The 250,944-nt window shown below is 33.7% G+C and overlaps 2 protein-coding genes and 4 long non-coding RNA genes across 7 annotated transcripts; 3 read left to right on the forward strand and 3 right to left on the reverse strand.

The window, feature by feature from the left end:
- Window positions 1-5,498: 5,498 nt before the first annotated feature.
- Window positions 5,499-8,454, reverse strand: LOC145307180 (uncharacterized). Its single transcript, XR_013875331.1, has 4 exons — window positions 8,331-8,454; window positions 6,960-6,987; window positions 6,126-6,200; window positions 5,499-5,544 (listed from the first exon to the last, which is right to left on the reverse strand). It is a non-coding gene; the product is annotated as an uncharacterized LOC145307180 (long non-coding RNA).
- Window positions 8,455-9,243: 789 nt separating this feature from the next.
- LOC145307601 (uncharacterized) lies at window positions 9,244-52,562 on the reverse strand. Its single transcript, XM_080150055.1, has 10 exons — window positions 52,479-52,562; window positions 51,951-52,019; window positions 42,882-42,917; window positions 33,392-33,442; window positions 32,337-32,379; window positions 12,175-12,203; window positions 11,429-11,477; window positions 10,202-10,249; window positions 9,483-9,516; window positions 9,244-9,385 (listed from the first exon to the last, which is right to left on the reverse strand). The coding sequence occupies exons 1-10, from the start codon at window positions 52,548-52,550 to the stop codon at window positions 9,244-9,246; spliced, it is 573 nt and encodes a 190-aa protein (XP_080006181.1). The 5' UTR covers window positions 52,551-52,562.
- Window positions 24,990-29,909, forward strand: LOC145306853 (uncharacterized). Its single transcript, XR_013875245.1, has 5 exons — window positions 24,990-25,080; window positions 27,237-27,249; window positions 27,642-27,697; window positions 28,655-28,722; window positions 29,628-29,909. It is a non-coding gene; the product is annotated as an uncharacterized LOC145306853 (long non-coding RNA).
- A 14,704-nt stretch (window positions 52,563-67,266) lies between the features above and the next one.
- On the reverse strand, window positions 67,267-79,390 carry LOC145306799 (uncharacterized). Its single transcript, XR_013875222.1, has 3 exons — window positions 78,923-79,390; window positions 68,162-68,241; window positions 67,267-67,321 (listed from the first exon to the last, which is right to left on the reverse strand). It is a non-coding gene; the product is annotated as an uncharacterized LOC145306799 (long non-coding RNA).
- A 34,983-nt stretch (window positions 79,391-114,373) lies between these two features.
- Window positions 114,374-242,511, forward strand: LOC145307602 (adenylate kinase isoenzyme 5). The gene is made up of 25 exons (XM_080150056.1): window positions 114,374-114,458; window positions 116,065-116,139; window positions 122,648-122,716; window positions 125,484-125,529; window positions 144,196-144,260; window positions 162,880-162,978; window positions 170,105-170,128; window positions 173,108-173,187; window positions 187,772-187,839; window positions 195,742-195,796; window positions 200,507-200,587; window positions 221,854-221,914; window positions 226,134-226,166; window positions 226,591-226,653; window positions 229,455-229,535; window positions 230,809-230,869; window positions 234,596-234,650; window positions 235,011-235,080; window positions 235,671-235,713; window positions 236,722-236,862; window positions 238,776-238,821; window positions 239,353-239,409; window positions 240,782-240,871; window positions 241,437-241,464; window positions 242,399-242,511. The coding sequence occupies exons 1-25, from the start codon at window positions 114,437-114,439 to the stop codon at window positions 242,509-242,511; spliced, it is 1,626 nt and encodes a 541-aa protein (XP_080006182.1). The 5' UTR covers window positions 114,374-114,436.
- LOC145307468 (uncharacterized) lies at window positions 184,187-186,388 on the forward strand. 2 transcript variants are annotated; one of them, XR_013875485.1, is made up of 4 exons: window positions 184,187-184,216; window positions 184,610-184,694; window positions 184,881-184,946; window positions 185,768-186,388. It is a non-coding gene; the product is annotated as an uncharacterized LOC145307468 (long non-coding RNA). The 2 variants fall into 2 exon arrangements; XR_013875484.1 differs by lacking the exon at window positions 184,187-184,216 and having other exon boundaries at window positions 184,627-184,946.
- Window positions 242,512-250,944: the final 8,433 nt, after the last annotated feature.

Below are 250,944 nucleotides of genomic sequence, written 5' to 3' on the forward strand. Positions count from 1 at the left end.
AAAGTAATGGGATATTGCCCATTAATTTATTAATTAAATTTAACGTTTGTAAATTTATGTATAGGTACCTACATGGCTTACAGCCAGAAATTTTTAATAATACCTGGGAGATCTCCCGTGATCGCCATAGGTATAATACAAGAAATGTAAATAATTTTGCATATGCAAATGGAGTAAACAGAACTTTTTTACTGAACTCACCCCTTCATTCTTTTCCCACAATTTTTAACAGTCTCCCCAACAATATAAAGCAAATAGTAAATGAAAAAGAATTCAATAGAAAATGTTTTACCCACTTTCTTAACCAAATTGATTTTACATAGGTACCTATAACTAACAAACTTAAAAATGGTAAGTGTTCTAACAATATTTTATTCATCCATGTCTTATACTCAAAAATCCAAAAATAGGATCTGTAAGATCCGAACTCTCACCCGGGTAGTTAAGGAGGGGGGGGAGGGGGGTATATAGTGCTTCCTACAAAACTTCACCAAATTCTTGCATTCTAACATTCTAACATCAAATTTAATTATGTTTTCATACTCATTATATTCATCCAATATCATTAAATTCACCAAAAATCTTTTGTTTTTCCATCAACCATAATTTCACCAATTCCATTGTTATCCATTCTACAATCTATAGTTTTTTGTTGTGGCCGGAAAGTCTTATATTTGAACGCACGGAAACATCCAATTATAGAGCAGCGTTGGTGTTATTAAGTCGTTGAGCATTAAGTTTAGGCGTGAGGTTGGGACACAGCGATACAGGTTACTGATAACTGCAACAACAGTAAGGTTGTTGACATGAAAATTAATCCATTAAATTGGAGAAATTATTTATTTTAACAATTCTTACAAACAAAACTAACTTTTCTTCAAGCACTTTTATTTATTTTATATGTTGCTGCAGTTACAGGTTAATAAGCGCCGGAGCAGGGTGGCTCTAGCAGACTCATCTAAATATATAAACGATAGGTTGATACATACTTTTTCACATATACATTCATCACTACAAATTAGGCGTCAATATTATAGGGTTCAACCAAAATTAAATCCATCACTCAGTCTTTTAGTCTTTAGTCTGTAGCCCACTCTCCTCACACTCCTCTCTATCTCTATTCACAATCAGCCATACCGTCGGTCAGTTCCTCCTCAGATCAGATCACTCAGTCATTTAATCCTCATTAGCGTCAACAATTTCTGGCAGGTAAGGTGACCGACGCCGCCCACTAAGAGTCTGAGCGCATCTTTCCGCGCACGCCAGGAGCCGTTCCTCGATGATAGGAACGGCGGTTTGTGTACGCCGTAAAGAGCGCAACCCGGACAGGTAGCCTGTCAAGCTACGGGGTTGTCTGACAAAGATAAACGAGCGCAGCTCATTTATCTCGTCATAAATCCCAATCATTTCAAGGTAAACAGCGTCCTCAATTGAAACCTCCCAGAGGTAAAACTCTGCCAACAAGGAAGCGTTTGTTAAACGCTCAGATAAGTTATTCCAGGGACCGGCCGCCGCGGTCAGAGCTCTGGTGCGCAGCCACTCGGACACCAAACCTGCCATCTCTTTCTTTAATTCTTCTTTATCTCTAGTCCAGTCCTTGTCGCCAAATCCTCACTAAGTCAATACTTTTCTCCTTAAGTCTTAACGTCTCAACGTCTTAACGTCTTAACGTCTTATTAATCCTTACAAAAAGAACCTTCACTTGAAGAACAATGCTAGTAAACTGATGTGTTTCTAAAAATGATTTTTATCCTTCTTAAATTGAATCTAGCAAAAACAATTTCTTAATATCAAACTTAACAAGATTTTAATTTCAAAGCTACAAAGCCACTCTACAACTAGCATAGCCGATATTGAATACACGTTCAACATAGGATACCTAAGTACATTGCCACCAAAACGCCTGACAATAATTCAAATAAAACCAGTTTTTCTCTAAAATACAAATAAGTTTTCAGATTTTATATCTTTTTTAGCTTTATTTTGGTTTTATTTAAGTTTTTACTTAACGTACTAGGTACATATGCGCGCCTACCACGCATATGTATTCCTTGTTATTGCAATGTTCAATGTTAAATGTTTAAATGTGGCTAAAATCCATCAAGCCCTCTAGTTTTTACTCAACAAAAAACTCAAATATGTAAATTTATTCTTATTTAATAAACGCCATCAGGGATGTAGGAATATAGTAACGGGTTCGGAAATAAATTACAGGTATCAAAGAAATGTGGGATTAAAATCCCACAGGATTTTAAATTACTCAGTTCTTATAATCTTTTAATCCGGGAACGTTAGGGCGGTGGGAGTCGCAGTTTATAACGGGAAAAAAAACATGGCTAACTTCCATGGCACCGATAACATAATTGTATTGGTCTTATTTTTGGAAACCCCGTATGGATTCTAGTGGAATGATTGTCAGATGGTATATTCAGCATACCGTAGTATAGTAGTCTTATATATGTTTTTATATATGTCAATATTGTAACTAAAACAAATTGTTACAACTATTTTCTAAAGCTATGAAACGATTTGGTAAGCGCCGCGAAGAACTGCGGTTCAACAACCCCGGCCGGGGTTAAGCCATCCACTCGCTTCACAGCTTGCTCAGTGTTCAGTTATATAATAATTGTATAGTAAAAATGTAAAATGTAGGTGAACGGGGAAGGAGAAGTTCACTACAACCCTGAGCTAGGTACATAAATAGTAAATGTACTACAGGATCTTAAAATTGCTAATAAATTACAATTTAATTTATTATTTATTCACCATAACATGTAATAACTTATTTATTATCTTGCCTGCAATCTCTTTCAGGAAGAAACCTAGTATCTTAATTAACATGCAATCTTTTTCAGGAAGAAACCTATAGTTAAAAAAAATTGTAAACTTTTATTAGTAACTCGCCCTAATTATATGCACCTTAGAGGAAATAAAATCTTATCTTATCTCTAAACCTTCCCGCGACATATGAGAAACTACCCTGTTAAGGAGAACCCGATCGGTTCAGCGGTTAGCGAGATACTTCGGTAAAACACACAGACACACAAATATACAAATAGACAAACAGACATCCTGTTACTTTATTATAAGGATTACAACTGAACATCTTCTCTAAAACTCACTTTGTCCGTTTGTCCATTCTTTAATTTTTGTTTGCTTCGCCACTTATATAGATGTTGTCATTATGCTTATAAAAATTTCTCACAAAGCATTACAGGCAGACGGACAGACAGACAGACATACAGATAAGCAAGGAATAGTTATATTGTTTTAAACATACAAGTAATAATTTTCTCGTATTCATTCGAATCCGGTGGATAGGAACCGGTTCTCATCCATACGAAAAAACTATGTCTAGCATCGTATTATATCCAACTTTCTACGAATATAGAAATGTACAATCATAAGATTAAAACCATTTTTTTAGCCCGTGCCCTCGGCACATAGGGGCTAAAAAACTGGTTTTAATCTTATAATTGTAAATTTTATATCCGCGGAAAGCTGTTTATAATACGGTGCGAGAAATAACTAGTAATGTAGCTTTGAAACCTATCTACTGGATTAGAACCGGTTCTCAGCCACACTGAAAAATCATGTACATCATCGTATTACAAATAACTTTCCACAATTATTGAAATCAAATTTAAGTTTTGTTAGCTCGGGCCTTCGGCACCTCGGGCTAACAAAACTGGTTTTAATATGATAATTTTTTATTTTGATAACCGTGGAAAACTGTCTATAATATGATGCGATAAATAACTATTACTAGTTTTTAATTAAAGGAGGATTTTATAACTATTTCTTTATTTATATAACACATATTATTAACCACTGGATTAGAACTGGTTCTTAACCGTGCTAAGAAACTATGTATTGCATACTTATATAGAAATTATCTTCTAAATAAAAAAAATCATACACATCTTCTAGTAAAATAAAAATTGTTTCATTCCAGTTTGTTGGAGCAAAGGGGTCGAAGGTCTTGTGTTAAAAAAAGGATATAATTCATGAATTTTTCTCTATACAAGATTTTCTAGTATGACCCAAAACCGGTTCTAATCCAGCGGATATTAAGCTCTAATCCGGCGGATTTGATTATTAATCCAGTGGATATCCGGTGGTTTGGAAGATTCTTCTTACTTGCCCTCATGGGTGTAGAGGGTAAATTTTGGAGTCACCTGAAAATAATTTCAAATAAAAAAACAAGGATGACAACATTCACAAAAGCAAAGCTTTAAAATCAGAAGGAAGAACAAACGAACAAAAACTCCTGTATATTGTCAGAACGGAATAAGCAGAGCATTAATTTATAAGTTTAAACAAAATTATATTTAAATTTGTTGCAAAATTGCTTAAATACAGAATTAATTTTAGATGTGCCTTGCTCATATTATTGTACCTTGTTGTCCTAGGAATCATTACTACAAAAATTAGATAACTAGGATGATTATATCATACAAAAAGTTGGTGTCAAAAGACTTTCTGACGTTCTGGTAATGTGCCACTGTCTCGGGAAGGTTTGGTCCTTCCTTCAAAGTGCCTAGCGAGCAATCAATTTTGGAATAAATTGCAAATAAGGATGGGAACATTTCGGATCTTGGACAAAGTAGCTTCGGACAAAGTCGCTTCAGGACAAAGTAGCTTCAGGACATTTACTTAAGAAAAGTAGCTTCCCAAGAAAAATAGTATCAAATATGGCCGCATATATCATCAACTGATAATACATAGGTGGTTTAGAATTTCGATGATTTTGCAAAAAGTGGTTGATAGATTTTTCTCGTATTCATTCGAATCCGGTGGATAGGAACCGGTTCTCATCCATACAAAAAAACTATGTCTAGCATCGTATTATATCCAGTTTTCTATGAATATAGAAATGTACAATCATAAGATTAAAACTAGTTTTTTTAGCCAGTGCCTTCGGCACCACGGGGCTAAAAAAACTAGTTTTAATCTTATAATTGTACATTCTATATCCGCGGAAAGCCGTTTATAATACGATACGAGAAATAACTATTACAATTTTTAATATTGTTTTTACAAGTTTTAATTATGTTTTTACAATTTTTTGGTTAGGTTAGGTTAGGTTATAGGCTAGGGGGCCGAGCGCCCGCGGCTAGGCAGGCCAGGGGGCCGAGCGCTGCGGCCATGACCTTTATTAACAGTGGAGGCTACTTTCCTTAGGAAGCTACTTTGTCCGAAGCTACTTTGTCCTGAATCTACTTTGTCCTGAAGCTACTTTGTCCGAAGCTACTTTGTCCGAAGCTACTTTCTCCAAGATCCGAACATTTCCTAACCCTATTTGGCTACTGTTCATATAATTCAACCAATAGACTAACCAATAGAATTTATAACTTATTAAACAAACAGAAGAACCCACCCCCTTGTTCTAATTAATTTCAAATATAAGTGGGGGGGGGGATTATCAGTGCTCAACAGTTTACTTTGCATGAAAGCACTAAACTACCTTTGTTGCGAGAGGACTGTCTTTTGGTGGAGGGGGCATTCTGCTGATTTTTCTACTTGAGCCTGACAGGGTTACTCCTGAAATAAAGTTTATATGTAACCATAGATAGCACAAAAATAGTATTGGTATTCTTAGAAACTAGAGCTTATGAGCATTCCATAATAAATAATTCAACATTTCAAGCTAAAGTAGAATAAAAATCATCTTTAAAGCCATGAATAGCACAAGAATATTTTGATATTTTTAAAAAGTAGAACTTATAGGGATCCCATTGGTAGATAACAATAGTTAAATCATAAACTCCTATATAAAGTAAAATATATCGTAAACTATAAAAAGTGGAATAAAATATATCTTTACAACCATAAATATCACAAGAATAGTATTAGTATTTTTAGAAACTAGAGCTTATAAGCTTTCTATAGGTAGATAGATAGATAAATTAAACACTTCTATCAAAAGTAAGATAATGTAGTCTCTCTAAACTATAAATAGCACAAGAATAGTATCTATATTTTTAGAAAGTAGAACATAAAAGCTTTCCATATTGGTTGATATTGGAAGATAAATTATACACTCCTAGCGCTATTATTTTTCAGTATAGCTGAGAACCGGTTCTAATCCAGTGGTTTCAAAGCCATGCTGTAAAGATAGTCACCTGCCAAGGTTTTAGTGGCTGATTTCAAATAGTTTTCTTTTTCTCCTTCTCGTAGATAAGTTGGCCAGTTCCATTCTCAAAAAGAATAATTCATTAATAATTTGGAGGAGGGTTCCACCACTCTCCCAAGAGAAATTGCCCTTAGAAAAGTTTTAAAATCTTTCTTTGAAAATAAAATAAAATGGAGGGTAAAAATAAGCCCCCCACCACCTTGAGACCTTTAGGGGCGTAGCCGCTAATAATTGATAATTACAAGGATCCTCAATGTGACTGTTTGTCAGTCTGAACCAAAGAATCTCTCTAACAGATAAACCGATATGGTTCTTTTTTACAATGTAGATTCTCACAGGTCCTAGGAAGGTTTGGAAATTTACAACCACCATCTAAATCAGATGAATAGGATAATTATATCACATAAAAAAACATAAATCAACAGATTTTAAATGAAGGTTTGGACTTTCTGGTAACAATTATGGAGTTGCTATGCTTTGTAAGCGTACCTAACTACTAGAGTAATCATTATGCCAAGTTTTAAATCTACAGGACAATTCTAAACCAACTAAATTAAGAACTATCCCTTACGGATGGATGGGCCTACTCATAGAAAAGCTGCGCTTTGATGATTATTTATCACATCGTATTATAAAGAGCTTTCTACGAATATAAAAATGTACAAAACTGGTTTTATGTTATGATTGAATATCTTTAATATTCACAGAAAACTTGATATAATACAATACTATACATGCTTTTTCAGTTTGGCTTAGATTTATAACCGTTTCTAATCCAGCGGATACTAATCAGTTTCAAAGCAATGCTGTAAATGAAATGTACCTGATATTGTGCTGATCTTCCTCTCTGACTGAAATTAAAACAATAAATTCAGAAAAATTTACTTTCATTAGATTTACAAAAGTATAACCTTTAAAAATTGGAAGATTCTGTGTTGTAAAAGTTGTCACAAATATAGGTATTAAATAACATACAATTTATTTACATTACATTTAGAATATCCTTATAATAAAGTAACAGGATTTCTGTCCGTTCGTCTGTTTTTCTGTCTTGTCTGTCTTGTCTGTCTTGTCTGTCTTGTCTGTCTTGTCTGTCTTGTCTGTCTTGTCTGTCTTGTCTGTCTTGTCTGTCTTGTCTGTCTTGTCTGTCTTGTCTGTCTTGTCTGTCTTGTCTGTCTTGTCTGTCTTGTCTGTCTTGTCTGTCTTGTCTGTCTTGTCTGTCTTGTCTGTCTTGTCTGTCTTGTCTGTCTTGTCTGTCTTGTCTGTCTTGTCTGTCTTGTCTGTCTTGTCTGTCTTGTCTGTCTTGTCTGTCTTGTCTGTCTTGTCTGTCTTGTCTGTCTTGTTTGTCTTGTCTGTCTTGTCTGTCTTGTCTGTCTTGTCTGTCTTGTCTGTCTTGTCTGTTTGAAGTGAAGCACTTTTTCTTTTTAAATATAAAGTAAAAAATGGGTTATCAAATTCAACTCCCCCCCTCTTCAAGTGCCCCTAGAGGCCTCTGAAGGGCGTATTAGCTAATAACATATAAAAAAGAATATAGATTTTTAATTTTTTTTCAAACACTCAAATAAACACGCTATTCTGATATAACATTTAAAAATTGAAAGATTCTTTGTAGTAAAGGTTGCCGCAAATATAGGCAAACTGTTTGAAATGGAGAGGACAATTCTAACATGCCTAAAAATTAACGATAAGAGCTATCCGTTAAAGGTGCACGTACTGACCCTTATTATAGAAAAGCTTAGCCTTAAAAATCATGAAAACTATTTTTGTAATACTATCGCATTGTATTATAGACAGATTTCCGTGAAAAGTCAACTTAAAAAGTATAAGATTAATTCCAGTTTTGTTAGATCCAAGGGGCCAATTAAAATTATTAAAATTATCTATAATACAATGCGTTACATTTTTTCAGTATGGCTCAAAACCGGATCTAACCCAGAGGATTAATCGGTTTATTATTTTAAACGGGGAAATCATAATTTTAGCCAGCTGCAAGTGTTATTTATTTTGAGTTAATGAAAATATGGAGCAACAACAATTTAATCCAAAGAGAGGGGACAATGGGCTATTTATTACACTAGTCCACAAAGTTTTATAATAACTTTTTCTTATTGGTTTGGGGACTTTCGTGAAATTTAGTTCATTTAATGAGTTGAGTGTTAAAACTTTTCAACCACTAATTTAAAAATAAACTAACCTGGCCATTTTCTCCTTTAGCACTGAGCAGACCGTCTGAACCAATATTATTTTATACCTATATTTGTGACAACTTTTACTTCACACAAACTGCAAACTTACAAAAACTACAAAAAATGCGCCATCCCCCTTTTTCGTGGGTTTTAATACCTATAGTTGGGACAAATTAGCTCAGGGATCTAAATTGATACAACAATGGGCGAAAAAATCATTTAAATCCCCAAAGACTATACACAAAATTACCCCTTTTGTAGATTACAATAGGTGGTTAAAATGTTTTGACACTCAATATAATGAAACAACCAATCAAAATTTAATAGTTGTTAAGCCATTAAATAAGAATACATTATTATTTAACTTTGGGGACTAGAGTAATTAAAAAACCCAATGTCCCCTCTCTCTCTGAATGATTTACAAAAACTAAAAAAGCTCCCCCTCCCATCTCGAGTGAGTTTGAACCCAGAGAGGGAGGGGACATTGGGTTTTTAATTACTCTAGTCCCCAAAGTCTTATAGTAATATTTTTTTATTCGTTGGCTTAACAACCTTGGAGACTTTTATTGAATATTTATTAGTTCATTTAGTTGAGTGTCTACTAATTTCAAAAACTAATTGTAATCTACAGAAGGGGTAAATTTCTTTATTATTATTGGTAATGTAATTATGTTATGGAGAAATTTCATCCCAAAATTTCCAGGGGGAGGGGGAATTGATTATTTTTTATGTTGTCCAGTTTTATCCATTTGAAATATCTAAAAATAAGGATAAGATAATAATAATTTGTGGCGTAATGTAGGCATAAAGCTTTTTTTTTGTAAACTAAAAAAACTAAAGGGAAGTGGATAAGAAGGGGGGAGGGAGGGGATTTAGTAGAAAGAAGTGGGTTACAGGGAAATTTTCACTTAGAATTAATTGTCAGAATCCTGGTCCCTTACTCCAGCTGTTGTCCAAATTTATTTGTAAAATAATATGAATTCCTGTCGTTTCTGTAGAATTATTATTGGCATCATTCACAATATCAGATGCATCAAAATCTTTTTCATCATCAACATCTCCACTAAAACAAGTAGCACTATTGTAATTTAATTTTTTTTTAGTTTGTAATGGAATGATTATCTACTTCAACCAAATGATATAAAATATGATGTTTTTACCTGATTTTTTCCCCTTCCAGTTTTTCTGATTCTTCTACTAAAACAAAACCTTAGATAAGAATTGAAGAATGACCCAGGGATCTAAAGGGATAAGACAATGGCCAATAAATTGATGTACATCCCTAATGATGATACACATTATTTCTTCTTATTCATATAGATTACAATTAGTGGTTTAAACGTTTGGACACTCAACTTCATGAATCAACCAAACAAAATTCATTATAAGTCTCCAAAGTTTTTTAATCCAACGAACAAGAAATAGTTATTTAAAACATTGGGGACTAGTGTAATAAACAGCCCATTGTCCCCTTCCTTCCTGAGAATGATAATGACAATATCCAGAAGTATCAAATGCAGACAAAAAGCATGGATAAGAATACAAACAACAGACAGACAAACACACAGACACACGGACAAACAGACAGACATAATTTTACTTTGTATGATTCTAGCGGCTACGCCCCTAGAAGCTTCTAGAGGCACTTAAGGTAGGAGTGGGAAAAGTCGATCTCATAACTTTTTAAATTTGATTATCAAAAGAGTAAAAAAAAATTTATTTGGGGGGGGGGCAAGACACCCTTCCTAAAAATAGTTTAAAACCTTCCATGGACCTATAAGAAGCTTCACTGTAAAGGAGAACAATATCGGTTCAGTGGTTAGTGAGATCCTTCGGGACAGACAAAAAACGCTTACTACTTTATATAATAGGATGATACCTGTTTTTTCTTCAATATTTTCAACTTTTCGCGGATTTTCGACGATAGCTAAAAATGTAAGATACATATTATTTGAGACAGTTATCCGCAAATGTGAAAATAATGAAAAAAATTAGGATTGATTTTATAAGGATAAATCTTATGATTTTTATTTTTATCTCTTTGTACAATTGTTTATAATACGATATAAATCCTTATATAAAAGTAACAGGATGTCTATGTGTCTTGCTAATCGCTGCACTGAAAAGATTCTTCTTTAAAATGTAACTATTTTTTGGGGGATAGTACTACCAACCTCAAAAAAATTTAAACTAAAATTAAAAACTGGTTTGTCTTATTCCCCCTCCGTACTTTAAGTTCCACTAGAGGTCTCTAGGGGCGTAGACACTACTAAAAATGTATAGCATCGTATTATAAACAGCTTTCCGCGGTGAGCCAATTAATTATAAGTATTTTATTTTGCCTACAAAATTGTCCATTGTATCATACGATACATGATTTTTAATTGTGGCTAACAGAATTTTATTTTTTTTGGGGGGGGGTCTGGGTTACCCCTTTACCCAATTGGACATTCTTATGTTAAAGCAAATGGGGGGGGGGGGCTGATAACTAATCTTTATGTTATAAAAGAGCTGGATCTTTAAATCATTTAAGTGGTGAGCCAGATCGGGGTGCGCCGAATTTCACCCAAACACAGCGCGGCATTTCATAAAATGCTGTGCTCTCATTGGTGGAAAGTTGGCTCACCCCGATCTGGCTTACCACTAAAATGATTTAAAAATCCAGCTTGGGATGAATACTCTGTCTGTTGCTAATAGAAGAATTGAAGCCTCCTAACTACTGCAAAAATGTACCCCCCCCCCCACCCCCCCCAAAAAACCCATATTGCTTTTAATTTTTCTTTTTAAAACTAAAATTGGCAGTGGTGGATCGAATTACCACCCCCATCAACCTCCCAAGTGCCCCTAAAAGCCTCTAGGCAGGAGGGGGGGTGGGGGCGCAGCCACTATTATATTGCTAACCAGCATGACAACATCCATTAGTAGCGAAGCAAAAAAAAATCATAGAAAGACAAACGGACAAATAATAAAGAAGAAAGTCTAATAAATCACGAAACCTTTCTTGAAAAAATTAAAAAGCATTTTTAATTTCTTTTAATGCATTTCCCCTCTAGTGTTATGGACTGACGGACGGACAGACAAAATGAATTATAGAGTAGACACTGACCTGAAACGGTGACAATTTTCCGGGGGGATGGGGGCGATTCCGGCTCAGCCTGAAATAAAAATTAGGTGTAGGGCCAGATATCCGGCCGGATACCGGATATCCGAATTTTCAATATCCGGCCGGATATCCGGAAATTTGCCGAATATCTGGCGTTGGAAAAAAAGATACTAGAAATCAGGCATTAGAAATCAGCCGGATATCCGGTATCTGGCCAAAAAAGTATCCGGCCCAACCCTAATAAAAATATTTTTAGCAGCACAGCTACTCTATTAATAACGTTGCCTGTCCGTCAGTCAGTCCATAATGATATGGGGGGGGGGGATAATGTGATTTTCTCGAAAACTATTAATAGTTATTTCTTGCATCGTATTATAAACAGCTTTCCGCGGATATAGAATGTACAATTATAAGATTGAAACCAGTTTTTTAGCCCCGGGCTTAAAAAACTGGTTTTAATATTATGATTGTACATTTTAATATTCGTAGAAAGCTGGATATAATACGATGCGAGACATAGTTTTTATGGATGAGAACCGGTTCCTTTCCACCGGATTCGAATGAATACGAGAAAGATATATGACATCTATTCTGTACATTGTTTTGTCCGTCTGTCATGCTTCTAAACATGTAGACGTTATTTTTTAAAGGTTTCGTGATTTTCTTTGTCATGAGAACTTCCTTAACTCTCTATTAATAAGTTTCGTAGTTATACTGGAAAATAGTTTTTTTTTAAAACAAAAAATTACCTGTTTTTCGCTCTCTCCATTTGGTTTATCTAAAAATATAAAAACAAGGATGACAACATCAATAAAAGCGAAGCTCTGAAACGATAGGACAAACAGACATTAACACATCAAAATGGACACACGAACATTCTGGTAATGATTATAGAGTTGCTACGTACCTAACTACTACAGGAATCAGCATGCAAAGTTTGAAATCGATAGGACAATTGAAACATGTTTAAATCAACGAAAAAAGCTATCTGTCTCGGACGGACGGACGGACGGACCGACCCTAATTATAGAAATTATAGAAAAGCTTTGCTTTTATAAACATAATCTTGTAATAAAAAAGTAAAAGGATGTCTGTCTGTAGCTTAAGATCTTGTGTCTATGTCCCATAAAAGCTTGATAACCACTTGACCGATATGGTTCTCCTTTAAAATCTTTTCAGTAAAGGTTTAAGTTTTTTTTTGGGTAGAGTTAACTCATGCACCCCCCCCCCCGTAAATTTTTTAAACAAGGATGACAACATACATAAGTTAGAATTTAATTGACGTGAATTGTCACAACAAAGAATAGATAGATAGATAAAATCCAAAACTAAAAATAAATCACGAAACCTTAAAAAGTAAAGTTTTTGTCTTTTGAAGGATGAACACCAGACAGACAGACGGACAAACAATATATAGAATAGATGTCTATTAGGATATATGTTTGTCTGTCTGCTAACAGCTCACCGCTGAACCAATATACAAATATACATGGATCTCCTTTGAAATCGCCACCACAAAAATGACCACCCTATTTTTGTACTATTTTTTTCAAACTAAAATTCCAAGATTTTCTTAAATTAGGGTCTTAATAATTCCGTATATTCAACTGTACGTAACGGTTAGCTCTTTTCATAATTTAATGTTAGAATTGTCCTATCAATTTCAACTTTGGAAGATGTAGCAATTCTGTATGATTAAGTATGATTTTGAAAACGTAGCAGCTCTATAATTGGTACTAAAAATTCAGTACGTTTATTCATTCTTTAAAGAATTTCTTGTATTGGCCTGATTTCGGGAACAAAGATTCCTAGGACAACAAGGTACAATATTTTAAGTGAAGCTTCTTTATAGTAAAGACCTAAAAATGTAAGTAGGTCCTTTAACTGAATCCTGTATTTACATAATTTTATACCATTAAATTTATATTTTATGCTTAATAAGTTTGATTTCAAAGCTTTTATGGATGTTGTCATCCTTGTGATAATAAAAATGTTATAATATTATAATTGTTTTTATTTGTGAATTTCATAATATTAAAATAAAAAAAAAGTATGACAACATCCATAAGTAGCAAAGCCCATAAAATTCTTGATAATAAAATTCTTGCAATACGGACAAGGAGATTTATAGGGCATATGAGAAAATATCTTGAAACTTTTCTCACATATTTTTTTATTTTTGGCAATTTCTCTTTGGAGGAAGGTGGTACCCCTCTTCCCCCCTTAATATTGCTTAAACTTTCCAGGGACCTATGAGAAGCTTCACTGTAAAGGAGAACCATATTGGTTCAGCGGTTAGCGAGATCCTTCAGTACAAAAGACAGACAAACAGACAGACAAACAGACAGACAAACAGACAGATAAACAGACAGACAAACAGACAGATAAACAGACAGACAAACAGACAGACAAACAGACAGATAAACAGACAGACAAACAGACAGACAAACAGACAGACAAACAGACAGACAAACAGACAGACAAACAGACAGACAAACAGACAGACAAACAGACAGACAAACAGACAGACAAACAGACAGACAAACAGACAGACAAACAGACAGACAAACAGACAGACAAACAGACAGACAAACAGACAGACAAACAGACAGACAAACAGACAGACAAACAGACAGACAAACAGACAGACAAACAGACAGACAAACAGACAGACAAACAGACAGACAAACAGACAGACAAACAGACAGACAAACAGACAGACAAACAGACAGACAAACAGACAGACAAACAGACAGACAAACAGACAGACAAACAGACAGACAAACAGACAGACAAACAGACAGACAAACAGACAGACAAACAGACAGACAAACAGACAGACAAACAGACAGACAAACAGACAGACAAACAGACAGACAAACAGACAGACAAACAGACAGACAATCAGACAAACAGACAGACAAACAGACAGACAAACAGACAGACAAACAGACAGACAAACAGACAGACAAACAGACAGACAAACAGACAGACAAACAGACAGACAAACAGACAGACAAACAGACAGACAAACAGACAGACAAACAGACAGACAAACAGACGGACAAACAGACAGACAAACAGACAGACAGACAGACATACAGTTGGACAAAAAGACAGACAGACAGACAGATCACAGACAGAGAGTGCTAGAAACGCATATATTGTATACAGGGATCTAAAGGGATAAGACAATGTCTGATTAATTTCATGTACATCCCCAATGGTGATACACAATATCACCCCTTAATTAGTGGTTAAAACGTTTGGACACTAAAATTTATAAACCGAACAATCAAATTTTAATAAAAGTCACCAATGTTATATATGTAAGAACTTGATTAAAACTTTGGAGACTAGTGTAATAAACAGTCCAATGTCTCCTCCCTCCCCTGTATTATGTATCAAATTTCAATTATATTTCGTTTATTAATTGTTATATTTTAATTTAATTAGTTGTTTAACAATATTCCTACTTTAATAATTACTTACTTTTGAATTATTGATTCCTTTCACAATTAGACACAAAAGACCAACACTACAAAAGACCAACAAATACGAAGGTTCGATTTTTTAAAAGCAAGGTTGTATCAGGTTCGAAACCATTCTGTTATGTAGTCAACACAGACTTTGGACAAACTGTCGGACGGAATTTTAAAATTCAGCCTGTGGACAAAGTTATTCAAGAAAGAAAAATCGGTTTTGAATTTTGTCACAATGTTTTATCGCCATATTGGATACCATATTAGATAGAATTGGAAGATTTTTCTTCAAAAATTGGAAGATTTTCATGCAATTATTTCATTGAATTGATACAAAAAAATTTATTTTCTGTTTTTTCTCGTAATTTTGTCGTTTATAATCTATTTAAAGCATTCATTTTATCAATTTGATAAATACAGATATAATGGTAGACCATTTTCAGCTTTAGACCTTCTAGCATTACGATTTTTTGTAGAGTTGGTCTTTTGTAGGTGTTGGTCTTTTGTAGAACCGACTTGTTGGTCTTTTGTAGTGTTGGTCTTTTGTAGAGTTGGTCTTTTGTAGCAACGCCCAATTTTATAAGTAAAGCATCTCTATAATCATAATCAAGCCTTGAAATGTAAGTATGCCTTTATATTAGTTAAACAATTTTTGGGATTGATCTGAAAAATAAGATAATGGCCGATAAATTATTCACATACCCAATGAATATGAAACACAAAATTACCTCTTCTGTAGATTTCAAAAAGTGGTTGAAACACGTTACTCAATTTAATGAACCAACCAATTAAATGTTAATAAAAGTATCCAAAGTTATTGAGCCAACGAATAAGTAAACGTTTTCATAAAACTTTGGGGACTAGTGTAATAAACAGCCCAATGTTCCCATTCTTGTTGAAACTTCTAAATAGTGTAAAAGGGAGGGAGGGGGCATTGGACTGTAAATTATTGTATTGGAAGTATAATAGTATGATGCGTTTGTGCATTATTGGCAGTTTAGAAAGCGCCCAAGTTTAAATAAAGTTCATAATTGAACGCGGCAATCAAAACAACGCTTGCGCGACCAAACAAAACAAAGCTAGCGTGGCCATCTTTAATCTTTCTTTCAAGATGTGCGGAATATCTGTGTGATAAAAAAACCATGTATAGTCAAAAATGTGGTGTTATCCGTACTGAAAAATACCTTTGAGTGCTTCCCGGCTTGACAAGTTCAATGACCTCGGTAAGAATTCTTTCTTTAAGCATTTATAATAGAGTGGAGTGATTTTCTTAAAGACGGCAAATTAATCTTTTCATTTCATTAAAATTAGACCAAGTAATTAATTTATTTTTGTACCAGAATATTTTAATAGTAGTCTATGATGATTTTATTTATAAATTTCAAACTCGCATTCAATTTTGATTGATTTTAAGCAAAATATAACCCTAGCTTCTTTTATACATTTTGAAACATAATTTCAAAGTCACGCAACCTTTTATAAGGAAAAGACGATTGTTCCAAATAAAAAAGACTTATTTTCTTTTACAAGATTTATTTCTTATAATGTATTTAACATTTTAATATTTGATTATTAATTTTGTTATTTTCTATTTCAGCATGACTGTTTTCATACAATAAATTGTATTAGTAACTATGCTGGTTTTGATTCTTGTGGGAAGTAGCAGGTTCGTACGTTTGTACGTAAAGATCTGGTAAACGGCCAGCCAAATGCCGTGTACCGAAACAATGAAAACGGTATGAAGTCCAGTCAGCCAGACAAAGCCAGTGACAGTTACCGTATGTGTTGAATGTGGATAAATTCTACACGTGACTATAGTTGTAATCAGTGTTAACAAAAGTGAAAATGCCACCTAAAAAGACTAGGTATGAATTATTGTCGGACAGATTGCCTAGGGCAGTTGAGGTGATAACCGAAGAGTTAGACAGAGTGATGCAGGTAGTTTCAGATACCGCAGACATCAATGTTAATCTCGCCAAGGAATGCATCCTTGTTCATGATGCAAACTTAAATCTTGAACGCACCATGACCGGTTTTCAACAGCTGGATGTGTTAATCCAAGATGATAATAACCTAAAGGATTTTTATAGTGACGTTATCATGGCACGAAAGAACTATAGCGAGTTAAAGCTTACATTAAATGCCATAGATGAACTAAAAGCCATAAGCAATGAGGTTTTAGTTCTTGGTGATGATCTCGCAGCTCACAAAAACAGTTTACAACAACGTTGTATGCAGATAGTGAAAGTTATAAAAGGTGATTACATACCTTTACCAGCTAAAATTATTAGTGATCTCATGAAATTGATGGAGATGTTGGCGAAGGCTAAGCAAGAGCCTGTTACGCCAGTCTCGGGTGCCTCGGCAGATTCTTTGCGGCTGCCGTCATTTGGCGCTCAATCATTTGCTGCCAATCCGATGTTCTCGCCTCATGGATACATGCCACGTATCGACGAGAAACTCCTTCCCAGCTTCGACGGGCAAGAATCTTCTTATGCGCAATTTAAGGAGAATTTCCAGAAGCTTACTACTGGTTATGAGCCCAGCTACCTTCAGATGGTATTAAGTTGTGAACGAGTAATGAAGGATAAACCGTTGAGGCTGCAATTGCAACAGATTGCCACGCATGCAGCGCAATGGATATATTTGGACCAGCTGTTCAAATCTCGAACCAGACAAATGTTGTGTATTTACAACAACTGGGACAAGAGAGGTAAATTGTCCGAGAGCGGCCAGATTGTCAGCGCTCTCGCAGAGTTCTCAGGTGCCATCAACCAGCTCGAGCAGATAACCAAGGCTGATGGTGAAGACACAGTTTCTACAAGCCAATGGCTCACAGTTTTATTGTTGGAGATGCTGTCTAAGAAACTGCCGAAAGAGTTTTCAGATAAGCTTGACCTTGCACTTGGGAGCATGGACGTCCCAGACGTACCAAAGTTACTGGATATTTTAGAGCAACAACGTGGCGCCTTGTTAATGCGCAGCAGTCATGGCTTGGACACGCTGTCCAAGAAGAAAGGTAATCCTGCCGCAGCTGCGGCCGCCGTAGGCAAACCTGGTACACCTAGCAAGTTCAAGAAGAAGCAGCCTTGCCCTTCAGATGGCTGCAGTGGTGAACATTTTTTGTTTAAATGTTCAAAGTTTACAACCATGTCTGTTCCAGAACGGAAAGAGTTTGTGATGAAAATCGGCGGGTGCCTCTTGTGTCTTAACAAGGGGCACCGCGCTTCAGAATGTCCGCGGGGTTGAGAGGCTTGGAGGCTGCAGGATCAACAATTGTGGACAGAAACATAACTCGTTACTTCACGAGTCCGTCGCCCAGGTTTCAGCTGTTTATGAAGCGCCATTTTTGGGTGAGAACAATTACATGTTGATGCTCCAGAAGCTGGACGCCCTGGATGTCTACAAGAGGAAGGTGCCTGTGTCCGGGATGTGGGACACAGGTGCCAACCTCACCATGGTTACACAGTCTATTGCCAAGAAGTTGCAGTTGCCTTCTACTGGACGTGTAGCTACTATTTCAATGGCTGACGGCAAAGTTCAGTCATGTCCAACAGTTAAGCTCTGCCTGGTTGACCGTAACAAGAACAAGCATGTTATGGAGGCAGCTGTTGTTCACACAATTGGACACACAGACGGGCTGCGCAGCATGGACCCAGTCGCCGCAGCTGCTCTGTTTGATATGAAGCCACAGGACTTTTCATTGGTGAACGGTCCATTGGATATTCTCCTTGGGCATGTCACGCCCACGACGTTTCCGGCGGCGGATAAACTCATCGGCGAGTCAAGATTATACTGCAGCATTTTTGGCACAGGTTTCCTTGTTGTTTCTGCTGATGGAAAGCCTGTTAGTAAGCCTGTTATTTGTAAGGTTACTAAGTTGGAAGTTGCAGCAATGGACTTCCTATCGTCGGAGTCGTTAGGCGTGCAGCCACCGCGGCTGTGCAATGGTTGCACAGGCCGCAGGCACTGCCTGGCACTTGCGTCAGGCAAGTCAGCCGTTGATCAGCGAAAACAGGATCTAATCAAAGAAGGCTTAACATTGGATCTTGTGAAGAAGGAGTGGACGGCAGCTTACCCATACCGGCTGCCAACAAATACGCTGCCGAACAATTCGCGGCAGGCGTATAATATAGCGCTACGTGATCGCCGGCGCATGATAAAAAACGGCGAATATGACGTATTCTGCAAGGTGTTCAAAGAAGCGGTGTCCCGTGGTGTATACGTCAAAGCAACGCCACAAGACCTAGCCTATGAAGGTCCAGTTTATTTTAATTCATTGGTGACGGCCTTCAAGGACAGCATTTCTACCCTGTTGAGAATCTGCGCAAATTCTAGCTTGACCTGCAATGGAACAAGTTTAAATCACATCATGATGGATGGCCCACAACCTACCTACACATTGTTTCACAATCTTATTCGGTTCAGAAGTTACAAGTGTGCCTGTGTTTGTGATGTGTGTAAATTTTACAATTCTTTGGTGGCCACATATGAAGATTCGCAGCTGAAGAGAGTATGGTTTGCAGAGGATGAAGATGCCAACCCCGAAGTTTATTTAACCAAAAAAATTAACTCTGGGGAGAAATTGGCCGGCGATTTTGCCGTCACAGCCCTGAGACTTACTGCACAGATTTTTGGAGGGCGCAGCCGCCAAGATGTTCATGATGTTTATGGATCTGAATACGTGAAGGGAGCAGAGGTAGTTGCGAAGCAGGACCTGTGGAGAAGTGAGCAACAACCTACCGCATCCAAGTTTGTACTGCACCAGGATGCTCCAGCTATCAAGCTGGAGCAGTGCACGTACATTGATGACCATACTGGCGGCCACAATAGCAAGCCAGAAGCTGTCAAAATGGTCGAAGAGTTGAAGGAAATGATTGAACCTGGAAACTTCAGCTTTAAATCAGTAATTTATTCTGGAGATGATACTGATCCTGTTAAGGTACTGGGCATTCAATGGGCCCCCAGAGAAGATGTTCTTACTCTACCTGCTCGGGTGAATCATGGCGCCAAGGAAAAGGGCCGAAAATTGCTGGAAGACCTGGACCTGTTAGATTTATGGAGAGCCATGCCAGAATGTGTAACGAAGAGAGAGATTTGGCGGGTCGTACAACAGTTGTACGACCCCTTGGGCCTCATGTGTCCGTTACTCCTGAAGTCTAAGCTTATTCTTCGGGAGGTTTGTATCAGTGGAGTGGCCTGGGATGAGCATGTACCTGCAAAGCTGAGAGATGATTTTGTTGACAGTTTGGCAGACAGGGCTAAGCTTGGAGAAGTGCCATTTCAACGTTCTTTAGTTCCTGATGAGCCATTGGGGCTCCCAACCATCATTGGTTTTTCTGATGCCGACAAGAGCCGACGGGAGTTTCGGTTCCGGCCGGACAAGAGCCGATAGTTGATTCTAAGTTTTATGACAGCCACACTTTTTCAATTACATACCTAGATGTTGTGTGTGATTTATTCCTGGCATCATACAACCAGGAGAAAGAGATGATTATGGAGGCTGAAGGCAGATTTGATAGTCTACAACCCTATTATCACGAGACAGAGGTGTACTGGCCTATCGTTGGTAATAACGGTTATTATCCTGTTCGTAAATTCCGAGTCCTCAAGATGAAGTCCCGTGGGGACGAGGCCTTGGAGGCAGCAGCTGAGGGAAAGAAGAAGCTGTTCAAGGATTCCCCTGGCCTTATTTTGATTGATCGTCACAATAATTTGGCCAGACTGTTCCTACAGCAAGCCCACGATGAACTTGGCCATGCCGGTCATAGAAAGACTTTAGCACAAAGTCGCAGGTATGCTTGGATCTCACGTGGCCGCCAAGAGGCCATGAAGGTTGTTAAGTCATGTTCCAGTTGTTGTTTAGAGTATGCACGTCGTTCAGCCCCAACTATGGCAGACGTCCTGCCCGACAGGTTAGAATCTTTGGTTCCATTCTACCATGTCCACCTTGACCTCGCAGGTCCGATGGAAGTTACAAGGCCTGGAGTCCGCACCAGGAAGAATCCAGCCAAGTACAAGGTATGGTTGTTGATTGCTTGTTGTCGTTTTACACAAGCAGTGTTTATTGATGTTCTGTTGGATTACAGTACTGAGGCTGTCATTATTGGCCTCAGAAAGCTTCAAGCATTCTACAATATGCCCAGAGTTGTTACTACAGATCGCGGCACAAACTTCCTCGGCACAAAGAGAATCCTTGATGAAGTTATGAAGAAGTCTGATGTGAGTTTTGAGTGGCACCTTGTGCCGACTGGCGCTCATTTGTATGTTGGAAGCGTTGAGCGCCAGGTCGCCATGGTCAAGCGTGTCCTCAATAAGAAGTTGTGTGGAGCAGTCGTTAACCACAATGAGTTGTTGTTGCTGACGGCCGAGACTGCTATAGTTTTAAACTCTAAACCCTTGAGTTATGCTACACAAGGGAATGATGTTAACACATGGAGAATCATATCTCCTGCTGATCTGTTGGGTGGTAGAGCTAACGACGGGATTTGCTCGTTCGAAACAGGTTCCAGAGATAAAATCACACGTCGTTTGAGCCATCTGGAGGAGCTAACTAGACAGTTCCATGAAGTTTACAAGCAGCAGCTGCTGCCTGAGTTATTGCGCACTGTAAAGTGGAGACGCAATCAAGTTCCGCTAAGCGTTGGAGATATTGTTCTTGTTGACGGGTGCACCAACTTGGTTAAGAAGTATCGCCTCGGTAGAGTTCAAGATGTACGTGGCGGTGGCCGTACAGTTGTTGCCCGTTTCAAATTGTCCGATGATGTTGACGCCACGGATAACAAGATTTCTGCAAGACGATTGTTGAGAGTAAACCTACCCCAAGATGAATCCCAAGACGATTAAGTATTTTTATTAGTATCGTTCTTTTAGCGTATTTTTTACTTTCAACAATTGCATATTTTTTTAAAATTTATAACTTGACGCAAATTTCTTTACAATTTCGTTTAAACTTATAAATGAGCTCAAGATTTTATTTCTAACGCATAAAACTAAAGTTTTCTATTCGAATACACAAGTTTTCTTTACGGATTTATTTGATCGGGACCTGGGATTTTTTCGCGTAAAAAATCTTAGGTACGTATTTTTTTTAATTTTGGATGCAAAGCATTATTGTCGTTCCTTGTTTAACAAACATGAAATATGATATATATAGATAAGAATAAGAAATGAAACACATTTGATCATTTTAAAAATATCTTTTTATATTACATGCATTACAAAATAATTTAATATTAACTATATATTAAGATTATTTTATTTCGTTCTGAAGATTTACCTAAAACAAAAAAGCAGTAATTTTCATGAACACAGCTGATGTACTTTGAATGTTTGATATTTAAAGATTCTTTCGTAGTTTCTTTGATGTTTTTTTTATTTTTTGATGATTTTAACTTTAGAACACTTTCATTCTATTTGTTTCAGAAATGTTCGTGAATTGAGCCCCGCGCCAAGAATCCTGTTCACGGTTACACAAAAAAGAAACAAAGATAACCATAAACAGGATTAGTAGCACGAGAGGCATTTTTATAATTGTAGTGCGTTGGTTTGATCTGCAATCTTTCGAGGTTCAGGTTGAACTGAGGCCCCGATTACTCTTAATTTAAAGACTGTATAAATAAGTACAAGGAAAAGCTTATTATCTATTCAGCCAAAGAGAAATTGCCAAATAAACACTTTTTGAGACTTTTCTTTTATTTTGAGCTTAATTTAAGATTCGCATATGCAAAATGCAAATTTTATTTCACTTTTTATGTTTTAATTGATGAATTAATACAGTCGTTTTATGTTCTTAGACTTAAGGATATTTTATTTGATGATATGTTTAGATTAAGGATAATTTTATTTTATTTGATTATTCTGTTTATCTAGAATTAAGGATTATTTTCTTGTCTATCTTTTACATAAAGATTTGATCGAAGAAAGATTTTCACGTATGCATTTTCACTTTTCTTTTAGCAAAAAAGACTTGTTTGAAAAGAATTTTTTTTAGTAATTATTCTCTCTTTTATTAAAAGATTTGAATGAATTATTTTGATGATTTAATGCAGATTATGTTTAGCATTAAGGTTTATTCTAACATTAGAATTAGAATATTATTATTATCATTATTGATGATTAGGTACCTAATATAAAGTTTGGGTACTTATTTTATATTATTATTATATATCGCATTACATGGTCTAACAAATTCAAATAACTATTTTATTTATTTCGAAAATTTGTGAGGCCATGAAAATAAGTGTTATGAGTGAGTAGTGAATGTGTAAGCTTTCAATGAAGAATGTTTTATATCCTATTCCTTTATTCCTACATATTTGTGGAATTGTGTCAATTTGTGTTAGTACGAGTATTCGTGAATATTATTACTAGCAAATTTGAGGCCAGAAGGCCAAATTTTAAAACTCGTGTAATTTATGTGGTTTTAAATTGTGACTTTTGTGGACACTGTCTGCGCACAAAGTTGAAAATCTGAATGGTGTTATGTTCGATTCCCCACTTTCAGGCGGGTGTGTATTGGAAGTATAATAGTATAATGCGTTTGTGAACTCGAACCTTAACCTTTTGTTTTCCTTATCATTATTGGCAGTTTAGAAAGCGCCCAAGTTTAAATAAAGTTCATAATTGAACGCGACAATCAAAACAACGCTTGCGCGACCAAACAAAACAAAGCTAGCGTGGCCATCTTTAATCTTTCTTTCAAGATGTGCGGAATATCTGTGTGATAAAAAAACCATGTATAGTCAAAAATGTGGTGTTATCCGTACTGAAAAATACCTTTGAGTGCTTCCCGGCTTGACAAGTTCAATGACCTCGGTAAGAATTCTTTCTTTAAGCATTTATAATAGAGTGGAGTGATTTTCTTAAAGACGGCAAATTAATCTTTTCATTTCATTAAAATTAGACCAAGTAATTAATTTATTTTTGTACCAGAATATTTTAATAGTAGTCTATGATGATTTTATTTATAAATTTCAAACTCGCATTCAATTTTGATTGATTTTAAGCAAAATATAACCCTAGCTTCTTTTATACATTTTGAAACATAATTTCGAAGTCACGCAACCTTTTATAAGGAAAAGACGATTGTTCCAAATAAAAAAGACTTATTTTCTTTTACAAGATTTATTTCTTATAATGTATTTAACATTTTAATATTTGATTATTAATTTTGTTATTTTCTATTTCAGCATGACCGTTTTCATACAATAAATTTTATTAGTAACTATGCTGGTTTTGATTCTTGTGGGAAGTAGCAGGTTCGTACATTTGTACGTAAAGATCTGGTAAACGGCCAGCCAAATGCCGTTGTACCGAAACAATTATACTGGTACCCAAAGTTTTACAACTACAATCTGTATATAACATTGGGTTTTTAAATTTGATTTTGATTGGTTAGAACAAACTTTAAGTGTCCATACTTTTCCACAATTAATTTGTATCCATAGAATTTGTTTGCAGATTGTCTTATGTTGACATCCTTTTTAAATAAGTTTTGTAGTCAACTGATATGTTTGAAAAAATATAGAAAAGATCTACGAATTTATTTTGAAAAATCTTTTAAAAATATCTAAATATCACTTTATGCGTTACTTACGGCTTCACCCCTAGAGGCCTCTAGGGGCACTTGAGAAGGGGGAAGTTGAATCTCAAAACCTATTTCTTTTTAATTAATATTTTAAATATTTTTTGTTCTTTGAGGGGGGGGGGGGTAATTTTTTTTTCAGGGTCGATTTCTCTTGGGAGGGTAAACTGTACAATACTTTACATCATTCTTTTGGAACATCAGTAAGTGTACAGAGAGAGCTGTTCAACTGTGTATTCCAGTATTTCAGTTACAATATAAAGTTTCAACTGGTTGAGCTATTTATAATTTGTATACAGCTGATTGCTGTTGCCAAATGTTGTAATCCAGGATATCCAGGGATTTAAGCTAATCATTACTTACTGACAGACAGCTTCAAATTTCTAGCAAACACTCAATAAACTGTACGATATTGTACTTTTCGATACTTTGGAATTTGGAGCTGTACGACTGTGTACCTGGGCATAGGCCAGTTTAAATTAAAATTTCTAGTATTTCAGATACAACATGAAGTTTCAATTGGTTGAACTATTTATAATTTGTATACAACTGATTGCTGTTGCCATATGTTGTAATCCAGGATATCCAGGGATTTAGCTAATCATTACTGACTCAGGACTGACACACTGAAATTTCTAGCAAACACTTGATAAACTGTACGATATTTTGGATACCTAGCAAACACTTTAGTGTACGAAGAGAAATTGTTAGCTGTATGACTGTGTACTTGGGAGAACGCTGATCAAAATAAAAAAAATCTAGTATTTCAGTTACAACTATGAATTGTACACTTTAAACAGTACAATATATTATATTGTACTTTTGGATACTAAGAGGACACTATTGTGTACAAAGAAAAATTGCGAGCTGTTTGACTGTGTACCAGTTGAAATAAAAAAAATCAGCTTTAAATTAACTGTACAATATATTTTATTGTACTTTTCAATACTTAGTGGACATTTTAATGTTTAGTAAAGTGTGTTACTTTATTTTATGCTTTATTTTTATTTGGCCACAACTTGGTCAAAAATGCTCACAAATCAGACCGTTTTCGACCAAAGATACTCAAATGGTTCATTTACAAGCCCAATCAATCAGTTTTAAGATATCTTTATATTTAAAGAAAAATTTATGAAAATAATAAAAAACAGCAAATTTGGGTGTTACCTTTTAAATGCACAGATACTATAAAATCAACAGAAAAGAAACTTATTTTTACTTTTCTATCCTTTTTAAATTTTGATTCTGTTAAATTGGCTATTCTTGAAGGGATTTATGCATTGAAACATACTGAAACATAATATTGGGCAGAAATTAATGTATTTCAAAAAATGAAAATTTTAAAAATAAGAAATTCGACCTCTATCACTTCGGAGGACAGCTGCCAACCTCCAGTTGACAGGATATAGTTTAATACTTGTTAGCAATAATAATTGGCCCAAAAAGTAAAACAAAAAGTTTTTTAATATGGAAAAAAAAAAATGGAAGGACGCTCTTACTGGTGGTGATGATGACCCAGATCGTAACCAAGTACATGAGCATTATGACAACTCATCTATTGAACTATGGTCCAATTTTTGTATTTGTAGCAGCCTCCAATTAAAAGTTGTAACAAGAAATATAACCATCTTTTAAAAACTACTATATTTACCTTATGAATTGGAGAATTTAAAAACCATGATTGTATGTTTTGGGATTTCTCTTGATTGGAGAATGCTACAAATTCAAAAATCGGACCATAGTTTAATAGATAAGTTGTCATAATTCTCATGTATTTGGATACCATCTGGGTCTTCATCACCAACAGCAAGAGCATCTTTAAGATCATCATCCCTAAAGTTAAGATTTAGATTATCATTTTTTTACCATATTAAAAAAAATTTTGTTTTACTTTTTGGGCTACTTATTATTGCTAACAAGTATTTGACTACATCCTGTCAACTGGAGGTTGGCAGTTGTCCTCTGAAGTGATAGAGGTCGAATTTCTTATTTTCCAAAATTTCTTTCTTTGAAATACCTTAATTTCTGTCCAATATTATGTTTCAGTATAATCAACGCATAAATCCCTTCAAGAATAGCCAATTTAACAGAATCAAACTTTAAAAATGACAGAAAAGTAAAAATAAGTATTTTTTCTGTTGATTTTATGGTATCTGTGCATATAAAAGGTAACACCCAAATTTGCTGTTTTTTACTATTTTCATCAATTTTCCTTGAAATATAAAGATATCTTAAAACTGATTGATTGGGCTTGTAAAGGAACCATTTGAGCATCTTTGGTCGAAAAAGGTCTGATTTGTGAGCATTTTTGACCAAGTTGTGGCCAAATGATAATAAAACATAAAAAAAGGTAACACACTTTATACTAATGGTTTTATATTATTCTATTACTCCCTTCCCTGAACAGCTGGAGGTCATGCTTGATTGATTTATTATTTTTCTGCCAACCTAACCAAAGAGTATGACCATATATGTACATACAATAAAAAGAATAAATGACTTAAATACAGTCAGGCAAAAAACAGCTATTTATTTACAAAATAAATGAAGAACACTGCGTATACAACTTGCTTACATTAATTAGAAAAGCTAGGACTTACCATTAGACATACAGACATATGAACTTACGATGATTTTCAGTATGGCTGAAAACTGGTTCTAATCCAGCGGATATCAATTGGTTAAGTTATATTGGAAAAATAATTAAAAAGAATATAAAAATAGCCTAAAACCCTGAAAATGTAGGAATTCCAAGACCAGGAATCATCATCTTGACTTTATTACCAATTACCTTGTCTGGGAGGGGGGAAGGTAGATTCTTTTTTGGTTTGATAGTGATCCTCTAAAGAAGCCTGAGCATCATCCTCCTCTATAGGTTGAGATACTCTAACTCCCATGGATATTTGGTTGAGTAACATCCAACAGACAACAAACCCTTTGATTTCATGATCATTGTCTGGAAGTCCTCACTGTGTATGGTTATAGGTTGCTCCTGTTTAAGGGCCAAGACATTCCCCCCTACTCTTATACCCTTTGCAAAACCTTTAACTTGTCACTGCTTCCTTTAAGCCAAGAAACCTATTGCCAAGAGTACAACAAGGGGACAAATTTGCCAGGAATAAAAAGATGATGAAACTGTACTTGTGATCCAGGATGCAATGGACAAAAAGGATGCAATGGAAACAGGGCCAACTTTCCTATACGGTAAGAAACGACAAAGTGAATGAAGTGGTATTTTTGAAAACTGTAAGGTGTCCACTTGCATCTGTGGTGGTATTAGGTCTGAACTTGACATGACTGTGGCATAACAGGAAGCGCATCTGCTAATCGTCAGGGAGGCGCTTGGTTTGAATACAGTAAGAGACTACAATGAGGTGGTATTTTTGTAAGCAGTAAGGTGTCCACTTGCATCTGTGGTGGTATTAGGTCTGAGCCTGCCACGACTATGGCATAAAAGGAAGCGCATCTGCTCATTGTCAGGGATGCGATAGGTTCAATATCAGACCAATATTGGCCCATAAACATGTGCAACTCATTACAATGCACTGTGCACAGTTAGAACTTTTTAGACAAAGGTTGTGCAATCTAAGGGTTTGTTGTCTGATGGATGTTACTTAACCAAACTTCCTTGGGTGTTAGAGTATTGCATCCTATTACAAGCGGATATTGTCTGGATTCTCTAGATGATTACTTAACCAAAGGTGAATCCTGCCCTTATGAGGTAAGGTAAGGTGTCCACCAGAATCTGTGGTGGTGTTACGTGTGAAACTGGATTATGCTGTACAAGAGACTTAGAATCAGTACATAACTCTGCTGATATGACTTGCACATCAAATTTTAGTAAGCCAATGGGGTTTGCCTAAGATAATTAGATACAAATAATCATGCATAATCATTCAAAGCCTTAGTAACTTTAATATAATTATCATAGTCTTTTTATACTATTGAATACTAGATATGAAACAATGCTTTATTTTTAAATATAGTAAGAATATTATGTGAAAGGCATTTCTTGAGATATGTGTTTTTGAGATGACCCAAAACATTAAAGTCATATTTGAAAAAAAATCATTGTAATAAAATCATTATAATAAAAACATATATAACTTTAATTTCTTCTTGCAAAGTTTTGCAAGCCACGTATTAAGTCCTTATTTTTAGAAACACAGAGAGAGTAGGGAGAGGTGAAGGTGCTTGGAATGACTACAATGACAATGGTTATAACCAAGGTAGGTATTCCTGCCTGGTTGGTCAATAATTTCTTGAATCGTATTATAAACAGCTTTCCGCGGATATATAATGTACAATTATAAGATTAAAACCTGTTTTTTAGCCCCAAGATGCCAAATGCAAGGACTAAAAAAACTGGTTTTAATCTTATATATTCGTAGAAAACAGGATATAATAAAATGCTAGACATAATTTTTTTTGTATGGCTGAGAACCAGTTCTAATCTACCGGATATTAATTGATTTCGAATGAATTTGAGAAAATATCTTATCAAAATATGATTTATCGATGAAAAACACCTAAGAATTATTTAAAAGAATTAACTGCAAAGCATAATCAATCATTTCATTGTTTTTGGAAATACTAACAACTTTTAATTTGTTTTGAAATGTTTTTATCCTATATTTTCTTGTCTGCTATAAAGAAGGTAATTGAAGTTTTTATCTAAAATAGTTCAACAGTGTTCGACATGCGTTTAAGTTTTTGAGTCTATCCTATGTAAAAACTGTTTTGGTATTTTAATCTTGCAATATATTTTTGCATCACAATTTTATTATGAAAAGTACTTTTTACAAGTACAATTGTATAAATAAAATTGTACAAGTTCAATAATGTAACCAGAAGTACTATATTGAATGAGTAAAAACAGTTAAGATTTTAAGGTACATATGTCTTTAACATAATTATAGCCCAGTTCACCAAAGACAATGGTTGACCTCTGGAAATTTTAGGTCAACCTATAGAAGCTTTAGGTAGACCGATTTTATAAAGGTATTTGTTGGTTGTACCTGTTTTAGGTTGACCTACAGAAAAAATCCGTCAACCTTTAAAAGTTATATGTGAACTGGGCATATATCAGCTTATTATACTTGTGGACATTTTTGTACATTAATTATTTATTCAGAGAGGACTGCAGTGTACAGAAATGTTCTTGGACTGGACAGAAAGAAATATGGCTATTAGAAAATCTATAAACTATGGCTTTTAGTAAATTTATAGATTATGGCTATTAGTAAACTTATAATTATATGGCTTTTTGTAAATTTATAAATCATGGCTATTAGTTAACTGATAATTATATGGCTTTTAGTATATTTATAAATTATGGCATTGTCTATTAGTAAACTTATTATAATATGGCTTTCAGTAAATTTATAAATAATGGCTAATAGTAAACTTAATTATACGGCTTTCAGTAAATTTATAGATTAAGGCTATTAGTTAACTAATAATTAGATGGCTTTTAGTAGATCTATAAATTATGTCTATTAATAAACATATATTTGTATTAAAAAGAAAAAACCAAGGATGACAAAATACATGAAATAGACAAAAAATAAGGTTTATATCTTTAAAAATTTTAAAGAAGAAAAGCAGCTAAAAAGCTGCCTAAAACCTGCCGACTACCATAATTTTATAATTTTTTTATCCCTAATAATGGTGCATAATGAAGGAAATATTGGCAAGAAGTTGTAAAAAGTAAAAGCGGCTAAAAAGCTACTTAAAAGCAGTCAGACCGCTATGAATGTTATATACTTAATCATGCTCCATACTGATGGGAATGTTCACAGGAAGTTTCAGCCTTCTATCTTTTATAGGAGCTGAGAAAATCACGTTTCCCTAAATTTATTCATTATGGACAGACGGACGGACATGTGGAATTATAGAGTAGCTTTGCTACTAATAAAGATGAAAAACAGATTTGTTGGCCCCAAGGAGTTGATGTCTAGTCTAATAAAACTGGTATTGGTTTTATTATTTTTAGTAGCGAAGCTACTCTATAATTTGAAATAACCGTCTGTCCGTATGTCCGTCTGTCTGTCTTAGTTTGGGGGAAACGAGATTTTCTCGGCTCCTATAAAAGATAAAAGGCTGAAATTTTCTGACAACATTCCTATTATTAAGGAGCACAATTAACTATAAAACATCAATGGCGGTCGGACTGCTTTTTAGCAGGTTTTAGGCTATTTTTGTATTTTTCACATTTTTCTCCATATCTTTGGTGTTTATGGTCCGATTTCCAAAATTTTTTCAGTTATAGATATCAAAATTGAATTTCCTGTTGTTTAAAGAAAACAACTATGACGGTCAGACTGACTTTAAGCAGGTTTTGGGCTATTTTTGTATTTTTTACATTTTTCTCCATACCTTTGGTGTTTATGGTCCGATTTGCAATTTTTTTCAGTTATAGATATCAAAATTAAATTTCCAGTTGTTTAAAGAAAACAACCATGACGGTCGGAATGCCTTTTTGCAAGTTTTTGGCTATTTTAAAATTTTTCCCTTATTTTTCCCTTATTTTCACCTTATTTTTCATATCTCTGATGTATATAGTCCAATTTTCCAAATTCTTTAGGTTAAGATTAAAAATTTAAATTTCCTGTCGTTTTAAAAATACAACCATGGGGGTCAGACTACCTTTAAGCAGGTTTTTGGCTATTTTTATATGTTTTACATATTTCCCCATATCTTTGGTGTTTTTGGTCCAATTTTAAAACTTTTTTGGGATATCAGTATCAAAATAATCTATTCTTGATTTTAATAAATACACTTTAAATCTACTTGTACGTATTCCCATCCATGATTTTTTGTGCTTCGCTACTTATGGATGTTGTCATCCTTGTTATTTTATTATTTGTGGAATATTGTTTGTTATATGATGCTATACATGATTTTCCAGTATGAAAAACGGTTCTAATCCATCAGATATTAATTGATTATTTATCCCAATGCAATGTCGGATTATGGGCCTAAATTTACCATCTAGATCTCAGGGAGGAGGGGACATTGGGATGTTTATTACACTGGTCCCCAAAGTTTTGTAATAACGGTGTTTTATTTATTAGCTTGATAATTATGGGAACTTTGGAAAAATTGTGATTAATTGATTTTTAAGTTGAGTTTGAAGTTTTTCAACCACTAATTGGGTAATTTAGTGCATCATCATTTGGGATGTAAATCAACTTATTGACCACTGTCAATATCCCTTTATATCCCTGTTTTTGTCTGCTAGAATTTCCTTTATTTTTACGGATTATGGGCCAAAATTGACTATCTAGATCTCAGGGGACATTGGGCTGTTTATTACACTGGTCCCCAAAGTTTTGCAATAATGTTTTTTTTTATTTATTAGCTTGATAACTATGGGGGGACTTTTAAAAGATTTTGCTTGGTTGAGTGTCAAAACTTTTCAACGACTAATTTTAATCTACAGATGGATAAATTTTGTGTATCATTATTGGGGATGTAATTCAATTTATTGGCCATTGTCTTATCCCTCTAGATCCCTGTCTAGATCTACTAGCGGCTTCGTCCTTAGCCTCTGGGAGCTTTGCCCCAGAAGATAATAAAAAAATCAAGTACCTCTGGTGCTGCAACCACTCATTTAAAAAAAAGGGGGGGGGGGTTGAGGTTGTCCATCGCCCCAAGAAAATAGCCTAAAACCACCACAGGACCAGTAGGTATATTACCTGAAGAGTAGAATCCGATCGGTTCAGTGGTTACCAAGATCCTAAGACAGACAGACGGACAGACAGACGGACAAACAAACGGACAGACAGACGGACAAACAGACGGACAAACATCATTATACTTTGTTTGATAGGTAACTAACCTGAATTTTTCGTGGATTTTGGCAACTCAATAATTTCATCAGCCTAAAGCATTCGGTGATATAAAATTATATAATTACTTGGATATTGCACCAGATTTTCGCCTGCTAAAAATAAAATGGTATTTCCAGCTGGCTGATAAAATAATATCCCCCCATACTAGTAGCCCTTTAGTACTAGTCAGCGTTGCAGAGCCGATTTATTTTTGTGCGGCTATAAATTATAATTTATAAAAAATCTCTTTATTTATCTAGTCCGGAGCCGGAGCCGTTTTTTAACGAAAATTACGGCTCCAGTTCCGGCTCCAGCAAAATATGGCGGCTCTCGGCTCCGGCTCCAGCTCCGGCTCACCAACACTGGTACTAGTGATGGAGGTGACAATGGACTATAAATTTCACTGGTACCCAAAGGTTAATATACTCACTTTGGGGGTTTTTAGCCATCAGAAGGGGTAATTTTGTAAACCTTCTTTTTATTAACTATTTGGGAAGGGGTACCTCCATAAAGACGAAGAAAGTCCCTCAAAAAATCAGCATGTGACGTCATAAAAATGAGAGATTATCCATCTCTTTTTAGGGGTTTTCTTTCCCACTCCTCCTCTCCTCATCCCTAATTTTTATGACGTCAGATTTTTTTTTAAGGCCACTTTCTTTGTCTTCTTTTTTTAAAAACTTTAAAACTAAATTTAAGTGCCCTTAGAAGCCTCCAGGGGCATAGCCACTAGTCCTTATACTAAAGTAACAGGATGTTTGATCTTGTTAACCGCTGTACTGATTGGGTTCTCCTTAACAGGGTAGATTCTCATGGTTTCCGGGAATGTTTATAACTATTTTGGGGGAGGGTACCACCACCCTCCCAAGAGAAATGACAAAAAATCGAATTTTTTTTTAATATATGGGAGACTTCAACGTAACATAAAGAATTATCGTAGAGACTTTAACAAACAAAAACATTTAAAGTGCCACTAGAGGCATCTAGGGGCATAGCCACTAGTAAATAATAAAGATAAACACTTTTTTTTATTGGTGGGGGGAGGGTGCTTAAAGGTTATACTTACTTTTGGGGGTTGGTCGGGAACAAAATTCTGATTAACAATTCCAGAGGAACCCTGAAAAACACAAAACTGTTAACTATCCGCTGGATTAGAACCGGTTCTCAGCCCTACTATCCGCATAATGTCCGCGGAAAGCTGTCTATAATACGATGCTATAATAGTTATTACTCGCATTGTATTATAAACATCTTTCCGCGGATATAAAATGTACAATTTTAAGATTAAGACCATTTTTTTGTGAAGAAGTCTCCTTTAAAAAATTCTGATGTCATAAAAATGAGGGATGAGGAGAGGAAAAGTGGGAAAGAAAACCAATAAAAAATAGATGGATAATCCCTCATTTTTATGACGTCACATGCTGATTTTTTGAGCGACTTTCTTCACTCACCAATTCTTTTTAGCCCCTAGATGCCGAGATGCTAGACATAATTTTTCAGTATGGCTGAGAACCGGTTCTAATCCACCGGATATTAATCGGTTTCAAAGTGATATTTTCACCAGATACATTTGAGGCTCGGCAGCTGCGCGTCATCAGCGTGTAAGCCTCTGAGAAATCAACCCCTTACAATTTTAAAAATGAGCTGGAAGTCTAAACCTGACCCAAATATGACAATACTTTTATTCAAAAAATTATATAATTTCTGGTGACCCCTAAAATGGTGGGTCCACGTATTACGTGCATGACAAATATCTCGAGTTTTTTCCGTCTTAATTTCTTACGACTTTTATACAGTTTTGTATTGTGGGAGGCGTAGTTAGACAAATTAGTTGGGGGGAAAGTACAAAGTTTATACTGAGTTAACACTTTAAGGACAATAGGGATGAAAAGTAGAAAATGTTATTTATGAAATAAAAAATTATATTTGAATGTTGTATATTAAATAATGTATATCATAAATTAATTTTGAAATGGTTTATAGAAAAGTAAAATCTTTAAAGGTTTAAATATAGATGTAACAAACAATATGATTCAAACGGCAGATTTAAAAAACTTTCAAAATTTCAACAATTGGACATGAGGGAAGTTAAAGACTTGAAATCTGATTTCTTTTAAAGCTGAGTAATAATTATTTAACGCATCGTATTATAGACAGCTTTCCTCGGATATTAAAAATGAAAAATTATCAGATTAAACCCCTGGAGGCCCTCCACAGTGCAGTGGTGAGGTAAAGTTTAGTAGCCCCGCTGAGTTAGGGCCCCCTACACGGGTAAGGTTAGGTTAAACAAGGTAAGGGCTCTCCTCCACAGGGATTAGTTTAGGTAAAATTAAGTAGCTCCACAGGGTTAGGGCCTCCTCCAGAGATTGAGTTACGTTTAGTTAAGTTAGTTTAGATGAAATTGAGTAGCCCCATAGGGTCAGGGCCTCCCACAGGGTTTAGATTAGGTTAAACAAGGTTAAATTAAATTAGGTTAGGTTATATTGAGTTGTCCCGCTGAAATAGGGCCCTCCACATGGGTTGGGTTAGGTTAGGTTAGGCTATGTTAAGTTAGTTTAGGTAATGTTAAGTACCCTTGAAGGGTTAGCACATCCATAGGGGTTAGGTTATGATAGATTAAGTCAGATTAGGTTAGGCTAAGCTAGGCTAGGTTATGTTAGGTAATATTGAGTAGACCCGTTATGTTAGGGGTTAGGATAGAGTTAGGTAGGGTAGGTTTAGTAAGATAATCTTGGGTAACCCTGCAGGGTTAGAGCTGCCTCCAGGAGTCAGGCTATTTTAGATTCAATTAGGTAAGGTTAGGCTAGTTTAATTAATATTGAGTATCCCAAAAGGGTTAGGGTCCCCTGCATTGGTTAGTTTAGGTTAAGTTAGGTTTATTTAGATAGGAATAGATAATATAGAGTAGCTTCGCAGGATTAGGGCTCCCTGCAGGGTTTAGGTAAGGTTAGGTAAGGTCAGATAATATTGAGTAGCCTAATGGGTTTGAAACCTCCGCAGGGGTTAGATTCACTTTGGCTCAGTAAAATTAGGTTAGGTTAGGTTTAGTTATGTTAGTTATAAAGGGTGTTTAAAAAAAAACCAATCGCTTCACTCTTTTCAGTATAAACCCTACAGTTTTGGTCAAAAACTAACAAAAAATAACAAAAATCATGCCCAAGCAATGACAATGAGATAACACTATTGAATTTTGATTTCTTCTCACCTTTCCTGAGCACTACAGCTCGAGTCCTAGCCCTTGTGGAAAATTTTTCTCTACGTGGAGAGTGCATATTTCATTACAAATTAAGACAGTTTTGTCTTTTTTTAAAAAGAATAAACTGTCTAAAGTACTTGAAATCTAGTAGATAGACCCCATAATGTTTATAGTTTTTGATGGGGATTATTAAGACCTTTCTATAGACGCCTTAATCAGATTTCTGACCCAATACTAGCCAATTTGGCATCCAAAAGACAGACCCATCAAAAATTGAGACATGACTGCTCTGTCTTTTTAAAAAAATGAACAAACCATCTTAAGTACTTAAAATCTTGTAGAAAGACCCCATAATGTTTAGAATTTTTGATGGGGCATGTCAATATCTTTCTATAGACACCTTACTTAGGTTTCTAACACAATCTTAGCCATTTTGACATCAAAAAGAAAGATCTGTCACACATTAAGAACTGGAGAGACCCGTCATGTCTAAATGTTTGATGGGTCTGTCTTTTTAATGCCAAATTGACTAGGATTGAGTTAGAAACCCGGTTAAGATGTCTATAGAAAGGTCTTTACATGCTCCATCAAAATTTTGAACATTATTGGGTCTATCTACAATATTTTAAGTACTGAAGACGATTTGTTGATTTTTAATCTCCATGTAAGGAAAAAATCTACACAAGGGCTAGGACTCGAGCTGTAGTGCTCAGGAGAGGTGGGTAGAAATCAAAATTCAATAGTGCTTTCTCATTGTCATTGCTTGGACATGATTTGTGTCATTTTTTGTTAGTTTTTGACTAAAACTGTAGGGTTTATATTGAAAAGAGTGAAGCGATTGGTTTTTTTTTAAACACCCTTTAACAGAAACCCTCCAGGATTTACCCCCCTTCCCAGGGGTTAGGTTAGGTTAGGTTGAGTTAGATTAGTTTAGGAAATATTAAATAATCCTGACAGGGTTAAGGCCCTCCAGAGAGGTTAGGAACGGTTAATATTATTGGATATAAATTTGTGCATATACAGTAAATTATAATAACATTATGATTTTATGAAAACATTCATAAACAACATCTATAAATGCAAAGATCTGAAGTGGTAGGTCAAACGCACATCAACATTTGTAGAGTGTAAAACTGCTTAAATATAGGATACTGTTTAACCCTTACAGCTCGGGCCCCAATTCCCACCTTAATAGATCGGGGGGGGGGGGGCTTTAAAAGCCCCCCCCTCTATCTCGGCTCCTGTTACAGATAAAGACGTAAAATTTTTTTCTGGTGGTTCATGTGTATTTTTAGAGAAAATTACTTTTTCTAGTCATAGCAGCCAGGCCGCTCCTTAGCCGCTTTTTAGCGGCCAGCCGCTAAATTTTAAAACAGCTGTAGAGCGGCCAATTTTGCAGCTAGGATGACCAAATTTTTTATTTTTCATAACAAAAAAATTACTTTTTCTGATCATCGCCAAAAAACGGCAAATAACGGAAACCGCCATTTTCGGCGGTTACGGCGGTAAAACGGCGGTTGGCGGCGCCGATTAATATTTTTATCTGTTTGATGTTGCTCAAGGATTTACCAAAAAAATTTATAGGACTCTAGCTGTAATAGAAGCCACGATATTCATGATATATGTCTGTAGTAAAAGCCGTACAATCAGTCATAAAGTCGGTCAGGGAGCGGTCAAACGGTCATAACACATTTTTTCTCAGAAGGTCATTGATATCTAAGTATTCACCAAAAAAATTTTAGGTTTCTCCTTATACACAAAAGTCATAATGTAGAAATTAAGATTTTTTTTAGAATTTTTTTCTAATTTTGGTGCTACCCAACCGACTTTGACCGGACACCACGACCGACACAGACCAGATATCCTAATAAAATCAACTCTTGCCGACGTATAATTACTAAACTTAAAAAGTCATGAAGTCACAGCACTCCATCTTACCTACAAAAAAAATGAGATTGAAAAAACTAGAGGGGGGGGGGCTCTTGGAGCCCCCCCCCCCCGATCTGTAAGGGTTAAGGACATACTTACATTTTTAGGACTTAATTATAGAGAAGCTTCGGCTAAAACACTGTATAATGTTGTCTTAGGAATCATTATTTCAATTATCGCCAACTATCGCAAAAAAAAATTTAAAATCAACATGTTTGAAATGGACATACAGAAATTCTAGTAACATTTACTTAACAGATGCTATGCTTCCTAAATCGTATTTGACTTATATAGGAATCAACATACAAAATTATTTAATTGATAAGAAAAAATGTCTAAATTAACAAAAAGAGCTAACCGTCACGGCCGGACAGACAGACTGACCGATCGACCATAATTATAGAGAAGCTTCACTTTAAAAATTTCCGAATTCATTATTTTCAATTTATTTGTAATTTAGAGTGTTTGCGGTGTTCTTTGCTCAACTAGTCCCTTTGAGGAAACCATAATTTTTCCATAAAAATTTAGCCATCTTTATTATATAGCAGTTAAAATCTTTAGCTTTTTCAAATACCAATTCTTACAGACGAACACATTAAAATTTTGAGTTATAGAGTAGTTCTAATTTGTCTTAACTAAAGCATTTGTTTAAAGTCAAAAATATATAACAACATTCATTTTGTATGTTTACTCACTGAGAACTATCGCCAAAATTTCAAAGAATTTAATTAAACGAAAAAATCTAAAAATTATTATTGATTAATATAATCTCGAACGGTTGTTATTAAATTATCTTTTAAAATTAAATTTCTTTTTTCTTTTAAAAAATCAATACAACAATGTACCTAATAACATTGTGTACTATTATCAATTTGAATGTAGAATAATAGAGGCGTTTCAAGGGGGGCGTACCAAAAAGTGGTTAATTCACCACCATTAATTAAACAGTTTTGAGAATAAAAATATAAAAAATATTGATTTTTTATACATGTATCATATTTTATTTCTGATTATCTTTCATTTCAACAGTAACGGATGACTTTAGCTTAGGCGTCAATTTATTCGCAGAATATAAAATGTGTTCACTTTAAAGTAAAACGAGGATGACAACATCCATAAAATCAAAGCTCTAAAATCAGAAGGAAGAACAGTCAAACAATAAAATACGAACATTAATTTCCAAGTCTAAACAAAATTGTACATACATTTTTTGTAAAATTGCATAAATATAGGAATCAGTAAAAGGACATACTTTCATATTTAGGATTTGATTATAGAGATGCCTTGCTTATAATACTTTAACTTATTTTCCTAGGAATCATTATTCCAAAAACCAGATAAAAAGGATAAACAGCATCTTTTAATGGAGTTACTGACTTTCTGATAGATAATATAGAGTTGCTACGCTTTCTTATTCGTACAAAACTGTTCTAAATTGTGCCTAACTGTCATAGGAATCATTATGAAAAATTCGAAATTGATATGACAATTCTAAAATGTCGATTTTAATTATTATTTCATACAAAAAATGTTGTCAAAAAAGTTACAAATCAGCATGTTTTAACCCTTAACAGTCGGGCCCCTTGCCGCACCTTAATCAGTCGTGGGGGGGGGGGGGCGTTCAATGCCCCCCCTTATTATCTCAGTTCCTATTAGAGCTAGAGGGCTAAATTTTTTTGTGCAAGTTCCCTGTGTTATGATGAATTTCCGACCTTAAGTAAGTCAAAGTCAATTTTTGTTTCCTTCACCCTTTTATTTAACAACCTTTGTTTTTAGGTCCTTTTTTACTTAAAAAATTTAAACGGCTGTAATTTTTTTATTTTTGAAGCTAGAAGAAAATTTTTTTGCAGAAAATGTTTATTTTTATGTAAATTTTATATTTGAAATATCAAAACATAAATTTCAGCGGCAGCAGCTATATTTGGCAGCTGCCAGCCGCCGCAGTCGGCGGTCGGCGGGAAAACGGCGGCGGATCTTTATGAAATTTTAATACATTATGTAGACATGTAAGAAAAGCTTAAGTTTAAAGTTTGAAGTCTCTAAGTCAAAAATTGCGGCCACAGGAGCCTTTTAAAGATTTCTGGAGACCTGGAGGATCAGGACCTGCAGGATCATACCTGGAACCTGAAATTGACTTGAACACCTGTATTTAATATGAGGATGTACTACTAAAGGATATTTTAGTATTTTGGTAAGATAAAATGCTTTGTTTAATTAAAAAAATATTTTTGTTCTTTACCTGGATGACTCTGCCAGGTTTGCTGGCATCCTGTGCCCGCCAGGATGGAGATATTCAAAAAATTCCAACTCTCAGTTATGTGTCATACCCACACTTAAAAAGTCAAGCAGTATGGGCTCTTTATCTTTCACACACAGAAAATGAGATAGAAAAAACCGGATGGGGGGGCGTTGAACGCCCCCCCCCCTCTCCGACCGTTAAGGGTTAAATGAACGTACAGACTTTCTTGGTAGAGTTGCTACACTTTCTAATTCGTATGGACGGACGTACGGGCGGGGGGACCGATCAAAATTATAGAAAGGCTTTTTTTAAAATGTTTGCAGGAACAAATTGAGCTGAAAAATGAATCTTTTATTTGTTTGCAATTTACTCTATAATTTAAAATGTCTTTTAGTCCGTCTAAAAGAGTGTTTGTTTTATAAAGAATTTCTGTATTTCCTACCCTTTTACTTTAGTATCGAAGCTACTCTATAATTCAAAATGTCCGTATTTCGGTTGGAGACAAAGTGGGGGGAACGTGATTTTCTCGGCTCCTATGACAGATAGAAGGCTGAAACTTTTTGTCAACATTCCCAACACTAACGAGCATAATTAACTTTAACACATTCATAGCGGTCGGACTGCTTTTTAGCAGGTTTTAGGCTATATTTGTATTTTTCAAATTTTTCACCATAACTTTGGTGTTTATGGTCCGATTTTCAAATCTTTTTTAGTTATTGATATCTAAATTAAATCCAGCAAATAATTTACTTTGGCCGTTGGTATGTCAATCATTATAGAAAATAAAATAAGGTTTTGTGTTTATTTTTTCCAGTGAATCTTTTCTTGATTTTAAAGATTACTCTTTCATTCTATTTGTATGTATTCCCATCCACGATTTTTGTGCCACGCTACTTATGGATGTTGTCATCCTTGTTAGGCCCTTTTTAAAGATTTTAAGCTGCTGTAGTTTTCTTTATTTTTGAGGGTAGAAGAGCAATTTTTCCAAAAAAAAAAGTTTATTTTGTATTAGAATTCTCAAAATATAAACTTCAGTGGTGTACTTGGAAGCTGTCTGCCACTGCAGTTAGCGGTTGGTGGGAGAATAGCGGCAGATTTTTATGACATTTTAATATGTCATGTTAACATGTTAGTTTAAGCTTGGAGTTTAAAAATAAAATTATCTTAGTCTAAAAGTGCTTTCATAGGAGCCATTTAAAGTTTTATGCAGGTCATACCCAAAACCTGAAAATGACTTTAAACCCTATATTTTAAATTGATATGGACTTCTATAGGATCTTTTAATATATTGGTAATGTAAAAAGCTTTGTTTAAGTAAAAAAAATATTTTTGTTCTTCACCTGCATGATCCTGCCTTGTTTGTTCGCATCCTGTAACCCCAAGGATGGAGATGTGGACTCTCACACATAAAATTAGATAGAAAACATCTGAGGAACTCTAGAACAATGGTTTCCTATTAGTTTATTTGTTTGTTTTATCAAGGTAACGACTTACGGTCGGAAATTTTTTAACAACCAGGGAATATGCACACAACCTTCTTGCTGTAATAGAGGATGATATAAAAGGTTAAAGGAAGCGTTCAATGCCCGTCCCCCTCCTCCCCACTCAAAAACGGAAGGGGTAAAGCTACCTACAACTGCCATTGTTTTCAAAAATGATTATATGAATGGTGTCAAGAAGTTTCAGGTGTCTATCTTGAATAGTAGCTGAGAAAATCACCTTTCCCCTACTCCATTTATGACAAAGTTAAGTATAGATGGACATTTTGGAAATAGAGTAGCTTCGCTACTAAAAAAAAGTGTCATGACATCCTAGAAGTAACTCGAATTTTTACATTATTTTCATACGAAGTTGTCTGCGATGTCATCGCTAATTTTTAAAATCAAATTGATATTTTTGTTATACAAAATTAAATTTCTTGATAATTTTAATTGCTTTTTAATACAGAATGTATATATTCTAAATATAAATTAATTTTGTTTCTACTAAGGCGTTGCAAAATTTTAAGTTCGCCAAAATTGAGATATGCCAGAGAGCCGGACCCACCATTTTAGGATTCACCTAATTTCTAGCATCTAAACGGATAGATTATCTGTAAAATTATTGGATGTTTTCTATTGGAGGATTTTTAATTTATTCCAGGATGGATTCGAAACCAATTACTATCCACTGGATTAGCACCGGTTCTCTGCCATACTGAAAAATCATGTATAGCATCGTATCACAGACAATTTTCCACGAATATTAAATTAAACATCACAAAATTAACAATTTTGTTAGCTTTTGTTTTAATCTAATAATTCTTCATTTTAAAGCCTGTAGAAAGCTGTCTGTAATACGTTGCGATAAATAACTATTCAATTATGTTTTTTTTTCAGTTTGAAGATTTAAAAAAAATATATTAATAGATTTTATTCTTTTTAGACACAAAAAAAAACATTTTCTATGAAAATTGAAAGATTTTTTCGTTTTTGTTAAAACATTTTTTTTCTCTAAAACTAATAAATGGGAGGAATGGGACATTGGGCTGTTCATTACACTAGTCCCCAAAGTTTTTGAAGAACGTTTTGTTATTTGTTGGGGACTTTCATTGAATTTTGGTTGGTTCATTTAGTTGAATGTGTTCAAACATTTCAACTACAAATTGTAATCTACTTAAGGGGTAAGTTTTGTATCATTATTGGGGACGTACATAAATTTATCGGCCATTGTCTTATCCCTTTAGATTGGGAACATGTCTAAAAACAGCCCCGCAATGACAAACCAATTATAAGATGAATAACAAACAAACAGTAAAGTACATGTTATGGCACTTATGCAGGGATCCTAAGGGATAAGAAAATGACGAATAAAATGAAGTTTATCCCCCATGATGATTTGCAAAAATTACTTCTTCTGAAGATGAAATAATTAGTGGTTGAAATGTATAGACACTCTATTTAATGAAACAACCAATCAAAATTAAGTAAAAGTCCCCAAAGTTGTTAAGCCAGCGAATAAGAAAACATTATTAAAATACTTTGGGGACTAGTGGAATAAACAGCCCAATGTCCCCTCCCTCCCTGCCCTTTCTTTCAATAAATAACATGAGGGATAAGACAATGGACAATAAATTGATGTACATCCCCAATTATGATAAATTATGATAATTATGATAGATACCCTCATACCCTCAACCCTGGTAGTACTAACCTGAACATTTTTTCTGGCTACAGCAGGAGTAGCCTCCTAGAAAATATTGTATATTATTAATACCTAGATTATACTGGCACCAAAAGTTTTATTTATAAATTATCTTAGCGAGGGAAGGAACTTTGGGCATTAAATGTTAATAGTACCCAAGGTTTTATAGACCCATTCCCTTAGGAGGGAGGGAACATTAGACTGTATAATATACTGGTACCCAATGTTTTATAGACACATTTTCTTAGGAAGTGAGGGAAGATTGAATAAGTTAATGACACGAGGACCCAAAGTTTTATAGACAAATTTTATCTTGGAGGAAATATTGGACTTTTTATTATACTAGTACCCAAAGTTTTATAGACCTATTCTTTCTAGGAGGAAGAGAACATTGGACTGTAAATCATACTGGTACCCAATGTTTTATAGACACATTCTCTTAGCAGTTAGGAATTATTTTACTGTAAATGTTTCTGGCACACAAAGTTTTATAGACCCATTTTCTTAGCAAAGGAAGGAACATTGGACTGTTTATTATTCTGGTACCCAAAGTTTTATATACAAATGCTCTCTAGGAGAGAAAGAACAATGGACTGTAAATGTTAATAGTACCCAAGGTTTTATAGACCCATTCTTTTAGCGAGGTAGAAAAACATTGGACTGTAAATTATACTGGTACTCAAAGTTTTAAAAACCCATTCTTTTAGCGAGGTAGAAAACATTGGACTGTATAATATACTGGTACCCATTGTTTTAAAGACATATTCTCTAGAAGGGGAGGGAATATTGGACTGTAAATTATACTGGTACCCAAAGTTTTAAAGACACTCTTATGGAGGTAGAGAACATAAGACTGAATAATATACTGGTACCCAAAGTTTTAAAGACACTCTTATGGAGGTAGGGAATATAAGACTGTATAATATACTAGTACCTATAGTTTAAAGACACTCTTATGGAGGTAGGGAATATAAGACTGTATAATATACTGGTACCTATAGTTTAAAGACACTCTTATGGAGGTAGGGAATATAAGACTGTATAATATACTGGTACCCAAAGTTTTAAAGACACTCTTATGGAGGTAGGGAATATAAGACTGTATAATATACTGGTACCTATAGTTTAAAGACACTCTTATGGAGGTAGGGAATATAAGACTGTATAATATACTGGTACCCAAAGTTTTAAAGACACTCTTATGGAGGTAGGGAATATAAGACTGTATAATATACTGGTACCTATAGTTTAAAGACACTCTTATGGAGGTAGGGAATATAAGACTGTATAATATACTGGTACCCAAAGTTTTAAAGACACTCTTATGGAGGTAGGGAACATAAGACTGTAAATTATTCTAGTACCTATAGTTTAAAGACACTCTTATGGAGGTAGGGAATATAAGAGTGTATAATATACTGGTACCTATAGTTTAAAGACACTCTTATGGAGGTAGGGAATATAAGACTGTATAATATACTGGTACCTATAGTTTAAAGACACTCTTATGGAGGTAGAGAACATAAGACTGAATAATATACTGGTACCCATAGTTTAAAGACACTCTTATGGAGGTAGGGAACATAAGACTGTAAATTATTCTAGTACCTATAGTTTAAAGACACTCTTATGGAGGTAGGGAATATAAGAGTGTATAATATACTGGTACCTATAGTTTAAAGACACTCTTATGGAGGTAGGGAATATAAGACTGTATAATATACTGGTACACAAAGTTTTAAAGCCACTCTTATGGAGGTAGGGAATATAAGACTGTTTATTATACTGGTACCCAAGGTTTTATAGACCCATTTTCTTGGGAGGGAGGGAACATTGAACAAGTGAATGACACTAGTACCCAAAGTTTTATAGACCCATTCTCTTAGCAAAGGAAGGAACATATGACTGTAAATTATACTGGTACCCAAGGTTTCATACGAACATAATCCTATGTTTGCCGTGTCTACGTCGCGGATCCACCTTCTACTGCAACAGCAACAACATCAGCAGCTGCGGGGAAGCCAAGAGCAAACACGTACAATCTCCAAACCTCCCAAAATGTATCATCATCATCAACATCAACACCAGAGGACTCCTTTTTTGTAACATCACCGACAATGTGGCTTACCCCGCAGCTGAACCGAGTTTTTAGTATGTTTGACAACGCATAAGACAATATCAGCATGTCTTATTCGGCTATTATTGCTGATAGCTGGTATAGAACAGAACCCAGGTCCTGCTTGGTTCTGTACTGTTTGTACCAAGAAGATCATATCAACCTGTGTAGAATGTAACAAATGCAACGGCTGGCTTCATATAAAGTGTTCCCAACTAAAATCTGCTAATGAACGCAAAAAATTCACATCATGGTATGGACCCTGTTGCTCACATCTGTCACCTAAGCCCCCCACACCCAACCCCCCCCGACGTGGCCGCCCACCCCCGCCCCCTCAAGTTAACCCACAACGAGGCAGCCCCACCCCACCCCCTCGTCGTAGACGCCCTTCACCACCCCCCCCGCGCCCTCCCACACCTCCCCCTCAAGCTCAACAACAACCCAACACTACTAACAGCTCTAACTTGAAAATACTCCAATTTAACATCAATGGAATCGTCGGTAAACTAGATGAACTTCTTCATTATATGGAGAAGAAAAACATCAAGATAGGAGCAATTCAAGAAACGAAGCTCACTGGTAAATCAAAGAAGTTAAAAACACCAAACTACACACTTGTCCGTAAAGATAGAGGAACAAATAAGGGTGGAGGATTAGCATTTCTTGTCCACAAGGATGTTACCTTTAACCTTGAGAAAACACCACCAACACTCGAACAGGATCCACACATGGAAACACTCACCATCAGTTTACCTGGCAAAAACAATGATCCTCTATACATACGCAATGTGTATATCCCTCCACAGAGTAGCTGTAATCAAAATTATGCACCTCCAATTGACCATCTGTTTGTAGATTTAGGAAATTCATCCCTAATCCTTGGAGATGTTAATGCACACCACCAATTATGGCACTCTGAAGCAAACGAAGATGCTAGAGGTAGACTCTTGGTCGACACCATCACTGGCTTGAACTTTGGTGTAATAAACGAAGATCAGCCAACCAGAGTTACAGCTAATGCTTCAACAGCTCCAGACGTCAGCATAGCTTCCTCTAGCCTGATTCCAACTGTCAACTGGAATCTGGATAACAGCTTAAGCTCAGATCATCTTCCAATTATTATTAGTCTTGCAGCTGAAATCACAAAAACCAACACTCCTCATTTCACCTACGTTAATTACAATAAAGCTGATTGGCCCAACTTCCAGGTTTTCACTGAAAATATTTTCTCCTCGGCTAGAGAGGTCACAGACGTTTACGAAGCCGAAAAATATTTCTCCAAAATTGTCCAGCAAGCAGCACACAAATACATTCCTGCAGGCAGAATCCCCCGTACATACAATGCCCTATCTACGGAAGCAGCAAGACTGATAGATGAAAGGGATAACCTCAAGAAAAATAATCCTGCTGATGATCGTATTCCTGAACTCAACAAGAACATCAACAAATCAATTAGAGAACACAGGAAAGAAAAATGGCAAGAATATCTTTCCACTTGTCAGCCAGGAAGTCAAAAGCTCTGGAAGACTGTCAAGAGTTTAAATGACCAGCCCACTCAACCAGACAACCAGGGTATAGACTTTGAGGACAATAAACCTACCATTGACGCAACCAAATTGGCAAACAAATTTAATCAACAGTATACACCTAACATCGACAAGAAACCAGAACAGGCTCTTCGTAACACCTTACGGTCAATGCAAAGCAAGCCAAAAGAACAGCCTAAGATTAAATTTACCCCTGCCCAGACAGCAGCTGCCATCAAGAGAGCTAAAAACTCTAAAGCTATAGGACCAGATGGCTTGTCTCCCATTATGCTTAAGCACTTGGGCCCCCACGGCATCAAGTTCCTCACAGACATCTTCAACTTAGTCTTGAGCACAGCCCATACACCCGGCAAATGGAAGACAGCTAAGATAATCACCTTACTGAAACCAGGAAAGCCGGCGAATAAAGGATCCAGTTACCGTCCAGTCTCCATTCTCTCACCACCAGCTAAGATTCTCGAGGCCCTGATCCTTCCCTATCTTACAGACGCCGTAGAACTTGCTGACCACCAGCATGGTTTCAGAAAGGGCAGATCAACCCTTACAGCTCTACAAAGTATCCGAGACCACATTGATAAAGGTTTGAACAGGAAAAAGCCAGTCCACAGAACAGTATCTGTTGCTATTGATCTTTCAAGAGCTTTCGATACTGTTGACCATCATATACTTCTTCGGGACATAAACAACCTCCCACTTGATGCTTACATCAAGAGATTCCTGTGTGGTTACCTGCGAGGTAGACAGACCTTTGTGCTGTTCCGAAATTCCACCTCTAAATATCGGAAAGTTAAGCAGGGTGTCCCCCAAGGTGGAGTTCTCTCCCCCATCCTGTTTAACCTCTACATGTCCACCATGCCAGCTCCTCCAGGTAAAATCAAACTCGTCACCTATGCTGATGACAGCAATGTGCTAAATTCCGGACCTAAGTTTGATCCTATTGTTAGAGAATTGAACAGCTACCTGGCCACCTTGAACGACTGGTTCAAGGGCAGAAACCTGTTCATCAGTCCTTCCAAGTCATCTGCCACTGTGTTCTCAACATTTTCTAATGATGCGGGCGTAGTTCTCCAGATTGAAGTGGATGGACAAGTGGTACCTACAGTCAAGAAACCAACTTTTCTTGGCATCTGTTTCGACACCCTTCTCTCCTTCAGGCAGCATGCTAACAACCTGAAGTCCAAGCTCCAGGCCAAGAACAATGTCTTGTTGGCATTGACAGGCTCAACCTGGGGTAAAGACAAGGAGACCATAACCACCACCTTCAAAGCCATAGGCCAATCGCTCATCAACTACTGTTGTCCTATTTGGACACCTGCCTTGGCTGACACTACCTGGGATGTAATCCAGGTTGCCCAGAACGCTGCTTTGCGGGCAGCTACCGGCTGCCACATAATGTCCAAACCTGATCACCTCCACCAGGAGACCAAGATCATGAGGGTTAAAGAACATTGTGAAATGCTTAGCAAGCAGTTTCTGCTATCAACACAGCTGCCGAATCACCCAAACAGAGTTGACTGGAACCAACCCCCTCCCCCCCCTGGACGCCAGATGAATGAAACCCTGGTGTCCAAGTTTGGTCGGGAAATCCAGCAAGTGTCCTACCCTGACCTTCCCTCTGAGATATATAAGCAGAGACTAAAGGCCATTCATACCAACTCTGTACGTGACCAGATTGCTACTTTAGAGCACAATAAAGTCCTAGGTGCTCCACCCCCCAAGATCTGTGACTCTGAAAAGGCCCTTCCCAGAGCCACCAGATCCACCCTTGCCCAGCTCAGATCTGGATATAGCATTATGCTTTTTAGCTATAAATCCAGAATCAACAAAAGAGATCCTGTTCCAGACATATGTCCTCTCTGTCTACAACCAGGACATACTACGAACCACCTGTTCAACTGTCCAGCCAATCCTACCACCCTCACCCCACGTGACCTTTGGCTGAGACCTCTAGAGTGTGCCAGATTCCTAAACCTGGCTACCCATGATGAAATTGATGATGATACTAACTGAGGAGGCGAGGCTACAAGAAGAAGAAGAACATAATATCTGGGAGGAAGAGAATATCGGACTGTAAATTATACTGGTACCCAAAGTTTTAAAAACCCATTCTTTTAGCGAGGTAGAAAACATTGGACTGTAAATTATGATAGTACCCAAAGTTTAAAGACACTCTTAGCGAGGGAAGGAACATTTGACTGTAAATTATACTGGTACCCAAAGTTAGCGAGGGAAGGAACTTTGGGCATTAAATGATACTTGTACCCAAAGTTTTAAAAACCTATTCTTTTAGCGAGGTAGAACACATTGGACTGCAAATTATACTGGTACCCAAAGTTTTAAAGACCCTCTTAGCGAGGGAGGGAACATTAGATTGTATATTATACTGGTACCCAAAGTTTAAAGACACTCTTATGGAGGGAGAGAACATTAGACTTTATATCATATTGGTACCCAAAGTTTAAAGACACTCTTAAGGGGGTAGGGAACATAAGACAGTATAATATACTGGTACCCAAAGTTTTATAGACCCATTCTTTTAGCGAGGTAGAAAACATTTGACTGTAAATTATACTGGTACCCAAAGTTTTAAAAACCCATTCTTTTAGCGAGGTAGAAAACATTGGACTGTAAATTATGATAGTACCCAAAGTTTAAAGACACTCTTATGGAGGTAGAGAACATAAGACTGTATAATATACTGGTACCCATAGTTTAAAGACACTCTTAGCGAGACAGGGAACATTGGACTGTATAATATACTGGTACCCAATGTTTTATAGACATATTTTTTCTTGGAGAGAAAGAACATTGGACTGTAAATTATACTGGTACCCAAAGTTTTAAAGACACTTTCTCTTAGCAGTGAGAAATATTGAACTGTAAATTATGATAGTACCCAAAGTTTAAAGACGCTCTTATGGAGGTAGGGAACATAAGACTGTATAATATTCTGGTACCCAATGTTTTATGAATCCATTCTGGTACCCAAAGTTTAAAGACACTCTTATGGAGGTAGGGAACATAAGACTGTAAATTATTCTAGTACCTATAGTTTAAAGACACTCTTATGGAGGTAGGGAATATAAGACTGTATAATATACTGGTACCCATAGTTTAAAGACACTCTTATGGAGGTAGAGAACATAAGACTGTATAATATACTGGTACCTATAGTTTAAAGACACTCTTATGGAGGTAGGGAATATAAGACTGTATAATATACTGGTACCTATAGTTTAAAGACACTCTTATGGAGGTAGGGAATATAAGACTGTATAATATACTGGTACCTATAGTTTAAAGACACTCTTATGGAGGTAGAGAACATAAGACTGAATAATATACTGGTACCCATAGTTTAAAGACACTCTTATGGAGGTAGGGAACATAAGACTGTAAATTATTCTAGTACCTATAGTTTAAAGACACTCTTATGGAGGTAGGGAATATAAGACTGTATAATATACTGGTACCTATAGTTTAAAGACACTCTTATGGAGGTAGGGAATATAAGACTGTATAATATACTGGTACCTATAGTTTAAAGACACTCTTATGGAGGTAGGGAATATAAGACTGTATAATATACTGGTACCTATAGTTTAAAGACACTCTTATGGAGGTAGAGAACATAAGACTGAATAATATACTGGTACCCATAGTTTAAAGACACTCTTATGGAGGTAGGGAACATAAGACTGTAAATTATTCTAGTACCTATAGTTTAAAGACACTCTTATGGAGGTAGGGAACATAAGACTGTAAATTATTCTAGTACCTATAGTTTAAAGACACTCTTATGGAGGTAGGGAATATAAGACTGTATAATATACTGGTACCCATAGTTTAAAGACACTCTTATGGAGGTAGGGAATATAAGACTGTATAATATACTGGTACCTATAGTTTAAAGACACTCTTATGGAGGTAGGGAATATAAGACTGTATAATATACTGGTACCTATAGTTTAAAGACACTCTTATGGAGGTAGGGAATATAAGACTGTATAATATACTGGTACCCATAGTTTAAAGACACTCTTATGGAGGTAGGGAATATAAGACTGTATAATATACTGGTACCTATAGTTTAAAGACACTCTTATGGAGGTAGGGAATATAAGACTGTATAATATACTGGTACCCATAGTTTAAAGACACTCTTATGGAGGTAGAGAACATAAGACTGAATAATATACTGGTACCCATAGTTTAAAGACACTCTTATGGAGGTAGGGAACATAAGACTGTAAATTATTCTAGTACCTATAGTTTAAAGACACTCTTATGGAGGTAGGGAATATAAGACTGTATAATATACTGGTACCTATAGTTTAAAGACACTCTTATGGAGGTAGGGAATATAAGACTGTATAATATACTGGTACCCATAGTTTAAAGACACTCTTATGGAGGTAGGGAACATAAGACTGTAAATTATGATAGTACCTATAGTTTAAAGACACTCTTATGGAGGTAGGGAATATAAGACTGTAAATTATTCTAGTACCTATAGTTTAAAGACACTCTTATGGAGGTAGGGAATATAAGACTGTATAATATACTGGTACCTATAGTTTAAAGACACTCTTATGGAGGTAGGGAATATAAGACTGTATAATATACTGGTACCCATAGTTTAAAGATACTCTTATGGAGGTAGGGAACATAAGACTGTATAATATACTGGTACCCAAAGTTTTGAAGACACTCTTATGGAGGTAGGGAACATAAGACTGTATAATATACTGGTACCCAATGTTTTATAGACACATTCTCTAGAAGGGGAGGGAATATTGGACTGTATAATATACTGGTACCCAAAGTTTTAAAGACACTCTTATGGAGGTAGGGAATATAAGACTGTATAATATACTGGTACCCAAAGCTTTATATACAAATGCTATCTAGGAGAGTAAGAACAATGGACTGTAAATGTTAATGGTACCCAATGTTTTAAAGACACTCTTATGGAGGTAGGGAATATAAGACTGTATAATATACTGGTACCCAAAGTTTTAAAGACACTCTTATGGAGGTAGGGAATATAAGACTGTATAATATACTGGTACCCAAAGTTTAAAGACACTCTTATGGAGGTAGGGAATATAAGACTGTATAATATACTGGTACCCAAAGTTTTAAAGACACATTCTTTCTAATAGGGAGCGAAAATTAGACTTTATGTTATACTGGTACCCAAAGTTTTATAGACACTCTTATGGAGGTAGGGAACATTGAACAAGTGAATGACACCAGGACCCAAAGTTTTATAGACACATTCTCTGTAATATTGGACTGTAAATTATACTGGTACCCAAGGATTTATAGACCCATTCTCTTAGAAGGGAGGGAACATTGAACAAGTGAATGACACTAGTACCCAAAGTAAATTATACTGGTACCCAATCTTACTTGAATAACTATGGTTGGAGTTTTGGGTATAGATGAACTTTCTTTATCAGTTAATTCTACTTCTTTGCCCTAAAATACAAAATTTTTCTATCATCAATTATATAAAAGTAACACGATGTATGTCTGTCTATATGTGTGTAGTTTATGTTATCAATCTATTTATCAATCAATCTATCTATTTATTCTATCTATTGAACTATCTATTGAAGTATCTATTGATCTATCTATTGATCTATCTATCGATCTATCTATCGATCTATCTATCAATCTATCTATCAATCTATCTATCTATCTATCTATCTATCTATCTATCTATCTATCTATCTATCTATCTATCTATCTATCTATCTATCTATCTATCTATCTATCTATCTATCTATCTATCTATCTATCTATCTATCTATCTATCTATTTATCTATCTATCTATCTATCTATTTATCTATCTATCTATCTATCTATATATCTATCTATCTATCTATTAATCTATCTATTGATCTATCTGTCGATCTATCTATCAATCTATGCACCTCCTCATCTTTGCTGCAACAACAGCCCATATTTCTGGATAATTCTACCTGAAAAAACAAGGATGACAACATCCATGAAAGCAAAACTCTAAAAACAGAGGGAATGACAAACGAACATAAACTATTGTAGAGTGTAAGGTTACAGGAAAAGATCATACTTTCATTTCTAGAATTTAATTATAGGTATGCCTTACTTATAATATTGTTCTTTGTTGTTCAAAGAATCATTATTCCAAAAATCCCATAAATAATTATATGATATAAAAATGTTATTGGAAAAAAATCTATTAGTTTAGGATAATTTTACAGTTCATAGATATTCAAAGTTTGAAAAGCAATTTATAAAAAATCAGCAAAATTTTTAGTCACAACTCAGCTATAATTAGTGTCAGTCAGTTCATGCGTCCGTTCAGATAGCCATAATTGTAAATTTCATTGTCCTATCGATTTAAAACTTTTTTTTTGTAACAGTAACACTATAAAATTAATATGAAATTTCTCATTGAAATTTACAAAAAGATGGACTACAGATTTAAGGACAGATGGACAGGCAGATGAACAATGGATAGACAGGTAAATAGATGTACTAAATGACAGTCAAATTGACAGAAAGATGGACGGACAGATGGACATACAGATTTATAGAGAGATCGACAGAAAAATAGACAATGGATAGATGGACTAAATGAAAGTCAAATTGACAGAAAGATGGAGGGACAGATTTTAACATACAGATAAAAAATGAATGGACAGACGGATAGACAGAATGACAGAAAAGATAGTCAAACAGATAAACATACAGATTAAGAACAGACAGACAGACATATAGATGGATATATGACAGTTAAATTTACGGACAGATGGCCATACAGATTTAAAAACAGTTAGACATACAGATGAACAACGAATGGAAAGGCATATAGATGGACAGATAGACAGACAGTTGGACATGCAGATGGACAGACAGATAAACAGACAGATGGAGATACAGATGGACATGGAAAATAACAGACAGAAAAACAGACATATAAATAATGGATAGATGGACTGAATGACGGACAAAGATGGACGGACAGATTTAAAAACAGATTTGAAATAAAAACAGATTGACAAACCGATAAAAAATAGATAGACAGACAAATAGATGGACTAAATGACACTAGAATTGACAGACAGATGAACAGACAGACAGACAGACAAAAATGTAATGAAATCACAAAAATAAAATAAAAATAAAGTATTATTAAATCACCAACAGTTTATAATAAATAAAAGATAAATTAAAATCATCATCTTATAAATTTTCAGGGATAAAGAAATAAAGAAAAAAAGCTTAAAATTTTATGGCGCTGGGATTTAAAGGGATAAGACAATGGCCGATGAATTGATATATATTTCCAATGATGATACACGATAGTACCCATTATGTAGATTAAAATTAGTGGTTTAAAAGTTTGGATACTCAATTTGATAAACCAATCAATCAAAATTCAATAAAGTCCTCGAAGTTGTTATGTATATGAATAAAAAAGCGTCACCTTTTTGTAGATTAAAATTAGTGGTTGAAATGTTTGGATACTCAATTTGATGAATGAACCAATCAAAATTCAATAAAAGTTTTAGGCCAACGCATAAGAAAAGGTTTTATAAAACCTTTCCATAACCTATGAGAAGCTGCAATGTAAAGGAGTAACATATCGTTTCAGCAGTAAACAAGATCCTTTGGTACATATAGACACACATCCTGTATGCACCTATATGCCTCTAGGGGAACTTGAGGCGGAGTTGGAGGGGGGAAGTCGACCACCTCATTTTCATTCTTAATTTTTAAAAGAAAGAGAAATTTTTATAGGGTTGTCATTTTTTTCTAGACAGACACACAGAAAAACATCCTGTTACTTCTATAACAGTGGCATAACACGTAGCCAATCTGTAAGTCGTCAGGAAGGTGATAGGTTTGAATCTCAGTCTGACACCGCGTCATAACTAAAGACGTTAAAAATGGTTCCTACTGCTGCTATTACAGGTGCACGATGTAAATAGTTAGAGTAGGGGGAATGCCTTGGCCCAAAAACAGTCGCAACTCACTACCATGAACAGTTAGGACTTCTCAGTCAAAGGTCGTGCAACCAAAGGGTTGGTTGTCTTATTGGGAAATGGACGCTTTACATCACAATCATAGGGCCTAGGGCTGACAACCCTATCCCATATCAGCCACATTTTAAAAAAGCCACATTGTTACAGAAACACTGACAAATTGTCAGCGGCATATGCTCCCCTTGTGGAGTGAAAACGGCTTGTTACTGTTTTTACTAGGGTTGGGCTGGATACTTTTTTTGCCAGATACTAGATATCCGGCTGATTTCTAATGCCGAATATCCGGTTCTGGCCGGATATCTGACCAACGTTCGATATCCGGTAAATTACCGGATATCCAGGGTCAAAAATAAGCCGGATATCATGTAACCGATAAGTTTTAATAACCGGTATCCGGCCGGATTTTGAAAATGACCAGATATCCGGATAACCGGCCAGACCGAATATCCGGTCCAACCCTAGTTTTTAATTTTATATAAGGATTATTTTAATTTATTTACTTATCCCTACAATAGTGTTATCTTCCTTAAGTAATTAAACAAACAGATAAAAACACTCTAAAAAAAAATCTGAAATTTAAGATAACAATTTTATTTTATATATTTTTGACAGCAAAGCTTTTTTTTCGCATTGATTTGAAAAAAGTTTGGCTCAATACCAGCTGAGTATCCACAAATTCCCCAATAGTAGCTGAGTATCCACGCATATTTCCCAAGAGTAGTTGAATATCCATACTTTTCCCCTATGGTAGATGAATATCCACTATAGTTTCCTATTGGTATTTTCATTATATCCTTTCATAATGCTGATTCTCATGACAAAAAAGCACATTAATGCAAGCAATTCACACCACTATCATTTAAATTTAATACAGATTTAGGAACCAAATATTGAAAAATCCATAAAAGCGAAGCTCTGAAATGAAAGGACAAACTAACATAAACAGGATAACAATGCATAAGTCTATATCAAATTATTGTGATTATAGTAAATTTGTTGCAAAACTGCTTAATTATATGCTACTGACATTTTTAGGACTTGATTATCATTAAATCATTAAAAGCGTAATTGGGCATACAATAATCAATTTACGTTCTTTATAATGTGCTTTAAAGGAATCATAACGCCAAGCTTGAAATCGACGGACAGACAGACACACAGACCCTTATTATAAAAAAGCTTCACTTTTTAAAAAAATCAATCTAATTCTACAGGGCTAATAATCCAATATCTTTTTGGACAAAAAATCCATAAAGCCACGATTTTAGAGTTGATATAATGTCCTAGAAATGTAGAAAAACTTTGCTTTCATTTATTACATTATATGGAAAAAAAATTGTTAAAAAGGTTAAAAAGCAACATGTTTAAAATTGACCTACGGACTTAATAGAGTTGCTACGCTTCCTAAATCGTACCTTTTGTATTACATCGATAGGACAATTCTAACATATATAATTTAACAAAAAAGCTAACCAAAATAATTGTTTAAAAACTTTTTCCCCCCCAATGGTAGTTGAATATCCACACATTTTCCCAATGGTAGCTGAGTATCCAAAAATGACCCCAATAGTAGCTGAATATCCACGTGGATACTCAGCTGGTATTGAGCCAAAAGTTTTTTAGCCCATGCCTTCGGCATCTAGTGAATAAAAAAAACTGATTTTAATCCTATAATTGTACAAATTTATATCCGCGGAAAGCGGTTTATAATACAATGCAAGATATAACTATTCTATAAATAGGACTAGTCTGTTAGTCCGTTATGAAGCCACTAGTTAGTTATAAAGTGTAAAGTTTATAATACAAAAGGGCATATTTCATGTCATTTGCATAAATTAATAGTAGAATTCTCAGGGACATAAAGACAATGGCCTTTATGGGCTGTTTATTACACAAGTCCCAAAATTTTATAATAACGATTTCTTATTCGTTGACTTGAAAACTTTGGAACTTTTAATAAATTTTGATTGGTTAATTTAATAAGTTGAGTGTCCAAACGTTTCATCCACTTATTGTAATCTACAGAAGGGGTAATTATGTGTATTAACATTAGGAAGGTACCTTCTAAAAAACTAAATAAAGGACTTTTATATAAAGTTTAGGCAATCAAAGGTTTGTAAATTAGCCAAGGATTCAAAATTCTTATATTTTTAGATAATTTTTTACAGTGTGTATATCCTATTATCTTGTCCCTTAGTAAGAAACAGAAACTAAAAATTTTATATAGATCGGATTATTGACTATTAACCTTAGGGGTGTGGTTCGCTTCGGGTACAAGACTTCTCCATTTCACCTTTGAACGAACTCTGCATTTTAGATTGCAATGCAACGCGCTCAATCGCCTAGGGTATAAACACCCATCAGACAAATCCTTTGATTGCAAGACCTTTGACTGAGAAGACCTATTTGTGCATGGTAATGAGTTGCACCTATTTATGGGTCAAGGCATTCCCCCTACTCTAACTTTTTTTTAATTGCGCATCTGACATAGCAGCAGTAGGAATAATTTTTAACTTCTTTAGTTATGATGGATGTTATGTTGGACCGAGTTTTGAACCTATCACCTTCCTGACGATGAGCGAAAGCGCTATGTGTTGAGCCACAGTTGTGGGTTATAGATTGGATTAGAAAAGAAACAAGGATGACAACATCCATAAGTAGCAAAGCACAAAAAAACATGGATTAACAAACAGATAAAGTGAGTTAGGGAGCAGATGTTCAGTTTTATAAAAAAGTAAAGAAAAGAGAGAATATTCAACAAAAACTTTGAAATATAGGAATCCCTTTTCATTTTTGATCATTTTTTGGGTAAATTGGCCCTAGGGGCACATAGCTGAAGTGAGGGAGAGGGGAGGGGGGAAGTAAAATTTTATTTTTAAATAGAAAAAGTAATAAGATTATTAGTTCAGTGGTTAATTAAGAATAAAATTCATTTGCCCATTTGTTTAGAATCAGAATTTTTAGTTTCATTAATGGATCTAAGATATACGTGTATTGGCAGGGAAAATTAATCAGGGGAAGTTAGGTTGCTAGCATAGACTTCATTTATTGGTCAGTTCATTCATCATTCAGTAGAAGAGGAGGGGATGGGGTAAAGGAGGTGAATGTTTTTTTTTACTAAGAGTATCACTTTATTAGAGTATTTAAAAATCTGGTGCTACAAATAATAACAAGGATGACAACATCCATACGTAGCGAAGCACAAAATTTTGTGGATGGGACTGACCGTCATGGTTGTTTCTTCAAACGACGTGAAATTTAATTTTGATATCTTTAACTGAAAAATTTTGAAAATCGGACTAAAAACACCAAAGATATGTGGGAAAATGTAAAAAATATAAAAATAGCCAGAAACCTGCAAAAAGGCAGTCTGACCGTCATTATTGTTTTCTCCAAACGACGGAAAATTTAATTTTGATATTTTTAACTGAAAAAATTTTGAAAATCGGACTAAAAACAACCAAAGATATGGGGGGAAATGTAAAAAATATAAAATAGCCAAAAACCTGCAAAAAGGCAGTCTGACTGTCATAGTTGTTTTCTTCAAACAATGTGAAATTTGATTTTGATATGTATAACTGAAAATATTTTGAAAATCGGATCATAAACACCAAAGATATGGGAGAAAATGTAAAAAATATAAAAATAGCCAAAAACCTGCAAAAAGGCAGTCTGACCGTCATTATTGTTTTCTCCAAACGACGGAAAATTTAATTTTGATATCTTTAACTGAAAAATTTTGAAAATCGGACCATAAACACCAAAGATATGGGGGAAAATGTGCAAAATTAAAAAAATAGCCTAAAACCTGCTTAAAAGCCGTCCGACCGCCATTGATGTTTTATAGTTAATTGTGCTCCTTAATGATGGGAATGTTGTCAAAAAATTTCAGAATCCTATCTTTTATAGGAGCTGAGTAAATCCCATTTCCCCCATAGCGTTACGGACGGACGGACGGACGGACTGACTGACGGACGGACGGACGGACGGACATAGTGAATTATAGAGTAGCTTCGCTACTAAAAACTAGCGGCTACGCCCCTAGAGGCCTCTTGGGACACATGAGGAGGGGAGAGTCGAATTTGATAACACAATTTATTATTTTAGATTTTAAAAGAAAAAGTAAAAAAAAAAAATTTTTGGGAGGGAAATTTTTCCTAAGGGCAATTTCTCTTGGGAGGGTGTTGGTACCCTCCCCCAAAATAGTTATAAACCTTACCGGGACCTATGAGAAGTTACCCTGTTAAGGAGAACCCAATCGGTTCAGTGGTTAGCAAGATCCTTTGGTACAAACACACAGACACACAAACAGACATCCTGTTACTTTAGTATAAGTATATTAAAATCTGGTGCAATATCCAAGTAATAAAATATCCAAATTTTTCCCTTTATATAAATATTTCTAATCTAGTTTTATATTTTGTCTATTGTAATTTATCCTTAGTTTGGTCATTAAAATTCAGGGATCTAAAGGGATAAGACAATGGCCGATATATTGATGTATATCGCCATTGATAACAAACAAAAATACCCTTTCTTCATATTACAATTAGTGGTTGAAACGTTAGTACACTATACTTAATGTACTAAATAATCAAAATTAAATTCAAGTCTCCAAAGTTGTTAAGCCAATGAATAAGAAAACGTTATTATAAAATTTTAAAATTATTCACAAAATTTTTAAGAACCCAACTTTAGGATATATAACATATTTGCAGGGATCTAAAGGGATAAGACAATGATCGATAAATTGATGTACATTCCCAATAAGGATATACAAAATTTAACCTTCTGTAGATTAAAGTCAACATTGAACACTCAACATAATGAACCATCGAATCAATTTTTACTAAGGTCCCCAATGTTATTAAGAACAAATAAGAAAAGTTTTTATAAAAGTTTGGGGACTAGTATAATAAACAGCCCATTGTCCCCTCTGGCACATATTTGTCTTATCTTCTTAATACTTATTTATCGCATAGTATTATAGAAAACTTTCCGCGGATATTAAAATAAAAAATTATAAAATTAATTTTATGATATTAATTTTATTACAGGTAGAGTGTTAAGTTGTAATACATGATTTTTCAGTATAGCTGAGAACTGGTTCTAATCCTGCAGCTATTAAATGGTTCCAAAGCCATACTGGAAAATTCTTTTAAAATATTTGGAAAAATTGTTGTCTTATTTTTCAACAAAAGCTTTTCCTAAATTACGGCCGGTCTGTAATATATCCCATATCCCATTATATAAATTAGAAAGCGTTTCTTTGTCTGTCCCGATGCAATGGATCTCGCTAACCACTGAACAGATATTGTTTTCTTTTACAGTGAATCTTCTTATAGGTCATAGGAAGGTTTTAAACTATTTTTTGGGAGGGTGTCTTCAACCCCCTCCCCACCAAAAAATATTTTTAAAATTCTTTTTTAACTCAAATTTAAAATGGGATGAAGTCGACTTTTCCCCCTCCTAAAGTTCCCCCTTAAGTGCCCCTAGAGGCTTCTAGGGGGCGTAGCCGCTAGTGTTTTATCATAAAATATTATAATTGCTCTATCGATTTGAAACTTTTCATGGAGAATTTACAGTTATGTACAATTAAGAAAGAGAAACAACCCTATAATCGTTACTAAAAAGTCTGTACGTCCATTTAAAACATTTTTTTTGTATAATTTAATTATTCTATTAATCTGACTTTTTTAATAATGATTCATAAAACAAAAAGGTACAATATTTTGAGCGAAGTATTTAAGTCTTAAAAATGTAAACAGTATCCTATATTTAATCAATTTTGTAAAAAAAAATTATTTACAATTTCATTTAGACTTAGAGATTATTTTAGCCCGTTAAAAATTTCACTTTATTTGAAAACATGATAATCTGGTTTAACTAATTATAATTTCATTGATATATTTGTCTAAAAAAGGATAAAATATTAATTATGGACGTACAGACTTTCTATTATTCAATATAGAGTTGCTTTGCTTTCTAAAATCTATAAAGTCTACTATTTTAAAACCTTAGGACAATGCTAACAAGCCAAATTAATGATAATATCTAATTGTTACGTGGACCCTGTGCCGACTTTTAATTAGGTCTTTGAAAATCAACCAATAGCTTTGGGAATGTTAAATTGCTACAAAAGAGCAGAAAGAAATTTGCTAGCAGACGAAAAAAGTCGCGAACAGTGGGATTCGGGTATACATCTATGTATACACATCTATATTTATAGATTTAATTTTAACAAGGATGACAACATCCATGAAAGCGAAGCTCTGAAACGGTATGACAGACGTACATTAACTTTTGTTGAGTGTTAGAACTGAATATACAAAATAATAAAACATAAGTTTTGACAAAATTTGTAAATTTGTTGCAAAATTAAAAAAAAACATGTTTAAAATGGACGTACGGACATTCAGGTATTGATTATACACTGTTAAAAATAATTTTTTTATTTAGTATCAAATGATACTCTGGAGAGTATTGGACCCGACAGTACGCTACAGCTATATAATTAATATATAACACTATGTAATACTATATAACACAATAATTGTTACGATACAGAATAATAACATTTTTTAGTATCAATTGATACGCTCTAGGGTAATAAAGAATACGCTGTAGAAAAGTATATTAAAATAGTAATATTTTATACGTTGTAGGGTATCGGAAAATACGCTAATGAAATGTATATAAATTTAGTACTATTTTATACGCTCTAAGGCACTGGAGATTACGCTACACAGAAATGTTTATAAATTTAGTACTATTTTATACGCTCTAGGGCACTGGAGAATACGGTACAGAAATGTGTATTATTATATAGTATAATTTCCTATGTTCTAGCATAAAAATCAATACGATGCAGAATAATTTATTAGTAGCGAAGCTACTCTATAATTCACAATGTCGGTCCGTCTGTCTGTCCGTCCGTCCGTCCATCCGTCATTAATGAATTGGGGGAAACGTGATTTTCTCGGCTTCTACAAAAGATAGAAAGCTAAAAATTTTTGACAACATTCCCATCATTAAGGAGCACAATTATAAAACATCAATGGCGGTCGGACTGCTTTTTAGCAGGTTTTAGGCTATTTTTTTATATTTTCCAAATTTTCCCCATAACTTTGGTGTTTATGGTCCGATTTTCAAAATTTTTTCAGTTAAAGATATCAAAATTAAATTTCCCGTCATTTGAAGAAGACAACAAAGACGGTCAGACTGCCTGTTTGCAGGTTTTTGGCTATTTTTATATTTTTCACATTTTCCCCCATATCTTTGGTGTTTATGGTCCGATTTTCGAAATTTTTTCAGTTAAAGATATCAAAATTAAATTACCTGTCGTTTGAAGAAAACAACAATGATAGTCAGACTGCCTTTTTGCAGGTTTTTGGCTATTTTTACATGTTTGATGTATTTCCCCATATCTTTGGTGTTTATTAAAACTTTTTTGCATTAACAGTTTCAAAATATTTTTTCCCATTGTTATGTGCATCTAGTTTGCAATTTACTTTAACCGTCTTCATCATACAAAATAAAACAAGGTTTTCTGTTTTTTTTTCTCCAATAAATCTATTCTTGATTTTAATAAATACACTTTAAATCTACTTCTACGTATTACCATCCACAATTTTTGTGCTTCGCTGCTTATGGATGTTGTCATCCTTGTTATTTTAGTAATAATTCCTACCTTCTAGTTTATAAATTAGGGTCGGTCTGTCCGTACATCCGTCCGTCCTTACAGATAGCTTTTTAGGCATGTTAGAATTGACCTATCAATTTTAAACTTTGCTTGATGACTCCTATAGTATTTAGGTACCATTTTTTGTAATCATTATCGGAATGTCCGTACGTCCATTTAAACATGTTGATTTCTTTACTTGTATAGCAACAAAATTTTATATGATCTAATTATCCAATTGGTCTGATTTTTAAAAGCGAAGCTTTTCTATAATTAGGGTCGGTCCGTCCGTCCGTAACGGATAGCTTTTTTCGTTTATTTAGACATGTTAGAATTGTCCTATCGATTTTAAGTTTTGCGTGGTGATTCCTTTAGTAGTTAGGAAAGATTTAGAAAGCCTAGCAACTCTATAATCATTACCATAATGTCCGTACGTCCATTTTAAACATGTTGATTTCTATACTTTTATAGCAACAAATTTTTATGTGATCTAAGGGGGGGGGGGGGAAGTTTTGCCACTTTCACGTAATCCGTGATTATTAGGCTAGGTATTGATGTGAGACTATAGGTTATTTGGGATAAAAGTTTACTTTTGGGTAGTACTTCACGTATATTTAATCATTTTTTGGATAGGTCTCCAGGTTCAGGTGCTGCAGGCTGGAAGGTGGTTTCTGGACAGGTAAAAAAAATTTAAAATTTTTCTTTGAAGATTTAGAGATTAAATTATTAAACAAAATATGCATCTTTATCGATATTATTGACATATAAGAAGAAAAAATTAAAATCGGCCTCCAGGTTCAGGTGCTGCAGGCCTCCAGGTCAACTCTGGAAAGGTAAAAAATCAAATTTTTTTATTGAAGAGTTTTAGAGGTCAACTTATAAAACCGAATAGGCATATTTTTTGATATTATTGACATATTTGAAGAAAAAATTAAAATCGGTCTCCAGGTTCAGGTGCTGCAGGCTGGAAGGTGGTTTCTGGACAGGTAAAAAAAATTTAAAATTTATGTTTGAAGAGTTAGAGATCAAATTATTAAACAAAATATGCATCTTTATGGATATTATTGAAATATCAGAAGAAAAAATTTAAATCAGCCTCCAGGTTCCAGTGCTGCAGGCGTCCAGGCCACTCTGGACAGGTAAAAAAACAAGTTTTTTATTTGAAGAGTTAGAGGTCAACTTATAAAACAGAATATGCATCTTTTTTGATATTAATGACATATTTGAAGAAAAAATTAAAATCGACATCCAGGTTCAGGTGTTGCAGGCCTCCAGGTCCACTCTGGACAGGTAAAAAATCAAATTTTTTATTTGAAGAGTTAGAGGTCAACTTATAAAACAGAATATGCATATTTTTTTTATATTATGGACATATTTGAAGAAAAAATTCAAATCGGCCTAAAGGTTCAGGTGCTGCAGGCCTCCAGGTCAACTCAGGACGGGTAAAAAAATAAAAAAATTTATTTGAAGAGTTAGAGGTCAACTTATAAAACAGAATATGCATCTTTTTTGATTTTATTGACATTTTTGAAGAAAAAAATTCAAATCGGCCTAAAGGTTCAGGTGCTGTAGGCCTCTAGGTCCACTCTGGAAAGGTAAAAAATAAAAAAATTTTATTTGAAGAGTTAGAGGTCAGTTTTTAAAACAACATTAGGTAGCATCTTTTAGATGTAACATGTATATTTGAAGAAAAAAAAAATAAAATTGGCGTCCAGGTTCAGGTGCTGCAGGCTTCCAGATGAACTTTAGAGACTATTTTCAGGTATATTTCCTATTTATTTGATTACCCCCCTACTTTTTTTTTCTATTCTATATTTATTTAAACCTGGTAGTTATCATATTCATTGAAACTTTTTGATGGATCCCAGTGACTGCTGTTCGCCATTGGCCAGGTAAATATCCAGGTAATTTTTGAATTTAGAAGAAAGGTATGTATTTAAAAAATGATTAAAATAAGATAATATAGTAAAATTAATCATTTAAGGCTTCAAAATGTGTGTCCAGACAGGTCCTTAAATTTCATAATATAATTATATTTTAAGTTTTAAACTTATTCTATTTCGAAATCTTTCTTCTAAATTCCAAAATAACCATTTGAGATATTCACCTGGCCGGCAACAACCAGCGTTCACCAGGATCCAGGTAAAAATGTCACTGTCCATATAAAAAAGTGAAAATATATGATTCCTACCTACCATGTTTTAAAACAGGAAAAAAATCAAAAATACCTGAAAATGAAGGCCTGCAGCACCTAAAATTGAAGGCCGATTTTAATTTTATCTTCAAGTATATTTATTATATCCAAAACAATGCATATTTTGTTATATAAAATGAACTGTAACTTTCCAGATAAAAAGACTTAATTTATACCTGTCCAGAGTGGACCTGGAGGCCTGCAGGATCTGAACATGGAGTCCGTTTTTTATTTTTTCTTTAAATATGTCAATAGTAAAAAAAAAGAATATTCTGTTTTATAGGTTGACCTCTAACTCTTCAAATAAAATTTTTTTATTTTTTACCTTTCCAGAGTGGACCTAGAGGCCTACAGCACCTGAACCTTTAGGCCGATTTGAATTTTTTCTTCAAATATGTCAATAATATCAAAAAAATATGCATATTCTGTTTTTTTAGTTGTCCTCTAACTCTTTAAATAAAAAATTTTATTTTTACATGTCCAAAGCGGACCTAGAGGTCTGCAGCACATGAACCTGGAGACCGATTTTAATTTTTTCTTCAAATATGTCAATAATATCAAAGAATATGCATATTCTGTTTTATAAGTTGTCCTCTAACTCTTCAAATAAAAAATTTGATTTTTTACCTGTCCATAGTGGACCTGGAGGCCTGCAGCACCTGAACTGGGGGCTGATTTAAGTTTTTTCTTCAAAAATGTCAATAATACAAAAAAAGATGCATATTCTGTTTTATAAGTTGACCTCTAACTCTTCAAATAAAAAAATTGAATTTTTTACCTGTCCAGAGTAGACCTGGAGGCCTGCAGCACCTGAACCTGGAGGCCGATTTTAATGTTTTCCTCAAATATGTCAATAATATAAAAAAATATGCATATTCTGTTTTATAAGTTGACCTCTAACTCTTCAAATAAAAAACTTGTTTTTTTACCTGTCCAGAGTGGACCTGGAGGCCTGCAGCACCTGAATTTGGAGGCCGATTTTAATTTTTTCTTCAAATATGTCAATAATATCAAAAAATATGCATATTCTGTTTATAAGTTGACCTCTAACTCTTCAAATAAAAAACTTGTTTTTTTTACCTGTCCAGAGTGGACCTGGAGGCCTGCAGCACCTGAAAATGGAGGCCGATTTTAATTTTTTCTTCAAATATGTCAATAATATCAAAGAATATGCATATTCTGTTTTATAAGTTGACCTCTAACTCTTCAAATAAAAAACTTGTTTTTTTACCTGTCCAGAGTGGCCTGGACGCCTGCAGCACTGGAACCTGGAGGCTGATTTAAATTTTTTCTTCTGATATTTCAATAATATCCATAAAGATGCATATTTTGTTTAATAATTTGATCTCTAACTCTTCAAACATAAATTTTAAATTTTTTTTACCTGTCCAGAAATCACCTTCCAGCCTGCAGCACCTGAACCTGGAGACCGATTTTAATTTTTTCTTCTTATATGTCAATAATATCCATAAAGATGCATATTTTGTTTAATAATTTGATCTCTAACTCTTCAAACAAAAATTTTAATTTTTTTTACCTGTCCAGAAACCACCTTCCAGACTGCAGCACCTGAACCTGGAGACCTATCCAAAAAATGATTAAATATACGTGAAGTACTATCCAAAAGTAAACTTTTATTCCAAATAACCTATAGTCTCACATCAATACCTAGCCTAATAATCATGGATTACGCGAAAGTGGCAAAACTTTCCCCCCCCCCCCTTATCCAATCGGTCTGATTTTAGGTATACTGATTCCTGGATCAACAAAGTATAATATAAGCGAAGCCACTTTTTTTTCAGGTGGTTCCCCTCAAAATACCAAGTGTTTCACGTTAAATACATTCAGGATATCCCTGTAGGGTAAGGGTTCCCCGCAGGGGTCAATAATAAGGGGGGGGGGGGGAAGTTCTGACACATTTGCGTAAACGGTGAGTATAGGCTTTATCTTTGGACTGAGAGGATAGGTTATTAGGGATAAAATCATTCTTATATGATGAATTTCCCCCAGATTTAAGATTTTTTGGATAGGCCTCCAGGTTCCGGAGCTCCAGGCCTCCAGGTTCCGGAGCTCCAGGCCTCCAGGTGGTCTCTGTACAGGTAAAAATGAAATTTTTTTTTTTTTTTTTTAAGTTACAGGTCAACTTATAAAACAAAATATGCATCTTTTTTAATATTATTCACATGTGTGAAGAAAAAATATGCATATTTTGTTTTATAAGTTGATTTTTAACTTTAAATTTTTTTTTTTTTTTTTTCATTTTTACCTGTACAGAGACCACCTGGAGGCCTGGAGCTCCGGAACCTGGAGGCCTATCCAAAAAATCTTAAATCTGGGGAAATTCATCATATAAGAATGATTTTATCCCTAATAACCTATCCTCTCAGTCCAAAGATAAAGCCTATACTCACCGTTTACACAAATGTGTCAGAACTTCCCCCCCCCCCCTTAAAGAAAACTACATCCATGCTTATTTAAATTTTTAAAATAAGGTGGGTGGTAGGGGTTTTACGGGTGCTCACTTGGTACTTTGACGAAAAGCACTTCTATTGATGTTGTTTACCTGCTTACTGTTCTTGAATGAAAATGCCAATTTTTCCTGTGTAACCTAAAAAGAAAAAACACAAAGAATCTTTAGGCAAAAAAAATCATACAAAAAATAAAATTAATTAAAACAGTTTAATTTAACGAGATATGGAGAGAGAGAAAAATGGCCACAGGTTTACATATGTTCCTACTTGTTTAAGGTTTACTAACATTTGCCCTACACCTCACCCCCCCTCCCCTCCCCTCCCCCTATTGAGATAATAAAATACTTATCTGAGGTCTAAACCTCCAGCCAGATTGCTGCCATATTATCATTCTTGAAACCTTAAAAATATTTGTAATAGTTATTTCTCGCATCGTATTATAAATGGCTTTCCGCGGATATAAAAATGTACGATCATAAGATTAAAACCAGTTTTGTTAGCCACGAGGTGCCAAAGTTGAAAACTGGATATCATATACGATGCTAGACATAGTTTTTTCGAATGGATGAGAACCGGTTCTAATCCACCGGATTAGAATCGGTTTCGAATGAATATGAGAAAAGCGTTAAGTGTTTGATTAGTACCTATGGATTTCTTTTTATTATAAAGCATGTTAGGGTATCTAAATTGTCATTATTATCATTATATAAAAATCTGGTTCGGTGCTCGGAAGTGAATTATATAGAAGAACGTTAATTTAAAGGACATATGTTAATGTAGCACTTAATTTTTTTAAAAATGCCTTTTAAAATATTGCTAGAATCCGGAATCCGCAAGGATGCTATTTTTTTTTTTTGACGAATTCTTGTAAGACTCAGAATCCGGTCCAAAAAATTTGACGGATTGCCATCCCTTATTAAAAAAATTCCTAAATTGAAGCAAAATTAACAGAATTATGAGTTTCTGTTTTATATTGGAATTCTCGAAACATTGTGATCGTATTATAGACAGCTGTCCGCTGATATTTAAATGAAAAATTATAATATTAAAACCAGTTTTGTAAGCCACGAAAAGGCCTAATTTCTTTAGCTAAAAAAAAAAACTTGTATTGATTTTATTATTTTTATTATAATATTCATAGACAATTGTCTGTAATACGATGATTTAATGATTTGGCTGTGAACCGGTTTTAATCCAGTAGATATCAATCGGTTTTGAAGCCATACTAAAGTAAAATTACCTGTATACTAAGTGCTTAAATTCAGTAGAGTCTTGCTTGTTTCGCCCACTACTTTGATGGGCAACCCAGGAATGTACGTCCTAAATAATAGAATAGTTATTATTTCTTGCAATGTATAATGAACAGCTTTCCGCGGATATAAAATGTACAATTATAAAATTAAAACCAATTTTTTAGTCCCGAGACGCCAAAGACACTGGCTTAAAAATAGTGTTATCAATAGAAAGAACCACTGACACATCATTCGAATCCAAAACTAGAATATGTATCTAATTAAAACTTACACGAATAAGCGAGAAATGGGATTTTTCTTAATATTTAAAATTGCTAGGTGAAAACTTAAACTACATGGAGAAGAATTTGCGAGAAGCGCCTAATTTTAAAATACCTAAATAAAACTTTTTTTCAACTACAAAATTTGTCTCATATAATTCCAAATTGTCTGATTTGGCGAGAAACGACAAAAGAAATTCGGCGAAAAAAGGCAGTTTAGGCAACAGCGTCAGTTCTGCCGCCGTTCCTACACAGTTCCACATTATAACTCTTAATTCCTACCGCCATGCCAAATTTCAGTGCTGTAAGGGGGGGGGGGGAGTTTTGCCACTTTCGCTTACTCCGTGATTATTGGGCTAGGTATTAAAGTTAGACTATAGGTTATTTGGGATTAAAGTTTACTTTTGGGTAGTACTTCACGTATTTTTAATCATTTTTTGGACAACCCCACCCCCTAGCCCCCCGGGGCTCAAAATCCCCCTAAAAATAAACCTAACCTTAATTTTCTAAGGAACCATTTGACCAAAAGAGATGATTTCTTAAACTTAAGCTTTTTTTGCTTATAAACTAACTTCTAATTTAGAAGTCACCCCCCTGCCGCCAACCCCTAGCCCTCCGGGGCTCAAAAAAACCCTAAAAATGAACCTAACCTTAATTTTCTCAAGAATCATTTGACCAATAGAGAGGATTTCTTAAACTTAAGCTTTAAACGTATTTTTAATCATTTTTTGGACAACCCCACCCCCTAGCCCTCCAGGGCTCAAAATAACCCTAAAAATGAACCTAACCTTAATTTTCTCAGGAACCATTTGACCAAAAGAGATGATTTCTTAAACTTAAGCTTTTATGCTTATAACTACCTTCTAGTTTAGAAGTCACCCCCCTGCCGCCAACCCCTAGCCCTCCGGGACTCAAAAAAACCCTAAAAATGAACCTAACCTTAATTTTCACAAGAACCATTTGACCAATAGAGATGATTTCTTAAACTTAAGCTTTTATGCTTATAAACTAAGTCTAAGATTAGAAATCGCCCCCCTGCCGCCAACCCCTAGCCCCCCGGGGCTCAAAAAAAAAACCTACAAATGAACCTAACCTTAAATTTCTCAGGAACCATTTAACCAATAGAGATGACAGAGTTTCGGATCCGGATCCGCAAGGATCCGCATATTTTTGAGTCCAAGGATCCGAATTAAATAATACAAATTTTTGAAAAATTTTATTTTATTTTTATTGTCGGTATCAGGATCCGCACTGACCAAATTTTGAGGATCCGGATCCGCATACAATCAATGCGGATCCAAAACTCTGAGAGATGATTTCTTAAGCTTTTAGGTTTATAAATTAAGTTTAAATTTAGAAGTCGCCCCCCTGCCGCCAACACCTAGCCCCCCAGAGCTTAAAAAACCCTAAAAATGAACCTAACCTTAATTAAAATTTCATATTTGAAGAGTTAAAGGTACACTTATTAAACCAAATATGCTTCTTTTTGGATGTTATTGACATATTTGCTGAAAAAATTAGAATCGGCCTCCAGGTTCAGGTGAATATCTAAAATGGTTAGTTTGGAATTTAGAGGAAAGGTATCTAAATAGAATTAGGTTAAAGTAAATAATATAGTCAAATTTATTGTTTACGGCTTCAATATGTGTTCCCGACAGGCTCCAGGAGCCTGCTCAACAGGTAAAAATCCTAATGTGTAATGTTTAAATTAAGATGAAAGGTTACTAAATAGAAATAAAAAATATGTACAACAAGAAACTTAATCAAGTTATAAAAAATCTTAAGTTATCCTATATGATAGCTACTTATTTCCAGTGAGCAATATTGTCGCCATTTTAGAACTCTTAAAAAATACCTTGCAGATTAAATTATTTGTTAAAAAATTCAACTTACATAATCATAAAGAAATACATTAGATTAGAAAAATACTGCAGAATCAACGGACTAGATTTTTGTATCTTAATACTTAGTATTTAGAATATATAACAAAACTTGTCAAAAGAATGTTAAATTAGTATATAGGGAAGAACAATTTCAAATCATTCCTGATTCAATATCTCTAACAAATCATCTACTTCAAAAAGTACGTCTTTGTTTTCAACTACAAGTAAAACTACATGTTCTTCAACAATAAAAATAAAATCACCAAATTTTTCAAAAATTTGTATTCTTTAATTTAAAGTCAAAAATACTTTTAATTTTCAAGTCTGAACCTAAACCTTAAAGATTGACTCTCATCAAGAGAATGTCTGAAATTTTATATAAATTTAGGTAGATTTTTCCTTTTTTCCGCATTTTTTTGAGAAGGATCCAGATCTGCAAAAACATGCGGATCCGGATCCGAATCCTGTGACTCAAAAATATGCGGATCCGGATCTGAAACCCTGATTTTTAGGGGTTTTTTTGAGCCCCGGAGGGAAAGGGGTTAGCGGCAGGGGGGTGACTTCTAAACTAGAAGTTAGTTTATAAGCATAATAGCTTAAGTTTAAGAAATCATCTCTTTTGGTCAAATGGTTCCTGAGAAAATTAAGGTTAGGTTCATTTTTAGGGGGATTTTGAGCCCTGGTGGGCTAGGGGGTGGGGTTGTCCAAAAAATGATTAAAAATACGTTTAAAGCTTAAGTTTAAGAAATCCTCTCTATTGGTCAAATGATTCTTGAGAAAATTAAGGTTAGGTTCATTTTTAGGGTTTTTTTGAGCCCCGGAGGGCTAGGGGTTGGCGGCAAGGGAGTGACTTCTGAATTAGAAGTTAGTTTATAAGCATAATAGCTTAAGTTTAAGAAATCATCTCTTTTGGTCAAATGGTTCCTGAGAAAATTAAGGTTAGGTTCATTTTTAGGGGGATTTTGAGCCCTGGGGCACAACGGTCTATGGGTGGAAATTTGGCAAAAAAGTCATGATCAAATTTTCTTATTTTAACTTGATATTATTGATTTACATACCCCAGCTCATGCATAATGGACAAGGAAAAGAAAAAATAACATTTTTTTTACTTTAAAGTTGGGTCAAATCAATATTTTTTGAAGATCAAAAATCTACTTTTTATTTTCTACCTAGATATGAAAAATAATTTTTTTTTTGCATAAATATCTATTAAAAACTAATTTCGTTCATATTCATTACAAATAAATACACCAAATCAATAAATAAAAACATTTTTATTATATATTTTACCTTAAAAGTGTTAATTTTATGCTTTGAAAGTAAATTTATGAAATAATTTTCGTAATTTTTTTACCGTAAAATTGAGCAAAAAAAAATAGTTTTTGTCATTTTACACCTAGTTGCGCTACCGACCCCATACCAAACCAAATATGATTCTAAATTTTGAGAATATAATACAACTTTTAGTTAAGTTTCCAGAGAGGGGTCGGTAGCGCAACTTTAAAAATTTTTAATCTGAAAATTGCCTGTAAAACCTAAATTTGAGGGGGGGGGGGGGGGAAATTACAAATCCTAACAGCAATCTTAATTTCTTTGTTATTCCATTACTATTAAAGATAATTGAGTAAAACTTTTTAAAATCAATCAGTAATGACCTGAGGAACAATAATTTTAAAGGAAAACCGCGACTTACCTGCAGTTCCCGCAAAAAAACCGCAACCTGCAGATTTTAAAAAACAAAACATTTGTTGCATATAGGTCATTTCTCTTTTGAATTTTGGTGTTTAGGGAAGGTGTTTTGCCCCTCTAGTCCTTAAAAGGAAAGTGCAAAAATAAATTTTGTATTAGCGGAGCTACTTTAGAATTCGCAAAGTCCGTCAGTCTGTATGAATCGATATGTAAACAGCGTGAATTTCTTTGCTACGACTCAAGACGGTGGAAAGAAAATCTTTTTATGAACAATATCTGTATACAAACAACCATCTAGTGTAAGATTTATTTGGTACGTCGGTCTGTCGGTAATTCTCTTACAGACATTATATATCTGTAGAAAAAAATTTATTAACTACGCAGTTTTATTTTGTAAGAAAGCTTATTTTTTGTGATGATTAAGCTCACCAACAAGCATCTACTCTTTAGTTCACATGGTCACCTCATCTGTGTCTGTAAAACTCTTAAGAACATTAAGATTTCAAAATGTAAATGTGTTTGTTTCATCTGTTTTTTTTTTGTTGTAAGATATTAAGCATTTCTATGTTATGATTTAGCTGGCCAATACTGTTTTAGTCTTTTACTTGGTCTACCGGTTTTTCTTTACTGTTCTAAAATGAATTAAAGTTTGTTTGAAATTAACTTTATGATGGTTATCTTATTTTTGTTTGGATTGGGGGGGGGGGGGGTGGTGGCGTAGAGACAAAAAATATTTAGTTCAGTTTTGAAAATACTTTTCCCTTTAAAACTCAGTCTGATACCTTTAAAAACAGAAGTAAAATTTTAACATCTGGTTTGACAGAAGAAAGGGGGGGGGGGGGGTAGCGGTGTTGGCCCCTGTAGGCCCTTGAGGGACAGTGCTAAATTTACTTATAATGGTAGACTATACAGGTAGAGAAATACATATAATAGACTTTTATAAAAGAATTTAATCAATATCTTTAATAGGAAGCTCAATCATCTAGTCTCAATATTCATTTTCTTTAAGTTTAAAAAGACCTAATCCCTCTTAAATTTATTATAAATATTAAAATGCAGTTGTAAGTGGGTAGAAAAAGGTGTATTATAATATTTTTATTCAAATAGATCACTCTTATCTATTGAATCCAAACAGCCAAATGAGGCAGCAATAACACGGCGGAATTCGGCGGTAGTCGGGGTTTTCGGCGGGAAATCCATATTATTTGTCAATAATCGTTTACGTAAGGTAGTAATTGAATCAGGGAAAAAATTTGGTTCAATTATCTTTAAAAATAACAGAGTAGTAACAAAAATTATATTTTAAAAATCACCCCTTTTGGGTCACCCCCCAATCACATTCCTGTGCACGTACCTATACATGACCAACTTTAAAACGTTGCCTAATGTTATATATTACTCATAACTTTTTATTTTAATGAATTCGGACTGGTAGAAGTGTAAATATTTAAATTTGATTAAAGCTATACCAAATTTCCACTAAACCCCTTAAATAGACCGTAGTGTGGGGGGCTAGGGGGTGGGGTTGTCCAAAAAATGATTAAAAATACGTGAAGTACTACCCAAAAGTAAACTTTTATCCCAATTAACCTATAGTCTAACTTTAATACCTAGCCCAATAATCACGAAGTAAGCGAAAGTGGCACAACTTCCCCCCCCCCCCTTATTTTTTTTAATGAAGTTGCTTTGACTTTTCATTTTGGTTTCTAAAAGTGCCTCCCTATTTTGTAATAAAGAAAAGTAATTTATTGCATCGTATTATAGACAGCTTTCCGCTGTTATTAAAATGAAAAAATTTGAGATTAGACCCATAGATGTTAACCAAGAGGGATATAAGGCCCAGGCTTACTTTTTTAGTAGCGAAGCTACTCTATAATTCACTTTGTCCGTCCGTCCGTCCGTCAGTCCGTCCGTCAGTCCGTAACGCTATGGGGGAAATGGGATTTACTCAGCTCCTATAAAAGATAGAATGCTGAAATTTTTTGACAACATTCCCATCATCAAGAGCACAATTAAGTATAAAACATCGATGGCGGTAGGACCGCTTTTTTGCAGGTTTTAGGCTATTTTTGTATTTTTCACATTTTTCTCCATATCTTCAGTGTTTATGGTGCGATTTTCAAAATTTTTTCAGTTATAGATATATAAATTAAATTTCCAGTCGTTTTAAGAAAACAACTGTGACGGTTAGACTGCCTTTAAGCAGGTTTTAGGCTATTTTTGTATTTTTCACATTTTTCTCCATATCTTTGCTGTTTATGGTCCGATTTTCAAAAATTTTTTAGTTATAGATATCAAAATTAAATTTCCTGTCCTTTAAAGAAAACAACTATGAACGTCAGACTGCCTTTAAGCAGGTTTTAGGCTATTTTTGTATTTTTCACATTTTTCTCCATATCTTTGGTGTTTATGGTACGATTTCCAAAATTTTTTCAGTTATACATATCGAAATAAAATTTCCTGTTGTTTAAAGAAAACAACCATGACGGTCAGACTTCCTTTTTGCAGGTTTTTGGCTATTTTTATATTTTTTACATTTTCCTCCATATCTTTGGTGTTTTTGGTCCAATTTTAAAACTTTTTTGGGATATCAGTATCAAAATAATTTTTCCCATTGTTATGAGCATCTTTTATGTAATTTACTTTGACCGTCATCATTTATAAAATAAAACAGGGTTTCGTGTTTATTTTCTCCAATAAATCAATTAATAAATACACTTCAAATCTACTTGTACACATTACCATCCATGATTTTATTTTTTGTGCTTCGCTACTTATGGATGTTGTCATCCTTGTTAATTTTATGATTTTTATCCTAATGTTCATGTTGTGATTTTTCACATGCCTGAACGAAAATTCTTTTTTATTAAGGACCTCTTATTTCCGATTGTTTTATACTCTTATTAAGTAATAATTTTAAAGGGTATAAGGCCAAATCTGCTCGTAATCGCAAGGACGTCCAAGCTTTTTAATATGGTAATGGGTTGGGGTAAAAAATTAAAAAGGGGGGGGGGGGGTAATGACATCTATTCTTAATCCGTGAGCAAAATGGTCTAAATATTGAGCTAGACCCTTCAAACTTGGTATATAAGCCTAGTCCTATAGGTATTACATCTAAATGGCAAAAAAAATCCAAAAATTTTATTTTTAGGTTAGGTTAGGAGTTTTTATGCTTTTTTGGTCTATATTGATGTGGAAACTTACCTTAAATTGTGTTTTCTTAGGGTTTTAACTAAAATACACTGTGTCTATTCATAAGGACATCATTTAAGATGATTCAGCAAGTTGGGGACCGACCCCAGGGGGCTAGGTGGATGGCCCGCAAGGGTTAAGTGCATTTTTTCCAATATACATGTTGTGACACATCAAATTGTAGGTTTTTTTTATAGTATGGCTTTGAAACCGATTAATATCCGCTGGTTAAAACCCAGTTGTCAACCCAACTGAAAAAACATGTATGGCATCATATTACAGACAATTTTACACGGAACATTAAAATAAAAATCATAAAATGAATACCAGTTTTGTTAGCCTGGGCCTTCTACCCCACTGGATTAACAAAACAGACAATTTTCTATGAAAATTAAATTAAAATATAAGATTAGAGCCAGTTTTGCCTAAAAACGTCCGGCTACTTATAACAAGCTTCCATAAAATTTAAAACTCCCATCAGTTCATGTGGTCATGGAAATCTTAAGGTACAGACAAAAAAACCTTACTACTTTATAATACTGGCGGCAATTCCCCTCTAAGAGCACTTATTCGGCCAAATTACCAGATATCTGGCCGGATAACCGGCCAAATTACTACATATTAAAGTATCTAAAAAGGATATTGTCCCTTTCGTGGCATCGCACCTTAAGGGGCGATTCGTTGACTTTTTAAAATTGCTTTTAATAGGCTATTTTAGGTTAGGTTATGTTATATTTGGTTAGGTGATTATCCCACAGGGTTAGGCAATTAGCCCCGCAAGGTTAGAGTACCCCGCGAGGAGCTAGAAATAGGGGGAAAGCTACTGTGAAAATACGAATAATCACTCCTTAAGGGGCGTTACCACGAAAGGGACTATACCCGCAAAAAAAATTTCTTCATAAACTGGTGTTTTATATTATACTAGCGGCTGCGTCCCTAGTATCTAGGAATATTAGAAGGGACATGAAAGTGCAGAAAAATAACTTAAAACCTTACAACGATTTTTTTTATAAAAATTAAACAGTCTAAGACCACTCTGGGACCTATAAGAAGCTTCACTCTAAAGGAGAACCATATCAGTTCAGCGGTTAGCGAGATCCTTTGCTACAGACATAAAAGCTTACTACTTTATATAATAGGATAAAATTAAGGTTAAAACTTAAAAATTAAGTAACTATTAAATGATCTTTCTTCTTAGCAAATAAATCTAATTAACTGTTACTACCCTCAATCTGTAATATATATCAACCCCTAATGGTTGGAGGATGGGCGGGGAGGTTGCGTAGAATGCCTGCCCCCGCCCCCCCCCCCCCTTGTTTTTTTTCTATCCTATTTTCTGTGTATAAAAGGTAGAGGGCTATAACTGAGTGACTTTTGAAATATGGGTATGAGACATAACTGAGAGTTGAAATTATTTAATATTATTATTTATTATTACTTCCTGGCAGGCACAGGATGCGAGCAAATCTGGTAAGGTTATTCAGGTAAAAAGTAAAAATATTTTTTACTTAAACAAAGCATCTCATGTTATCTAATACTAAAATATCCTATAATTGTACATCCTCATATGTAATATATGTGTTCAAGTCGATTTCAGGTTCCAGGTATAATCCTGCAAGTCCTGAACCTCCAGGTCTCCATAAATCTTTAATCGGTTTCTGTGACCGCAAATTTTTAATTGAAGATTTCAAAGGGAGGGGGCGAAAGTGACACTTTTTGAAACCAAAACTAAAAGTAAACAAAGGAACTCAACTAAAAAAAGAGTTACAGGTCTGAGATTTTGCATGGCAGTTGCTTTATAGGGGTAAAATATGGAACTGCAAAGAAACGGCGGCGCAACCGCCGAAAACCGCCGAGAAAAGGCAAAAAAAAAATCGGCGGGTAACGGCGGTTTTTGGCGGTTGCGCCGCCGTTTCTTTGCAATTCCATATTTTACCCCTATAAAGCAACTGCCATGCAAAATCTCAGACCTGTAACTCTTTTTTTAGTTGAGTTCCTTTGTTTACTTTTAGTTTTGGTTTCAAAAAGTGTCACTTTCGCCTCCCCCCTTTTAAACTTTTTTATCTTCATGACATATTAAAATTTCATAAAATCCGTTGCCGTTTACCTGCCAACCGTCGGTTTGCGGCTGGCAGCTGCCAAGTACTGCTGCCACCGCCAAAATTTATGTTTTGAGACTTCTAATATAAAATTTACATAAAGATAAACATATTCAGAAAAAATTGTTCTTCTAGCTTCAATAATAAGAAAATTAAAGCCATTTAAGATTTTAAAAAAAAGAGATTTTTGTTGTGAAATATAAAAGATTATATTGCTGGATATCCGGCCCAACAATATTAAAAACCTTCCCTTGAACTATAAGAAGCTTCACTGTTAAGAAAAACCATATCGGTTCAGCAGTTAGCCAGATCCTTCGCTACAGACACAAAAAGTAACTACTTCCTTTGATAGGATAGGTTTTAAAAAAAGACTACATCAGGGAGGAAGGGAATATTGGGCCGTAAATTTCACTGGTTGAATTATTCGTTAAATAAAAAACTTTGGGTACTTTTATTGAATTTTCATTTATAAAGGGGGGGGGGGGGTTTAATGCAACCATCTCGTAATCAGTGAGCAAATTACACTTAGAATTCGAATTTCGATCTGAACTTTTGCATGAGTAATCCTTGGTAGGTCTATTTTCCCTAAATCGAACAAAAAGTTGGAAAAGTAACGGCTAGCGGCTTAGCCGTTCAGCCGTTTTTTGCCAATTTTCAGGGTAAATCCATCATCAATTACCTAGGAATCGACTTTTTAAAACATATTTTTGGTTTAATTCATGTTAAATGATAGCAATAACCAATTTTAAAACTTCTAGTACCAACAGCTACCGTCTAGAACAGTTTGATAGCGTTTTGGAGTAGAAATGAGTATTATGTTGAGAGAGGTTTCGTGACTAATTTGCAGTATAAATATCAAAAAAATGGCAAAATAGCTGAGCCGCCAGCCGTTAGCCGTTACTTTTCCAACTTTTTGTTCGATTTATGGAAAATAGACCTACCAAGGATTACTCATGCAAAATTATAGATGGAAATTCGAATTCTAAGTGCCATTTGCTCACTGATTACGAGATGGTTGCATTAAAAACCCCCCCTTGTATAAATGTACACCAAATTGCCCCTTCTGTAGATTACAACTAATAGTTGAAACCAGGGTGTCGGAGCCGTTTAATTTTGATGCGGCTCCGGCTCCAGCTCCGGCTCCTACCCTTAAAATTAATATATCAATTTTTTTTCATTATTGAAATTGAAAAAATAAAATAAATAATATAAAATATTTTGCTTTTATTTGTTTAAAGCTATAAAAAAGTAGAAGGATGTGTGTCTATTTGTTAAGTAACAATAGTTTTTTAGTTTATTATATGGAAATAGACCGTTGCCAAATCATATTATTACCTTAAAAAATCACATTTAGCTAATCTGGAGCCGGAGCCGTTTTTAACGAAAAATACGGCTCCGGCTCCATCAAAAATGTTGCTGCTCCCGGCTCCGGCTCCAAAACACTGGTTGAAACGTTTGGATACTCAACTTATTATACCAGACAATCAAAATTCATTAAAGATTCCAAAGTGTCTGTGTATTTCAAAGGATCTCACTAACTGATGGACCGATATGTAACAATTCAAAGTCTTGATATTTTTTTTGAAAGCTTTGTACATAAAGAACATTTAAACTGATTTCCTAACCTGCAAGGAACAGCAAACCATTCTAATTCTTGTTTCTTGGCTGGCATTTTGAGTGTATGGTTGTCTGAAATGTAGCCCTTTTATAAATTTTGCCAATATTTGGTTAATTCCGAAACACAGGTGAAAATAATAATTTGAAAAGAAAGGGAGATAGACTAAGCTTTTCTACAATTCTGGCCGTCCATAACAGATTTTTATTAAAACTATGATATAAGGTAGGAAGTTTTTTTTGTCTGTTAATTGCTTAAGATTTGATGACTACTGACGTAACCGATTGAGTTCTCCATTTTATGGATGGATCTTATAAATCTCTGGATGGTTTTAGGCTATTCAATTTTTATATCTAAGTTTTTTTTAGGCTACTTAGGATACTAGGAGCGCATCCGCTAGTATTTAATGTTGTTAGGTGAAAACTTAAACTATATACTTAATGCAAAGGAAAAGAATTTGCGAGAAACGTGTGATTTTAAGATATCTAAATAAAACCAACTATATTTTCTAGATCTTAATGCCTAAAACATTTATAACTTAACCTTCTTTAAGAAGAATTTGCTTACAATAAAACTAACAACAAATTTACATTAATTAAAAATCAGGCATTTGTGTATTCTTTATGCGCGCCAATATTTTTTGAAGTAATAAAAAACAAAACATTTTTTAGAAGAATACTTTTTTTAAAAATGTTTTTTTTTAATTTGTATCCTATTTTTCTTCAATTTACTGATTACAAAAAACAATTTTAAAATTTTTAATCAAAACTTCTCTTTATTTTTATATGATTTTTTTCAATCACTAATATTTATCGCCATCGGAGCTGTAGTAAAATCAGCTGTTACCATCGCAATGGGACAATTTCTGTATGATGAATATTCCCTTATGAATAAACAAAAATTCTAGGACTAATTCATCAATGTTGGACAAATTCATTTTAAAACCCACATGCTAAATAAATTATAATTCCTTTACATTAAAAAAATTAAATTTCGCCGTAATATTAAGAAAAAGTGAAGAAAATTTGGCGTAAAAAACTATGTTAGAGAAAATGTAGTACACAAAAAGGAGAGATTCGCTTATAGAGTGTTCATACACATTAGCATAACAACTATTGCGAAGGAGCGTAATGAAAAAATACTTCTACCGTATCGGATTTTATTCCCAAGAGCGTATTAGACAATACTATACAGACAAATACATTATTTAGTACCAAATGTTACTTCACAGAATATTACCTAATACTTAATAATGCATTGAAAACTTCCTTGTATCGTAATGAGGTTTTTTTCCTACTACGTACGGATTGATACTATACATTAATGTGAAGAATATAGAGTATCATCTGATGCTAAAAAAAAAAATTATTTTTAACAGTGTAGAGTTGCTACACTTTCTAAATTGTACCTAACTACTACAGGAATCATCATGCAAAGTTTGGAATCAATAGGACAATTCTAATCTGTTAAAATTAACGAAAAAAGCTATCCGTTACGGACTGAAGGACTGACGGATGGACGGACTGACTTACCGACTCTAATTATAGAAAAGCTTCGCCTTTAAAGATAATTTATTAAACAATTTGAAAGATTTTCAGATTTCTTTTAGTTAAGACGACAATTAGAAATGTCAATAATATCTGTTTTTAAAAGCTTTTTCTTCGTTAATTTAGGCATGTTATAATTATCCTCTCAATTTTAAACTTTGCATAGTGATTCCTGTAGTAGTTAGATACGATTTAGAAAGCGTATCAACTCTATAATCGTTTCCAAAATTACTGCACGTCCAATTTAAACATGTTGATTTTTAAAATCTTTTTTAACAACAAATTTTTATGTGATATAATTTTTGGAATACTGATTCGTAAGCACACCTCACCCGAAGGCGTGTTAGGTTAGAAAAAACCCCCCGCAGAAACGGTTTACACAGGATGTACTGGGACCTTATGGTGAGTTCAGAACATGCTTTCCCTAAATTGAGTTAGTACCTTCCCTTAGTAAAAATTTTTAAAATTACTTTTGGTGATCAAATTTAACTTTTATTTTTAGAGTACCTTTACCTAACCTGCTTTATTGTCTTATTTTGTCTTTCATATTTGTCTTACAAATTAGCTCATATTACAGTTGAAATGACAGATGTTGGAGCTTTCTAAAAAGGTCTCTAACATTTTTCTAGCTCTCATACTTTTTGTGATATCTTATTTCAAAGTATTGTTGTAAAATCCTCTTTTACACAGCAAAAAGTTGAAATATAAAATTAGTCATTAGTCAAGTATCTTCATGTAAATCTTTCTAATATTGCTCCAAATTGACCAAATTGGAAAGTTAAGTTGCCTAAAACTATTTACATTCAATGGACAATCCAAATACACACTTTTTGAGACTTTTTAAGCAAAAAGGAGCATGCTGAAGTGATTTTTAAAACTTCTAAAGGAAAAAATATTTCCTGTTTTTTTAAAACAAATTGAAATTTAATCAACTTTAGCAAGGATTTTAAGGTAAGTTATGGTGTATAAAGTTGTCACTTAGTAATTAGAAAGCCAAAAAAAACACAATCATCTGATAATTGAACTAATAGAAACATATTTTAAGAAAAATAGACATAATCATTGAAAATAAACCAAAAATTGGTTAGAATTTTAAGCATTTCCAAGCAGTTTACAAATGTTATCTACTAATTCTAGTAATTTTATCTAAGAATAGTTGATTGGCCTTTTAAATTTTTTATAACCTTATGTAACAAATTTAGTTTTCCCACCATAACTAAGAAAACAAAGTAATTAAAAGACTTTCATGGAATAATAAATAATAATTAATTTTGAGTTTCTTGTACCTTAAACACCTATTACATTATTAAAAATGCCTTAAAAGTGATTTTTAATTAAAATTAAATTACATTTGTTTCTTTGATATTACATTTTAGGCTACTCCTGGTGACTTATAAAGTCTCAAAAAGTGGGGATTTGGATTGTCCATTGAATGTAGATAGGTTTAGGCACCTTAGCTGTCCAATTTGGTCAATTTGGAGCAAAATTAGAGAGATTTATATAAAGACGCTTGTAATTTACTCTAAAATAACTAATTTTATATTTAAACTTTTGCTGTGTAAAAGATGATTATACAGCAATACTTTGAAATAAGATATCTCAAAAAGTAATAGAGCTAGAAAAACGTTAGAGACCTTTTTAGAAAGCTCAAATATCTGTTATTTCAATTGTAATGTGAATGAGTTTTCATTATAAACATGAAAGACAAAATAAGATAATAAAGGAGGTTAGGTGAAGGTAGTCAAAAAATAAAAGTAAAATTTGATCACCAAAAGTAATTTTAAAATTTTCTACTATTGGAAGGTACTAACTCAATTTAGGGAAAGCATGTTCTGAACTCACCATATGGTCCCAGTACATCCTGTGTAAACCATTTCTGCGGGGGGTTTTTTCTAACCTAACACGCCTTTGGGTGGGGTGTGTAAGACAACAAAGTATAAGGTTATAAGCATAGCATCTCTATAATCAAGTCCTAAAAATGTAAGTATGTCCTCAAACATTTCCATTAAGGCTTTTATGTTCATGATTATTCAGTTCTGACACTCTACAAGTGTTAATGTGCGTTTGTTCTACCGACTTATAGATTCGATTTTATGGATGTTGTCATCCTTGTTTTAAAAGAGGAGCTAAAAAGAAAATTACTTGTTTGGGGGAGGAGGGGTTGGGTGGCATTTAAACAAACAAGCTATAGAAGTCAAATGCAAAGACGGAATAACATGATAGCTGAAACTTCCAAGAAAGTTGGACTTGTTCCAAAAACTAAAATACTAAACTTTTCATGAACCAATGACCTATGAATTGATGTACACCCCCAACGACTATACACCAAAATACCCCTTCTGTAGACTTAATTAGTTGTTGAAACGTTTTGACACCAAATTCTGGAAATTGTAAATTGCTTTGAGTTTCTTGGAAGTAAAATTTATAAAGCTAGAGTAATGTACATGCGGGGTAATTTTGAGAATTATCATTGGGAGGGAATATACATCAATCTATCGGCTATTGGCTTGTCCCTTTAGATCCCTTATGTAATAGTCATTAATGTTTTAACCTTTAAATTGTTTAATTTATCTTTGATGGGTGTTGTCATCCTTGTTTTTCTAGGGTTACGAGCGTAAGCGACAGATGGGCGTTACTCAGTTTAACTGTAGAGAAGCAAAAATAGAGGTTCTAAATACAAGTTTATATATACACAAGTACAACAATACTAAATTCAATATCTAAAGAATTAGGTTGGGTTAAATAAGATAATAATAAATGACAACATCCATAAAAGCGATGCTATGAAACGGTAGGACATATGAACATTAACACTTGCAGAGTGTCAGAACTGAATAATCAGAATATAAATTTATAGAAGTCGAAAAAAATAGTAAGTAAATTAGATGATTAAGGACATACTTACATTTTAGGACTTGATTATAGAGTTATTTCGCTTATAACATTGTACTTTGTTGCGTAGGAAACAAATCAAAATTCCATAAAAGTCCCCAATGTTGTGAATAAGAAGACGTTATTATAAAACTTCGGGGACTGTCTAATAAACATCCCATTGTTCCTTTTCCTTCCTTCTTTAATATGCTCCATTATGATGGGAATGTTGTCAAGAAAACTTAGAGGTCTAGCTTTGATAACGACAGAGTTAATCTCATTTCCCCCATAGCGTTATGGATTGACTGACGGACGGACATATATAGTGAATTATAGAGATAGAGAAGCTTCGATACTATATAATATTACTAGCGGCTTTGCCCCTAGCCTCTAGGGGCTTTGCCCCAAAAGGTGATAAAAAAAATTAAGGTTAAACTCGTTAAAGTCCCAAAAATATTCAGCAAAAAAAAGGACCAAGGAAATCTCCTGCAAAAAAAAATAAAGTAGCAAGGAAATCTCCTGCAAAAAAAAAAGTACCAAGGAAATATCCTGCAAAAAAAAAAGTACCAAGGAAATCTCCTGCAAAAAAAAAATAAAGTACCAAGGAAATCTCCTGCAAAAAAAATAAGAAGGAAATCTCCTGCAAAAAAAAAAAATAAAGTAGCAAGGAAATCTCCTGCCAAAAAAAAAAAATAAAGTAGCAAGGAAATCTCATGCAAAAAAAAAATTAAAGTAGCAAGGAAATCTCCTGCAAAAAAAAAGTAGCAAGGAAATCTCCTGCAAAAAAAAATAAGAAGGAAATCTCCTGCAAAAAAAAAAAAAAAATAAAGTAGCAAGGAAATCTCCTGCAAAAAAAAAGTACCAAGAAAATCTCCTGCAAAAAAAAAAAAAAATAGAGTAGCAAGGAAATCTCCTGCAAAAAAAAACAAAGTACCAAGGAAATTTCCTGCAAAAAAAAAAAATAAAGTAGCAAGGAAATCTCCTGCAAAAAAAAAAATAAAGTACCAAGGAAATCTCCTGCAAAAAAATGGGGGGAGGGATTTTTTTGTTTTTAGGGGGGTGGGGGGTGTCCCACCCCCCAAGAAAATAGCCTAAAACCACCACAGGACCAGTAGGTATATACCCTGAAGAGTAGAATCCAATCGGTTCAGTGGTTACCAAGATCTTAAGCTTCAGACAGATGGACGGACGGATAGACATCATTCTACTTTGTATTATAGATAATAATAGATGAATATCAAGCTTTAGAAAAACAAGTTACAAGTGTAATTTACAGTCCAATATCCCCACTTACTTGCCCTATACCTATCTGAATGGGATCCCATGTAAAGTTACTTTATTTGAAGTTGCCTGTCTAAATGTTTATTCATTCTAAGGTGGAATTCCCATTTATAGAATTTTGATTTTTCTAGTATGGTTTTGAAACTTTATGATAAAATTAATACCAGTTTTGTTAGCCTATGATAATATCGTATGGGTGAGTTGCACCTGGACTGAACTCAAGGCTAGAACACATATCTTATTTATAAAAAATAGAAATTTTTGATAATTTAAAAAAATTAATTAACACACATGCTTAAATAATAAATACATTAACTTATACATATAGAAATAAAATAAAATCCCACAAACTTGTTATTGGAACAGTTTTTGTTTAAACCAAACAAAAATTTTGAAGCTAAGTTTATCTCACGTAGCTTAACATAACTAAAAATCTTACCTATAAAAAACTTTTCACATGTTAATCATTAATTAACATTTTTAAATACAATAACATAAAAATTGTTAAATTGAGTACATTATAAATATAAAATGTAATAAAAGATTTATTTTCTTTTCTTAACCTGTTGTGTGAGTGTTGTTATTTCTAACCTTCTTTAAGTTTGAAAGTATTAGTGTTTTTGATACTCTATCGAATTTTCATTTGTGACCTTAGGCATTAATGATAATATTTTCTTTTTGCTGCCATGTAGAACTCCACCAGAGTATCAAAGATACTGAGAGCACTAAGACCCAGCCATAAGCCCAGAGAACTTCCCACTGGTGTCCTGGATAGAAAACAGGTTTTTTTTGAGTTACGTATGACAAGACCTATATTTCTATGAACGGGCGTGTATGACGGTTCAGCACATAACTTTCATTAAATCACAGCTGATCATTTTTGTGGATTTTTTTGAAAATTACTTTTTTACCCAGATTTTCATAGTTTTTCTCCAAAAAAACACAATGTTCTTATATTTACAGCTTAGTTAATCTAAATTTATTCAAAGAAAAGTATAATAGATGACAGCTGAACCAAAGATTATGTTATCATCAATAACAAGATCTTTCAGAATCAATTAACTAATCTAAGATTTGTAGTCTAGAAGTTGGGTAAGAGATATTTAAAGTTGTTATTTGAATTAATGTCTAAACAGTTAAACAAAACTTAAGTTTGTTTTGGTAGTCAACACAACAAAATACTCACTTTTTAAGTCCCTCATGCATGCCTCATGAATTCTTATGGCATAGTTCCTGGCTGTAATAAGATGTCCCTCTGAGGTTCCACCAATGAAGTTTAAACTAACATGCTTCAGAATCAGCAATCTGTATAAAGTTTTCCTTGTAATATTGACAAGTTATCATGCTCAGTATTGATTCCTTGCTGACTTGATGTCTAAATAGTTCCTGTGTTATTCTTTTTTCCTGCTCATCACCATTGGAAACAGTCAGTTCAGTATTGTGGCTGCTTTTAAAGGTTTTGATGGGTTGTGTTTGCAGTTGAAATGATGGTGGTTGTGTGAAATTCTTGCCAGTGTCAGACACAAACTGCACCAGATTCTTGTTTACTCTGGCCTTTAAGGTAAACATTGTAACCTGAAAGTATTGGGACAGGTTGGTTTTAGCTGTTCTGGGTAATGCATTTGGATCTACTGCAGTTCATGGTAAAATATTGCTGGTAACGAATGTTTCCTGGTTCATGACGTGACAGTAGATGGCTATTCTCAGAGCAGCTTTTCCAACAAACAGTAGGCTGTCCTAGCTGGCATAACTAAATATGGAACTGCAGTAGAATATCAGGGACTGGCAAATTGCTTTGTATGTATTTACTATGACTTACTTTTCTTTCCCTCTGGTGGAGAGAGCTTAAAGCATTTTGTTTTTAGGGTTTAGTTTGTTTCTAGGCTCCATAACAAGATGGTCGATTTAGAAAAGATCACATGTAACACCTAAGAACTTAGGATGTCTGACTTATGGTACTGTTTCAACAATGACAACAGTGTCTGCTTCATTCAAAAAGGTAGTTAAGACTATTGTAAATGATTTGGCTGGAGAAATGAATGGGTTCTGACTTTTTAACCAATCATTAAGAACTGCTAAGTAAGCTTTTATGTCCTTGACATAAGGATAAATAAGGGGACCTATGCTGTTGGTGTTGTCAGCACAGGAAACTAGATGTAATTAGAGTGAGGTGTTGGCATTTATGAAATTTACAGTTGAAATTTCTCATTTTCAACTATTCTTTTTCAAAATAATAAAAAAATGTATTAAAGATTTTAAATTTTATTTTCACAAATTTTAAATGATAAATGATAAATGAGTTATTTAAACAAACAAAATTTAGCATAAATGGATATTTAAATCCCAAGGTATTAAATGATCGAGCGTTAGCTCATCATTTAATACCGATTCTATTGCAACAAAAAGGTGATGTAAGCAAATAATTTCTTGAATAAAATCATAAAACGTTTTTTCATTTAATTTTCATTTTTTTCACTGTTGTGTTTTTATTTGACATTAAAAATAAAAATCATAAAAAATCTTCCAAATCAAAGAGAAAAAATCTTTGAATTATTGATCAATTTAAGTTCAAAGATTTATTTATTGTAAAAAGTTAATTTTTTAAAAATATTTTAGAAAAAAAAATCTTCTAACAAAAAAATTAACAAGGTATTAAATGATCGAGCGTTAGCTCATCATTTAATACCGAGGTATTTAAATATCCATTTATGCTAAATTTTGTTTGCTTAAATAACATTCTATTGCAACAAAAAGGTGATGTTAGCAAATAATTTCTTGAATAAAATCATAAAACGTTTTTTCATTTAATTTTCATTTTTTTCACTGTTGTGTTTTTATTTGACATTAAAAATAAAAATCATAAAAAATCTTCCAAATCAAAGAGAAAAAATCTTTGAATTATTGGTCAATTTAAGTTCAAAGATTTTTTTATTGTAAAAAGTTAATTTTTTAAAAATATTTTAGAAAAAAAAATCTTCTAACAAAAAAAAATTATCATAATCCAAGATGGCGTCAATGCATGTAAAATGATATTTTCAAAACAAAAAATTAAAACTTGAATATCTTTTTTCACAGATTGAATTTCAAAAATCGGTCTGACAGTTTATCCAAAGTCAGTATGATCTATCGAATGAAAAAGGTTTGAAACTGATAGAACATTTCTTTATACTAAAACATATTTTTTCTCCCGTTTTTCCCACACTTCCAAAAAATGAAATTCAATGAAAATTAAATGGTTCTCACGTTAAAAAAATTTTCTCACGGGTCCAAAAAATGAATTTAAATGAAAATCATATGTACCATTTAAATCAAAATAAATGGTTCCCACATTCTAAAAATTTTCCCACGCTTGACATTCTTGAAAAATGCTAAATAAATGGACATTTAAACAAACCAAAGATCGCGTTTTTTGCAATGGAATGATTATTGCATCTTAGACAATTGTTACAAAATTAAGGACAGTGGGTAAATTATCTCTTTGTAATTTTGTACAGCAAAAAATTATTATATGTCATGTCATTAACCTCCAATCTCTATCACCTCACAAAATCATGTGAGAAAATGGAATATTATTTCCTTGGAATACCCCTTTCTTCTGAAAGGTTAAACTCCTATAGACATTCCATAACTTTTTGTACTTAAGTAACTATGCAACAGTAGTTTGTTTATATGAAATATGCTTAGTTACACTCTGGTTGTTACAAAATTTTACATTCAATTAATTGCTGCAAAATTAGTGGTGTGTACAAGGTTTTGCCAGGTAATTTCAAATTTTTTATAAACTTTTTTTTCTCTTGGGAGGGCGGTGGTACCCTCCACCAAAATAGTAATAAACCTTCCCGGGACCTATAAGAAGCTACCCTGTTAAGGAGATCCCTATCGATTCAGTGATTAGCGAGATCCTTCGGTACAAACACACCAACACACAGACAAACATCCTGTTGCTTTAGTATAAGGATGTTATAATTGAGACTGCCCCCATTTTTAGGTAAATTTCAGGTTTATATCGACACGCTAGAATTGAAATTTTATTAAAATCACAATTGATTCTAAAAACTTTGCAGTGCTTGTGTGGTCACAATTTTTGCACTACATAAAAAATATTTTGAATGGGTCATTTTTTTGCATAAATCAACCATGTTTTGCCTGGAGGCCAAAATTTTAACAAAATTTTTCCAGGGCGGGACTATTTATTGTGCATTATTTCTTTATTCTTGTGATTACCAAGATTCTGTTATTCAAATTGACCAAAATTCAGATGGGTATACCTGGGATAACAAACCAGGTAAGAAGAGGAGAAATGTGATTTTCATATAAACTATAATACAAACTGAAAGTTAAAAATGATAAAAATTAACAACTGTTATTAAAATTGCCTTCAAGATTATTTGATAAAAAAATTACTGCCTACATCTAGGCCTCATCTTATAATAGATTTCAGTTAAATTGTAGTTATAGAATTTTCGCCATTACTTTAATCTTTTTAAAAAAGGAAAATGCTTCATATTAAGCCACGTATATTAGAGTAGGACCAATGAACAGTTTTTTGAGATTTAAAAATCTAACATTGCTTAAAGCAAAGAAATCTCAAATTTTAATAATTAGATTTGTTAAATTCAGCTTTGCAATTTTTATGTATTTGTCAAAATTTATTTATATGTTATTTATATGTTATATATATCCATTTATAGTCAATTTTAAAATATATTGCGCGAGGATATGCTAATAGGCTATTTGATTTTAAATGGTAATGGGAACTAGCCACCTTTTTTAGTATTTTACGTAATTTTTTTTAATAATAGTGCTTTAAAATTTTTTCTCGTAATCATTCGAATCCAGTGGATAGGAACCGGTTCTCATCCATACGAAAAAAACTATGTCTAGCATCGTATTATATCCAGTTTTCTACGAATATAGAAATGTACAATCATAAGATTAAAACTAGTTTTTTTAGCCCCGAGGTGCCGGAGGCACCGGCTAAAAAAACTGGTTTTAATCTTATGATTGTACATTCTATATCTGCGGAAAGCCGTTTATAATACGATACGAGAAATAACTATTAAAACTCTTAACACTTGTCCAGATCTAATGAACAATAATAGAATGTTTGTGTTTTGGGTGGTTTTCCAGTAACTTTCTTAACTTTTAAAAGGCCAAAATTTTAATTTGATTAACATAACAAAGAGAGTTTGCTTTACCAACAAGAAAATCATGCACAAAACAATAAATTATAAAACATAGTTTTATCAAATTTATAGGAATATTCATTTCTTTTAATTTTATCATGTAAGCTCAATTTTAATTATGAGTAATAATTAGCAGGGAGGGAGGGGACAATGGGCTGTTTATTACATTAGTCCCCTAGGTTTAATAATAAAGTTTTCTAATTCGTCGCCTCTACAACTTTAGGGACTTTTATTCAATATTGGTTGGTTGGTTCAATAGGTGTCCATTCGTTTCAACCGCTAATTGTAATTTACAGAATAGATAATTTATTGCATCATCATTGGGGATCAATTTTTCGGAAAATTTCTTATCCCTTTAGATCCCTGAACCAGTATATAGGTATAGTTGATCAGCCCCTAGGATGTCAGGAAAATAGCAAAAAACCAACCCAAGACATCTATAAAGCTTCCCTAAAAAGTACAACAAAGTATTGGACGAGTATTTTCTAAGCTTCAGAAAAAAATATAGTAATAAGACTATAGCGGCTACGCCCCCAGCTGATTCACATGTCGCCGGAGGCTTGAAACTTTATTAAAAAACAAATAGGGTCTCTTCCTGCTTGTTTAGTTTATACGGATACGCCACTAGAGGCCTATTTTTTGAGGGGGGGGGGGGAGCAGAATTTTTTTAGGGATGATTTCTCTGGTGGTACATTCCCCTAAAATAGTTATAAACCTTTTCAGGACTCATGAAAAGCTACCCTGTTCAGGAGAACCATATCAGTGTTTAGCGAGATCCTTTGGTACAGAAATACGGACAGAAAAACATCCTGTTACTTTATAATAAGGATTGCGAAACACTTTAGAGATCCAACCCCAAACTAAAAAAAATTACCTGTCTGATGTTCGCCCGGAGATGCAATGGAGAATGAGTTTCATGAATGAGCTCATTGGTTGAAACATTTTACAGATCTTGATATGTGAGTGCATAATTTTTCAGTTCATAATTTTCATTTCGCATTTCGCTCTAAAAGTCGCATATCTTAGGATAAAGCTTTTCTTGGGTAAATTAATTCGTGTAAATTTTTTTCCCCTTGTAGTATGGGATTCATATGACATATATAATAAGCTATAAAAAGTGAAAAGAATTTTAATGAATATAATAGATTTGAAATCTGCATAAAATTTTAAGGAATTTTTATAAAATTCGTTTTTTGTATAATTCTTTATCTATAAGCGCAAATACAAATTAAGTTAAATAATTTTGACATCAGTGATTGGTGGATTGAAAACTATCTGCGCCCTGATTGGAGAAGCTTAAGTGACGTACATCATTCAACCAATTAGAGCGCAGGTAGTTTCCAATCCACCTATCCTATTGGTCAAAATTTATTAACTTAAATTGGATTTGCGCTTTTAAATAATGAATTATATAAAAAACGAATTTTATAGAAAATCCGTAAAATTTTATGCAGATTTCAAATCTATTATATTCATTAAAATTCTTTCCAATTTTTATAGCTTAATTAATATATAACATAATAAGTTACTTATAAAATTCAACAGGGTAGAGATTTTAATGGACAAACCAAAAACCTTACTACTTTATATAGTAGGATATTTCATTTTTAAAAGAAATGTTGATTTGGACATACTAAATGTTTTTTACTTAATTATAGAGATGATTTGCTTAATGCATATTTCCTAGGAATCACTGTTTAAAAAAATCAATATAATAGCTACATCAAGAATAGTTATTTCTCGTATCTTATTATAAACGGCTTTCCGCGGATATAGAATGTACAATTATAAGATTAAAACTAGTTTTTTTAGCCCCTTGGTGCCGAAGGCACCGGCTAAAAAAACTAGTTTGAATCTTATGATTGTACATTTCTATATTCGTAGAAAACTGGATATAATACGATGCTAGACATAGTTTTTTCGTATTCATGAGAACCGGTTCCTATCCACCGGATTCAAATGAATACGAGAAAAATTTTTTTTTCAAAATTTTTGAAATTGAAGTTGCTTAAAATGAACATTTGATAAAGATCATAGAGTTGCTATGCTTTCTAAATTGTACAATGTACATAACTGCGTAAAAAAACTTAAATAGAAATGATATCATACAATGCTTATATAAAAGTAAAATGATGTTTGAGGGTCTGTCTGTAAGTACCAAAGACATTGCCCCTAGAAAAAGTTTTGCCCTTTTCTGTCTTGAAAGCAGTGAGGGGGAGTTGACTTCCCCATCTCAAACCTCAAGAAGTCTCTAGGGGCGTAGCCAATAGGGAATACATAAAAAAAGTGGCTGTTCAAGAAACTTTTAAAACTTCCAGACAAACTCCAACGCACAGAATTTTTTAAAGCAAACTTTTCTATAATTAGGGTAGGTCTGTCCGTCCTTAACGGTTAGCTCTCTTTGTTAATTTGAACAGGTTAGAATTTCCCTATCGATTTTAAGCGTAGCATATCTATAATAGTTACCAAAAAGTCCGTACGTCCATTTAAAACATGCTGATATTTAACTTTTTTTGACAACAAATTTATGTAAAAAAATTTATGTTAAAATTATTCTATTGATGAGATCTTTGGAATACTGATTCCTCTTACAACAAGGTACAATGTTATAAAGCGGTTAGCGAGATCCTTCGGTATAAACAGACGGACATCCTGGTATATGCACCTGTCGTCAGCCACGACTCTGTCTAACCCCATGATAACAAAACATATTAGTTGTAATAGTACAATCATCTGTAAAATTCAGGGATCTTAAGGGATAAGACAATAGCCGATAAATTGATGTCTATTGCTAATGATAATACACAAAACTACCCCTTCCCTAGAATACAATTATTTGTTGAAACATTTGCGAGGCGACCACTCCAAAACCAAAAATATATAGTATTTTTATAGTATATATATTTTTTTCCATTTCTATAATACAAAGTAGCTTGATGTCTATCCGTCTGTCCGTCTGAAGCTTAAGATCTCGGTAACCACTGAACCGAATGGGCTCTTCTCTTCAGGGAATATACCTACTGGTCCTGTGGTGGTTTTAAGCTATTTTCCTTGGGGGTGGGAAACCCCAAACCACCCAAAAAAATGAAAATAAAAAAATAAATGTTTACTTTACATAAAATTTTTGACAGCACCAGAATTTTTTTTATTTTTTTAAATTACCTCTTGGGACAAAGCCCTTAGAAGCTAGGGACGAAGCCGCTAGTAGTATACAGGGTGGGGCAAATAAGACCGGACATTTTTCAAACGACCATAGCTCCAAAACTACTTAACCAATCAGGACGTTTGACCCCATTATAAAAAGCTTAGGTAATAACCTGTTTGCCCATAAAATCTTTGGTTGATGAAGGACATGTACTTCGAGCTGGACGCGCATATGTTCAACAAGGCGGATTCCGAGTGCGCCCGTACAATACCCTGGATTCTCGACTATGGCTTACTAAAACTGATCTCAGTCTATCTATAGATGAGATAGATTTATAAAACTTGCTGGAGTTACTTTTAGATACATAAGTAAGACACTAAAAAAGACTAGAGCTCTCTATCCCAGCTGGCTTGGCCGTAGTACTCCGGCAAAGTGAAACGTAGCAGATTTTGACATGTCAAAAACGTCTAAGATCTTTAACATTTCTCGGTTCTTGACTTCAGGGACCCATATGGAACTCGTTTTAGACTATGGGTTGCGCTAAACCCTTACTAAATCTTCATGCAATTTCCAAAAAGGTATAGAACGTTGTTATAGCTTAATTGTGGCCCAAATGAGAGCCGCCGTGTCGAAGGTTAGCTTAAAAGATGGGTGAATTTGGATCCTGCAGTTACTCGCTCCCGATGGAGATGTGGCCTCCCAGCAGCCCCTATCTTAATCTAATGTACTATTGGGCCTGGGGCTACTTTGAAGCATGCAACAATAGACATGCCCATACAACAAAGACCTCCCTCATGTCCATTATCAAGGAGAACTTCGCCAGCTTGGACAGGGACATGGTGATCATGGACTGCGGGCGGTTCAGGGATCGGGTAGAGTAGAGGCGGTGATTGGGGCTGGCAGCGATTTTATTGAATAATCTAATAGTCTTATACCCAATTTGCTTCCCAGTTTTTGAAATTTAATAAAATCTTTAAAATTGACGATTTTATTTTCATTTGATTAAAAAATATAGTTTGTCCGGTCTTATTTGCCCCACCCTGTATATAGTATATTTTTTTTTCACTTATATAGTATGATATAGTATCGGACTTTAAATTATTAATAATACGTAGTATATACATCATCAATAATAGCTCAAAGCAAAGTTGTTATTAAAGCACTTTCACACAAAATCAGATGCGTGCGAAGCACTTTGTCTAGGATTATAAATACCATTTTTAAAAAAGGGCGTTTTAGGGGGTTGGATTACTTGATTATGGGCATTCTAATCCCTATCCCCCATCTCTTCATCCCCATCCCTTCTCCCAACCCTGGAATGATCTTGCAAAAAAAAGAATATTTAACCTCCCCCCCCCCCCTTACATGAAACTCAAAACTTTTATATGGGAGGGGGGAATGATCAGCAGAAAAATATCAGCAGGAAGGATGATTAACCCACCTTCAAAAAATTAGGTGGGGGCGAGATAAAAACTTCATTTTGGAAATAATTTGGAAAATCATATTTCCCCCATAGATCATAGACTGATAGACATAGTGAATTATAAAATTATAGCTAAAATGTTTTATAACCATCTCCAACCCTCTTCAAATGGCACTTTGAAAATCTGTCACTTTTGTAAAAAGTGGTGTTCACAAGGATTTGCATGGGTGGTGCGTGAAGCGCACCTGAAAAATTTTACACCCCCTTTAAATTAAAATTAATTGAAGACAACAAGAATAGTGTTATTTTAACAAGTCAGAAATATAGTGAGCTTTAATTAGGGGTTTTGATGAAAAATGCTAGAAAAAAACCGTCGTTTACTTAAGGGAATATACACAAAAAATGATAAAATTATCTTAAGCATCATATGATATACTTATAATATATTGTTATTCATTTAGTCATACAGTTTTGAGAAAAAGACATAAAAGGTGTTTAAAAAAAACTGCGTTTTCCAGTTTTGGGAATCAACCAGAAGGAGCATGAAAAAAATAATTATATGTCCATATTCTCTGTAAAAATGTACATAACATTTACTTAAAGTGGCTGTGAATTTGCAAATAACGTTATGTATATAGGTAGATAACTGACAATTGAAGATAATTTTTTAAAAATATTGCCTTGAAAAATGACAATTATTCAATTAAATGAAAAAGAATTTTTAAATTTTCTGAACTTTACACTACCGTGAACACCATTTTTAAGAAAACTGAATAATAAATGCATTAAATACGAATAATTGTAGTGATTTATAGATAATTGCATTCAAAATAGTTAAAACGTTATGTGTTTTTTAAAAATGTCATTTAAAAGTAACACACAAGACAATCATTTTAATGATAAAAATGCAAAAAATAAAAAAAGTAACAGATCAAAACTTGAAATGTTATTTACTGGCCTGGCTTTTTGCATTACCTCTCTCTCTCTCTCTCTCTCTCTCTCTCTCTCTCTCTCCTCTCTCTCTCTCTCTCTCTCTCTCTCTCTCTCTTTCTCTCTCTCCCTCTGGATCGCTTTTTTCCCTCTTAGGCACTATTACAGACCTTGAAAAATTGTAGAGTAGCTTCACGATGGAAAAAACCCAATCCTACTTTAAATTCTATTTTATTATGCAAAAATCTTAAAGAAACATCTAGAAATAAACAATCCAGATAAATCTAGTTATGTTTAAAATTTCAATAGTCATTGACTTATAACTTTTCTACATTTTAACATATGCCTAATATTTTCCCTTCCCTTATATCTTGAAACAGTATCTGATCAAAATGTTACCCCTTTTATATGCAAATATCCAGAAAAATCTGGTTAAATTTAAATTCAATAGGCCTCAATAAAAAGTTTTCCACGAGTTAACACATGAAAAGATTTCTGCCTTCCCCTGTGCCTTAAAAAGGTGTTGAATTAAAATTTTACCCATTTTATGAACAAAATTATCAAAATAGCCTTCCCTTTTTCTATGCAATAGTCTTTGAATTAAAACTTAACTCTTTTTATGGTATTTCCAACAAAACAACCAAAAATTATTAATATAATAAAATAGTCAATTTTTAAAAAATGGTATCTAATACATAAAATAACAATAGTGTAATCGTAAAACTTCTGGTTTCAAGTTATTTCGGATTAAGATCTTCAAAAAATAAAGGTTTTTAAATTAGTAATAGAACAAATTTTAGTTATATGTTTTAAACAATGAAACTACTTGAAATCACTAGTCTTATATTTTTCTTACATTATGTAAAAATACAATTTCTTTGTGATCATTTTACTATTTCAATTTATTGCTAGTCACATTGTGTTAACACCCGTTCACTTTTGTGCAAAAATCTCAAATGAGGGGAAGTAAAATTTTCTGGTAACCCTCTGCCTGGGTATTGGAAAATTAGGCCTATAAAAGGCAGCCCAAATGGGCTCTAGAGACAGTTGTGATAATACACTAAAACTATCACCATTAAAAAGTCTTAAGGGTTAGGTCGGGTTTCTAATTTTTGGCACACTTAACTTGGCAAAACTCCTCTTTGAGATCTTTGACAAAAACATACCTAAAATAAAATAGATTTTGTTAAATAAGTAGAATTTCCATTTCCTTAAAAATAAAAATCTGAACTATTAAAAACTTTGTTTGTGTCTTAAGTATAGGGCGTGGGTTAATAGGGTTAGGGCCTTTATAGGCCTACATCGTGTAGCTTTTAAATAAGTAGATGGGAGATAAAATTCGTTCAAACCAAAGATAACACAATAGGACTCACCTATCGAGTCGCCTGATGGTCAGCTGGGTCGTTCCACTCTCGTGGAGTATTCTTAGGAATATAGACTAGCTTACTCTGAGGTTATGACAATTTTATTTCTCTAGTAGTATAATTCCTAACCAAAGATAACACAATAGGACTCACGTATCGAGTCGCCTGATGGTCAGCTGGGTCGTTCCACTCTCGTGGAGTATTCTTAGGAATATAGACGGGCTTACTCTGAGGTTATAAGGAATTTATTTCTCTATTATTTTATGCCAGACTTTAAGATAACACAATAGGACTCACCTATCGAGTCGCCTGATGGTCAGCTGGGTCGTTCCACTCTCGTGGAGTACTCTTAGGAGTATAGACGGGCTTACTCTATAGATCTTGGCATAAAGTATTGAGGAATTTTACTTTCAATATTAACTTAATAATTTGGTTGCTAAAAAACGTATCATAGTTGAAGTATAAGCTAAAAACCAGCCATAACACATTTTCGGATTAGGTTTTTAGGTAATTTATATATCTACTGCTTAGTTATCTATTGTCTTGTGATTTGGTGTTAAGATCGATAATCATCTCATTGGATAGTATATCTAGTCAGCTAGGTATTGGTGTTTCACTGAATCAGGCTTGGACAGGAACAGAAGGTGAGAGCACCGTAATATTAGTCATAGTAATGTGATTAAAGGGTACGGCTGTTTCCAGAACCAGGTTGTGAAGCACCTCTCTCCCTCCCTCTCTCTCTCTCTGTTTCTCTTCTTTCACTTTGCTATTTCTACCTCTAGGTTAGTTGTTAATTAAATATTATTTAAAGTGTAAAAACATTAAACCATTCAAATCTATAAAAAGTCATTCTAATCTAAATTTATATTTTCTAATTTCTATTTAATCCACAAGCAACTGCGTCTCTAGTATCTAAGGATATTCAAAGGGATATAAAAGGGCAGAAAAAAAGCTTAAAACCAACGAATGACTTTTTAAATAAAAATAAAATAGCCTAAAACCTTTCCCAAAAACTATAAGAAGCTTCACTGTAAAAGTGAACCATATCGTTTCAGCGGTTAGCGAGATCCTTCTCTACAGATAAAAAAAGCTTACAACTTTATAAAATAGGATATTGTTAAATCTTTTCATTTAAAACTCACCCTTGAGTATGTGATTGTATGCAGGGAGGAAATGGATATTTGGCTTTTTATTACATTAGTTCCCAAAGTTAATAACATTTTGTTAGTTAGCTAATTAACTTTGGGGACTTTCATAGAATTTTGTGTATATTTTCATTGTGAATATCCATTAATTTATCGGCCATTGTCTTATGCCTCTAGTTCCCTGGTTAATTAGGTAGCAATGGGTGCGCGGGTGGGGCGTTAAGTGTGTTTGTGTGTTAGTGTTATACTACGATAGTTTGTGTGTGCGTGTGTGTGGCAAGATAGGTGGGGTATGTGTGTGTGTGTGTGTGTGACGAATTACAATAACTATTCATTTTGGAATTAATTTTAACAAAATTATTTCCTAAGTATTGATTTTTTTGTTTTTATCTGCAAGCGAAGAAATGGCTTTTTTTCTTATAGTTTAATTGTTGCTCAAACTTTAACGTTAACTTTGTGTGGAATTGAACTTGGCATTTTAATCAAATTTTTTTCTAACTTCTTGGAGCTTTTAAGAAATTATTGTACGAAAATTACTATAAAAATAAGGAAAGGTAAATAAAAATGAATTCTGAAAAAACTAATTCGTGATCTCTTTAAGGTGTTTTCCGATATCTATAAAAATACGGCTGTACTGAAAGGTATATGTAGGGTAAAAATGCCTGATGCTAAAACTGTGATAAGTTCAATATTAACCCATTAGTGACGAACCGGCTTTTAACGCCCAGTTCCAGAAAATGCCGAAAAAAACCGGTTCTCAGTTTCAGGATTGCATCATTCTCAGTATGAATCCCCCCTCTACTACCCTGGTTTTCATTTCCCCCTGGAGCAGGCAGTTTTGCTTACTTCCGTTTGCCGGTATAGCTCAACAAAATTTGAAAACCAAGAAAAACGAGGTAATTTTAAAATACCCCTCCTAACTTTTTTGTTTATGAAGTAAAGTTAGTGATTTTTTTTGTGAAATTTAAAGTTTATTGGCAACTACATTCATTTGTGAATTCGTTTTATTCAAATTATTATTTTTTATATTATTTTTTTATCGTTTTTTTACGTTCTATATTGGCCCGGCTCGGCCCAAGTAAAGATACCCGCCATTTTTATTGCCCGGCTCGGCGCGAGTAAAGATACCCGTCCACATATAATATCAAAATTTTAAAACTTCTAGGAAACGGGCTTTTTTAACTGAAAAGGGTGGCACCTATAGCCAAAACACTAAATGTGATATAAATCGTTTTGTATCTTACTTGTAGCTCTATCAATTACATGAGGTTATTTAGTTTTCAATTGCGGATCGTATCGTAGTATTAGCTACTCTACAACTCACTTTGGACGTTCAAAAATTACATTTTTAATTTTTTGGGCCAAATAACCGGGTATTTAGGACAAAACCGGGCTTGAATGCCGGGGGAAAGCACCAAAAAACGCCAAAAACAGTTACCTATGCCGAACGGTTTCTTTACTTGCGCCAAACCGGGTTTTATTGCAACTTTCCTGTGTTCGCCACTAGAGCAAAACAAAAAAATTGGAATTCCGTTTTAACCATAACAAAGCTTCCCTGAAATTTTCAGCTTGATCAGTCCATAAAAGTGGCGCTCGGCACTAATGGGTTAAAGTAGTAAGTGGTTAAATCAATGTAACCATTTGAGCTTTTGACATAAATTCTTTTTTTTTGTCTCCGTGCAAAGAGCTTTTTAGGTTCTTCAAAATTTAGTTTTTTCTATTTCTCTATGGCAAAGGCATTTTTATTAAAAAATCTTATTTAATTCGATGCAAGCTATCTTAGTTTGAAAATGTTGTTAAAAGTGCTTCTAATTATATCATATTAGGTTGATTTGTCACAACTGTCAAATTAAAAGGGATTAAGAGATTAAAAGGGGCGGGGTAGGAGGAACGGTTATGGGTGCATAATTGAATGATTGTAATCGAATCGTAATTAAAGCAAAAATAAAATTGGTTATTTATTCTTTAAAAAGCTTTATTAAACTAGATTTTAAATGTATTTATTAGAATATTTCGTTGGGCATGATATAATGTTGTTTTCAAGTAAAAAGAAGAATTTAATTGAACGTTATAGCCCTAAATTTTACAAGAATAAAGCAACACGCATACATTTTGAATTCTTTAAGCTCTAAAAAGTGCTTTTGTTTTAAGAGATATTAAAAACACCTTTTATATAATTGATCCATAATTTTATAGAGAATATGAATATATAATTATTTTTTTCATACTCCTACTGGTTGTTTCTTAAAACCGGAAAACGCGAAAAACACCTTGTAGATAAATGTCAAAGCAGTTTGAAATGAAGAAAAATGTACAATTATAAGATTTAAACCAGTTTTTTTAGCCCCGTGGTGCCGTGGTATATCTGCGGAAATCTGTTTATAATACGATGCAAGAAATAACTATTATAACTAAAGAATAGAGATAATATAGAGACATACTCTCTAAATCAGCCAATAGGAGAACAGTAGAGGTACATTCCAGACATATCATTGGTTGAAATTGTGTACAGACTTTAGAGATAATCTAGAGACATACTCTCTAAATCAGCCAATAGGAGAACAGTGGAGATACATTCCAGACATATCATTGGTTGATATCTATAGACATACTCTCTAAATCAGCCAATAGGAGAACAGAGGAGATACAATCCAGACATATCATTGGTTGAAATTGTGTACACATTTTGTTACGTAAGAGCATAATTTTTTTCATTCCGTTCGTATTATGAGTCAGCTATAAGTTGTTGCATATCTTAGGATAATGTGAATCATATGACAAAGCATATATTAAGTTAGTTATTAAATTCTTTTAATAGAGCTAGCTTTCTAAAAATTATATCCTCGAATAAATTAGTCTCAAATTTTGGGGCCAATATATAATATATAACAAAATGTACAGTTCTGTCTGCAAAAATTCCTTTTTTAATTTTGACAAAAAAATTGGGAGAGTTGGACTATCTAGATATACTAAACCCGTGATCGTGGCTCAACACGTAGCCCATCCACTCATTGCCGGGGAGGTGATAGGTTCGAATCTTATGCTGACACCGCATCATAACTAAAGACGTCAAAAATGATTCCTATTGCTGCTATGTCAGGTGCGTGACATAAATAGTAAGAGGAGGAGGAATGCCTTTGCCCATAAACATTCGCAACTCATTACCATGCACAGTTAGGACTTCTCAGACAAAGGTCGTTCAATCTAAGGGTTGGTTGTCTGGTTGATGAAAAATTTGGGTTAGAGTATAGCATCCCATTACACGCGGATGATGCTCTGGATTCTCTAGATGATCACTTATATCGAAGGAGAAACCCGGCCTTACGAGGTAATGGTAATCTAGATATGCTATGCTTTATACTACAGACGGGACACCATGGAAACTGTCCCAATTTTGTATAACTTTTGCGGAACATGTTCCAGTTGCGTCATATTTTTCTTTCCCGAAAAAGAGAAGGGGGGAAGAAAATCTCTTCAAAAGAGATGGGAAAACCCCCTTTTCTCCCATCTTTTTTTTCTTCCCCCCTTCCCTTTTTTTTCTTTCCCACTTCCCTTTTTCGGGAAAGAAAAATATGACGTAATAGATAGATAGATAGATAAATAGATAGATAGATAGATAGATAGATAGATAGATAGATAGATAGATAGATAGATAGATAGATAGATAGATAGATAGATAGATAGATAGATAGATAGTTAGATAGATAGATAGATAGATAGATAGATAGATAGATAGATAGATAGATAGATAGATAGATAGATAGATTGATAGATAGATAGATAGATAGATAGATAGACAGATAGATAGATTGATAGCTATAATCAATAGATAGATTGATAGCTATAATCAATAGATAGATAGATAGCTATATAAATAGATAGAAAGATAGATAGATAGTGTATAGTCGAACTTGTTGAAAATTGAATTATAAATATTTAATTTGAAACCTTTCTAATTTTCCACCACGAATTATAGGATAGAACCATGGGGTAAAAAGTATGTTTTTGTATGTGAGTGTGTATATATATATGTGTGTGTGTGTGTGTGTGTGTGTGTTTGTGTGTCATACTTAAGATGTTAAAAATAGTACCTACTGCTGCTATGTCAAGCGCGTCACAACAATTGGGGGTAAACTTACTACAATGCACAGTTAGGACTTTCAGATCAGAGATAAGACAATGGTCTTTAAATTAATGTACATCCCCATTGAAGATACACATAATTATCCTTCTGTAGATCAAAATTAGTTGTTGAAACGTTTGAAAACTCAACTTAATGAGCCAAGCAATCAAAATTCAAAAAGTAATTACACTAACTAATAAGAAAAAAAATATGAAAACTTTGGGGACTAGTGTAATAAACAGCCCACTGTCCCCTCCCTCTCTGCTTTCAGACAAAGGTCGTGCAAACAATAATATCAGAGCTGGATCTTTTAATCATTTTAGTGGTGAGCCAGATCGGGGTGAGCCAACTTTCCACCAATATGAGAGCACAGCATTTTATGAAATGCCGCGCTGTGATTGACGGAAATTCGGCGCACCCCGATCTGGCTCACCACTAAAATGATTTAAAGATCCAGCTCTGGAATCTCTGTGAATCCTGACTATTGTATTTATATATACTTGAGAATTGGCTTTCATGGGTGTCGAATTAGAGTTCAAGTTCAATGCTAGTTTTTATTAAGACTAGCTGCTTCGCCCCCTAGAGGCCTTTAGGAGCACTTGAGGAAGGGGGAGTTGTATGCCAAAACCCATTTTTCAAAATTTATATTTATAAAAAAAGGAAATTTTTTTTATGTCGGGGGAGGGAGTTCTCTTGGAAGGGTGGTTTTACCCTCCCCCAAAATAGTTATAAACCGTCCCGGGACCTATTAGAAGATAACCTGCTAAGGAGAACCTGACCGGTTCAGCAGTTAGCGAGATCCTTCGGAACAAACAAACAAACAGACATTGTTCTACTTTGTATTATAGATAATGTTCAACTAATCTTTATCATTTTCTTGGGTTATCGCTATTACAACGTTATCATAAAACTTTGGGGACTGGTTTAATAAACAGCCCATTGTCCCCTCTCTCTGACTTTATAAGAACCTGAAAATCTGGTGCAACATCCAAGTAATAATATAGCGATTTCTAACTATCTAGCAAATAACATTAAAAAAGGGATCTAAAGGGATAAGACAATGACCGATAAATTGATCTACATACATCCCCAATGACTATACATATAATTGCTCCTTCAGTATATTAAAATTAGTGGTTGGTTTATTAAGTTGAATGTTCAAACGTTTCAACCACTAAATCTACGCTGCATAAGGAATAATTTTGTGTATCATAATTGGGGATGTACATTGATTTATCGGCCATTGTCTTATCCCTTTAGATCTCTGATATTTAATACATTTTTGGTATAAAAGAATATTTCAACCTGATAACAGCGAAGGTTATTTATAAAAATTTAACGCTGATTTTTTTAGTTGAAGCCAAAACCTTCAAATGATAACAATTTTGTATTCATTTATTCCGACTATATAAACATTCTGACATATTAACGTTATTCTTATGTTAGTGGTTTGTAATTTTCAATAGTTGTTAGAATTATCCGATAAGATTTAAACCTATGTATTTTGTGGCTTTGTCAATTTTTTTGGCGTTAAATCGATTTTAAGCAGGGAGGGAGGGGACATTGGGCTGTTTATTACACTAGTCCTCAAAGTTTATAATAACATTTTTTGGATCTACTGCAGTTCACGGTAAAATATTGCTGGTAACGAATATTGCTAAAAATCTATGAATTTTACAGGCTGCTAGCTGCCAAACGGCTGAACGTACAGATCATACCCGCACACCATTTTAAGCGGTATAAGAAGGCCTACAAATAATCTGAAATAGCCAAGATCCAATGATGCACAGGGAAAGATTCGCTGAAGAAAAAAAGCGTAAAATAGGCCTTTTTCGCGCATTTCTCTGCACTGCGAGACAATTATGCATTATTGATTTATGGCTATTCCAGATTAGTTGTAGGCCTTCTTATGCCGCTTAAAACAGTGTGCGGTCATGATCTGTACGTTCATCCGTTTGGAAGCTAGCAGCCTTTAAAATTCATAGATTTTTAGCAATATTCGTTACCAGCAATATTTTACCGTGAACTGCAGTAGATCCCATTTTTTTATTCATTGGCCTTACAACTTTGGGGACTTTTAATAAATTTAAACCACAAAATTTTAATATACAGAATTGGTAATTTTGTGTATACATATTTAGAATGTACATCGATGTATTGGCAATTGTCTTATCCAAGCAATGAAAATTGAATAAAAGTCCCTAAAGTTGTAAGGCCAACGAATAAGAAAATGTTATTATAAAACTTTGGGAACTAGTGTAATAAGGAGCATAATCAACTATAATGGTGGTCGGACTGCTTTTTTGTCAAGCTTTAGGCTATTTTATATTTTTTTTTTATTCGATTTTCCAAAAAATGTATCCATTGTTCTGAGCATCCGGTATGTAATTTACTTTGACCGTCGGTCTGTCAGTCATCATATAAAATAAAAAAAGGCTTCGTGTTTATTTTCTCCAATAAATATATCCTTGATTTTAACAAATACTCTTTAAATCTACTTGTACATATTCCCATCTACGATTTTTTTGTGCTTCGCTACTTATGGTGTTGTCATCCTTGTTTTTTCTTAAATTTGTTTTAACTTAAAGTTTCATGCTTTTGAATAACCTAATATTTTTACAATTAGAGGATTTTTAAAAAGTATTTTAGAAGATTTTTAAAACAAATATTTAATTTAACATTAAACAAGGATGACAACATCCATAAAAGCGAAGCTCGAAAACGGTATGACATACAAACATCAACTCTTGTATAGTGCCAGAACTGTATATGCAAAATATAAATATGTAAGTTTTGACAAAATTTTACGTAAATTTGTTGCAAAACTGCTTAAATATAGAATACTGTTTAAGGACAAACTGACATTTTAAGAAATGATTATAGAGATGATTCGCTTATAACATTGTACTTTGTTGTCCTAGGAATTTATATTTCAAAAATTAGATCATCAGATAATATTATCACATTTAAATTTTTTGTAAAAAAAATGAAAAAATCATCATACTTAAAATGGACGTACGGACATTCTGGTGATTATAGAGTTGCTACGCTTTCTAAATCTACCTTACTAATAATCATGCAAAGCTTGTAATCAATAGGACAATTCTAACATGCCTAAGTTAACAAAAAAGCTATTCGTTATGGACGTACGGGCCGACTCTAATTATAGGAAAGCTTTGCTTTTATAAATAGAGCTTTAAAATTGGGGGGGGGGGGGGGGGGTTGAGTTGAATCTTTTGTTCTTCGCCCCAATAGGTTATTCAAAAAAATTAAATACCTCTGGTGCTGCAACCTTAAAGAAAGGTGGGGGGGATTTTTTATTTTTGGGGGGGTTGGGGGTGTCTTACGCCTCAAGAAAATAGCCTAAAACCACCACAGAATTAGTAGGCATATTCCCTGAAGAGTAGAATCCGATCGGTTCAGTGGTTACCGAGATCCTGAAGAACGGACGGACAGACAGACGGACGGACAGTCATCATTCTACTTTGTATTATAGATAAAAGTAAACATTTAACATAATTTTATTGAATGTAGTTAAGAATTTTACCGCGAGGTGTTTTAATTAAATGTTTGATTAATGATTATATGCTTTACTAGCGGCTACGCCCCTAGAGGCCTTTAGTGACACTTTAAATGTTTGGTTTTAAGAAAATAATATGTTACCTACCTATGTTGCGTTCATTCTCTCAAATATTTAATTTTTTTTATATATTTTTTTTATTTCTTTTGGGAGGGTAGTCAGTGGTACCCTCCCTCAAAATAGTTATAAACCTTCCCGGGACCGAGAAGCTACTTTGTTAAGGAGAACCCGATCGGTTTAGCGGTTATCGAGAACCTTTGGCACAGACAAACAGACACACAGACAGCCAAACAGACTGACAAACAGACTGACAAACATCCTGTTACTTTATTATAAGGATGGTATACGCATACAAATCAAGATTTAAGTGTTTAAAAATAAAACTTTATAAAATATGTTTTAATTGTGTATCTTGTTAAGATAATTAGAAATTATTTTGAGTAGAGACTAAAACAAGGATGACAACATCCATAAAATCAAAGGTCTGAAACTGTTGGACAAACGAACATTAACACTTGTTGAGTGTCAGAACTGAATAAACTGTATATTATTGCACCTGTCTATACAAATTTATAAGTAAATTTGATGCAAAATACATGTTACTGTTTAAGGACATACTGACGTTTTAGGACTTGATTATAGAGATGCTTCGCTTATAACACTATACCTTGTTGCAATAGGAATCAGTATACCAAAAATCAGATAAAACGGATTATCTTAACATACAAAGATTTGTTGTCAAAAAAGTAAAATATCAGCATGTTCTAAATGGACGTACGGACTTTCTGGTAACTATTATAGAGTTGCTGCGCTTTCAAAGTAGTACCTAACTTTTAAAGGAATCATCATTCAAAGTTTGAAATCGATAGGACAATTCTAACACGCCTAAATTAACGAAAAAAGCTATCCGTTACCGACGTCCGGATGGGCCGACCCTAATTATAGAAAAGCTTCGCTTTTAAAAAGTATATTTTATATTTATAAAAACAAAGAACAATTAAGTGTTATTTAAAAATGGCGTTGTGGCATTTTATTGTTAATTATTTGTTTTTGAATAGAAATCTCTCACTTTTTTGAAGTCTGATTTTTAGAATACTGATTCCTAGGGCAACAAAGTACAATGTTATAAGCGAAGCAACTCTACAATCAAGTTCTAAAAATGAAAGTATGTCTTTAAACAATATCCTTTATTTACGTAGTTTTTCAACAAATTTACTTACAATTTTGTTTCGTTCGACTTTAATACATTTATATTTTGATTATTCAGTTCTGACACTATAGAATTGTTAAAGTTAGTTTATTCTACCGTTTCAGAGCTTCGCTTTTATGGATGTTGTCATCCTTGTTCTAAAAACATTGTAAGAAATTCACGTTACACGCTAACGCTATTTTTATAGAAGGAGAAAGGAATGAATGAACGGACGGACATTTCGTATTATAGAGTAGCTTCGCTACTAAGCTCGTTGTTGGTTAAACCTCAAATTTAAGGAGGGAGGGGACATTGGACTGTAAATTACACTGGTACCCAAAGTTTTAGAACCATGTCTTCGTGTTCATTGGCTTCAAAAACTTTGGGCACTTATTTGTTCCAAACTAGAATAGATAGATAGATAGTTAGATAGATAGATAGATAGATAGATAGATAGATAGATAGATAGATAGATAGATAGATAGATAGTTAGATAGTTAGGTAGATAGATAGATAGATAGATAGATAGATAGATAGATAGATAGTTAGATAGATAGATAGTTAGATAGATAGATAGATAGATAGATAGATAGATAGTTAGATAGATAGATAGATAGATAGATAGATAGATAGATAGATAGATAGTTAGATAGATAGATAGATAGATAGATAGATAGATAGATAGATAGATAGTTAGATAGATAGATAGATAGATAGATAGATAGATAGACAGATAAATAGATAGATAGATAGATAGATAGATAGATAGATAGATAGATAGATAGATAGATAGATAGATAGATAGATAGATAGATAGATAGATAGATAGATAGATAGATAGATAGATAGATAGATAGATAGGTAGATAGATAGATAGATAGATAGACAGATAGATAGTTAGATAGATAGATAGATAGATAGATAGATAGATAGATAGATAGATAGATAGATAGATAGATAGATAGATAGATAGATAGATAGATAGATAGATAGATAGATAGATAAATAGATAGATAGATAGATAGATAGATAGATAGATAGATAGATAGATAGATAGATAGTTAGATAGATAGATAGATAGATAGATAGATAGATAGATAGATAGTTAGATAGATAGATAGATAGATAGATAGATAGATAGACAGATAAATAGATAGATAGATAGATAGATAGATAGATAGATAGATAGATAGATAGATAGATAGATAGATAGATAGATAGATAGATAGATAGATAGATAGATAGATAGATAGATAGATAGATAGATAGATAGATAGATAGATAGATAAATAGATAGATAGATAGATAGATAGATAGATAGATAGATAGATAGATAGATAGATAGATAGATAGATAGATAGATAGATAGATAGATAGATAGATAGATAGATAGATAGATAGATAGATAGATAGATAGATAGATAGATAGGTAGATAGATAGATAGATAGATAGACAGATAGATAGATAGATAGTTAAACTTTTCAATCTACAGAAGGTGTAATTTTGTTTAACATAATTGGGGACGAACATTAAATTATTGACCTTTGTCTTATCCCTATAGATCCCTGCCTAATTGGAATCACCATAAATCATTTTTCCAGACTGGCTGCCAAACCGATTAATATCCGCTGGATATAGAACCGGTTCTCAGCCTAATACTAAATAACCATAAATAGCATTGTATTACAGACAATTTTCCAAGGATAAAATGAAAATCATGAAATTAATACCAGTTTTGTTAGACCGGGTCTTCGGCCCTTTAGGGTTTAAATATTAATCTTTTCATTTTGATATCCACGGAAAGCTGTTTATAATACGATACAATAAATAACCATTAATAAATCATTATTATAATTTTATTTTTTGGTTTTCGAGGACAAAATTAATTGAACAACAGTTAACAAACAGGGATATAAAGGGATAAGACAATGGCCGATAAATTGATGTACATTCCCAATGATGATACACCAAATTAACCCTTCTGTAGATTACAATTAGTGGTTGAAACTTTTGGACACTTAACTAAATGAATTAATCTAAATTTAATAAAAGTCCCCAAGGTTTTTAAGACAACAAATAAGAAAATATTATCATAAAACTTTGGGGACTAGTGTAATAAACAGCCCCATGTCCCCTTTCTCCCTGGTTAACATGGAGAGAGGGAGAGGTTTATTACACTAGTCCCCAAAGTTTTATATAATAATGTTTTCTTATTTGTTATCTTAACAACTTTGGGGACTTTTATAGAATTTTATTTGTTGATTAATTGAGTTGCGTGTCGAAATGTTTCAACCACTAATGAGAATCTACAGAAGTAGTAATTTTGTTGATCGTTCTTGGGGATGTACATAATTTTACATTATAAATATCCTATGGATGAGAACCAGTTCTCAGCCTTTCTGAAAAATCATGTATAGCATCGTATTACAGACACTTTTCTAAAATAATATTAAAATAAAGACCATAAAATTAAAACCAGTTTTGTTAGTCCGGGACTTAGGGGTTAACAAAACTAGTAATAATATTATAATTTTTTTAATATCTACAGAAAGCTGTCTATAATACGATGCGATAAATAAATATTATTGTAGGGATCTAAAGGAATATTAAAACAATAATAATAGGGCTATAAATTAATGTACAACCCCATGGGTGATACACAAAATAACCCCTTCTGTAGACTAAAAGTAGTAGTTGAAACGTATGGAAACTCAATTTATAAACCAACCAATCAAAATTAACTAAAGTCCTCAAATTAGTTAAGCCAACGAATAAGAAAACGGTATTATAAAACTTTGGGGACTAGTGAAATAAACAGTCCATTGTCCCCTCTCTCTCTGGGAAAAACCGCAAAATTTGTTAAACAGATGATCTTTTTCTATTCTCAAAATTAATCTGTAGGATAATTTTTATGAAAAATTGGATTTTCCCAAGTTTTGATTGATAAGGACTTTCCTTTAATTAAATATTTATACCATTTATCCACGAAATATTTCAAGCGGAAAACCTTTTACATCGTTTTATACCCCCCAGGCCCCCAGTGATCTAAAGGGATAAGACAATGGCCGATAAATTGATGTACATCCTCAAAGAGTATACACAAAATTAACACTTCTGTAGATTAAAATTAGTTGTTGAAACGTTTGAACACTCAACTTTATAAACTAACCAATCAAAATATACTCCAAAGTTGTTAAGACAACAAATATGAATAACGTTATTATAAAACTTTGGGGACTAGTGTAATAAACAGCCCATTGTCGCCTCTCTCTTTCTGAAGAATAAAAGTGGTTTTGGCTGTCATAATATCAACACAACGACAATATATTTACACTATAACTATGTAGGGGGGGGGGGGATTTAATGGCTATCCGACAAAAATCAGAGAGAGGGATGGGACAATTGGCTGTTTATTACACTTGACCCCATATTATAATAACGTTTATTTTGTTCGTTGGTTTAATAACTTTGAGGCTTTGATTTATCATTAAATTGAGTGTTCAAACGTTTCAACCGCTTAATGTACGCTACAGAAGGGGTAATTTTGTGTATCATCATTGAGAATGTACATTAATTAATCGGCCATTGTATTATCCCTTTAGATCCCTGGAAAAAAATACATCCTCATTCATGTAGGAGAAATATTTATATTTTTTTGTCTGCAGGGATCTGAAGGGATAAGACAATGAAAAATAATTCAATTGTTCATCTCCAATTATGTTAAACAAAACTGCTCTTTCTGTAGATTAAAATTATTGGTTGGACACTAATACTTTGGAACAAATGAAATTTAATAAAGGAGCCCAAAGTTTTCAACCACTTACCTGGCTGATTTAGAAGAAGATAAATATTGTGAACTTTCAGATTCTTAAAATAACTACACTTTGGGTACCAGTATAAAACTTTGGGCACCAGTATAAAACTTTGGGTACAAGTATAAAACTTTGGGTACCATTATAAAACTTTGGGTACCAGTATAAAACTTTAAGTACCAGAATAAAATTTTGGGTTTCAAAATAAAACTTTGGGTGTCAGAATAAAATTTTGGGTACCAGTATAAATTTTAGGTATCAGTATAAAACTTTGGGTACCAGTAGAGAACTTTGGGTACCAGTATAAAACTATGGGTACCATTATAAAACTTTGGGTACCAGAATAAAATTTTGGGTACCAGTATAAAACTTTGGGTACCAGTAAAAAACTTTTGGAGGGAGGGAGGGGACAAAATATGAAACAAATTAAACCCATGGTAATAGGTATTAAATATCCTTGTTGAGTAGAATAACAAGGATGACAACATCCACAAAAGCGAAACGGTAGGACAAACGGACATTAACACTTGTATAGTGTCAGAACTCAATAATTAGAATATAAATGTATAAAAGTCGAAGCAAAGTTTTAAGTAAATTTGTTGAAAAACTGCTTGATACAGGATAATGTTTATGGACATACTTACATTTTTAGGACTTGGATTAAAGAGTTGCTTCGCTTATAATTTTGTACTTTGTCGTCTCAGAAATCAATATACCAAAAATCAGATAAATCGGATGATTTGTTGTTAAAAAGTAGAAAAATCTTGGACAAAATGGACGTACGGTTATAGAGTTGCTACACTTTCTAAATCGTACCTAATTACTACAGGAATTACCATGCAGAGTTTGATATCGATAGGATAATTCTAACATGCCTAAATAAATGAAATCCGTCTTGAACGCACGGACGTACGGACCGACCCTAATCATAGAAAAGCTTCGCCTTAAAAAAAATCCTGGAATGGACAGAGTGAGTTAAAATATCAAAGAAAATCCCGGAACTAGAAAATACATCTTTTAAAGCATAACCGACAGACAGACGGAAAAAAATAATATATAGATTAGATGCGCATGTGTCATAGGAATCTTTAATAAAAATTTCAGCCCTCTATCTTAAATTGCAGCTAAGAAAATCACAGTCCCCCCCCCCCATAGCGTTACAGACTGACTGACGGACGGACGGACAGACAAAGTGATTAATAGAGTAGCTTCGCTACTAAAAATAAATTTCTGTTTTTGTCTTATCGCCATATTGTTATATTGTTTTACTGTTAGTGGATTTTGTCCTCAAATTTTGGCAGATTTTTTATTTATTTAATTGTCTAATTTGTGTTGATTAAAATTATTAGTTGAAAAAGTTTGGACACTGCACCCATAGTTTTAAAGAAAAGTAATAAGATAACGCATTTATAAAACTTTGGGTACCAGTTTAATTAATTTACAGCTCCCTCCATATTAGAACACATTTAAACAAGGATGACAACATTCATAAATAACGAAGCACATAAAATCATGTATAGGAATACGGACAAGGAGATTTAAAGACCATTTGTTAAAATCAATAATAGATGTATTGGATAACAACCAAGAAACCTTTTTTTCGTATTCATTCAAAACCGATTATTATCCGGCGGATTAGAACCGGTTCTCAACCATACAAAATTTTTGTCTTGCATCGTATTATATCCAGTTTTCTACGAATATAAAAATGTACAATCATAAGATTAAAACCAGCTTTTTAGCTTGTGCCTTTGGCTATTTCGTGCAACTCATCTTTACACAAAAAATCAACCGTCTATCTTGAATAGAAGCTGAAAAAATCACATTACCCCCATTACGTTATGGACAGAAAAACTGACGGACAGACAGACAAAGTGAATTATAGAGTAGTATCACTACCAAAAAATAATTATACGTTAAAGATAAAGGATGTACTTACTTACATATTTATAGCGATGCTTCGCTTGTTTAATCGCACCTTATTGTTCTTAGAATCACCACTTAAAATCATGTTATAAAAATTAAATAAATAGAAATGTAAATCCAGAGAGAGAGAGGGGACAATGAGCTGTTTATTACACTAGTCCCCAAAGTTTCTAATGACGTGTTCCTATGCGTGGACTTAATAAATTTGGGGATTCAAGTGAATTTTGATTGGTTGGTTTATTAAGCTGAGTGTTTATACGTTTCAACCAATAATTGTAATCCACAGAAGGGGTGATTTTTTGTTTCATCATTAAGTATGTAAATCAATTTATTGGCCAATGTCTTATCCCTTTAGATCCCTTTGTACATCCCTAATGATGATACACAAATTTAGCTTAAAATTAGTGGTTGAAACGTTTAGACACAACCAACAAATCAAAATTCAATAAAAGTCCCCAAAGTTGTTAAGCCAACAATGAGAAAATGTTATTATGAAACTTGTGAGACTAGTGTAATAAACAGCCCAATGTCCCCTCCCTCCGTAAATGATTACAATGCACAGTTAGGACTTACAGGCAAAGGATGGTTGTATGTTGGATTTTACTTAACCTAACATCCAAAGTTTGAAATTGATAAAACAATTCTAACATGACTAAATTAAAAACACTTACAAGCAGACCCGTGATTTAAAAATGATTAACTTATAAAAAAAGTTAATTTAACACAGGGAGGGAGGGGACATTGGACTGTAAATTACACTAGTCCATTGTGCCCAAAGTAAAAAAGTTGTTATGAATCCCTGGTTTTAAAACTTTGGGTAACTTTATATATCTTGGTTGCTAAGGGGTATTTTATTTGTCATCATTTGGGAGAAAGACTAAACTACATAACTTTTGTGTCACTTTTGAGGAAGACGATTCCTATATGAAGTTATAAAAAGGGAAAAGAAAAAGGGAAGGGGGGAAGAAAATCTCTTCAAAAGAGATGGAAGAAAAGGGAATCGTCTTCCTCAAAAGTGACACAAAAGTTATGTAGTTTAGGCTTTCTCATAATTGGGGATATTCAATTTATCATTCATTGTCTTATCCCTTAAGATCTCCTAAGTTCATTGGAGTGTAAATTATACTGGTACCCAAAGCTTTATAAACAATTTTCTCTTTTGTTATCTTATAGACATTGGGTACTAGCAGTGTCCAAAGTTTTCTTACAATAGTTTAAGGGGTTATTATATTTATCATCATTTGGGATGTTATTTTTTGTTTATTGTCTTATACCTTTAGATCCATGAGTTTAACCTTTCTGAATTATTAATATTTCTAATGAAAACAGTTTATAAACATTTTATTAAGGTCATTTAACAACCAGGGAGGGAGGGGACATTGGACTGTTTAGTAAACTAGTCCCCAAAGTTTTTAAATAACGTTTTATTACTCGTTGGCTTAATAACTTTGGGTATCTTTAAGGAATTTTGGTTAGTTGGTTCGTTAAGTTGAGTGTCCAAATGTTTCAACCACTAGTTGTCATCTAATTTTGTGTATCATCATTAGAGATGTACATCAATTTATCGGCCATTGTCTTATCCCTTTAGATCCCTGCTTTAAATATATTGGAGCTACTTTTCAGGCATATAATATGTCTACAAAAGAATCACCCTGTTGCTTCCAAACTTTCTATTAAAGTTTCTATACCCTATTTATAAATATAGACATATTAGAATTATCCTTACAATTTTAAACCTTATTTAAAATTTTCTGAAATCTATTCCTAAATTTAGATAGTATAGAATTGTCCTATTGATTTCAAACCAAGTTTCAATTAAATTTCAATTAACCCCCTAAAAGTTGGTTAACAACATCATAATAACAAGGCACAACATCTTAATTATTAGGGAAAATTTTGTGTATCATTCTTGGGGATGTACATCAATCACAAAATTATAAATTTTCAGATTATAATGTAAAAGTTTTGTTGAGATTGCAAAAGTGAAAAACTAGCGCCAACATGGGAATCTGTCTTGATAAAGGTAATTAACCAAATCAACCTATCTATTAATCTATCAATCTATCTATCAATCTATCTATCATTCTATCTATCGATATATCTATTGATCTATCTAACGATCTATCTAACGATCTATCTATCGATCTATCTATCGATCTATCTATCGATCTATCTATCGATCTATCTATCGATCTATCTATCGATCTATCTATCTATCGATCTATCTATCGATCTATCTATCGATCTATCTATCAATCTATCTATCGATCTATCTATCGATCTATCTATCGATCTATCTATCGATCTATCTATCGATCTATCTATCGATCTATCTATCAATCTATCTATTGATCTATCTATCTATCTATCTATCTATCTATCTATCTATCTATCGATATATCTATCAATCTATCTATCATTCTATCCATCAATCAATCTATAAATCTATCTATTAATCTATTTATTGATCCTTTGATATATCCATTAATATATCTATCAATCTATCAACATATCAATCTATCAATCTGTCAATCTATTAATCTATCAATCTATCAATCCATCAATCTATCAATCTATCAATCTATCAATTTATCAACATATCAATTTATCAATCTATCAATCTATCAATCTATCAATCTATAAATCTATAAATCTATCAATCTATCAATCTATCAATCTATCAATCTATCAATCTATCAATCTATCAATCTATCAATCTATCAATCTATCAATCTATCAATCTATCAATCTATCAATCTATCAATCTATCAATCTATCAATCTATCAATCTATCATACTATCAATCTATCAATCTAACAATCTAACAATCTATCAATCTATCTACCAATCTTTCAATCTGTCAATCTATCAATCTATCAATCTATCAATCTATCAATCTATCAATCTATCAATCTATCAATCTATCAATCTATCAATCTATCAATCTATCAATCTATCAATCTATTATACCATCAATCTATCAATCTAACAATCTAACAATCTATCAATCTATCTACCAATCTTTCAATCTGTCAATCTATCAATCTATCAATCTATCAATCTATCAATCTATCAATCTATCAATCTATCAATCTAACAATTTATCAATCTATCAATTTATCAATCTATCAATCTATCAATCTATCAATCTATCAATCTATCAATCTATCAATCTATCATACTATCAATCTATCAATCTAACAATCTAACAATCTATCAATCTATCTACCAATCTTTCAATCTGTCAATCTATCAATCTATCAATCTATCAATCTATCAATCTATCAATCTATCAATCTATCAATCTATCAATCTATCAATCTATCAATCTATCAATCTATCAATCTATTATACCATCAATCTATCAATCTAACAATCTAACAATCTATCAATCTATCTACCAATCTTTCAATCTGTCAATCTATCAATCTATCAATCTATCAATCTATCAATCTATCAATCTATCAATCTATCAATCTAACAATTTATCAATCTATCAATTTATCAATCTATCAATCTATCAATCTATCAATCTATCAATCTATCAATCTATCAATCTATCAATCTATCAATCTATCAATCTATTAATCTATCAATCTATCAATCTAACTACCTATCTATCTATTTAGAGTCAGTGACAGATGGTAAAAGTTCTCTAGGATATTTGAATCGTATAGCCGCTGTGAATGGTCAGCTTATATCAGGTATTCATCTGTGACATCCCAGGAATCTAAAAATAAGTTGTTAGGCCAAAAAATAAGAAAACGTAAACTTTGGGGACCAGTGTAATAAACAGCCCATTGTCCCCTCTATCTCTCTGGTAACATCCCCAACAGACAACCAACCCTTTAATTGCACGACCTTTGTCTGGAAGACCTAAATGTGCTTGGTAATGAGTTGGGACAATTCATTTCCAAAATTATTAGTGTCACATGCCAGACATAGCAGCAGTTTGTACTGAAAACAAACTACAATTAAAAGATTGAAACATACCCAACCAAAATAAAGCATACACTGAAAACACATACAAACAAACCTACACACACACACTAAGACATAAGACATACACTCTCCAAATACACACATACCCACACACACACACACAGACATACCTAAAAACACACACAAACACACACACTCTAAATACAAACATTCCCACACAAAAAGCATACACTGAAAACACATACATAAACACAGATACACACACACAAACACACACACACACACTAATAGACACACACTGTAAATACAAACATACACACACAAAAAGCATACACAGAATTCGCACACACACACTCGAAATACAAACATACCCACAAAAAAAAAGAATACACAGAAAACACATACACACAAACACACATAAAGAAATACAAACATACCCACACACACACACACACAAAGAAATACACACACAAACACACACACTCTTAATATAAACATACCCACACAAAAAGCTTACACTGAAAACACATTCACACACACACACCCACATAGACACACACACAGACGCACCCCCATAAACATAAAGTAAAAAAGAAAGAAAGATAAAGAGATACTGTTAAAAATATATATAGTTGGATAAATAGATTAAAATTGTAGATGTATAAACAGCTTACTACCATTTCCAAAGTCCTAAAATTTTGCAGACGAGAAAGAATTTCATCAAACTTTGCTTTCTAAATTTAACTGTTTAATGCTTTCTTTTGCTTTTTGAAAAAGAAAGGGAAAATTTAAAATACTTTAATGATGGATAGATACATTTTTATAGGGCTCGGCAGCCGCCTGCAAGCCTCAGAGAAATCAACCGTTTACAATGATAGAAATCAGTTGGAAGCCTAATATTTACCAGAGAGGCTGTTTCTTACACTAGTCCTCTAAGTTTTATAATAATGTTTTCTTGTTTGTTTCTTAACAAGTTTGCGGACTTAATTAAGTTGAGTGTTCAAACGTTTGAACCACTGATTTTGATCTATAAAAGGGGTAATTTTGTGTATCATCATTGGGGATGTACATCAATTTATCGGCTGTTTTCCTATCCCTTTAGATCCCTGTAACTTGACCTTCATATAGAAAATCACTCTAATTAAAAATTAAAATTTAATTTTTTATGCGATTTTGGAGGATTATTCACAAAAATAATTTTGCCTCACCAGCGAGCAGCGACCCTAATTTTAGAAGCGAAGCTACTCTACAATTTGAAATGTCCGTATGTCTGTCTGTAAGAGGCACATTGGGGGAAACGTGATTTTCTCAACTCCTTTTCAAGATAAAGGGCTGAAATTTTCAGGGATTAATTAATTTTACATTCTACATATTTTTATCAAGATTATCAAAATTTCATTAAGATTTGTCTATTAATTGCGGTTAATTTTTAGATTTAAAAGTTTTTGTGATTTTAAATGTTGCGTGATTTTACAGGTTTCATGATTTCCCTATTATATCAAGATTAATGTTTATTGTATTACACTGCTCTATAGTAATTTTTTCCCCCTTATATCCATTTATAATTTTTTAAGCTTCGCTACTTATGGATCACAGTGCGTTTGAAGGTGCTTTTACTTTTGTGTCAGAACCTAAATTGGGACATGGTGCATTTCAGATTTTAATAAAATCTAAAATGCAGTCATTTTTGAGAAAATTAGATTTGAAAATTTTAAGTTCAATTTTCATCCACTAGGAGTTACCGCATAATCATGACAAAAAAAGCAAAGATTATTTATTTAAATTTTTGAACAAGTTTGCTTTTATAAAGTTCTTCATAAAAATACTCCTTAAGTGAGTTTATTCATGGCCATTTTTATCAGTTGCTTTTCTAAGGTCACGGAAATTCAGCCTTAAATAAATCATATATAGAGACGTTTAATGACAAACTTTATAAAAACAAAGTTGTTCAAAATTTTGAATAAATAATATTTGCTTTTCTTATCATGATTATGCGGTAACTCCTATTGGATGAAAATTGAACTTGAAATTTTCAAATATAATTTTTTCAAAAACAGCTGCATTTTAGATTTTGTTGAAAAGTGAAATGGAGTTACCTAACCTAGGGTAATGAAATGCAGTATGTCCCAATTTAGGTTCTTACACAAAAGTCAAAGCACCTTCATACGCACTGTGGGATGTTGTCAGTCATCCTTTTTTTTTTTAAAGAATCCACCTCTGGATACATTCCTACATCCATTCGTGGTCAGCTGAATTTGAGTTGCCGATTGTGTACACAGTTTCCTGGGTGTTTCCTTATCCTATCTCAATATTTACTATTTGCTATAAAAGCTTCAAACTTTTTTTTGGAGGTTTGAATTTGTTTAGTTAGTAGTAAATATTGAGATAGGATGAGGAAACACCAAGGAAACTGTGTACACATTCGGCAACTCAAATTCAGCTGATCTTCGTACGTGAAGAAAGTACTGCCCTAAATAGAAATACAATTGTCCAGGAATCTTAAGGGATAAGACAATCAACAATTAAAGTGATGTACACCCCACATAATGATAAACAAACTTACTTACACCATCTTTAGATTCAAATTAATGGTGGAAAAGTTTGGACACTTCAAAGTTTTGAAGCAAGAAATCATAAATCAATAAAAGTACCCAAAGTTTTTGGTGTGTACAAAACTTTGGGTACTCCCTAGATCTTTGGGTACTCCCTGGATCTTGGAACTAAAAGTTTGGTCTTTAGGGAAGTTGTTAAAAGTGATAAACTGTGAGATAAGAAAATAAGATAAAATAGATAGATAGATAGATAGAGAGTTAGAAAGAAAGAGAGATAGATAGATACTCTTTAGTTACAATAACATATTTGTACTCACAATAAAATCAAAACTCATACTAAAAAACATAAAAGGATTTTTTCATATTTTGAATATATATAATTTTATATTTTTTAGATCTATATAATGAGAGATATAGATAAATAAATTTAGACACAGAGAAAAAGATAGAAAGAGAGAGAGAGAGAGAGAGAGAGAGAGAGAGAGAGAGAGAGAGAGAGAGAGAGAGAGAGAGAGAGAGAGAGAGAGAGAGAGAGAGAGAGAGACAGAGAGAGAGAGAGACAGATATAGAAAAAGAGAGAGAAAGAGAGAGAGAGTGAGAGACAGACATAGAAAAAGAGTGAGAAAGAGAGAGAGAGAGACAGAGAGAGAAGACAGAGAGAGAGAGAGAGAGAGAAAGAGAGACAGAGAGACAGACATAGAAAAAGAGTGAGAAAGAGAGAGAGAGAGAGAGAGAGAGAGAGACAGATAGAGAGAGAGAGAGAGAGAAAGAGAGAGAGAGAGACAGACATAGAAAAAGAGTGAGAAAGAGAGAGAGAGAGAGAGAGAGACAGAGAGAGAGAGAGAGAGAGAGAAAGAGAGAGAGAGAGACAGACATAGAAAAAAAGAGAGAGAGAGAAAGTGAGAGACATACATAGAAAAAATGTGAAAAAGAGAGAGAGAGAGAGAGAGAGAGAAAGAGAGAGAGAGAGAGAGAGAGAGAGAGAGAGATATAGAAAAAGAGAGAAAAAGAGAGGAAGTGAGAGACATACATAGAAAAAGAGTGAAAGAGAGAGGGAGAGACAGACACAGAGAGAGAGAGACAGACAGACAGAGAGAGAGTGAGAGTCAGACACAGAAAAAGAGAGAGAAAGAGAGAGTGAGAGTCAGACATAGAAAAAGAGAGAGAAAGAATGAAATGAGAAAGAAAATTGAGAGAAATATAAAGAGAAGAAATAAAATAAAAAACAAAGTATATAAAATGTAAAAGTTACTTTTTTTCACCACTGAATGAACCCCCATCCCGTCTTTCCAATTAAAAGCGTTATAATAGTCCAACCAAATTAAAACCTTGCTTCCTGTTAGCAATAAGATACTATTTTCTCGTATTCATTCGAAACCGATTAATATCCAGTGGATTAGAACCGGTTCTCATCCGGAAAAATTACGTCTAGCATCGTATTTTATTTAGTTTACTACGAATATAAAAATGTACAATCATAAGATTAAAACCGGTTTTATTAAGCCCGTGCCTTCGGCTTCCTGGATTTTACATTTTATCCACTTTATAATACGATGAAAGAAAAAACCCATTGCTAAAATGCGCGAAATAAATAGTTAGAGTAGGGGGAAATGCCTTGGCCCAAAACAGTCATAACTCATTACCAAAATATCTAGATGTTATATCAGGGATCTAAAGGGATAAGACAATGCCTGATAAATGAATTCAAATCCCTAATGATTATACACGAAGTTACCCCTTCTGTAGAATAGTGATTGAAACGTTTGGACACTCTACTTAATGAACAAGCCAATTAAAATTCAATAAAAGTGCCCAAAGTTGTTAAGACAACGAATAAGAAAATGTTATTATAAAACTTTGGGGACTAGTGTAATAAACAGCCAAATTTCCCCTCCCTCCTTGGGTTATATGGTACTATTAAATTGGTAAAGGGGGGGGGGGGGTTTAAATCTATAATGTATAAATCTAGAGGGATATTGCCATGTAAGAAATATTTTCTGGACCATTTCCCTCCCAGTGTGTTAACTATATACTCAGGCTCAGGCTTGTAGGGGATAAGACAATTGACGAGAAATTTATCCCCACAAATTATTTTGTACGGGCAAGGCTGCTGTCCAGACGTACAGACATACATACAGGCATACAGACATACATACAGACATACAGACAGACAGATACGCAGACACATAGAAAGATAGATAGACAGATAAATATATTTAAGTAAATAAATAATATATTCAGGGTGGGGCAAATAAGACCGGACAAATTCTAACTTCTAAACAAAGTAGCCCCAGGCTCAAATGTCCATTGAATTAAGATCTGGCTGCTGGGTGGCCCCATTTCCTTAGGAATGTGAGTAACCGCAGGATCCCAATTCGCCCAACTTTCAAGCTACCCTTATACACGGAGGCTCTTATTTGGACCTCAGTTGAGCTTTAACGACGTTCTTTACCTTTTTAGAAATGGCATAAAGTTTCAGCTAGGGTTGTCAGCGCAACCCATAGTCTAAAATGAGTTTTAAAGTTTAATATGGGAGAACCGAGAAATTTTCACGAATTTTCACGGTTTTGTGACGTTTTTGACATCTCAAAATCTGCCCCGTTTCACTTTGCTGGAGTACTACGGCCAAGCCATTTCAGATAGAAAGCTCTAGTCTTTTCTAGTGTTTTACTTATGTATCTAACAATATCACCAGCAAGTTGCATAACTCTACCTCACCTATAGATGGGCTGAAGTCAGATTTAGTGGGCCCTAGTCGAGAATCAAGATTAAACCACCGGCGCATTTGGAATCTGCCTTGTTGAACATATGCGCGGCCAGCTCGTTGTATATATACGTCCATCTTCGTCCAAAGATTTTTTTTGTCATTACCTAAGATTTTTATAGTGTGGTCAAACGTTCTGATTGGTCAATTAGTTTTGGCGCTATGGACGTTTAAAGTTTGTCCGGTCTTATTTGCCCCACCCTGTATATATATATATATAGATAGATAGATAGACAGATAAATATATTTATATAGATAAATAGATATATATATATATATAGATAGATACATTCATAGATAGATAGATAGATACAAATTGTTTCGACTATGTTTGCACTCTTCAGATGTTAACATAAAAATTAAATTTAAAGGATTTTTACAAATAATTTGGAAGATTTTTTTTTTGGAAATGATATATATTAAAAGAGACATTTTGATTGGTTTGTTAATTGGGGGCTGTACATAAATAAATCAGCCATTATCTTATCCCTTAAATTGGGAATCTTGTGTAATCTACCCCAAAAATATTTTATCTATTATTGTCCTATCCCCTCACACCGTGTTTTCAATACCATTTCCGTTAAAGATGTATGAACGAATGCAGGAAGGGAAGGGGAAATGGGCTGTTTATTACACTAGTCCCCAAAGTTTTACAATAGCGTTTTCTTTATCGTTGGCCTAAAAACTTTAGAGACTTTAACTGAATTTTGATTGGTTGGCGCATTTAATTGAGTGTTCAAACGTTTAAACAACCAATATTAATCTACAAAAGAGGTTATATTGTTTATCATCATTAGGAATGTACATCAATTTATCGGCCATTGTCTTATCCCTTTATGTCCCTGGAATGGATGACTGATTTCCTGTACAGCCGAGAGTGTACACAAGTTTTATATAGTTTGTGGAATGTTTCAAGGTTGCGTATTAGGTCCTATTTTATTTTGATATTCTTAGGGCTGGCGACAGCGGGAGACAGACTGGAAGAATTTAAACCACCGTCGGTTCCTGTTATTTTTGTGTTAGGTAAGAAGCAGTTTTATTTCTCCTGTGTAATTCTGATTTCAGTGATGTAAAAATAAAAACAAGATGAATGAAGCTTGCATTGGTTATCTTGTAGCTAAGCAAATATTTCATTTTAGCAAATTTGCGTTTTTAAAGTTTTACTTTTAGCCGTTTAGATTATAGGTAGATATTTCCTATTATAAAAAAAGGACGTCACCGAAACTGTCCCAATTTTGTATAACTTTTGCGGAACAAGTTCCAATTACGTCATATTTTTCTTTCCCGAAAAAGGGAGGGGGGGAAGAAAATCTCTTCAAAAGAGATGGGGAAAACCCCCTTTTCTCCCATCTCTTTTTTCTTCCCCCCTTCCCTTTTTTTTCTTTCCCCCTTCTCTTTTTCGGGAAAGCAAAATATGACGTAATTGGAACTTGTTCCGCAAAAGTTATACAAAATTGGGACAGTTTCCATGGTGTCTAAAAAAAGTAGTATGGGTGTTAAGTCTGAAGCTTAAGATTTTAATAACCACTGAACCGATTAAGTTTTCTTTTTTAAGAAGGCTTTACATAGATTTTGGGATGGTTAAAGCTTATTTTGTTATTAGATTTAAGCCTTGGGTCGGTTTTAGGCTATTTTTCTACCCCCTTCTTACAACTTTGAAGCCAGAGTCCCTAGATGCTAGGGGCGCAGCCGTTAGTGTATATATAAGAGGTTAACTCACAAACAAAATATGAATTTTACATATTTATTCAGACATTACAATTTGTTTCAAGCATGTTTGCTTTCTTCAGATGTCAATGAAAAATTAAAGTTTGAATCAAAATTAAATCAATGGATTTTTACTAATATTTTGGAAGATTTTTTTTAATAATAAATATAAATGTTTTTTTTAATTTTTAAGTTTTAATATTCAGGATAAGACAAAGGGTATACATTATCTTTTCTGTAAATGGAAATAATTGGTTGAAAGGTTTGGACATTCCTTTTTAAGAACCAACCATTAAAATTTTGAACAAGATAACACGGATAAAAATAACTTTGGATACCAGTTAATCTTATAAATGCAAATTATTTATATCTGTGCAAAGCCACACTGAAAAATTATGTCTAGCATTGTATTAAATCCAGTTTTATATGAATATAAAAATGTACAATCATAAGGTTAAAACCATTTTTGGCCCATGACTTCTTACTCCCAGGGCTAAAAAAACTGGTTTTAATCTTATAAATGCACATTTTATATATCTGTGGAAAGCTGTTTATAATACGATGCAAGAAATAACTATTCCAGTATCACTTCAAAACTCATTAATTGGATTAAAACCGGTTCTCAGTCATACTGAAAAATTATGTCTAGCATCGTATTTTATCCAGTTTTTTTAATCAATATAAAAATGTATAATCATTTTCTGGCCCATGCCTTTGCCATCTCAGGTCAAAAAAAACCTTGTTTTAATCTTAAAATTGTACATTTTTATATCTGTGGAAAGCTGTTTATAATGCCATGCAAGAAATAACTATTCCAGTATCACTTCAAAACTCATTAATATCCATTGGATTAAAACCGGTTCTCAGTCATACTGAAAAATTATGACTAGCATTATACTATATCCAGTTTTTTATCAATATAAAATGTATAATCATTTTTTGGCCAATGCCTTTGGCATCTCAGGGCAAAAAAAAATTGATTTAATCTTAAAATTGTACATTTTTATATCTGCGGAAAGCTGTTTATTATACGATGCAAGAAATAACTATTGCTGTGCTTCTTTGTGACATTATATTCCTTGTTATTCTCTCAATTACAAAACATGATAAAATAATTTCCTTTGCCATTAACTATTAATTGGGTAATTATAATATATTCTTCTATATAACTTTCTATCTATCTATCTATCTGTCTAGCTTTCTATCTATCTATCTTTCTATATTTTCATATTCATCTGTTGATCTACCTATACTATATCTATCTACTGATCTATCTAATAATCTATCTGTCTATCTATCTTTTCACATCAATCTGTTGATCTACCTCTATATCTATTGATCTATCTACTGATCTAACTAATTATCTATCTGTTTATCTTTCTACTCATATTGGATCTATTGATCTACCTCTATATCTATTGATCTATTTAATAATATATCGGTCTATCTATCTATTCATATTAATCTGTTGATCTAACTTAGGAACTATTGATCTCTTTACTGATCTATATAACAATCTATCTGTCTATCTATCTATTCCTATTAATATGTTGATCTAACTTATGAACTATTGATCTACTTATTGATCTATCTAATAATCTATCTGTCTATCTATCTATTCATATTAATCTGTTGATCTAACTTATGAACTATTGATCTATTTACTGATCTATCTAATAATATATCTTTCTATCTATCTATTCATATTGATCTGCTGATCTTCCTCTATATCTATTGATCTATCTACTGATCTATATAATAATATATCTGCCTGTCTATGTATTCATACTAATCTGTTGATCTAACTTATGAACTATTGAGCTACTTACTAATCTATCTAATAATCTTTCTGTCTATCTATCTATTTATATTAATCTGTTAATCTAACTTTTGATCTATTGATCTACTTACTGATCTATCTAATAATATATCTATCTTTCTATATTTTCATATTGGATCTGTTAATCTACTAATCTACTAATAATAATCTATTTATAAACCTGTCAATCTACTTATCAAACTTATATTGATATAGCTTATGATCTATTGATCTAATTTTTTATCCATTAATCTAATTATTTAGGAGGTCCTGGATCTGGGAAGATTACTCACTGTGACAGATTTGTAAAGTAAGTTTTAATTTCTTACAGACAGACAGAAAGACAAACAGAAAGACAGATAGACAAACAAACAGACATACAGACAGATTAACAAACAAACAGACAGACAGACTGATAGACCACCAGACAGATAGACAAACAGACAAATATACAAACAGACGGATAGACAAACAAACACACTGACATATAGACAAACAAACAGACAGATAGACAAACAAACAAACAAACAAACAGACAGATAGACAAACAAACAAACAAACAAAATAACAGACAGATAGACTAACAGACACATAGACAAACAAACAAACAAACAAACAGACAGATAGACAAACAAACAAATAAACAAACAGACAGATAGACAAACAAACAAACAAACAAACAGACAGATAGACAAACAAACAAACAAACAAACAGACAGATAGACTAACAGACAGATAGACAAACAGACATATAGACAAAAAGACAGATAGACAAACAGACAGATAGACAAACAGACAGATAGATATATAAACAAACATACATACATATATAAACAAATATAAACAGTTAGGGAGTTGAATCCATTTTTATAGAAGCAGAAACATAATCTATGATTATGGTTTGGACCCTCTGAAACTGTAATCTACCCTTCCACTTTCCCCTCTCTTGGTGAAGATATCTTCAACACCGATACGATTTTTGAAATGTAAGATTCCACTTTCAATAGAGGCGAAACTGGAATCATACATTCATGTTTACATATCAGTGTATTCATAAACATTGATTTCCTTATTTATATCGACATAATAGTAATGTATCATTCTACTTTCAATAGAGACAAAACTGGAATGATACATTCAAGATAACATATCATATATTTAAATCGACATAGTAGAAATTGTACATATTAGTTAGTTTTTTTTATATTTTTATTAGTTTGAAGTTTTTAAGAAAAAAAAGGACCTAAAATTAAAGGTTGCTAACACTTAACAATCAGGCCCATTTCCGGACCTTAATAGTTCAACGCTCCCCCACCCCCCCCCCCCACATATCATCTCAGCTCCTATTAGAGTTAGATGGCAAAAAAATTGTGCATGTTCCCTGTTAAATAATAAATTTCCGACTTTAAGTAAGACAAAGTCATTTTTTGCTTACTTCACCCTTTCATTTAACAACTTTCTTTTTAAGGTTAATTAAAATGTTAAATGGATGTAATTTCCTTATTTTTGAAGCTAGAACAATTTTTTCAGAAAATGTTTATCTCAAAACATAAATTTTCTTATTCGTTTGCTGAACAACTTTGGGGACTTTTACTGAATTTTGATCTACTATATATCTATAATACAAAGTAGAACGATGTCTTTCTGTCTATCTGTCTGTCCATCCGGCTGTCCCTTAAGATCTCAGTAACAACTGAACCGATCAGATTCTACTCTTCAGGGTATATACCTATTGGTCCTGTTGTGGTTTTAAGCTATTTTCTTGAGGGGTGGGAAACCCCAACCCCCCAAAAAATGAAAATTCCCCCCCCCCCAAAAAAAAAAAATATTCTGGTGATGCTCATAAATTATGGGCGCAGCACCAGAATTTTATTTTTTTATTTTTTAAATTTTTTTTAAAAATTACCTCATGGGCAAAGCTCCTAGAGGCTAGGGGCGAAGCTGCTAGTACTTAATAACCTAACCATTCAAAATCCAATAAAAGTCCCCAAAGTTGTTAAGCCATCCAATAAGAAAACGTTATTGTAAAACTTTGGGGACTAGTGTAATAAACAGTACATTGTCAACCTCTCTCTATGCTAGTTCCCAAAGTTTTACAATAATGTTTTCATTTTTGTTTGCTTAACATCTTTGGGGACTTTTACTGAATTTTAATTGGTTAGTTAATTTAGTATAGTGTCGAAACGTTTTAACCACTGATGGCAAATTACAGTAGAGGTATTTTTGGGAATGTACATCCATTTATTGGCTATTGTCTTTGTCTCAACCATGACACTTTGGTTGAGTGTGACTTCCGAATTAGCGGGAAGTTCTAGAGATCTTGTTGACGTACACACAAACCCCCAATACCAGGAACCATCAAGTTTCAACAGCAGGTTTGATTATAGATTTATTGAGGCAACTATTTCAAAGTCCTGAAATTACAAAATCAATTAATACAAAATTCCCGTTTTTATAACCACGTAATCTTAATTGCTTTTTAAAATCATTTTTTTTTCTACGGTTAAGAATCTTTGGAAACTTTGGCTTTAAAGGAAAATTATTTGGTTTAATAAATCATTGTTAAATGCAAAATAAAAGCACATAAAAAATTACTAAAACATAATATTTAATCATAATAAAGTTTCATGTTTAGCTGGCTAAAGCCTTTTAAACTAAATATAATCGTCCTATACACCATTCCATTTAAATAAAATTAACAAATTCTACCTGAAGTTCTTATGGTTTCAAGCCCCTGGTATACTAGGGTCGTTCACGCACTATGAGACCAATGATAGGCCCAACTTTGTTCTCCGAAATCTTCACACACTCACATATCATTCAAAAGTAACGAACGTGGACGCATCAAAATATAAACAATCCATGCCGCGTCTCTTTAGAAAAGGAAAGTCAAACAAGACGACATTTGCGCTTAATTTGGGATAATGACTAAGGAATTAATTTCGATCTTGATAAACACAAAGCTTCCTCGAAAAGAGGTTAAGACACACCCCCCGTTTGAAAGTCAAATTAACTTCCTTAACGAGATTCAAGGTTTTTTGCGCTGAGCACTAGCAACATTTCTCACTAAACTCAACTCACCATAATCACATGAGAATGGCCACATCCCGAAAAACATGACAATTTTTGCTCCTAACTAAATGAAACCCCGTGAAATGCATACACAATATTATACTCATCTCTAGGACTCATAATACCTCACATTTTAGGATAGAAGGATGGGGATTGGTTTGTACCATACAATATTCCAGGCACATGACACTCACAAGATCACATACACAAATCCTAAAATGGATAATCCTATTAATCATGATGTTGTAAATATAACAACTTATACTAATTAATAATCATTTCATAATCAATAGGTAATAAATCATTATTAATAAATCAATAAGTACCTATGAAATCAGGTTGAAATGTAAACAAATAATGGTAAAATATAAAACGAAATAAATCTTAGACAAGAAAATTAAGATTTATAGGTACTTAAAACTAAATTTGTTAAGCATCAAAAAGAGTAGTAAGAAAAAATATTTCAAAATCCTTGGGCAGAAAGTTTTTCAAACTTCATGAATAAGAACTGTAACTATCTTAATCAACAATAAAACTTTTCAATACTTAGATAATAGCAAAATAATAATAATATCTTCGTTAGAATTTTCATCGAAATTATGAAAAAAATACCAATTTTTCTTTGAAAAAAAATGAAAATTTTAATATGAATTTTCAATCATTCCTTGATCTGAATAAAAATGTTTTACTTGATTGAAATTCATATGTAATCTTAAAAAAATCTGCTAAAAATACTTGATTTTTTTTCCTTAGAATAAATATCGAATCACGCAACCTCGACGCATTTATTCTTTTTTTGGTAAACTTTTCAGGTAAGTTTTATAATGAATTGTACTTTTGAAAAGAAATTAAACTCAATAAAATTAAATTTGAGCATATGAAATAGAATAAAAATAAATCGCATTTCGGTTGATTCTTATTTTAGGCATAAAAATAGGCATATGAAAATGTGGCTTTTTTTTTACTAAAAAAATCTCAGTTTCCATAAAATAAGAATCAATTATTAATCATAATTTTTAATAACTGCCTGACTGATACAGCATGTTCTTCCAGGGGAGATTTATCTGTCAGCCTGAACAAGACTCTTGCAGTCTTTCTCCCATCCTCAATCCTCGTCACACGGCCCATCCGCAGACATCTCATCAGCGGATTTGTACTCGTAACCAGCACTATATCTCCGTCAGCTAGCGGCTCCGCCATTTCATCTTTCCACTTGGACATCCTTAATATCTTCGGCAAAATCTCCTGGCGGTAGGAAGTCCAAAACTGGGCAGACAAATCTTCTAACAACTTCAACCTGGAGGAAATTTGGTCCTCAGGTTTCATCGCCACATTGCACAACGGCTGGCGGTCTACATTTCCCAGCAACTGGCCAGGGGTAATCAGCCGCCAGTTGTCCACGTCATTCGCAGCTTCTATCGTCAATGGTCTGCTATTCATTAACTTGCCAACCTCTGCCAACAGCACCAGGAGCTCATTAAAATTAACAGAACTATTCACCAACTTCTTGGACAGCAATCTCTTGGTTAATCCCACCATTTTCTCAGCTTGCCCAATAAAATGGTGGGCTCGGGCCGGAATCTGGGACCAAGAAAACTCTACCTGGCTGCCCAACTTCTGCTCTAAAACCTTGCGAGCAGCGGATAATTGTGTGCCCATGTCGCTTACTATAACCTTCGGCAGACAATGAACAGCCTCCAACTTGCGCAGGGACAACAGGATACTACTGGTATCATACTTCTCCAAGGCATCCAGCCACAGCGCCCCCGAGAACCTGCAGACTACCACGAACACCCACACCTTCTTCGTTGCTGTCTGACTCCTCGTTTTGGCGGTAGCTCTCCTCGTAACCAGCGGACCCATAAGGTCAACTTGCACAGCTTCAAATGGCCTGCTCGGAACCAACTTGTCAGGTAAAACATCCTTCATGGTAGTACGACATTCCTTGGCCCTCTCAACACTGCAGGGCCAACACTTCTTCACCTCCATGATGGACAACCTCCTTGCCTTCACAATCCAGCACCAACGGCGGCTCTCAGCTAAAGTTCCACAGACACCAGAATGAAGCTCAACATGCGCTTCTCTCATAATGACAGAAGCTAACCAATTACCAGGCTCCAAAATTACTAAACCTGGCATGTCTTCAAATAGCATTTTACGGCCACCAGTAATGGCGTCAATGACGGGCTCGCCACGACCAACCATTTTTAGAATTCGCATCTCCCTGGTCACATAATTACCTCCGGGACCAACGACAGGCCAGGTCAATGATACTTCATGCACTAATGGATTCAATGACGAATAATTGCCTTTAGCGTCATTTATCCACTCATCCTGTTGGCTACATGACACAATGAAAAGTTCCGCCGCCGCCATAAAATTGTACAAAGACGGCTTGTACACAGAATCTGCGGCTGCTACATGACTACCAGCGGCTGTAGTCTTGCTTTCTTGTCTGCTCTTTAGCTTCTTCAACCAGGTGTTCGATACTTGCAGGACAGCTGCCATAATACGTTTGGCCTGTCCAAATGATCTCCTGTGCTTAAACCTAAAGACATCTTCAGCGGCTTCTCCGGTAACTTTCATTGAACATAACTTAACCATTTTGGTATTCAACTCCTCCGGTGGTAAATCCTGCTTGACTTGCTCGGCAGTTTTCACTGGCCACGCACTTTCATCCTGGCGCAACCATTCTGGGCCCAATCTGTACCTGGAACCTGGACCTAAATCTGATACCTTGCAGGTGCTTCTGGTGCCCAAATCTGCAACATTGTGTGTCCCAGGGACCCACCTCCAGTCATCCTTGTTGGTTGCAGATTGGATCTCTCCAATGCGATGAGAATTAAATGTGTTCAACATGGCACTGTTGGAAATAATTTGTGATAAAACACACGATGAATCAGTAAAGTACATCACTCTGATAACATCAAAGGGCAGGGCATCTCTGATGGACTTCGACAACCTGGTGGACATCTGGCAACCCATCAATTCAAGGCGTGGAATTGATTCAGTCTTGACCGGCGCAACTCTTGACTTGGTGGCTAGCAGGAACGTTTCAAACCCTTGCCTAGTTGGCCACCTCAAATATGCCATACATGCATAGGCCTCTGATGACCCATCCGAAAACATCATCAAGGATGGAAGGCCAGTTGGTTCTTCCGGGACCACACAACGGTCAAACTCCAATTTAGCGACTTCAGCTCTGTCCTCCACCGACTTAACAAGTTCCTCCCGTAGACTTTTTGGAATGAAATCTTGCCAGCCCAAATTCAGCAAACATGTTTTCCGCAGGACAAGTTTAATTCTCAACAGGATAGGGCTGCAAAGCCCGAGCGGGTCGAAGGTCTGGGCGGCGAACCTGTGGACCATCTTCTTTGTCAGATTCTCGTCCAAGGCGTCCTGGAGGTTGTACAAATCAGCATCCTCTTTCACCTTCTTTCCCTTGACTTTACCATCTTGGTTGACTCTCGTGGCGATGGATAACACATCAGTGGCTGGCTTCCATATCAGCCCAAGAACCTTGGTTGGCTGGCAATCATCACCAGAATAAATGACTTGTTTGAAGGAAAAACTACCTTTGCTGATAATTCTGTCGGCTTCTTTCATCATCTCCTTGGCTTCTGGCACAGATCCTGCCCCCGAAATGACATCATCTATGAAGCTGTGCTTCTCAAGCTTGACTGCAACTGGAATCTGAGGTAACTTGAAATTTTCCTCGGGGTAGGTAGGTATTTCTGGCTCCTTCCATAATTCAGGTTTTGCAACAATATCACTACCATTTATCTGTCCCTCTCCATACATCTCCTTGACCTCTGCTTCACTCTTTCCGCCGAACAGGCGGGACGTCAACTTCAGGGCTGTAACTGCCAGATTCCCAGCAGCCAACTCGCCAAAATTCACCACTTTAGTCAGGTAAATTTCAAGTGGACCGTCTGGCGTCGGGGAAAATAAAACTCTCTTCATCTGGCTGTCGAACTCTGTGGCCAGGATGGAGTTATAAAACTTGGAAATGTCCGCGGTTAAACCAACCTTATAACCGCGGAAAAGCAACAAATGATAAAAAATCTTCTGCATTGGCGGCGGACCTCCCAGCATTATGTGATTAAAACTGGTACCCTTGAACGTCAGAGAACTATTTGCACACAATCTCATGGGTGTGGAACTTGAATCCTCCTTGAAAGCAACCACTATTGATGAACAAGACTTAGGCCCTTCATACTTCAATTCTTCAGGCGTTGCTTTTTGAAAAACGCCTCTGGAGATGGCGTCATTGAATACCTGCACATACATATCATAGGTACCTTCCTTGACCATCCTGGCACGATCCTTTTCAGCAATTTTGCGGGCTAAACTCTCATTGTAGGGCAAAGTGTGAGGATCTTCAATGTAAGCATATTGACCTGTCCACTTGTTGGATTGCAAGTCTAGTGTTAAACCTGCCTCAATTATTCTCTGCCTCTCACGCTGGTCCCAGGTAGTGCCGTCGGCCATAGCCTTGCACTCTTGACAGGCAGTACATCCTGGACAAAGTGCCTGCGGCTGTACGCCAAACGATTCAGACGTCAAAAAATCTGGCAAGGTGCCTCCACTAACACTGACAGCTTTATATGCCGATTTTTGGTCACCAGCTCCACCATCAGCACTTGTACAGATAAAACCACTACCAAAAATGGTTCGCCACAACATAGACTGGCCCACTTTCTGGTAGGTTGATGGAAACACGTCAGGATGTGTATTTCCAATGATGATATCTAAGCCTCCACTAATATATGTAAATCTTTCTGGCGGCATCTTAAATATTTCGGCGGCGGTTTCGGGGTGGACCGAGCGCATCTCGTTGGCCCCGCCGAGGGTAGGCATGACAGCTGCCTCAAACTCCCTCAAATTACCGTCCCTATCCTTCAGATAAAACACAACATTGCGGCAGGAAGTCTCACTGCCGTCAGCTACAGAAATAGTTGTATATCTGCCGGTAGATTTCAGCTTCAACTTGTTGGATAACTTCTCAGACACAAGTGGCAAATTTGCACCGGAGTCAAACATGATAGTGGCGTGGCAGGTGCCGCCGCCAGGTGCTACAACAGGAACTAACTGAAGTAAGAAGGTACAGGGGCTGGGTGCAGAACTTGACTTGTAGACTGTATTCACACCAGCACTAGCCTCATGGATCAACCGGCTACGATATCTGTCGCAATTATTGGTGCCACAAACACCAAGCTTATCCGATTTATTACACTTGTCAGCAGCATGGCCATCACACAGGCAGAGTTCACACAACTTTTTCTGCTGGACAACTTTTTTTCGGTCAACCACATCCATCTTTTTAAACGTGAGGCAACGGAAAATCGGATGTTTCTCCTTGCAGCTTTCAACAGGACATGTACTGTTCCACTTGGAAGTCTTGTCCTTTCCAGCCTTTCCATTCTTATTGTCGCTGCGGCCAGACACTTGCGCGGCGGCAGCTCTGTCACGATTTCTCTTGCCGGCGCTAGTGTCGTAGGACATATCACCAGCCAACATTGCTCCCCTTGTCCTCTCCAGCAGTTCCACAATCTTCTTGATGTCTGGTTGGTTCATGCTACCTAGCTCCATCATAATTTTCTCTCTCAGGGCATCTGGACATTTGTCTTTGAAAATATGAATAAGAGTTAGGTGGTGGTAATCCTTAGCTGCAGAACCAACGATGGCTTCTACTTCCTGCATGGTGCTCTTGAAGGTAGCAATTGCACTAACCACGTCCACAGGTTTATCCACAGGTTTCATCTTGTTCAGCTTAGTTAAAATTTTCATGAACCGGTGGGTGTTTGATAAAAACATCTGATCCAAAAACAACCATTGTTCATTGTGATCTCTAATCGCTGACACTTGCTTGCGTAACTCCGGGTTGGTTATCACCTTCTCCATACACAACATCAGACTTAACCTCTGGTCAGAAAATCCGTAACCAGCGCATAGATCTTTAAAGACCTGTTTAAAGTTGGAGTAATCCGTGTCAGTACTGTCAAAGGACGGCAACAAACTGTTGTCCCAGCGCCCATACTGCGGGTTGGAACTCCGAATATCCACGGCAGACATACTTCTGGAGAGTATGGCAGGTGTTCCACTCTCATCCAAGTTAGATGAACGACGTTCCATCTCTCTAAGCCTTCGATACATATCACGTACTTCTTGGCGCAACTCCATGGAAATTTTAAGCACTCCCATGTCCATCCTCACCTTCTCAATGACGTCGAGGTTCCTGGCGACAGTGCTTGACCTCACGTCGTCTGAATCATTGTCAAGCCAGTGCAGAATTTTCGTACACTGCTCCAACGACGCATAAACTTTATCTGCAACAGTTTTCTGTTCACTAGCTTCATCCAAATCACGCTTGAACTCGCGCAACTCACTAGTCTCCACGGCAGGTTTTAGACTTTTTATTAGGTCAGATTGGTCCTTGACCTCACTAAAAATGTCACGAATTGATTTTAAATTCACATTTTCACATGAACTAAAACTTTGGCAGGCTTTTAGATTGTCATAAAACACTTTTAACTGTTCATCAAACACTTCTAGCCTTTCACTGCCAATAGCGATAGCTCGCTCAATTTTCTGCTTTTTGGTTAGTGGCATATTGATTCACTAGGTACTTATTTCACAGAAAAATTGTCACAGTTTATTGCATCAATAATCACTGGATGCTATTGATCTCTTGAAGAATGCTAACGCCTATTCTTCAGATACTTTGAAATTGTCTCAACCATGACACTTTGGTTGAGTGTGACTTCCGAATTAGCGGGAAGTTCTAGAGATCTTGTTGACGTACACACAAACCCCCAATACCAGGAACCATCAAGTTTCAACAGCAGGTTTGATTATAGATTTATTGAGGCAACTATTTCAAAGTCCTGAAATTACAAAATCAATTAATACAAAATTCCAGTTTTTATAACCACGTAATCTTAATTGCTTTTTAAAATCATTTTTTTTCTACGGTTAAGAATCTTTGGAAACTTTGGCTTTAAAGGAAAATTATTTGGTTTAATAAATCATTGTTAAATGCAAAATAAAAGCACATAAAAAATTACTAAAACATAATATTTAATCATAATAAAGTTTCATGTTTAGCTGGCTAAAGCCTTTTAAACTAAATATAATCGTCCTATACACCATTCCATTTAAATAAAATTAACAAATCCTACCTGAAGTTCTTATGGTTTCAAGCCCCTGGTATACTAGGGTCGTTCACGCACTATGAGACCAATGATAGGCCCAACTTTGTTCTCCGAAATCTTCACACACTCACATATCATTCAAAAGTAACGAACGTGGACGCATCAAAATATAAACAATCCATGCCGCGTCTCTTTAGAAAAGGAAAGTCAAACAAGACGACATTTGCGCTTAATTTGGGATAATGACTAAGGAATTAATTTCGATCTTGATAAACACAAAGCTTCCTCGAAAAGAGGTTAAGACAGTCTTAAACCCATCAGATCCCTGGTGGCGATAAACTTGAATTAAAGTACCTAGAGGTTTTGGACCAGCTAGGAAGGTAATTTCAGTCCTATGTTCCCTACCTCCCTGGGTACAATAAAAGTTGTCTACAGGGAGGAAAATGGACAAAATATTAAATAAATTCTGTCTATAATAACATGAGAAAACAGAATGAGAAGGACAGTAGCACCCTGTAATCGATATCAGAAAGTCCTGAATGTCCATTTAAAACATTTGACGAAGCTTTTTATATCCTAATATATAAAGTAGTAAACGTTTTTTGTCTGTCCCGAAGGATCTCGCTAACCGCTGAACCGATATTGTTCTCCTTTACAGTAAAGCTTCTTATAGGTCCTGGGAAGGTTATAAACTATTTTTGGGGAGGGTGTCTTTACCCCCCTCCTCCCCAAAAAATATTTGTTTTTACTCTTTTGAAACTCAAATTTAAAATGGGATGAGGTCGACATTTCCCCCTCCTACCTTAAGTGCCCCTAGAGGCTTCTAGGGGGCGTATCCGCTAGTACAATATAAATTGATAAGATACATACAAAATGTTATTGCTTCTAACTAAGCGACGTTTTCTACAAAAAGGGTTGGTAGAAGTCTATATGTATGTCTAAAAAATCACTCTTATGGTTTGCAGGTTTCTATAACTATGTCTTAATAATAATGACTATAATAAGGGAGGGTTTAAATTTCAGTAGTACCCAAAGTTTGATAAACATTTGTTGGATTTATAAATTTGTTTACTTTTATTTAATCTTAATTGGTTGATGAAAACTGGCATTGTCAAAACTAAACAGCCAAGATTAGTTGTTTATTGCATCTGTTTTTCTAGTTTTGTTAGTCCTGAAGGGGCGAAGGCCCAGTCTAACAAAACTGGTGTTCATATTACAACTTTTTACTTTACTATTTGTAGAAAAATGTCTATAATACAATACAATACATGGTTTCAAGTATGGATTAGACGGGTCTGATCCAGCGAATATTAATTGGTTTCGTAGCCATACTGGAAAATCATAAAAAATCACGGACAGAATGACGGACAGGCAGAAAAGTGAATTGTAGAGTACCATCGCATTTTATTCTTTTTTAGTTAGTATTCGTATCCAGAGAGGGAGGAGACAACTGACTGCTTATTACAATAGTACACAAAGTTTTACAACAACAATTTCTATTCATTGGCTTTGGGGGTTTTACTGAATTTTGATTGGTTGATTAAATTGTGTTTATAAATGTTGGAACCACTAATTTTTATCTACAGAAGGGGTTATTTAGAGCGTCATCATTATGGATGTGCATTAATTTATCGGCCATTGTCTTATCTCTTTATATCCCTGATATGTTTCATAATTTTATTTGTTAGCTTTGCTTAAAGGGACACTGAACGAGAAAATTTCTCATCAGATTATCAAACCTTAACATCATCTCATCAATATAATCTCAAATATAGGGCAAAACTGTCTCTCGTTCTTTAAAAAAACGGCTTTTTCCGAAAATTTTAACTATGTCCTAGTTTGGGGAAAAAATTTCCGGACTATATAAATGTGCAGTTAATTGTCTTTTTTCCTCCTATAGCTAAAACTACACTTTTTGACATAGTTCTCTATTTTTCCTAACGGTTGAGCTGACTTTTAACAATATCCTTGCTGTAAACCAATGTATAGTTACTTAAAAATTGATAAAATAAGTAATATTTTTTATTGAAAACCAAATACAATAACAAAGCTAGAAACAGGTTATTTTATTAGTATCCAAGTAACTTTAGATAGCCCATCTCTCCCCCACCTTTAATTACAAATTTGTAAATAATAAAGGTGCAATATTTCTTTATAAACAGTCTGATAAAAGTGTAAACTAATTCTTCAAAGAGGGTTATTTATTGTCCATTACAGGGATAAGGGATGGGAAACGTAAGAAAATATTATTCCAGGCCTATTTTCCAACTAGGCCTAAAAAACTAGTTTCGGGATGACGCAGTAGTTAGATTTGAAAACTATGAACAATGATGAAATAGCTATTATATGAATGCAAAGAAAAAAAGTATAGAATAGAATTCAGGTAGTTGATTTCACCTATCATAAAATATAATAAAAACTTTTCAAAGAACCAATATGTTAGTGGCTTTAAGTAGAATCCCGTTATTACTTCGCCAACCCCCCCCCCCCCCATTTAAAAAAAAGTTTTTTTTGAGATGGTTAAATCTGATTTATTTTCAAACATTTTAAGGGGGGATCTACTTCACCCCAAAATTTGTATATAGAAATAAACACGGCTTTAGCTCCCCAGCTTTAATAAATGAATTAAGTAGAATTGAATAAGTACATGGGTAACATTCTATCAACTAATTGTTCCATAGCAAACATATAAATTAAGAATTTAAAAAAAAAATTTATTTTACGTTAAATATTAACAGAAAAGTTCAATTAAGTGTGCAATAATTTTTACCAAAATTAATGAAATTTTTTTTTAACAAAACACAGTACACTTTTATTTACATATTGAACTAGTTTTGTATTTGTGATCATTTAGATGGGTTATCAATTCCACATGAAATGTAACTTTTAAATTGTCTAAAGACATGAGTTTTTCACATTGTTCTAAAGTATAAAATGTTGAATCCTACTCAGTCTTCAAAAAACGATCTCTCAATTTATGTTTTGCTATATGGACATTTATTAATGTGTAAATTTAATAATAAGTTGATGTGATTGAACGTCATATATATTGTTGTCATTCTAATAGCAGAAAGTTTCCATTGTTGTCTTTCTAATAGCAGAAATTTATGTTTGGTTGAATTAATTTAGCCAATAATGAACTGGGGGACGCGTTTGTTATTAATTAATTGGTTAATGCTAAAAGCAAGTTTCAGGCTATTGGATATTGGCCTACAGCCAATGAGGAACTGGGGGAAATGAGTTGATTTTATAGGCAAAAAAGAAAAGTTGCCCCATCACTTTTAAAAGGAGGCTGAGACCTAATTTTCGGTCAGGTTTCCCATCCCTTATCCCTGGTCCATTACAATAAAAAAGAATATCATTATTTTAAATAACCTATGAGATTCAACCCTTTGTAGACTTTGAGGTATTTTTTGTCAATAATACAAATTTAACCCATTAGTTCCACCCGGTTCCAGAAAATCACAAAAATAACCGGTTTCCAGTCTTCAAATTGCATCATTCTCAGTATGAATCCCCCCTCTACTACCCTGGTTTTCATTTCCCCCTGGAGCAGGCAGTTTTGCTTACTTCCGTTTGCTGGTATAGCTCAACAAAATTTGAAAACCACGAACATTTTGGTGAATTCAAAATACCCCTTCTAACTTTTTTGTTTTTATAATAAAGTTGCTGATTTTTTTTGTGAAATCTAAAGTTTATTAACAAGTACATCTATTTGTGAAATCGTTTAATTCAAATTACTATTTTTTATATGATTTTTTTATCGTTTTTTTACGCCCTATTATGACCCGGTTCAGCATGGCCCTAAATACCTGGCAGTTTTAAAACCCAGCTTGGCTTTGGTTTTATTACCCGGTTTTAACTTTTCAACCATTAAATATTTGTTTATGATTTTATTATTCTTGAGCCACCCTAATAAGTATACCCTAGTAATCTCTATGTGTGTCCTCCAATATTTTTATGCTCTTTTTCTGATATTTATCACCCAATTTTTATATGTCCTTTTTTTGTAGTGTGTGTGTTTTAAAACTTCAACAAACGGGCTTTTTTAACCAAAAAGGGTGGTACCTATAGCCAAAACACTAAATGTGATATAAATCGCTTCGTATATTACTTGTAGCTCTATAGATTACATGAGGTTATGTAGTTTTCAATTACGGATGGTATCAAAGTTCTAAAAAGTGTTCATCTCACTTTGGGCGTTCAAAAATTACATTTTTCATTTTTTTGTCAAAATAACCGGGTATTTAGAAAAAAACGGGTTTTAATGCCAGCAGAAATCGCCCAAAACGGGTCTCAATGCCCATTGGGCATTTATGGCCATGCCGAACCGTTTTTTTTTGCAACTTTTCTGTGCACGCCACTAGAGCAAAACAAAATAATTGGAATTCTGATTTGACCATTATAAAGCTTCCCTAAGATTTTCAGCTCGATCAGCCCATAAAAGTGGCGCTCGGCACTAATGGGTTAAGATAGATCTTTATTACCTAATTACTACGTTATAAAAAAACTAATTGGCAATTTTATATTACAAAATAAATTCCTTAACAGTAACTAAAATGTTTCAATTGTTATATGATAAGTTAAATACCCCTACAAACATTTTAAGAAACAAAAATGTTCAGATTTTCCTTGTTTTTTCCTTTTTCCCTCCAAAAATACCATAAAATCAATGCATTATTTCTAGATATTTTTGTTAATAGGACGTTTTTGGTTGATCAATGTAGTGAAATGTGCTTTGAAAATGTTACGTTTTTATAATCAGACGAGAAATTTTTACGTTCACACTCCCTTTAAGTGAAAGCTTTCATTACATTAAGTTTTAAGTCTTAAGTATGTGATATAACATATAACATAGGCCAAAGTTAAACTTTATCTTTACCTTTTAGTGCTTACTTACACGGTGAGAGATTACTAGGGAAATATTACGATGAAATAAATTGAATAAAAAAATTACAAATATATACAATTGAATTAATTAATAAACGACTTTCTTAAAATAATTTTGATTACTCATTTGATACACTTTTAAAAGTATTTTTTAAATAAACAAAACATCTTTTATAAAAGGCTCTTTGTATGTTTTGTTTAATTAATTAAGAATATACAACAATGTTTAAATTATATATAAAATCTATGCTTTTTTCACATTTGACATAATTTTAAACTAGTATGGTACATTTCTATTATGTCGATGTTAAAAAAGTAATGGAAGATTACAGAAACATAGATATTAAAAATGTAAACCATGATTCCAGTTTGGCCTCTATTGAAAGTGGAATCTTACATTTCAAAAATCGTATCGGCGTTGAAGATATCTTCACCAAGAGAGGCAAAAGTGGAATCTTACATTTCAAAAATCGTATCGGCGTTGAAGATATCTTCACCAAGAGAGGGGAAAGTGGAAGGGTAGATTATAGTTTTAGAGGGTCCAAACCATAATCATAGATTATGTTTCTGCTTCTATAAAAATGGATTCAACTCCCTAACTGATAAAGACAGATTAAATAGGCAGATAGACAAACAGACTATAACATATAAGGTAAAAAAGAAACACAAATAAGATATACAAACAAACAGTCAGATAGACAGATAGATAGACAAAAAACAAGCAGAAAAATATTGAGAAATAAACAGAAAATGAAAATATTTGGTGCTTTACAATCGAGTAATTTTTTCCCATTCCTCACCTCTGTGGGGTGCCCTTATCCTACGGTGCGCAACCCAATAAACCAATAAAATCAAACCTAACCTAAACTAATAAACAAACTAATAAAAAATCTTCTACCCCTTTCCCATCTTTGTAAAATTTGTTTCAAACTAAGGTGAGGGGGTTTCTATGCTCAACTATGCACACCAAATATTAGGCTTATATTATCCTTATAATACAATAAGATGCAATACATAATTTTTCAGTATGGCGTAGAACCGGTTCTAATAGGATATTAATTTGTTTCGTAGCCATACGGGAAAGATTATTATTACTGCTAAAAATACAAAAAATATTGTCAAAATTTTTATTGAAGGCCAAAACTTTTCTTTTTGTAAATGTCAATTCTAAATGTAACAAGGATGACAACATCTATAAGTAACAAAGTATAAGTATTTATTCCTAAACAAAAAACTGGACAGGAATATCATTCTCATTTAAACAAAAACTCATTTTTTATGCTAAATTATATTTATTGAAAATAAGTGTTCTTTTCAAAAAAATATTATAAATATGAAAAAAGGAGATTATTTCTATCTTTTAGTAATTAATAAAAATTCAAAAATCTTCCAAAAAAATTAAAAATCTTCTAAAATCATACCAGGGATATAAATGAGATACCAGGGAAATAAATGAATATTTACATCCACTATTTAAGGAGTTGTTTATATGGGAATGCGCATTTATCATCGGAATTTTCACAACAAATTTTAGCTATTTATCTTCAATAGCAGCCGACAAAATCAATTTAGTGATTGACGGACGGGTAGATAAAGTGAATTATAGAGTATCCTCTCTACTAAACTATTGGTTCTTTAAAATCCTTTCTCGTATTCATTCGAATCGGTGGATAGGAACCGGTTCTCCTCCATACGAAAAAACTATGTCTAGCATCGTATTATATCCAGTTTTCTACGAATTTAGAAATGTACAATCATAAGATTAAAACCAGTTTTTTTAGCCGGTGCCTCCGGCACCTCGGGGCTAAAAAATCTAGTTTTAATCTTATAATTGTACATTCTATATCCGCGGAAAGCCGTTTATAATACGATACGAGAAATAACTATTCTCGTATTCATTCGAATCCGGTGGATAGGAACCGGTTCTCATCCATACGAAAAACTATGTCTAGCATCGTATTATATCCAGTTTTCTACGAACATAAAAATGTACAATCATGAGATTAAAACAAGTTTTTTTAGCCCGTGCCTTCGACATCTCGGGGATAAAAAAACTGTTTTTTTTAAATCGTAAAATTGTACATTTTTTATCTGCGGAAAGCTGTTTATAATATGATTCCAGAAATAATTATTATCGCGTCGTTTTATAAACAGCTTTCCCCGGATATATAGAAATGTACAATTATAAGATTTAAACCAGTTTTCTTAGACCCAAAGGCATGGCTAAGAAGTACAAGTAATATCCAATGTTAATAGTACTTTTTAACCCTACATACAACTACAAAATGCCTCTGTCCCCCATATATTTATATCCTCCTATTATATAAAGTAGTAAGCGTTTTTTGTGTCTGTCCCAAAGGATCTCACTAACCGCAGAAACGATGTTGTTCTCCTTTACAGTGAAGCTTCTTATAGGTCCTGGGAAGGTTTTAAACTATTTCTAGGGAGGGTGTCTTCACCCCCTCCCCCTGAAAATATGTTTTTTATTCTTTTGAAACTCAAATTTGATATGGGATGAGGTCAACTTTTCCCCCTCCTAACTTTAGTGCCCCTAGAGGCTCTAGGGGCGTAGCCGCTAGAATATATATAATATATATATTTATCATGGAGGGAGGGGACATTGGGCTGTTTATTACACTAGTCCCCAAAGTTTTCTTACAACGATTTCTTATTCGTTGCTCCAACAACTTTAGGAACTTTCGATTGGTTGGTTTATTAAGTTGGGTGTCGAATTGTTTCAATCACAAACTTTGTTTTGTGTATCATCATTGGAGATGTGCATCAATTTATCAGTCATTGTCTTATCCCTTTAGATGCCTGATTCAATATGATATCATTAAAAATTAATTTATTTTTCAGTATTGCATGTCGAGATTCTACTTTTAAATGATATCATGAAATATATCCATAAGAGTAAGGGATCTAAAGGGATAAGACAATGGCCGATAAATTGATGAACATCCCCTGTGATAATACACAACATTACCCCTTTTTTAGATTACGATTAGTGATTGAAACTTTTAAACACCTAACTTAATGAATCAACCAATCAAATGAAGTCCCAAAAAAATCAATAATAAAACATTATCATAAAACTTTGGGGACTAGTGTAATAATCAGCCCATTGTCCCCTCTCTCTCTCTGCATAAGAATAGTTATTGAATTACTTGGATGTTGCATCAGAATTTCATTTATTCTGTTAAAGTGATGCTTGCAGCTGGCTGAAACAAGGATACCCACCATCCTCCCCAGTTTATAACCAGTTTTGTTAGTTTAATGGCAGTTGTTATTTTAATAACTGCGGAAATCCCACCCCTAGGGAGGTTATAGGGAGGTATAAACATCCCCTTAATTTCAAAGTTTGTTTTCCCCTTGTTACACCCCCCCCCTGGTAAAACCCTGTACACGCCATTGATTCTATTTTTCAAATTTATTTATCTATCTATTTATTATTAAGGGGGATTCTCCCCCCGCCCCATCCCTCTTATTTGCTTTTGTTTCTAAAAATCTATCTATCTATCTATCTTTCTATCTATCTATCTATCTACCTACCTATCTATCTATCTATCTATCTATCTATCTATCTATCTATCTATCTATCTATCTATCTATCTATCTATCTATCTATCTATCTATCTATCTATCTATCTATCTATCTATCTATCTATCTATCTATCTATCTATCTATCTATCTTTCTTTCTATCTATCTATCTATCTATCTATCTATCTATCTATCTATCTATCTATCTATCTATCTATCTATCTATCTATCTATCTATCTATCTATCTATCTATCTATCTATCTATCTATCTATCTATCTATTTATCTATCTATCTATCTACCTATCTATCTATCTAGGGACCATACTGGCTGGCATCATATAAACATGGCAGACATCCTACTTTATATTCTAGAGAACACAGGTATTTAAAATTTATTCCTGGTCCCCAAAGTAGTACCCAAAGTGGTACTCAAAGTTTTATAACCACATTATCTTATTCGTTGGTTCAAACCTTATCAATCAATAATTGTAATATATAGAAGGGGTAAATTTGATAATCATCATTGGGGATGTAAATATCAATTTATTGTCCATTGTCTTATCCCTTAAGAAAAGCAACATCTTAATTAATTCTAGTTAAAAAATATATTTTGTAAGGTTTCGTGATTTTCTAATTTTGATTAATTGTAATAATAGGAAGGGAGGGGACATTGGACTGTAAATTATACTGGTACCCAAAGTTTTATAACCATATTAGCCTAAAAAACTGGTTACTTTTAATGACTATGATTGGTTGGTTCCAAACTTATAATGTTCAACCTTTTCAACCAATAATAAAAGGGGTAATTTTGGTAATTTATCCTCATTGGGGATGTATATTTATTTATCGTCCATTGTCTTATGCATTAAAATTCTTGCCATTTTTTTTACATAATAACGGACAGACAGACAAGCATATTGGTATAGAGTAAACAAGGATGACAACATCCATAAAAGCGAAGCACTGAAACGGTAAGACAAACGGACATTAACACTTGTAGGGTGCAGAACTGAATAAGCAGAATATAAATGTATAAGAGTCAATGCAAAATTGTGAGTAAATTTGTTGAAAAAAATTCTTGATACAGGATAATGTTAATGGACATACTTACAGTTTTAAGACTTGATTATAGAGTTGCATTGCTTAAAAAATCGTATTATTTTATTCCAGGAATCAATATACCAAAAAACAGATCAATCGGATAATTAGATCACATTAAAATTTGTTTTAGTTTAAAGTGGACGTACGGAAATTCTGGTAATGACTATAGAGTTGCTACGATTTCTAAATCATACCTAAGAACTACAGGAATCACCATGCAAAGTTTGAAATCGATAGGACAATTTTAACATGCCTAAATTAACGAAAAAAGCTATCCGTTCCGGACGGACGGACGGACCGACCCAAATTATAGAAAAGCTTCGCTTTTTAAAAACTTAGAACCTAACCAATTTTTTAAAAAGGGGGGGGGGGACATTGGGCTGTTTATTACACTATATAGTCCCCAAAGTTTTATATTAACATATTCTTATTAGTTGACTTAACATCTTTGGGGACTTTTATTGAATTTTGATTGGTTGGTTCATAAAGTCTCAATGTCCAATCTTTTCAACCATTAATAGTAATCTAATAAGGGGGTAATTTTGTGTATAATTTTTGGGATATTTATGAATTTGTAGGCCATTGTCTTATCCCTTTAGATCCCTAGCTATTTCCAACATATAAAACATGCGACTTGTAAGTGTTAGTTTTTTTTTAAAGCGAAGCCATTCTTCAATTAGGATCTGTCCGTACGTCCATCCGGTCAAAATGGAGAACATTATTTTAGTAGTGTTAAAAATATTTTTTTTAGTTTTAAACTTTACATGTTAATTTCTGTAACAATTAAGAAATCGTAGCATCGCTTTATGTTAATCATTTTTACCTAAGTTTTACAAAAAAAAGGAGTTTAAATCCTATTATATAAAGTAGTAAAGTTCTTTTGTCTGTAGCTAATGACCACTGAACCGATACGATTCTCAATTATTGTGAAGCTATTTTGGGAAAAATGTTTCCCCTTTAAAAAAAAAATAAGATTGAAAGTGAAGGGTCTACTTCCCCAAGTGTCTCTAGAGGCCTCTAGGGGCGTTGCCGCTAGTAAAGGAGAACTTTAAATGATCGCTAGCTTGCAGTTTTGCTATATGTATAAATTCGATAAAAATCCTATCTATAATACAAAGTAGAACGATGTCTGTCTGTTTGTTTGTGTGTCTGTTTGTAGTGAAGGATCCCCGCTAATCGGGTTCTTCTTTACAGGGTAGCTTCTCATAGGTCCTAGGCAGGTTTATATCTATTTTAGGGGAGGTTACCACCACCCTCCCAAGAGAAATCGCCCTTAGAAAAAAAAACCACACCCCCAAAATTTTAATCTAAAAAAAATGTTTTTACTAAAATTACAAACAAATTATCCCCCCACCCATTTTTTAAAGTGCCCCAAGAGGCCTCTAGGGTGTAGCCGCTAGCATTATATAAAGTAGTAAAATGTTTTGTCTATTGCTCAATATCGATTACGACTGCACCGATTGGCTTCTCCATCTAAGGGAAGCTTACTGGAATGGATTTAGACATTTTCAGATTCAAACAATGGGTTGGGTTTTTGGCTATTTTCTCTTCTCTATGGAATACGGAGCCGCTAAATGAAAGGGACGGAGTCACCAGTAAGTATTAATACGGCACATTCAAGTTTCAATTGTTAATGTTAATTTGTCCGCTAATGTCTGATATGTTGGAATTTGCTTTTATGGTTGTTGTCATCCTTGTTTAATGTATTTGGTGATAATACACAAAGTGCCTTGTGGAGCATTGATAACCCCCCCCCCCAACACTTTATTTTTGAAATTAATGAAAATATAAAAGTAACATGATATCTACAGGGTGCGCCACATAAATCCGGACTTTTTTTAAACGGCCATAGCGCCAAAACTACTTGACCAATCAGGACGTTTGATCCCACTATAAAAAGCTTAGGTAATGACCTTTTTGCCCATGAAAATCTTTGGACGATGGAGGACGTGTACGCCGAGCTGGCCGCGCATATGTTCAACAAGGCAGATTCGAATCGCGCAGATAAATTACCGTGGATTTATGACTTGGGCCTACTAAATTTGACCTCAGCCCATCTGTAGGTGAGATGGACTAATGAAACTTGCTGGAGATACTATCAGATACCTAGTAAAAACACTAGAAAAGACTAGAGCTCTCTATCCCAGCTGACTTAGCTGTAGTACTCCGACAAAGTGGATCGTGGTAGATTTTAAGATGTCAAAAACGTCAAAAATCTTGAAAATTTCTCGGTTCTTGACTCCAGGGGCCCATATGGAACCTTGAAACTCGTTTTAGACTATGTATTGCGCTTATAACCCTATCTTAATCTTCGTGCCATTTTTAAAAAGGTATAAAACGTTGTTCTATCTTAACTGTGGCCCAAATGAGAGCCGCCGTGTCAAAGGGTAGCTTTAAAGATGGGTTAATTTGGATCCTGCTGTTACTCACTCTTTAAGGAGATGTGGCTTCCCAGCAGCCCCAATCTTAATCCAATGGACTTTTGGGCCTGGAGCGCAGTTAAAGCATGAACCAATAGACGCGCCCATATAAAAAAGACCTCTCTCATTGCTCCTATCATGGAGAACTTCGCCTGCTTGAACAGGGACATAGTGACCAGGGTCGGCGGGCGGTTAAGGGGGCGGGTAGAGGCGGTGATTGAGGCTGGTGGCGATTTTATTAAATAATCTAATATTCATATACCTAGGTTCCTTCCCAGTTTTTAAAATTCAATAAAATCTTTAAAATTGACGATTTTATGTTTATTTGTTTAAAAATAAGAAAAAGTCCGGATTTATGTGGTGCACCCTGTATGTGTCTGTCTGTACTAAAGGATCTCGCTAACCGCTGAATCAATACAGTTTTCCTTTACATTGTATCTTCCTGTAGGTCCTGGGAAGGTTTATAGATATTTTGGGGGAGGTTAATACCACCCTGTGGGGTTTGAGGCAAATTAAACACTGTCATTTGTTTATTTATTACTTTAATTCAGGTTAGGTTAGGTTATATTGGGTAACTTCACTAGGGTTAGAGCTCAGCAGGTGAAGGCCCTGAAGGGTAAGTTGTTAGACATGAGAGAAAAACTAACCCCCTATGTTTAAAATCTATCCATCTATTGATCCATCTATTGATCCATCTATCGATCCATCTATCAATCCATCTATTGATCCATCTATCAATCCATCTATCGATCCATCTATCAATCCATCTATCGATCCATCTATCGATCCATCTATCGATCCATCTATCGATCCATCTATCGATCCATCTATCAATCCATCTATCGATCCATCTATCAATCCATCTATCGATCCATCTATCGATCCATCTATCAATCCATCTATCAATCCATCTATCGATCCATCTATCGATCCATCTATCGATCCATCTATTGATCCATCTATCAATCCATCTATCAATCCATCTATCAATCTATCTATCAATCCATCTATCAATCCATCTATCGATCCATCTATCGATCCATCTATCAATCCATCTATCGATCCATCTATCGACCCATCTATCGATCCATCTATCGATCCATCTATCGATCCATCTATCAATCCATCTATCGATCCATCTATCGATTTATCTATCGATCCATCTATCGATTCATCTATCGATTCATCTATCGATCCATCTATCGATTCATCTATCGATCCATCTATCGATCCATCTATTGATCCATCTATCGATCCATCTATCAATCCATCCATTGATCAATCTATCAATCCATCTATCAATTAATCTATCAATCCATCTATCGATTTATCTATTGATCTTAGGAGGGGGGATGTTGTAAATGTTCAAAAGGAACTTAGTGAAAAGTGCCATAATGTGTTAAAGTACTCGAGTAGAGATTGAGAAAAAGAGTTTTATTGTTATTGGTTTCAGGGACAAACTAAAATATATATTAGAAATTATTTTATCTTTCTATCTATCCATCCAACGATTGATCTATCAATCCATCTATCCATCGATTGATCTATAAGTCTATTGATTGATATAACAATCTATCTATCAATTGATCTATATGTCTATTGATTGATCTAACAATCTATCTATCAATCTATCTATTGATCTATCTATCAATCTATCTATTGATCTATTTATCGATTGATCTATCGATCTGTCTATTGAGCTATCTATCAAGCTATCTATCTATCGATCTATCTATCTATCTATTGATCTATCAATCAATCGAAATATCTAACTATATATCTATCTATCTATCTATCTATCCATCTATCTATCAATCTATCTATCAATCTATCTATCAATCTATCTATCAATCTATCTATCAATCTATCTATCAATCTATCTATTGATCTATCTATCAGTCTGTCTCTCTATCGATCTATCTATTGATCTATATTCAATCTATATATTGATATATCTATCAATCTCTCTATCGATCTAACTATCGATCTATTTATCAATATATCTATCAATCTATCTATCCATCTATCTATCCATCTATCTATCCATCTATTTATCCATCTATCTATCTATAGATCAATCTATTGATCTATCTATAGATCTATCTATCAATCTATTTATTGATCTATCTATTGATCTATCTATCAATCTATCTATCAATCTATCTATCAATCTCTCTATCGATCTATCTATCGATCTATCTATCAATCTATCTAACAATCTATCTATCAATCTATCTATCGATCTATCTACCGATCTATCTATTGATCTATCTATCGATCTATCTATCGATCTATCTATTGATCTATCTATTGATCTATCTATCGATCTATCTATCAATCTATCTATCGATCTATCTATTGATCTATCTATCGATCTATCTATCAATCTATCTAATGATCTATCTATCGATCTATCTATCAATCTATCTATCGATCTATCTATCGATCTATCTATCGATCTATCTATCGATCTATCTATTGATCTATCTATCGATCTATCTATCAATCTATCTAACAATCTATCTATTGATCTATCTACCATTCTATCTATAGATCTATATATTGTTCTATCTATTGATATATATAGAGAGATCTAACTACCATTCTATATATAGATCTATCTATCAATCTATCTATTGATCTATTTAACATTCTATCTATCAATCTATCTATCTATCTATCTATCAATCTAACTAATGATCTATCTTTCAATCCATATATTGATATATCCATCGATCTATCTATCCATCTATCTATTGCATCGTCTATCAATCTATTATTGATCTATCTATCATTCTATCAATCAAACCATCTTTTGAACTATCAATTGATTTATCTATTAATACATCTCTCTCTCTTTCAATCTATCTATCTATCATTCGATCTATCTATCAATCTATTGCTCTATCTATCTGTCTATATATCGATCTATCTATCGCTCTATCTATCAATCTATCTATCAATCTATCTATCAATCTATCTATCAATCTATCTATCAATCTATCTATCAATCTATCTATCAATCTATCTATCAATCTATCTATCAATCTATCTATCAATCTATCTATCAATCTATCTATCAATCTATCTATCAATCTATCTATCAATCTATCTATCAATCTATCTATCAATCTATCTATCAATCTATCTATCAATCTATCTATCAATCTATCTATCAATCTATCTATCAATCTATCTATCAATCTATCTATCAATCTATCTATCAATCTATCTATCAATCTATCTATCAATCTATCTATCAATCTATCTATCAATCTATCTATCAATCTATCTATCAATCTATCTATCAATCTATCTATCAATCTATCTATCCATCTATATATTGATCTAGGAATTTATTTATCTATTTATCCATCGATTGATCTATCAATCTGTGTATCGATCTATCTATCGATCTATCAATTGATCTATCTATTGATCTATCTATCAATCTTACTATTGATCTATCAATCTATTGCATTATCTACTGATCTATTATTTTATCTATCTATTGCTCTATCTATTTTTGTATTTATTGCTCTTATCAACTCTTTATCAACTCTTTATCTTATGCTATATCTAGTGCTCCATCTATCACTCTATATATTGCTCTTTCTATCTATCTATCAATCTAATTATCAATCTATTGATCTGTCTATCTATCTCTCTGTATGATGCTTACTATGTGTGAAGATATTCCCAAGAGAATAATTCAATTAGAAATTATCTTCTCTTCATTCTTTCTCTCTGCCTCTGTCACCAGGCAGGGAGGGGACACTGGGCTGTTTATTACACTAGTCCCCAAAGTCTTTTATAATGTTTTCTTATTTGTTGGCTAAAAAACTTTGGGGACTTTATGAATTTTTTTGGTTGGTTTATAAAATTAAGTAAGCAACAGAAAGAGTAATTTTATGTATCATTATTCGGGATGTACATCAATTTATTGACCATAGTCTTATCCCTTTAGATCCCTGGTCTGTCACGCTCTGCTGGACAGGATGAGCAAAAATAAACTGCATTTTCCTATTGGGGTATTTGAGGGGGGGGGGGGGGGAGGTTCACCAACCTCCCATTTAAAAAAAAATTATTTAAAAAAAATAAAATTGCGAAGGAGAACCTTATCAGGGTTCAGGGATGAGCAAGATCCGACAGACAGACACTAAGATATCCGGTAATATCCTCTTAGAATTTTTTTTTCAATTTTGAAAATTTGTGTAAATGTAGATAACCTACCCTTTTTTGGGCGACGTCTGCCTTACCCCCACAGGGGCCTGCCCGTCTACCATTCACCTGGCCTGCAGCCCCCCATTCTCTCCACACCCATTTTCTACCTAACCCAATATTGTAATCTGTTTGTATATAAAGCCATTAATTTGTTGTGTATAATCAGTTCTAAATAAAGCTTCAACACTGTAACTACTTGGAGTATTTTATTGATAGGATCATTAGGGCTAGGGGCTCTTTTGACCGGACTCGCTAAGTAGGGTTGAACTGCTTCACCCCTACCACAAATGCTTGACATAATATTGACCTGTCGATAGCCTAATGAGATAATAATAACAAAAAATAACAGTTTTAACAATTGTATAATTATACTATCGATCTGATTTTAATAAGTGTTAATGTTCGTTTGTTATACTGTTTCAGAGCTTCGCTCTTATGTATGTTGTCATCTTTTTTTACTCAAAAAGCATTAAAAAAAAATCATCTTAAAAATCTTTAAGCTCGAAAATGCTCTTTGCATATTAATAAACGCCTAAAAGGAAGTTTTTTTTTTTATAAACAGAGAACATAGGGATGGTGGGGACATTGGGATGTTTATAACACTCTTCCCCGAAGTTTAAAATAACATTTTCTAATTTGTTGTTCTAACAATTTTGGGGGACTTCTATTATTTTAATATTTAAAAAAAATGACATCATTCAAGATACCTTGGACAAAAGTTTAAAGTTCATCCCTTTTTTTATAGGCAATATAAATAGCTTCGACTTATATATCTATAATAGGGCGGGTTCATATCGGAATTAGACAAAGAGGGGATATGCAACAGATAAAATTAACCTTTAAAACATTTCTGACCGAAAAAGAATTTTAAAAATTGAGTTTTAGAACGCGACCACTAAAAAATATATTTGATTACTTATTAATATGCAAAGACGACATTCAAAATTTTTTAAAATCAGAACTATGGCTTCATGGTGCTCCCTGGAAATGCCTTGAGGAGCTGAATCAGGAACTTTTGTCCATTTCCAAATATCTCGTTCCTAGCCTTAGAAATCACTAAAAAAACACATTTGTAGGCTAGGAACGAGATTTTTTGAAACGGTCAAAAATTCCTAATTCTACTCCTCAATGCCTTTCCTGGGAGCACCATGAAGCCATAGTTCTGATTCAATAAATTTTTGACTCCCATTTACAAATAGCTATACAATTGAATGTCTGGTCGTCAGCGGTTTTAAGATAAATTTTAAATCATCCACAGGTGTATTATACTCATACAAATCATTTGCAGATCCCCGCTTTGGCCTCAGAAAAAAAATGTCCAAAATCGACCCACCCTAATCTATAATACAAAGTAGTACGATGTCTATCTGTCTTTACTATCTGTCTGTCCGTCTGTCTATCTGAAGCTTAAGATCTCAGTAACCACTGAATCGATCGGATTCTACTCTTCAGGGAATATACCTACTAGTCCTGTGGTGGATTTAGGCTATTTTCTTGGGGGGTGGGACACCCCCGACCCCCCAAAAAACAACCCCCCCCCTATTTTTTTTTGCAGAACATTTCCTTGGTCCTTATAAAAGTTTTAAATAAGTCATATAAAAAAAAATAATTGAAACTTATACTACTGTTGATTAAACGATATTGAAATAACAATTTTTAAAACCATGCCTTATTTACACCCGACATTTAACAGATTTTTTGATATTTATTTTTGAAGATTTTTATTCCCGTAATTTTAAATAATTTTTTATTAGCATTTTGCCCAAAATTTGATGAAAATTTGTCACCAAATTTTTAAATAATGTTTTCTTCATCATTGGAACAAATTTTATTTGATTAGTTCATTAAGTTGAGTGTTCAAACATTTCAACCACAAATTTATTCTACAAAAGGGATAATTTTCAGTATCATCATAGGGAATTTACATAAATTTATCGGCCATTATCTTATCCCTTTAGATTTCTGAAAAAAAACAGCTCTGTATTCCAGTATATTACATTTGATATTTTTATGTAACTTTTTTATTGTTTTGTTAACTGCGACCGTTGCTCAACACGTCATCGGGAAGGTGATAGGTTCGAATTTAGACCCGATACCGCGTTATAACTTTTCAATAAAGATTCCTATGACATATGTGCATCTAGTTTATGTCTGTCTGTCTGTTGTGAAACTTTTTCAGACATTACTTATGGCATGTTAGTATCGTCTTATTGATTTAAAATTTTGTCTCTTTTGCAGTTCTCAAAAATCTATGAACTTTAAAGGCTGCTAACTTCCAAATGGCTAAACGTTTTGTAAGCTTTTCTATAATCAGTGTCGGTCCGTCCGTCCGTACGTAACTGTAAGCTCTTTTCGTTAAAACAGGTTATAATTGTCCTATCGATTCCAAAACTTGCATGATGATTCCTATAACAGTTAGGTACAAGTTAGAAAGCGCGTCAACTCTATAATCGTTACCAAAATATCCGTACGTCCATTTAAAACATTTTTTAACTTTTTTGACAACAAACAAATAAATTGTTTAGTTTTTATCTCTCTCTCTCTCTCTCTCTCTCTCTCTCTCTCTCTCTCTCTCTCTATCTCTCTCTCTCTCTCTCTCTCTCTCTCTGTCTCTCTCTGTCTCTCTCTGTCTCTCTCTCTCTCTGTCTCTCTCTGTCTCTCTCTCTCTCTGTCTCTCTCTGTCTCTCTCTCTCTGTCTCTCTCTCTCTCTATCTTTTTCTCTCTCTCTCTCTGTCTCTCTCTCTTTCTCTTTCTCTCTCTCTCTCTCTTTCTCTCTCTCTAAGATAGATAAATATATAACAATATTTTTTTTATAATTATAAACCTTAACATAAAAGTAAGAGGATGTCTAAAGTCTGTGTGTCTGTGTGTACTGATCGTAGAACCAATATGGTTCTCCTTTACAGTGTAGCTTCTCATAGGTGCTAGGTGGTTTTTAACTATTTTTGGGGGGAGGGTACCACCACACATAAATCGCCCTTTGAAAAATTACCCCCAAAAAATTGTTTTTCTGCTTCTATTTATAGAATATATTTCTCCTTAACAGTGTAGCTTCTCATATGTCCTGATTTGGGGTTAGAGAAACCCATACACACAGACAGAAAGACAGACAGACATCATTTGCTTTTATATAAGAAATATGAAAATACATATATGGACAAATGAACAAAGTAAATTTTAGAGCAAAATTATTACCTTTGATATCGTTAAAAAATGACGAAGCCCAATCTGTCCCACTGTGAGGAAGACGATTCCTATGTGACGTCATATAAAGGGGAAAAAAGGGAAGGGGGGAAAGAAAATCTCTTCAAAAGAAATGTAAGAAAAGGGAATCGTCTTCCTCACAGTGGGACAGATTGGGCTTCGTCTAAAAAATTATCAGCATTCTAACTTAAATAAAACATTTCTACCCTCCCATAAAGTTACGGACAGACGGACAGGCAAAATGTATTTTTAAAGTAGGTTCGCAGCTAAAAAAGAGCAAAATAGTTGATTCTCGCATCGTATTATAAACAGCTTTCCGCGGATATAAAATGTACAGTTATAAGATTAAAACCAGTTTTTTAGCTCCGAGATGCTGAATACACGGGCTAAAAAAACTGGTTTTAATTTTATGATTTTTCATTTTTATATTTGTAGAAAACTGGATATAATATGATGCCTATACATGATTTTATTAGTATGGATTAATGTTAATCGGTTTGGAATGAATACGAGAATTTGCCTCATAATATTGCAATAAATTCATTCTAAATATCCTTCTAGTGTTTTCAAAGTTGTGCATTTTTTTCATAATAACTAGGCTATGCTAAAGTTCTAAATTCGGCCATTTTTTGTAAGAGTTTTTTAAGGTGCTATTAAAAATCAAAATTATTAAGTTGAAAATAAAATTTTGGGTATATTCCCTTTTGTGGCAACTCCTCTTAAGGGGTGTTTTATCGTATTTTCACAGTAGCTTTTCCCCTATTTCTAGCCATGGCGGGGCCGATTGCCTAACCCTGCGGGACAATCACCTGACCCAACTTAACCTAACCAAACCTTAAATAACCTAACATAGGCTAATGTGAAAATATGACGAAGCGCCCCTTTATAGGCGTTGTTATAAATGGGACTATACCCAAATTTTTTAAAAACACTTTATAAAGTAACTAGCGGCTTCGCACCTGGCCTCTAGGGGCTTTGCCTCAAGAGGTGATGAAAAATTAAGACGAAATTCGTAAAAGGACGAAGGAAATCTTCCCACCCCCCCAAGAAAATAGTCGAAAACCATCACAGGACCAGTAGGTATATTTCCTGAAGAGTAGAATCCGATCAGTTCAGTGGTTACCAAGATCTTAAGGGACAGACAGACAGACAGACATAAAGCTACTTTGTATTATAGATAAAAACTTCAAATACGAATATTTTTTTATCTGTCTGTTTGTGTGTACCAAAGGATCTTGCTCTACTAAAACTACTAAAACGCTGTTATTATAATAGCAATTTTCCGCATCGTATTATAAACAGCTTTCCGCAGTTATAAAATGTCCAATTTAAACTGGTTTTAATCTTCTGAATGCACATTTTTATATTCGTAGAAACCTGGATATAATACGATGCTAGACAAAGTTTTTCGGCACCTCGGGGCTAGAAAACTGGTTTTAATCTTATAATTGTACATTCTATATCTGCGGAAAGCCATTTATAATACGATGCGAGAAATAACTATTCTTGGTATGAAAATATTTGCTGTGAGGCAAGAACGTCAATTTTTTCCACACAGTTAAACTCAAGCGATATTTACAATTTTATGAATTTTTTTAATAGCGGGGTTATTAACATAGGATTTTATTTGATTTTTGTAGATTTTCTATGTGATTTTTGTAGATTTTTTCACATAAACAATTTTGCCTCGCCAGCGAGCAGTAACCCAAATTTTAAAGAATCCACCTCTGGTAATAAGACAATGCAATTTAACAAGGATAACAACATTCATATATAACACACATACACACAAACACACACACACAAATACACAAACAGATAAATACACACACGCACACATACACATACACACATATACACAAACACACCACATACACAAATACATGCATATACGCACACATACACACACACATACACAGAAACATGCACATACACACACAAACACACATACACACACATACAAACATATATACACACAAACACCCACAAACACATACACAGAAACATGCACATACCCACACACACAGATTCACACACATACATATACATACAGTCTAGGGTGGGTTCATATCGGAATTAGACAAAGCGGGGATATGCAACAGATAAAATTAACCTTAAAAACATTTCTGACCGAAAAAGAATTTTAAAAAATTTAGTTTTAGAACACGACCACTTAAAGATATAATTCATTACTTATTAGTATGCAAAGACGACATTCAAAATTTTTTGGAAAGGCCTTGAGGAGCTGAATCAGGAACTTTTGTCCGTTTCAAAATATCTCGTTCCTAGCCTTAGAAATCACTAAAAAACCACATTTTTAAAAGTTTTATTGAGAATTGTCCAATTTGTAGAGGTTTTTTTAGAATTTCTCAGGCTAGGAACGAGATTTTTTGAAACGGACAAAAGTTCCTGACTCAGCTCCTTAAGGCATTTCCAGGGAGCACCATGAAGCCATAGTTCTGATTCAATAAATTTTTGACTCCCATTTACAAATAGCTATACAATTGAATGTCTGGTCGTCCGCGCTTTTAAGACTTAGGATAAATTTTAAATCATCCAGAGGTGTATTATATCTATATAAATTGAGTGCAGATCCCCGCTTTGGCCTCAGAAAAAAATGTCCAAAATCGACCCACCCTAACATACACACACACATACACACACACACACACACACACACATACATACACACACACACAAAAATACAATCTTTTAAAACCATTTTGTTTTATTCATTATATTAATGGATATAAAATACGTGGATATTGAGAGAGATTGTCGCAAACCCTGATAAATATTTCGCCTAGCTGACTATTAACAAATCTCCCCATCCCTCCCCCATCTTATGATTTTACCTCATCCCCTCCCCTAACCATAGACATGAACATATTGACCAATATCTGAGAACTATATTAGCAACCTAAATTGACGAGAAAATATCCAGGGAGGGAGGGGACATTGGGCTGTTAATTACCTTAGTCCCCAAAGTCTTATAATAACGTTTTCTTATGCTTTGGGAACTTTTTTTGAATTTTGATTGGTTGGTTCATAAAGTTGACTATCCAAACGTTTCAACCACTAATTGTAATCAACAGAAGGGGTAAATTTGTGTAACATCATTGAGGATGAACATTAATTTATCGGCCATTGTCTTATCCCTTTAGAATCTTGCATAGTATCCATGTATTGCATATCCATTATTGTATTTATTTTAAGCAAAGACAAAATATCTTCAAAGATTGAATCCGGTGTTTTGCGTCAAAAGTCATTGTTGAGCATTAAAACCCCCCCTTTAACTTTGAATAAATTTAAAATAAAGGAGGGGGGGTGGGTGGGTAGTTTTTTTGTTTGTTTATTATTTTAGGTCAGGTTAGGTTAGGTTAGGTTTTCTCTCCACTACACAAGGGTAGACATTGGATAAAAAAATTACCCCCCCCCCATTTTTTCAATATTCATGGAGGTAGGGGACTTTGGACAGTTTATTACACTAGTCCCCAAAGTTTTTTAATAACGCTAGCTTAACAACTTTTGAAACCTTTAATTGGTTGGTTCATTAAGTTTCCAAACGTTTTAACCACTAATCATAAACTACATAAGGGGTAATTGTTTGTATCATCATTTTGAATGTACATCAATTTATCGGCCATTGTCTTATCCCTTTAGATCCCTGTAAAAGAACCTTCATGCAGTATGATGACAATAGTAATGCATTAGCCCTAAAACAGGCCTAGCATATTATCATGCACAGTTAGGACTATCAGACAAAGGTTATGGAAGCACCTTTTCCCAGAAATCTAAAGGGATAAGACAATGAACAATAAATTGAAAATCCCAAAATTACCACTGTATATTAATGTTATTGGTAGAAAAATTTGGAACCAACCAATCTAAATTAAATAAAGGTACCCAAAGATTTTAAGTAACAAACTTTGGGTACCAGTGAAATTTACAGAGATGGGTTTTTGAAAGATGGATGCCGCGTTTTTTTATTCGCGAAATATAAACAGAGTATACAACTATTTATTCAATTGTTTCGCTTTTGTTGGTACGGCCTTCATAGAAGAAAAACAAATTATCTTCAATCCCTTTTTGCTGCATATTAATTACTGCATTTTTTTTAGAGCTGTATTAGACATTATACAAATGGCTAAAATAATAATTTTAAAATTTTAAATTCTTAAGTTGTATACTCTGATGAAATCCTAGTTCAATCAATCAATGTCTAAAAAATGTCGAAAAAAACGCAGCATTCATCTTTCAAAACCAAATCTCAATCCAATGTCCCCGCCCTTCCTTTTTTTTACGGTTCACTATTTTGCCGATCTACAAAAATATTTAATGTTTGAAATCTTAAATAACTTCTTAACTCCAGACAGGGAGGGGACATTGGGCTGTTTATTACACTAGTCCCCAAAGTTTTAAATTAACGTTTTTGGGTATAGTCCTTTTCGTGGCAACGCCTCTTAAGGGGCGTTTCTTCGTATTTTTACAGTAGCTTTTCTTCTATTTCTCGCCCCTAATCCTTCGGGGCAATCACCTAACCTTATATATCCCAGTCTTACCTAAAATAATCTATCAAAGGTCATTGTGAAAATACGATGAAACGCCCCGTAAGATGCGTTGCCACGAAAGGGGCTATACCCAAGTTTTCTTATTAGTTTCTTAAAGTTTTATTATAACGTTTTCTTATTTGTTGGCTTAACAACTTTGGGGAATTTTATTGAATTCTAAACGTCTCAACCACTAATTGTAATCTACAAAAGAGTAATTTTGTGTATCAACATTGGGTATGTACATCAATTTATCGTCCATTCTCCTATCCCTTTAAATCCTTGCTTATATTAGTCTCCAAAGTTTTTTACAAACGTTTTTTGATTCGTTGCTTCAACAACCTTGGGGACTTTTATTGAATTGGTTAGTTCATTTCGTTGAGTGTCTAAACGTCTCAACCACTAATTGTAATCTACAAAAGGAATAATTTTGTGTATTATCATTGGGTATGTACAACAACTAATCGGCCATTCTCCTATCCCTTTATATCCCTGCATCTCAACTCCCCAAGCTAAAATTAAAACTTGAAACACAATTTCAATTTTTGTTCATTTTCAACACATTATAGTTTTAAAGTTAAGAACTCCATGAAATAGGATTCAATAATTTCAGGAATCTAAAGGGATAAGACAATGGCTGATAAATTCCTGTGCATCCCCAATGGGAATATACAAAATTACCGCTTTTGTATAGTACAATTAGTGGTTGAAACGTTTAGACACTGAACTTATTAAGATCATCTGTCTATATATCTATAAACCTGTCTTTTATCATTCCATATCTCCAATTCAAATCAATATATACAGGGTCTTTCTAAAAGATATGTTTTTGGATATAAAAGAACCATTCCTGTGCTAAGTATAGTATAGGATCAACGTGGTAAAATGATCAAACTTACTTAAAACTTTTTAACCTTTTTCTTTAATCTTACAATGTAGCTCCTACATGAACTACAAATAGCACAAAAATGGTACATATATTTCCAAAAACTAGAGTTCATGACGATTCATAGGTATGCAAAACATTTTTCTACCATTAACAAAAGCTGCACAATATGAATTTAAAAAATATGCGCCTTTTAAATCCATAGATCTATAAAAATATAAATTTTAAGGATTTTTACAAATATTTTGGAAGATTTTTTTTACATAATAATTTATAAAATGATTAGAATCATATAATTAATATATAATATATATGAAATAAGTTTAAGTTATATTTAGCAAAGCTAAAAAATTACCATGTCTGTCTGTCTGTCTGTCTGTCTATCTGTCTGTCTGTAACGCTATGGGATTTTTTAAGCTGCTAGAAAGACAATTATCTTCATTTTTGGTTTTAACAAAGTTTTTATTTTTTTCTTCTGCTATTTAAGATTGTGATTTTTCATTTGAAGATCTATAGATAAACAGAAAAGTAGCTTTCTTATTATTTTTCACATATTTTCATTTATTTTAGATGTCTTTGTTCTGATTTTTCTGTTTATATTTTGGACATCTTTTAATAAATTGTGCTATGCTACTTATGAATAATGTCATTTCTGGTATGGCTTTAAAACAGATTAATATCTTCTGGATTAAAAATGGTTCTAAGCCATACTGAAAAATTATGTCTCCTATCTATTATAGACAATTTTCAACACATAATAAAATGAAAATCATAATATTAACCCTTAACGGAGGTGGGCGTTACACGCCCCACCTCCGGTTTTTTCTATCTCATTTTCTGAGTGTGAAATATAATGGTCTATAACTGAGAGACTTTTTAAGTATGTGTATGACACATAACTGAGAGTTTTGAATATCTCCATCCTGGCGGGCACATAATGCCAGCAAACCTGGCAGGGGTCATCCAGGTAAAGAGCAAAAATATTGTTTTTGACTTAAACAAAGCATTACCAAAATTCTAAAATATCCTGTAGTAGTACATTCTTATATTAAATACAGGTATTCAAGTCAAGATCCTGCACGTCCTGATCCTCAAGGTCTACAGAAATCTTAAAAGGCTCCTGTGACCATAATTTTTTACTTAGAGACTTCAAATTTAAAACTTAAGCTTTTCTTACATGTCTTTATAACAGATCAAAATTTTATAATGACTCCCCACCGTTTTCCCTGCAGCTAGTAATCTTTATCTGTCTGTGTAATTTTATTATTTTTAGTTATAATAGTTTTCTTTTATCCATTTTAATTTTTTTGTAAATATCTCAACCTGTTTATATCTCAATACATCAATCAATCAATCTATGGATCTATCTATTGATAGATTAATCTATGGGTCTGTCTATCAATCAATCTATTTATTAATCTATCTATCAATTGAACAATGTATGGATCTTTCTATCAATCTATCTATTGATCTATTTATCAAACTATCTATCAATCTAGTTATCTTTTTTTTTGTCTATTTTTAGACCTATTAGACCTGAAGATAATCTTAGTGAGAAAAAACAACTTAATTTTGATGAACAGATCGAGCAATCAAACAATCAAATTATAGCTCAATCTATCAATCAATCAATCTATGGATCTATCTATCAATTGCTCAATCTATGGATCTTTCTATTAATCTATCTCTTGATCTATTTATCAATCTATCTATTAATTTATCTATCTAACTTTCTATTTTTAGACATAATAGACCAAAAGATAATCTCAGTAAAACTAACTCAATTTTGATGAACAAATAGATAGATTAATCTATTAATCGATCAAGCGATGGATCTATCAATCAATCAATCAATTGATGTATCTATCTATCAATCAATTTATCTATGAATCTATCTATCAAATGATAGATCTATCTATAAATCGATGGATCTATCTATCAATCTATTGATCTGTCTATCAATCAATCAATTTATATCTCTATCTATCAATCAATCAATCTATGGATCTAACTATTAATCAATCTACATATTTTTCTATTTTTAGACATAATAGACCAAATGATAATCTCAGTGAGAAAAACCAACTCAATTTACAGATAGATCGATCAAGTGATGGATCTATCTATCAATCATTCTATCTATGGATCTATCTATCGATCGATAAATCTATGGATCTATCTATCAATTGATCAATCTATGGATCTATCTATCAATTGATCAATCTATGGATCTATCTATCAAACAATCTAACTATGGATCTTCCCATCGATTGTTTAGTCTATGGATCTTTCTATCAATCTATTCATTAATCTATTTATCAAACTATCTATCAATCTAGTTATCTTTTTTTTTGTCTATTTTTAGACCTATTAGACCCGAAGATAATCTTAGTGAGAAAAAACAACTTAATTTTGATGAACAGATCAAGCAATCAAACAATCAAATTATAGCTCAATCTATCAATCAATCAATCTATGGATCTATCTATCAATTGATCAATCTATGTATTTTTCTATCAATCTATCCATTTATCTATTTATCAATCTATCCATTGATCTATTTATCAAACTATTTATCAATCTATTGATCTGTCTATCTATCTTTATATTTTTAGATATAATAGACCCGATGATAATCTCAGTTAGAAAAACCAACTCAATATTGATGTCCATTTTGATGAACAGATCATCTGCCAGTGGTTTTCTAATTTCAGGTATACTTATCTATCTTTCTATCTACTTATATGTATAGATCTATCTATCAATCTAGCTATCTATCGATCTATATATCGATCTCTCTATTGATCTATCTATCAATCTATCTATTTATCGCTCTATCTATCAATCTATCTATCGATCTATCTATCGATTTATCTATCGATCTATCTATCGATCTATCTATCGATCTATCTATCGATCTATCTATCGATCTATTTATCGATCTATCTATCGATCTATCTATCAATCTATCTATCGATCTATCTATCGATCTATCTATCGATCTATCTATCGATCTATCTATCGATCTATCTATCAATCTATCTATCGATCTATCTATCGATCTATCTATCGTTTTATCTATTGATCTATCTATCGATCTATCTATCTATCAATCTATCTACTGATCTATCTATCATTCTATCAATCTAGCAATCTATCAATTGATCTATCAGTTGATCTATCTATAGATCTATCTATAGATCTATCTATAGATCTATCTATTGATCTATCTATCAATCTGTCTATCGATCTATCTATCGATCTATCTATCAATATATCTATCAATTTATTTATCAATCTATATATTAATCTATCTATCAATCTATCTATTAATCTATCTATCAATCTATCTATCAATCTATCTATCAATCTATCTATCTATCGATCTATCTATTGATCTTTTGATCTATCTATCAATCTATCTAACGATCTATCTATCAATCTATCTATCGATCTATTTATTGTTCTATATATCGAACTATCTTTCAATCTATCTATCAATTTATCTATTGATCTAGCTATTATCTATCTATCTATGTTTCTTTTTTCTATTGTATGCTCTTAGACTCAAATAAAAGTAAGTCAGAAATCATCAATATGATCTAACATGGATCTTAAGGGATAAGACATTATAAATTGATGTACATCTCTAAATGTAGATTATAATTTTAATAGATTTAAGAAACGTTTGGATTTTCAACTTAATGAACCAATCCATCAAAAATCCCAAAAGTTGTTAAGCCAACACATAAGAAAACGTTATAATAAAACTTTGTAGACTAGTATAATAATAAACAGCTCGTTGTCCCCTCCCTCCCTAGCCAGCTAATATCGTAACTGTTACAAATAGATATACCCAAAAATCTAAATTTTGCATTACTATTATTTTAAACGCCTATTACTCCCTTAATATATAAGCTCTCTTGATAAAAAATAATTGATTTGGCAGCCTATTAAATCAATTTTATTTGATCATTTTATGAAAAATCCTCAAAATAAACAGAAAAAATCTACAAGGTAGTTGAGAGTCAAAGCGATTCAGCCATATGTGCCAATCCACAGATGAGTTATACATCAATTTGTCGTCAATTGTCTTATCCCTTTAAATCCTTGGTTACTTATATATGTGTGCAACATTTTAAGGCTTCATTTTTTAAAGAAATAAATGTGATTGAAAAACATCTTTTTATTAAAATGGTTTCTTTACATTTCGTCAGAATGTAATGTGTTATGATCAATTAACTAATCTTTCTATTTATCTATCTTTCTATCTACAGGGTGCGCCACATAAATCCGGACTTTTTCTTATTTTTAAAAAAATGAACATAAAATCGTCAATTTCAAAGATTTTATTGAATTTTAAAAACTGGGAAGCAAACTAGCTATATGACTATTAGATTATTCAATAAAATCGCCGCCAGCCTCAATCACCGCCTCTACCCGCCCCCTGAACCGCCCCCAGACCCTGGTCACCATGTCCCTGTCCAAGCTAGCGAAGTTCTCCTTCATAGTGGCAATGAGGGAGGTCTTTGTGGTATGGGCGCGTCTATTGGTTCATGCTTTAATGGCGCTCCAGGCCCAAAAGTCAATTGGATGAAGATCGGGGCTGCTGGGAGGCCATATCTCTTTAGGGACGTGAGTAACTGCAGGATCCAAATTCACCCATCTTTCAAGCTACCCTTCGACACGGCGGCTCTCATTTGAGCCACAATTAAGCTAGAACAACGTGCAATACCTTTTTGGAAATGGCATGAAGATTAAGCTAGGGTTATCATCGCAACACATAGTCTAAAACGAGTTTTAAGGTTACAAATGGGCCCATGTAGTCGAGAACCGAGAAAATTTCACGAATTTTCACGATTTTTGACGTTTTTGACCTCTCAAAATCTGCCACGTTTCACTTTGATGGAGTACTACGTCCAAGCCATTTCAGATAGAGAGCTCTAGTCTTTTTTAGTGTCTTACTTATGTATCTAACAGTATCCCAGCAAGTTGTATAACTCTACCTCACCTACAGATGGGCTGAGGTCAGATTTAGTGGGCCCTAGTCAAGAATCCAGGGTAAACTATCAGCGCGTTTCGATTCTGCCATGTTGAACATAAGCGATGCCAGCTTTGAGAATACGTCCTCCATCGTCTAAAAATCTTTATGGGCAAAAAGATAACTACCCAAGCTTTTTATAGTGTGGTCAAACGTCATGATTGGTCAAGTAGTTTTGGTGCTATGGCCGTTTGAAAAAAGTCCGATTATGTCATGATTAATCTTCTTACTATTGATCTCTTTAACCTTTTGCTCTATTGCTCAACTTTTTAATATATATATATATATATATATATATATATATATATTATTATAAACTTATGATCTATTTATCAATCTATCTATCTATCTATCTATCTATCTATCTAATCTATCTATCTATCTATCTATCTATCTAATCTATCTATCTATCTATCTATCTATCTATCTATCTATCTATCTATCTATTTATCTATCTATCTATCTATCTATCTATCTATCTATCTATCTATCTATCTATATATATATCTATATATATATATCTATTTATCTATCTATCTATCTATCTATCTATCTATCTATCTATCTAGGTTACCCAAGAAGTATGCGTGACAAAGGAAAGTTCCATCTATCTATCTATCTATCTATCTATCTATCTATCTATCTATCTATCTATATATCTATCTATCTATCTATCTATCTATCTATCTATCTATCTATCTATCTATCTATCTATCTATCTATCTATCTATCTATCTATCTATCTATCTATCTATCTATATATCTATCTATCTATCTATCTATCTATCTATCTATCTATCTATCTATCTATCTATCTATCTATCTATCTATCTATCTATCTATCTATCTATCCATCTATCTATCTATCTATCTATCTATCTATCTATCTATCTATCTATCTATCTATATATCTATCTATCTATCTATATATATATCTATCTATCTATCTATCTATCTATCTATCTATGTATCTATCTATCTATCTATCTATCTATCTATCTATCTATCTATCTATCTATCTATCTATCTAACTATCTATCTATATATCTATCTATCTATCTATCTATCTATATATATATCTATATATATATCTATCTATTTATCTATCTATCTATCTATCTATCTATCTATCTATCTATCTATCTATCTATCTATCTATCTATCTATCTATCTATCTATCTATCTATCTATCTATATATATGGTGCATTATTTGCCAAATGTACCACTTTTCTGCACTACCTCTCCGATTTTGTTAATACTCTATATTTTGGTCCGTTGGGTCATTCAAGGATGCTGGATGGCCAAAAAAAAGTTTCAGAGTCCCTGGATGTCTAGATATCTAGCTATCTATGAAGGTCGGTAACAAAAATGTAAAAAACACCCATTTTTTCACAATTTTAAAAATTAATTTTTTCATCAATCTTACATCCAATCTATACATTTTATACACCAAAATGATCGTTTATTCATGTAAAAAGTGCACATAATGCTATTTTGGCCAAAACTCTAATTTTACAGGGTGTCCAACAAAAAGTGTATTTTGGATATCTAGCGTAATACCCAAAATACCTGTCCGAAAAAAATCATTTTTTTTGGCTTAAATCCTGTGTTTTATCTGTGTGCATGTGTGGTATAAAACGGTTTGGACCACCCGGGACTATAAGGTTGTCAAATTTCACTTTGGGACACCCTGTAAATGTGATTTTTGCGTCTGTAGAGCTAAAACTTGGTTCAAATTGGCTATTTTTTTCAAATTACTCTAATATGTGTCTTAGTATGTTTGGCCATAGTGTTTTCTGACCAGATCAATATTTTCATATTTTTTGGACACCCTGTATTTTCAAAAAAAGAGAAAATTTTTTTTTGTTTTTTTTTTAATTTTTTTTCTATTTTTAAGTTACTTAAAACTGTCATATAGATACAGATTTTGACTAATAACAATAATATTTGCCTATTTTACAATTTTTTACACTTTTGGGACACCCTGTGCATGTTATTGAAAAATGATGGTTTTTGCCCATTTTTGGGGGGAAGGAGTCGTTTTAGGGCCATAGACTATTTCTTCATTTTTGTAGAACTTTTCAAGACACATTATTTGTTAATTAAGCAAAAACCGCAAAAACCGAACCGTTTTGCCGTTATTCACCGCCAAAGGCGGAATTTTTTTACGTTTTTGCCGTTCTGGAGGTTGAAATGGGCATTTGTGGTAAGAAAACGTTGATTTATCAAGATCCCTCTTAAATACTTTTATTTAGGTAATTTTATTTACTAAATTTCATATTAAGTAAAATTTTTTGTGCAGCTAACCAGGGAGTAAGGGAGGGGACAATGGGCAGTTAATTCAATTTTGTAGTTGTGACCCTTTAAGGTTGAAAACCCAGATATTTTCAGATAAAACAAGTATTTGCAATATAGCAACCTTTAGTGGAAATTTTTGACTTTTTGAATTGTTTTTAATTCGAAATGCACCATCCTTAAACTGATGCTTTACTACAAGCCTTTGATTCTAGAGATCAAAACCCTTGGTTACAATTCATTTCCATAATTGTTATTATTTAAACTTCGGAAAATTAAGGAAATACATATACCATTTTACTTTTACAACATCTTTTAACCAAATTTTTTTATTGTATTTATTAAAAAGCTTAGACATGAAAAAGCCTTTAAATAATTATATTACAAAACTTACTAAAACAATTACCTTCCTACAGAACTTTTAACTCAAGTTATTTCATTTAACGAAATAAAAATGAGATACCTTGCATCAAAATTTCATACTACATAAATAAAATAGTTGAGAACATAAGTACATCTTAATTTTAAAGATCTTAAGGTTTAAGTAACATATCTTAGGATAACTGGTAGCTGCGCTCCTAGCATCCAGGACAGAAAAATAAAATAACACCATCTTGAGATTTTATTGATAAACAAACCTTGAACAACTCAGGACTTCGTGAATTTTCCCTAAAATTTTGAAATTAATCGGATCATTACTTACAGAAATATTAAGCTAAAGACAAAAAACTTTGCCTTTACATTAAATCAATAAGAAACATCTAACATGTCTAAAGTAACGAAAAGAGCTAACCGTTACGGACGTACAAATGTGCGGGACCTAATTATAGGAAGGCTTTGCTCATAATAACTAACAATCTTAATATAATTTCTTTCTACAACGCACTAATCGGAATGAATTAACATTAAACAAGAATTAGATATAAAAAATGTAATGATTCAATTTACAAAATAATTTTCAAAATCAAAATATTCTGTCTGCTTGTTATTGTTTATCATTTTGTTGACGCGCTAGTTTGCCGCGAGATTATGCATGATTTTGCGTGACGTCATTCATAATTGGTCCCCAAGATTGGTTAGAAACTGCTAAATTCTTGCATGTTCCCTTTAAGCCAGTCCCCAAAGTCTGAGGCTCCTAAAAATTGAATATTTGATCCATTGTCCCCTCCCTTACTCCCTGGCAGCTAACCGTTTTTCGTCGAGATGGATTTCAATTGTTAAAACAAGAAAATTAAGTGAATATAACATAAATAATTGCTATAACATAAGTGATAAAAGAAACATAAATCATGTGCATTTGAAATTCCTTTTGACAAAAATCGGTTGGATATACAAAAAAATTTACTTCACATGAAATTTAGTAAATTAAAATGCCTAAATAAAAGTATTTCACAGTTATCTTGATAAATCAACGTCTTCTTACCACAAATGCCCATTAGAACCTCGGGAATGGCAAAAAACGTAAAAAATTCTGCCTTTGGCGGTGAATAACGGCAAAACGGTTCGGTTTTTGCGGTTTTTGCATAAATAACAAATGATGTGTCTTGAAAAGTTCTACAAAAATGAAGAAATAGTCTATGGCCCTAAAACGACTCCTTCCCCCAAAAAATGGGCAAAAACCATCATTTTTCAATAACATGCACAGGGTGTCCCAAAAGTGTAAAAAATTGTAAAAAAGGCAAATATTATTGTTATTAGTCAAATTCTGTATCTATATGACAGTTTTAAGTAACTTAAAAATAGAAAAAAAATTAAAAAAAAACAAAAAAAATTTTTTCTCTTTTTTTGAAAATACAGGGTGTCCAAAAAATATGAAAATATTGATCTGGTCAGAAAACACTATGGCCAAACATACTAAGACACATATTAGAGTAATTTGAAAAAAATAGCCAATTTGAACCAAGTTTTAGCTCTACAGACGCAAAAATCACATTTACAGGGTGTCCCAAAGTGAAATTTGACAACCTTATAGTCCCGGGTGGTCCAAACCGTTTTATACCACACATGCACACAGATAAAACACAGGATTTAAGCCAAAAAAAATGATTTTTTTCGGACAGGTATTTTGGGTATTACGCTAGATATCCAAAATACACTTTTTGTTGGACACCCTTTAAAATTAGAGTTTTGGCCAAAATAGCATTATGTGCACTTTTTACATGAATAAACAATCATTTTGGTGTATAAAATGTATAGATTGGATGTAAGATTGATGAAAAAATTAATTTTTAAAATTGTGAAAAAATGGGTGTTTTTTACATTTTTGTTACCGACCTTCATAGATAGCTAGATATCTAGACATCCAGGGACTCTGAAACTTTTTTTTGGCCATCCAGCATCCTTGAATGACCCAACGGACCAAAATATAGAGTATTAACAAAATCGGAGAGGTAGTGCAGAAAAGTGGTACATTTGGCAAATAATGCACCATATATCTATATATCTATATATCTATATATCTATCTATCTATCTATCTATCTATCTATCTATCTATCTATCTAGGTTACCCCAGAAGTATGCGTGACACAGGAAAGTTCCATGTTGAATCAATTATAGAATTCGGAGGGTGAATCATAAAAATTAAAAAAGTATATAACCATTCAATTATAACCTTAAAGAACTATATACATATACTAGCGGATGCGCCCCTAAAAGCCTCTAGGGGCACTTAAGGTACGAGGGGGAAATGTCGACTTCATCCCATTTTAAATTTGAGTTTCAAGAGTAAAAAAAATATTTAGGGGGATGAAGACACCGTCCCCAAAAATAGTTTAAAACATTCCCAGGACCTATAAGAATCTTCGCTGAAAAGGAGAACAATATTGGTTCAGCGGTTAGCGAGATCCTTCGGGACAGACAAAAAACGCTTACTACTTTATATAATAGGATAGAGAGAGGGAACAATGGGACTATGTTTATTACACTAGTCCCCTAAGTTTTATGATAACATTTTTTTATTCGGTGGCTTAACAACTTTGGGGACTTATAATTGGTTAGTTTAAAGTTGATTGTCAAAATGTTTTAACCAATAATTATAATCTACAGATGGGGTAATTATGTGTAACATCATTGGAGCTGTACATCAATTTCTCGGCCATTGTCTTATCCCCTTAGATCCCTGTCGACGAGCACATTTGGGAAGGGAGGGAGAGGACATTAGACTGTAAACTATACTGATTCCCAAAGTTTAAAGATAATCCAATTATTTCTAATTTGAGAAGTTGATGTACATCAATTTATTGTCTATTGTCTTATTCCTGAGCTGGATCTTTAAATCATTTCAATGGTGCGCCAAATCGGGGTGCGCCGAATTTCAGCCAATCACAGCGCGGCATTTCGTAAAATGCTTTGCTCTCATTGGTGGAAAGTTGGATCACCCCGATTTGGCGCACCATTGAAATGATTTAAAGATCAAGCGGCACTGCAACCAGCAACCCCCCCCCCCCCTCCCCACTATTTTTGTCATTTTTGATTTTTGTACTCAAAATATGTTATCAATCGTATCGTATTATAGACAGCTTTCCGCGGATATTAAAATAAAAAATTATGAAGTCTGACACAAAACTGAATTTTTATTTTCGTGTTTGTAATACGATGTTATACATGTTTTTTCAGTATTGCTGGGAACCGGTTCTAATCCAGCAGATATTGATAGGTTACGAAGCCATATTTGAGAAAAAAACATTCATGAATAAATTAATCTTTAAATAAGGATGCCAACATCCATAAAAGCTCTAAAATTCTAACATTCCTAAGTCAATGGTAGGAGCTATCCGGTTTGGACGAAAGGACAGACGGACGGACCCTGATTATGGGTAATCTTCGCTTTCAAAATAGTTAGATGTCATAGACTAATGGATTTATAATTAATTGGATCTTACACCAGATTATCACATCCCTATAATAAAGTAACAGGATGTTTGTACCGAAGGTTCTCGCTAACCGCTGAACCAATTGGGTTTTCCTTAACAGGGTAGCTTCTTAAAGGTCCTGGGAAGGTTCATAACTATTTTCTTGGGGGGTGGGACAACCCCAACCCCCCCCCCAAAAAAAAAAATTAGAAAATACCCCCCCACCCAAAAAAAAATAATTTAATTTTTTTAACTAAAATTAAAAATGAGGCAGGGGGGGGGGAAAGACCCCCCGAAGAAAAAAAAATTTCCATCCCCCCAAATTAAAAAAAAAATCTAAAATAAGAAATTGGGTTATCATATTTGACTTCCCCCTCCTCAAGTTCCCCTTGAGGCCTCTAGGGTCGTAGCCGCTAGTATACTAATAAACTGAAACTTGTAACTGGCTAAAAACGAAACCCCACTCCCATCAACCTTCTTTACCCCACACTCCCTCCCTTCATACTGGGTGAAGGCACTGACTAATAAAAAGATCCATGTTAGCAAGCTAAATTGACGACAATTTTTTCCCTATCATAATATCCACGCTTTTTATACATCCATTCATAAACAAATAATTTGAAAATCATTAAAGATTAAGAATCAATAAAAAAAATTTCTTACGGAAATTTTCTTTCAATTAATATTTAAAAATCTTTTTTTGCAGTGAAGCTTTTCTATAATTAGAGGCAGTCCGTCTATTACGGATAGCTCTAATCGTTTATTTAGGCATGTTAGAACTGTCCTAGCTATTTCAAACTTGACATGGGGATTCCTGTGATAGTTAGGTTTGATAATCATTACCATAATATCTGTAGGTTTTTTTTATGTTAATTGGAATACTGATTCCTAAGACAATAAATTACAATAAAATGTAAATATGTTCTTATAGAGTATCCTGTATTTACGCATTGTTGCTATAAATTTATTTCCAACTTAAATTCTGCTTATTCAGTAATGACACTACAACAAGTGTTTTATGTTCATTTGTCCTACCCTTTCATAACTTCGTTTTTTATGAATGTTGTTATTCTTGTTAGATCAAATATAAATCTTGTAAAACCTACATTTCAATTTTAATTATAAAAAGAAATATAATCTTCTTTTTTTTGTTGGGGGGGGGGGGGAGGGGGGTTGTGAGTTTTCTTGAGTTGTCGGAAATATCCTCCCTCAAATAGTTACTCAGACCTGTGAGAAGCTACATTGTAAAGGAGAACCATATCGGTTCAGCAGTTAGCAAGATCCTTTGTTACAGACAGACAAACACACATACACAAGTCACTTTTATATAAGTAATTGAGGCTTCACCCCTAGAGGCTTCTAAGGGCGATTGTTTTTAAAATTGAGATTAAAAGAAGTTTTTTTTTGATTGGGGGGGGGGGGGGGTTGGTAATTTATATTTATTTTGGGGGAGGGTAATGTTTTTGTAGGGCCGATTTTACTTAGGAGGGTGGTGATACCCTCCCTTAAAATTGTTATAAACCTTACCGGACCAATGAGAAGCTACCCTGTTTAGGAGAACCTGATCGGTTCAGTGGTTAGAGAGATCCTTCAGACAGACATACATTGTTCTACTTTGTATCATAGATTGACCCAACATGAAACCTGATGTGTCCAGGTGAATATCTGGAGACAGTTGGAAAGCTGGATGGTGTCATCCTGCTCAACTGGAAAGAAAGAACCTTATCGACTCAGGTAAACCCACGACCGTGGCTCAATACGTAGCACATCTATTTATCTATCTATTTTTTCTATCTATTTTTCTATTTATCTATCTATTTATCTATCTATTTATCTATCTATTTATCTATCTTTTTATCTATCTATTTATTTATCTATCTATTGATCTTTGATCTATCTATTCATTTATCTATCTATTTATTTATCTATTCATTTATCTATTAATTGATCTATTTATCTATATATTTATCAATCTATTTATCTATCTATTTATCTATCTATTAATCTATCTATTTATCTATTTATCTATCTATTTATCTATCTATTTATCTATATATTTATATATCTATTTATCTATCTATTTATCTATCTGTTTATCTATCTATTTATTTATCAATCTATCTATCTATTTAAACTATCTATCTATTTATCTATCTATTGATCTATCTATTAATCTATCTATTCATTTATCTATCTATTTATTTATTTATTTATCTATCTATTTATCTATCTATCTATTTATCTATTTATTTATCTATCTATTTATCTATCTATTTATCTATCTATCTATCTATCTATTAATCTATCTTTTTATCTATTTATCTATCTATTTATCTATCTATTTATCTATCTATTTATCTATCTATTTATCTATCTTTTTATCTTTTTATCTATCTATTTATCTATCTATTTATCTATCTATTTATTTATCTATTTATCTATGTATTTATCTATCTATCTATCTATCTATCTATCTATCTATCTATCTATCTATCTATCTATCTATCTATCTATCTATCTATCTATCTATCTATCTATCTATCTATCTATCTATCTATCTATCTATCTATATATCTATCTATCTATCTATCTATCTATCTATCTATCTATCTATCTATCTATCTATCTATCTATCTATCTATCTATCTATCTATCTATCTATCTATCTATCTATCTATCTATCTATCTATCTATCTATCTATCTTTCTATCTATCTATCTATCTATCTATCTATCTATCTATCTATTTATCTATCTATCGATCTATCTATTGATCTATCTATCGATCTATCTATCGATCTATCTATCGATCTATCTATCGATCTATCTATCTATCTATCTATCGATCTATCTATTGATCTATCTATCAATCTATCTATCAATCTATCTATCAATCTATCTATCAATCTATCTATCAATCTACCTATCGATCTATCTATCTATTTATTTATCTATTTTTCTATCTATTTATCTATCTATTCATCTATCTTTTTATCTATTTATTTATCTATCTATTTATCTATTTATTTATCTATCTATTTATCTATCTATTTATCTACAGTATGACCCTCGAAAAAGTATCTTTTATGGTATACAGCCATTATTTCTTAATGTATTATCAAAAATAGCATATGTCCGTGTTCTCTGTATATTTCCACACAAGCATATATAAAAAATTAACTTTACCTCCATTAACACTGGAGATTTTTAGAGCTAAAGTTTTGAAAAAGTGACTGAGCAAAAAGTAACTTTTAACATAAATTGACTTTTTTGGCAAAATTAAGATAGAAATCCTATTATCTTTGTTACTAGCAGAAACTTTATACAAAAATGAAACAAAAAAAATAGGTTTTAAGTTAAAAGCATTTTTTTACACATTTTTTTTGAGTTTTTTGAAAAACTTACGGGTATAGTCCTTTTCACGACATCCCTCCATAAGGAGCGATTCTTCGTATTTTTCACAGTAGCCTTTCTCCTATTTCTAACCCCTGCAGGGGGCTCTAACCCTGCGGGGCCAATTACCTAACCTTGTGGGGCAATCACCTAACACAATATAACCTAACCTAACCTAAAATAACCTATTAAAAGCCATTTTAAAAATACGAAGAATCGCTCCTTAGGGATGTCATGGAAAGGACTATACTGTGATATAGACAGACTTACATAAGTTAATGATAGAGTAGACTTAATGTTCAATTCAAAATGCAAACAGATTTTTAAGTATTTATTATATTGGATTAAATGCAGTTTTTGAGTAAATAAGATTATATGTTGATACTATATTTAGAAATGATTAAATATGTTAATAAGTCAAAACTACTGATTATTCAAAGCTGGATAGTTCTGAAGTAGCAGGATGTCTGTCTGTATATCAGGACACCAAACAACAGGATGACTGTCTGTTTAATTAATACAATGTATTAATTAACTATGCACTTTGAAGGGGTAGAATATCTGTCTGTGCAAACTATCTAAAGTAGTAGGATGTCTGTAAATAGCTGTATTGGTCTTAATAAAGACTCGAACCCAAACCAGATAATGTTCTGTGTTAGGACTCTCAATATCAACTGACTTAAATATATTTTCTCTTTATTCTTTCTGAGAGCAATTAAAGAGCAATTAAGAGTAACAATTAACATATGGTCTGCAAACTTAAATATATGACATCACAACATAAATATATGACATTTACCCCCTTCTGAAACCATCCAGCTAAGCATGGTTTCACCATCCATCAGGTTGATCCAATAAACTAGGATCAATGTCTTCACTGGGTGAACCTACATCGAAATTAACCCCGGCCTCCAGTCCTTCCTCTCCTTCACCCACTGGAGGAGGAGTGTTCAGCGCCCCTCCACCAACCTCAGCCGAAACGCCCACTGTCGCCGCTATGACAGCATTACTCGCTGCAGCAGTTACAGGCCCTCCTACAGCCATCATCACAGCATCATTTACCGCTGAGGCGGTATCATTCGCAACAGCCACCTCTGCAGCAACCGCTGGCCCATCTGCCGACATTGCCACCTCCATCTCAACGCCACCAGTGACCTGAACACCTCCCGAGACCATCATCACTCCGTTGCTAGCCCCAGCACCGTCAGAAGTTCCAGCCTGCTGCAACTGCCAATATGACGCCGCCGGTAAGTCATTGTTTATTCTGCGCCGGATCTCGCTAAGCTCACTAAAAATATTGGACAGGTGCCTTTGCACTTCAGCCTCTTTTTTCGCCATCTCAGAAATAGCCTCTTGAACCTTAGTTCCCTGTCCTGCCAAAACACTTTCCACTTGTTGGCTCACCTGCTGTCCCAACTTGGCTGAACTACTTTCCCAATTATCAGTCATTGCTGTCTGTACACTTTGTACCATATAAGAAGTCTTTTGCTGTGCAGTAGTAGCCACCATTTGCTGCATCTCTGTATCTACCTTCCTTATACAGTCCATTAGATCCCTCTTATGCGAGGCCAACATATCTTTAATCCGATTATGACTGTCCGTCTGCCAAAGTTTCTGTGCAGTGTTCAAACTTTTGACTGATTCTCTTACAGCTTCACGAATTTTTTCCTCAATCATAGGCTTTAGAGTCACAGCAACAGAATTACTGATTTTACCTATATCTTCATCACTGAGCGGCGCCAAGCCACGTTTGTCATTCTTGCGCTCAGCCTTATTTCTCTCAACCTCAGCACGTAAATCTGGTAACTCCCTCTTTTGTTTAGGCCCAAGAGAATCTGCCCCAGCAGGCCGCTTGACCACGCCCCTTCTGGAAGTACCTTCCCCAGCATCATTATAAGCATTGCTGGCTCCCCTTCTGGAAGTACCTTCCCCAGCATCATCATAAGCCTTGCTGGCTCCCTTAGACCTGACCGACCCAGCAGCCTGATTTGGCACAAACTTACCAAATCTGCGCCGTCCATCACCAGAACCAGTATCTGCCACCTTTTCAGGCTTGTCCGTAGTAGGCTCAGTCCAACTGTCTATCTCCGAACCACTCTGTTCACTGGGCAGACGATCCCTGGAATCAAGCTCAACTTCAAGACTCACGTTGCCAACATCGTCCTCATCATCATATCCAGGCTCATACCTGGGGGATTCTACATCATACTGCCTCCTGTCATCTCTTCTATACACAACATGCCGCCGATTAGATCTGCCAGCTTCCAACATCTCAACAGACGGTTCACGCTCCTCCCGCCGACCAGACGGCCGCTGATACCGCCTTTCGTTTCCATCTCCATTTCCTGATAATAATCAATAATTAAATATTAACATTTTAATATTTTAATATTTTAACATTTTTCATATATAAGACGACATTCAAAACGAAATACTTTACATAAATTATATTTATCAGGGATGCCAAATTTTAATTACTGTTTTCCCGATAACGCGAAAATTTGACGCAATTACACAGTCTGCCTAGACAACCAACACACAGCAATCCAATAACCACCCCAGCAGCACCCATCACCGCCATAACAAAATGCTGCCAACTATTAGTCAACCAATCAATTGAGGAATTATACAAATGTACAAACCAATCTTCTGTCACCTCTACAACAAACGCATTTGAATTAGCAGCCAATTCCGAAAGTTTAGCCTCTTCCACAGACTCCAACACCTGTCCTTTCTCTCCCTTATCCAGCAGATGCTCAAAATTCAATGGTACCTTCAACCAACTATCCTCCAACCGTTTAGTCTGAACCAGCTGCATTCCTGCCCCCTTATTGCCTAGATATAATCCAGGTTTAACTCTCACAAATACTGGATTTTTCCTACACTCGACAACCATTAACAAGGAAACATTTTTAACTAATCTTGTGAATGGTTCTACAGCAACAATTCTATCATCCATAAACAGAGAGAAATGACCAAGATAACACGGCAAATCTGCTCCTATAGTCACATTCAACCATCTTTTTTTACATACAGACACAAGCTCCATCTCCCCCAGATGTTGTACCAACAAATTTCCGACTTGCTTGATGTTGGAATGAAACAAATTATTCTCCCAACACCCCTGTTCTGCCTGCAAAATCCTTTCCACTTGATGATAGGAAGAAGTTAACTGTAATAATAAAGCACCATCCTCCTCTTTTTTTCGCATCCAAGGAAAGAAATTCTTTTTAGCAGTTGTAATCCACAAAACTACATCAGGAACGTTGGTATGAAAATAATGCAAATCAGTCAGAAAGTCAGAAAACTCCACTTTTTTCCCCAGTTTTAATCCCAACGAAAACTGTGGAGAAATCGCCAACCAACTTTGGCCACCCTGATTATTAGCATCATCCGCCATATTAGAAAATGTAAACAAAGTTAAATTTACAATTTCAACAGTCCGAAAATAACTAAAATAACGTCTATCTTCCTGTGATCTATTGTGAACTATCACTCGATCAAGCCCAAGCCGCAGATCAGACTCCAGACAGTGTGCCCCAATGAACTGGTCCTCAAGAAAACAACTGTTATCAGGTAACATTGAAATTTGTATATTTTTCAAATAACTTGTAATCTGAACTTCTTGAAAAGTATTAGGCACAAAGGTATTATTTAAATAAATACCATCTCCTCTGCACTGAGGGTCAATCCCATACGTCATCATATCATCATACAGGATGCTACCATTTATGAAATAAGTCAGTGACCGGTCATAAAACGCTACAGGCAACCGTCGTCCATCTATGTCTAACACCCTCTGTTCCTCCATCCTTTTACAATCTTCACTAGAAATTAACTCATCACTACTAACAACAGCTGGTGCCCCTAAATGTAGATGGCTATATTTGCCGCAATACCAGGTGTGAACCGTTCTGTCGACGTGACATTGTACCGCGGGCAAAAATCTCACTCCAACTTTTTTTAACAGATGACCGCTGACTGTTCCATTAAACTCATGCTGACCAAATACTGTACATTCTGAAGCCCTCAACTCAGGACCGTCGCCAACACACTCCTTTACTTGCACAGATATCACATCAGCACCACAAGGTAACAAACACAATCCCCAAATTAAAAAATATTTACCTGATTTAAATTTATTATTATGACCAGACATTATTAGCTGATAACTGTTCACCAATTCACCCGCAAATATCAACTGATTTAGCCTTTCATTGCAGGGCAACTTTCTACCTACTAGCTTTGTCAGCACATATTTGTTATTAAAATAATCAAATAACAATTCATGAACTCTTATTATAATATATTTTTTTTTAAAATATTTATATGTATTTTAATAATATTTTTTTCTCAAAAATAATTATTATCAGCTCTCCTTTCCCTACTTTCTCCGTCCTCGAGTTCCTATCTGAACATGTACCACAGGACCCCCTACCTGAGATCTTAACCTCCTCCCAGTGTCCCATAAATATTTCGCCACCCGTGATCCACTTTTCTTAATTGTAACTAATTTTTCAGGTGAAGATTGTGGCGGCGCCGTAGTCAAAAACGATTGTTCCGATGGAAGCTCAACCTCGTCAAAATTACCCTCAGCTACAGGAGCAGGCACCACAGATTCATCTGTCACTCCCACCTCTACTCCTTCACCTACAGGTATAATTTCTCTATTCTCATTCTCTGAAACTCTGTCATTATCAACCTCAACCTCACTCTCCTTCTCCTGAATCTCGTCACTCTGTCTTTCCTCTGCCAACTCAAAACCATCATTTTCAGATGACAAATACACAACATCTTCACTCTCTCTCTCCTCTACAGTTTCTTTCTCTACAGGCATATTGTCAACCTCCAAAAATATCTCATCGGACGGACAAATTTCAGGTAAAGGAAAAACGTTAAAATTAACCTCCTCCCCTAGAACTTCCGTTCGAGCATGAATTTTTCGAATTTTATCCCTAGCTACAACCTGATTTTTCTTGATGGGATTATTCCCAAAAGGTGCCAACTCATACAATGCATCCGAAAATTTCTTAACTACAATAAAAGGCCCTCCATAGAAAGACTGTAATTTCTTGGACACGTCAGTTTTTACAATATTAAAGAAAGCATAACAAACATCTGTAACTCTTAATGCTTCCCTCTGTACTCTGTGTTTATTTTGAACCTCTAAATATAACTTGGATTTTGTAGAAATTCTCTTAATTACATCCTCCATATTTTTCAGAAATTCCAAATACGACCGCGAGGATGAAGATTCAACAGACGGGACTGGTGATAGAAAATCGAGAGGAATACGTGGCTGCCGACCAAAAACCAGAAAAAATGGAGAATATCCAGTTCTAGTACTCTTGGAACAGTTAATCACCAACGTAGCCAAAGGTAATTTTTTAGCCCAGTCCTTTGTTCCATGATTTTCATCTACTTTCAAAGCAGCATACAAACTTTGATTTTGCCTCTCTACAGGATTCGAATTTGGATTCCTGGGGGGAATTAGGACAGTATCCACCCCCAATCCTTTCATCACGCCTTTAAACACATTGCTTGTAAAATTTGTACCTCTATCCGATCTCAAAGCTCTAAATAAACCATAGGTAGGTACAAAATTTTCCAATATAGCCTTTACAGTTGTTTCAGTTTTAGCATCAACCAACGGACATGTAAAAACATATCTAGAAAATAGACAAACCATGATTAAGACAAATTTAACCGTCTGTCCCTGATGATAACATGGAGTCCAAGGTCCAACCAGATCTACGGACATATTAGCAAAAACTTCACTACTTTGAACAGAATGAGTTATAGGTGAAACATGTTTAGGATTACTTCCAGCCTTTTTCAAACATGTAATACAACTTCGTATTCTCGATTCCACAAACTTGTTCACGCCAGGCATAAAAAATCTCTCATTTATCTTACGTATTGTCTCCTGCACACCTCTATGTCCAGAACCATATCCACCATGAGCTGAATCAAATATATCATTGTATAAAGAAAGAGGCACTACAGGCCTCTCGACGAAACCCCCTTCGGCCAAAGGCTGTCTGAAAATTACAACCCCCTCTAGCACATACATATGGCCAATAAGATTGTACAATAGTTCTTTTCTGCCCGATAACTCCGCCCTCTCATAAGACGACAACTGTCTCCTTTCCAATATCCATAACCTTATTTCATTTAGGATCTCGTCCTGCTGAAGACTACTTTGCCAGACAAACTCAACATCCGCCTCATCCTCTGCAGAATGTACCTGCATAATAGAATAGATTTGATCCAGAAATGGTGAATCATCCAGGTAAGGATCCAAAATTTTATTATCTGTCTCTCTACACTCCTGACAATCCTTCAGTCGATGATTCTTACAATCTAACTCAGTTCTCGACAAATAATCTACGTTCACATGCTTAGTCCCCTGTCGATGGATAACTGTAAAGTCAAAACTTTGCAAGAAAGTTATCCATCGATAGGTGACACCGTTTATTGATCCTTTAGCCCAACGTTTATAATGCACTAGTGAAATACTGTCTGTCCGAACCAAAAACTCACGAAACCTACAAAAGTGTAAAAAATTCTTTAATGCATATACTAATGCACCTAATTCTCCTTTATAGGAAGGATAATTTTGTTCTGCAGCATTACACTTCTTACTACAGACACCAAACACTCTCTCCACACCATCCTGTTCTTGCGAAATAATCCCTGCAAAATACTGAGAACTATAATCTACATCCACAATAAAAAGATTAGGATTATCCCATTGAGGATAGCCTTTACACATTTCAGTCTTGAACATTTCCATAAATTCAGTCCATACTCTGTTCAACTCTTCTGTCCACTTTATTATAGTGTCATTCCTGTGACTATCCAACATGCACGACCTCTTGGCATAATCAGCAAAATATCCTCTGTAATAATTAGTAAATCCCAAAAATTTCTGCAACTCCTTCCCTGTTCTAGGCTTGCCCCAATCCTTAATCCGTTCCAGATATGCAGGATTCATTTTCAATCCATCGGCACTAATAATATGTCCCAAATAATGGCATTCTCTAGTCAATAAATCACACTTATCTAAATTTAATTTCAGGTTGACTTGCCGAAGAACTTGAAACAGTGCCTGCAGATGCTCTACATGTTCCTCTGGACTTGATGAAAACACGATCAGATCGTCCAAGTAGCTGATACAGAATCCATACATACCTGGCAGGATAGACAGCACCTTATCCATCAGAGCACAGAACAGGCTGGGTGCATTACACAACCCAAATGGCAACCTGTTAAACAAATACATCCTGTTTGCTGCACTAAAAGCTGTTAACGGTTTAGAGTCTTCATCCATAGTCATCGAATGGTAGGCAGCTGTCAAATCAAGAGTACTGAACACCTTGCCAGAACCCAGCTTCGTCAAATTATCCGAGATCAGTGGCAGCGGCCACGCCACCCGCTTAGTCACGTTGTTGAGGTTGCGGAAATCGATGACAAACCTCAACTTAGCCTCTGCTCCAGGTGCAGCCTTCTTTTTCACAGCAAAGATAGGACTGGACCAATCCGAGAAACCCTCCTCAATAATGCCAGCATCCAGCCATTTGGTCAACTGTTCCTTCAATTTAGCATCGTACTCTGGATTCAAAGGAATATTTCTGGCCTTCACAGGTTTAGCTCCAGGTAACAATTCTATATTATATGTCATTAATCTACAATCACCAATATCTGAATCATTCATTGAAAAGATATCAAAATTTTCCAAACAAATTTTAATAATCCTGGGTTTCAATTCTGGATTTTCCTTAATCATCTGGTTTTCATCTAACTTCAATTTTTGAATAATAAACTGTACCCGTTCATGCATTTTTTGCCCCGACAACTTTTCTGGCTTATCCAATTCATTAATTGTTTTATTACAGGTAACATCTTGATTATCCATGATGAAACAATGCCCCATCTTCACATTTCTCAGCAAGGTAATAGGTTTTATTGACGCATTAACCACATTAACCACACAGGACCCATCTTTTCGTGGCTGATACACCCCCTCAATAATCATAATCCCATTGCCACTTGTCATCTTAGAAGAATTAGGGGACACGTACCAAAGCCCATCATTCTTTAATCCAGTCACATGCACCACAGCGGTAGATCCTCCAGGATAAAAAATAGTTTTATCCAGCAACTTCACATTATACTTCGTTGAATATAACTCTCCAAACCCACCCCCCTCCTTTATCCCTGGCAAGGTAGGTTTAGATGGAATTTCAGAATTCATTCGTCCGGACAAAATAGGAATTTTCTGTATCTCTGCCACCACCTGTTTCTGTAAACAGGAATTAATAGGAACAGATTCCCCACAAAATTCAAACTTATCTTCATCCAAACAAATATTAATTTTATTTTTTTTCAGGAAATCAGATCCAAGATTTACCAACCTACTCGTCACCTCAGGTACATAAAATATCTCCGTAAACACAGCTTGAGTTCCAGCAAATCTAAATTTCAACTCAACATATCCAATAATATTAACTTTCTTTAAATCTACTGAATATGCTGATAATTTAGCAGGACAAAACTCAACTCCATGTTTATCAAGAATTTCTCTAGATATCAAAGAATTAAAATTATTTCCTGTATCAATAATTCCTAACTCCTTCACCGGAATATCAGCCCCAGGCACAAGAAATTCTAAATCCGCACAAATAGGCATTTTCGTTATCTTCAAAAACTTCACAATCTCTTGAAAACACTAGTCATTATAATTAATATATCCATATATTTTAGATATACATCATTCCACTACACAGCAGTCAGCCCCTCATCTGTCACCAGCCGCCAACATACTGTTCAATTTATGAAATCCTGTACATCTCCCAAACTACCAGCATCACACAGCTACACTCCAAGTTTTTTTTTTATACAGGTAAGTACCTCTCGAAGTATTCAACCTTGCATAGGTACTTATCAAAAAATAATATATAGTAGATATATATATATATATATAAATATATATATATATAATGTTTTCATTAACACGATCACACCTTGACTGACGAATAAACAAGACAGTAATGCTTTATAAAGTTGAAAGCAATAATGTAAATACAAAACAGCAAAATTAACTATTTACAGTACTATAGCCTATATAATGAATATGAATAAAAGAACGATCTATAAATTTCATCCTAGAATGAGATTTATACATCAAATCAATCATATCCATTACATAGGATATTGCTGGAAATTGTTTCTGGCTATGTCAGCAATCATAGCCTCATACTGTTTCTCATCTCTGCTCTTTTCAGAATCCACAACAGGCCCCACCTGATTGCCCCACCTATCCACAACAGGCCCCATTTGATTGACTGTCTTCTTCAGAAACTGCTCAGGTATTACCCTATTATTAGGCACTCCAGGACCCTCTTTCTTTTCGCTACCGGCTGAGAAAAACTTAGCTTTGGTCTTTCCTATGCGAGAATCAGGAGCTGGCGGCTTGCCATCTCTCTTCTGCCAGCAACTAGCCACTACATGACCTTTTTTCCCACAATACCAACAAATCATAGTTTTAGCCTTCGAATTCAGAGCCCCAATCACGTTCTCAACCTGATCCCAAGGAATATCACCATCCCCTTCAATCCACGCATTATTATCGCCAATCTCAGTCCTGCCCTCCATATCAGATACATGCACTTCACTGATTACAGGCCTAGCTTTCACCTCCCTAGAATCCTCTAGCCTCAACCCTTCCATAGCCTGAGAATAACAGGACGTCACATTTTCAGGTGATACGTGTCCAGAACGAGCCCAGCTTACATAATGCTGACCTCTGCGAATCAAATAAGTCAAGAAAGCACTGTAATCTTCCAGGTAATGCATAGATTCAATGAAATTAGCCATATCTCTAGCTAAATCAGAAAACAGCAAATTCTTAGCCACATTATTATAGAAATCACGCCAAGATTGTCTAGAAATTTGACCAGGATGCATAAGCCTAAACAGACGCAATTTAGCATTGAAAAACACATCCACATTCTGACCACTCTTTTGTTTCAGGGCGTAAAAGAATTCGGTAGCCGACTCTGTATCAGCAAAGGGTATCACCAACCTTCTTATCAACAGGTAATAACCTAAAGCACTTAAGGAAGCATTAGCCTCCGGCGTAATCAACCTCCCCATCTTCTTCCCTTTGCACTCAAAAATCCTATTGTACAGGATGTCCTTGAAAAGCATAGGATCCTCCAACTTTGCGAACCTAGCAACCCTCCATAAGGATAAGAAATAATCCTCAAAATCAATGTTTCCATCCCAAAATGGAGCATCCCGCACAAAATCACTATCCCACTTGACTCCTCTTACAAGACAAAACTCCTTAAACTGCTCCTCTACAGTCTGTTGGCTTACACTACCGCCGGCCACCTTTTTATAGGCCTTAAGCACTTCAGCCCTTTCCTCAATTAAAGGAAATATATCCAACAATTGATTTTCATATTCGGTCAGACAACTCTCACGAACATTCATCCAATTTCCATTCCCAACAGGACCTAAAAACTCAATCTGCGAAAACTTCAAATGTCCAGGAGCACTTTTCCCTCTTTTAGCCTCAAAATTTGTAGAATCCAATTTAGCCTCCACACTCAAACGATTAATGAAAGATGTATTAAACGAATCATCCCCCGTCGCCTTGACTGCAGATACACTAGCCCCCATACTTGTTTCATACAAAAAACCGCTAATATCCCCATCCACTGGCAATTGCGCCACCTTTTTCTTAATAGTAGCCAAATCAACATCATAACCTAACTTCTTATGCTCATCAGAGTTCTTAAACTCTTTCACCTTATTCTCCAGCCGTTTATTCGCCGCCGTTAACCTATCCACCTGATCTTTGACAGTCGTATGCTCCTGCAACATTGCCCTAACATATTTTTTTATGCTTTCAGGCACAACGTCATTCTCCACCTCGCCCAACGCCAACTCCACATTCGCATTGGCACCTGCACCAGCATCCTCAGCCGCAGCATCCTCCTCCTCCCAATGTTCGGGAGTTCCATCATCATCCTGACTGTCATTCTCCCGAGGACGTTTAGGCGGCCGTCCACGCTTGCCTTCAGTTTTACCCCGCTCTCCTTTTTCTCCATCAGCCATATCCGAGCACTGGAACTAGATCCGCCGTGAAATTTAGATCAAAAGAGTTAAAGAATGAAATTCCACAGAAACCTGAAATATAAATCAAGTTAGAAATATAAAAATTAAAACAAAACTGTGAAAAAATCCGAGATAAAAAAAAATATCTCAAAAAGTGAGTGACTTCAAATTAAACACCACTTCCCCCACCCTTAACTCAGCAGCAGGTCTAAATAACACGTAGCACAATAAGACTGCGCCAAATGTGATATAGACAGACTTACATAAGTTAATGATAGAGTAGACTTAATGTTCAATTCAAAATGCAAACAGATTTTTAAGTATTTATTATATTGGATTAAATGCAGTTTTTGAGTAAATAAGATTATATGTTGATACTATATTTAGAAATGATTAAATATGTTAATAAGTCAAAACTACTGATTATTCAAAGCTGGATAGTTCTGAAGTAGCAGGATGTCTGTCTGTATATCAGGACACCAAACAACAGGATGACTGTCTGTTTAATTAATACAATGTATTAATTAACTATGCACTTTGAAGGGGTAGAATATCTGTCTGTGCAAACTATCTAAAGTAGTAGGATGTCTGTAAATAGCTGTATTGGTCTTAATAAAGACTCGAACCCAAACCAGATAATGTTCTGTGTTAGGACTCTCAATATCAACTGACTTAAATATATTTTCTCTTTATTCTTTCTGAGAGCAATTAAAGAGCAATTAAGAGTAACAATTAACATATGGTCTGCAAACTTAAATATATGACATCACAACATAAATATATGACAATACCCAAACTTACTTATGAGGCAAAATTGTTTCAGATTAAAAAACCAAATAAATCTTTATGAATATAGCAGGAATATTGATTTTGTTTCATAATCCTAACTTTAATAACAAAAAAGTTAAAAGGAAAATAAAATTACATTATAATGATTTTTTAGTCTAAAAAGCCTAATTAACCCCCTATTAAGTGATTGAGATGTCAGAAAAGGGGGCGGAGCAACTGTCATAATTAATCCTTTTCATAAATAAGGGTAAGTAAATAGCCTGAAATTTGCAAATAATCAATTCATTCAGTAGTATTTTTTGCCTTTAAAAATTTATATTTTTTGGTGGAATAAAAAAGAAATAATTAGTTAACTTGTTTTTCTTTGTTTATCATTCTTCAGTTACCAAAAAGATATAATGTAACCATCCAAAAATAGTGGGAAACAAAAAAAATTCTTTTTCTCAGTCACTTTTTCAAAACTTTAGCTCTAAAAATCTCCGGTGTTAATGGAGGTAAAATTAAAATTTTTATATATGTTTGTGTGGAAATGTACAGAGAACAAGGACATATGCTATTTTAGATAATACATTAAGAAATAATGGCTGTATACCCTAAAAGATACCTTTTCGAGGGTCATACTGTATCTATTTATCTATCTATTTATCTATCTATTTATTTATCTATTTATCTATCTATTTATCTATCTATTAATATATCTATTTATTTATCTATTTGTTTATCTATCTATTTATCTATTTATTTATCTATCTATTTATCTATCTATCTATTTATCGATCTATTAATCTATCTATTCATTTATCTATCTATTTATTTATCTATTTATTTATCTATTTATCTATCTATTTATTTATCTATTTATCTATTTATTTATCTATCTATTTATATATCTATTTATCTATCTATCTATCTATCTATCTATCTATCTATCTATCTATCTATCTATTTATATATCTATTTATCTATCTATCTATCTATCTATCTATTTATCTATCTATTTATTTATTTAGATGGTATACGCAGCAGAGAGAGGGGAGGTGAACCTAGAAATTGCCAAAATGGAGCTAAACAATTTTAAGAAAGTTTGCATTTTTGACAATTAAAGAAATTAGATGCTCATCATAAAATTGCAAGCTTTATGAATAGAATATGAAATAGAAAAAGAGACCGTTTTTAAAAGCGAAGCTTTTCCATAATTAGGGTCGGTCCGTACGTTCATGACGGATAGCTTTTTTTCGTTAATTTAGGCATGTTACAACTGTCCTATTGATTTCAAACTTTGCATGGTGATTCCTTTAGTAGTTAGTTACGGTTTAGAAAACGTAGTAGCTACTCTATAAAAATTACCAGAATGTCCATACGTCCATTTTCATGTTTATATTTATATTATCTAAGTATCCGATTGATCTGATTTTTTGTATACTGATTTCTGAGACAACAAAGTACAATATTATAAGCGAAGCAACTTTATAATCAAGTCCTAAATATGTAAGTATATCCTTAAACATCATAAAAATTTACTTACAATTTTGCTTCGACTCTCATACATTTATTTCTGATTATTCAGTTCTGACATTCTACAAGTGTTTCTATTCTACAAGCCCTTTTTTCCTACCGTTTCAGAGCTTTTATGGATGTTGTCATCCTTGTTTTATTATGGTCATGCCTCCCTTAATATTTAATCTATCTTGGTAAAGTAAACTTTAAAGAACAACAAGGATGACAACATCCATAAGTAGCGAAGCACAAAAAATCGTAGATGGGAATACGTACAGGTAGATTTAAAAGGTTTTTACTAAAATCAAGAATATATTTATTGGATAAAATAAATATGAAACCTTGTTTTATTTTGTATGATGACGATGGTCAAAGTAAATTATATTAAAGATGCTCATAACAATGGAAAAAATTATTTTGATACTGATATCCCATAAAAGTTTGAAAATTGGATCAAAATAAACAAAGATCTTGGGAAACATGTAAAACATATAAAAATAGCCAAAAACCTGATAAAAGGCAGTCTGGCCGCCATGGTTGTTTTCTTAAAACGACAAAAAATTTAATTTTTAAATCCTTAAAAACTTTAAAAATTTTGAAAATCGGACCATATACACTGAAGATATGGAAAAAAAATGTTAAATATATTTATAAATAGCCTAAAACCTGCCAAAAGGGCAGTCTGGCCGTCATGGTTATTTCCTTTAAAGACGGGAAATTTAATTTTGATATCTACAACTGAAAAGTTTTTGAAAATCGGACTATAAGCACTGAAGATATGGAGAAATATGTTAAAAATATAAAAAAAACAGCCTAAAACCTGCTGAAAAGGGAGTCTGGCCGTCATGGTTGTTTTCTTTAAAAGATGGGAAATTTAATTTTGATATCTTTAACTGAAAAAATTTTGAAAATCGTACCATACACTGAAGATATGGAGAAAAATGTGAAAAATATAAAAATAGCCTAAAACCTGCTAAAAAGGCAGTCTGGCCTTCACGATTGTTTCTTTAAACGACAGGAAATTTAATTTTGATATCTGTAACTGAAAAATTTTTGAAAATCGGACCATAAACACTGAAGATATGGAGAAAAATGTGAAAAATATAAAAATAGCCTAAAACCTGCTAAAAATCGGTCCGATCGCAAATGATGTTTTATAGTCAATTGTGCTCCTTAATCATGGGAATGTTGTCAAAAAATTTTAGCATTCTATCTTTCATAGGAGCTGAGTAAATCCCATTTCCCCCATAGCGTTACGGACTGACTGACGGACTGACTGACGGACTGACTGACGGACGGACGGACGGACGGACAAAGTGAATTATAGAGTAGCTTCGCTACTAACAAACAGGCATCATATAATTTACAATGGGTCGTTAATTACACTGGTACCCAAAGTTTTTAACATATAAATCTTTTCCATGGCTTAGAAACTTTAGGTACTTTTTATTGAATTTTGATTGGATAGTTTTTAACCAATAAATTTAATCTACAGGTGGAGAAATCATATTTAGCATCATTACAGATATATATCAATTTATCGTCCATTGTCTTATCCCTTAAGATTCTTGGGATGTTGTCATCCTTGTTTAAAAATATTTTAAGCTAACTTTCAATTCTGTTTAAGATAATTGTTTAAAAATCTGGGAATCTCTAAAGCAAATTGAATAAATGGGAGTCCAAACAGTTTAGAGGAAGGGACTTATTTTCTGAGATTTTATGTTTTTGTTTATTTCAAAATTTTGACAATCCACTCTTGATATTTTCTATTGATAAAAAGATATAAAAGTTTGAAAGAAAGTTTGCAATTTTGACAATTAAAGAAATTAGATGCTCAACATAATATTAAAACTGTTATGAATTGATCCGTATGAAATAAAACAAGGATGACAACATCCATAAAAGCGAAGCTCTGAAACGTTAGGACAAACTAACATTAAAACTTGTGTAGTGTCAGAACTGAATATAAATGTATAAAAGTCGAACAAAACAAAATTCTAAGTAAATCAGCTGAAAAACTGCATAAATATAGGTTATTGTTTAAGACTTGATTATAGAAATGCTTAGCGTTAAAACAATGTACTTTGTTGTCCTAGGAATCAGTATTCCAAAAATCAGACCAATCGGATTATTTTATCACATAAAAATTTTATGTTAAAAAAGTTAAAAAGCAACATGTTTAAAATGGACGTAAGGACTTTCTGGTAAATATTATAGAGTTGCTTCGCTTTCTAACTCGTACATAACTCCTATAGTAATCATCATGCAAAGTTTAAAATCGATAGGACAATTTTAACATGCCTAAATTAACGAAAAAAGCTATCCGTTACGTACGGACGGACGGACCTACCCTAAATATAGAAAAGCTTCGCTTTTAAAAAGCAAAATGTTTTTTTATAATGCTTATTACTCCCTTATCATTTAATCTATCTTGGTAAAATAAAAAGTTAAAGAACGACTAACAGACATCATACATCATATAATGGATAGACAAACAAACAAACAGACAGATTGACAGAAAAACAAATGAATAGGCTGTTTTATAGATAGACAAACAGACAGACAAAAAGATAGATAGATAGACAAACCGACAGACAAAAAGATAGATATATAGACAAACAGACAGACAAAAAGATAGATATATAGACAAACAGACAGACAAACAGACAGATAAAAAGATAGATAGATAGACACACAGACAGACAAAAAGATAGATAGATAGACAAACAGACAGACAAAAAGATAGATAGATAGACACACAGACAGACAAAAAGATAGATAGATAGACAAACAGACAGACAAAAAGATAGATAGATAGACACAGGGACAGACAAAAAGATAGATAGATAGACAAACAGACAGACAAAAAGATAGATGGATAGACAAACAGACAGACAAAAAGATAGATAGATAGACATACAGACAGACAAAAAGATAGATAGATAGACAAACAGACAGACAAAAAGATAGATATATAGACAAACAGACAGACAAAAAGATAGATAAATAGACAAACAGACAGACAAAAAGATAGATAAATAGACAAACAGACAGACAAAAAGATAGATAGATAGACAAACAGACAGACAAAAAGATAGATAGATAGACAAACAGACAGACAAAAAGATAGATAGATAGACAAACAGACAGACAAAAAGATAGATAGATAGACAAACAGACAGACAAAAAGATAGATAGATAGACAAACAGACAGACAAAAAGATAGATAGATAGACAAACAGACAGACAAAAAGATAGATAGATAGACAAACAGACAGACAAAAAGATCAATAGATAGACAAACAGACAGACAAAAAGAAAGATAAATAGACAAACAGACAGACTAAAAGATCAATAGATAGACAAACAGACAGACAAAAAGAAAGATAAATAGACAAACAGACAGACAAAAAGATCAATAGACAGACAAACAGACAGATAAAAAGATAGATAGATAGACAAACAGACAGACAAAAAGATCAATAGATAGACAAACAAACAGACAAAAAGAAAGATAAATAGACAAACAGACAGACAAAAAGATCAATAAACAGACAAACAAATTTGATAAATACCTAAAAAAAGGTTTTTTTTTCATATTAAAAAAAATAAAAAGTCTATCTTCAATAGCAGCCTAGATAATCACATTTCCTAATAGCAAACAGACGGAGGGACAAACAGACATAGCTAATAATAAAGTAGCTTTGCTACTGAAAATACTTCAAAGAATTGATTTAATTTCAATAATTTCCCATTTGTACTGAACCACACTGTGCTTAATGGTATTACGAGTTGTAAGTTGAAAGTAGACACAGCGCAAAATGGCACCAAAATATGACGTCATACAATAAAATAACCAATGCGAGGCGAGTATATGTTTTACCATTGGACAATTACAATGTATACAGAGCTGGATCTTTAAATGTGTAGCCGTTGGCGTGGCTGTAGCCGTGGCCGTAGTCATGGCTGTAGTTTAGCAACGCTTTAGCCACACTAACGGACTGTGGTCACTTTTAGCGTGGTTAACCACGCTACGACTACGACCACGCGTTGCCAATATGATTTAAAGATCGCATTTTTTTTTGTGGCCACGGCAACGCGTGGTTAATATGATTTAAAGATCGCTATTAGGTTGGTGGCTGTAACTCTGACCACGACTACGGCAACGGCTACGCTTTTAAAGATCCAGCTCTGGCCTCTCATTGGACAACTTTATTTTATGACGTCATTTTTTTGGTGCCATTTTGCGCTGTTACTTAAAAGTAAGCAGGCATCAGGAGTAAGATATAGCAAACAAGATATAGCTAAAATAAATCTAAAATAATATTTAGGGGGCAGATGGAAAGGCTGTTAATTCTATGATGTGTTGCCCCCCAACGACAGCTGAAAACATATATAGGTTTCTTGATTTTTTTTCTCAAATTTATTTTGTTGTTGGTATAAGCTGAGCAGGATTAAGGGAAATGTTTACAAAATCTCTGGGCAGGTAATCTATGGGGAATGGTGCAACTTTTGGCCATCTTCCATTGGGGATATTTGAAGTTTTAAGTTTAAAGTAATCAGGAATAAGATATAGCCAATAAGCAAAATAAATCTAAAATAATATTTGGGGGGCAGATGGAAAGGTTGTTAATTCTACGATTTGTTGCCCCCCAAGGACAGCTAAAAACTCGTATAGGTTTTGTGATTTTTTTTCAAATAAATTTTGATGTTGGTATAAGCTGAGCAGGATTAAGGGAAATGTTAACAAAATCTCTGGTCAGGTAATCTATGGGGAATGGTGCAATAAGATATATCCAACAAGCAAAATAAATCTAAAATAATATTTGGGGGGCAGTTGGAAAGGTTGTTAATTTTACGATTTCTTGCCCCCCAACAACAGCTAAAATCACATATAGGTTTCATAATTAGTTTTGTTGAAACTCTATTAAAATGTTAACAAAATTTCTGGGCGGGTAATCTATGGGGAATAGTGCAACTTTTATTATGCTTTTGGTCGGCTTTCATGGGGATATTCAAAGCACCTAACAAGAATTGATTTAATTTCAATAATTTTCCATTTAGTTATGAACTAAAGTGTACTTGTGGATATTGCAAGTTGAAACTTTTATATTTTTAGAGATAATAAATTTGATGTATTTTTTTACAATAGGACATATAATCTTTACTAACCCAACTGACATCCAACTATATTGTTTGAGAAGTCGTTTCTGTACATTGTAATGAGTTGCGCTTGTTTTTGGCCTAGACATTACCCCTATTCTAACACTATTATTGTCGCACACCTGACATAGCAGCAATAGAAACCATTTTAACCTCTTTAGTTATGATGTGATAATCAGCAATTGAGATTTAAACTCATTATCTCCCCATTGACTAACAAATGTGCTACTTGTTGAGCCGAGGTTTTTCACTTTCCTCACATTTCTCAATGTAGCTCCTAACCTACAAATAGCACAAAAATGGTACTTATATTACCAAAAACTAGAGTTTATGATGATTCTAATTTTGTTACAATACTTTTTTATGCCTAACAGCACAGCGTAGAAAGTAAAGAAAGTTTTAAAACAAAAGATTGAAAAGTAAAGTGTCAAAAGCTTTTACCACATCTAAAAATTTTCTAATTGTAGATTTTACTATCCATTAAATGGAAAATTTTTATGGTAATTTACGCAGGAACAAGGATGACAACATCCATAAAAGCGAAGCTCTGAAACGGTAGGACAAACGGACATTAACACTTGTATAATGTCAGAACTGAATAATCAGAATGCGAATGTATAAGAGTCAAAGCAAAATTGTAAGTAAATTAGTTGAAAAACTGCTTGATACAGGATAATGTTTATGGACATACTTACATTTTTAGGACTTGATTATAGAGTTGCTTCGCTTATAAAATTGTACTTTGTTGTCCCAGGAATCAGTATACCAAAAATCAGACCAATCGGATAATTAGGTCACATACAAATTGTTGTTAAAAATGTAAAAAAATCAACATGTTCAAAATGGACGTACGGACATTCTGGTAATGATTATAGAGTTGCTACGCTTTCTAACTCGTACCTAACTATTACAGGAATCACCATGCAAAATTTGAAATCGATAGGACAATTCTAACATGCCTTAATTAACGAAAAAAAGCTATTTAAAAAAGTAAAAAAATCAATATGTTAAAAATGGACGTACGGACATTTTGGTAATGATTATAGAGTTGCTACGCTTTCTAAATCGTACCTAACTACTAAAGGAATCACCATGCAAAATTTGAAATCGATAGGACAATTCTAACATGTCTAAATTAACGAAAAAAGCTATCCGTTACGGACGGACGGACGGACGTACGGACGTACGGACGGACGGACCGACCCTAATTATAGAAAAGCTTCGCTTTTAATAATTATAGAAAAGCTTCGCTTTTAAAAATAATGTCACAATTTTACTTTTTAATTTTGTTATAAAAAGTACATTTATGGAAAGAGATTGAAAGGGAGGGAGAGAGATAGAGAGAGAAAGAGAGAGAGAGAATGAGAGGGAGAGAGATAGAAAGTAAGAGGGAAAAAAGAGAGAGAGAGAGAGAGAGAGAGAGAGAGAGAGAGAGAGAGAGAGAGGGAGAGAGAGGGAGAGAGAGGGATAGAGAGAGAGAGAGAGAGAGAGAGAGAGAAAGAAAGATAGTGAGATAAAAAGAGATTAGGAGGGAGAAAAAAACACATTTTTGTTTGAACAAACTGTTGGTTCTAAGTTATTAATTCTTACTTTTTCTGGATGTTAAGTCCTAGCAAATATACATATATTTAGAAAGAGAGAGGGAGAGAGATATAGAAATAATATATTTATTTGTATAGATTCTTGTTTTAAACATTCTAAGTTCTTAATCTTAACTTTTTATGGGTTTAGTTTTAACTATAGTACTTGCATTTACTGAGAGGGAGATAGAGAGAGCGATGGAGAGAGAAAGGGAGTGGGATTGAAAGAGAGAGAAAGTGGATAGAGAGAGAGAGAGTAGTAGTAGAGAGTAAAATAAGAGAAAGAGAAAAAGTAGAGAGTATATATAGAGAGAGATAGAGCGAGATAGAGCAAGAGAAGATAAGGAGAAATAAAGAACAAAGAGAGAAAGAGAGAGATAGAGATAGATAGAGATAGATAGATAGAGAGAGAGAGAGATAGATAGAGAGAGAGAGAGAGAGAGAGAGAGAGAGAGAGAGAGAGAGAGAGAGAGAGAGAGAGAGAGAGAGAGAGAGAGAGAGAGAGAGAGAGAGAGAGAGAAAGAGAGAGAGAGAGAGAGAGATAGATAGATAGATAGAGAGAGAGAGAGAGAGAGAGAGAGAGAGAGAGAGAGAGAGAGAGAGAAAGAAATATCATGCTTTTTTTATACATATTTTTTTACTTATTTTATGCTTAGTACTAGAATTTTGAAAACTACATCCCTTAGACAGACAAATATAAATAGTCTAACTCAAGAAATGCAAACTTAAAATCTGCTCAGACAATATTCTCTTCCAGTGGCGGAATACTTTGACTACAAGGGTCTTCTCCATCTGGTAAGCTTATTTTTATTATTTAACCCTAATATGGTGGGGGTGGGGAGGGTGGTTACGTCTCAATTTGGTATGTTTATTTTTATTATCTAACCCTTATATTGTGGGGGGGGGGGGGAGATACTTCTCCATCTGGTATGTTTATTTTGATTATTTAACCCTAATTTGGTAGGGGGTGGTTTACTTCTTCATCAGGTATGTTTATTTTTATTATTTAACCCTAATATTGTGGGGGGGGGGGAGAAACTTCTCCATCTGGTATGTTTATTTTTATTATTTAACCCTAATCTAGTGGGGGGGGGGGGGGTACTTCTCCATTTAGTTTGTCTATTTTTATCTTTTAATCCTAATATGGTGGGGGGCCGGGAGGGTTACTTCTCCATCTGGTATGTTTATTTTTATTTTTTAACCCTAATATTGTGGGGGGGGGGGGAGAAACTTCTCCATCTGGTATGTTTATTTTTATTATTTAACCCTAATCTAGTGGGGGGGGGGGGCTACTTCTCCATTTAGTTTGTCTATTTTTATTATTTAATCCTAATATGGTGGGGGGCCGGGAGGGTTACTTCTCCATCTGTTAAGTTTATTTTATTATTCAACCCTTATCTAGTGGGGGTGGGGGAGACAATAGCTGATAAATTGATGTACATCCCCATTGATGATACACAAAATTATATCTTTTGTAGAATACCATTGGTGGTTGAAATGTCTGGACACTCAACCTAATGAACCAACCAATACAATTTTAAAAAGTCTCCAAAGTTGTTAAGCCAATGAATAAGACAACGTTATCAAAAACCTTTGGGGACTAGTGTAATAAAGAGCCCAATGTCCACTCCCTCCCTGGAATTTTTCAGACAAAATATTGCATTATATGTCAGGAAGGTAAGGATATGGACTGTAAATTACACTTGTACCCAAAGTTTTACAATCACGCTATCTTATTAGTTAGCTCAAAAACTTTGGGTTTTAATTTTTGATTGGTTGGTTCCAAAGCATCTTAACTTTTCAATCAATGGTTTTAATTTACAAATGGGATAATTTTGTTTATCATTAAGAGGGGGCTGTATCAATATATGATTGTCTTATCCCTTAAGATCCCTGTTTTCATGCACAAAAAAGGATTATTCCATAATATTTTTTGGGTTGGAGTATTATTTCTCTAGAGGCCTCTAGGGGCATTTAAGGGCGGGTGGGGGCCTTCCTATTTTCAATTCTAGATATAGAAATGAAAAAAATTTGGAGAAGAATTTTTTTCTAGATTCGATTTAAGAGGGTGGTGGATACAAAGTAGTTATAAACCTTCCCAGAACCTATAAAAAGCTATCTTGTCAAGGAGAACCATATCGGTTCAGCGGTTAGCGAGATCCTTCGGTACACAGATCATGTTACTTAACTAGAAGGACTAGTAGTTATTTATGTGAAAAAAAAACTTTCTGCGGAGATTACTTTTATAATCCGATGGCCGATAAATTATGACAAACAAAATTATCTCTTCTGTAGATTAAAATTGCTTAAAAAGTTTTTTTTTGCAAATTCAATAAAAGTACCCAAAGTATTTTTTAGCCAACAAATAAGATAACATGTTTATAAATCTTTGGGTACCAGTGTAATTTCCAGCCCAATGTCCCCTCCCTCTCTAGATAGCTGAGTTAAGACACAAGGAGGTAGGGGACATTAGGCTGTTTATTACACTAGTCCCCAAAGTTTTATAATTAAGTTTTCTTATTAGTTGGCTTAAAAAATTTGGGGACTTTTATTAAATTTTGACTGGTTGGTTCATTAAATTTCTAAACGTTTTAACAATTTATAATAATCTATAGAAGAGGTAATTTTGTGTATCATCATTGGGGGTGTGTACATTAGTTTATCGGCTATTGTCTTATCTCTTTAGATCCCTTAGTTTTTTAGTTATTTATAGCTCCGTATTATAGACAGCTTTCCGCGGATATCATGCGGATAGTATTGCGGTTAACCGGTTCTAATCCAGCGGATATTAATCGGTTTCGTATCGTGGAGTGAAGACAAGTGAAATGATGGATGGTAATGAATGTTATGAATATGAGCCAAAGAAAAAAAGTAAAAACCCAGGAATCTAAAGGGATAAGACAATGGCCGATAAATTGATGTACATCCCCAATTATGATACAATGATGATTACTCTTATGTAGTGGTTGAAACATTTGAACACTTAACTTAATAAACCAATAAAAATTCACTAAAGTCCCCAAAGTTGTTAAGCCAACGAATAAGAAAACGTTATTATAGGACTTTTGGGACTACTGCGTTAAACTGCCCATTGTCCCCTCTCTCTCTGGAATATGAGCCAATGAAAAAAGAGGGACGAGATATTGGACTATAAATTATACTGGTACACAAAGTTTTATAAATATTTTCTCTTTCTATCTCTCAACTTATCTTTTTAAAAGCAAAGCTTTTCTATAATTAGGGTCGGTCAGTCCGTCTGTCCGTAACGGATAGCTTTATGCGTTAATTTAGGCATGTTATAATTGTCCTATCCATTTTAAACTTTGCATGGTGATTCCTGTAGTAGTTAGGTACGATTTAGAAATCGTAGCAACTCTATAATCGTTACCAGAATGTCCGTACGTCCATGTTGATTTTTTAACTGTTTTAACAACAAGTTTTTATGTGATAAAATCATCCGATTAATCTCATTTTTGGATTACAGATTTCTATTACAATAAGGTACAATAATTTGAGCGAAGCATCTCTATAATCAAGTCCTAAAAATGTCAGTATGTCCTGTATTTAATAAGTTTTGCAACAAATTTACGTATAATTTTGTCAAAACTTATATATTCATACTTTGTATGTTCAGTTCTGACACTCTACAAGAGTTGATGCTCATCTGTCATACTGTTTCAGAGCTTCGCTTTTATGGATGTTGTCATCCTTGTTCGTTCTTTAAATCTTAACCAATCTACAAAAAAAGTTTTAAAAGATTTTTAATTGGGGGGGGGGGGATTTAATTGGATAACCCATTATTTCCATTGAGGGAGGGGACATTGGACTGTAAATTACACTGGTACCCAAAGTTAACTAAAAAACTTTGGGTACTTTAATTAAATTTTACTTGATTGGTTTCTTTACCTTCAATGTTCAAAATTTTCAAAAAATAATTAAAATCTACTCAGAGGGAAATTTTGCTTATAATAATTGGGGATTAATATCATTTTATCGTCTAATGTCTTATCCCTTTAGCTCCCTGATTATTCCAGAATTCTTAGGAAATGTTTTCAATGTATTTTTTGTAATATTCATTTTTGTAGTCTCTACTTCAGGGAGAAAGGGGACATTGGACTGTAAATTACACTAGTGCCCAAAGTTTTATAATTACAAATCTTTGGGGACTTTTGTTGAATCCATATTGGTTTGTTTTATCTAGCAATGTCTAAATTTTTCCACCAATTATTAATCTTCAGAAGGGATAATTTTGTTTATCATAAATGAGGATATACAACAATTTATTTTCCATTGTCTTATCCCTTGTGATCCCTGCACTGCGGTTCCAAGTTTCCCAAAGCCATTGAAAAGACCATAAATAACTATTCTTGTATTCATTCGAATCCGGTGGATAGGAACCGGTTCTCATCCATACGAATCCATTCCGGGCTAAAAAAAACTGGTTTTAATCTTAAAATTGTACATTCTATATCCGCGGAAAGCTAATTATAATACGAGGCGAGAAATAACTATTATGTAGCTAATTTTTAAAAGCGAAGCTTTTCTATAATTAGGGTCGGTCCTTATGTCCGGTCGTAACGGATAGCTTTTTTTTTGTTAATTTAGGCATGTTAGAATTGTCTTATTTTGCATGATGATTCCTGTAGTAGAAAGCAGAGCAACTCTATAATTATTACCAGAATGTCTTGATTTTTACCTTTTTTAACAACCACTTTTTATGTGATATAATCATTCAATTGATACTGATTCCAATTACAATAGGGTAAATTATTAAAAGCAAAGCATCTCTATAATAAAATCCTAAAAATGTCAAAATGTCCTTAAACAATGTTCTGTATTTAAAAAGTTTTTCGCCAAATTTTGACATATTTATATTTTGTATATTCAGTTCTGACACTTGTCCGTCTGTTATACTGTTTCAGAGCTTCGCTTTTATGGATGTTGTCATTCTTGTTTCTTTATAGGTATAGATATTTGTTTTGATATCTAATTATAGTTATTGAATTTTTAGCCTAGGTATCTAATTATTTGCGTTGATTTCTTATTATACATCTAGCTAGGTATTCTATCATTTTCTTATATCAATTGGTGTTGGTGACTTAACATGCTCATTGTCCAGGAGATGATCAGTTCGAGTCTCATCAAACTAAAGACGTTAAAGATGATTCCTACTACTGTTTTGTCCAATACGCCACATTAATAAATAGAGTAGTGAGAATAGCTTCGCCCAAAACAGATGCAAACATACACAGCAAGAACTTCTAGAAAAAGGTTGTGCAATCAAAGAGTTGGTTGTCCATTGGGTGTTTCTTACTTAATACCCTGGCCAGGCGATTAAGCATTTTACACTTTATATGCAGAGTATTCTCATGGTGGCATTGAGAGAACTTGTACCTGAAGCATCACTGAGTACTCAAGAGGTCCTTAAACTCATAGATTTATAATTAAATGTTTAGGTACCTAATCATTACTTTAAGGTATATATATTTTTTTTTTCATGTTTAGGTATCCGGTGATAGAGCTCCGCACGAGGTTTATGAAGATTTTGACCAAACAGTTAGGATAATTCTGCAAGCGGATAATAAGGTAAAGCATTTTGTAACATTACTTATTCAATAGGTAGGTAAAATGTTACCTTGAATTGGCATAAATTTGCAATCAAAGTTGCATTTAAATTTTTTTTCCTATCGTATTACACTTTAAGATGGTACCTCTAATATACAGTAGTATTCTTGAAGATGGTACCTCTAATATACGGTACTATACTTGAAGATGGTACCTCTAATATACGGTACTATACTTGAAGATGGTACCTCTAATATACGGTACTATACTTGAAGATAATACCTCTAATATATGGTACTATACTTCAAGATGGTGCCTCTAATATATGGTACTATACTTGAAGATGGTACCTCTAATATATGGTACTATACTTTAAGATGGTGCCTCTAATATACGGTACTTTACTTTAAGGTGGTGCTTTTTATATATGATACTATACTTTAATATTTTACCTCTAATATATTGTACTATACTTTAAGATGACACCTCTAATATATGTGGTACAATATTTTAAGATGGAACCTCTAATGTATGGTACTATACTTTAAGATGGTACCTCTAATATATGGTAGTATACTTTAAGATGGTACCTCTAATATATGGTAGTATACTTGAAGATGATACCTCTAATATACGGTACTATACTTTAAGATGGTACCTCTAATATATGGTACTATACTTAAATATGGTACCTCTAATATACGGTAGTATACTTGAAGATGGTACCTCTAATATATGGTACTATACTTGAAGATGGTACCTCTAATATATGGTACTATACTTGAAGATGGTACCTCTAATATACGGTACTATACTTTAAGATGGTACCTCTAATATATGGTACTATACTTGAAGATGGTACCTCTAATATATGGTACTATACTTGAAGATGGTACCTCTAATATATGGTACTATACTTGAAGATGGTACCTCTAATATATTGTACTATACTTGAAGATGGTACCTCTAATATAAGGTACTTTACTTTAAGATGGTACCTCTAATATACAGTAGTATACTTGAAGATGATACCTCTAATATATGGTACAATACTTTAAGATGGTACCTCTAATATACAGTAGTATACTTTAAGATGGTGCCTTTTATATATATGATACAGTACTTTAATATTGTACCTCTTATATATGAAACTGTACTTTAATATTGGAGATGCGATCCTCAATTTTCAAATTCTTTGAACGTACATATGAGACTTTTACAGAAATGCTTCGCATCCACAACTATCTATCTATGCTTGATATAAAGTCAACACTTTATAGATCATATTATGAACCTTTGATTGACACGTGCCCTGCAATTAACTAGTAGCACTCAGGGGCAAGACACAATTACTTTAGCTAGGCCCAAGGCATTATTTGTATCAATTTATGCATTCATAGGCCTATCCTTACCTATATGACACCATATATGGGTAACGCTAGCCTATTCATGGTAATCTGTATGTGATTTGCTAATAGTATATGTTTATTAAAGATATTATGTTTATAGTTAATGTAATCATACAAACAACTAGTTCAAATATGTATGCCTACAACCATGCCTGATTTACGTCACATATTAACACACAGATATTTAATTGCACAGACAAACACTAAAATCCTGGTCCAGAGCTAATGTTATAGCATGTACCTCTTGAATTTATTCAGTTATTTACTAACTCTCCTACCATCAACTTCTCTTTCTGGCTTTAAAAGGTAATGACTTAGTTGTTTGGCATGCATTGTAGTTTAAATTTAGGCCCCTTAGTACTTAGCATGAATTGAGCTCAGGCCTTATGTTAGAACTCTAACACTTAGCACAATTCACTGCTTGGGACTTAGGGCATATTTCTGTCCTACTCTACTTATAATTTTAACACTTATCCTGTAAATATTTTCATACTTAACTTATGCACTTGTGATATAAATACACTTTATAAAAACATTTTCCTTCCTTAATACTTAATATACTTATACAATTCTGATCGAATATCAAAACCAACCATTTATTCTTAGGTTAAAGCAACATAATACTTCGCGTGGGTCTTTTGTTGAGCTTCCACCAGCTCAACCAAATTCGTATTATACTTGTGGGAATAGAGGGTTAAGCATTCTAAACAAACGAACCGACGATGAGAATGTCTATGTGTATTGCATTAAAATTAGGTTTTAGTAGTACTCATAGAAGAGCGGTCTCCATACCTAACTATGGACAAACGCCCCATTCGCACACACATTGGTGCAACTTACCGGTTGTATCTTGAAAACATTTTACTTCATAAATTTTTTTTCTTTTTTTTTCCTTACCGTAACCGAACCGCCTAAGGCAGGTATTTTTACCAAAATCGAATAATTGTAGTTATGGCAAAATCGGATTTACCAAAACCTGTGAAACTATTTGAGAGCAAGGTTAGGACTATGAGGCGTTTGAAGAGATAGGGACTGAAAGGCACGACACAAATGCAATTGAGAGCCTCGTGTACGAGCAGTTGCACTAGCTGACACTCTAGAGGCCCTAGAGAATGCTAGCATATTTGTGGCCATTGGTCGCCGCCCTATAAGGACACTCGCACTGGTTGACACTCTAGAGGCCCTAGAGAATACCAGCACACCGGCACCTCCATGTCCGCCTCTCTTTAGTAAAACACTTGAGTTGGGACAATCTATGATTGAGCTGTGTGCAAAATTTTGATTTTTGGACTTAGTCAGAGTTTTGAAATTTAGGAGTTGTGCTAGGTGGCGGAGTATATATATAAATCTTCGGACTTAGTATGATTTTTACTTATTCGGAAATTCTCTAAGTGTTGAAATACTTGAATCTTTGATACTTAAACCAGAACTTATTAAGAATCAAGCATGGAGTAACTTTTCATTTATAAGCTATCAAAATACTATTTGTAAAGGACCATTTTGAACTGTCTTATTAAATGAAAACTTAGGAGCAAATCCTATAGAACACGGGAAACGCTGTTAGTTGGGATACATATTGTCTTTGGAGCCATGTTTCTGAAACAATATGCCGAAAGCAGTTAGTACTCTTGAGTCGTAGTAAAGGGCCAAAAGATTATTACAAACTTGTGGCATTTATACTCAAGTTAAACTGTACTAATACTTTGGTGCCGTTAGAACCGATTTTCTGAGATTTGCACTTACTTATACATGCCTAGGACTTATATTCTTAATGCAATTCTGATTTATATGCGGATGTGTCAAAATAACTATCGCCTCTAAAATTTTGAGTTAAACAAAGTATTTCAAAGTCTCAAAGATATTCTCAACATCGATCGGTTGGAATGATATAAGTGTAGACAAATTGCTGTATGCAATCAGAGAAATAACTCCAGAGACTTCCTGAGACTCTGAGCAAAATATTCCACTTTTGGACTTAGCACCGTTTCTATTTCTTTTGTTACAGAGAGAATCTCGAATTTCTGGACTTATAGTAATTTTATGAAATTGTGAACTTGGTTGGAAATTTACCAAAATTCGGACTTGTAATAATTACGATTTTTCCAACTAGATTAGCAAATTTCATTTTCCACACTTAAAAGAAAAATTTTGTCTTAGAGTATTTCTGTCTTAGCCAAAATATTCCAATAGTGGACTTAGAGTGATTCTATTTCTTTTGACTTATAGGCAATCTCTAAAGTAGCTTTGTGAATGAACTGTTAGGAAATTTCATCTCGGACAAAATATTCCACGTCTGGACTTAGAGTAATTCTATTTCTTTTGTCTCAAGATAAATTCACTATTTTTTATACTTAGCATAATTTCATTGAAAAGTTTTGAACTTAATCAAAATTCACTAATTTTGTACTTAGTATAATTTCATTGAAAAGAAATTTTTTGGACTTAGTCAAAATTCACCAACTTAGGATAATTTCAATAAAATTTTTTTTGACTTAGTCAAAATTTATTAATTTTGCACTTAAAATATTTTCAGAATTTTTTTTTCCTAAGCCGAAATTTATTGATTTTGTACTTAGAATAATTTCATTAGAAACTTTTTGGACTTAGTCAAAATTTTCCAACTTTGGACTTAGAGTGATTCTATTTTATTTTGACTTAGAAAGTTTTTAATTCAATCCTAACTTAGAAAATCTTTTTGTTTGTATGTTCCTTACAAACACATACATAAATATAATAAACAGTTCACTCAACAATAAGTAGGACATGAAAACTAAATTTTTACTTACTTTGCTAATGCTAACATTTCTATTTCATGTACCACCAGGATTCAGCAGTGAAAGTGAAGACAAGTTAATTACTAGTGATAGTGACCATTAGTGATATAAAAGTATAGTCAACAATATAGGCCCTATATGTACTGAATAGCACACTTTAAGAGACAAAGTTCTATAAACCAAACGCAGCAGGAGGTTGCAGCAGCCTACCTTGGGAGAGTAGGACGTCTCTAAAAGAAGTAGCAGAAGTACTACGGAAAAGTACCCTACTGTCTTTAAATATCCGGAATCATACATTTTTTTTTACATATCGAGAAACGTATGTTTACTTAGGCTTACTAGCACATAGACTATAACCAAGTAACATAAAAGTGTGTCTACATATAGCCCAGAGTTTTTATAACCTAACAGATTACTTTTAGATAAGTTAGAAAAAAAAGGTGCACTAAAATCAGTCAGATTAGTTTTCATAAGGTATAAGTATTGTTTAATTCAAAGTTGATAAGCTCCTTTGAAGTTTGATTGACAACCTCCACATTATAGGTTGGCCACCTAGTGTAGGATCTCACACTTCCTCAGAGTAAACTTGCACTTGAATACTGTATTACTACTAATTATAATTAGATTACATCCGGTCAGATAATTTTGAAAACAATCTTTACATATATAAATATAGGTATATCTAAATTGTATATCTTACTACAGTTATAAGAATTGAAGTCATAAGTGAAGCCCCAATTTTGCGCAAATTACGTTATAGGATTGGAAGGAAACCCCTAATACAACTATAAGTAAGAGGTGGCGAGATCTTTGACATTCAGGCAAAATTGTTGCAATATTATTAGAATATAGACGATTCTTTGGGAGTGAACCTTAGTAAGTTATATTCATAATAGCCTTACAGGAATAAGTAGATCGTAGGCTATAAACACATATCCTTAGAGTGAAGTAAGAGTTCAACAAGGATTATAAATTGCTGTTTTCTTTTCTCGACAACCATAATTTGCTAGGAAAGTCGACTCCTGAGCAAACTAAAAGTTAATTTGCGATAGTATATAAGCATACCCAAATTAACTCCGCTGCAAACATTACTTAACTTAATAACCAACTTGAATAGCTAACTAGCTCAAATTGACTCCATAAATAAAACTATATAAAAGTTAAGTAGGAGTGTTTCTACAGTTGAGCTTAATTAAGGATAAGGGTGCATCAGCGCACATCTTTAGAATATCAATCAAAAGCTCACACGCACGTATATACGACGTAGAAACAACTATAGGTGAAGCATATATCATACCCATCTATAGCTAAACACAATTTAAAGCAAAGAATTGTTAACTTGAACAGATTCTTGATTGTTTTAAACTATACCCATTATTTGTACTCCTCTCGAACTTCCGCTATTTTTATCATAAAAATAGTACAACATTCCACTGGCATCTAAAAGAACTTACAATTAGTTCTAAGACTTTACAACTATTAACATGTCATCTGCCCGCAAGCAAGGCCAGCAGGATGATGAAGCTGGTAAGGAAACCACTCCTTGTCGGGGACGCTCGACAACACCTGGTATAAATACCCCTTCAGCTAATACAGACATTAGAGACTCCGATGCTTATGAGGAAATACAAATATCCAATCTAGAAGAATCAGAACAAATTGGCAAGAGGAATATGAGCCCTGAATTGAATGCGATATCTCTGGCCTCACTATCAACTCAAGCTAACTTATCAGACTCGTGGAAAACTGTTTCCCGCAGGCGGACAAAAGTAGCAGAACCAGCAGAAGAACTTCTACTCTCGCAGAAACTGAACACAATACAACTTGGTAGACCTACCACGAGTGGTTCACTTGAAGTTGGAAGGAATCTCTGCACAAACTGTACAACGAGTGTAGAACACAAGAGAATCCACACCACCAACACTTCGAAATCTAAAGAGAGAAGAGCTAACTACAGAGACAGACAAATTGCCAAAATAGAGGCCATCTCAAATTATCATAGAAGAAAATCCACCGTTAAAGAAATGGCTACAAAATCACCCAATCCCAAACCTCATCACAGGGATAACAGGGACAGGCATTTTCAAAGGAATACCAAGCGGGATTATCAGGCTTCTTATAGGTTATCACCTGGACGCTACTGTGTAGCATGTGGACAATATTCTCACAACATATCTGATGGATGTAGATTATTATGTGATGATACAGGGCGGTTATACCCAACTGTATTGACATCAGCTTTCTGTACAAACTGTTATAAGACATATGGTAAAGAGTTATACCATTCTCGACACTTATGTCCTGGAAGGCCAGCCATGATGGAATTATACCATAGTGGTAAGGTGAAACCTAGTGGTGTCTTCAGGCTAACATATGAAAACTGGGCTAAAGCCAATGCTGAGGATTCATCTAGAGATTGTAACCTCAGTGGAATCACAGCTGCCACAGCGGAGATAATTCCCAATGAGCCTAAAGACCAAGTAAGAGATAACATTACACCAGCAAAGGAGGAAGAAAGAAAATTGTACCTTCATTGCTCTGGTTGTATGCCAGAAGAAATAGATTGTAAATATGACTATGATGTACGCATGACAGCTTTACTTGACTCAGCAACAGATAAAAACATCATATCAGCCAGGTACTATAGCAAGTTGTTTGGCATAGTAATGAACGATGATAAAAATCAGCTGGAAGAAAGTCATGATCTACCAGTTACATGTGCAGATCACAAGATCCCCGAACCCAGAGAAGTAACTCTCATGATTCGCCCCACATCATTTTCAAGCCGTCATTACCCAATTCTCTTTTCAATTGTAGCTGAAGACCATGAGGATGTCGCACCTATGATAATTGGACTGAATGGTATTAGAAGCCTACAGCTAACATGGACGCCTGTCACAGACAAATACTTTGTATTCTATTCTTCACCCTGAAGGACCGCTGAGCAGTATCTTCTGTTCTGAACTTGAGCTCCAGCTCTGTACAGGAGTAGTTAAAAAAGATCAAAGCTAAAGAAACCCAAGTGATAGTAATGAATATCAACCACTTTTTCAACCTAGCACCTGGAACACAAGTGATCCTCAGCGACGATCATATTTCAAACGTAAATGCAGGAATCAAGATCTTACCTGGACAAACACAACTCATTATCAATGATGATGGACAACTCAGTGGTAGAGCTTTAATAATCAACAACTCCAATCACACTATCACCAACACAGTTATCACTGGTTACATAGAGTCCAGCGACCAATCTATTGTCAGAGAGGTAGTCGTTGATTTTGACTTCTCAGGATCATTCATATATGGACTACCTATGCTACCAGAAGTAGACGAATCTGATGACGAATTGGATCAACTTGCCATAGCACGCAACACGCCAGCTATTAATTAGATCACTCTAATTACTAGTAACCAACCCAATAATACTCTTATACCAATCTGAAACACAAAATCAATAATTACATTGATTAACTTATTAAGCTGATAGATACACTTTAATTCATACAACTATCGAACAGGGCACTCACATATCATGAGTGATCTTAATCTGAATTATCATCTTAATGCTAATAAAAATTCCAGTCTCATCTACTCCTGAATACAGTAAATTCATTGAACACATAGATGATGTTGTAGAAATTAGGTTAAGGTGTATGGTCAAGATTGAAAATTTCACACACTACTATTTCAACAAAAAAAAAAGAGAGAAACTTGAATAGTAATATGGCTAATGTTTTATGGCATAATTCTAAAATCTTCATACATTCACATGTAGACAAAAAGTCCTGAACAATCAACAGTGCCAAAATACCACTGGGACTTTGTCTAAAGACTATCATTACTTGTGAAGCAAATCTTACTCTAAAACTCAACCTAAGACAGACAAGACAAAATTGTAAAACATAAATATATATATTAGGACATGACCTAGATAGTACACTCCACCCCAGGAGCCCAGTATACTTAGGGAATATCATTAAATTGATTGAACTATCTAAAACCGAAGTCAGAATTACTGAGCATACATTTCGAATATTCTGAAGAAAGTTGTGGAGAATACGCACATAAAAGATAGAAAATTTAGTTTGAGAAAATTTCACTTACCTTGAAAAGTTGTAACTTTTCCTTGGTTCTAGGTTTACATGTCTATCGCAGTATAAATTGAAAACAAGCATAGCAGTTTTCAAAAGATGTATGGACTTACAGATTTTACTGAAAGAAGACTTTTTATGCGCATATTCACAACAATAGGCATAAATGAACCAATAGCACATTCGATCTCACTTATACTTTCGGGTTGGATGAACTTTTGTCTCAATCCTAGCACAACGGTGAAACTTAGAGGACACTAAGAAAGTTTGGCAATTGGACCAATTTTGGTAGAATTAACTAGCACATTGACATGTAAAATAACCCTGTCAAATAAAGCTAGTACCACCTCTAGCTTTTATATAATAGTCTTATTTGAACTGCATTATCAGAACTCACAGACCACTTCTATCACCTGATCTAATCTTTATATGAGCATACAATACTATATCACTCCTGGTGATAAGATACCAAGCTTATCGTTGCATTTGCAAGCAAGGGAAAACAGTATTGAATCGCTTGAATTTAAATTTTGATTATCTCGAAAACCCTATAAATTATAATTCCCAAGTAACCTTGCAGTTAACATTAAGTCTAAGAAACACATCTCGGGTACTTAACCCATCAGCCTTTAATAATGCCTAAACATGTACCCAAAACCATGCTGCGGCAAAGGTGCATCTAATTTGTATATAATTGTGATAAAGACAAAAACTATCAATTAGGATCTGTACGAACAAAACTATATCTTTAATGCTCTTATTTAAGAACACAGCAACAGTATACATTGTGATATGCCACAATTTCACCCATCAATGATTTTATTTAAAAATCTACTAATTAAGCAAAAACCATTGCCTACCCTCAAAGAAAATTTCAATCAAAACAAAATTAAGTTTTCTTTCTCGCATATTGTACTCAGACTTCTTTAAAACTTTAAACTTCAAAACTATAAAATAACCCAAATACCAATGCATCTTGTCAACAAATGATTAACAGGTATATTACAGTTCTAACCAAATTAGATTTGAACTGCTATAACAACAACACAACTAATAATAATGCCATAAAATATTTAAGCTATAAACCATATGAACTAATTATAGCTCATACTATAAGAAGGGAACACTATTGCTTACGTGATATTATATGCTGTACGCAAATTTTGATAAAACAGGGATATTTAAAAATTTAAATAATAAAACTCCCCTATATCTATTTTAAAAGATGCTAACACCTGTTTTAATTGCTAATTAAAGATAAGATTACAACTAAAAATCACATAATAAAATAAAGGTAAACTTACAGAAAATTCATGAAATTAACTAAATACTTTCCACGTAAGACCAATCCTAATACCACACATATCCTCTCACAGTATTAATAAATTGCAAGTTTTCAAAATAAACATGGTTGAAAGGAGATCTGATATAAATACAGACAAGTTAAATACCCTTTCAAAATCAAAGAGTTTCAAACCAATTGGCTAATATTTTGACACTTTCATAGAGAATACAAAAGAGTAATTATAAAGTCTTACAATAAAGTCATGGACTAAAGATAATTAACTAAACGAGACTTTTCCGCTTATAATTTTGGCCAAAGCAAAATCTGCGACCAGAAATATATGCACAGTCATCCCTATATGCACAAATAACGGCAGAATGACTACCATTATAACATAATGCAAATTTAATTAATACAAAACCTATAATTCTGCACACGTACAGAATTCATATCTATAAAACATTAAACATAAATTATAATATCAGATTTCGAGAGATATAAATCAAGTCCAATAACAATCACTTGCATTTCCGTTTACCCTGTAAACTCGGGAACAATATAATAGTATGTTATTCTAATCTGATAACAGAGATATCATAATTTATGTAGAATTTTCCCACTCAAGGTTATATATCCAGTGGTAAAATTTACGTCTTCTCTCTTGACAGGGGGAGACCAACCATATACAATACACGTCGACTAAATAAGTCGATCCCTTCAAAAATATTTATACACAAAAATATATAAAAGGAAAATTGTATATGTATAAGTTTTGAATCTGTATATACTAAACAGAGTCAAACGTGTAATACAAACTGTACAAATATACGCATGTCACTGCGTAACCCAATATATACAAAATTGAGTTAAAAGTTAAAATATCTAATACAAACTACGTAAATCACACAAGCATAAAAAATATTATTAGACAACCTATATATATATGCCTTGAATTGAGATGAACTTGATTAGTTATTAAGCTTATAACCAATCTACATACAAAAAAAATATGTCAAAACTTTAATTATAGTTAGAAACCGGAAACGCCCACTCAGGATCTAGCAGTAGCGAAAGTGGGATAATAAATAGATTTTGGAAAAATAAGTTAGTTTATCATAGAACTCCAAGCAGTGAAGACCTTAACTATTAGTGTAAGTGTATCAGTCAGAAAAGTAACTTTTGATTGTGGATATAAGCATCTATTAAATAAACTTAACTGTTTAACAATGTATTCTAAGATAATATTAATAATACTAAGTACGTACTACTATAGTACAACAGCAGACACAATGACAGACTTGATACCCACTCACTATCAAAGTGGAGAATATATAGGCTACACGGCTGTAGCAATTCAATCCATTCAAGTTGATATATCTATAGGCAATACAGCGCCTGAAATAGCAATCTATGATGGCCTGAAGACTCAATTAGACATTAGCTACGATGGACGCACATTCACTTCAGCACAAACAAAACTTATAGGCAAGTTATATACCAAAAAGATTAAGGACTTGCTTATTGAAGTAATAAAACTTATCCGCAAAATCAAGGAAGCTATTGAAACAGTAACTCCTTTAATAAGTTCTAACCGCATTGAAGTGACTAATAACGTAAATAAACTTTCTTATAAGCTAGATCATGATAAGTTTGATTTTACACAGTTATTGCTTGCGGAGATAGTACCACAAATTGTAAGTGGTATAACTCTTCATGCCAAAGCAGCTAACTTTGTGCAAACAGCAGAATACTCTTATGTTGATAGCTTGAGCAACTTAGCCATCACGAACTTAGAAGAGCTTAAAGCAGACTTAAACTTCAGACTTACTCTAATTCAAGATCTTGCAAAGACAGACATCACAGACTCTATTAAAACTTTTGTAAGGCAAGAGCTTAACTTGGACTATACTCATAATCTTGGATTGGAAGTCCAAAGTCGTTTAAGTGGTGGTACCACATCATTCACCACTATCCTATCCATGGAATTAAGTTCTGAGCCAATAAAAATCTACAGATATGCACCAATTCCTTTTGATGAGTGCTATATCGATTCCATTTATTACTTGGATAAAACCAAAAGAGTATACAGACAATCTTACTATAACGCTTATCTACCGGTTGAAGCTGACCAGTGCCTTAAGGGACTACTTAGTGTTAATGAAACATTGATAACCAAGCACTGCCCTTTGGCAAAACAGACTTATCCCTACGCTCATGTGCAAGATGGAATTGTCTTTACTAGCTTGAGTGAGAATACTAATCGCAGTTTAGAGAATGCATCAATAACTATTACATCCACTCCTTTTATTATAACAGGAGGATCATATAATCTCACATTGGGAGATACGATCACACAGTTCGCATTAGGATATGACCGACAGACCACGGCACGAACTTTACCATTTGCGTCAGAATCACTGTGTCCACCAAAACCTAAAGAACCATTGACCATTAGAACTATCTTCGCTCATATAGAAGAAATAGCTATATACGTGTCGATAACAATTATCATGGTCATAATATTAGACAGGATCACTACATTCCTAGTCAGACTCTTGAAAAGAATATTAAGAGTATTTCAGAGGAGTTTGCGTATACGCGGTAGAACGCTTATCCCTCAACGACCAGATGCACATCATCATAACCTAACGGTAATCTACGGCAGGAGAGGTCACCCCGCCGCGACTACCGCTAGTTATCGACCTAGAAACTCAAACAGAATAGTTAGATAAATATACAAGTTAACATGATTCCTATGACTTAACTTCTAATGCATCCAGATGGAAAGACTTACGGACATTCCCAATGATATAAAAGACTTTGCCAAACGGAAAATATAACACTCTCGTAATTACCTATACAATATTGTACTTATATTCTTGTACGTTCTTATAAAAATCTCCACGTTATTATTATATGAGTTATCTAAAAGGGTAATGATAGAAACGGTAAGAAAATAAAACCACATATATAGTAACTATGATACCAAAAGAACATAGTAGGTAATGTTATTACTCATTTAATTGTTATAAAACAAGCGAACTAAAAAAAAAAAAAACTAGGCTAAACGCTTCATAAAGGTAACAATTTAATTTAATTATTATCACTACTAACGTGACAAACGAACAAGTAACGCTTATAGAGTAGCTACGTAAATAGAATTTTACATATATTAAACCAGTAATTAACAAGTATATATGTAACTTAAAATCTCTATATTTATTTTAACAAAAGTAGATAATCTTTAGAAAAAGGTATAAAATTTTGACAAATATTTCTCTTTGGTGAAAATTATAAAGTTAAGACAATTTCGAAAACAGAATATAAATTTTCATTTAACAAAATCTTTGGAAAACAAAATTGTGATAATAAGAAAGATTTCTGACAAGTTTTAACAAATTTAGTTAATATATTTCTTTTTTTTGACTTAAGCTGTATACTGGCACATAAGAAAAAAAATTCCGAGATCATTAAAAACAATTGAGCAATAAATGTAAAAACTTATATATATATATATACAGGCACACAGCCTATCAACGACTCTACTTGAATCAGGAAAATTCTATTTGGTGGAAATAAAAATTTAGATTTAACTTTAATGACAGGCCTAAGAAAATTTTACCCCAAAACTTAAGTTTTACGGCTATTGTAGTAAGAATTAAAGGGATGTAAATTTCTATAGTTTTGAAGAGGAATGATATATACTCTAAACCTTAATAAGTTAAATAATCTTCCTTAATGAACTTACCCGATCAATGAAACTACTTTAATTGCTCAAATATTAAAATTTACAAACAGTCTTTACATATCTCTCTTACAAGTACTTGAATAAGCATATTTGAATAGCTTTGTCTAACGTCAGTCCTTCAGTCTACTTAGATATTGGTTACAAAAAAATATATGCTATTTACAGGTCCTCTATATATATCACAGCACAATTAAGATTCACGATTATGCACAGGGATGGATATAAATGAAAAGATCAGAGAAAAGGTACTGAGGCGCAAGTTCGATTAAATATCTATATACATAACCCTTAAAAGCTAACAAGAATGAATAAATTGTGATATAAGGCTGAAAATTAAAATTGTTAATATAATATTGAGAAAAGAAATTTAGTTCAACTATGACAAAAGTAATTGAGATTACACGAAGTTTTAAATTAGGGGAAAAGAAAATACAACCTTATACCATTATTTCCTTACATACTAAGTCCCTTACAAGCTAACATGTAATGATATAACAAAATAACATTGGTGTAAATTATTTGGTCTTGTACAGTATGAAAGTCATAACGTCTAATATTTTACTAAATAGTAATCACTATTTTGACTAGTTACATAGATTAAGAATTTTGTCACACGTGTCTGAGCAGTTTTTTTTTGTCTAGTAAAATTTACAATGTCTATGACCAAGCTAACATTCGCCACTTCAGCGCGTACGCTTAGGGCCGGCAGAACCCCGTCGCCGAGGGACACCTTCAGCATCGGACTCCTCCCTGCTGTTATCCGACGAACGCGCAACTGAAGTCAGGCTAGCCGTCTCTGAGGCAGTCTCTGGCGGAAGAGATGGGGTGGGAGTCTCGACTGTAAGACACAGCCGCTCTAAACCTCCAACCACTCTCTCTGGCAATGGGAACCGAATCTCACTACCCATGGAACCGAACTGGCTGGATGGTATATCGATCTCGAACACGTTCACCAGAGGAAGTGTATCTTCCGCTTCCTAAAATAGGGAAGTAAATATTAGTTAAAACAGAACATCTTAACAAATAATCAGGGAAAAATATAATAATGCTTACCCATATAGATAATTGAGCAGCCCTGATACTTTCAGAAAATTTTTATTAATTCCGCTAAAGTCATAATGCTAACCATTGGAACGGGAATAGCACCATGATTAAAATAACTTATTGTATATACGCATAGCTAAAGTCACCAAATTCTTTACCTCAAGTCACGTAGTTTTGGCGACTAATAATATTAAACGAATGTAGCAAACTTACCGCTGAAAGGTCCGCTGCAGATGGGGAATCAATGCGACTTAAGCACAGAGATGAACTATAGCTGGATCCTTCTGCAGACCCGCCAGTACTGGGTGGGCTAAACCTTAGCATGTCTGTATAGTGTTCCTCCAGATTGACTGAGTTGGTCGCCTAAAATATAATAGATCTTATTAGTTTAATCGCAACGCCAACAAAGAATCTAGGAAAATCAGGAAATGAGAATGCCTAAAATCCTGTAAAGCTATATGATTAGGTAGCAATTCAACCCATTTTATACTAGAATTAAAATCTTAGATCGGTTCAAAAATGCTTATGCAACCATACATTTTAAGATTAATATTCTACCAATAAAAGAATTTTAGTTGCAAATACCTCTAGATACGTGTACAAATATACAGCCTTTTTCTGAAAATTAATAGAAAAACTAAAGCATGGATACTTACATGTAAACGCTCTGTTTGATCAAAGATCAACGGACGGAAGCCAGGGCTTCCCGTCGATGTGTCCAATCCCGCAGGCACATTACTTCCAGTAACTCGATCCTCAGTGGCAGACAGACGGTGTACGGCAAACAGCCCAACTCTGGACCTTACTTCTGCTGGAGTCGATGGACTAGCAGAGGGAGCCTAAAACAAAAAGAAAACATTAAAGTCTTGATCTAACATTTAAACCCCAATGAGAAACGTGCGGCACGAGCAAACTCTTAACCTTCCCAGAGGGAAATAATATTAGGTTGCTAATTAAGATTTTAGTAAAGGTTAACTGGTATCTCAATTTAATTGCGGTAACCGAGCGGATTTCTCTGGCGACATAAAACGACGACAAACGGTGAGCGATATATATGGAAGAGCCGAAAGTCAACGTTGAGGAAGTGAGAATAGGACAGAACAACCCTGCAACAACATGATGCTTTATTAGACAAAACGGGTGGCTAGAAAAAATTATACAAAACAGAAAAGAAATATACAACAGAAGAAAACTCACCTGTGTATCTGACAGAATATCATCAATCTCAGAGGACGCGGCTTCATACATGGTGTCCGACGGCTCCGCAGTTGGCGACATAGCCCCAGATCTAGTCCTGTTGGTCCTGTTACCGCAGTGAAGAAGCTCAATGGTCCTGACGCCTATGTTTCGGAGGCGCGTACATACATCTCTTATCCAGCGAGCCAGCGACCTGTCTGAGGTGTTGTCAATACGTGTTAGAGTCTCAAGCCCTACAGCACCGAAGAAGACCACTATGAGAGCACATGAAAACAAGCCTAAACCCAACAACATGTTAATTAAGCCATCCATGTTGAATGTGTCCAGACTCGTCTTCTGGTCTCTCCTCGACTCGGCAGACCCAGAATCACCTCCGGCAACATCGTCACCAATGTCACCGCAGGAGTTCTGCATCACCGAATTGAGGAGAGACCAGATGATTTGTATCGTTCTACTAAGCATCAGTGAGAGATGCTCGTTGCCAAACATCTCCCCTTGATCCCTTTCGGACTCTACAGTATCAAAAGTACTTGTACTCCCATAGTCATCGACATCAGCAAGGCTTGGCATCCCAGACTGGTCGCTGTACACTGAACTCGAGTCGTCTAAGGAGTTTTCAAGAAACGAGGAATTGGCAAGAGTGGCCGCAGCCGCTCTCATTGATTCCTCGAATCTTTCCTTAATATTCTGATGCGCGTCCAAACTGTCAGGTATATACATTATGAGCGAATGTAAATTTAAAATAGAGGACTAGAGATTCTGAAAGGCAATATAGTAAAGTTAATTTTATGAAAAAGACTGTACACACGAATATTTTTTTTTGTATTCTAAGCAACTATGGTTGAACCTCCTAACCATTAAAACTTTGATTTATCATCTAAAAGTAAAATTCTTTAAGTTAAAGAATATGTAATTAATCTTACATGATTCAACGCTTAAAAATAGCTATCGTTAAGCTATTCAAACATTAAAACTTTGTTTTATTAGATTCAACTAAGTTAAAGAATATGTAAATAATTTTACATGATTCAACGCTTAAAAATAGCTATCGCTGAGCTATCAAAAAACATATTCATTATGATGTATCAAGCAATTAAAAACTTATGTACTAGCTAAATCTGAATATCTTCAATGATGTTTTAAAAACACTTTAGATAAAGCTAGCTAAATATAATTTTTGTAAGCGACCATTTTAAAATAAATATGGTTGAGTTACTCGTAACGTAAATAACCTATCAATTAGCGTTATTATAATTGAATTAAGTAAAAAGAAAATCTTATTTTAAAACCTATAGTAAAATTGTTTTAGAAGATTTGAATCAGGACTCAATAAGTTTTGATTATAAAAAGGGGAACGCTGTAATCAAAAGTTAAAACGAATAGAATGATGGAACATATCTGTGTCAATATAAGTTTTGTTTACGATGAACGAATTTAACTTTTGCAGACGGAAAACGTAAACAAAACAAGGTACATCAATTTACCTGATGACTCAGATATGTCCTATCAAAACTACAAATATTATATAAAACAAAATTGTCATATATTAAAGATGTACCCATATTGCTTCTAACCCACTTTCGTTTAAAAATACAGTGATAAAGGCCTTATCGACGAAGAAAATAAGAATCTTGAGTCTTAGATAGCGGCTAACGAATGCAATAATGGGCATATCAACGATCTATAACATAAAAACATTCATATAAAACAAACGGGTTACTATATTTTATCACTTTCATATAAATTCTCTTGGAATTTAGCGGTAAATTAAACACTCAAACGCAAGCTCCGCTCGCAAAGACAATTATTATATAAATGAGCATAATTACTGGGCCGCCAGCTTTTTATAACCTCGCTCAAATCCAACCCCTATCACTTTTGACCGCCCAAACATAAACAAAGGGTTGACAACTTATTGTTACGTAAAATTTAATTACGGACGTCGAACGATATATTTTGTAGATATTAAGTCTATAAGGTACACTTGACAACGACGTAATGTAAGATATTAGTCTTTAAAATGATTAAAATTTATTCATGTTAAAAATAACATAAATACAGCTAATGCCAACAATGGTATAAACCATATGTACATATACAAAATATACAAACAAAGGGTTACCAACTATTGTTAGTAAAATCTTATATTTTTTTACATACATACGAGTAATGTAACCAAAGAAAATAATACGATATGTAAATACTAATTGTACTTATACATTTTTATATAAAATATTGTTTATATTCAGGAAACAGTTATATTTAACAGAAATAGAGATAACTAACCAATCCATTATAGGTCTATCTGTAACGAAAGAATTTCTAGAATATCCCAGGGATAAAAGGATTAATAAAAGATTATTAAAACTTCTTTTGTTTAGATTACCATAGCCAGGATACCCCAAGGAACCGGTTGGAGCACGCGCACTAACTCTTTTTAGGATCTACCATGGACCAGCCTGGAGATAACCTAGATGATCATGGAATATTGGAGCCCTACCACCACCCTACCTTGGACGGATTGCGGTTGTGTTCCTGTCAACACCTTGACACTATAGACGAGAACAACAACATTATCACCACACCAGAGTACGATGGATTCTCAGAGAACCTGTCCATCACCATCAGGAATTTCTTGTTAAATACAGCCCTGAATACCAGAGAAGATAGTAGAGTGGAGACCGATAGTGACATTAGCTCCAGCAGCACACTATCCCTCTCTACAAACGACCTCAACCAACTCTACTATGACCTGGAAAATCACTCAATCACCTTGGACGAGAATGGTAACGAGGTAGCACAAGTGGACGCCCATGGCTACATATCTACCTCACCCCCAACTTCAACCTACACTTCGAACGAGAGCACTTCACCACCTAGTTCATCATCAGAAGAAGCTGAACTATCCAGAACAACCAACGCAAAAACATTTATTGATGTGACAATGTTAGATAAAACTAAACCCCTCAAGAAAAGAATGTATTCTATTTGGGAGGTTTATCATCTTGTATACCCAGCTATGAAAATACGCAAAGCATACTTTCTTAATGGAAAGCGTATTTAGCTTAGCTTGGAATACATTTATAGTTTATTATATATGCCTATATACTGGGACTACTAAACTTTTTCTTTTTCTCTTTTTTCTTTTTTAACAACTTACCCCCATTGGAGATGCGATCCTCAATTTTCAAATTCTTTGAACGTACATATGAGACTTTTACAGAAATGCTTCGCATCCACAACTATCTATCTATGCTTGATATAAAGTCAACACTTTATAGATCATATTATGAACCTTTGATTGACACGTGCCCTGCAATTAACTAGTAGCACTCAGGGGCAAGACACAATTACTTTAGCTAGGCCCAAGGCATTATTTGTATCAATTTATGCATTCATAGGCCTATCCTTACCTATATGACACCATATATGGGTAACGCTAGCCTATTCATGGTAATCTGTATGTGATTTGCTAATAGTATATGTTTATTAAAGATATTATGTTTATAGTTAATGTAATCATACAAACAACTAGTTCAAATATGTATGCCTACAACCATGCCTGATTTACGTCACATATTAACACACAGATATTTAATTGCACAGACAAACACTAAAATCCTGGTCCAGAGCTAATGTTATAGCATGTACCTCTTGAATTTATTCAGTTATTTACTAACTCTCCTACCATCAACTTCTCTTTCTGGCTTTAAAAGGTAATGACTTAGTTGTTTGGCATGCATTGTAGTTTAAATTTAGGCCCCTTAGTACTTAGCATGAATTGAGCTCAGGCCTTATGTTAGAACTCTAACACTTAGCACAATTCACTGCTTGGGACTTAGGGCATATTTCTGTCCTACTCTACTTATAATTTTAACACTTATCCTGTAAATATTTTCATACTTAACTTATGCACTTGTGATATAAATACACTTTATAAAAACATTTTCCTTCCTTAATACTTAATATACTTATACAATTCTGATCGAATATCAAAACCAACCATTTATTCTTAGGTTAAAGCAACATAATACTTCGCGTGGGTCTTTTGTTGAGCTTCCACCAGCTCAACCAAATTCGTATTATACTTGTGGGAATAGAGGGTTAAGCATTCTAAACAAACGAACCGACGATGAGAATGTCTATGTGTATTGCATTAAAATTAGGTTTTAGTAGTACTCATAGAAGAGCGGTCTCCATACCTAACTATGGACAAACGCCCCATTCGCACACACAATATTGTACCTCTAATATATGGTACTATCAGGGAGTAAGGGAGGGTACAATGGGCAATTAATTCAATTTAAAAGTTTTCACTGAAAGGCTATGAAAAACAGATTTATCCAGAAAGAAGGTGTCTTAACTTTGTTGATTTTTATTTTGAATACCTAGTCGGTGTTTTTATTAAGTAGTAGATGTAAAATGGTCCATAGAATTTAAAAATGCAATCGTTTTTTTTTTGTAGACCTCTTATTTTTAAAGTAATTTAAGTTTGTTTGTTTTTAAAATTAAGTCGGTTTTAAGGTACTTTTTCAATTTTGCTTACAATGGATTCATAATATTTTTTTATGCCTGTATTATGATATATTTAAGTTCAAAGTTTTCGTTCAACGATGTCAAAAAAATCGATTTTTCAATAATTACTCTACAGAATTTAAAAAGTAAGGTGTCAAATTAAAGATCTTACTATTTTTGTTCATAATTGCAATTTTCTTCTTTATTTGTTCTCTGTTAGTACCTTAAAACCGACTTAATTTAAAAAAACAAACAAACTTAAATTACTTCAAAAATAAGAGGTCTATAAAAAAACAACGATTGCATATTTAAATTCTATGGAAAATTTTACATCTACTACTTACTAAAAACACTGACTAACTACTTTAAATAAAAATACAAAAAGTTAAGACGCCTTCTTTTGAAGAAAATAGTAAAGTAAGTAAATTTAATTTAGAAAACTCACAAAGTAGAAAAAGTTATAAGAAAGAAGGCATTTATTGGAAAATTAGGTTACAAGTACATCACAATAAAGTAAACATTCTGTAATTAAAATCGCCCTTGAATTTTTTCACCACTAGTCCTATATGTTAAACTTCCACCAAAATAGAAGAAAACATGAATTTAAATATAAGGGTTCTTTTATTGTGTATTACACAAATATCATAAAAGAGTTTCTATCTATGAAATCATATTTCAAAAAAAATAATTGTTAGAATCAGCCAAAATTCAATATAATTTTTTTTGTCTGCTAGAAATAGTGTTCATTATTTTTCTTGTATTCATTTGAATCTGGTGGATAGGAACCAGTTCTCATCCATACGAAAAAACTATGTCTAGCATCGTATTATATCCAGCTTTCTACGAATATAAAAATGTACTATCATACGATTAAAACCAGTTTTTTTAGCCGGTGCCTTTGGCACCTCGGGGCTAAAAAAACTAGTTTTAATCTTATAATTGTACATTCTATATCTGCAGAAAGCCGTTTATAATACGATGAAAGAAATAACTATTATTGATTTTTGTCTTCTAGAATCATAACAAATTCAGCAGCAATCGTGCACTAGGCCCCAACATAAGTCAGAACCTGTTAAAATCTTTCACAAACTCTTTAAGGTTTTCCCCACGGTTTGAGACCCCTAAAATATTGAATATTCAATTCATTGTCCCATCCATAGAAACCTTCTCAATCATTATACAGGTTATTGTAATTGGTAAAAAAACATTGATCTTTTTCAGATTGAATCCCGTATGTTAAAGTCAGCAGGATCTTACAGAGAGTATAAAACAACCGGAAGAAAGGAATATTTATATCAAATTTTAATATGCCAGCTACTCTATGAATATGGTATGTTCATGTGCCTGTTACCGTGTATGTTCAAATAGCTGATTCTGCGCAGATCATATGTACAGAGCTCAAGTCCTCCTTACAACCCGTGATCATGGCTCAACACGCTTGTCAGTGGGGAGGTGATAGGTTAGAACCTCTGCTCAACACTGTGTCATAACTAAAGACGTTAAAAATGGTTCCATTGCGACTATATCAGGTGCATGACATTAATAGTTAAGAGTAGGGGGAGTGCCTTTGCCCAAAACAGGCGCAACTCATTATGATGCACAGTTAAGACTTCTCAGACAAAGGTCGTGCAATCAAAGAGTTGGTTGTCTGTTGTTGAACATTTGCATTACTGCTTTTTCAGAGTAATAGCAGCTACGCTCCTAAAAGCATCTATGGGTACTTAATGTGGAAGAGGGAAAAGTCAAACTCCCCCCCAATTTGAGAATTAAAAAGAAAAAGTATGAAAATATTTTTAAGGGGTTCTTTCTTTATTAGGTGGGTGGAGATACCCTCCCCAAAAATAGTTAAAAACCTTCCCTGGACCTATAATAAGTTTCACTGTAAAGGAGAACTATATCAGTTCAGTGGTTAGCAGAAAAATGGGATCATGGAAAGAAAACAAAGTCATTCCTAATTAGGACAGAAGTCACTGGAAATTGATCTAAGGAAGGCTACTTATGTCCTTCATCTAACAAAATCTAACTTAAGGGAGGTGACTTATGTCCTTTGTCTGACAAATTCTTACATTAGGAAGGCTGCTTATGTCCTTCATCTTGCAAAACATAGCAAATTCTTGCAAAACATAGCAAATTATTGGAAAACTTAGCTTTTCTGTCCTTCACATAGCAAATTCTTACAAAACATAGCAAATTCTTGGAAAACTTAGCTTTTCTGTCCTTAACATAGCTAATTCTTGCAAAACATAGCAAATTCCTACAAAACATAGCAAATTCTTGCAAAACATAGCAAATTCTTACAAAACATAGCAAATTCTTGCAAAACATAGCAAATTCTTACAAAGCATAGCAAATTCTTGCAAAACATAGCAAATTCTTGCAAAACATAGCAAATTCTTGCAAAACATACCAAATTCTTGGAAAACTTAGGTTTTCTGTCCTTCACATAGCAAAACCTCACAAAACATAGCTTTTATGTCCTTCACATAGCAAATTCTTGCAAATTCTTGCAAAATAAAGCAAATTCTTTTAAAAAATAGCAAATTCTTGCAAAACATAGCAAATTCTTACAAAATATAGCAAATTCTTGCAAAACATAGCAAATTCTTGCAAAACATAGCAAATTCTTGCAAAACTTAGCTTTTCTGTCCTTCACATAGCAAATTCTTGCAAAACATAGCAAATTTGGCAAAACATAGCAAATTCTTGCATAACATAGCAAATTCTTGGAAAACTTAGCTTTTCTGTCCTTCACATAGCTAATTCTTGCAAAACATAGCAAATTCTTACAAAACATAGCAAATTCTTGCAAAACATAGCAAATTCTTACAAAACATAGCAAATTCTTGCAAAACATAGCAAATTCTTGCAAAACATAGCAAATTCTTGGAAAACATAGCAAATTCTTGGAAAACTTAGCTTTTCTGTCCTTCACATAGCTAATTCTTGCAAAACATAGCAAATTCTTACAAAACATAGCAAATTCTTGCAAAACATAGCAAATTCTTACAAAATATAGCAAATTCTTGCAAAACATAGCAAATTCTTGCAAAACATAGCAAATTCTTACAAAACATAGCAAATTCTTGGAAAACTTAGCTTTTCTGTCCTTCACATAGCTAATTCTTGCAAAACATAGCAGATTCTTACAAAACATAGCAAATTCTTGCAAAACATAGCAAATTCTTACAAAACATAGCAAATTCTTACAAAACATAGCAAATTCTTGCAAAACATAGCAAATTCTTGCAATAAGGGTCCCAAACTCAAAAACAAATTTTCAGTGCAATCCGACCACTGGTTTTTAAGATACGGTGACCTGGTGTCCTTGGTACGAACAGTAAGATTTGGGAAATGGTTCGAATCCTTAGTAAATTTGGCTAAGTCCAAAAATATTTTGACACCTAGTAAAATTGTTGAAGAAAAAATACCCAGGTGACACCAAACGTACCTACTGAGAGGACACCAGGTTGAAAATATTCTAAGTGTCAAAGAATTTTTGGACTTAGCCAAATTTACTAGGGATTCAAACCATTTCCCAAATCTTACCGTCGGTACCAAGGACACCAGGTCACTGTATCTCAAGAACTGGTGGTCGGATCGCGCTGAAAATTCGTTTTTGAGTTTGGGACCCTTATTGCAAGAATTTGCTATGTTTTGCAAGAATTTGCTATGGTTTGTAAGAATTTGCTATGTTTTGTAAGAATTTGCTATGTTTTGTAAGAATTTGCTATGTTTTGCAAGAATTTGCTATGTTTTGTAAGAATTTGCTATGTTTTGCAAGAATTTGCAATGTTTTGCAAGAATTTGCTATGTTTTGTAAGAATCTGCTATGTTTTGTAAGAATGTGCTATGTTTTGCAAGAATTAGCTATGTGAAGGACAGAAAAGCTAAGTTTTCCAAGAATTTGCTATGTTTTGCAAGAATTAGCTATGTGAAGGACAGAAAAGCTAAGTTTTGCAAGAATTAGCTATGTGAAGGACAGAAAAGCTAAGTTTTGCAAGAATTAGCTATGTGAAGGACAGAAAAGCTAAGTTTTCCAAGAATTTGCTATGTTTTGCAAGAATTTGCTATGTTTTGCAAGAATTTGCTATGTTTTGTAAGAATTTGCTCTATTTTGTAAGAATTTGCTTTGTTTTGCAAGAATTTGCTATGTTTTGTAAGAATTTGCTATGTTTTGCAAGAATTTGCTATGTTTTGCAAGAATTTGCTATGTTTTGTAAGAATTTGCTATATTTTGTAAGAATTTGCTTTGTTTTGCAAGAATTTGCTATGTTTTGTAAGAATTTGCTATGTTTTGTAAGAATTTGCTATGTTTTGTAAGAATTTGCTATGTTTTGTAAGAATTTGCTATGTTTTGCAAGAATTTGCTATGTTTTGTAAAAATTTGCTATGTTTTGTAAGAATTTGCTATGTTTTGCAAGAATTTGCTATGTTTTGTAAGAATTTGCTATGTTTTGCAAGAATTTGCTATGTTTTGTAAGAATATGCTATGTTTTGCAAGAATTAGCTATGTGAAGGACAGAAAAGCTAGGTTTTCCAAGAATTTGCTATGTTTTGCAAGAATTTGCTATGTTTTGCAAGAATTTGCTATGTTTTGTAAGAATTTGCTATGTTTTGCAAGAATATGCTATGTTTTGCAAGAATTTGCTATGTTTTGTAAGAATTTGCTATGTTTTGCAAGAATTAGCTATGTGAAGGACAGAAAAGCTAAGTTTTCCAAGAATTTGCTATGTTTTGCAAGAATTTGCTATGTTTTGCAAGAATATGCTATGTTTTGCAAGAATTTGCTATGTTTTGTAAGAATTTGCTATGTTTTGCAAGATTTTGCTATGTTTTGTAAGAATTTGCTATGTTTTGCAAGAATTAGCTATGTGAAGGACAGAAAAGCTAAGTTTTCCAAGAATTTGCTATGTTTTGCAAGAATTTGCTATGTTTTGCAAGAATTTGCTATGTTTTGTAAGAATTTGCTATGTTTTGCAAGAATTTGCTATGTTTTGTAAGAATTTGCTATGTTTTGTAAGAATTTGCTATGTTTTGCAAGAATTTGCTATGTTTTGCAAGAATTTGCTATGTTTTGTAAGAATTTGCTATGTTTTGCAAGAATTTGCTATGTTTTGCAAGAATTAGCTATGTGAAGGACAGAAAAGCTAAGTTTTCCAATATTTTGGTATGTGATGGACCAAAAACCAATTTTATGCAAGATTTTGCTATGTGAAGGATCAAAAAGCTAGGTTTTGTGAGGTGAAGGGAGGCTACTTATGTCCTCAATCTTGCAAAATCTTTGTTAAGGGAGGCATGTTATGCCCTTCATCTAAGAAATTCTCACTTAAGGAAGGCTACTTATGTCCTTCCTAGGAAGGTGACTTCTGTCCTAATTTAGGAATGACTTTGTTTTCTTTCCATGATCCGAAAAATGTTACAACTTTATATAATAGGATACAGCAAATAATATGTGATCCGCTTGAATTTTATTTAAAATTATATAAATATTTCAACTGTACAGTCAGCACCTCTGCCACCTGTTATTCATACCACAGGAATCATTAAAGTTGAATAGAAATAGCTATTTCTTGCATTGTATTAAAAACAGCTTTCTACAGAAATAAAAATGTACAATTAAAAGATTAAAACTAGTTTTTTTAGACCCATGATGCCAAAGCCATTGGCAAAAAATGATTTTAATCTTATTATGTACGTTTTTATATTAGTAGAAAACTGGATATAATACAATGCTAGACATAATTTTTAGGTATGGCTGATAACCGGTTCTAATCAACTGAATACTATTCAGTTTCAAAGCGATACCAATAAATTTTCAATAAAAGTCCCCAAAATTGTTAAGCCCAATGTTCTTTTCCCCTCTGGATTTTTCAGTATTGCTTGAAGCCATATCTAAAAATTGCTTTTTCACTAAATCAAATGCAGTATCATTCAATACTTGCAACTTTAATACTTCTTCAGGCACTTCAGAACCCGCAAGTCCGAAGCACAAAATCACCAAAAATTTCATATGGATTGTAGGTAATTAGTTTACTATCTATTAGTTCAAATATTCTATATTTAGGGTATGTCCAAAAAAAAAAACACTTTGTCAACCCATAACTATTGCATAACATTTAGCAGGCAATAGGTTTGAATCTTGGCTCAAAACCTTGTTATAACAAAAGACCTTAAAAAATGTTTCTCTTGTCATGTCAGTGACATTAATAGATAGATAAGGAGGGGGCTGCCTTGGCTTAAAACAGGCTCAACCAATTCAAAAAATGTCAAAAGATACATACTATATTTTGTTTCTAAGATTCTGCTTATCAATGAGCATCTACTCCATAACCCATTCTTCTTCCAGTCTGTAGAATGATTTACATCTGCTCAATTACTCACTTTGGGAAATCCAAATTTGTCTGTCAATATGTTTGTAATGCTATAGCGGAAATTAAATTTCTATACAGTAAGTGTAATTTTCTCAGCTGCTATAAAAGATAGATTGCAAAATTTTATATTGACTGATGAACTTTTACTTAATTAATCAATTCATGAGAAAGACCATTTTTAAAGGGACTGTGAACGTAAATTTTTCTCATCTTAACATTATCTCATTCATAATATCTCACAGATAGAGCAAAACGCGCTTTTGTTTGCTTAAAGGGCGAATATAGGTTTGATATGATATGGGCTTATTTCAAGCGTGCAATTATATAGATTATAAGTAACTTAAAGACATTGACATATCTAACTGTATAAGTCCGTTTCTAGCCTAAAACCGAACTGATTCGTTGATATAATTACGCCATTTCGCGTAACTTGTGTGGTTCCCTAGGAAATCCAAACATCCCTGCATCACACAAGGCTGCGTCGGAAGGTTGTATTATAAAGCTTTTGTTCTATCATAGTCATAATGAAGACGAAAGGAATGGGAAAAAAAAGGATGCTGCAACTTTTAATTTTGATCAAATAAATTTTTCATAACATAATTTTGTAAAAGTACATTAAAAAAAGGGAGGGCTGAAAACTAATTTTAAAAAAATATTTCAAAATTAAAATATTATGTTTGTTTGCTAAAAGTTGCATCATGTTTGTGTCTTTACCCAGGCTACAAAGGGTAAATATATTTTACATATTATATATTTTTTTATAAATAAATTGTATTCATCATGAATAAATCTAAAATCTTAGTAGAGAAAATAAATTTAAAAACTTAATATTTATCTTTATGATACAATAAAAAGCAAAATTTTTGACGCTATTTATAATTTGAATAAAATACTATATAATTAAATAAAATAAACATTTTAATTATCATTTAAGATGCATGCCAATGAAATAATCAATTAAACTTAAGAAAACTAGTCAAAAAAAGTCTTGTAAAGGGCTAAAATAAACGATTTTGTAGGCCATCTCATTTATTATATGTTGAAGAAAACACAAAAATTGTAAAATCTACTTAAGGATTTTTTTGAATTTTTAAATTTAACATAGATATTCTAAAACTATGCAATGGCACCTTTGATATAAGCTCATATCATATCAAACCTATATTCGCCCTTTAAAAAACGGCTTTTTCCGACGATTTTTATAAGGTACGGGGAAAGGAAGAAATTTTCCGTATTATATAAAATGTGCATTAAATTGCTTTTTTCTCCCATTATAGCTAAAATTAAACTTTTTCACATAGTTCTAGATTTTTCCTAACAGTTAAGCTGACTTTTAACATAATCCTTGCTTTAATTCAATGTATAGTTACTTAGAAATTGATAAAATAAGCAATATTTTTTTTATTGAAAACCAAATACAATAACAAAGCCAGAAACAGGTTTTTTATTAGTATCCAATTAACTTTAAATGGCCCATCTCTCGCCCACCTTTAATTACAAATTTGTAAATAATAAAGACGCAATATTTCTTTATAAACAGTCTGATAAAAGTGTAAACTAATTCTCCAAAGTGGGTTATTTATTGTTCAACACAATAAAAAAGGATATTATTATTTTATATAACCTATGAGATTCAACCCTTTGTAGACAGTGAGGTATTTCTTTTGTCAATAATACGAATTTAAAATATGTCTTTATTACCTAATTACTACGTTATAAAAAAACGAATTGGCAATTTTATAGCATAAAATAAATCCTTAACAGTAAGTAAATTGTTTCAACTATATATGACAAGTTAAATATCCCTACAAACATTATAAGAAACAAAAACGTTCAGATTTTCCCTGTTTTTTCCTTTTTCCCTCTCAAAATACCATAAAATCAAGGCATTATTTCTGGATATTTTTGTGAATAGGACATTTTTGGTTGATCAGTGTAGTGAAATGTGCTTAGTAAATGTTAAGATTTGAAAATCAGATGAGAAATTTTTACGTTCACACTCCCTTTAAAAGTGAAGCTTTTCTATAATTAAGGTTGGTCTGTACATCTGTCCGTACCTTGTCCTTGGCATTATCTTAGGCATGTTAGAATTGTCCTAACATTTGAAACTGTTCATGATGATTCCTGTAAGGGTTAGCTACTATTTAGAAAGCATAGAAACTCTATAACTGGTATCAGAAAGTTTGTATGTTCATTTAAAGCATGCTGATATTACAACTTTTTTGACAACAAGGTACAATATTATAAGAAATGCATCTCTAAGTATTTCCTTAAGCAGTATCATGTATTTAGGCAATTTTGCATCAAATTATATACAATATTGTTTAGACTTATAAATTAATATTCTTCTCATTAAGTTCTTACTCTGCAAATGTTAAGGTTTTCGTTTCTCCAAAAGCTGGATTTTAGAGATTAGCATATAATGGATGTTGTCATCCTTGTTTAATTGAGGTGGACCTGGTAGTGATAAGTTGTCCAGAATATCCCAGCTGAGTGCTGAACAGGCTGACAACTGGAAAGTAATACACACAGGTACAAATTAATGATTACAAGTACCATAAAAAAATTGTATTGAGGCAGAAATGGTATCGGATTGGACACCCCTGCTACATTGCACACTGGTCTGGAGTGGTCAACAATTCAATTTTTCCTACCCATCAATTTAGACAAAAGTTGACCTGCCAGTCTTCCAAGACATCCTGGGCCACCTTGATTTTAAATATCAACCCATGTTGATAATATGTTTTTTGAAATAATTTGTGGCCAAAGTTGCAGAACCCTAAAATCTAAGAAGGTATTGTTGACATTGATAAATTGGCTAAACTTGCTTAAATTTCATAAAATCAAATATCTGTATGTTGGAAATTATCCAACTAAAATAATTCCTATATAAGTTCAAAAATTATTTATAACACAAAAAATGTTACAAAATGCAAAAATCAGACTTTAAAGGTCATTTTAAAGGTCTTTGACCTTCGAGGTCATGTATTTTTTTTCTCATAAATGGACTCCTTGACCCTTAAAACCCCCAATTTGCCGTATTGGGCATAAAAATCGGCAAAAAGACGGCTGAAAACGAATTGTTGACCCAAAACTGTGTTTCAGACCAGTATGCATTGTTGAGACAGATATGTGTTGGTCCCATTGGGTTACTCCACAGTGTCCGACAAATAAGTTAGACCATTTCAGGAACAAATCAAGAATAACATGTAACATCAAAAAACCCTTAAAATTGTATTTTGAGGCAGAAATGGTATCGTAGCAGACACCCCTGCTACATCTTTGAGACAGATATGTGTTGGTTCCAATGGGATAGCCAAAAGGTTCCGTCAATTAATTTGGATTAATTGCTGACAACTGGACAGTTAAACACACAGATACAAATTAATAATTACATGTAACATCTAAGTACCCAAAAAAATTGTATCAAGCCTGAATTGGTATTGTATCAGACATTCTTGCTAATTGGTGAGGCAGATATGTATTGGGATACCCGAAAGGCTCCGACTAACAAATAGACTGATGAACTGACAGACAGATGGAATGACAGACAGAAAGATTGACAGACAGATGGACTGACAGACAGATGGACTGACTGACAGAAAGACTGACAGACAAACAGACTGACAAATGCACTGACAGACAGACTGACAGACGCACTGACAGACGCACTGACAGACAGACTGACAGACAGATGGACAAACAGACTTACAAACGCACTGACAGACAGACTGACAGACAGATAAACTTTAAGACAAATTGAAAAATAGAGTTGCTGCTAAAAGCACACCTTCAATATATTTAGGTAATCTTCTCTGGGAGTATGCTTCTCAAGAACCAGAAGAAGATGTTTCAGAACAGGACAGGTAAGATCTAGAGCTGGATCTTTAGATAATTTTAGTGGTGAGCCAAATCGGGGTGCGCCGAATTTCAGCCAATCACAGCGCGGCATATCATAAAATGCTGTGCTCTCATTGGTAAAAAGTTGGCTCACCCCCATCTGGCGCACCACTAAAATGATTTAAAGATCCAGCTCAGCTTAACCTATACTCATGGCTCAACATGTACCACATCCGCTTGTAGCTGGGAAGGTGATAGGTTTGAATCTCGTGCCGACACCGTGTCATCACTAAAGACATTAAAAATGGTTCTTACTGCTGCTATGACAGTTGCCTGACATAAATAAGAGTAGGGGTAATGCCTTGGACCATAAACAGGCGCGACACATTAACTTGTACACTTAGGTCTTATCAGACAAAGATCATGCAATCAAGGGTTTGTTGTCTGATGAATGTTACTTAACCTAATATCCTTGGGTGTTAGAGTATCACATCCCATTACAAGCAAATGTGGATTCTCTAAATGATCACTTAACATCTAAGGAAAATCCCGCTCTTACAAGGTAATGTAAAATCCAGCTTATACGTAATTTCAGCTGTCTTTGGGGAACAACACATTGTAGAATTGTTGACTTCTCCTTATGCCCCCCAAATATTGTTTAAGATTTATTTCGCATTTTGGTTACCTGGGTAAGATGAGTTTTTTTGGTGACCATCACTGTTTCTGTGATGATAGCTGTCTTTTAAAAACCCCTTTGACATTTTATTTGCGACAATCGCGATCTATGGTAGCCAGCAAGCCAAGTTTTTTTAAGAAATGTCCTTTGTATCCTAAAATGATTCGGTACAATTTTAAAAGCATCTCTCTTAACAAGTCTTAAGGTGATTTCACAGAGAGTGCCTGTTGATCAAAAGCAACATCTCCTCTCTGCTTTTTTTTATAATAAATGTTAAAAAGGTTTAGAATTGCACAGGGCTAGGTAGCCGCGCAAAAAAGACTTAATTTTATACCCTGCTGAGCACTAGTGTTTCATTTTCTATGCATAACCTTGATCACGGCTGATATAAGAGAAAGACTAAACTAAACTAAAGAAAACTCCTGTGACGTCATATACATTTCGGAAAAGAAAAAGGGAAGGGGAGAAGAAAATCTCTTCAAAAGAGATGGGAGAAAAGGAAATCGTCTTCCTCAAAAGTGACACAAAAGTTATGTAGTTTAGTCTTTCTCCTAATATAACCTAACCTAACTTGTCCTAAAGTAATAAACAACCAAAAGAATACCCTTTCATATTTATTTAAAAAATTCTTGTAACTAATTTATTTAAGATATAAAGGGGGAGGATATTTATTGAAATTACCTAAGATAGTTATCTAAGGATCGGTTTTTAAGATTTAATCAAAGTCCCCAAAGTTTTTATGCCATTTACACAAGAATTCTAAGGAATAATACGATGTATATCCTACTAATGATAAAACAAAAATGCCCCTTCTGTAGATTAAGATAATTGGTTGAAAAGTTTGGACACTACTAGTTTAATAGCAAAAAAAGTACCCAAAGTTTTAAAGCCAACATATATAATAAGGTGGATTTAAAGTTTGGGTACTGGTTATATTTGCAGTCAAATGTCCCAGCATTTCAACAACTTTGCGGTACTGATGTAATACCACTAAACATAATAACGTTTATCTTAAGAGAGAGTTTCAATTTATTTTATTTCAATGTCTAACAACATACTTAGAAAAGCAGGGATCTAAAGGGATAAGACAATGGCCGATAAATTTATGTACATCCCCAATGATGATACACAAAATTACTCCTTCTGTAGATTAAAATTAGTGGTTGAAACGTTTGAACACTCAACTTAATGAATCAACCAATCAGAATTTACTAAATCCCCAAAGTTGTGAAGCCAACAAATCCAAAAACGTTATTATAAAACTTTGGGGACTAGTGTGTAATAAACAGCCCATTGTTCCCTCTATCAGGAAGGGAGGAGACAATGGGGTGTTTATTATACTAGTCCCCAAAGTTTTAAACCAACGTTTTCTTATTCGTTAGCACAACAACTTTTGAGACTTTTAATGAATTTTGATTAGGAGTTTCATTTAGTTGAGAGTCCAAATGTTTCAACCACTAATGTAATCTACAAAAGAGATAATTTTGTGTATCATCATTGGGGATGTACATCAATATATTGGCCATGGTCTTATCCCTTTAGAACCCTGATACTTAGTAAACAGCAACATATAGAGATAAGTCAATGGATCGAAAGTATTTCATTTTATTTTGGTTATTTTTAGAGTTGGGCCGGATACCGGATATCCAGTTTCCGGATAGTTTCAATATCCGGCATCCGGCCGGATATCCTGTCAACACTCGATATCCGGGAAATAATCGGATATCTGGCCGGATATCTGATAGTTTCAATATCCAGTAACTGGCCGGATATCCGGCTCAACCCTTGTTATTTCGTCAGGGAGGGATGGAACATTGGACTGTAAATTATGCTGGTACCCAATGATTTTTAACCCGGTTATCTTTTTAAAAAACTTGGGTACTTTTATTCAATTTTGATTGGTTGGTTCCAAACTAGAAATGTCCAAACTTTTTAAGCAGTATTCATAATCTACAAAAGGGGATATTATGTTCAGTATAATTGGGGATGTATGGCAATTTATCATCCATTGTCTTATCCCATAATGCTATTGTATAAATTTACAATCAAAATATTTCAGACATTTAAAGATTTTCATAAAATTGTCTGGCAACCAGAAAATTCAACAAATTCTAATTTTTGAAAAATTTAAGTTTGAAAATTTCAAGATAAAATTTTATCCCCTAGGAGCTTACACTTATCCATCATATAAACGAGGATGACAACTTCTATAAAAGCGAAGCTCTGAAACGGTAGGACAAATGGACATTAACATTAACATTTGTACAGTGTCAGAACTGATTAAAGAGAATATGAATGTATAAGAGTAGAAGCAGATTTGTTTCAAAAACTGCTTGATACAGGATAATGTTTATACTTCTTGGACATACTTACATTTTTAGGACATAATTATAGAGTTGCTTCGCTTATAATATTGTACAGGAAACAAAAAATCAGATAATTAGATCACATAATTATTTGTTGTTAAAAAAGGACATTCTGGTAGAAATTATAGAGTTGCTACGTTTTCTAAATCGTACCTAGCTACTACAGGAATCACCATGCAAAGTTTGAAATCGATAGGACAATTCTAACATGCTAGATGACAGCGGTGTAGTAAATATTGGGAATTTGAAACTAAAGTAATATACTGTGAGCCCGGCCCTAACCCGCGGCTGTGGCGCTCGTTTTCGGAAAGGTTAACAGTTCGAATCTTGGCCTAACGCATAATTAACTAAAAAGTTTAAAAATGTCAGGTGCGCGACATGAATTGTTAGAGTAGGTGGAATGTCTTGGCCTAAAACAGGCGCAACTAAGCACAGTTAGGACTTACGGAAAAAGGTCTTACAATTAATGGTTGTTTAAGGAATCTCTTACCTGATTAAGATATATTAAAAGAGCACGGAGGGAGGGGAAATTGGGCACTGGTTTTAAAAGTTTATATTTGTTCTTTGGCACTCAGAAACTTTTACTGAATTTTGGTTGGTTAAATCATTTTTAAAAATCTACTGAAGAGGTAATTGCTTATTATCATTGGGGATGTATATCAATTTATCATTCATTGTCTTATCCCTTATGATCCCTGTTTTTTTTCTAGGGAAACAAGAGCTGCTCTGAAGAACAATTTACAGAAAGGAGAACTAGGTCCAATGGTAAGATGTAGATCTTGATGTACATTTTTAAAAATTCTGCAAAAAAAGAGAGAAAAAAAAGAGAGAGAAAGAAAACAGAGAGAAGTAGAGCGAGATTTTTCTCCCTCCCTTTCCCTCTTACTCTCTCTCAACCTCCCTCTCTCTTACTCTCTCCCCCTCTCTCTCCCCTCTCTCTCTCATTCTCAAAGCTTAACTAAGAAATTCTCTTTATTTCTCTCTCTATTTTTCTATCTCTCTCTATCTTTGTCTTTCTCTCTCTATCTCTCTCTCCCTCCCTCCCTCCTTTCTCTCTCTCTCTCTCTCTCTCCTCCCCCCTTCTCTCTTTCTCTCTCAAAACTATGTATATTTTCACAATTTCAGGATCTAACCCTAGCACTACTGCACAAGAAAATTATTAGCTGTGGACAAGTGGATGGTTTATTCCTGATAGGTAGGATAAGAAACAGCAAATAGTGTCCAATTAAAAATGACGTCATACCATACAAATGACCAATGATAGGCCAATAAACATTGTAATTGACCAATGGTAAATTGTATGCTGGCCTATCATTGGTCATTTGTATTGTATTTCTTCAATTTTTATTAAACACTATATGCTGTTTCGTAAGATAATATTTTTCAGTATGGCATCAAAACCGATAAACATCCGCTGGATTAGAACCGGTTATTTGCCATACTATAAGAATCATGTATAGCGTCGAATTACATACAATATTTCGTGGATGTTAAAATAAAAAAATCACGATTTTGATACTAGTTTTGATACCAAAATTTTAGGGATCTAAGGGGATAAGACAAATTCCAATAAATTGATAACTCCAATGATAATACACAAAATTACCCTCTCTGTAGATTAAAATTAATTGTGGAAACGTTTGAACACTCTACTTAATAAATCAACCAATCAAAATTCACTAAAATTCTAAATTTTTTTTAAGTTAACGAATAAGAAAACGTTATTATAAACATTGTCCCCTCTCTTTTTGCAAAATTTGCTTTTAGAATAGTTGAATATTTCAGGTTTTCCACGAGATATAGATCAAGCTGCATATTTTGAAAACAGGTATCCCAAGTTTTTAGATTTTTTTATTGATTTTTACACTTTTGTATTATTTGCAAGCGTTATAAAAGGACTCAAACTGAGGTGGATTCTTAAAAAATCTTTTTGGCTCACTGCCTCATTAAAATTGGTGAGTCTCGCTAAATTTTTTTTGTGAAAAATCCTCCAAAATCGCATTTAAAATCTACAAAAATTAACCAAAACTCTATGTTAATAACCCCTTTATGATTTTATTTAATTTTTGTAGATTTTTTATGTGATTTTGGAGGATTTTTCACAAAATTTTTTAGCGAGACACACTCATTTTAGTGAGGCAGTGAGCCAAAAAGTTTTTTAAGAATCCACCTATGAACTAAATGAAGTTGATTAGGATAAATATAATGGATCTAAAATATACGTGGATATTATGACAGGGGAAAACATTGTTGTCAATGGAAATCATTTATTGGTTGGTTCGTTAGGAGAGGAGTGTTTGGGGGTAAATGGGAAGAAAGGAGGGAATCGTTATTTTAGCCAGCTGCTTGTTTCAATTTATTAGAAAACATGAAAATTGGGCGTATGATCCAAGTAAAGATCCATTTAAATATTTACTCGAAAATTATTAAATATTGTTTAAAATGTTTGAATATATTGAATTAGTAGCAACCACTTTTCTAACCTAACACGCCATTGGGTGGGGTGTGCGTATTATAAACCGCTTTCCGCGGATATAGAGTGTACAATTATTAGATTAAAACCAGCACGGGCTAAAAAAATTGGTTTTAATCTTATGATTGTACATTTCTATATTCGTAGAAAGCGGTTTATAATACGATGCTAGACATAGTTTTTTCGTATTTATGAGAACCGGTTTTAATCCACTGGATATAAATCGGTTTTGAATGAATATGAGAAAAAAATATTATTATTGTATTATTTATTAGTACTGTCCATTTAGCCTGGTTTACACTTAAAAAAAAATAACAATGTCATGTATGTCACCATTCTTCTGTACTTAATAATACATATCAGGTATGGATGCCAGCCTGTCACCATCCTACTGGACTGTAGTGAACTGGAACTTGGAAGAAACCTTGGCCGCAGGAGAGGACATAAAGTTTATAATTATCATATAAATGGGTCGTGGTCGCTTTGGATTCTAGACCTTTCCAGGCACCTTGAACATACTCCCCGTCTTATTATTGCAGTATTTACCCGATAGACAACCAACACTTTGATTTCACAAACTTTGTCTGAAAGACCTTACATACATGCATTGTAATGAATTGTGTAATGAAGTGTGGTCCACTTTGAACGTAACACCTCCTATTAAACACACTATTAAATATAGTTTTTGACATAATTTACAGTCCAATGTCCCCTCCCTTCCTGCGTTTAACCGAAACTAATTATCAAGCTTTATGTAAAACTTTTTTGGATACAGAAAGGGGAAAATTGATGATAACCTTGGGGCTTCACGGTAGATCAATGATAGATATATTGATAGATAGATTAACCCCTTACAGTCGGGCCCCTTGCCGCACCTTAATCGGTCGGGGGGGGGGGGGCGTTCAACGCCCCCCCTTATTATCTCAGTTCCTATTAGAGCTAGAGGGATAAATTTTTTTGTGCAAGTCCATGGTTTGATAATGATTTCCGACCTTTCATAAGTCTAAGTCAATTTTCGCTTCCTTCACCCTTTTATTTAACAACCTTTGTTTTTAGGTCTTTTTTTATTAAAAATTTCAAACGGCTGTAACTTTCTTATTTTTGAAGCTAGAAGAAAATTATTTTTCCAGAAAATGTTTATTTTTATGTAAATTTTACATTAGAAATATCAAATATAAGTTTCAGACGCCGCAGCTGTACTTGGCAGCTGCCAGCCGCCGCAGTCGGAGGTCGGCGGGAAAACGGCGGCGGATCTTCGACGTTATGTAGACATGTAAGAAAAGCTTAAGTTTAAAATTTGAAGTCTCTAAGTCAAAAATTACGGCCACAAGAGCCTTTTAAAGATTTCTGGAGACCTGGAGGATCAGGACCTGCAGGATCATACCTGGAACCTGAAAGTGACTTGAACACCTGTATTTTATATAAGGATGTACTACTAGAGGATTTTTTAGTATTTTGGTATGATAAAATGCTTTGTTTTAGTCAAAAAAATATTTTTGCTCTTTACCTGGATGACCCTGCCAGGTTTGCTGGCATCCTGTGCCCGCCAGGATGGAGATATTCAAAAAATTTCAACTCTCAGTTATGTGTCATACCCATACTTAAAAAGTCAAGCAGTTTGGGCTCTTTATCTTTCACACACAGAAAATGAGATAGAACCGGATGGGGGGGCGTTCAACGCCCCCCCCCCCTACCGTTAAGGGTTAATAGATAGATTGATAGATAGATTGATACATACATTGATGCATAGATAGATTGATAGATAGATTGATAAATATATTGATAGATAGATAAATAAATAGATAGATAGATATATTGATAGATAGATTGATAGATAGATTGATAGAAAGATTGATAGATAGATTGATAGATAGATTGAGAGTTAGATTGATAGATAGATTGATATATAGACTGATAAATAGATTGATAGATAGATTGTAAAATAGATTGTCAGATAGATTAAAAGAGAGATTGATAGATAGATTGATAAATAGATCGATAGATAGATTGATTAATAGATTAGAAGATAGATTGATTAAAAGATCGATAGATAGATTGATAAAAAGATCGATAGATATATTGATAAATAGATCGATAGATAGATTGATAAATAGATCGATAGATAGATTGATAAATACATCGATAGATATATTGATAGATTGATTGTTAGATATATTGATAGATGGATTGATAGATATATGAGGTTAACTCACAAACAAAATATGAATTTTATATATTTATTCAGACACTACAAATTGTTTCATGCATGTTTGGCAATCTTCAGATGTCAGATGTCAATGTAATATTGATAGATAGATTAATAAATGAAGTGATATATAGACTGATAGATAGATTTATAGATAAATTAATTGATAGATATATTGATTATTGATTTTTGAAAAAAATTTATAATTTAGGAGAAGACTGGAGTTGTATAGAAATCTCTCTCTTCCCTTGTTAAAGGTAATAAATAATTATAATCAAATACTAGAGGCCTGTAAAATTTTATGAGGGCGGTAAACACCCCATTATTGCCCCCCCCCCCCTCCTTGTATGTCCCTAATATAACAACATACATACTTAAAGATAGACATAAAAAACATTTAAAAGACAGAACTTAAAGAAATACAGACACACAGAAAAACATTCAGACAGAAAGACAGACAAACAACAAGACAGACATTCAAAAAGACAGTCATACATAAAGACAGACATAAAAAAGACAGATACAGAAGAAGACAGACATACAGAAATAAGTCATACAGAAAGACAGATTTACACAGAGAGACAGACATACAGAAAAACAGACAAACAGAAAGATAGACATACAGAATACAAATGTACAGAGAGAAACACATGCAGAAAGACAGACATACAGGAAGAAAGAAAGATAGACATACAGACAGACATATTTACAGAAAGACAGATATACAGAAAGACAGACATACAGATAGAAAGACAAACAGACCTATATTCTATGCTGCATCTGTTTAGAACCTGGATGAAGCTGACCGCCTACGTGTTGTTGATGGTGACACAGAGCATTCTCAGGTTCTTAAAATGATACATTAGAAATAGATAGTGGAGTGCCCCAAGGTAGTATATTAGGTCCTCTGCAACACATAATGCGTTCTTAGTATGCTCCATTAGAAATATATAGTGGAGTTCCTCAATAGTATATTAGGTCCTCTGTAGTACATGTAGAGTAGAGTTCTTAGTAAATTAGAGATAAATAGTGGAGTGCTTCAAGGTAGTACATTAAGTCCTCTGTAGTACATGTAGAGTATAATTAAGGTCTTAGTATGATCCATTAGACATAGATAAAGAAGTGCCTCACAGTAGCATATTAGATCCTCTTTAGTATAGTTGGAGTATCATTAGGTTCTTAGTATCATAGAAAAAGATAGTAGGTGCCTCAAGGTGGCATATTAGGTCCTCTGTAGTACATGTTGAGTATCATTAGGTTCTTAGTATGATCCATTAGAAATAGATAGTGGAGTGACCCAAGGTAGGATATTAAATTCTTTGCAGTACAGGTAGAGTATCATTAGGTTCTGAGTATGATACATTAGAAATATATAGATAGTGGAGTTCCTTAATAGTATATTAGGTCCTCTATAGTACATGTAGAGTAGCATTAGGTTCTTAGTATGATACATTAGAAATAGATAGTGGAGTGCCTCAAGGTAGCATATTAGGTCCTTCTGCATTATAGGTAAAGTATCATTAGGTTTTTAGTATGATACATTAGAAATAGATAGTAGAGTGCCTCAAGGTAGCATATTAGGTCTTCTGTAGTACATGTAGAGTATTATTAGGTTCTTAGTATGATACATTAGAAATAGATAGTGGAGTTTCCCAAGGTAGCATATAGGTCCCCTGTAGTACATATATAGTATTATTAGGTTCTTAGTATGATACATTAGAAATAGATAGTGGAGTGCCTCAAGGTAGCATATTAGGTCCTTCTGCATTATAGGTAAAGTATCATTAGGTTTTTATTAATAAACTATTAGATATAGATAGTGGAGTGCCTCAAGGTAGCATATTAGGTCCTATTTTGTCCTGCATGTTGTTGAAGGTGACAAAGAGCATCATCAGTTTTTTAGTTTATTGAGGGACTTTATAGGGGACTCTACAGTACCAATTCAATTTAGAGTCCAATGTAACAGTTGTAAATTTAGTATTTATGGTGACTATGTTAAATTAGAAATGTATCAATTGTCAGAAAGGTTGCATGATTTATCCGCTTTATGACTCTCTATGTCCATTTGTACATCCACTTACTTTCCTACTTATGGAAATTGTCATCCTTGTGAGTATATGTTTCCTAGAGGCAGGATCCAAGGCAAATGCAATGTGTAACTATTTACTACAAAGTAGATTATTAAATGATAACTTTATGAACATGTGTTATATTTAGGTTGTATCTGAGCTTGGAAGAATAATAGGTCTTGAAATAGAAAATATAAGAAATATGGAGGAGGAAGCTACTAACAACGAAGATGAAACTGTTGATGAAAATCAGGGAAAACAATGGTTACATAAAAAACAAACAATGATTTCAATATATATCAGTAGGAAAGCACAACAAAAGATCCTGGATGGGAAGGGAATATGGACATAAGATTTAAAGGAAATTCATTAAAACCAAGAGTCACAAAACTTTACTCACATATTTATATGTTTTTAATACTATATTTTGTATTAAGACACAAATTGAATAAAATTGGAATTTACAGTTAAACAAGGATGAAAACATCCATAAGTATCATATAATCATGGTAAGAAATAATGATCAATCGGGCAAAGTTAATTATAGAGAAGGTAATCACCGGTCATCAAAAAAGAGAAAAAATATTAAATTAAAAATGAATACAACCAACTGATAGATCAAATTGATGGATGCTCTCTGGTAAGGGGTATTTTTACCAAAAAACTGGTAGTTTATCTTCAATAGCAACTAATAAAATCATATTTTACCCAAAGTATAATGGACATACATATGAATTGACAAAGAAAGTTATAGAGTAAAATTTTTTTGTAATTTCCAGTTGAAACCATTTTTTATTCCTTAGAATGAGAGAGAGGAAGCAAAAGATGAAGGTAATTATTTTAATCCAGAGATCTAAAGGAATAAGACAATGACCAATAAGTTTAAGTACATCCCCAATGATGATACCAAGATCACTACTTCTGTAAATGACTTAAAAAACACCATTTTTTAGGGTATATTGAAAATTGTCCTATTTGTATAGTTTTTAAAGATTTTCTCCAGCTAGGAATGAGATATTTTGAATCAGACAAAAGTTCCTGATTCTACTCCTCAAGGCTTTTTCAGGGAGCATCATAAAGCCATAGTTCTGATTCAATAAATGTTTGACTCTCATTCACAAATAGCTATCCACAATTGTATGTGTGGTCACCAATAGTTTAACGACTTGAGAAAAATTTTTAGGTCTCCAGAGGTGTATACTCACCCTATTGTTGGGTCTTGTCAATTACAGATAAAGTTTTGAAGTATTGTTTGGCAGCTGGCAACCTTTTGAATAAATATTTTTTGGGGGGAGGGAGATCATCGATCTCAGGAACATTATATTCCCAACTGCACAAGATCCAGTGCCACAATATCTAATGTGTAGTGGACACAAGATGCCTCATGGGTCACTTTATGGATTGAGCAATGAATCTTTTAAATATTTATTTAATTTGGTGGCGATAATTTTTTCAGGAACATTATACCCATGAACTGCACTATGTCCAAATATATAATGTGTAGTTGATGCGGGGTGCCTCATGGATCACTTTATGGAATGGAGCAATGCCTTTTTTCTATATTTTACTTATTTCGAGGGAAATAATCAATCTGAGAAACATTATATTCGGAACTGCATCACATCCAAAATATCTAATATGTTGTGGAAGCAATTTGCATCGAGGATCTCTTTTCTATATTTTTACTTATTTTGAGGGAGATAATCGATTCCAGGAATGTTGAGATAATTGATCCCAGGAACTTGATCAGATTCCTTTGTTTTAGTGACAGAAGATATTATGGATGAGGTGGAGAGAGAGGTGGATCAGGAGATTGTTGATTTAGAAGATGAGATTGCAGAAACATATAACCAAGGCTATTTTTTATACAGACTCTAAGGGTACTTGAGGTGGGGAAGAGGAGGGGAAAAGAAAAAAAACTATATCTTTTATCCCTTTCTCTCTCTCTCTCTCTCTCTCTCTCTCTCTCTCTCTCTCTCTCTCTCTCTCCTTCTCTCTTTTTCTCTCTTTCTATCTATCCCTATCTTGCCCCTTATCCTCTTTCTTAGTTTTTTTTATTCTTTCTCTCACTTTTTCCTTCTCTCTTACATAATTTTCATTTGTTTTCTTTTCAAAACAACAATTATTTTTCAAATATTTTTCACATCATAGAATAAAACGGCATTTTTCTCCTCAACTACAGTTCTGATAAGGACGAAAGCAGTTTCATCGGCGAAAGTTGAAGAAATCCAGCCAACAAAATATCCTGAATCCATAGAGATAAGACAATAGTCGAGAAATTGATGTACTTGATGATTAAAAATTTACTCCTTCTGTAAATTACAATGTCATGTTAAATTGTGTGGACACTCAACAATTAAAATTTTAAAAAGTCCCCATAGTTTATAAGCCAACAAATAAGAAAAACAAGATTTATAAAAAACAACAGCATCATAAAACTTTGGGGACTTGTATAATAAAAAGCCCAATGTCCCCTACCTCCCTGCAAAAATATGAACTCAAAGTAAGAAATCTAGGACCTTGATTTTCACGTCCCTTCTCCAATCTTATTTATTTGACAAAAGAAAATCTTTGAAAAATTAAGAGATTTAGATTTTTTAATGGAAGATTTTTTTTCATTTTAAAATTTATATTAAAAAATTAGGACTATAGCAGTTATTTATTGCATTGTTTTATAGACAGATTTCTGTGGATATTAAAATAAAAAAAATAAGTTAGCCCCTCGGGGTCTAAAAACCGAGCTAACATAACTAGAGTCATATTATGATTTTTTTATTTTTTAATGTTTTAGAGCTGTCTATAATATAGTACAATAATAACTATTTATTTCATCATATTACCGATAGCTTTCTGCAGAATCAGATAGTAAAATTAAAAGATTAACTACAATTCATTGAAAATTATGTATCATATGATCTGATACATGATTTTTCAGTATGGTTTAGAACCGGATCTACTCAAAATGATATTTATCGTTTTGAAAACAACTTTTTTTAGTGTGTATTTGTTACATTACCACAGGGAGGGAGGGGACAATGGGCTCTTATTACACTAGTTCCCAAAGTTTTATAATAATGTTTTCTTATTAATGGCTTACAACTTTGGGAACTTTTATAATTGAGTTTTAATGGTTGGCTTATTTTAGTGTCAACATTACTAATTTTATCTACAGAAAAATTGATTTTGTGTATCATCATTGGTTATGTACATCAATTCATAGGTTATTGTCTTACCTCTTTAGATCCCTGAGTTTTATAGTTATTTATCCCACTGTTTTATAGACAGCTTTCCACGGATATTATGTGGATAGTATAGCTGAGAACCAGTTCTAATCCAGCGGTTATACCATCTGTATAAATAATATTGATGAACATTAGTTGATGCAGTGGTTGAATCAGAGTCCACCAATGGAGATAATGAGAATCTAGGGTGATTTTTAGTCAATTAATACCTATATTTGCGACAACTTTTACTTCACAGAATCTTCTAATTTTTAATATTTTCAAGATCTATGTCAGACATATATGGAAATACACATCTATGAGTGAGCTCGAGTTCTCCAAACATTGAGTGTTTAAAACTTCTCATAATTATATAAAAGTAACGGGATGCCTGTTTGTCTGTTTGTAGCTCAAGATCTTGCTAACTGCTGAACCAATATGGTTCTCCTTTAGTCCTCCTTATATAAAAGTAACAGGTTGTTTGTCTGGCTTATGTAACATAAGATCTTGCTTACTGCTGAACCAATATGGTTCTCCTTTAGTAATCCTTATATAAAAGTAACAGGATGTTTGTCTGTATCTCTGTACCTTAAAATCTTACAAACTGCTGAACCAATATGGTTCTCATTTGCAGTAAAGATTCCAATATGTCAAGGGAAAGTTTAAAGGAAATTTAACTCGATATTATACCATCCAAAATTACAATAAACCTACTTCTAAAAATCACTCTAAATCAAAAGGAATGAAGATAACAATGATACTAATGAAACTGAAAATGATGCAGAAAAAGTAGATGAAGACAAAAATAGTGAAAAAGATGCTTCTGATGAAGACGGGGATAATGATGATGGTGAACAAGAAAAAGATGCTAGCGAAGAAGCTGTTGATAATAATGAAGATCAAGAAAATAATGCTTCCGATGAAGTCGGGGATAATAACGAAGAACAAGAAAATAATAATTCTGATGAAGCTAACAGCAATAATGATGAGCACAATGATGATAATAATGATAACACAACTGAGCACCCTGACAGTGAAACATCAAAAATGAATGGACATGTCGCTATTGTCAATGATGGTACAACAGTTAGTGGTTAGGTTGAATATCTCAGATTATAGGAATTAAATCCAAATAGAATTTAATAATTGCAATCATCCAAGTCACAGATTCAGCTGGAATCAAAACTTTTTACGTTTTGTTTCATGCTTAGGACTTTCTACATGTCTAAAAACTATCATTTTGTATAAATACCAGCGGCTACGCCCTTAGATGTGTTAGGGGAAAGTCAACCCGCCCCACGATTCAATGGTCTGTAAGATCTTTTAAAACAGACAGACTCACTGACAACTTATTACATTTATATAAAGATTGTCAAAAATCAAGTCACTTATAGACAAAATTTTTGAAATTTAAGGGTTAGTTTAAGTTAAGTAAAGGTATGATATGTTGTAAAGTACAATAAACTGCGCCCCTAGCATCTAAGGGACAAGGGGAGGAGAAAAAAACAGCATAAAACCATATAAATATAAAACTAAAATAGCATTTATGCCTCTGTGAAGCTTCCCCTTAATGGATAACTAAATAGGTTTAGTGGTTAGCAAGATTTTTATAGGCAAACAAACAAACAAGGATGACAACATCCCTAAAAGTGAAGGAAAAATTATCCAAAGTTTTAAATTGATAGGACAGTTCTAACAAGACTAAATTAGCAAAAAGAGCTAATCGTTACAAAAGCCCGGACGGACCCTAATTATAGAAAAGCTTCGCTTAAAGAAATTATATCTTTATATAATATATAATAGTGCACCATGTAAAAACAAAATATAAATATATGTAAAATAGATATTATTGTTAAAAAATATAAATATATTGTTCTTATAAATCTCTTTTAAAATTATTAAAACAAGGATGACAACATCCATAAACAGCAAAGCTCTAAACAGACAGACTATAAGTGAAAAATATAATTAGATGCATGAGAATCTTTATAAAAAATTCAGACGTCTATCTTTTATAGCGGCAGAGAATAAATACATTTTTACACAAGAAATTTGATGAAATTTGGAGTATTACAGACAGACTGACAGACTCTAAGGGAACAATATAATTAGATGCAAGAGAATCTTTATAAAAAATTCAGACGTCTATCTTTAATAGTAACAAGAAAAACTACATTTTTTTCACAAGAAATTTGATGAAATATAGAGTATTACAGACAGACTGACAGACTAAAAGTAAATAATATAAGTAGATACAAGAGAATCTTTATAAAAATTCAGACGTCAATCTTTAATGGCGGCAGCGAAAAATTAGATTTTAACATAAGAAATTTAATGTCCCCTAGAGTATTACAGACAGACTGACAGACTAAAAGTTAGTATTATTGTAGATGCAAGAGAATCTTCATAAAAATTCAGACGTCTATCTTTAATAGTGGTAGAGAAAAATTACATTCTAACATAAAAATATAATGTCCCCTAGAGTATTACAGACAGACTGACAGACTATAAGTGAGCAATATAGGTAGATGCAAGAGAATCTTCTTAAAAATTCAGACATTTATCTTCAATAGACTTGGTAGATTTTTAAAAAATTATTGGAAGATTTTTTTTTCCAACAACCTAATTTTTTTGTTGCATAAAAATTCGAACAGTAAAACAATTAAACAATCATCCTTGTATAAAAGAAACATGATCTTTGTGTGTGTGTCTGTTTGTACCAAAAGATCTCGCTAACCACTGAACCGATATGGTTCTGCTTTAAATTGTAGTTCCTGGAAAGGTTTATAACTATTTTAGAGTGGGTACCCCTACCCCCAAAAAATCACCCCTAGATTTTTTTTTAGAAATTTCTTTTTAAAAAAATTAAAAATAGGCGGTAAGCGATTCCCCTCCCCCAAATAAAACTAACCCGCCTAATATTTTATTCAAGGTTTCTTTTTCAATTTAGAAAAAAGGGGTGGCCGAATTCAACCCCCTCTCCTTCGGCACCTCGGGGCTAAAAAAACTGGTTTTATTCTTATAATTGTACATTCATTATCCGCAGAAAGCTGTTTATAATACGTTGCGAGAAATAACTATTCTCGTATTCATTCGAAACCGATAAATTGGAACCGGTTCTCATCCATACAAAAAAAACTATGTCTAGCATCGTATTATAACCAGTTTTCTACGAATATAAAAATGTACAAATGTAGCCCATGCCTTCGGCATCTCGTGGCTAAAAACTGGTTTCAATCTTATGTACAATTATAAGATTGAAACCAGTTTTTTAGCCCCGAGATGCCGAAGACATGAGCTACATTTGTACATTTTATATCCGCGGAAAGCTGTTTTTAATGTAATGCGAGAAATAACTATTCTTTTCATTCTATGTTAAGATCTTCTGCTTACAAAAAAAATAAATATTTTTTTGCCGCTAGTTTGGGTTCGTAATGTTTTAGACTTTTTTGGCGATTTCTCTTTTGAGAGTGGTGGTACCATACCCAAAAATAGTTATAAACCTCCCTATGAGAAGCTACCCTGTAAAGGAGAACCATATCGGTTCAGCGGTTAGAGAGATCCTTTGGTACACATAGACAGATACACTCTTACTTTATTATAAGGTTATATAAGCCTGCACTAAAGAAAAACAAATATTTACTACATCTATCTATCTATTTATTCAACTATCTATCTATCTTTCTATCTATCTTTAAAAGCATTCACCAAACAAAACAAAAATATGTACTGTATATATTAATCTTCCTACTTTCTCTCTCTCTCTCTCTCTCTCTCTCTCTCTCTCTATCTATCTCTCTCTCTCTTTGTCTCTCTCTCTCTCTCTCTCTCTCTGTCTCTCTCTCGCTCTATCAATCTATCTAATAACAAGGATGACAACATCCATAAAAGCGAAGCACTGAAACGGTAGGACAAACGGACATTAACACTTGTATTACTGAACTGTAAAATCGGAACATAAATGTATAAATGTCGAATCAAAATTGTTGGTAAATTTGTTGAAAAACTGCTTAAAACAGGATAATGTATATGGACATACTAACATTTTTGGACTTGATTATAGAGTTGCTTCGCTTATAATATTGTTCTTTGTTGTCCCAGGAATCAATATACCAAAAATCAGATAAAACGGATAATTAAAACACTTGAAAATTTGTTGTTAAAAAAGTAGAAAATCAACATGTTTAAAATGGACGTACGGACATTCTGGTAATGATTATAGAGTTGCTACGCTTTCTAAATCGTACCCAACTACTACAGGAATCATCATGCAAAGTTTGAAATCGATAGGACAATTCTAACATGCCTAAATTAACGAATAAAAGCTATCTATCTCGGACGGACGTACGGACGGACGGACCGACCCTAATTATAGAAAAGCTTCGCTTTTAAAAACACAATAAACAAAATGAAATATGTACTGTATATCAAACTTCCTACTTTCTTTCTCTTTCTCTCTCTCTTTCTCTCTCTCTCTCTCTCTCTCTCTCTCTCTCTCTCTCTCTATCTATCTGGTTGCTAACAAACTAGTGCCAAACTAAACCACGCGGTGGGGGCGTGATTTAAATGTGTAGTATACTCCTTTTGTTAAACTTAATTTAGGGTTTCTTATATAATTGCAACGTAGTTATAAGACTTTGGGTAGCAATAAAATGAGACGTTGGGTACACCTCTAACTGAAACGATTTTTGATTAGTCAACGGATCTAAATTTGTATCGGACAGGATATAATTAAAAGCCTAAATCGGACAAGGAATAGCCGAAAACGATATTTTTATACTTAAAATTTAAAATATAGAGCTAAATGAGTGACTGCGTCTTTCTCTTTTTATCGACAGACGCACTTGGATATATTATTTTCATAATGAATGATATGTATTTCCGATTTTAACGTCAGCTCATGTTTAAATTTGGTGAGCTATATTATTAAGTAGCGTTGTTAAGATTGGATGGAAGAATTTTGTAATGAAAGCAAAAGTGGGGAAGGAGAATAAGGGATGGGGTAAACAAGTTATCAAAAAACCAAAATTTCTTGCCAGTGGAACAAATTCCACCATCTATCTATCTACTTCTCTATCTATCTATCTATCTATCTCTCCCTTTATTCCACCTTTCTCTATTTTTTATATTACTTTTTCTCTCTTTCTCTCTCTCTCTCTCTCTCTCTCTCTCTATCTCTATCTATCTATCTATCTATCTATCTATCTATACATCTTTCTATCTATCAATCTATCTATCTATATTTCACTTTATTCCACCTCTCTTCATTTTCTATATTACTTTATCTCTCTTCCTTTCTCTTATTTATTACTTCCAAGCCCCCCCCCCCCCCCATCCCATCCCATAACATTTATTAAAATGACTGGATCAGAGTCAGCAAAGACCTGGGATAATCTCAAAAATAGCTGCAAAATTTTATGCTTCAATGAACAATCTCAAAAATAGCCGAACATCATTTATGCTTCAATAAACACTGTGGGGAGTCAGCAAAGACCTATGAAAATCTTAAAAATAGCTGCACAGTTTGCTCAATTTGTATGCTCTAATAAACATTATTTGGACCTTTGACAATCTCAAAAATAGCTGCATAGTATTTGTGCTTTTAATAAACACAGGTCACAGTTTGCAAAGGCCTAATCACAAAAATAGCTACAGTGTGTTTTCTGAAGATCTCAAAAATAGCTGCAAAGTTTTTATGCTTCACTGAATTATGTTATTTAGCAATGCTCTGAAACAATCTCAAAATTAGCTAAATAGTGTTTATGCTCTAATGCAAGGCTTTATTTTTAAGAACCTACCTCAGTTACATAATGCAAGCATAAAAAATAATTGTTTTTGTAAAAAATTATCCAAAGTCATAAAAAAAATCTACAAAAATTAAGTAAAATCTTATTTTAATAACCCTTCTATGAGTTTAGAACACTTTTCTTTAAAATTATAGACAAATTGTACCAAAAAAATGTTGTGATCTGGCTACCGTGGTCAATTCAGCAATGATTTATTTTTTCAAAACCCACCTCAGTTACATAGGTTGCTAAAAAATCAGTATATGATGTCATAAAAATGATGATTATCCATCATTTTTTAGGAGTTTTCTTTTCCACTTCTCATATCATCTCCTTCATTTTTATGATGTCAGCAGCTGATTTATAGAGTGACTTTCCTCAAGTTCTTTCATAATGTAAGCATAAAAAGAAATTTGCCAATCTTGAGTTACACCAAAATAAAGATGACTATCGGGCTGCCAAATTGTTGACCAAAATTTTATAATAAATTCAAATCAAGCAAACACAACAACAATAATATTATCTATTCTTTACCACAGGGAGGGAGAGGACATAGGGATGTTTATTATACTAGTCCCCAAAGTCTTATAATAAACATAAACATATTTATTTGGGCATAAAAATTAAACATAGTCATAAAATCAAAAAAAAAAATAAAAGTAAAATACAATTCAAATTGCTATAACAATAAACAACCTAAATCCTAATCAGTTCTGCCCGGGTAACCATGAATAGATCGATAAGGATCTGTCTACTTTGCCCAAAATATATCAACGTTAACTTAACAACTCTGGGGACTTTTTATTGGTTGGTTAATTGAGTTGAGTGTCCAAATGTGTTAACCACTAATTATAATTTACAAAAGGGTTAATTTTGTTCATCATCATATAGGATGTCTTTACCAGGGAGGGAGAGGACATAGGGATGTTTATTATACTAGTCCCCAAAGTCTTTTAATAACGTTTTCAAAATCGTTATTTTAACAACTTTGGGGACTTTTTATTGGTTGGTTCATTGAGTTGAGTGTCTAAATGTGTTAACCAATAATTGTTATTCACAAAAGGGTTAATTTTGTCCATCATCATTAAGGATTTGAATCAATTAATCGGCTATTGTCTTATCCTTTTAGATCAAAATAACTATAACATTAATATTCTTTATAGTCTGAGATAAGACAATGGATGATAAATTATTATACATCCCTAATGATGATGCACAAAATTAACAAATTAGATTAGTTGGTTTAAAAGTTTGGACACTGCTAGTTTGAAACAATCAATCAAGAAAGTACAAATGAGAGAATG

This window comes from Acartia tonsa, chromosome 15 (genome assembly GCF_053477335.1).
Source record: "Acartia tonsa isolate MP-2025a chromosome 15, ASM5347733v1, whole genome shotgun sequence".
Taxonomy (NCBI): domain Eukaryota; kingdom Metazoa; phylum Arthropoda; class Copepoda; order Calanoida; family Acartiidae; genus Acartia; species Acartia tonsa.

Bases quoted from the DNA above. Each gene is read 5' to 3' on its own strand.
- LOC145307601 (XM_080150055.1), bottom strand. From the start codon at position 52,550: ATGTTGTCATCCTTGTTTTTTCAGGTAGAATTATCCAGAAATATGGGC. The intron at 52,020-52,478 runs GTGCATAGATTG...TTTGTATTTTAG, and splicing joins GTTGCAGCAAAGATGAGGAG to GGCAAAGAAGTAGAATTAAC. The intron at 32,380-33,391 runs GTAAGTATAACC...CGAATGCTTTAG, and splicing joins TTCCCGACCAACCCCCAAAA to GCTGATGAAATTATTGAGTT.
- LOC145307602 (XM_080150056.1), top strand. From the start codon at position 114,437: ATGGGAATCTGTCTTGATAAAG. The intron at 235,714-236,721 runs GTATCCCAAGTT...AATACATATCAG, and splicing joins GCTGCATATTTTGAAAACAG to GTATGGATGCCAGCCTGTCA. The intron at 236,863-238,775 runs GCACCTTGAACA...TTTATAATTTAG, and splicing joins TGGATTCTAGACCTTTCCAG to GAGAAGACTGGAGTTGTATA.